The sequence below is a fragment of the Tachypleus tridentatus genome, chromosome 2, assembly GCF_004210375.1.
Source record: "Tachypleus tridentatus isolate NWPU-2018 chromosome 2, ASM421037v1, whole genome shotgun sequence".
Taxonomy (NCBI): domain Eukaryota; kingdom Metazoa; phylum Arthropoda; class Merostomata; order Xiphosura; family Limulidae; genus Tachypleus; species Tachypleus tridentatus.
The window spans coordinates 57,035,310-57,255,998 of record NC_134826.1 but is presented as its reverse complement, the minus strand read 5'-3'; the positions used below and the strand labels follow the sequence as shown (position 1 = coordinate 57,255,998).

Sequence of the window (220,689 nt, the reverse complement as noted above, 5' to 3'; positions counted from 1 at the left end):
AAAACTCAATGAATAAGAAGTGTAAAAAGGGGGGCAGATAAGATCAGTGACTAAAAGCAAAATCAGAGCTAGTATTAAAGAAATATTTTATTTAAATAACTAAAAAAATATTTAAAACCTTAATTTCGAGTAAAAGGAGGTCAACGAAAACAAAACGTTCTCGTTTGCATTTTGTCATAAATGGGTACTGTTAGGTACAAAAAATAATTTTGTGTACATAAATAAGATGATCATAAAAATAATTGGAGCACATTTGATCACTTTAACTATAAGAAAATTTCATCTAGGTTATGACTGTAATGAAACGTTAGACTTTTTACAGTATGATGAATCCTGCCGAGATAGCTGCAAGTTTACGGACTTATAACACTAAACCCAAAGGGTGAAAGTGCCAAGGTGGATAGAGTAGATAGCTTTGCTCTAACAAACAAACAACAAGATGACCACTTATTGAACTTGTATTTACTTTTGTTTTTCACTTTTTATATCAATTTTTATATTTTTTATTCTATTTTGGGATTAATAATAATAATTTATATTTGCATTCTTGACATAAGCAGGATCAGTAGGCAGATTTATGTTATTGATAATTAAAAAGATCATAAATAAATAACAAAAAGATTAAGCCAAGTGGAATAATAAAGTAGACATTCAGAGTGACTTTTATTACTCTTATTCTTAGCTGAAATTAAATTAATATCATGCATTATATAATATGTAAGAAGATGGCTGATATGATTTGTAGCCAAGATAAAATATTTGTCCGTGATGTAAGAATGACAAAATACTCGTTAAAACCTACTTTACATGTTTACTAGAAGGAGAATGCGTAACGTGCCTGAAGAAGATGTTTTTCATTTAACCTGTCAATTCTCTTACGTAAGAGTGACCCAGTTTTCTAAAAGGAACGGACTGCGTGAGTTCGAAGCTATTTAGATGGCTCACATAAAGAGAGCCTCTAGATTTTGTTAAAACTTCAGCATTTCAAGGTGATGAGGCGGTACAATATAAAGGTTCCACGTTATGATAAAAAATCTTAGCATATCCAAAAACATATTATCATATCTTTAAAAATGGTACTGAAGATTGATGAGTTAAAGTACATCAGTGGCCAAACTGCAAGGAGTATTGCCATGATGAAAAACATGTCTCATACTGCTATCACAGCCTTCTACCACTTCTTTAATCTTCACTTCTCCTGTGTATCTGTTTTTGGTTGAACGTGCAACTTTCAGGCAAGGAGGCAAAACAAAAATAACCACCAACGTTCTTCGACTTGGCACATGTTTACCAGCATGCGTCAGCACGTAGCCCAAAGGTAGCTTACTCACTTCATGATAGAACAACTCTAGTAAACTTGTACGTAAATATTTCAATTGTCCAATATTGAATAATGTTGTTTTTTTTCCTTTACTTGGAGAACAACTTCACCAAACCACTTTCTAGCAAAATATAAGAAACTGATTAATTCCAGAAAAAAACGTTTGCAACTACGTACACAATCGACACGTGCTCATAAAATTAACATTGATATAGTTTTTTTCTCTTGTACTGAGAAAGATTCATTAGGTTGTAAATTGTTGTTATTCCTTATAATTTCCTTCTGTGTTCCCATAGAATAAAATCAGTTTCTGATCTATCAGGATTTTAAATAGCAGTGGTAGTACGTGAAAAAACTAAAGTAGTTTTCTTTTATTTTTATTTTCTTCTTTCATTTAGAAGCTATAACAACACCCGAACTACTATGGAAAATAAAAAAGAACAAAGTTTTTTTTCCCCATAATTTTATACATTTCAAGAGGTATGTTTCATTTTCTTACTGTCAGTTGTTGTTGCTTTGAATTAAACACAAAGCTACACAATGGGCTATCTGTGCTCTGCCCACTATGGGTATCGAAACCCCGTTTTTAGCCCGCAGACATACCGCTGAGCCACTGGGGGGGTGTTACTGTTAAAGTGTTTGTTGACTCAGAATAGAATTCCCATAATTCCTTGTAAGTAACAATATACTGTTACAGACTTAAACAGGTCAAAAAGGGGAAAGAGTCTGTAAACAAGAAGTAAGCTGAAGGTCATGAGAAAATGTGAAAAAAGATGAAAATAACATTTATATTTCATTTTCTGCTGAAACAAAAATAACACTCGAGCATTTAGTAGCATATCGTATAGTTACATATCGTATTTCCATTATTACTTTCTCTGCATTGTTTAAAGTTTCGGATACAGCTTGCTTATAATTCGAAACACATTTTTTTTAAATTAAATGTTATAGAAAAAGAAAAGACTTAATGAACAGGTTATTCTTTGTCGAATCACAGTGATTGTCGTTTGAGCGAAATGTTAACCAAGAATTATTTTATTTTGCCTTAGTCCCAGGCGCTTCAGAGCGTCTTGTAATGCTAAATTTCGAGGTTAGATCCATGTTATAATCACATTGCAGAGAGGCTATGGTACAACGTTAACTTAAGACAAACATGCTAATGAATATTTCCTATATTTTCTGTAAACCATTTTTCGAACGTTGTGTGATTAGACCACAAAATCCTGATTGCCCTGTGTGTACGTCTTATTGAGTTAAGTAGGTTTAACTGAAGAGAGCACTAAACGGGGACAAAAATTGTGAAACTTTATTGAAATAGTATGTCTTAAAGATTGGTTTTCCTGTTTATTCGATTTAAACAACAAATAATAGTTACACAGCACAACAAAGGTTTTGCTTCTTGAACACTGTTGGGTATTCCTTATAGATTTTTGGCTGCTGATCACGAAAATCACATCCAAATTTACCCATTACGTACTGTTTCATCTAAATCTTCAGTTTCACCAGGACATTGCTACAATGGAAAAACGATATCAGGGCAACTGGAATCCGTCAATGCTTGCTGACTCTGTTGGATACTGTAACGTGATGCACCGGACATTGAATACAAAAGAAAATCAGGAGCAAAACACTTTTAATTATGTTGAACTTAATAGCATATTACAAACATAAACGAAATTAAATACGTTATTGCCGGTAGACAGTTAACTGTCTATTTCTCAGAGTTCCTACGTGATGAAGCAAAACCAAAACTGTATTTGTGCATACCCACCAGGTACCTGTCACAGTCAGCAAACTCTTTTCAAGAAGCAAAACGTTTAAAAAAAATTGTTGTGCAGTGTTATGATTTTTATATAATATGTAAACATTATGAAAGGAATTTTTGTGAAATATATACCAAAAACATATCATCTCTTTTTCCCTTCTTATAGGCCAACGTTACATTATGGTCAGCTTGTCGGACTATAGATCAAAGGGTTCGGGATTTGATGGTGATGTCGCTGAAAATTCTTCGCATTTTCAGTTGTGAGTGTGTCATAAAAGTGACAGTCAATCCCACTATTTAGATAAAACGAGCTGAACAAAGGCTTTGAAGCGGACAAATACTACTGGTTTATTTCCTTATGGTTACTAGTTTAAAATAAGGATATCTATATTCGAAACCTATGAGTCTCTGGCGAGGTCTTTAGACTATGCTCGTACATAGTGCCGTTCAGGTTTAAACTTCCTATTTCATTTTTATTCAGACTTCAGGTAATTATGGTTATATTGATCGAAATTAAAGCAATTCCGAAAGAACACATACGAATCCAAAGTTGGTTGAACAAGCATTATATCACTTAAAATAACATGCCTCGCTGTAAAACCCAACTGTAGGCGAGAACTCGATATCTTTGATTATTCGTTCGCGCGTATTTTCTCTACATACAATGCTGGCCAAAATCTTAGGCCAAGAACATAAAGAAAAAATATACATTTTGCGTTGTTAGACTGAACCACTTATTTGAGTAGTGCTTCTAAAGAAGAAAATAAGAAAAGGGAAAATAATTTTTAAAAAAAATTAGCATTTAATAGAGAAAATGTGAACACTATAAAATTAGCCTAAATACTACCTGGTCAAAAGTTCAAGACCATACTAAAAAGAAGTCCTAAACAGGATAGGAAATACCCAACAAGCGGTCTCAGTAGTGATTTGCATGGCCGTCATTGCGAATAACTTCAAACATTCGCTTTGACATGGTCGATATAATCGTTTGCAGAAGGCTGGCTGAAATGTTATTCCAAATGGTGAAGATGTCTTTACGAAGATCATGCACTGTTTGGAATTGATGTCCATTTCTATAGACTTTCCTTGCCATCCACCCCCAAAAATGTTCAATGGGGTTTAGTACGGGGAACACGCTGGGTGGTTCAAAAGAATCACGTTATTTGCCATGAAAAAGTCCTTTATCCTGCGGGCATTGTGGATTGCAGAGTTGTCCTGCTGAAAGATCCAGTCATTTCCACACAAGCGAGGGACTTCAGTCAATAAGGATGCTCTCTCCAACATGCCAATGTAGTCAGCTGTCGTTTGACGCCCCTGTATAACCTAAAGCTCCATTGTTCCATGGAAGAAGAAAGCACCCCAGATCATGATGGAACCACCTCCACTGTGTCGTGTAGAAAATGTCTCCGGTGGTATATCCTTATCGTGCCAGTAACGTTGAAATCCATCTGGACCATCCAGGTTAAATTTTTTCTCGTCAGAGAACAAAACCTTCTTCCACTTTTCTACGTCCCATGTTTGATGCTTCTCAGCAAAGTTTAACCGAGCTGTTTCGTGTTGTGGAGGGAGGCGTGGCCTTTGAAGACGTTTACGGTTTTTAAAGCGTTTTTCTCGTAGATTCGTCTTATTGTTCTTGAGTTGCATTCTGCGTCCGTAAGGGCCTTAATCTGGTTCGACGATCGGCTGGTGTCTTGCCGGACATCCCATAGATACCTCCTGCTCAACGCCGGCGAAATTTTCTTGGCCCGACCACTTGAAATTCTCGTTCCGTATCCCTTGGGGTCTTTAAAGAAATTTGTAACAGCAGTTTCACTACGCCAAATCTCATCAGCGATGGCACGTTGAGAGAGACGTTGCTTTTGCAGCTCGACAATTCTGCCACGTTCAAACTCTGTCAACTTTTTAGCCTTTGTCATGTTTTTACCCAATGTAACACAGGAGATGTCAGTGAGAGATGTTGACAACGCTAATGCTTGAACACAAATGACTAAATTTCGTTAGGTGTTTACTGATTAACGCTTCGTTTCAATATGGTGTTAAACTTTTGACCAGCTAGTATTTAGGCTAATTTCATAGTGTTCATATTTTCCCTACTAAATGCTACAAAAGTTTTTTTTATTTTTATTTTCCCTTTTCTTATTTTCATCTTTCGAAGCTCTAATCAAATAAGTGGTTGAGTCTAACAACGTAAAATGCATATTTTTTCTTTATGTTAATTGGCCTTAAGATTTTGGCCAGCAGTGCATCTACTTAATGACATTTTTGGGATAAATTTAATTTCTGATTAAACTCAATTAACAAATTAATAAGAACGATATTATGATGTGATGATAAGTTCATAATACACTTGTTAGGGTTGTTACTTTAAACAGTTGAATTAGTAGCGATTACAAACACTGTTCAGTTTTTCTTAAAAGCACAAACCAAATGTGCTTTGAAACATTGTTCTCCATAGCAAAGCAAACAGAAGATAAAGACGTTTTTATATAGAATATTTAATTTTAAAATTTCATAACTTAGAAACAAATACGGCTTTAGTTCGGTATGTTATTTTCTCCGTTTGAAATATATCGTGCATTAGTTCGCCACTTAGCAAAGCTAACAATTCTAACACCAGGATGTGGATAGTCATAAACGTTCATAAATATTCTGTACATTGGTTTGTCTGGGTCACACTGAAGAAAAGGTTTATAACTTTCGTTGATATAACTTTCGAAGAAAACTGCTAATATACCTGTAGAAGACGGCTGATATACCTTTAGAAGAAGACTGTTAATTTACCTTCAGAAGAAAGTCGCTGATATACCTTTAGAAGAAGACTGTTAATTTACCTTCAGAAGAAAGTCGCTGATATACCTTTAGAAGTAGACCACTCATATACCTTGAGAAAATCGACGATATACCTTTAGAAGAAAACCACTAATTTAAGTTTAGAAGACCACTAATATACCTTTAGAAAACCGTTGATATACTTTTAAAAGAAGACGGCTGATATATCTTAAAAGGAGGACCATTGATATACCTTTAGAAGAAGACCACTGATATACATCTAGAACAAGACCACTGATATACCTTTAGAAGACAGTTGATATACCTTCAGAAAAAGACTGCTTATATACCTTTAGAAGAAGACCCTTGATTTACCTTTATAAAAATCCGTTGATATATATTTAGAAAAATACCAGTCATATAACTCTAGAAGACTACTGATATACCCTTAAAATACCTTTAAAAGAAGACCGCTTATATACCATTACAAGAAGATCGTTGACATACCTTTACAAAACTGCTGTTATATTGATATACTTTTAGAAGACCGCTCATATAACGTTAAAAGAAGACCACTGATATACCATTGGAAGTCTAATGATATACGTTCAGAGGAAGACCTCTGACATACCCTTAGAAGAAGACAACTGATATACCTTGAGAAATCCACTGATATACCTTGAGAATAAGACACCTTTATACCTTTAGAAGGATGTTGATATATTTTAAAAGGAGACCGTTGATATACCTGCAGAAAAAGACTGCTGATATACCTTTAAAAGAATACCGATGTATCTTTAGAAAAAGACCGTTGATACATTTCTAGAAGAAGACCGTTGATACATCTCTAGAAGAATACCGCTGATATATTTTAGAAAAAGCTCACTGATATACCTTTAGCAGAAGACCCTTAATTTACTGTTAGAAAAATACCGATCATATAGCTTTAAAAGAAGACAACTGATATACCTTTAAAAAAAGACGGATGATATACGTTTAAAAGAAGACCAATGAAATACCTTTAGAAGACCGTTGATATACATGTAGAAGAAGACTGTCACTATACCTTTGGAAGAAAACCACTGATTAACCTTTAGAAGATCACTGATATACCTTTAAAAGAAGTCACATATATACCCTCAAAAGACAGTTAATATACCTTTACAAGAAGACACATATTTACCCTCAGAAGACCGTTGATATATCTTTACAAGAATACCACTTATATACCTTTAAAAAACCGTTAATACACCTTCAGAGAATACAGTTGATACACCTTTAGAAAAATACTGCTGATATACCTTTAGAAGACGGTTGATATACCTTTAGAGAAAGACCATTTAATTTCCTTTAGAAGAAGACCGCTGATATATCTTTAGAAGAAGACCGCTGATATACCTTTAGAAAAAGATCGTTGATATGCCTTTAGAAGAAGACTGTTCATATACCGTTAGAAAAATACTTCTGATATGCCTTAAAAGATGGTTAATGTACCTTTAGAGAAAGACCATTTAATTTCCTTTAGAAGAAGACTGCTGATATATCCTTAGAAGAAGAGCGCTGATATACCTTCAGAAGAAGATCGTTGATATACCTTTAGAAAAAGACCACTTATATACCTTTAAAAGACCGTTAATATACCTTTAGAAGAAGACCACTAGTATATCTTTGGAAGACCGTTGATATACCTTTAGAAGACTACTGATATAGCTTTAGAAAAAGATCCTTGATTTATCTTTAAAAAAACCGTTGATATACCTTTAGAAAAAATTCTGCTCATATACCTCTAGAAGAAGACAGTGATATTCCTTTAGAATACCACTTATATACCTTTAGAAGGCCGTTGATATACTTTTAGAAGGGGACCATTGACAAGCCTTTAGAACACGGCTGATATACATTTAGAAGAAGACAGCTTTAAAAGAAGACCTCTGATTTATTTATGAAAGTCCAATGATATACCTTTAGAAGGCTCTTGATATACTGTTAGAAGAAGACCGTTGATATACGTGTAGAAAAAGGCTGCTGATATACCTTTAAAAGACAACTTATATATCTTTAGAAGAAGACCGTTGATATATCTTTAGCAGAAGACCCTTGAATTACCTTTAGAGACATATCGCTCATATATTTTTAGAAGAAGACCACTGATATACCTTTAAAAGAAGACCGCTGATATACTTTTAAAAAATGACCAATGATATACCTTCACAAGACCTTTGGTATACAAATAGAAGAAGACCGTTAGTATACCTTTAAAATAAAACCACTGATTTATCATTAGAAGACCACTGATATACCTTTAGAAGAAGACCATTTATATACCTTTAGAAAACCGTTAATATACCTTTAGAGAATACAGTTGATATACTTTTAGAAAAATACTGCTCATATACCTTTAGAAGAAGACCTTTGACATACCTATGTATGAAGACCACTGATATACCTTTAAAAGACTACTGATATATCTTTAGAAGAAAACTGCTTATATACCTGTAGAAGAAGATCGTTGATATACCTTTACAAAACCGTTGATATACCTTCAGAATACCGTTGATATACATTTAAAAGAAGACTGCTCATATAGCTTTAAAAGGAGATCCCTGATATACCTTTGGAAGTCCAATTATGTACCTAAAGAAGAAGAGCACTGATATACATTAAGCAATCATCTGATATACCTTTAGAATGAGACATTTATATACCTTTAGAATGCCGTTGATATACTTTTAAAAGAAGACCGGTGATATACCTGTAGAAAGAGGCTGCTGACATATCTTTAGAAGACGGTTGATATACCTTTAGAAGAAGACCGTTGAATTACCTTTAGAAGCATACCATTGATATATCTTTAGAAAGAGACCACTGCTATACCTTTCAAAGACCGTTGATATACTTTTCAAAAGAAGAACGCCAATATATCTTAAGAAGAAGACCGCTTATATATCTTATGGAGACTCTTGATATGCCTTTAGAAGAAGACAACTGATATACTTTTATAAGACCATGGATATACCTTTAGAAGAAGACCACTGATATACCCTTGGAAGACAGTTGATATACTTTTAGAAGGAGACCGTTAATATACCTTTAGAAAAAGACGGCTGACATATCTTTAGAAGACTACTGATATATCTTCAGAAGAGGACCTTTGATATACCTCTAGAAGAAGACCGCTGATATACCTTTAGAAGAATATTCTTGATTTACCTTTAAAACAACTATTGATATACCTTTAGAAAATTACTGCTCATATACCTTTAAAAAAAGACTAGTGATATACCTTTAGAAGATCACTGATATATCCTTAGAAGACCGTTGATATACCCAAAAAAGAAGACTACTGATATACCTTTAGAAGAACGTTAACATACCTTCAAAAGAAGATGGATAATATACGTTTACAAATAGACCAATGATATACCTTTAAAAGAAGACCATTGAAATACCTTTAGAAGAAGACTGTTGATATACTTTTAGAGAAAGACCTCTGCTATATCTTTCGAAGACCGTTGATATACATTCAAAAGAAGACCATTGATATACCCTTAGAGAACCATTGATATACCTTTAGAAGAAGACCATTGATATACTTCTAGAAGAGGACCACTGATATACCTTTGGAAGACCGTTGATATACATTTAGAAAAAGACTTCTGATATACCTTTAGAAGACTACTGGTATATCTTTAAAAGAAGACCGTTGATATACCTCAAGAAAAAGAACACTTATATGACTTTAAAAGACCGTTGATATACCTTTTGAAGAAAATCACTGATATACCTTGAGAAGACCGTTGATATAACTTTAAAAGAAGACCACATATATCCCTTGAGAGGAAGAATACTGATATACCTTTAGAAGAGTGTTGATTTACTTTTAGAACAAAACTGTTGATATACCTTTAGAAGAGTGTTGATTTACTTTTAGAACAAAACTGTTGATATACCTTCAGGAAAAGGCTGCTGAAACACGTTTAGAAAAAGTCCATTGACATACCTTTAGAAAAACACTGCGGATATACCTTTAGAAAAAGATCGTTGATAAACCTGTAGAAGAAAATCACTGATATACCTTTAGAAGACTGTTCACCTACTTTTAGAAACATACAGCTGATATATCTTTAGAAGTAAACCACTGATATACCTTTAGAAGATCGTTGATATACCTTTTAAAGAAGACCACTGATACACCTTTAGAAGACCGTTTATATACATTCAGAAGAAGACTGCTCAGATACCTTTAGAAGGAAACCACTGATATATTTTTAGAAGAAGACCAGTGATATAACTGCAGAAGAGTGTTGATATACTTTTAGAACAAGACCGTTGTTATACCTTGAGAAGAAGACTGCTTATATACCTGTAGAGAAAGACTACTGATATACCTTTAGAAGGAGACTGCTGATACACCTTTAGAAGGAGACACTTATGTATCTTTAGTAGACCGTTGAGATGTCATTAGAAAACCATTGACGTACCTTTAGAAGAAGAACACTGATATACCTTTAGAAGATGACCGTTGATATGTCTTTAGAAGACCATTGACGTACCTTTAGAAGAAGAACACTGATATGCCTTTAGAAGAAGACCATGATATACCTTTAGAAAACCGGTGATATACCTTTAGGAAAAGACTGCCGATATACCTTTAGAAGAAGACCGTTGATATATCTCTACAGGAATACCGCTGTTATACCTTTAGAAGACCGCTGATATACTTTTACCAGAAGACCACTTATATATCTTTAGAAACTCCACTGATATACCTTTGGAAGACCGTTGATATACCTTCAGAAGAAGACAGCTTATATATTTTTAGAAGACCGTTGATATACATTTAAAAGAAAACCGTTGATATACCTTTTGAATAAGACCGCTGATGTGCCTTTAGAAAAATACCACTGATACACATTTAGAAAAAGACTGTATTTATACCTTTATAAAAAGACCACCTATATACCTTTAAAAGAAGACCACTGATATACCTTTATAAGACAGTTGATATATATTTGTCAGAAGACCGTTGATACACCTTTATGAAAATACCGCTGATATACCTTTAGAAGAAGACTATTGATATACATTTAGAAGAAGACTGCTGATATGACTTTAGAAGAAGATTAACTGATACACCTTTAGTAGAAATCCGCTGATTTACTTTAAGGAGAACTCTGATGTACCATTACCAGAAGACTATTGATGTACCTTTAAAAGGAGATCGTTGATATAGCTTTAGAAGAAGACCGCTGATATACCTTTAGAAGTCCAATGATATACGTTTATAAGGCCTTTGATATACCTTTAAAAGAAGACCACTGATATACCTATAGAAGACTGTTGATATACCTTTAGAAGAATACCGCTTATATACCTTTAGAAAAAGACCATTGATATACCTTTATAAGACCGTTTATGTACCTTTAGAATAAAACATTGATATGCCTTTAGAAGAAGAACGCTGATATATCTTTAGAAGAAGACCGTTCATATACCTTTAGCAAAAACTGTTGATATACCTTAAGAAGAATACCGTTGATATAATTTTATAAGAAGATCGTTGATATACCTTTGGAAGAATACCGCTGATATACCTTTAAAACCTCGCTGATACACTTTTAGAAGAAGGCCGTTGACATACTTTTAAAAGAAGAACGCTGATATACCTTTAGAAGAAGACCACTGCTATACCCTTAGAAGACCGTTGATATACCTTTAGAAGAAGACCACTGATATACCTTTAGAAGAAGACCGCTTATACACCTTTAGAACATCGCTGATAAACTTTTAGAAGAAGACCGTATACACCTTTGACCAATTTAAGGGCATGACTTTCGCCTTACTTCCTTCATCATATTATTATTACTAGCTCGTCTGGACAGTACTTGTATTTATTTATTATTGTAATCGAAACATTTATGTGTTTTGCTATTGTAATTGAGCATTTATATGTGCTTTATTATTGTAATTGAAACATTTATAGATTTTTATTATTGTAATTGAAACATTAATAGATTTTTTATTATTGTAATTGTAACATTAATAGATTTTTTATTATTGTAATTGAAACATTTATAGATTTTTTGTTATTGTAATTGAAATATTTTTAAGTATCTTATTATTGGATTTGAAACATTTATAGATTTTTTTATTATTGTAATTGAAATATTCTTAAGTATTTTATTATTGTAAACGAAACATTTGTTGTTTTATTTTCGTAAATGGAACATTAATATGTACTTTATTATTGTAGTTGAAACATTTATAGATTTTTTTATTATTGTAATTGAAGTATTTTTAAGTATTTTATTATCGTAATCGAAACACTTGTTTTATTTTCGTAATTGAAACATATATATTTTATTGTTGCAATTGAAATACTTACATGAGTTGTATGCATTACCCTGCATAATATATATATATATATATGCTTATGCTATTTTAATCTCACCTAGTTTAAAGTGACCAGTCGAAAAACTTTCAGAAATGCAACATAAATTCGAAAAGATAATATTAAGTTGCTTAAGGTAAAACAATCGAATGCTAGTCCCTTTTGAAGGATACCATCATGAATGTTACCAGAGTTACAGAAATAAAGATCATTTTAGTAGGATTTTGCGTAAACGTACAAAAATCAATGGCTCTGATACACTTTAGTTAAGGTTAAAACTATGTATAAATTCATACATCACAGCCAGCCTTAATACCTCATAAAAAAGAAATGCTTTCGCTATCAAAAAGGTAAGTATTCATGACTCTTGTTAGAGTGCATGACAACCTAAACCTGTCTATTGTTTAAAAATACTGCCAAAATGAAGGAAGATAATATTGTATTACTACTAATCAGACACAGTGAGGACTTCATATGATGTTATTCTTTTCTTGGGTCTGTTACTGATGATCCACATCTGGCACTAATATATTAGTATTGGTGTAAATATAGTGTTTATAGGTGATCCCCCAGTTTATCAATAGGAGATATTTAATAGATTACATTGTATTCGTATTCTTTGATAAGTTTCGTACAGTGTAAGTTTTTTGGTATTTGGTTCTTATCTCGATGTCTAATATGCCACATCAGCTGAAGATATTCTCAAGGTAGTTGAACTCCTTACTTTGCTTCAGTTATGTCTTTTCAGTACCTGGTTGTAGTTGTCTGAGTGTTTTCTCAGTACCCGTTGTTTCTGTCTTCAACTTGCTAATAGACATCTTATATTTTATGCATTATGTGTTTAGTTTATTAAGATGATCGGGAAGCTTTTTGTCATCCCTGTTAAATAAGACTTTATTATCCGCAAGTAGGAGTTCATTGAATTTTTTTTTTTTTTTTTTTTGCACTGCGTGTATAGATGTGTAATTTAGTTCATGTATATTATGGAAAATAGGGCGGCAACAAACATCCTTGACAAACGCCAGATGTTATTTATATCCAGTCTGTCAGCATACTTGACATCTTAAAAGCACATTTGCTACTTATACAAAACGCTTATGTTTTCCCCTAAATTATCTTTCACATCATAATGTTTTAACATTTTCGACAGTGCAACTCTGTTGACCCAATCAAATTCCTTTTCTAATTAACACAACCTAAATTCAATTGTTCTTTGTTTTCTATTTTGTTTTACTCAGCTGCCCTAGTGTGAATATAGCATTAATGCAACTTTTACCCTTGTAAAACCTTATCTCTGCATCACTTAAATGTTTTTCAACTATTGATTTCACTCTCATTTCTAGTATTTTTCAAACACCTTACCGCATGTCTAACTAGGGAGATATCTCTATTCTCGTCATAGCCTCTTTTCCTTCCTTTCTTTTTTCCATGGGGATATAATGATTACCGTTTTCTAGCCATCTGTTACTTTTCTTTCGAACCAAGTGATGTTAAACGTTTTTGTGAACTATAATGTTCCAACCACTTCACGTGTTTTTATTACTTCTGCATGTAATTCATCAACATCTGATGCTTTGCTTCAAGGACTTAATTTTCTTGCTTTTTTAATTTCATTTTTTAAGATAACAGACTTTTCATTCTTTACATAAATAATAATAGTTTTTTTCACGAAAACTTCATTTTACTCTCAAGGCTCAAAACTTGTGTGTATTAATTTGCTCATCTTTCTCTAATCTTGTCATCATCCGTTAATGAATTTACCTTTTCATCATTTACTATCGTTGTACGGTCATTACATTGTCTTGTTGACTTTACATATTTTGAGAACTCTTTTAGATTTTTCATACAATTCTGAGCTAGGTCTTCTCTAAACGTCTTCTAAGACACTTTTCTGCTTGTTTTGCTAACATTTTATTCTTTCTTCTCGCTATGTGATAGATTAGATAATCATCTTCTGTTTGGCTTTTCTCCATTTTTGAAAGCTTTCTTTTCTCCTTTGTTTTACCATATTGTACTTATATTTCCCAGTCCTCTTGTTTTCTCTATTTCATAGCATTTTCAGTATTAATGTTAAGCCTTCTTTCACATATTTCATCATTGTTGCATTCTCTTCTGAAATCTTCTCAAATTTCTGCTTCAATTGTTTCTTCTCTTAATATCATACTTTCTCTTCGTTAAACTTTCTAGTATTGACAATATCTATTGGTGATGTAACTTTTTTTCTTTTCCTGTATTCTCTTGTCCTAATTTTTAATACTACTTTATTTTGATAGGTGCTCTTTGAGTAAGTTTAAAATACCTTTGGTATCAATAGTGCTTTCCATCATAGTCTGTCTAGTGAAGTATATCGAATTGTTCTTAAATCATTCCACTTGAACCAAGTAATTATTTGGCTTTGTCAATATTAGTGTTAACAGTTCCAGGATAAACATTCCATTAACATCTTCCTTAACTTCATTTATCGTGTCTGCTAGACTGTCAAAGAATTCTTAATTTTCCGCTAATTTATAAGAGTTATTGCATAGTGCATACACTTGTATGAAATATTGAATTTTTTCATTTATAATCTTCACTTTAATTAGTTTCTCTCATATGAACATACTTGGCTATATCCAAATATCCATGTTTCGCTTTACATTTTATCAAGTGATATTTGATAATGAGACGATAACGTGATGTCTTGGAATAATATTTCGGTCTGTCAAATGAGATATAGCAGATTTTATCGGCGTACGTATCGTGATAATCATTAGATCAATACAGCCAGGACATCTGAGATCCTATAATAGACACGGCCTGGCATGGCCAGGTAGTTAGAGTGCTCCACTCCTAATCTGAGTGTCACGGATTCAAATCCACGTCAAACTACATTGCTAAATTAGAGACGGCTACCGCGGATAGCCCTTGTGTAGCTCTGCGCAAAATTAAAAACAAACAAACAAACAAACTTATAACATTTAAGTTAATTCTGACTGTTAATGATGGCTGGAAGCTCTGACCTATGTAAAAGTTGGAAGGGCTTTTTAGTCTTTGCTTTTTAAACATTCACGTTTTGTGTATAAAATTGATGGAATATAGAAATACCCCGAGCGGTCTTGCATTTTTCTGAAGTGACAGAAAGTGACATCATAAAATATCACAGAATTTGGGTTTGAGTTACTTCTGAAATGTTGTTTTATTTTATAGTTTTAAATTGAAGCACTAGTGGAAAAAGAATAGTGACTGAAGTGGTTGTTGTGTTTTCATGAAAAAAGTAATTATACTATCATTCCTGGTACTTATACTACATTAGACTATGTTTATATATACATTTAGTGGCAAGCAACTACATATGATTTCTTTAGTGAATTATAACAAAAACAGACATTTCTACTGCTTTTTGTCCGTGAGTCAGTAATAAATTTACAGACTTGAATTGCTACAATCCGAGGTTCGATTACCCACAGTAGACATAGAGCAGGTAAACCCGTTGTGTAGCTCTACCATAGAACAGCAGCAACAACAAGTATCTATAATTATTTTAATTTTAAAAATATTTTAGTATATGTTACTAATTCAATAAGTAGTAACAAAAGCAGCCAATACTGCAATGATTGCAAGGTATGTTGCTGAATGGAATACACATACAGAGGGCTGAATATATTAAAATGGCCTGGCATGGCCAAGCGTGTTAAGGCGTGCGACTCCTAATCCGAGGGTCGCGGGGTCGCATCCCAGTCGCGCCAAACATGCTTGCCCTTTCAGCCGTGGGGGCGTTATAATGTTACGGTCAATCCCACTATTCGTTGGTAAAAGAGTAGTCCAAGAGTTGGCGGTGGGTGGTGATGACTAGCTGCCTTCCCTCAAGTCTTACACTGCGAAATTAGGGACGGCTAGCACGGATAGCCCTCGAGTAGCTTTGTGCAAAATTCCAAAACAAAACAAAACAAATATATTAAAATGACTTCAAATATATAAAGAAGCAAGCCACGTGACAAGCACGGTCGATATGAAGTCAAGGTGAAATGGAATGTATCAGAAGTACATTTATGACATTATTTTGGTTTTTGTACGTAGCATGATAACGTGAAACACTATTCAGTTTTACGATAAGTATATTACATTAATTTCTGATGCATTATATTCATAAACTCAGATTTTAAAGGTGTGTCAGTATTAAATATTTGGAAGTTACAAGATAAAAATATCACTTGAAGTTGACGTCATTGGTAAACAAAGGAACATTCATAAGTTTTGGACATCTGAACCAATCAGAAAAAAAAAGACCTCCAAAAAATCATACCACAGCTTTAATAAGCAAAGTTTGAGTCATAATAGATGAAAGTCAACACAAAAGAACAGCGGCAAAACACACCTATTTTACCCCAAGCATCTGTAGACAACATAATCAAGCAGTATCTATACCTGAAAAAACAACACAAATCACGTGAAACAGTTAGAGGATGAAATGACATGGCAGTCAAGTTGCCAAATGCAGTGATTATGGATTTCTATGTTACTCACTGTTGAAATTGGCGCAGGAATGCTCGTTTTCCTCGTACATTAGGTAGATTATAGAAAGCCAGCTGGGATGAGTGGTGTGCTTCAGAGATGACAGTCTAATGATAGAGTCTTTCTTTGTGAAATGTGCGACGTGGTATTGTTGTCAAGATACATGTTCGTTAGATAGAGCATGATTAAACGTGGCGATATGGGCTTTAATATATTTAGGTTTCAAAATCAATTTGATATACCGTACTCAACCTCTGTATAACGTTGATGCATTCATATTTAACATTACGTCAAGTTTAATTACGATGAACTAAAACTTAAAATATACTAAAACACAATGTGTAAGACAAATAAAGAATTTGGCTTAGGATTTGAATGGGATGTGTGTTTGTTAAAAACTACAGTGATAGGTTAGATAAGAACCACACTGAGAAAAATGTAATCCGTGTTTATTTAATGTTAGTAAAAAATGTCAAGTACATTTCTAAACTAAAATATTTATAATCTATGATTTTTCGCTAAGGGATCAAAAGGAACAAAAGACAATTGGAATGATCTACACTACACTGAATGAGAAAAATAATAAGATTTTTATTTTAATTGGCATTCTTGAAGAAATGTTTTGCAGTTGTGAGAATGGAATATTTCTAGCTTGTGTGGTTTTATGTTTGTAAAGTGAAGTCAAAATTATTGGTTCATTCAGAATGAAAGTGAGCATTGAGACATCTATTATTTCCAAGTAGTTTTGAATCAGAAATATGTTTGATTTGTAGAATTATATTACTTGCAAATATTTTGGATATTGTTGAAAGTATCTAACTATTATTTGTAAGTAAGGTAAGTAATTAAATTTTGTATCCAAAGCATTTATTTCTGTTGCTGTTTTGAAGTTTGGTACAAAAGTACACTTTGCTCACCATGGAATTTGCTTATGATATTATGATATGAAGTTTGTGATATTATGATATGAAGTTTAACTCTTTCGGTATAAGAAAGAAAATACTAAGCTACTCTCACGATCCACCTTTGTTTTGCTGCTACATAATAGGTATTTGTAGGAAGCTCTGCTCATTATGACAGTCCTACATGCTCATTGTAATGTAAACAATACAAGAAAAGACAAGACGTTAGTAAGCTATGTTCGAAGGTTATTTTGAATGTTTTAAATATTATTTGGTTTTATTATTTCTGTCTTTAGATATTAAAGTTAAATAAGAAAAATATAACTAGATTTAGTCAGATTGGAGACGAAAATAGTAGGAATTAGTTTTTAATTTAGATTTTAGTACTGGTTGTGTGACGTGTAGCATAACGTTAGATTCGGTTTATTACGCGTAACGGCTCTTTAGATTTAGTTATAATTCAACTTGCAGTAGTATTGTAACATAATTATATTGTTTTATTTAATAAATACAGTTTAAAAGCTCGTTAACTGTCAAACCTAGACTTAAGTGTATTTACAACAGGATTCTGGTATTTAATCATACTATTGAGTGTTTATTTTGATTTTACAAATAATGCAATGGTTAAGACTATTTCGAGGAAATGAAAGCAGGACTTCAAGAGGAGCTTAAATTTTTACATGTAAAGTAGACATTAGCTGAAATTAAAATGATATTCAGGAAATTAGAAAGGATAGTATTAGGATTAAAAATAGTGAACTTAATTGTAAAGACCAAATCTGTTAAGCAACAGATTTTAGAAAATAGAATATTTTTAGAAAATAATTTGGCTGAAAACATAGAAACTAACACGAAGGATATTTTAAGGAGTGGTGAACAAAATATTAGGATGGGGATAGAATCCTTGATAGTGATAAAGGGAAGCTTGTGTTTAATGATTATAAAACAGCTCAGTTATTAAATTCTGCTTTTTTCAGTTTTTAGTAAAGAAGTCTTAAGCATTATTCTTCATCTTGAGCAACTGTTGAAAATAACCTTGAACCAAACAATATCATAAATTCTGAGTTTGTTAAAATAAAATTGGGAAGTTTAAAGAATGACAAGGCTTCTGAGCCAGAAAATATTTCCCAAAGGGTCTTAAAGGAGGTCAAGGGCAACAGATTGGAAATTATTTAATGTCACTCTTTTCCTCAAGAGAGTTAATACAAGTTGCAATGACAGTCTCAGTTATTCATGATAGTTTTATCATTACTCATCATCTGGAGAATTGTTCCCGAAAACTGGTGATTTATAAAGTATAATATAGAGAGACATTAACCAGCAGCTGCAACTCTTTGGTAGTCTAATAGTTCAATCTCTTGCCCATTTGCTTTGGCAATGATATGCAGGTACTACACACAGAAGTTTTTGGTAATGGTATGAAATGTTAGAGATATAAAGAGTGTAAACTTGATGTACTCAGGTATTCAAATAATTTTTTATAAGATGCCATTCGGAACATTAGCTAAGAAAATCATTTTAGTACAGTAAAAGTATGGAAAACATTCGTTAATTGGATTGGAGGGTAAGTGAATGCGAAAAATCAAAATTTTGTTATTAATATAATCCGGGCTAATTGGATCCTTGTTATTAGAGAAGATCTTCAGATGTTAAAGTGTAGGCCTTGTTATTGTTGGTTTTCGTATTTACGTTAACTGCATTGGCAGGGAATCAATTATTAAAGCATTTCTTGCAACATTTAAGAGGGTGAGGTATTGAATAATGCCCTGAATCATTTGATAAGTAAGACAAACATTTGGCAAATTACCTTCAAATGCAATGTAATACAGATATATATATATTGTCATAAACTTGAAACTAAGGTTTTAATATAAGCTTTATAGCATGAATGAGAAAAATGTTTTATCGTAATGATTAAAAAGTCATTCAAGCCATTAAACAGTACTTTGTTGATAGAAGTAAAACTTAAATCATTTTAGAAAGTATTTATTATATACTAATTAGAAGCCAAAAATAGGTGATGATAATTCTATGCAAATCATTATTAGGCCCCATTTGCAATATTGTTGTGCTATTATTAGGTCGGGATGATTTCTTCAAAGAGTATTAGATATCTGCTTTATAATGAGAAAATCACAAGATAAATTACGAAGTGCTACTGAATTTAACTAAAGTGATAGAGTTTTATTTACTAAATGAATAAACTGAGCATAATGTCTGGTGCAAGTGTGAGCAATCTTTATTTATATCAGTGTTTCTTAACCTGGGTTCAATCGAACTACAGGGGTTCGGTGTGTCAGTCTCAGGAGTTCGGCGGAGGTCAAGACACACACACTGCGTGTATGTCCGTTCCTGGCCTGGCATGGCTAAGCGTGTTAAGGTGTGCGACTCGTAATTTGATGGTCGCGGGTTTGCATCCCCGTCGCGCCAAACATGCTCGCCCTTTCAGTCGTAGGGGCGTTATAATGTGACGGTAAATCCCACAATTCGTTGGTAAATGAGTAGCTCAAGAGTTGGCGGTGGGTGGTGATGACTAGCTGCCTTCCCTCTAGTCTTACACTGCTAAATTAGGGACGGGTAGCACAGATAGTCCTCGAGTAGCTTTGTGCGAAATTCAAAAACAAACAAACCCTAAATCTGCATAGAGATGGGAAATACAAGAACACAGCACTTGCTGAATTCAAGGTAAAGAGAGCCAGGTTCGATAAATAGGCTACTTTGCCTGTTCTCGGCCTTGTACCCATCGACAAACGGATTCTCACAGCATTGTACGAAGTTGCGTACTTGATCGCAAAGCAGGGCAAACCACACACCACTGGTAAAGCACTCGTAAAACCAGCTGCGTTGAAGATGGCGAATATCATGCTAGGAAAAGCTGCTGAAAATAAGTTATCCCAAACTCCTATTTAAAATCACACCACCAGCAGCAGAATAGATGACATAAGCAATGACATCTTGGCTCAAGTAGTTGCAAATCTGATTTCAAGCCCAGCAAAATTCAGCCTTCAACTCGACGAGACCACCGACGTTTCCAATCTAAGCCAGCTTGTTGTATTCGTGCGTTATGTGAACGACGAGATAAAAGAAGATGTTTTTATTTTGTAATCCTCTTACAACAACAACTAAGACAGCCGACGTGAAGAAACTTGTGGATGACTTCTTCAGAGACAACGATCATTCGTGGAATATGGTTTCTGTAGTTTGTTCGGACGGAGCTCCAGTCATGCTGAGACAAAACTCTGGTTTTGGTGCGCTGGTGAAAGCCGATGCACCACACATCATTGTAACGCACTGTGTTCTGCACAGGCATGCGTTGGCAACAAAAACCTTGCCTTCAAAACTGGCAGAAGTATTAAAAATTGTAGTGGAATGTGTGAACTTTGTGCGAAATAGTGCCCTGAAGCACCGTATCTTCAAAGAGCTGTGTAATGAAATGGGTTCTGAATTCAAGGTACTTCTGTACCATTCTAACGTTCGGTGGTTATCCCGCGGAAAGGTGCTGAATCATGTTTTTGCCATGCGTGTGGGATTAGCCCTGTTTTTGCGAGAGTACCAACATTGTCATGCAGATTGCTTCGAAAAGATCTGAGTTCATTCTCATTTTGGTGTACATGGCCGATATCTTCAATGCTCTCATTCATCTCAATAAACAGATGCAGGGCGGTGGAGTCAACATCATCAAAGCGGAAGAAAACCTGAAGGCTTTTCAAAAAAAGCTACCGTTATGAAAACGACGAACAGAGAATGATAACTTTGCAAACTTTCCCCTGCTGGACGACTGTGTAAGTAAGATCGGAGACATTTCTTTACCCGGGGAACTGAAGCAAGCAATTGCCACGCACTTAGATGAGCTCGCAAAGTCTCTCGACGGATACTTCCCCACCAGAGAGTCATATCCAGCATGGGTGAGACAGCTGTTCACGTTTAGTGTTGCGACAGCAAATGTCAATGATGAATTCCTCGACGAAATCATTGAAATTCAGCAGAGCCAGGTTCAACAACTATCTCTCAACGTTTTGGTGTCACCAAATTGTAGCGTACTCTCTTATTACTAAGAAAGCCCTTGAGATACTCATACCGTTTGTTACAACGTATCTTTGCAAGCAATCCTTTTCGAGGATTGTAATAAGTCTTCGATTTATTATATTATGTAGGTTACGTATTACGAGTTCAGATAACCGAAAATTTTAATTTTAATTTAAAAGTTAATTAAATGTTAATACGTATGAAATTTATTATATTTGATAGCAAGATTGATACCTAATTTTCTTTCTTAACATAAATATATTTTAATATACAAAAAGAGTAATAACGGTTATTACAAATAGTTAATAAATAATTATTTATATGAAAATTTTACAAATAATATTCAATTTTCTATCTATACTGGAACTTAATATTTTATCGATAGTCCAGGTCCACGAGGCACAAATTACTTTTATGTTAATACACAGCCTTCACTTGACTAGAATGTTCGTTAGTCCTTGTTTTGACTAAGGAGGATTATTAGCTTACTTTTTCACAGAAGAAGACAGATATCTAATGTCCTTTTTCCGATTAATAAGCGTTAATCACAAATATATCTTCTGTAGCTGGCAAATAATATCATTTACTGTCTCTTGATGTCAAACTAAAACAAACGCAGATATCAAAATAAATTTATAACAGTAAATCCGTTACAAGTTGGACTGGACACTTAACTGACACTACTACGAAAGTTTTCATAACCGGTTGATACAGTACAAGTTACAACGCAAACGTCGTGACATTATGAGTTTCTTAAGATACTGAGATCTTTTGTGTTAGGATAAATAAAAAATGTTATATATCTCTAAGATTTTCAAACCCATCACAACAGAGATCTACTTTGTAAACGTTTCAAATATTTTTTTTTTAATCAACCTATCTTAGAGAATTTCTGTAAAATAATCTTGACTAACAGAATGTACAGTCTATAACCAAGTTTTGTATACTGGCCTGCTTTATTTGATGACTACTACAGACCCAGTGTTCTAAAATAGAAAAGTTATACACATGGTATCGCCCACTCAAAGACTGCAGTCCTGTTCTGTGCTTTGTCACTTGTCTACTTTAAGCATTATTATCCTGGAGGTGCAAAATATACACATTCTAAATTATTTCACGCCATCAACCGTCAGTTTTACTCTTTGGGGATAAATTGGTCATGTCAATGAATTTCAACCAAATCCTTTTATCTTACAGTTTTTGCTGCCTATCAGGCAGTAATGAAATCCATGATCTGGTAGATATTTTATTTTCCTAGCTCTTATGTAATATCTTTTCACAGAGACAACTTGAAGGGTATAATACTTTGTATAAACAGTAGTATTTATTTTATTAGCAAAGTCAAAACTTAATTGTGGCATGTTTAAGAAGCTTAACTGAAATTTAGAATGAATCATTTGTTCAGAAATTGTTCTTAAATTCTACAAAATGCAAACACACGTATTAATGTTTTGAAATCAAAAATAACAATATCGCACGGAAATATCATTTGGGTAGTTTATTTTGGATAAATATATCTGTAAAAAATTAAAGACAAAACATCGCGCACGTGCGCAGAGGGGGCACGGCCAAATCCCATCTTTTTGTGATGTAAAAATTATGATTATATAGCTATAGCGCAGCTTCTTATTGTATTCAATGTTTTCTACATAGTTTACATTCTTTTGATGAAGCATTATTATTTTTTTGGCTTGAAATAGTTACAAACAATGGCCTCTGTTGACACTTTATAATTGGAATTCCAAAGCTGTATAGTTACTGTCATGATTTCTTTACCTCAGTAGCCTGCAGCTTCTTCTTGATAAATTTCAACTATAAACAAGCAGCAGTAGAGTAGTATACTTGTTTTCAAATAATATATTGAAATAAGTCAAAAGTGTATAAAACTGTTCGTAAGCAGTTGTATAGGAAGCTTTAAATAATTGTTTCCTCTTTTTTGTCAAAGTCCACACAGGCTGATTTAATTACTTTAGATAGAATACAAGACAAATCACTCTTCTCTGTTCTATTATTACAATACAGTCTGTGATAATTTCACTTTAAAACTCGTCACTGTACGTTCTTTATTATTAAACTCACATGTTCCAGGGGCAAGAAAATTTTCAATAACTTTACTCCAGTCATACATTTCAAAATTCCTTTCCAGAAATATGAAAAGGAAATATAAAGTAATTTTAATTTGATATTAGTCAACTATTATTTATAATATTATAGGTAAAAATATTTCTCAAATGATAAATATTTCTACGTTGAATATTTTGCTTAATGAATATTTTTCATTTCGTGTAGCTATTACTTTTAGGTTATATTATATTCCATGTGGTGTTCCTATTCCTAACTGAAATTCTTAATTATTTAAACAAACATCAGCATAAGCCAGTACCACCGAATACTAATAGTTTATAATTTTTTTATTTCAAATAAAACAACGTGTTTTCGATAATGTTGTTTGACATTGATATCTACCTAGATATTTGGCCCACCACATGTTACTATTTCTGAAAATTTGAAAGACATCTATTGAGTTTACTAGCCTTGTGGAAGTATTATATGAAAACCTTCCATTTAAGCAGAGAAAACCTTTGCTATAATTAGCACACAACCCAACTTGTCGCTAATACACGGATATGTTTCTAAAAATGCTTACAGCGTATTTTTACTTTCTGGTAAACAACAAAACTTTACTATCAGATGAGTGGTAAGGAATAAAGGTTTTGTTTCTTATAATTTCGTATTTGATTTCACTTAAAAATTCATAATAAAAAACTCGTTTCGTAAGCAGTAAGGACCAGACTTAGCTGATGGGTTAGTGTCCGCGGATTGTAAACTCGAGATTCTAGGTCCTGTTACTGCAAACCATTGCTTCGCTATTTGGGGCCTCGAATTTACTATAAGAGTAATTGTCAAACCTCTCTATCTAGTTAGCTAAGTTTGTTTGTTGAATTTTCGCGCAAAGCTACATGAGGGAAATCTGCATTAGTCGTCCCTAATTTAGTTCTGTAAGACTAGAGAGAAAGCATCACCACCCACCACCAACTCTTGGGCTACACTTTTATCAACGAATAGTGAGATTAACCGTCACATTATAACGTCCCCACGGCTGAAAGGGCGAGCATGTTTGGTGCGACGAGGATTCGAACACGCGACTCTCAAATTACGAGTCGAGTGCCTTAACCACATGGCCATGCTAGGCCTTAGTTAGGTAAGAGTAGCACTCTTATAGATTAAAAATTGGAGATAATACGGGATAACCATAGTGTAGCTTTGCACGTAAATTAGTAAAATCAATAAACAGCAAAAATTAAAACACCTCAGAAGTGTATGTTTGTACTGAAGGCTCCCGGTGGTAATGAGAAATAGGAAGTGGTTATGCACAAATAATTTTCCATATATTTAAGAAACCACGAACCAGACAAATATTATAATATAAAACCGATTTGCTTGAGTTCAGACTGGCTTATTGCTTTATAATTGTCATCAGATCGATGATACAATTTAAACTACAAAATCATTTATCATTTTCTTGGACCATCAACTAGAACTCACAGCACAAACTACTTTGTTGCATGGCAAAGTATGAGCAGTTCACATACCATAAGCAAAGCACACTTTGCTCTTCTTGAATAATGTTTAGTCAGATACATCATGAGCATAGGGTGTAGAATGTAAACCATGAGAAAGCCGAGGAAGCTCCGCTTGTTCACTAAAAACAAGTATTGTTGCATCACAGGGTGTCGGGAGGTGTGGGTGGCTGGTTAACCCTTGAACTTGACAGGGTGAAGGTATCTGAAAAGAACAGTTCCTCCGAAGTGTGATCACAAAAGTTGTCAATGTAGACTTTTTCCTCCTCAAACATTTGGCTCAAACTTACCAGTTCATGTCGGAAACGTTCTTTTAGGGTAGAATGTCCCTCACGCCCAGGTGGTACTTCACTGTCTCACTAGGAAGTCCCTCAACATACTTATTCACAAATATATGTTTATGATTTGCTGAAGTGATTGGAAGGTTAGCTTTACCATACAGGTGGTGTACAGCATCTTCTTAAATGACCAGACTTAGCAGTGTCCCTCTTCTTAGTGTTAAACTTGTCCCGATGGATCAGTTGATTAAACTGTCAGTTCCAAGTGCCCATCATTTTATTCCAGTCTTCTTATTATATTTAGACCAGATGTTCAATTAAATCATGGGCTGGATCGTCTGAACTGGGGAACTGGTCTGCCTGTTCCCGACATGGGCTAGATCGTATGAACTCGGGAACTGGTCTGCCTGTTCCTGACATAGGCTGGATCGTCTGAACTCGTGAACTGGTCTGCCTGTTACTGATATGGGCTGGATCGTCTGAACTCGTAAACTGGTCTGCTTGTTCCTGACATGAGCTGGGTTGTCTAACTCGGGAACTGGTCTGCTTGTTCCTGACATGGGCTGGAACGTCTGAACTCGGGAACTGGTCTGCATGTTCTTGAGTTCAACCATTTCAAACAGTTACTTTGCAGAAATGATTCAGAAAATATTTAAAATCTTCTTTTATTGCACTTTAACAATGGGACGATGTTTATTTGGCCTCACTCACATGGACCTGTGATATTGATCAAAGCCTCTCTTTTGTGGGTTCTTGATCTAATACTTAGCTGAGATTCTGGTTATGTCATGAGTATGGAATAGTAGATGTACCAGGAAGTTTAACTCTCATATAAGTAGTCAGTCTCTGGCCTGTGGGGACAAAGTGGTCAGTTGCTCTCAGCAGCTCGTTCTGAAACTCAGTGCAACATTGAGTTTCCTTATGATCCACCGACGTTCTAGCCTAATGCCACCCAGATAAGAGAGGCTCACAACTATCTATGGTTCATTGTTTTTTCCCATTGGTAAACTGTCTCACCTGCAAGGAAACAACTCTAACTGGCGGAGTTTATGTACATAATCCTACAGTACAGTTATCAATATAGTTTCACTACAAAATGTTGTAGCAGTTGTAGTGCCATGTTTTCTGTATATAGATGTACGTAATCTTCAACTATCAGTACAGAGAGTTACAATACACAAAATACACAGTGATAGATGAAATGTAAAGTTATTTGATAAATGTTCATAACTATAGTGTTAATTGTATTGATGCTTCAGGTTTGCATTTATTATTAGTAACACCTTCCAAGTGAAAATCAAAATAAGTGTACAATAACGTATTAACCACATTACATGTGCTATACCAGTGCCGACAAGGTAAACTATAATATAATTGTTCCAGGTCTTATGAATATAAACCTAGCCAATCAAGAGTGAGAACATTTATTGATAATGTTGCACTTGCTCAGTGATAAGTCTGTAGGTCGTTAACGGTAACTGAGGTGCAGAGCACAGATTGTGTAGATTTGTGACTAAAAGCGAGTAAACAAAAAACGCACTTGTTGCTCTAGAATTATAACTTCTGACAAACTCTAATGCTTTAAATCTATGCTGTAGCTTTAAAGTTTGTGTGTAAAAACACAGCAAGATATGACCTACTCAAAAATTGTCTTTACTCTATTTTTATATCACATTTGTTTTTCCTTATGTGGTTATTTGTAATCAATTTACAAACTTTAACATCACCTATCATATGAAAATTTAATTTCTTTTTAAAGTTCAAAAACTTATTTTAACTCGTATGTTTGAGAATACTGATGAAACATCTACGGTAGAGTCTTATGGATTTTGTAAACGTGCACATTCTATAGTACAATAAAATAAACTGAGTTTCAAAAACTTAACTTCAAACATCAAACTAAGCTCACTCTCAGTAGAAAATTAACAGTTATGTATCAGGATTTTGCAAATTCCTGTTCCCCTAAATCATGTAACTCACTCACATCATGTGACAATTTTTACAGTTAAACACCTTAGACGCATTTACGGAGTCTGTTCTAAAAAAAACATGATCATATGTCATGAAAACCAAGTTATTTATAACCGATAGCTTTCTTTCTCCTTTTTTTTTTTTTACAGACACGACACGAACAGTAAATCGTCTGAAATCAGTTATTTCAAAAACTGAATAAAATTCAATACAATTGAACGAAATGTAGTTAGTGTTAATATGAAGTATCTAATATCAGCAGACAGTGAGCACAAATATTTTTATCTGGACAGCTTCCGTGAACAAGTTAAAAATATCACACCAACATTTCAGTTAAAAACTATATAGCCTGTAATTACAAATAGAGGGCCACATGAACTCCACCGCTTTCTAAACACTTTTTTTACAAATTGTTTGTGTATCAAATCGCTAATAAGTGCATTATATTATTAATCCCATGGTGTTTAATACTTTATATGTAACACACACGTGTGCATACATCTGTACTCCTTAACCTAACTTAATTTTTGTTTGAAAATAATTTAACAACAATAAAATGTACTTTGCAATTTTGTTAGTAAGAACGAAACCTAATGAAGTATCCACTGTGTGGATTATTATACAAGTTATTGTAATCCATTTTATTTTAATAAATAATTATAAAATGTAGATATAGTATTATGGAGCACTAATATAGTTCTCGATGTATCGATCTACACTGTGGTTACGAAATTGCTTTTAACGTTGTGATATTGGTTTATAATTAGCTTGGATAATGTGATTTATCTTTGTAAGTTGATATGAGAGAAACTACTGTTTTATGTTCGTCTTCAATATCCCTGGAATTCTCCTATACATTTGTAAATCTCATCTTTTCTAAAGGTTATGTTTACGAAAATGTTAGTTTGACGGTATCTTTTTAAGATAAACGTAAGTTGTATGCAGATGTTCCAGAAGTGAGGGTACTGTGGCGCCCATAATTATATATTTGACTTATATAGCTACTGTAAATTGTAATATTAATTTTCTGAAGGAACAAGCCCCTAGACTTCGCCAAACTGATCTGCCTTTGGCAGCACAGCAGTTTATTTCAGTCTTTTATGGTAAAATTTGTATGTCTAGCCAAGCACCCCACTGTGCAACTCCCTCCTGCACCGTTTTGTTGATTACTTTTGGCCTGTAGGTTAGAACGGTCTTCGCTGAATATTCTTGCCTTTTCAGCTACGGGGGGTTATAATTTGGCACTTAATTCCACTATTCGTCATAAAAACGTAAAAAGTAGGCCAAGAGATGATGTTGGGTGTTGTTGATTAGCCGCCCTTAACCTGGTCTATCACTTCAAAATTAGTATTTACTTTGTTTTAACGCAAAACTATACAGGATGTCTGTGCCTTGTGGGGAATAGAACTCCGGATGTTGAATTTTCTGCTGACCTGTGTTTGTCTTATAGCACAACCACATCGCGTTATCTGCTGAGCCCAGCGAGGGGAATCGAACCCCTGATTTTAGCATTGTAAATCCAAAGACATACCGCTGTACCAGCGGGGGCCAACTACTACTCACCTACCGGGAAACTCAAGATTTATGGATGGTTAGCGTAGATAACCTTCGAATAGCTTTACGCGAAAATCAACAATTAGTTTTACAATACAATCTGTTTCAATAGTCGACGTTGATCAATATAGTGTTCTATTTGCGCAAGGTTAGATAAAATATTGAAACTGAAGTACTAATTCTGAAAATAATTTGTTTCTCTTATATAAATATATATTTTCTTGGTTAAATTACGTTTTCATTTGTCATTTTCATCTGTAAAATTTCTTGTTTTATGCGATTGTATAAAATAATCATTTTGCTGTTTCGAATGATTAAGGTGGTTTTAATGATCAAACCTATTTTTAACCAAATGTTATAATATTATGAGCCTTTATAGTGGTTAATCTTACATCTCCTAACCCCAGTGGCACAGTTGTACCTCTACGGAATAACACCAATACAGATCGGGTTTTCATATCTATGGTGGGCACAACACAGATAGCCCATTGTGTGGCTTTGGGCTTAATTCCAAACTAACTAACTAACCTTACCTCATGACCTCTACCAGGTTTGTATTCTAACACAAGAAATTTAAGATTTTTTAAAAGTAAGAAATATATACAATAGGAGAATAAAATGCGTAATATGTGCATGTCTTGTAATCATGACGTATACCTTACTCTAAATATTGTATTCAGCATACTTGTTTACAAGCTAATTTTAACAAAAGAAAACCCCGGTCTTCTCAACTGTGTTACATCAATTTAATTAGACTTATGTTCCTCTGATACTTGCACCCTCTGTTGTACAATATTTGAACTTTATGAAGCATCTATTTTTGGCCCTTACACTATATCAAGTGAGCCAAAATATGTGGCATAAATAGATTCAAAATTTGGAAGGAGACGTAATAGGCTTCGAGCAGGCAAAGCAAAGTAGGAAAAAATAAGTTAACTTAAGATCTAAATTAGCAAAATGTTACAAAAACACTTGTGTGTGTCAAAAGAATGATATAGCAGGAAAATCTCTTAACAACAATACTGAATTCTATAATAGCCATTTTCAGTAATTATTAATCGTCAACTTAGGTAAATTATTTAAGTTAATGTTTTATTTATATTTGTACAGTGTGTGCTTACTACGTTTCACCATCCTGAAGATGGAGAGAGAATTTAACTAGGACATTTTATTAAACTAAATAAATAAATCGGAACATCTTTTTAAACTAATTATTTGAAAAAATAAAGAAATACTAAGAGGTGGATTAACAATATTACCAAACAAGGTGAGTCTTCTTTACCACAAGATTAAATTTCATGAAAGCTGATTACTTTGATGTTCATTTGTTGCGTTCCAGGTTAAGTCTGAGAGCTTACGTATACCTAAAATTGAATTTCGATATCCACGGTAGAGAGACCACAATGTATCATTGGGTGGGTCTGTGCTTAACAACAAACAGACAGACTTTAATTTTTAATTACTAATTCCCTTACCTTCATAACTATAGTTAAGCAAGTACTAACCATAATGCCATAAAACCATAAGTGTGAAATAGTTAATTATGAAATTAATTGTCTAATTTAACACTTCTTTTTATGAAGTTATTACCAAAATTGTTTTTGATTACACAAATATAAATTTAGTAACGTTCTTCTAGAAGTAAGAAACTTAACTTTTATGTTGCAAAGTAGTTAGTTCATCCGTGAGAGGAAATACGTGAAAAAAAAAAGAAATGGTTTTGCGGGTGAGCGGGTGCATAGTTTAAAGAGAGAATGGAAGTGAAAGTACAAACACTTTACATTAAATTGCTTCAACAAGAGTTATCAAGCCTGAACTAGAAATAAAACGTTATAATCAGAAATTTAATTTTTATATTAGTCTTAACTGCTTGCTTGTTAATGATTGTTTCAATTCTTTGAAAGTTTTTGATTTTCAAAAACAAAACCAGTTGAGCTAGTACTTTCTCTTAAGTACATTAGTTATTCGCCCTTGTTAATTTATTTACTTACGCACCTTTCTAGTACAATACTATTAAGAAATTTAAATCAGAACATTTTTTTTTATTATGAAACACAATAGTGGCTCATAGCGATCATAAGAATCTGCACAAATCCTTAATAGAACGTTGGGGCAAAAGATACCTTTCACTATAAAGATTCAGTTCCAACAACATTTTAAAACCTTTATTATTGACTGCTAAGGCTTTACACATATAAAAAATGCACAAAAAACGCATTCATGATAAACTCAGAGGGAAAAGAAAATCCACTCAAAACGGTGCATTTATAATTCTTCTTACTATTATTATCTCACCAGCCTACAACAAAAACGGCTTTCTATATTACACCCAAATCTTTTGTAGAATACTAAATACGGTAATGCGAAGGTTGTAATAGTGCTGAAAAGTCGGTTCGTTGCCTCTATTTTACATAAGCTAGAAACAAATGGTGTAAATGGTGTTATTACTAACCCTTGAAGTCAGTTCTCTTAAATATATCTGGTGTTCCTTAAGTGCAGGATGAAACAAGAATTACCAATGCTTTGTAGTCTGTACAACTGATTATTTTAGGAAGTCAACTCTTACATTACGTATGAAGTGAAGGAGTAAAAACAAATCAGTAGAAATAGTATTTTATTTTATTACACACTTCCATAGGATAATTATTTTAATAGACACAACGTTTTATTTGAAGTGATGTTTAGACGTGTAATTTTTATTTGAAAAAATGTTATTCTACTGGTAAAATCTTATACTTACTTAGTGAGGGTTGTGTTTTAGTCAAGGCATATATTTGCCCATTGATATGCATTACATATAGAATGTAATTACACATGCTCATTATATTCCCATATGAATCTCTATGCTAATGTCCAGTTGCAGTTTAATATTTTACATATCACAGAATGATTATTTGGAAATGGAACTGTCATTATATATCACATCGTTTTATCACGTATGAAATAAGTAACAGATCGACAATTAAGAAACAGAAGGTTGCCATTACGTTGCACTTCGTTGTAACATGAGTAACATCAGTAACGGATACAAAATTTGAAAATATACGGCTTAAAGTTATATAGCGCTTTACTGTGTAATGGAGAAAATACGTAACATGATCCACTGTTTAAAAATGAATTACTGCCATTACACAGAACTTCATCATATTGTACAATGGAGATAATTAGTAATCTGGAAATAGAAGGTTGTTATTGAATAGCGTTTCGTTGTGTGGTAGAAGAAAATTATTAAGGATCAATGGATCACCTCTTTAATTCTAGGATTACGAAGTTTTTGAAAAATAATAAACTAAATTTTGCAAAAGGTTTTATGGGTAGTAGAGAATAATATTTTTGTTCACAACGTTTCACCAGGTTTAACATCACCAAGTAAGATAAGAACGGAAGCTAACAACATTTAATTCAAAACAAGAAAACCACGTGATTATCTTTAACAACACTAATCTACAAAACATCTAAATTACTAATTGCAAACTTAACAAAGAAATTTATTCGTTAACTGCCAAACGTCTCCCAGTGGAACGGTGGTAAGTCTACGGCTTTACGTTGCTAAAATATAGGATTCCTCGCGGTAGACACAGCAGATTGCCCGATGTGACTTTGCTCTGAAACAAACAAACTGTTAACTGTAGAAGTAAAGTTTTAATGTATGATCTTAAGTATTACTAAAACGTCTTATTCTGCACGAAGGTAGGTTTCATTATAATTTGATTGTTTATTCACATAGAAGAACACATTCCAATAAAGCATTTAAAATAGTTTCAGTACTGGTAAGGGTCTCCGTCTCCGCAGAAAATGCATTTTTTTTTAAACTGACGATTTTCTCAGAAGTGGTGCAGCTGAACATAAACAGCAACTAAATATTTGTAAATTGAAGCAGGCACTGAACCCATGACGATTGAAAATTGCCATATTTTACTCTTCTAACACCTAGAATAAGAATAAATCTTTATTTTGGTATATTTAGATTTTTTTCGTTGTTGTTTATGCAGTTAACCTAAATATATTCTTGGCAGTCATTAGACTTGCTTGAATTATCAAGTTAGGCTAAGATTACACACGACAATCTTCGTTCAAGAAAACTTGGCCAGGTGGAAATCCAACCAAATTCTGAGAATGTCAGCATGTGATTGGTCGGGTATAAAGATAATTTAAAGTATAAAAGCAGTTTTGGTGTATTTATGAGATATGGAAGAACCAAAAAATGCTGTCAGGATATCTTCTTTTTTATTTCTTTTGTTCCACCCTCAACATTAGAATGATATTTACCATTTTCACTACTTTCGTCCAACCCTAAACGTTAGAATTGAAATTCTAACCACCTCAGCCTCAATTTTTTACATATTTTTATTCTGACTGATTACTGTATTTTACTTTTACCTTTTTAATTTTTTCTTAACCTCTAACATCGTAATTTTTACCATCATTTGTTTCTAGTGATTTTTCACGCCAATTAATAAAGTGTTTGTTTTTGTTTCAACCAGCAACAAATGAACGAATCTCCTATTGTTGCAATGACCAAATTGCTACGTATTTCATCTTTAAGTGTTTTGTAATACAAAGGAGAGAGAGATGTGTATGAGTTAAGAAATAACCTCCCCTTGAATGCAGTAACAATCACTGATGAAGACAATTTATGATACTTCACTGTATCAACACAATTCTACTTGCCTTAGTTAAATAATGTTGAGTTTGCTTCTAATTTCCACAAACCAAAACAGTTATTCAGAACGACGGAATACGGACAGTCAATATTCTTAAAACAAGATGTTAACACCTCAGTATGTATATTAACAAATACATTATTTTTGTAGTACATCTGTGTTTTTTGCGTTTCTTGCTATCTTTCTTGTCATTATATTATTCTTATACAAATATTTCCAAACCTCATGTACTGTGTTATCCTAAGTCAATTTAATAACTAGTAATGCAAAGTTAAATATTAATTTCAAAGTCAATTATTACAGAAAGAGACAGGTATATTAAGTTGAGCCAAGAATTACTTTTAATTGTAAATATGTTGTTAAACTATTGGATATATAATTAGAACAGCCAATACAGACAACATATCCTACAAATTGTTTTAAGACATCAATGCAGTTTTCCGACTAAACGAATAACATGCTTTCATTTTTTCAATCTTTCCTTTTTTGCTTTATGCAGTTTCCGAGTATATTTACTATTGGATGTGCATATACCTGTTTATACCTAACGTTTGTGTATCTTAAACTGTTTGGATTTCACTTTCAGGAACGAATGACGTTGGAAGTAATGTCATATCTTGCCTTTTTGTTCCAATGTAATTTCATTAGTTCTTATTTCTATTATATTTAAAGTAGTTTTGAAACGAACTGTTACACTTGCCTTCATTGGTTAATTTATAAACTATTTTTAGTTCTGAAAATTCAGTCTTTTTTTTTTTACTAATTACATAATAGAGCCAATAACGCGGGTCTTTGATTAACTGAAAAATAAAAAAAATGTATCTCTCCTAGACGAAGAGTGCATCCCTCCCCAAAGTTATTCACAGAGTAGTGTCGTCCATTATATGAGTTTAGCCTTGCGCAGATAAACACAGACAGGTGTTTTATGAAATGTGTTGAGGCGTTCGACTCGTAATCCGAAGGTCGCGGGTTCGAATCCCGGAGGCACCAAACATGCTCTCCCTTTCAGCTGAGGGGGCGTTATAATGTGACGGTCAATCCCACTATTCGTTGGTAAAAGAGTAGCCCAAGAGTTGGCGGTGGGTAGTGATGACTAGCTGCCTTCCCTCTAGTCTTACACTGCTAAATTAGGGACGGGTAGCACAGATAGCCTTCGAGTAGCTTTGTGCGAAATTCAAAACAATCAAACGAACTTATGAAATGTGACTTTAGATAATTAAACAAATTACCATCGCTAACATAGTGATAAAAATCTATAAGCTCAGGAGAAACTAAAAACCGTAAGTGTTCTTATCTTAACCATCGAATATTATGTCTATTTTAAACAATTACCAAAACGTGTTTTATTTCCATTAAATGCATAAAAATAGTAATATCCAGCGTGTCCTTAATTAGTCAGTGAAAAAATATGTAAAAAAACAACAACTAAAATATCAATTGGCCTTCCAATAGGAAACTAGAACTTTCTTAATACATTTAAAGCAGTATTGTAAAATTCAATAACGTTTATGAATTTAGTATTTTAGTAGCTTCCTTCTTTTAAATTTTATCAAATAACCACAAGATATGCGCTGTTCTAACTTTGCAAGTTATAGTGAATTAAAGCTCTATTAAAAATAAATTTGTTTGTTTGTTTTGGAATTTCGCACAAAGCTACTCGAGGGCTATCTGTGCTAGCCGTCCCTAATTTAGTAGTGTAAGACTAGAGGGAAGGCAGCTAGTCATCACCACCCACCGCCAACTCTTGGGCTACTCTCTTACCAACGAATAGTGGGATTGACCGTCACATTATACACCCCCACGGCTGGGAGGGCGAGCATGTTTAGCGCGACGCGGGCGCGAACCCGCGACCCTCAGATTACGAGTCGCACGCCTTACGCGCTTGGCCATGCCAGGCCATTTAAAAATAAATAAAAGCACTTGGCCAGGATCCATTATAATCCAGCCAAACTCATGTTACCCTGTCACTCCACATATGGGAATTTACGTTAACTATTTTTAGAATTCTATACCGACACCATGCTGATCGTCCTGGATGCCACCAGAGCTCCAGCGCTTGTATACTGACGATTTAATTTATTTTAACCAGTTTCGTGTACGTTACGGCGTGGGTTGTCCCTGTGGTAGAGATCTGAATTTCAGAACTTATGAGCATGGTTTGAATCCGTAGAATACTACAATACGTTCCGAGCAGTATAGTGTGTGGACGCCTTATAAAGATGATAGATAGTCTTCTTACACAGATAATAGCATGTTACTGATTGGTTACATCCCTCTAGGCAGTAAGTCGTTCGAAATCCGAGACAGAGTAGCATTGCCATAAACACAGATGCTCATATAAGTTAAACTGAAAGCAAGAATAATCACTCTATTTAATCACAGTTCCAAATATCTGGCTCTAAAATTACAAAGAAGTTTAATTTACAACAAATTAAATGAAACACCTTTATTATAGGATAAATTAGATAACAAACACAAAATAAAATAAAATAAAACCTGTAAGGGTAAAGGAAAGTGACCAAAAGGTTTCTCGTGTGGCTAACAGGTATAAGTAGGTGTATACATGGACTGTGATTATATGAAAACCACTAATGTTAGGAGTCTGTGTTGTTAGTTTTCATCTTAACCATTTGGCTGGATTACAGATTTAAAATTGTTCTGTTTTTGAAATCACGCAAGTTGCTCATAGGCTACCAGTCCCTGATTTTGAATTGAGAGATTAAAGGATAATTAGCTAGTGAACAACGCCCACTGGCAACTCTTGTTTGACCGAGTGTTAGAATATCACTACATCATTATAACGAGTTTACAGTCCTAAAGTGCAGAGTGTAATTATTATTTTCTTTCCTTGCAGTAACAGTTACGGGACTATAAAAGACTGGGTTCACGTATCCATAGTTTTCGCTGCTAACTACTGGGACCACTCGACTTTTAAATCAGTGAAAACACATTTATTGCCACAAGCTACAAGACAACTGAGTGAATGGCATGTTTCTAAAAAATGGATGTGAGCTTGAGCTTTCGATAAGAGTAAAGAGACAGTGATGAGGTACACTTATTTCAAAACTAGATGAAGTTAAACACGTGACGTATAAAGCTTACAATACATTCATCTGGACAGTTGTTGAAATAACTTTTTTATAATTTTCAGGTAAGAATTTTTAATCCAACTAAAAATCTGCTTCTGTAATTTATTATCATAAGCTGAGTGTATCCGTTAATTTATTGCCATTAGCTGAGGGTATCCGTTAAAGGAACAAAAGATACATGTTCCCGAATCTTCTTCTTCTTTTGTGCTATTAAATCCCAGTAACCTCATTAGATGTTAGATCCATTAATTAGTATTCCCGCTGAGACAGCGGTAAGTCTATTTACAACGCTAAAATCAGGGGTTTGATTCCCAGCGGTAGACACAGCAGATAGCAGAATGTCGCTTTGCTATAAGAAAACACACAGATACACACATTAATTGGTTTAGGGAAGGTAATAATTGATTCATTTAACTGATTAAATAATTGTCTTTAAATACAAAGCTAAAATAAAACCTTACAAACAAAAGTGAAAATGTGCCATATTCCAGTGTATACCCTACTTGGACAAACATCATAAAACAAAATATCCTATATACACCATCAGTTACCACACTGAAAATTATGGTAATGGAACCAACCTACCCTATGTGATAAACACCAAAATTCTATATAAACTGAAATTTGCCCTATTCCAGAACAAAGGAGAAAATGGAAACTAAAACAAAATGACCCATGCACACTGTAGGGCAGTTTCAAGTTACCTCACCAAACATTACAGTAATAGAACCTGCCAGCTCTGGGTGATGGATACAAGCGTGCGCGGAAACACACAAAGCACACGTCTGTCGTAGGTCGTTAAAGTGCAACAGAAGGAATGTTGTAGTGTTTGCGACTTAACGCGTGTGAAAAAAGAAACATCAACTAAAATCTACAGATAAGTAGCGTATGTCTGCATTTTACACTAGTATTCGACTTTTTCGCTACATCTGTGGTAATTTCATTGAGTAGGTAAATATATAAATATCTGTATGACGTTCAGTCTAAATTACAATAGTAAACTCTTTTATATGAGTATATTTACATTTAATTTAATTACAGTAATTTGTATTCGAAGAATGCACACGCAGATTATAGCCTTTACTACCCCTAATCTTATTCATTAAATATTACTCCTGACTTTTTCACTATAACTAAATCAGCTAGATTTCTCGTATTATTTTTATTTTTACAATGTTCATTTCTTTCTATAATTTTAGGCTTTAAAAACCAACAATCATTCAAATACTATCAATAAAGCTTTGATATCAAATTAAACTTTAATTTCAATAAAGGTTATGAAACTGTTTACCTAAGACGACTTAATATTAGTTTCTTGTCGTTTAGCTCATTCAATTGTCTTCAGCACAGTATTCACGCATTTGACTAAGTGGTTAAATTTCACATAATCGTGCTTGATGAACAGTTGTTTAAGACTTGTAAAAACCTCAACAGGCGGACGATGAACAATACATAGCCCTCCCATAGAATTTGTTAGGTAGAGTAATTACCCTTCATTTTTGCCTTCATACTCTTGAAGAATATAAAGATGGCTAAATTTGAAGATTACTCAATTAGTCACTTGCAAGTGAAACGCACTGAAATTGTACAATAAGAAAGTGGTGGCAGTGAAATGTACTTGAAAATATTGTGTAGGTTATTGATGTACAACTTTAATGGGCTCTTCTTGGCAACAGTAGAATATCTCTGTACTTAATAAATACTTTAATTCATGTAAAAGGATTAATTTATAAATATAAAAGATGTCTCACTTGCATAACAACTTAGGCTATAAAAGTGTTACACTATTGAAAATGACTAATGTAGTATTCTCAGGTACATTGATTCATACAGGTAAATTTATAACTTGTTCTAGTATACAGATTGCAGATTATATACATGACTTTGAATTAAAGGAAGTGACTGGACAATGAGGTTTTACAAATAGACAAAATGTTTTACATTTCAGCACAGGACAAAATATGAAATTTTATACCAATTCAATCAGTGAGATGTCTGTGCTAAACTGGACACTGTACAAGTTAGCTCTGATTAAATTAAACCTATTGAAGGAATAGTATTGAAATACTGACATTTAAATTCTCACAGAGTGTGCTGTTTCCCATGTCATGATCATTCCTCTTAAAAAAAATAGGGAATAGAAAGTATTTTGGTACATATATATATATTTATGTGGCTGATGAGACAGAAACATTTGGTGAAGAAGAATTCTTTAGTAAGATAAGCTTGAGATAAACTTAAAAATACCAAAATAATGTGAAACTGTCACAAGAATAAAGTAAATTTATGTCAAAACTGCATACAAGCTAAACATGAACATCTACACTAATCTATTTAAAATCAATTCTGTGAACGAATACATTTTAAACTTTCTAGCAAAAGGATTAAGCAAGAATATATTTTTAAAGGCCATATTAATAGCAAAAACAAAAGAAACAACAACATAAGAAGGTTACAAAATGACCACACATATATACAGATAAAAAATTGCAGACAACTTCTAATCAACTATTATAATATATACAAAATGTTCCTAATGGCCATATGTGATGCAATAAGATGAACTGAATTAATGTAGAGCTCCTCTGGATAGATCCATGTCATAATTGAAAATTCGATCAAGATGTTAATTATGAGGTAATACTGGAACTATTGCTTAATAGAGTTGATGTTAAATTGAGTAATGAAACTGGACATGTGTAAGACAAAATGAACCATATTTATTTATTTATCATGAAATACAAGCACAGAATGTGTAGTTAAACTTTACTTATATCTGACCATTGCTTGTACAGGAAGTTCTCTGGTTGTGATCATTTACCACACTGCCACATTATAGGACCCTTAGATTGAAAAAAACATATTTTTCCATCATGGCATGTTCTATGACATGCCTGATAATTATTATTACACACAGTTAGAGCCATACCATCTACATATCACCTGAAAAAATCTCTTAGAAAAAATGGCTGTCAATATCATTTCACACCAGGTTGTATTAAATAATGTTCTAGACAGGAAGTAGCACATACAACTTACTTGAACAATAATAAATGAACAAAGGTAACTCACAACATGATTAACTTGATGATTTGCCCAACCAATGTTATGTGAAACTTACTCTTATTCAGATGAAAGGATAAATTCAGAATAACTATTATAAGACTACAAGAAGGAAGAAACATGATCAATTCATACAACACACATGCAGTATTTCAATGGTTAAAACATATTTCATGATTACAAGATTATTTGTAAACATATAAGTTCTAATGACACCAATATTTGGAAGTGTTATATACATTTGCTTATAGTATATATATATTTCATATAGTAAACACATTTTTAAATTTTGCCAGAGTTCTAATTCAAAACTTTGTAAATTGAGAGTACAAGTGTAGCAAGACATTATAAAGAAGGTAATTTTTGTAGCTCTATTTTCCTTCTGTGAACAGGAAAGTTTTCAGATTATGTAATTTCACCCCTTTAAAACATTTTTTTTTCCATTATTAAAATGTAATACATTTTGATTGATTCAAAACAGTCTTGTCTGCATCTTTTTCTCAAGCAAGTGATTCATATTATAATTTACCCATAATTTAGTTTGAAACATAGTTTAACATTCTATGTATATGTTATTAGTCTTTATGTCTTATCAAATACAGTTTTCACTTTTATTTAATTTTAATTAGTTTCATCTTGTACATCTTCATCTAAATAGTTCTTTTCATGTTTGTAATTAACTTTTTACCTTATTATTATTATTATTCTGTTTTTACTAATAATGTTTGCTGTTTCTTTTCTACTCCCAAGTCTTGTCTCTTTCATTCACTACACTTGTCCTTTCACATAAAAGGTCTTCAAGCTTCTTATTGCAATGGCCAGGTAATTCATTTATTTATAATCCAGGAATGTCACAAAGTTAACGAAGTAATTTCCAAGTTTAATTTATGAAATTCATTCTAATATTGTACCATAAGTTGTTAACATTAAATTCTATATAGCTATTTAACAGCATTTATTTTAGGATATAGGATTTTAATATTTGTGACAGATAAAAACATGAGTTACATTAAAGTTTTATTACATTATATTAAAATATGTGCCTAAACGTGAATTAGAAAAATATCATAATTACAATATTTTTAGAATACTTCTTGATGTAGAATATAGTTTCCCACAGAAACAAAATTCATGTTTATTAATAAATGTAAGGAATTAAATATATCAAGTTCAAACAGTAGAAACCTTTACCACATCTCTACTGTGAAATGGGCTACTTTTAATAATAAGCAAAGCAATTGCTTTAAATTTTCTGTCAAGTTTCTTAACTCGACTTTTACACTTCCTCACTTTTGATTTATTATCCTGTATTATGACAACAATTTGGGTGATTAATGCTGCTGGAAATCCTTGATGAAATTTTGCTCATAATTAAAAATTTGTGCATCTTTCTTACATTTTCAGGAGTAAAAAGACAAAGTAGAACAGTCTCCTTAAAATAACCTCCAAAAATTTTGTAAAACTATCAAAATAAGTTTCGCTAATGAATGCACATTTAAAGAAAACCTGATCAACATGAGAAAAAAATTAACAAAGAATCTAATACACTACAATCATATAACATTGGAAGTTCTATGAAGCAGAGACAGAACATCAACTTTCTAATGATGAACACTCAACGAACTCCAAACTGATCATCTTAAAGAATACCAAGCCACTGTAATAGAGATTATAAACAAACTAACAGATAGGGAAGAACTCTCACTAGATGCATGGCACTCAACTGTAAAAGAACCATGAACATCTTTATTTTACTCCTCTATCCAAGATACACAAGTCCGGAAACCCTGAGGATATAGAGTTTCAACATGCAATTGTCCTACAGAGGTAATTTCTAGTGTTTTGGATGAAATCATGGCACCTTTAGTATATATTCTTTCAACCTATATCAAAGATAGTACTGAAGATTTTCAAGTGCTTAAAGAACTATCTCTAATTACCATTTCTTAACTCATCACTATTTATAATGGATATCAAGTCCTGCTTTACTGTCATACTCCATAATGAGGGTCTTAAAGCTATAAGGTTCTACCTCAACCAGTGACAAGTGTTAGAGCCATCAACAGATGATCTAGTAAGACTAGCTGGACTAATTTTGACATTAACATTTTTATTACTCTCATATATTTATTCTATTTTTATTTTTAGACACCAGAGTGCTAGCTATTTTTTTAACTTTATGATTGTGACTTGTTGTTCTGCAATATTATAAATACCAGTTACTTGTTAATATTAGTGACATTTTTTCAAATGCATTAACACATAACTCAAACTTATATTCTTATTTTTATCTACAATGAAATATATGTATATTAAAAACACTGATTTGCTGTGATCCACACATATAGTACTTTAGATATGTTGCATGATATTAATTTCAAATGTTCAATGTTTGATAATTCTTGTGATATTATTTTGTTCCATTAAAGTTTAAAATTACCAGAAGATTTTCCAGCCCAAAGCATATGTTTAATGCTAGCCATTTTTCACAGTATAAGGTTCTTCCACTTTTTTGTTTTTAATTTCCACATTCCATAGTAGGTTTTTGTTTACTTGATTTTGCTCAATATTAGTTCAGTAAATTGCTACGTATTCATTTGTCATCAGTTTGTTTTTGTTTACCTGTTTCTTAATGATAGTCACCATTGTTTTAGGCCATTCTTCACCATAATACAGTCTCTAATTACTTCACTGTGTTAATAATAAAGAACAGCACAACTTCATGAAAGTGTAAAATTTAAAGTTTGAGTAACATCCACACTTTAGTTAAACAAGCTGAGGTGGTGAAGACTGAACTTGTTTTGGTTCTGACTAAATCACTCTTGCATTGAAGAAGTTCAATGAATATTTGTTTCCATATTTTGTAGAACACTAGAAAGTTACATAATTTATATTAAACCATTCTAAATAAGAGACTGAACAAAGGAAATCAATCATCTGTACTGTTTCTTTATATTTTCTTCTTAGGTTTACACTTGGATATGCATGTTGGTTTAACTGTGAACAAAGACAATAAAATTTTCAATGTTATTACCCACAAATTGTTTCCTGCATAATGATAAACACTTGTAATATCACATATACAAAGTGATTGTTTAAGAGGCTAATAGTCCTACAGTGGTTAAGTATGTTAAAACAAATCTGGAACTTTACCACATTGTTAAAGTTCATACTGTTATGTCCAGCCATGCTCTGCCTGATAACTGTGCAACTTGACAGTAGTCTGCAGTGTAATTTCCATTTCAAAGGATTCTGCTGTAAGACATTCATACCAAAAGCACACAAGTCTTTCCTGAATACATTTCAAATTCTATAATGTGTATGTAGGTGATGGTTTACCAGAGCCTATTTCAATAGTGTAATTACAGAGCAATCCATAGACACTGCATCCAATGATTTAACCTGGATGCCTTTGTATGTAATAGCATTATTACTGATTTCATTCACTGGCTGCTTGGACTAATGTAAGTTTCTGAAACTGACTGAATCTCATAAGATATTATTTATTACAGCACAAAATATTATTTATAACAAAGGTATTCAACAAAACTAAATATTTGGTCAATTTAATCACTACAAATGTTATTTTTTGATATATTCATTTTCAGGATTAAGTATATTTAGCTAATGTAGCATACTGGCCCATTTATATTAAGGAATAATAAAATAAAGTTTTAATGTAAGATAGGAATGGTTGGTTATTCCTAAAATTACCATAAGAAGTATCCACAACAAAATAAATACTGCAATGAAAAGCAACCAAATATGTAAATTGACACTGGCTGGATATATTTGTGGTCCATATGGCTAAAATAAAACAGCCTAATTTGCCAACCAAATTGAGAAGAGAAAATTGTTTTAAAAACTATTCAACTAGTATCACTTTACTTGTTTCTGTCATTATTATTGCAACATTTATTTTGTTTTTGGTATTTATAGCAATTCTATAAATAACCAACAATCTCTACTTAGCATTAAATCTTAATTTTTTTCCTATTTATTTGTTAAATTTTTATATGTCCAGGGAATAATAGTCATATCACTCACAGCTATAGCTTTTGCAAGAATTAAACCCACAATCACGAATTTATGAAATGTAATGCTTACTTTGGCCTACGTATAAATGTATAAAGCTGCCAATGTAAAAATTAAATTTTATAAACCTGTGATTATGGTTTTAATCTTGTTTCATTACTTTTTGTAGCAAGATACATGCTTTACTTTAAAACTCATAATTCCTAATATTTTTATTTGTTTACTTTCTGTGTTATACCTGTATAAAGTAAATACTTTACGTTTAGAAACTGTACCATGTCTTCCTATCAATATGTAGCACCATTTGTTGGGCTGAAAATATATTTATGTATGTGATATGTTTAATATTTGTAAAAAATTGCATATATTTATCAGAATTTCAAAAGTAGATACCTGTGGACAAGAAGTAAACTGGATAAATCTTGTAATGATAATCTAATCTGACCAGTGGCTAACTCTGCTGATGTGATCAGGTGGGTAATAGATGAAAAAGTTATTGCTTTTAGAAATTTTTGAATTGTTATAACAGAAATGTTAGCCACCTGTTTATTGTATTACTAGTATATATAACCACATAATATATCATAACCAATACTTTGAAAGGTTGGTTTTTCACTCAGGGATTCAATAGGGTGTTTTTTTTCAGTGAGTGAAATATTTGTAAATCTTATCAATCTCTACAATTAATACTTCCATATTTAATAACATATAATTTTAGTTCTGATTTATATAGCTAGTTTACTTCTGATAAGAAATTCTTAAATATGAATACAAGAATAACAAATACTAAGAGAAAAAAACATTACTGCTCAATAATAAGATCAGCAATCGACATATACAAAGTACCAGTACACATGAGCAATGTACCTGTTTGAATTATCTTTACATGCAATCACTATCACAACTAAATAAACTTTAGTTTATAATATTGATGGAACTAACCATTATTTCTATAAAGCTTTATTAATATGTAAAATAGAAAATCTAAAATTAATATATCCAAAAGAATCCATCCAGGAAGTACACAAGACAGGAAATATCAGTCTTCCTTGATCATGAATTATATGTACAGTTGCTCAGTTATGGCTACTTTACTAGAAACTACATCTAATAATGGGTTTGTCTAACTTTTGCCCTAATGACAGCCATGACACAACATGACATAGAGTCCACAAAGTGATGGAGTATGTTTTGAGGTACTTTTTTTCCATTTAGTCTTTAATTTTGCATGAAATTTGTGAAACAAGGTAGGTGTGGGCTTGTGATGATGAATGTGTCTTTCAAGTCCAATATTAGATTGTGCTATGATCTGAGGATTGTAAAGACCATGTGAGATGCCTTGAGTTTCTATCATGTTTTAAACCATGCATATACAGTTTGAACATGGTAGATGGGAACACCAGCACCTAGGAAGTAGTTGTCCCCATTAGTGTATGCATGAAAAACTGCTGGATCGTATGATCAGAATTAATGATGAGTTAAGTTGTGGCATTCATTTTGCTTTCTAGAGGGATGAACAAGCCCAGGATATGGCAGTAAAACATACTACAAACCATAACTCCAGCCTTCATTGGTCTGAACAGTTGGTATCAAACAAGAAGGATTGTGTGATTTATGTAACTTTTTCCAGACTCATCTTCTTTCATATATATATATAAAAAAGGGTAAAGTGTAACACAATAACAATATCAAACATCTTTGGTTCAAAGTATCTGATTCTTATACCACTCAAGGCATCTTTTCTAGTTGATATCTGAGGTCAGTGATTTATATAATGATTTCCTACTAATATACTAATATATCGTGTATTTGCTGATAATATTTATTGCAAGGTAAAGTTGAAGATAGATGTGAATTGCCCTAGGTTGAAAGTCTCTGTTTAATGAGAGTTGGATTTTATAACCTTGTCTAACTGCCTTTTTCTTCCTTCTGTCATTAAGTGTTATGGCTACACTCTTCCTTGCCCTTGCAGCAGACATTTGATTCACCTTTTGCAACTGTGATAAACTTATATGATCTATGTCTTAGAACAGCCTACCACTGAACCTGTCTTAGCTATTGTGGTGCATGCTAGATGTGCATCCATTATCATGTCTGTTTTGAACACTGCAATATCTTTAGTTTTCTTCAACTTTGTTCAAATAAGTGCAAATTTGCTCGTACCAGTTATTTATAGTGTTTTAATTATTCAGCAAGTAATCAAACTAATTTGAATTTGTGACTCTAGTCAAGGCCAAATCTGTAAAGGTATGTAGGTCTTTATAAAATAGCCAACTGGAGCATCTTGATAAAATATTTTGAAAAATATTTCTACAAAATATTCCTACTATCATGTCCATGTTTTACTATAGTTAGTATTTAGTCTGTATTTAATAAATTATTCAGAAACTGTGACCCAGAGTTAACAAACATTGTTAAGATAAATAATGACAATTCATTACAAAAATTGAGAAAACATTTTTATTAAAGCTTAATATATTAATGCAATTTTCAAGATCCTGATAAAAATAATCATTAGATGCTGAGTTTTAAGATATACATTTGTATATACACCACACTGTATGCAGTGGCATAAAGTGTACATTACAGTATAATGGGTGAAAGACTGAGCTCTTGTGACTTTTGTCAAAGCCGAACCAGAGTTCTGAAAAAAATTAATAAAAACACAATTTTTAAATAATTTTTTTATGTTTTAAGATGCTAAAGAAAATGAGCCTAATTACACCTCTCAAAAGCATAGGCAGAAACAGTTAGATGGCCATTGTAAGAAAGAAGTTGCATGTCTCAGTTCCTAATATTACAGAATGGCAACTGAAAGGTCTGAAAAAGGAATCTGGCAACAAGAATTCTTTTAAGAATGTAACAATGCCTATCTTCATGCAAAATTTTATTATCAATAAAAACTACTTCCACAAATGAATATATAAAGCAAGGCCAATTAACTACAAACTGACAAGTATTGCCTAAAATATACTACAGTGTGATATTTGCAAACTAAATATTTAGTTATCTATGAATATGTTTTTGGGCACTATTATTACCATGTGTTTTATTAGTGTAAGTTATATGTGTTTGTTTTATTCCATCATACTTAAAACATTTTACATTATTTCAACAGCCTTCAAATCAGTGCCAGAGATATAAAGATCAGGTGAAAATCATGAATAGTGTATATCTGATGAGTGTAAATGTAACATAGGCAAATATAGCTTTCCAACTGATTCATGAGAGCTTTTAAAGCAAACGTTCCAAAATGGAGGGCTTATATAAATATGGAACATTGCATTATCCAACCAGGATAATGACTAAGTAAAAATATGTATTTTAAAGATGACTTGAATTAAAAAAAAGTACAGAAAATTTTTCAAACTTCTTAGAATACTTTCAGGTTAAGTAGGAGTATATTTCATAAAGTATGTTAGGTAAAGTTTACAAGTAAAACAAGGTAGCAACAGGTAAATAGAAGAGAAAAAGAAGTAAAAATGTGAAACACAAATACATCACCAAGTAGATTTTCACACAGCAGCTGCTGGTTACTGTGAGTTTCATGCATCATATACATGGTGCTTTAGATCAGAAGACATAAAGGTAAGTTGTGTTTTCTCCAATAAATAGATGTGGGAACAAACTTTCAAAATTCACAGATTATATCTAGAAGGCTGTAACAAAATTTTCACCCTCTTCACTAAAGTTCATTACTATCCTTCCTGTTGGGTTTGCTTGTTTGTTCTTAAATAGCTAAATGAGGGCTATCTGTGCTAGCCATTCCTAATTTAGCAATATAAGACGATATAGGGAAGGCAGCTAGTCATCACCACCCACTGCAAACTCTTGGGCTATTTTTTTACCAATGAATACTCGGATTGACTATCATGTTATAATGCCCCCACAGTTGAAAGGACAAGCATGTTTGGTGTGACAAGGATTCAAACCCACAACCCTCAGATTAAGAGTCGAGTACCCTAACCACCTGGCCATGCTAGACCTTTTCTTATTGGGTAAAACACATAAATCCTCAATAATGTGAACATAAAAACACTAACACAAGACACCCAAAGGTCAGAAGAATATTCTATAGCAATGTTTACATTAGTGTCTCGGAGGTGAAGAAATCAACTACATTGTGAGGACTGCTAATGGATTATATAAAATGTTAAAAAAGTTAACTTTGACACAAGAACACCTACAACTAATAAAACTAATGAAATAATATAGGAGTTTCCAGACAAGATTGGGTTTCATGACTGTTTCCACAGGAAACAGAACACCACTGAAATCAATTGTGTGAGAAAACTAAAATATGAGTATATGACCTTGAAGTGTTTGTTTCCAAATTGTTCCCAAACAGTTAATTTCAATTTTTTTAAATATTTTTTCTATTAGTGCTGTGATGCTACCTAAAAAAGAGCTCTTTTCAGAGTTGGAAAGCTTGTGGTCTATTATTATTAACGTGTTTATACACGTTATATTTCAATGGGCTATTTCAACCTTTACATTTTCTTTTTCATTAATACATAACATTTTAATAAAATTAAATGATATCTTTATATCTTAACTACAAATATGATTATACTACTAGAGAATTAAAAATAATAGGATTAAAAAGACCAAAATGATGGTTCTCCAGACTAATTGATCCAAATAACAAAATAAGAATTTCTCAATAATATTGTATATTATACACATGTCAGAAACTAAACTTATATTTACTCTTAAGGTATAAAAGACATACATCTTTATCTTTGGGTAATGTTAGATTTCACTCTCATTCTAGTAATATTTTATTTTTTTAAATTCCTATCAATTCATTACAACAAAGTGAAATAAAAACAATTTTCTACTCTGAAGGATAAGTAAATCCAGGAACAGTTACTATTTGAAGGTACCACATTATAAAATGAAAGTTACTGATTGACATTAACTCAGTTGATAATGGCATAGGTTTTGATTTCCAAGATGAGATGGCATGTTTCATTTTAAAATCTAACAAGAAATAAAAGCTGGAAGGTAAAAAAACATTAAAGCTAGGTCCATCTGTGAAGCTTGAAAGATTTCTACTTCTTTGTTGCAGAATGGTGGGATATAAGGTAGGTAATAAAATAATTACACTTCATACATTATAGTTTTACCATAAATTGATATACACACAGAAAAGTATCAACTTTAATATATCAGTATCTCTTCAAATCTACAAATACTTGAAGTTTTGAGTATAATACTTGATGTTTTGAATAAATCCTCATCCATGTTTCAAGTCTCCAGCATTAACTACATGTGACAGTAGTACAGTCTATTATAAAACTTTGCAGTCTAGCATGGAGACAAATTAAATTTTTATCTTCTACAATTTCCTATTATAAAGGATATTCAGTATTATAGATATTTGGACTGTTTCAATAATACTTAATACATTTATTTAGAAACAGATTTTTTTAAATATATTTAATATATCAAAGTATGTACATAGGTTAGTTGCTTATACACTATATTCTTAAGCTTACAGGTGTAAAAAGAACCTGCAATTTATACTACATGATAAAGTAACATGATGCAGTGCAACACAATAGTAATTGTTTCTTTGATGATGTTAACAATAACAATAGATTATGATTTAAAGAACTGTTGTACAATAGACAATGTTAGATATTTTATTCTTTAATTAATGAATGATTTTGCTGGATCTTACATGCATGTTTCATTTCAAACTTATCAGTCCTACCACAGAAATTTTAGGAAATTATAAGAGAAATTTAGGTACTCATGTGTAATATAGTTTAGAAAAAATATCTTACAAAAGGGATGAGATACTCTATAGATCCACAGTACATTATTTCTGTAGTATTTACAAATTTAGTGATTTGATTTGAAATAATATTTTTTTTTTTCTGAATCATTGGTGCCTTTACTTGACATGACTCTTTGTTGAGCATGTGGAATGAATTCTACAGAAGTATTCTTGTCCAAAATACTTGCTGCCCTCAATTTAAGATAATGTTCATCCAGTGGCTCTGTTCCATCAAGGTCTGTGTTATCATAGTCAAACTCCTCTCTGAAATAAATGTATAAAAATATTTAATTAAATAAAAATTCAATTAAGAAACAGAATGACTTGAAATAAAGCGAAAATTTCATAGAATTGGCCTAATAGAGCAGGTAAATAGTATATTTTTCAGAATTGGCAAAAATTTACATAAAACAATTTAAAACATATAGCAAACATAAACAATCTAAAGTATAGTCCCTAAGGACTAACATTAGCCTAATATTATTTAAACGTATATTATATATAGTTAATTATTTGAAATATACATCCAACTCATGCTCTGAGAAATGAGGGACTTTTATTTTATCATGGATTTGAGATTAATTTGTACTTTATCACATAATAAGAATACTTGGAGAGTTTACACTAGACTCTACAGATCACCAGTATGTAAAGCAGCTACAATGTATGAAAGGAAGTTTCATTATAAATTATAACAAAAATTATATTGAAATGCACACAAGAGAAAAAGGGAATAAATCTGATTTTTCACCTTTCTACAGGTTTATAGGTACTAATAAAACTTAGTTACAAATTGTGATTTACTATGAATTGTCACTTTTAAAACATAAGCATCACTGAAATACTTTTTTCCTAAAAGTCCATAGTTATGTTTTTATGTGTAATAAAAATTATTTTGATTATGTACACTAAATATTGCATTGATACATTTTAAATATGCAATAGAATGTCAAGCAATGCTAGGGAGAAAATTTAATATACTTTTATTACAAATCCTACTCCACATTATGTTTATAGAACAATATAAACGTTATTACTGTACAATAACTTCAAACACATTTGCATTTCCAATTTACATAAATAGTGTGTTCATCAATAAAAATCAGTTATTCTTATGAATTACTGTTATAACTTTATTAAATAAAATTATAACAATAATGCAATGTCTTCAGTAGCTAATGATCTCAATATTCCGCATCAACCTATAGTTTATGTAATGGATGTACATGAATGCCAACATGCATATATAGGAACATTGAATATATGACAAGGAATATTATTTTTTCATTGTATAAATTACTTGTAAAGCCTCATTTAGAGTGCTGTGTACAGTTTTTGGCTCCTTTCCTCAGAAAGGACATTGAACTGTTGGTGAAGGTTCAGTGTTTCAACTGATGACTAATTATCAGTATACGTACAACATAAGTGAGGCAGTAGATGATGTGAATAAGAGGTTGTCCTTTTGTTATATTATTAGATAATTTTTGTTTTATCACATAAAACTTTAAAGTTGAATCATAAAGTTTGTAATGAAAACTCTTGCAAAAAAAAATAATTTTAAGATTTACAACAAGTTAGTTACTCACTTTAACACTAATGAAATTCCAAAGCTAACTGTTTAAGTTATCTCATGAAAAACAGTAGTATCATACACATTTCAGATACAACATTCTTACATAATATTGTCAAGATGAAACTCTTACTGACAATGTTCAAGTTATCAAATTGAAGGGTAACATCACCACTGTTATAGAAGTAACATTCAAAAGCAGTATTTTTAAAATTAAATTAAGAATGACAACCATTTAAGTTACCAAAAGAGACGAGTAATATTACATACATTACCAATTAAATGTTAAATATAATAATAGCTATCAGTCAAGATAGGTAATATAATGTATGTATTTTATAAATAAACAATCCCACAATTTCTTGGTGTGACATTAATATGATATAAATGAGAAAGAACCTATCAAAATAAATAAAATCAAGAAGTTCACTATGTGGTACAAACATAGGTTGTACTAACTACATAACCTATGAAGTAAGCAGGCTTGGTTCAAGTCAGAGATTACATCAGTGGCTTAACATCTCATCTTTAGATTGCAGAGAGAGGCTATTGTGGTGTGTGAGAAAGACTGGATGTTAAAAATCTCTGAAGCAAGGTATCTTTTTCCACTGGTTGGACCTAAGATTGCTCTCAGAATATTAATGGTGCTTCTTCCCAAATTACAGAGAATACTGAATTGTACAAGATAATCAGAAACAGCTTACTTTCTGACTAATACAATTTAATGTAAGACAAGGCAGTCAGAGAGGATGAGAATTAAATTCTGTTTAATTTAGCTTAAATCAGGATTGAAAATGTTTTCTGAAAGGTCAGGAGTTCAGTTAGTAGTGTAAGTTCATTGTGACATGGTAACAGCTACAATATCAAGTGACATTTATACAGGCAGATAAAATGTTTTTTAAGCTCATGCAGCAAAGTGCACAACATCACACACCAAATGCTGATATTATACAACTACATGTGACTGGTTGCTAGAATTAGCCCCTTGATCTATTTAAATATTTTTTTAGGAACATTGATCATGCCATCTGTTGTTCAGCTAACACATTAGTAATGAAATGTGTTGACATATGAACCAGTATGTATAATATTTGGCTCATTTAGTTAAGTAATGGATTACAACCAGCTCCAACCAATTACCTCATTCAGTCCCTGGATGGTAACCAGACATGTCCAAGCTAAATTCTGTACTGGAGAACCTAGAACTCTCTAATCAAGTTTATCCTTGTTTATACTCTGATCATGCACAACACACACAATTGTCAAAAACCATGAAGCAAATGTCACAAGAAAAAAACAACTTTCAAGCATTATCTCAAGCACACCAAATAACTATATGAAATGTTAAAAGGATTTTCTGCCTGAAAGCACTGTAGACCATTAGGCAAAGTAAATATTGCAAACCAATCATAGCATTTATATGACACAATATCCCTTATCATACCCACAACTGTCACACAAGTGCCACAAATTATATGCATCATAGTATATTTCTCAGTTTTTACTGTTGCTACAATGGTTTTCACAGCCATGTGGTGTCCACAATCTGAACATTTAACAAATGGAAAAGCTCTAACAATTTGGTGGGACAAACTTCAGTATTTATAAACTGCTGGTCCAAGCAATAAGCTATGATAAAGCCATACTTCTATAAAGTTTATATACAAAATGTGATGACCATTTAGAATACCAAAAGTTCATGTGTCTTTCCACTGATATATTACTCACTCAAATAGTGAGTTTCTTACCATACTGGTAATAACAGTTATGCTTAATAGATGCTACAACTACCCCCATTCTTTCATGTAATATTTATATTCAGGAGCCTTTAACAAATCACTAATGTACAATATTGTACTATCTTACAGATGGGTCAATACTATTTTAATTCCATTATCACTGGATCATTTCAATTAGTATTAAGGGTGTATAGACTGTGTTCTCAGATACGCTAACACCAGATTCTTGACTAAACTCTACTCAAGTGAAAACAATTCTTGGTCACACTCTTCAGTCTACTAACACTACAGTTAAGCTGTAAGTAGTGCAGAAAATGGTGCAATTTGTTTTGGTGAAATTAACTTTAAAATCAATGCATGTAATATGACATGAATCCTCACATTTCTCATTCTGTTGTAGGTTGAGACCAGCCCCTAACAACACTGATCTCAAAGGGTTAATGGTAGACATATTCCTTGACCAAGGAATTTTACCTGTATATGTACCAGCAAGCACTTCCCTGGTTTCAATTTCAAGTTTTTCTCATTCCATGAAAATCCATGCCTAAGTTTTCAATAGCAAATGCATGATATCATCAATATAGGTCAGGTATGTTTTCTATCATACACTTAAAAGTGGCAGGCACATTACAAAGGGCAAATGGTATGACAATTAATTCACACAAGCCATCTTGACTGCTAAAAGCAGTCTTAAAACTGCTTTTCTCATCTAAACCAACTGGCCAGCATTCAGAAGCCTGGTATAAAATGCTGAACCAGCAAGCACTTTCTAATTATACAGTAATAAAAAGGTATCAAAACATGTTACCATGCACTCATTTGCCCAAAACAAAGGCATATACTTGTAATTTCCTACTTCCTACTGTTAGTCACTACTAAAGAAGATGAATCACTCTCTAATCATTGTATTACTTCATCTTTCAACACCATTAATATATACTCATGTATCCTATTACTTATACTATTACTATAGTCACCTGTCACAACTAGTCAAAATAAACTTTGTATCAAATGGTCATGGTGGTTGCTTTGCTCATAGTGTTTGTCTATATACTGTAAGATCAACCAAAGTTTTGGTAACTACTGTATCAACCAAGAACTTAATCTCACCTCTGCAGATGTTTATAAACCTGCACTAAACCCTATTAACCTCTTTAAATCTGGCTGACCACTAGGGATACAAACTGACTTCTGTGCCTACAAATTGGTGGCCAAACCAAATCTAAGGTCTGTTATTTTAATGAAGCAGCATTAGTAGCAGACATTCTTTTCATTACTTTTGTAGTTCCTGTGGTGATGGGATTAGTTGGTTGCTTTGGTGTTTTATGGCACAAAGCAGCTAGGCTATCTGCACCAAACATCCAGTAAAAAGTTAAAACTAAAGTAAATTTAGTAAAATTCATAAAAGGAAATTAAGGTAAAACAAAACAAAGTTTAAAAAAAACAACATAAATAGCATAAAACCAATGTTTACATCTAGTCTACAACATTAAGAGAAAAACTTCATCAAGACAAGTTGTAAAGGACTTTCTGTAGCATAATTGTAATTATCGTAACTCAACTGTGTGGTATAAAGGTCAGTTTACGGTCAAAGATAAGCCTTAAGAACTTTGTCTCACGGACCATAGGCAGCACAACTTCACCGATACAGAGTTCAGAATCAGGGTGAACACCCTGTTGGCAGCAAAAGTGCATGAAAACGGTTTTAGAGAGAGAGAGAAGCTAAAGCTGCATGCAATGGTTCACTTCAGTAAACGACTGAGGACAGTCTGTAGCTGCCTCTCAATATACTTCATGTTCGACAACTGACATGAGATGTAAAAGTTGTCAACATAGAGCCCATTTGCAACAGTGAGAGGGAGTTTTTCAGTGATGGCATTAATTTTTGTACTGAAAAGTCTGACACTCAAAACACAGTCCTGAGGGACTCCAAGTTCCTGTAGAAAAGAATGAGAAAGTGTCGAACCCACACAAACTCGAAATCTCCTGTTCATTAAAAAAGTTTTGATAAAAATGGGCAAATGGCCACTTAACTCATATATATGGTCTCACAAAATGCCATATCTGCATGTTGAAGGGATATAAGCCTTTTCAATGTCAAAGAAAATTGATAGAAAATGTTGTCATTTGAGAAATGCTTCTCTGATTGATGTTTCAAGTCAAATCAGGTGGTCCACGGTGGAACGTTGTCGTCGGAACCCATACTGGGTGGGCGAGAGGAGGTTGTTTGATTCGAGGAACCAAACAAGGAGCATTAACCATCCTCTCTGTCAAAGCAATTGGAAAGTAGTTTGAAGGAATCTTGGGATTCTTCCCAGGCTTAGAGAAAGGTAGGACAATAGCCTGGCATCAGGAAAAACATTCTCCTGCCAGATCCAGTTAAAAACAATCAGAAGAATAGCATCAGCAGCAGGAGATAGATAGTGCAGCACTTCATAGTGTATATCATCAGGTCAAATTGATGTACTGTCAGACCGATGAAGGGCCAGTTTGAGTTCCACCAGAGTAAAGGGACGATTATAGTCACAGAGACTATCAGCTCGAAAGGAAAGAGGTGATGGCGCTGCCTTAGTCTTAATGACTAAGAAGGTGGAGGAAGAAGCAAAAGTGCTAGATACACAGCAAAAGCTTTCACCTAGAGTATTGGCGATGGTTTGGGTATCAGCTACTTCCTGGCCATCATATAACAAGATCGAGAGGGGGACAGAATTATATTGCCGACTGACCTTTCGAATCTTGTCCCCTGGTGATAGAAGATATGCCGGTTGTGAACGTAATCTAAGATTCCTTCTAGCTTTGATGTCTTACCCACCGAACATATACACGAGCCCATTGGAAAGCGATGCAGTTCAAGAGTGTGGGATATCTACAGAAAGTATCCCAGGCTCGTTTTTGAGCCTTCCATGCCATGTGGCAGGCAGGATTCTACCATGGACGAGAATATAGTGGAAAACGTGTTCAGGTTTTAGAAATACATTGAGCAGCTGCTTCAATAATACAGTCAGTTACTGCTGCCACACAGTTATCTATTGATGGCTTACAGACGATGGCAAGATTAAGTTCTGTGAGAGCAGTGAAAGAGGGCCAGTTTGCCTGATCCAGCTTCCACCGGAGCACATGGGTCGGGTACCATTGACCACAGCCAGTCTCTCTCAAAAGTATAGCAAAATGATCACTGCCTCATGGATTATTGTCAACCCTCCATAAAAAAATGGGAGAATAATGAAGGGGAGCAAACTGAGAGATCAATAACAGTAAAGGACTGACTAGGTGCATGAAAATAAGAAGAAGAACCAGTATTGAAAAGAGAAAGGTTGTGATCAGAGAGCATATGCTCTACAGAGCAGCCTCTCCTATCAATATCAGCACTTCTCTAGAGTGGATGATGTCCATTAAAGTCCCCCATAATTAAAAAGGGAGATGGCATCTGTTCAATGACAGCATCAAGGTCTGATTGATCATATGTCTCTCCAGGCAACAGGTAGAGAGAACAAACAGTGATGATATGACCCAAGGAAACACTAATGGCTACAGCCTCCAAGGGTGTGTCGAGTGGCAAAGACAGGATGGGCACATGCTGATCAACCAACAGTGCCACCCCTCCATGCACTCATCCATTACACAGCCTATCATTTCTGTACAAAGAAAACTGCTGAAAGGTGACTGTATTGGCAGGTTTTAGAAATGTTTCCTATAAAAAAAGACATTCAGGATGGTAGGAAAAAATCAGTGTTTGGATGTCATCCAGATTAGAATGTAAACCTTGACAGTTCCAGTGTATCAAGGTGGCCATTTTTATTTATGTGTAGGTAAATTGGGTGGAGAACACTTCTGTTTATGACCACGTCTTTGTTCCTTACTGTCCTTATTCGAGGGAGGTCTACTGACCTCCATGGATCTTGCTCTGACACTGGAAACATCGGAGCAGGTTTGGAATGTATGGCCATACCCTGCAATTAAGATAACCTGCCTTGATGGTGGCAGGTGGACATGGTGATGTAAATATCAGAAGGAGGATATTGGTCGGCAACGTAATTCCATCTTTGCGAGTGGAGATACGCCTCACTGCAAAAACTCCTTGAGTGGAGAAACCAGCAAAAATTTCTGACTTGGGAATTTCCTTCAAACCCCTCTGAACAATAACTCCTCATGATGAATTCAAAGTAGCATGGGGTGTAACCTCAATAGGTATATCCCCAATTGTTTTGGAATGCAAGAGGAGTTCACTTTGTTGAGATGTAGATGTTTCCACCAATATGTCACCAGATCAAAGCTTCTTTACTGATTTTGGAGAGCCAGCAAGTCCCTCTAGTACCTTCTGAATTCAAAAGAGAGACATTTGCCCAAAGGTTTGTCTGAAAGAGAATGTAGGATAAGAAAATGAGGTACAATAGGTGTTACAGATGTTGAAGACTGCTGCTCAGAATCTTCATGACAAGGTCGTTTACCTGTGGACTGTTTTTCACTATTTCATTTAAGTTTTTATTTGGAGGATCCATAATAAAAAAGGAAATTTCAGTGCTCACTGACCTCACCCACCATGGAGCCCTACAAGGGGATGCACTACAATGTCAAACAAGGACACTGCAGCAATGCCAGGATTTCGTAAGCTCTATACCCAAACACCAGCATCAGATACAATGTCCACAACACCTGTTGAGAGCATCCAACACTGGTACTTGGTTGACCCTACCCCAAGTGGACCAGCCAATTGATCCAAAATGGCCACCCCAAGACTGTCTGTCTACAGGAATTCAAGACCAAAGTGATGTGTTAAGGTTGGTCCCCTAAACCACCAGGATCCTCTCCTCCCCTTCATGGGTCGCTACACATGGCAAACAAGTGGAAAACATGTTTAGATCCAAGAGGAGGCAAACAGAACAGTACCCTCCCTTGGAGATCCCCTCACCATGTACAGGAATCCACACCGAGGGGTGGTAATGGGAACAAGATATGGCTAATTTTGTATGGAAGAATCTGGTACTCCACATACATAGTACACAATTCATCTCTCCTGCCAAGATTACTCTTCAAAAGATTACTCCACTGCCCTTTCAGCCCACCCATCCTGAGAGGACCTAGGAAACTTTGGCCACCCACTGATATCCAATGATAAGGTTGCTGAGGTAATGGAAAGTGCTTGCAGCAGGAGTTCTCAGGGTTGTACTTTAGCTTTTCTTTATGCCAGCATTACTGAAGTTTATTATGACCAAGACTGAGCCAATGTAGATGTCACTGCAAGCTTCTTTTTCTCTTATAACCTGTTTGTCAAATTTTAAATTTTATTGCCATGGAAACTGCTTCTAACAAACTTGTGTAAAAGGATATCTCTTTGGGATCCATAGCTGCCATAGTGGGGTATGCCTTTCCATAAAGTTGTTGAAAATTGTTTGCCTAAGCAGCCAAATTTTTGTTGGTTCTTCTCTTTTGAGCTTTGATCTTGACCCAAGAGACAATTTAGTTCTCTACCTTGTTGAAATGGTAGTGCAACTCAGCTATTAATGTATCCCAGGTACTGAGATGTTCATCATTCAAATGTTTGATCAAGTTGACTGCTAGATGGTCAAGACTTAACTAAATATTCACAGAGGAAGATGGAATGGCTGATGGAACAAAACATCTCCTGCAATATCTTGACTCATAGACGACTGAGAAACTTGCGATATTGATGTGTGTTAATGCTTAGAGGTTTGTGGTCCTTGTTTTCTATCAACAGAGAGATGAGTTGCCAAGGCAAACTTGTGAACAAGTTCCATATGATCTCAAAAGTGTACATTCTACTGATTTTGGCATTTTGCCTTATGTCTCTGTGAAAGTCTCATCTCTATCATGGGTCACTATTTCCTCCACTATTTGTTTCCTGTCTCTACTGATGAGATAACAGCTCTAATTGTTGCTTTTGTCCACCAGAAGCACTCCACTGTCTTTTTACTTTTTACTGCTTTACAATCTTCAGTCATCTGTGCCTCCTGCATATCAAAATTCATATTCAGAAAAAGAACAAAATTATTAACCTAAAAATCCCTAATTTTGGGTTTCCATGATCCTCTGGCCAGAGAGACGCCAAAAATGTGGCTCTTTGCATCAGTGGAAAAAGGTCAATGTCCCAGTGATAATACCACCTTCTTAGATTGCAAATAATGTTTGGTAACTAACTCATCTTCTAGCACATAAATCCTTTGTCTGAAAAATGTCATTTCTGAGTTTTCGAAGTACACACTTATATTCATAATGGGAGTAAAAAGAATTGCAGAGATACATACATTAAGGAAAGTACAGAAAGCTATGTAGTAAGAAATCCTGGGATCACAGCACCAAAATTTCCCCTGACTATCGCACTCTGTGGTATTCTCAAAGGTACAATGATAATCTTTCAAAATAACAGTAACTACAAAAGTGGTAACTGATCTCCCTACTTGACTAAACTGAATATCATCTGACTGTGAACATAAATAATTCTTTATTGTACACAAATAGACACAAAACACAATTCAGTAAGATGTATTCAGAGGATGAGATGGCACATATACAAAATATCTCTAGAAAGAAATCTGAGCTTTCAATTACCCATTATATTAGAGCATTTATTCTCTTTTAAACCAGAAAGTCAATATTTTCTTAAACCAAAAATGTATTTCTAATAACATTTGTCTCCTCTCACACTTATAGCTTTTTCTAGACTGCCACATTTTCTTCCTTTGTCCATCTAAGCATTGTTCTCATTCTTGCTCACTTGCTCCACTCTTTTATACCTCACTTAATTGTCCTTGGCAATATTTATCTCATGAAACTATCCACCTACATCAATGTGCCCTCCATCCCACTATAGTATATAAGTACTTTATTCCAATCTGCTTTTGAAACTAACCCAATCTCAGTTTCTTACACTGGCTTTTAGGAAGAAGATGAGAGAATATGAGAGGAGGTAAGTATGACTGGAAATACATTTTCAATTTAAAAAAAATGTTAACTTCTAAAACATACTTGCATCTCTCACACTTACAGCTAGAGTCCCACCTTGATAAAGTGGAGGGGAAATGAGGACATTATCCATACAGAAAGAATAATATCCCAGTATCAAAATAACTGAAACTTGTATGCCATACTTAAGCTGAGGAAACAAAACTCATCCAGTCTAGAATTACAAACACTCATCCTCACGCTCCAATCTTTTTGGTGAGGTAAATTACACTTGCCCCCAGAATTATGAAAAGAACATGGAACACCCATGTTCAATCAAGGACCATTTTCCATGAACAATGTACTGAACCAATACTGAACAAAAAGAAAGGCTACGCTCAACCCAACTGAATAGTCTAGCATCAAATCTGAACCTGCATTACAAGTAGGTTCCTGCATAAACTGGTGCCTTTCCTACAGATATATCGGTAAAAACATCTATAGGCATGGGTATGGGGGCTCCAAATTTTCCCCTCTTCTCCATGAGTGGAGGAAATTTACTCTAACATTCTTGAGGAAGAGCCTCTATCTGCCACCACTGTGACTGGAAACCAGATGTAGTAAAGGCACATTAACACCACTAGTAGAATTTGGGGAGTAATGCTCATTGAAAAGTTCTGAGGAACAGTGTTTTAGAGACAGTGTAATAGGTGAATCAAGTTCCTTATATTTTTAAAAGCAAACTGATCACAATTTATTCAATCCAAAGACTGGCAGGGATGGACAGGATTCCATTATGCTTTACTCTTGATAGTCAGCCTCAAGATGATCTTATGAAACACCACAGTTCTACAGAGTCCATTGCAACTGTATAATATATATATATTGAATTAGTGACTGCTAATGCAGAAATGATTTGATAAAAGCTCATCTGCCTGGGCAACACTTACCACATAGTGGGATCCTATGAAAATGAAGTAAGGGACCCTGAAATGTAGCAATGAAAATACTCAACTCTCTGTGTAACCTAACAGAACTGCTTAAGATAGCTAGAGGGGAAAGACAAAGCCCTCAGATAAAAACACTGATAGATCCTGCATATAACATGAGATTAAAAGTATTGTTGCAGGTCTATACACCAGTCTGCATAATATACTCCAGCAGGCAATTCAATTAGGCTGCTAAGACAGAAATGTGACAAAACTGATTAGACATGACTCACAAGAAACTCCTAACCTTCAAGAAGAGGCCCAGAATAAAAATTTGTTGTTTAGCATCTCTAAAAGCATTAGTTCAGGCAACAAAAATCTTCAAGACTTTCACTGAAAATGACCATGATCAATATATGATCAGACAAAGAAGTGAAAAATAGTGATCTGTTGAGGTGGTGAAAGGGTTTTTTTTGCCCTTCTTATCTGACAGTGTCTTGAGTAAGAACTTATCTCAGCATGTAGAGAGAATGAAAAAGCAGTCTGTGGACAAACATTGCAAATCACTTTTACTGGCAATGTCTATAAATCAGCAGCCACAAAAAATAAACCTTGAGTTAAAGGAGATACATGGCATATAGGAATTTGGTCACAAACAGTTGTTGAGAAAGAGCATGTAATATAACCATTATAAATCTTTTTGGTACCTGGAATGCTCATTTGGGATCAAAGACCCAAACTAACTTGTGGAATTCAGACAGTACTTGGGACTCAAAAAATATATATTCATGACAATTGAATGGTAGTTGATGAGACCACCTTAATCAGGGTAGTTGTGGAAGATACAAAACCTGTGCCAAAGGCCTAAGTTAGAAAAGGAGTTATTGTTGCAACTTCTGATCAAAGTGTGTTCAACCTACTCTCAAGACAACACTTCTGATATGTGTACCATTTCCATATTCATCTTGTGACTAAGCAAAAGTGAGACAGATACATAGAAGCCTTAGAAACTAAACCATAATGCAAAACATAAGATTGTATATCTGTGCCTGAAGCTTGAGCGTCTGGCTAGCTAGGTGTACCATATCAGATCATAGGTATCTCCACAAACATGGCCTAAGAAGAAATAGAAGCAGCGGACACTCTAGAAGATATTACAGAAGCAGAAATCACGATGTAGCAGCCAATTTGGTGCAATAAACAGGATCCAACAATGGGTTGAAGTAAAGCATATATAGCACCACAGGTAACATATGAACTAGAGGAAGGCCTGGTGTTGTAATCCTATCCTGTCTTAACAGAATGCATCCTATGACTATGTTCAAATATGGGGTACTGGAGACCAAACTGCCAGGTGTTGGGTAGTTTAATGAGAGGCCAATAAGGGTGGCAAAATGAGAATTAATGCAACAAAACCTTGCAATACAAAATCTGTTCTGTTGGAAGAATTTGTTTGGATTGAGGGTTTATTAGGGTGATATTATAGGATGGTCCTAAGAAAGGAGATCCAATTTTGAAAATAAGGAGCCTTTAACCAAGTGCCTTCTTGACGAAAAACACAACACACTGCCACTGAATTTTCAGAGCAAAGCCTGATAATCTTTCCCTCAATAAGACAGACCATGAAGCATTGCCTTTTGAAGAGCAAAAAGGACTAAAACATTGCATAAGGAAGCTTCTTCATTCGTGCATAGACTCTGAAATTCCTGACTGTTGGTGTATGCACCCTATCCTTAAGAAAGGCATTCACGAAGAGATGGTACTCTGGTTAAGCTGGCAGTAGAGGAACAAATTTCATCAGGTAAATTTGTTTTATTAGAGTAATGCAACGTTGGACAATCCACCATATACACTATAGGGAACTGAATCTTAGTGCTGTGTGTCTACAATCTTACCACTGTCCCACAGGGAGACTGAGAAACCAACTGACCATAAGAAGGCACAGGAAAATGTGAATCAAAATTCTCTCCAAAACTGTCTCTCCCCTTCCCCAACTATTGTGCAATGCTAGATATCAAAGGTGAGATAGGAGAGACATAATTTGCATGTATTCCAGAAATAATAATCTGATAACTCATACCATAAATCATTTTACTATCAGAATAAAAAAATATTATTATAAAAATCAATTAGATAATATAGATACCATTCAAAGTATATCTGAATGATCATCATACTGGGAAACCTTGTAGTGATGCTTTGTAAAGAAAAAGTGATAACATTATCAGAAATAGGTGCTTATATACAGTACTGAGATAGAGGGCAGGTTTACATAGCTGGTAAGTGTCATGAGCTAAATATTGCCAAGGGCAGTTGAGTAGGGTATAAAAGACTGGAGCAGGTGAGAAATAATCAGAAATATACTTAGGTGAACAAAGGAAAAAACCCTGCCAGTCTAATAATAGCTATCAGTGTAAAAAGAGGTAAGTAAAATAACAGAAAAATAATTTAAACTACTGTGTATGTTATAGGAAAAAAAACACTTTTTTTTTTATCAGTAGCAATAGATACTTACCCTAAAATAGGAGGAGAAGGATACCAACTGGAAGATAATGGAACAATTCCTGGTAATGTAATTGCTGTGACTGACTGTGAACTTGGTAATTGAGTTTTTTCTCCTTCTTCCCCTTCTTTCTTCTAAAATTACAATAAAACAAATTTATGAAAAAATTACATATATATATATATGTTGCTTATAGCATCAACTATAGTTCATATAAATTTGTCTAATACCAAGTTTACCTTAGTCCTCAAATTGTATATAAATTCTATGTTTAAAATAGGAAAACTGCCTTTATATTTTCCATATTCTACTAGTTATGTAGTAAATTTTGCATATGCAATTCATTTGAGTGAGACAAGTCTGTTCTATCAGTGTATGTCCAATAAATATACCTATCTCTTTGGTACAGTCATATTCTTGCTTAATGGGACATGTACAAAATAACTATTAAATTTAATTACAAACCCATACCTTAAGTTCCAAGAACTTTAAGAGCAGCAGTAGTTCACTCACTCGGCTCTCAATAATTGAAAGATACTGCATCACGTTGTTATCTGTTATACCTTCACTACCACCAAGAACAACCATTAATGTGGCATCACTACACCCTGTCTTAACAAACAAGTTTTTCAAACCAGTTTTGAGCTGATCTAAAGTTTTGGAACACTGAGTTAATCTTTCTTCAGCTATACTGGCATCTTTGGTTGCTCTTTCAAGTTGATTCTAAAAAAAAAAAATTTAATGTTAAATTATGTAGTTAATGAGCTATCTGCTAACTATGTAATACAAATGATAAGAGACCTTATAAAAACATATATAATAAAACAAATAAAATACTGAATTCAGATAAAAGGCAAAATTGCAAAAAGTGAAAATCTGTATAACCTCCACTGTTAAATAAAGAAAATGTCAAAAACGAACCAGTAGTACACAACCTATCAAATTAGAATTTTTTTTTAAGTATAAGACATTACATTTACTTTTATTGAAAAAAAAATTATCATAATGCCACTGAAAGAGTCATAATATGTGCATGTTGAGTCTGGGCTTTTCCTTTGCTATAGTAAATTAGTGCTTACAAAAGGTTTTATTGGGTAATTTCCTTGAAGTATGATTTTCCATGACCTCTGTAGGTAATGTATGGTTATTATATGGTTATATAATGGTTATATATATATGGTTATATAATGTATATTTTAGGTAATGTATGTGGTCAAGGTAATTTTTCTAATATGGTTACTTGCATGGTTTACCTGTACTGCACTCCAAAGTAATGTGATAACTGTTTTTGAGAAATACCATGAGAAACATTTCAACATACAAAAACATTATACTTATAATTTCTATATTTTGGCAAGTAAGAATAGAACTGAGCAAAAGAGTTGATAAAAAGAGAATATATTGTCATTTTTTTACATTTTATGGGGATAATTCTTCCAAATTATTACAGAATGTGAATTTCAAAACTATGGTAATGTTACATTGATCCCTGTTGACAATTAAATGACCGAGGCTGAGAATACTTATCATTCTTTTGAATTCCCATATACTTAAACCAAGAGCATGTCATAAGAGTTCTGCTTGAATGAACATGCTGATCAAATTTAAGGTCTGAAATAACTATCATGGTTCCCTGTGCAGTGTCTTAACTATATAGAAAGAAGCTAGCATGGGGCTAGCATATAATACAAGTATATGCTAATTAGTTTAATAATACTTCACAAATAAACTTTCATAAAACAGTGTTTAACATTATATATTAAATTTTTGTTCTCATGCCACAGCCCCAAAATTTTAGAGAATTGTGAGTAGAGCAGTGCGCTTGCATAAAAGCTTTATGTGATGCTTGTTGGACTCTCCAACATACTGCTGCAGGTTTGAAATGCTTCCAAACACTGTCATGTAAACTCCAAATCAAGAGACTGAGACATACAAATTTGAACATTGAAAAGGAAGAGGCAGAACACTTAAGTTCAATGATACTGATGTTAAGTATCTTAGTGTATGCAGACTCTGGGACAGAAGGAAAACTGCAACTGATCTCAAACATGAGATAAGTATCATGTATCAAATGACAGAAAAATGTCCAAATCTACAGTATTAAGAAGACTTAACAAGAATGGAATGTTTGGTTGTGTAGCAGTTAAAAAAAAAACCTTTACTTTGATCTCAAAATATTGTGAAGAGACTGAAATTTGCTAAAAAGTACAAAACCGGACTGTTGATGATTGGAAAATGCTGTTATGGATGGATGAGTCCATGTTAGAAATATCTAGTTCAAAGCGTAGGTTGTACATCTGGTAGAAGAAAGATTAAAGATACTTGCCTTCATAGTACCTACCATGAAGTATGAGGAAGGCAGTGTGAGGTGTTTTTGTTTTTGTTGTTGTTTTTTTTAGGGGAGGAGGTTCTCTACTGAGGAAACAGCAGATATTTGCCAAATAGATGGAATAATGGACCAGTACAAGTACCATGAGATATTCATTCATTGTGGTTTACACAGTGGTTTTCTTATTATTGAAAAAGGATTCTATTATGAAGAAGATACTGTCCCCAAACACTCATCCAATCATTCAGAAATTACTGAGTTAAGAAAAAAGCTGCTGGAGTTATTTAAATAATGTAATGGCCCACAGAGCCCTGATACCAACCCAACTGAGCAGATCTCAGATTTGATAAACACTTTGATTAAAATATGTTACAACAAAATGTGAAAAACTCTCTGCAGTTATTAAAGAAAAAGGGGGACATGCACAATATTAACTGTTTGCTGAACTCAAGCACTTCTGCTGAGTTTATGAAGATTAATATAATTTTGATCTTTCAGTTGTGATTTACCTTCCACTGTTCTTTGATAATAACCTGAAATATAATTTGTGACTTAGTCCTAACATTTATACAGTTCTGTATTAAATTTAGAAACTACAACTGTAGTTCACATATATATGAAAAATAACTTTATAAAAATCAAAACTCTTCATAAAGCAAATTAATCACAGATATAAAAGTTTCTATAATGTTTTACAGCCATATATTAGAAAAAGAATATAAAATAAATTTACCTTCCAATTTCAAACTTCTCTAAAAATTAACACAGCAATGTATGAAAAAATAAGCAAAGACTGAATATTGGAAAATTATAAAAACTACCTCATTATGTGTGATATGTATCACAAATCTATGTTTTATAAATGTTTTGAATAACTAAGTTGATTTTATTCGTTTTTATTATTCAATTTTGGAAAATGGTCATTACAGATCAAAATAAGATACAGGTATAGATCATGATGTTGTTATTAATAAATCTCAAAACTTACATAGTACATAAAAAAAGGTTAAATACAAAATACTGGACCTTTCACAATGTAATAATAATAACTGCACCTACTTTTGTACCTAATCTAATGATCATTAATGATAATTAGCATGTTCAATAACATACTACAACAAAATAATTTTCTTTTTAAAATAAAAGTTATATGTGGTATACTTATAATTAGTTTGAGAATGATGCAATATCAGTGACTCTTGTTTCATTACACAATGTTCACATTATAACAGGCCATGGTCAAATAATAAAACAATCAAAAGTCCAGTCCAACAACATTATTTCACACTTCCACACTACTTATAACCACATTGAACAAAGTATAAATATGTAATTTTAATATTTAGTTAAACTGGAATTGATAACATAGAAAATATTTTGTTATTGGATAAGTTATAATATAAAATTCAATTTCAGTTCAATACAACATAGATGCCAGTTTATTTTTATATGACTGACATTGTAATTACTGAACTAATATCAGAAATAAACTTTGAATCAAATTTCATTGCTTCTTCTGGATATTTCATAAAATACCAATTCAGCAAAAATGTATGTGTATCCCATTTTTCTAATTATTTCATTACCTCTAACTTTCTCAATCTGTTATGATGTTGTAAGCATTGTCCTTCTTCTTGCCCTCTAAGCTCTTGAATATTGTCCTGAATTTTTCGAATTTGTTCTTGTAACCTCTCTGTTTCATTAGTCACTTCATTCACATAATTAAAAACTGCAAAGTTTTCTTCCTCTACTTCAACGAACTTTTGAACCACAGCATTGATGTCATCTTGATTGGCTATTAACTTTATTCGCTCAAAAACTTCTTTGTAATCTTCCAGAGTTTCTTCTGGACTTTTCTCTCCTCGATCCTTGCTAGATTTTTTAGTTTTACTAAAAGAAATTTTTGCATAGAAATAAATAATTCTAAACAAGTGGATGTGGTGGAATTTGTTTAATTTTTGTTCATTTACCATACATTACATTATATATAATATCATTTAACTATTAATCTTAACAGAGTTATTTTAAAGTTAAGATTTCTGCTTTAATATTTTATATAATGAAAAGGAGTAACATGCATTTTATTTTTATTTTTTACAGGGATGTCTAGAATAGGTAACCTTTTTATTAAAACACAAATACTCTTAGAGACTTATGCCGTGTACAGACACAAACAAAGTCAATCACACAGTGTGTTAGTGAGGACCTATAAATGACTTAGGTAAGCACATTTGTAGTTAATCCAATAGATCGGGGGCAAGGCAAACAGGTCGTAGAATTCACAAGGATCATAACCATGGGTGCACATCTAGAAGATGCCACAGTGGCTAAGGTGATATCAGCAGTCAGCTACTCCAAGGCATCAGGCATTCAAGTTTATCAGCAATGGTAAAAGGTGAATACTATGTCTGTTATGAAGGATAAAATGTAAAAGAAAGAACAAAAAATATAAAGTCCAACCTTCATCAAACAATACACCTGACAGACAATCAGTGTTGAGTAATCCATACCCATTTCCAAATGTACTGTTTGAAGATCATTGCAACAGCTTGACTGTGGTAGTAGTAGATCATTACATAAATCACTGATCTCAGTTACTAATAAGAAAATATGGTGAAAGGAGCACAAACACTGGACAAACAATGAATGTAAAAACGTTTTGTTTTCTGTCAAATCTCTTTATTCTTTCCTGCACAGATAAGAGAAGAGAGATTTGGAAAAAGTCACATAAATCACTTGACTACTCTTGTGTAATCCCACTTGTTCATGCTTCTGGTGCTAGACTCATGGTTAGAAGAATGTTTTTCTTGACCTCTCTAGAAGAAAGAATGAATGCTATAGTTTACTTCAGTATCATTTGTACTTATGAGTAACCAACAGTACTTCACATGTACTCTTATGGGGATGGCTACTTCCTAGAAGTCAATGCTCTCATGCATCATTCCCAAATGATTTGAGAAACATAATGTAGTCACAATAGATCAAGGAATAGTTTGGAACAAATAATATTTAGAACCATACATAACATATGAACCAGAGGGAAGACCAAATGTTGTAATCCCATCCTATCCTGACAGAATGCATCCACTGGCAAAGCCCAAAAATAGTGTATTGTAGATCAAATCACTAGTAGTTGAGTGATCCAATGAAAACCCAGCCTACCAATCATAACTGCAAAAACAGCAACTATTCTTTTAGAAGAATCTATTTGGATTAAGACAATTGATCTGCTACCACAGGAATAACCCCTGTAATATAGCAAGCTATTAGGGTGGGAAAAAGATAAAAATGCTCCTAAGAAAGGAAACTCAAATTTAAAAAACAAGGAGCCCTAGAATAAACATCTCCTTGATGAGAAATACAAAATATCACTGTGGAATTGTCAGAGTAAAGCCTGATGATCTTCCTTTTAATAGGCCCAGATCATGAATCATTACCATTTTATGACTGAAAAGGACTAAAACATTGCTTATAGAAACCACATTATATTTGCATAGACCTTGGAATTCGAATTGTAGGTATATGAACTTCATCCTGAAACAAGGCAATGAAACTCTGGACAAGGTGGCAGTAGAGAAACTAATTTTATCAGGCAAATTTGTTCTGTTAGAGCAAAGCAACACTGAGCCATCAACTACATAAACCATAGTGTATTAGATTCCAGAACTGGGAGTCCACAAGCTCACCACTGTCCCACATAGAAACTGAAAACCAACAAACTAAAAGAAGGTGCAGGAAAAAATGAATCTAAATTTTGTCTAGAATGTTTGAGGATCATCATCAATTGCAGCCCTCAGATCCCCCTAGAAAAAGACCACAGAAACAAACACGATTTTCTTCTGTGCTGGAAATATAACCAATGACTTCATACAGTAATTTGGCTTTCCAATCAGAAAAAAAAATATATATATATTATTATAAAAATCAACTGGATAACATGGATAATGTTCAAAATATTTTCAAATGATAGAAAGAAGCAGTAGGAGAACAATGTCAACCAATTCCTATAATACAGGAGGTGTATAAGGCACAATTATCTCCTACAGAAACAATTGGGGTCAAGATGAAGATTCTCAGTGAGGAGATAAATGGTCGAAATATAGCACAGAAATTGGTTAGAGATAAGATAAGTAGATTAAAAAAAAACGAGACAAAGAAGGAGGAAAAGCAGCACCCAATGGTGAAAACTGGGCAGAAAGTATTCAAAAGACTGGGGCTCAAGAATTATAGGAGGATCTTGATCATAGGACTTAAAAAAAAGGAGTAATGAAAAAGAGAAGGATAATAATAACAAGGTTGACATAGAAAGGCATCAGTGTGAGCATAAATATTTCGGGGAGAGTGAAAAAAAAAAAGGAAGGAAATGGAGGCATATGAAGTAAAGGAAACCAAGAGACATCAGGATCACTTGTGAAAAAAAACAGAATTTTTACATACTCAAGTAATGAACACTGAAAAAAAAAAAGAAAGATGTGACTGTTCCTCATCAAGACAAGAAGAATCAGAATTAATGGATGGAAATCTAAAAATCCACTCAAAATCTTCTAAAAGCAAGGCTGGCTCTATTGAATGAAATGAAACAAAACAATAAGTGACCTGTACTAAAGATGAAAGGTAATATAACACTAAATAAAGAAAAGCAGTTGATCAATGTGACAGAACATCCTGAAGGCACAGGAAAAATCATCTCTAAACCTGAGTAACACCAGGGATTGTTGAACACAGAAGTTATGTCACCCTTGTACTAATGTAATGCTACAGTATTATGACATTTATGTCATAAGCTGGTGCTATACACCTAGATACATGAAGGGATAGGAGTTGCAGAGCAAGATATGCAACACTTCTTGAATACAGTTAAGCTATGCATAAAAGTAGGAGTTTAAGTAAAGTAAATGGTGTATAGATTATAAGAATGTCAGTGCAGAGCAAGGAGTAATGAGATATATTTTCATAGAGAAAGCTTTTTAAATCTGCATGATACTTATGATTTAAACAGCTTAAGGAAGAGAAATAACAAGTATAATTATAGTCTTATAGAAAATGATTAACAGTAGAACTAATAAATATGAAAGAATCTGAATAAATATTAAAAAAACAAACTTTGGATCAAAAGTTGTTGACAGCAACCCTAAATCATGAAAATTACTATTCAAATATTTAAGTTTGGGTGGTGAAAAACTATCAAAGGAGTGGAAAAAGACAGTATATGGTTACTATTCCAATGTTACTTCTTTGTAACAAAACAAAAAAAAGGAATGAGTATTGACATATTTTTAAAATTTAGATTCAACAATGGTATACTAAAGAAACTTCCATACTTGAGTTGTTTTAATAAACAAGAAAAATATCAGTTACAATTTCTGAAACAAATAATGCAATAAAAGTCTGTGTGTGAGGTTAGTGTACAACTAAGAGAACACCAAGAACGAATAAAATATAATCTGCCAAGAAGAGACACAGAAGTATAAACTAAGTGTGCCACCCACTTTGTGCATTATAAACTTCCAAATTAAAAAAAGGAACTTCTATCATGGAAGAAACAGTTAAGTATTAGCTATGTAGAAAGATGCAGAGAATATAACAACAAAACTGACAGAAAGGTTGCAGATAAAGCATCCACACTGACTGAAAGATCCATCTGAGGCAGGATAATAAATATACTACCAGATTCATCATACCAGGAAAAAAAACACAAGTTGTGAGTATGCCTTAAAGGTTCTGTATCATAAAAGCATGTACTGAATCAGAAGGCAAAGATTTCAGTTTCTTTTATCATCCAGATAAATGCAATTAGAGCCTACAGTGACAATAACAGAACAAATATAGTTCTTCTTAATCACAAAAACAATGTCCACAAAATGACAGTACACTATTTGGCAAGTAACATTTCAAGGATACTGATATTTCACCTGTTGTCTTAAGAAGGGAATTGTATCTCAGACAGTATCTTATAAATTGCAAGATAAGTTTACAGAACAGTATAGTACAGGTGAAAACAGATTTATTATAGAGTGAAAGCCTCTAAGTTATGAAATCTAAGACATCAAGAAAAGAAACTACAAATCATCCAATGAACCTTTCAATATCAATCAGTAATCCAACATACTACTAGGGAATATGAAAATATCACTTTAAATAATGTGAATACTAATAAAGGGACACCAGCCTCCTATATATGCTTACAAACATATTCATAAAAGAATCTGTTAACTATAAAATATAAATTAGGTAAGAAAAGTAAAAAAAGGGAATCAAAACATGGCATTAAAGAAAAATATATAAGACACACTGATGAGCTTGTATCTGTTCTGTTATAAATTTTTTTTATTACTAGGGACTTTCACATAACATGAAATTTTAAAACTGATATATAAAAAAACGTGAAGATTTCCTCTATGTGCACTAGTTTATTTAATTTTACTTCTGAAATAAAGATTTTATTATGATACCTTGCATGTATCAGTGGAAATACACTACATTAATCACAAAATTTTATATTAAATAATCTATTTAATATCTTATATTTCATTAATCTAGGTATACTTAGGTCTTACACATAATACCCCATAAAAGTAATATTTCTATACAGTACTGTGCAAAAGTGTCAGGACAAAGTGTAAAATTATATTTCAGGCTACTTTCAAAGAACTATAAGAAAGTAAATCACAGATGAAACACCAAAATGTTATTGATCTTCATATTTAGCACAAGAAAAATTCAGTGGAAGTGTTTGTGTTCAGCAAAAAGTTAATACTTTGAGTACCCCCTTTTGCTTTAATAACTGCAAACAGTTTTTCATCCATTGTTCTAACATATTTTAATCAAAATGTCCTTTGGGATTTTACTCCACATGTCTATAATACACTCCCATAAAGTTTATTTGGAAATAACCCTTAATTTGTCAAGTTTTTAATCTATGAAATCCCAAATCTGCTCAACTGAGTTGATATCAGGGCTCTACAGCCATCATTGCATCAACTGAATGACTCCAGCAGCTTATGTTTTAGCTACAAAATTTCTGGATGGGTTGAACGAGTGTCTGGAGTCATTATCTTCTTGGTAGTAGAATGCTTTACCAATACTAAGTGAACCACTGGGTATACCACAACTGATAAATATCTGATGGTACTCACACTGGTCCATTATTCTATCTATTTTGAAAATATCTCCTGTTGCTTCACACTGCCTCCTCCTGTATTTCATGGTAGGTGCTATGTATAGAAGCAAGTATCTTTAACATTTCTTCTACTAGATATAAAACCTACACTTGAATCAAATATTTCAAACTTGGTCTTATCCATCAATAACAACATTTCCAAATCATCAACAATCCAGGTTTGTACTTTTTAGCAAATTTCAGAATCTTCATATTATTAAGAGATCATAGTAATGAATTTATTAACTGCTACATGGCTAAATATTTCATTCATATTGAGTCTTCTTGATACTGTAGATCTGAACACTTTTCTATCATTTGGTACAAGGTTGTTCATCTCATGCTTCAGACTGGTGGCAGTCTTCCTTCAGATGCAAAGGCTACATAAACTAAGAAACTTAACATCAGTATCATTGTGATGACCAGAAACCAACTTGAAGTAAAAATATATCTCAGGACAGCTGGTATGGGTATTAACACTTTCACTAATAAAGCGGAGAACAACATTTTAACCTGAAGATGATATAAGTAGGTTAAAACGTTGTTCTCTGCTTTATTAGTAAAAGTGTTAAAACCCATACCAGCTGTCCTGAAATACAACAGTATCATTGAGTTTAAGTGTTCTGCTTCTTCCTTTCTTATTTTCAAATTTGTATGTCTCGGTATCATGATCTAGGATGTACTTGACAGTGTTTAGAGAACATTTAAAGTCTGCAGCATTTATTAGAGTTGAACCAGCATAATGTAAAGCTTTTATGTGAATTATTTGCTCTACTTACAATTCCCTACACTTTTTGGGCCACTTAATATATATTGTTAAACACTGTTTTATCAAGGTTTATTTGTGGAGTATTACCAAACTAATTCCTTATAGCATATACTGGTATCACATGCTAGTCCCTTTCTAGCTTCTTTCTATATAGTTAAGTCACTACACAGGGTACAATGACAATTATTTCAGACCCTAAATTTGATCAGTATGTTCATTGAAGCATGATATGCTCTTGGCACAAGTATATGGAAATTCTATAGAATGATAAGTATTCTCACCCTCGGTTATTTAATTGTCACAGGAATCAGTGAAGTATTATCATGGTGTTGATATTTTCATTCTGTAAGAGCATGGAAGAATTAACCCCATAAAATGGAAAGGATGACAACACATTCTCTTGTCCTAACACTTTTGCACAATACCTTACTTTTCAAAACATCTGATGGTTTGTATTACAGAGTAACATTTTTAATGGAACAGTTAATTCACTTATAACAAATTTCACAAACTTTATAAATCACAATGATTTTCTGATCAAGTTACTTTCTGATAATAATATAAAAATATTTTACATATGTGCTGGTTGAATTGACCTTTTAGAATATTTAAATTTAAGCTTGTATAGTATCACAAATCATCTGAGGAATATTCAACTATGCTCTTAAATAAATTTCTTGGTCATGCTGTGTGATAGTTCTGTAGTAATTCAAAGATAAAAACCTAAGTTTGAGTCCATTTCAATATAAAATTTATCAACTAGACTACATCTTGACTAAATTGGTCATGAGAAAAATCATTATTGATGCAAAAGTTATTCCAAACATACACATAGAAAACTGACCATAAACAAGTAACACTGGGCATAAAGACATGAGAATGAGGGGAAAGAAAAATTTCATTACCAGTAGAAATTATCAACACAAGAAAGCCTATAGAAGACGACATATGAAGTAAGGTGAAAGAACAAATGAAGCAGAAATTTGAGAAAGTTCCTGAAGAGAAAAGGAAAGTTTCAAAGAAAAATTTGGTCATCAATAAAAGATTGTTGTTGGATAAGGAAAATAGAAGGAATAAAAAAAATGAGGCCCAAAACAATGGAACAAAGAGGTTGAAAAGCTTAAAGGAGAAAAAGAAAGCTTTCAAAGAATGATGAAAAAAACAAGTAGAAGATTATGTAATCTATCAGAAGAAAAATAAAACAGTAGTAAAAAAAAGCAAAAAAATGCCATGAAGAAGTTTGGAGAAGATCTGTTTCAGAACTACGGGAAAGAACGAAAAACATTCTGTATGTGTAAAGTAAATAATACAATAGAATGAGCACTTTACCCTACAACAGAAATTACTGATGAAAAAGGAAATCCATTAGTGGATGATGAGAAAATGTAGAACAAGTTAGGCAAATTATGTAGAACAACTCTGGACTCAAAAGCAAAGCAAACTTTCAAGGAACAAACTCGAATTGTTTGAAGTTATGAAAAGCCTGATATTCTAAGAAGAGATGCAATAAAATTAATTCTTTGGAACAAACAAACAGATGTTGATATATTACATGCAGAAGCCATAAAATCATTTGAAGAAGTTAAGGTATTATGACTAATAAGTATTTTTACTACCACACAAAATGAAAGAAAAGTACAAGATGACTGGTAAACAGCAATGACTATATCAATATAAAAAAATAAAGGAAGTAAAATAAACTGTGAAAAGTATAAAGGGATAGAATCTCTCTATTAAGCCATGTCACAAAGACGTTGAGTAAGATGCAATACACAGATATGGTTTTGCAAAGAAAAAGTTGCACTGATACCATATTCACATTATGAGAGCTAAGAAAGACAGAAGAACTAAATCAACAACTAATGTAGATTTATTGATCAGGTAAAAACATTTGACTGGGTTAACAGAGTTTCACTGTGAACAATATTAGAAGATTATGACATAAAGGGTAACTTACCAAACAAGAACTTTGTATAAGAGTAGCAAATGTACTGTTGGAACATCAAGTGGAGTGATAAATTGGTTAGACATGAGATTTGGCATATAATGAGGATATTATACATTTATATATACATATGAACCAGGCCACAAAAGAATACCAGAAAAAAAAATGAACTCGTACTGAAAGATGAATAGGACTTGTTTGACAGATGAAGATAAAGTTCAAGACCATCTTGATAAATTAAACACCCAATGTAAGAAGTGTAATACAAGAATCATCAAGGTCAAAAAAGAAATGAAAAAATACTAAGACAACTGCATATGAACATTGAAGAGACACAACCAAAGCAAAGTACAAAGGTTGAGTATCTTGAGATCATCTTCAGTGATGATGCCAACTTATACAGGAATAGAAACCAGATGCCAGAAAGCAAACAATTAACCTATCATATGTTCCACCCTACAGTCTCATAAAGATACCCCTTTAGAAATGAAAAAAAAAACACTTGTAAAAGTGTATTTCAATCAAAACATAGTCTTTCAGTTACAGAGCTTAACAGCATAACATCATGTGAAATTAAATGCCTCTGTAAACCTGTAAGCAAGGCCAGACTAGATAAAGTGAAGAATAAAACAATCAGACAAACAGCTTAGAGTGAGACCAGTACTGAAACATTTAGAAAATCAGAAACAAATGTGGCTCAACCATTTGGTAAAAATGAATACAGAGCAGCTATCAGCAAGATTATATAACTTACAATAACAGAAAACAGAGAGAGAGAAAGACTAATGAAGTGTTGGATCAATGATGTCAAGGAAACAGCTAAAAGCATGAGACTGAGAACTGCTAAAACATCATACATTGTCCTGGAAAGATGTTTGCATCTGTAAAGTAAACTTATAATTACCCTTAATTCATACTTGCCTTTCCTGAATTTTTTTTAAAGAAAGCAAAATAAGAAGTTAAAAAAATTACCAGCCATCACCACTTTGCTTATCAGCACGTTCCTGTCCTTTCTGAATCATAAATGACTGAAGCTTTCTATCACTATCCACTATTCTTTGTAGTTCTTTAATTTCTGTAGAATACTTAAATTGTTCCTTTTCATTTTTCTCTCTGAGCTGCTGAATTTTAGACTGAGTTTCATCTCTGTAAATGAAGAATCTATTTGTCAGGTTAGGAAGACGAAAATCTTAAATTTGAATGTAGTATGTATGATGAAAAATTAAGCTACCTTCATAGTAGTTTGACTTTTGATTATATGAAGTTTCAGATATGAGCACAGTTATTAACACAAAATGATTAAATCATGGACTTCATTGAAATAAAATACAAAATTAAAACATCATTATGAAGAACATCACAACAAATACTGTTAAGATAGTGCTAAAATGTGAAAAAGTTATAAGCCTGGACAATCACATTTCTTGGACAATGAGTATCAAAATTAAAAACAAATAAAACTTATGCTTGTGGAAACAGTTAGTAAATGCTCGAAAGTTGAACATTCAGTTGTATGTGAAAAAGCATAAATTTTATTTGTTTTTAATTTTGAAACTCATTGTCCAAGAAATGTGGTTGTCCAGGATTATAACTTTTTCATATTTTTAGAAATTTCCACCAGAAAGGTTATCTTTAGTCATCTATTTTAAATTTAACTTAAGCAATCCAACAAACTATAATGACAGAGAATTCTTTAAATACTTTAAAAGTATTTTCAGTTTGAAGTCATCAATGTGTGCTAAAGAGTCAGGTGGAACCTATAACTATGGTTCAAGTATGGTCATCCTCCATTCTGACCAAGAAACCAAAAGGAAGGTATTCATTTAGTAATATCCTTTGCTACAGGATTTTGACCCAAAATATTATTGTACACAGTTTAAAAAATGTGGAGAATATTCAGCATTGTAGTAAACTTTTGACCTTTAGATTCACAACCTGGTATGTTATCCATTGGACCATGCCTTGCCAATTTTTAAAGTATTTTAAATTCTATATGAGAAAACAATAGCGATGTGTCCTTTGAAAAACAATATTGTGAATTAGTACATTGGACAAGATATTTTCTGTGTGTTACAGAATTATGAAACTAGTTTTTTAAATAAAGAGCTTGAAGAAAAATAAATTTATCTTGCAATGAAAGGATTTAAAAGTGTTAAATCTCCTAATCTCAATGTAATACAATAAAGTCTGTTACTGGAACAAAATTAATGCTAATATTACTACTTGTTCTATGACTTAGTAGCACAATCACAGCTTCACAAATGTTGAAGCTAAGTAAAAAATTCTAATCATATAAAAGTAGTTAGAAGTGATAGCCATAAAAATTACAAATAAATTTAATCTAAATTCAGTAAACAAAATATAGATACAAAAGTTTTAAAGCAGTAAAATATTATTATTTATAAAGCAGACAAAGGGAAGTACAATGTTATATTAAATAAAAGTTACGATGATATGGGATTAAGAATATGGTAACAGTGTATGAAAAAATGAAGAGTAACCATACAAATAGGTACCACGAACAACGTAAAGTACAAAAAACTATTTAAGTTTATGCACCATGAGTAAAAATGTTTAGCATGAGATAGTTTTATTGCTCCAAGGTTTTATGCAGTTTTAAAAATACATAAAATTAAGGACAGCATTAGATTCATAGTTTCAAGTATAGATCCATCATTCTTTGAAATACATTAATTTTATAATTTATAGGTTTTTTTGTTTTTGAAAGACAAAAATAAATATGCACTTCCAAATTCAGCAAACAATTCAGACGAAATTAAAAAGAGGTTTTAAATGATATAATGTGGACAACAAACTACCTCTTGGTCCATTTTTGGCCAGACTAAAACTAATAAATAAAAAAAACAGTCCTTATGGTTCATTGATCTAGCAAGCTTTCTTTTAAACTCACTCAAATTTACTGCCTCCATGACATTTGAAGAAACCCATTCCACAAGTCAACCATCCTATTTAAAAAATAAAATTTTCTCAGCTGAAAATGGCTTCTACCTTCTTTAAATTTATATTTGTGTCCCCTGGTTCTATAATCCTATGAGCCCTACCACTAGCAACAGCTTCAATGGCTTAAAAGACTGATCAACCATTACACCAATATCCTTTTCTTTCATGACACTGTTAAAGTTATTTCCATCCAAATTATATGTATAATTCAAATTATGATAACCCACATACAATATCTTGCATTTGTCATAATTCAAACACATCTGCAATTTATTTACCCAACTCACTAAATTAACTAAGTCCTTTTGTAAAGTATCAGTATCCTCTTCACAGCCAGTAACATCCGAGACCTTGATATCATCAGCAAATTTATGTAATTTATTAATCCATTCCTTCATCTATATCATCAATGTAACTCAACAAGAGCAATGGTTGTAAAACTAAGCTCTGAGGTATACCACTTGTAACATTAATCCAATTTGACTAAGTACTATTTATAACAACTCTTTGTTTTCTTCCATTAAGCCACTCTTCTGTTCAATTAATTAACTTACACCCCACACCTACAGAGGCAAATTTCTTCACAAGTCTTTTATGTGGCATTTTGTCAAATGCTTTCTGAAAATTCAGAAACACAAAATCTACATGCTTACCCTCATCTACAAATGCAGTAACATTTTAAAAGGATTCCAAAAGATCTGTAAGGCAAGATTTTCCCTTAGAGAAACAATGCTATCTGATAAAATTATAAACTTTGTTAAATGACTTTGCAAAGTATCTTTCATTAGACTTTCCAAAACTTTTTCCACAACTGATGTAGACTAATAGGCCTATAATTATTAGGGAAACTTATATTATAAGTTACATTAGCTAATTTGTAATATGTTGGTACTTGTACATTATTCAGTGACCTAGAAAAAATTGTAGTAAGTTACTCACATAACCAATCCTTAACCCTCCTTTAAAAATCCTTGGATCCAGTTGTTGATTTAGGTGTGTGCATATACTTTTTTTAATAGTTTTTGGAGGAAGTTTGTTCATGTTGATGAAGTGTTGTTTTATTTTGTTGATTTCATCACTAATTTTATCAGGTGAGCATAGTTTTATGGCTGTGTTTATTTGGTTTCTTAATATATTGAGTTCTTGTTTTGTTTCATGTGCTGAGTCCTGGGAAATATATAGTCCAGTATGGGTGATTTTTCTGTGGGTTTCTGTTTTGAATTGTGTAACAGTTCTTGTGATCTTGAGGTTGAGAAATGCTTTTTGGTTAATTTTTTCCTGTTCACAGATGAGCTTAATGTTGGGATGTATAGAGTTATTGAGGTTGAAAAAACTAAGTGTGTGTTCTACAGATATGAATCTAGCAATTGTATTGTCAATGTGTCTGAACCAGTATAGTGGTGGGTGTAAGGCTGAATTGATCGCTTGAGATTCAATCTGTGTCATAAAAATGTTGGCTAGAACTGATGACATGGGATTCCTCATACTTAGGCCATTTATTTGTATGTAGTTTTGGTTATTGAACATAAATTACTTTTGGTGGTAGTGAATTCTATATGTGTTACTAATTGATTGCTTGCAATGTATATCAATGGGTTGGTATCTTGAATATAAAGTTTTAAAGCTATCCTGCAGGCTTCAGTGGTTGGGACTTCTGTGAAGAGGGAGATTACATCAAAACTGGTCATTAAAGTTTTATGATTTAGTTGATTAAGAATAGATTTAGAGCTAAAAGAGTCTTTGAAAGAGGAGCTGGCTGGTGTTACATATTTAGAAAATGCCCACAGTATGTATTTACTGAGGTAGTAGTTAAATCATTCATAGGTCAACATTACAAGTCATAGTGGACAATTAGGTTTGTAAGGTTTGGGGGTGCGGTATAGTTGTGGTGTGCATGAGTCGGTCCTGCATAGATAAGAATAAAGGTTTCTGAGATTGTGTTTTTTATCATTTGTAGTAGCATTTTGTTTAATTGATTCTCATGTGTTTTTGTTGGATATTGTGTGCATTAGTTTAAATTTGTTTATATTTGACAAGATGTTCAGATTTTTAATGTATTCATTTGTGTTCATTATAACTATAGCATTGCCTTTATATGCTTTTAGAATTTTGATATTGTTGTCTTGTTTTAGTTTATAGATTAATATCTTTTCATGTGAGGTTATTTTTAGTTTTCTTTTCTGTAAAATTATGTTGATGGTTTCACATGAAAATTCTTTGAAAAAGTTGTTTAAGATACTCTATTGAGGTGTTTTGGGGAAGCAGATGTTTTCAGTTCTACCTGGAAAGATAGTTTGTTTGTTGTAGATGGAATTGTTGTTGAAGTTGTCTTCTTCTGTTGTTTCTTTGGTGTTTTCAGTTTGTGTAGAATGGATCACCAGTCATCTGGCTAGGTCTTCCAGAGAGGCTTTCGTTTCAATGGATGGAATATCTGTAGGTGTTACCACAAAGTTAAGTCCTTTGTTGAGCAGATGTATCTCTTCATTGCTTAATTGTTGGTTGGATCTGTTAATTACGAGGTTGGTTGATGGTTCGTCATGTTGGCATCTTTTTTGTTGTGACAGATATTATTTTTCCTGTTGTTCTTACTATAGATTTGATTGATGTTGCTTTGGCTCAAAAAATCGCAGCCAGGTTAAAAAAGAATTCTGAAACTGGAGAGACAGCAATATGATATTAAAAAAAATTTCCAGATTTTTACACATGCCAGCCTGCAAGACAATCTCTATAAGGTACTGTGACCAAGATATTAAGGCATCACCAAATGGCAAATTTGGTGAAAGATAACACAAAAATAACTTTTTAAAGTATTCAAAGAAATCAAAACATGCATGCTAAACAGCCCAGAGCTCTAACATGTTGATATGAACTTTTGCATACAAAGGGGACTATTCCATAATGATGGTGAATTCCTAAAAAGAAACTTTCAGCTAAGAAAAAGGCATCATTGAAGGTCTATGTTGTGAAAAAAGAAAAGAAGATGCTAGTGACCTTAATTCTCAATTACACCACAGTTGGCAAAACATGAGGAAGAAGGAAGAAATAAGCATGTCACATAAAAACAGGCTTGAAGTCAAATGCCACTGAAAAACAATGTCTCATTGGAGGCATTGTCTGTAAGCATAATCCAAGGAAAAGGCAATAAGAACTGAATCCATTGTCTTGATAGCAAAAAGAAGTATGTTGTGGGTGTAAATGCATGATGCACAAAGGTTTGCTATGTTAAAGAAGGTGCAAGGGTGTCTCTTGAACTATGTTAATTCAAAACCTCAAATGTACTAAATGCTGTGTTGATACTAAATGAGAAATGGAATTGTGGACAATCCACCAAAATAGGTAGCCAAATGAGTAGTTGGATGAAGGTATGTAAAAGTCTGAATAGAAAAAATATCAAAATAAATGAATAATCAATGACAAAGTAAAAGATAATGATGAGTGAACGGAGAAGACAGCAAAATTATACTACTCAACAACAAATGTACTGAGCCAAAAGGAAGAGCAATGTATCAATAAATTATCTTCTAACAACATAAAAAGAAGAAGATGGCAGATGAACAAAAGGCCATGACAAGGAAAGTTGCACAACATCCTCATGTTTTTCAATTGAAAATGGAGTGTCTTCAGGAAAAAAAAGAGGACCACAGAAAGGCAGGAAAAAAAATTATCATAAATGATTTTAACTGAAGGAGATTTAAATACTGCTTATCCAGAATATAGAAGCACATGGATTTGAAGGAAGAGGATGGTCATTAAGATAATATTAAAGGATATATAAAAACCAAGTATTCCAAAGGTTAGGGTCCTACAGAAGAGCCAATGATTCAAGACAACTTTCCAAACAGTATCATCAGCAATCAGCCACTTATCAATTTTGTTACTGTTTGTGACAGAAAGCAATTCTTGGTAGATTTGGTCACCTCCATAGGGTTATTCAAACTCAACATTCTCTGAAGTTGCAGCTGAGCTTTAAACAAAAGCTTTAAACACTATATGGTCATAGTACCTTTTGCTCTTGCTACAGACAATGCTTGGGTGTTCATAATTTTATGTTGAAAACAATGTGGCAATTTAAACTTCCCAATGCAAAGTGCTTTGAGCTTGTGTTATTCAGTCATGCTCACACAGGAGAAGATGGTGACTAATTCCTTCACAAGTTTGAATTCTTCTATTTTTTGCTTCCCAGACTTAGTGTCAAGTGTTTTATCTGGAAGTGTTCTATACCACACATCAGTTTTGTCAAATTATGAAGTTGTTATGGTGTATATCATCCTTTTTGTATAACTTGTTTAAGTAGTTCTAGATAGACCTCAGACAGTAAGGTGTAAGCAGAGTGAAGTTCCACACTGATTTACTTGTCTGATACCATGGCACTTTTTTAAAATAGTCGAGCCAATAACTGCTGGTTTTAAAATTATTTAGAGTACCATTTCTAAAACTATGCTGGTGTGATTCTTTGTGGAGTTTTTTAGTTTGACTTTTGAACCCAATTACAATTTAGAGAATGTAGAAATAGTGAGTAGTAACTGATGATAGGTTTTATATGAACGTTACCTTTGTGCATGGCACAAAGGATCTTCTAAAATTGTAAGCACACTAAACTTCTCACACTTTAATATATAAATTAAAATTACATAAACAGTTGCAAAATAAATGAACAAATGCTATAAAAAGTTGTCTCAAATTTAGATTTTATACACTTCAATAATGTGATTGTGATAATAGTGTACCTACATTCTTGGAAGACCCTACACAGGTTATTTATAATCTCTAAGATTATCAATTACCTCTTGGTGAACAAAAGGTATTATCACAAGGTTTAAAGTTTTCAAATACCTCTAAAATATTGGATTATCTAGAATATTTTACTAGTTTTGAGCAGTTACTATAAAAATTAAAACTTATATTAATCAGTGAAAAAAATGTTTAATTTAATAACATTGTTACTCAACTTTCAAATCTAGCACTTTCAGAATATTACAATTTTGAACCAAAAAAGGTTCAAAAGAACTTATCTGAAGAACAATTTTTGGCTTTAAAACATTGTAGCTCACTTGATAATTTATTAATTTTTAAACAAGATAAAGGAAATGGTGTAGTAATTCTGATAAAAAAAGATTATATGTATAATGTTTTAACTATTTTAAATGATAATACTAAATTTACAAGATAAATTCTGATCCTACAGTAGCAAAACAAAGACATCTACAGAATTATTTGTTACAAAGTAAAATAGAAAGGTTAGTATTGAATGATATTTATAATGAGATTAGACCAGTTGGTTTCAATTATGGAATTTTTTTATGGATTACTTAATATATATAAATTAAACTGTTCCATCAGATCAACTGTGTCAAGTATTGTACCTTCACTTCCAAACTAGCAGGTTTTTGATAGGCTTTTTTTTTAATTTCATGTAGAGTAAAAATCAGTTTTAAAGTTACCAAAAGGTATCAAAACTAGCTTTAGATAAACCTGTCTATATTGCCAGTCTTGACATTGAATCCTTATATGTAAATTTATCATTAAATGATGTAAATGAGTTAAGTAGTAATTTGATTTTTCAAATTTCAGATATTGTTAGAGGTATAACAAAATTTGTATTTATAAAACTATCAGAATTTGTTACCAAAGAGTCAATTTTTCTAAAATGGTTGTCATTACAAATAACTTGATGGAGCATCTATGGGTTCAAGTGTTGCAACATATTTTTCAGGTAATCTGTTTTTAAGTTATTATGAGGAAAAATTATTTAAAAGTTGTCTGATAAAGTTTAAACCTATATACTGTAGAAGATATGCTGATGATACTTTTTTAGGATTTTAAAAATAAATCTGATAGTCCATAATTTTAAAAGTATGTGAACAATCGACATAAAAGCATTAGATTTACAGTTTAGAAACAAACACCTGACACATTACCTTTCTTAGACATCAAAATCCTTAATTTAGGTAAATATTTTAACACTAAGTACTATCATAAGCCAAATTTTACACAACAATATTTTCACTTTGATATTTTTTTACCTTTTGAATTAAAAAAACATAATTTATAATTTAATACACTGGGCTTATAATATAGTTCTTTTTCCTCTTTCTATGAAGAAATACAAAATATAAATGTTGTTTTATGAAAAAAAAAATAGTTTTCCTGTATAATTAATTTATACTGTTACTAAGAATTATTTAAAAGGTTTGTACACTCCTAAAATTAGTAAACAAGTTGAAAAGAAAATAATTTTTATATTTTATTGTATTCTGGCAATCATTCCATGTTCTACAGAATCAAAGAAAAAATTAAATCCATTCTGAATAATAAAATTTACTCTAATGTTAAGTTCAGAATTGTCTTTAAACCATTAAATTTTATTTATGTAATTATTTTAAATGTAAAGGCATGATACCTATAATGCATTGATCTTATGTCATATATAAATTTATATGTCTAAAGTGCAACTTTTGCAATGTGGGCTATACAATGCATTGTCTGAGCTCACATATTAAATCGAATGCACAAAACACAGCATATAATCAATCAACCATTGTTCACTGCTTAAAGGACTTCAACACAAACATTGCTTCTAAACACTTCAAAATCTTGGGAGAGCATGTAACAAAGAAGTTCCACTCACAAAGGAAATTTCATGGATTCACAAGATATGTCTTAAATTAAATGTTAATCTAATAGCTTCACCTTTGCTCCTGAAAATTTATATGCTTAATCACATTATCACTAAATATTTCAATGAAGTACGGGTTCCAGTTAAATTATCAATTATAAAAACCTAAAGAATTTTCACATCAACAATACAATTCTTAAGTTAATCAATTTTAATCTTATGAGCCTTTAATGCTTTATTACAGTACACCCTTTGAATGGTCAGAACAATTAAAATTAAGATCAATATTTAAATATTTAGATTACATTTGTGCATATTTAGTGAGGATTTTGCTTTAACTTTTAGTTAAGATTGTAATTTGTATTATTAAATATAGCATTAATAAATATGTAGTATAATTTAGATCAACTGATTTTTCACATTATGAACTACTAAACTTAGAACAGTCTATGCTAAATGATTTGTTTGGAGGGCATATTTTTAGTGTAATTGGTGACAAACATAATTTGTACTTATACATCAATAAATCTAATAATCTCTACAGGATTGCAACACATTGTAATAATTAACAAAACAGCATGTATTTATTTGACTACATTCAAAAGAAGAGTTCTAATCTCAATGAAATGAAGTTCTAAATCAATACTTCAAAGATGGAGTTCACAACAGAATTTCATTATAGTTACATACATACAAGATTTGGTTACTAGTCATTAGTTTTCAGTAACAAATAATTAACTAAATTCATACTTCTCAGTTCATTTTGAATTTATAATTAAAAGTATTGAACAGAATAATATGCTTTATGAGGTCCATTACTTTTTAGTTTATATGAGAGATCTTCTAGTAAACTTGTATTTCAGGCTACAAAAAGGTCTTTTAGGTATCATAGTAATACACATCTTTACAAAGTTCATTCAATATATGTTTTACCAAACCTTTGGTCATATGTATAGGTTGCTTTTTCAATCAGTCCAATAATTTCCTTTTTTCCTTCAGACAACTTTTTGCTGAGTCTATGATGAATGGTATTAAATTGAGATCGCTCCATTAACAGATGTTCAATCTCTTTTCGAAGATTTGAATTCTTTGCTAATATTTCATTGAAATTTTTTGTGGACTGTTAAAAAAAAATGAAAATAAGAATTATTTTGCTTTATCTTATCTTTTATCTCTGTAGTGTGAATTACAGCTTTGCTATACAATAAATACAGTGGATTTCTTATATAATTTAATTAGGATTTAGTCAAAAATGAATTTACAAAAACTGAATTATGAGTTCTAATGCAAATATAAAGAATTAAAACATAAAAAAATACAAAGAGTATTATACATAAATTCACTATAAACAGTATTAAGTGTAAATGGATTACATAGATGAAATGGAAGCTATTAAAATATTTAAAACTTATCTTACATAAAGATTTACTTTTATAAATCAGGAGATATTTGTACATATTATTCTGGGTGATACTATACCACAGTGTTTCATGCAAACAAAAACAATCTCAATTATCTTAAAAGAAGCATTAAAACAAAGATAAAATGATCTTATTGTGTAAAAAACATACATAAGGAAAAGACCTAAATTGAACCTAAATTAAATATTAAAATGAAGAACAATTCAAGCTAGTACATAAAGAGTAAACTTGGAAGTTAAAACTTCCTTATCTTCACCAATTGTATTAATACTTTATTAAAAAAATGTATAATTTATTTTATAATTCAAGACTGAAAAACACAAACTACATGGTGGCTAAAGAGAGTACACTTGGATCAGTTTTAACTGCCTGAAATAATGATAATACCACAAAATGTTACAATTCTTGGTAACTGAGCTTTTAAAATTTCCATCAATCTCACATTATGTATAGAGCAACAAGAAACCTGTTTTTCCTTTTATGTTATGATATTTTCATTGAAAAGGTATATGCTTGTAATTGCTTCCTCAAAACTGTATGACATTTGTAAAATGTTTTAAACACAGAAGAATAGTTTAACTGTTATCAATTAGTTAAAACAGAGCTTGTCTTATAAAATAATCATAAATAATATTATTGTTTCTTTATTTAAGCTACTAACTGACTTATATAGATTTATGTTTAAAGCAATCACAGCTTGTTTTTTCAATTAGTCAAATTAAGACAAATTGTTAGATTTCTTAAACATATAAATTAACTCTAAACTAATAATTTTGTGCATTTCTGCATGAATTATTCTCATGATGACCTAATAATTATCAACATTTGTTATACAATTTTAGTTTTACTGCTTTTATATTTCTCTCCAGCATCAGGAGTACCCACATGAAGAATTGCTGAGTAAATAGCCTCAAACATCTTTCTGTTGAACATTTGATGACAGGGTTTGTGGATAATACTGGTGGGTGGTACAGCAAAATAGTCTCAAGTGCCAGGTTGTTCATTGATGCCCATGGATGTTATCATTACAAAAAACTTCAGCAGCTTGTAGTGAGTAAAGGGAGTCCAGTTCAAATACACTGACCATCTATGAGCAACTTGTGCTTTGGCATACTTGTTGACAGCAGTGATGAGAACATTACTTATGACTTCTATTAAACAGATCAAAAATTGTCAAGAAGCACTGTGTTATCATTGATATCAGTGTGTACACCAGGACCATATCTTTTCTTTGACAAAAACTTAAAGTTGTTACTTGTGGCTGACCTATTTTTCATATCTACCTCAGCCCAGTTATAATTTCTGGAACTGGTAGTTATGTAAATCATCTAAAATGTGGATTGGGTCTAGCTGGTACTCACTTTTGTGGCCTCTTTGTATCACTAGGTCCTGGTTAGTAAGGAAGCCTACTCTAATCAGTTGATTGAGAAGCACTGGAACTGGGTCTTGATGACTGTTCCAAGTCAAATTCATTACAAGAGTCCCTTCCAAAGATCAAAATCCTCATTGTCATCATTCTCTCCTTCATCTAGTTAATTGAACAGACTCACTGTTTGCTCAGTAGTGAAATGTTTTAGTGGACACCTTCCATTTGACAACTTTGTTTGACAGTTGATGTAACCAAACTGTTAGACTTCACACGAAAACACTGAAAAAATTGGTTTAAAACACAACTTGTTGACCTGAAATTTGTTTCAAAATAAAAGGTGGATAATAACATGGTATGGATTAGTTTACAGCCAAAGAGACAAATATTATGAGACACTCTCAACATCCAATAAGGAAATCATGATTTTTTTGCCAAATGCTGAAGGTGTCTACTCAGATTTAAGGAGTTAAAAGTTCAAACTAAACTCTACATAATAAAGATATAAACTTTAGTAATGTACTGTAAAAATGCTTTGTTTTAGTTTATTTTGAATAAAAAATAATTTTAGAAAATTAAATTATTCAAAAATGATTTACCGATACTCACCATCTATGTCAAGATATGTTCAACAACTACAGACAATGTTCCCAAACACCTGTGTTACATTTATTTGTGCTTAAGTATGTTCAATAAAACGAATTGTAACATTATGTATTATAACAAAGATATCAGTAACAGCAAGATTTCTGGAATGTACCAAAGATTACTGGACACTGTGATAAAAATACTTATTTTGCTAAGAATCATTTATGTCCAAAACAATTACCATGGCCTCATTGTTTAAAAGTAAATGGAAAACTTCTAATCTCTACAGTCAGTGGTATGATTATAGCTGTTTTTGAAATTTAATTTACAGAATTCTCTACTTTTTTCTATCTGTTTCTAGTAACCTTTTCTCCTACATCACCCAAGACCTAATTCTAATATCTTCTATTAGTTCTACATTTAATAGTCTAATCTAAAAATTATTAAACAATAGTATATCTACTCACAGAAATGAGGAATATGGTAGTAAATCTATGTATATCTACATAAATGGGTGGTCACAACATTAAAGAGCATATTATTCATGCATTTACAATATTTTTCAAATGGTTTAAGATGCTTCATTGCAGTTTCATGTATTCTTCTGGTGTCACTTACCCTAACATTAAGCAGCAGGTGCTGTAAAAGTAGGGAATTGAAAAGTTTGAAACAACTGCTTGATAGGTGAAAATCAGTAAACAATAATTACAGTGAACTGAATGCCATATAAAAGTACTATGTAAATTAGCTATTATGCAAGGCAATGAACACTTTGGTTATTGTGTGCTCAATAACCAAATAAGGTATTGCAGAAATTCAAGTCATAAGAAAGCACACTCAATTAAAGCAAAATTCCAAGATGAAACATTAGAGAGGGAAAATAGAGGTGAAAAAGTAATGAAATTATACAAGAAAACTCAAGCCGTAGAAAATGGATGGTTGTGATAGAGGAGTCAGTATAGGCCAGAGACTGAGTGGCCTGAATTCTAGGCTCTCTTACAAATTATAGACACTATATCAAGTATGGCATGTTACATTCTGAGAAATTAAAGAAAAATAAGAATTAGTCAGATGTATGAGTATTGTCCATGAAATAAATATACCAGAGTTAAAGTCATGTGTTACAATTACAGTTTTGGTTCTACATGGAAAATTACCAGCATTCTGTCTGCCAGTATAAAAGAGCAAGGTTGCATAGACAGCAGGAGTGAGAGTTGTTCTTACCCAGCTTGTTCTGTAAAGTCAAGCTCAGTTCACCAGTCACACTGCATTTGTTATCAATGCCCAAATGAAGATGTCTATTTTAACTTCAATCAAGAACTTTTGCTGCTCAAGCTTCATGTAACTGAATAAACATTTTTACATAATCTAGCAGCACAATCATGTTATACATTATAACAACTGAAATTACTGATAATATTTTAAATGTATGTTATAGAAATCTTAATGAGCATCTCAGAAGAACAAACAAACTGTTGGTAAATTAAATATATATGTACCAGTGTTTTACGTGTTCCTGAATACCTATATGTTGTATGTTCAACTAATTATACTCTTTACTCTTTACATGAACTTCATTGAATTTACTTGCCATGAAACAATGTCAAACCTATGGCTCACAAAACACCCTGGCCTGACATATCAGATGGTAAGGTCGTTCAACTCACAATCTGAGGGTTGTGGTTTCAAATCCCACTCACACCAAACATGTTTGCCCTTTCAGCTGTGGGAGCATTATATTATGACAATAAATCTCACTATTCATTGGTAAAAGTGGCCCATGAGTTGGCAGTAGATGGTGATGCCTTCCCTGTAGTCTTACACTACTAAATTAGGGATAGCTAGTGGAGATAGCCCTCGTATAGCTTTATATGAAATTCAAAAACAAACACAAAACACCCATTTCTTATAAGTCCTTTAACTGTTCAGTTACTTCTGTAGGCTTGTGCTAATTGCTTTAATCTAAATCTAAAATATTTTGATAGTCTTATTTTAGCAATGCAATGTAAAATATATAAATTCATTTACATGTCATTAAATAATCATACTGTAAGATTTGTATCCTCAGGTTACAACTCCAAATTATTGTTGAAACTTTTCTAATTAAAATTTTTGTTTTACCTAAATACATTAATATGAAATGTACTTGCATTGTTTAGGCGATTTTCAAGTGTCCATATTCTTTTCTGATTTATTACTTCTTGAACTTGCCCTTTAGGCACATGAAGCATCAACTTTTGTTGATGTTTAATCTGTTGTTCAACTTGACGAATCTGTTCAAATAAAATTTGACTTATAATTATGACCATAAATTTTATGCCTTAATAAATAGAAATAAATTTATATCTTCAAGTATATATGTGATACAAAAAAAATTAGCTTGAAATCATTACATACCACAATTTTAGATAATATTTAGTAAGATAAAGTTTCTGTTACTGTGGTATTTCAGTACTTTGCTATGGAAGAAAAGATTCATCATAACAAGTTTTGTTTAATATTTAAATTTCAAAGCTTGGAAACATAATGCTCTCAAATGCCCCATTGACAAAGTTAACATTAGTAAGCAGTTAGCACACACTACAAACTGACAGAAACATTTATTCCTTAAATGAATCTTATTGTACATGTTGACACTTAATATTAATTATAACAAAATTAAGGCTTTAATAAGAAAATGCTATTATACATAACTTAAGAAAACATTATATGAGAATCAGAGTGAAGCTTCAACATATTATTACAGTCCCTATCACTACACTCAATCCTGCTCAATCTGATAATTGTGTATCTTTACAACCATCCTGTATTCCAGTTTTCATCACAAAATGATACAATGTAAGGTTTTAACATTCAAAGAACATCATTCCTCTATTTACACTTTCTTTAATCCACTGTGTGTAACAATGTAATATGAAATAGCATGAATACCTATTTTGTCTCCAACTGCTTGAAATATGTCATGAAAGAAAACTGTGTTACTTTTCTAAATGGAGATAATTTTTTATTATGCTGTGTACTGTTAGTTGGGGCATACAAACAGTTTTTTTTTCCACTAAAATTTGTGTTCATGGATTTTCAATTGTTAGAAGATGCTGCACTTTACTTACCACTTGTTGCAGGTAATTTTTTTTCTGGATTGTCCTGATGCCCCCAGTTGACCTATCTTCCTTTGTTTTCCAATGCTTTTAAGTACAAGTGTTATTCTATCTTTAAAATTCTAACTTCTCACTATATGAATATTTGTAGTTGGAAAGGGTTGTTACTTACCCTTTTCAAAAGTGATTCATTTTTGGTAGAATCATTTAACCTATAAAATGCTAATCAATGTCAAAATAGTAATTATGACACATTCTTTTCCACAGTAATCTTATATCACCTGTGGTTGTAATGTGACTTGCTGATTTGCATATTTAATACTGTTTTAATGTAACATACTCAACACCTTTGATACTTGGACTGCTATTAAGTAAAGTACAAACAAAAGTTCTGGCAGCTTATTTTATCATGTCTAAACTGTCCATACACCAAGTCTTTTTAGTGAGTTTCTTTTCTGAAAATTGTGGTATACAGATGAGAAGTTAGGGACTCTAGTAAGTTTAATTAGCACTGTTAAAATATTTTCTGAATTAACTAGTGGGGTCTTCTCTCACCAGTTTACTTCTAAAGATGATTACAGTTGATGACCTATAGTTTGGAATGCCTGTCCTCTCTTATGTTGGGGATTTTATAAATATACAATATGAAACACAGTTTTATTAGCACTAAAGTCACAGAGGTTTTTTTATTTTACACTAGGTTACTTAGGTTATTCATGATATCAATAATGTTCATTAGTCTCTTTGAATATCCTGTATAAAATTCTGCTGAGCAATTATCAGTAGAACGTAAGTATCACCATGGTCCGGTATCACCATGTGTTCTTTCCTAAACATTAACAATGATGATGTGTTAGCTATAGCTTCATGTACTGTCATTCAAGAACTCATTAGTAGTGAAAGATCACGATCCCATATTTTTTGATGTAATCCACATAAATGACTATGTTATTTACGAGTGTGTGGTTGTATTTCTTTGCCATTCTGTCAGAAAGTGGATGAAGAAATGTTGTCCTAGTTTATTCTATTCCAAGCCCTTTCACACTTCCACAATCAAGGCTGATTCAAAGCTAACATTCTCTATGTGTTTCCAATAATACTTATTTTCACTGACCTTGACAGATATTCTTCAACCTTCATCTTTGCCCATCTAAGTATTTGTCTCACTTTCCCCAGTCTTTTACAACCCAATTAAATGCCATTGGCTATATTTATCTTATTATATTCTCCATCTAAGTCAATTTGACCTCAATCCTGGTACTGTATATAAGAACCATACTCAGATAATGTTATCACTTTTTCAAGACTTACACCATCTCAGTCACTAACACTGCATCTTAGTGGGGAGGAAGAGTCTCAGTGAAGGTAAGAATTATTACAAATACATTTTAAAAATAGTAAAATTTTAACTTTCAAAACATTTTTACCTCCACTGACACCGATAGCTACAATCCCACATTGAGAAAGTAGAGAGACTGGTGAGGGCATTATCCTTACAGAAAGCATTTACATAGACCATTAGAATACCGAGATAAGTACTCAAGTGGAGGAACTTCACTACATCCACAACACATATGCTTGTCACCTGTAATGTAGTTCCAGGAGAAAAGGTGAGATTTTACATGATTTATGATCACTATTAGCTAGTCCCAACCAGACAGCCAAGGTTCCACTACTCAGGGTTGGAATTACAGGATCGTGGTTCGTACATCCCACTTTGGCAGCTAGGCCAATTGGACTTCAACTTCAGATAAAAATAATATATAATGAACCCCAACTTGTAGCCATAAAGTGATACATTTCAAGACACCGGACTCATGACAAGAAAGTAAGCAACACCAAAGTGGAAAGCCTTCTTGTACACTTAAAGAGGCTCTAAAGGCTTAGAATGATGGGATTGGAAATGCCATATCCAACCAAAGGAACAAAACTCATCCAGTATGGAATTATGAACATACATATAAAGTGGGTAAGGAGCATTCCATTTACCCCCAGAATTATGAGAAGGATGTGGAAACATTGTACTCAGCCAAGAACCTAGGATGGAACCACTTTGCATTTGGTAGTATGAGAAGATAGTCAACTTCTTTACATGAGTAATAAATTTCTCAGAACTCAACTGAACAGTTGAGTGTCAAATTTGAAAAAATATTGCAAGTAGGTTTCCAAGTAGGCTAGTTCAGCTTCTACTTTCAACTGGGAAAACATTCAGGGACTCTTCTCTGAGAGGAATTCACTTGAACACTCTGGAGGAAATCCTCTGTCCACCAACTTAGTAATCAGAAGCCAGGTGTGGTAAACATCTGGGAGGTTAATAAGCATGGGGGAGTCTTAAGGAACAGTGCTTTGAAAACAGTGCTATAGGTGAGCCAAGTTCCATGAATTCTTAATAGCAAGCTGACCTCACTTTATTCAGACTGATAATCAGCAGGGATAGGTAGAACCCCTTTAGCTTTACTCAAGACAGTCCATGAGTAGCTATTAAGCATAGAATAGTAATACCCCCTGGTGAACTCATAGGTGGCCTTATGGAACACCTAATTTTTACAGAGCCTCTTGCAACTAGGAGTAATAACAGTGAAATATTGGTTGCTAGAATGGAAGTGTAATGAGAAAAATGTTGCCTGGGCAACATTCATCACAGAGTGAGATCCTGTGAAAAAGAGATAAAAGACCCTGGAAAAAGAAAACCAATGGAAGTGAAGAGAAAAAAACAAGAAAAAAGAAATACTCATCCCTTGTTACAGTCTAGCAGAAACTCTCAGAAAAAGAAACTACAAGATTACATTAAGTAATGGCAAAGAAAAGTACTGGGAGAAGTTTACATACCAGCCTGCATAACGTGCAACAGAAGACAATTCAAACAGGTGACTAAAGACATAGAAATATGATGAATCTGATGAGATGTAACTTGCAGCATATTCCTCACCTGTAAAGATAGACCAGAATAAGCAATATGAATCAGTTTGCAAAGTCACCTCGTTAAGGTAACAGGGGATAAATTGTGGGAAACCAAAGGATTCCAATGAATTAAACGATAATTTCTAGAAATGCAAAACGAGCTGGTGTGAATACATTTCACCTGACTACTCTTAATAGGGCATAAAAAACAACTGGGAATGCAAAAAGATTTAAGTATGGCAGATAGAACAGGAGACTTAAAAACCTTCCAATATTTTGAATACCAAAGAAGTAGTCAACAAGACTCCTTAGAAAAGGTAATGGTAGATAAAACAAGATCTTTTTCAAAACACCACATCAAAAAACAGGATATGATTGAAACAGTTGGATAAAGTGGGTTCAATTTCCTGATAAGATAAGTGTGCCATTTACATTGCTAAATAGCTGTTGTGGGTGAATAAAGAGATTGAGCCAAATACAAAGCAACTTTAGAAAGTTAAACTCTGATGTCATGCAAAGGACAGCACAACATCCAGTTATGAAGTTTGAACTTCTGAATGTCTGAGTATAAAATGTTAAATCAAGGTTACTGAAACAGAGATGGCCAAAGAGGAAGAGATAGAGGCAGAACCTGTTGAAGGTACAGAAAAAGAGGAAAACAGTTGTGTCAGCCACTACTGGGCAACCAATAGCACTCAACATGGAGTGGATCAAACCATAATCAGAACTCTGTATAACAGATAAATTGGGAGGAAGGCTTACAGTCATGACTGAATATATCTATTGCCAAAGTCCAAGAATGAGGTACCAAAGGACCAAATACATTGCAGTTGAAAGTTCCAATGAATGGTAAATGAGTTAATTATTGGAAATATATATAATTATTAGAAAGCCAAACTGTAAGAAAATTAATTGGAAGACCTCGTGAAGTATCATAAGAAAATGAGGTTTGTCCTAGATAGATGATCTGCTATTAAATTCATTACTTCACAGAAGACATCAAGCTAGGAGTCTGATAAAATAGGAATGAGCCCAGTACAGAACATCCAAAATCCAAAAACAAAGGTATTGAGAATGTGTGCTCCCTTGACAAGAAATGTAAAATACCACAGTGAAATTGTTGGAATAAATGATGCCTATTTTCCTTTGGCAAGTGAAGCAGACCATGAACCATTGCCAAATGAACAGCAAGGAGCTCTAAAATGCTGATGTGGAGAAAAGGTGCATCATCTGTCCACAGACCCTGGAATTCCTGACCACTGATATACACACCCACTCCTAAAGTAAGTCATCCATGAAAAGAAGAGCCTCAGAATAAGGGGAGAAAGAGAAACACTGATAATAGTGTGGTTATGATCCAACCAACACTCAAGATCTAATATGGATGATCCATTGGATTGGAGGTCATGTCCTATTGATCACTCAGTGACCACTGAAGGGACAACATGTGTGTGCCCATCCCACAGGAATGAGAAATTTGATGGATGGCTATATCCCCCACAAAAAAAGAGAGCCATCCATATAGTAGGAGGAGATGCAAATAAGAGTGTGTCTCCTACCTCCATAGCCTGGAGCAGGATGGGAGTTAGCTGAGCCTGACTCAAATTTGAAAAGACCCCCAGATGTACAATGTATTGAGTCTGCAACAAAATTAATTTTTGCATTCTCATAAAAAATTCAGCCTTGGTAGCCTTGGAAAGAAAGACCTGGGTGTGCTTTTTGTGACCTAATAAGATGGTGCTAGAAGTAAAAGTAGACAGCTGTTCATATAATAATATGTGCACAGGCCCAAAGACAGACAGTGATGAGAAAAAATTCTTACTACTCTGCAGAAAGCATATGATGCAGATGCCAGGCAAAAGGTCAGAAGCCTGAAATGCAGAGCCTGGCCCTTCAGCACAAAATGTATAAACTGGCAGAATGACTTGGCTATGGAAATGTTAACCAAGGAGGATCCAAAGATTGATTGAGATGAGAAAGAAAGATGATTGGATGCCAATGTCCCATCTTTTGGGACACAACAAAAAGATGGAAATAAAATCATGGAAGACAAGGATTTACTCTCTCTACTGTCTCCCTTTGATTACCTAGCCCCTTACAACTTTGGAACAAAAAGCAACACTGCAGACTTTTTTGGAGGTAGAAACATCACAGGTCAGAAGAATAAAGGATAAGATGTGAACTGAATAACCAATCTCAATGCCAGAGCTAAGAAAAACCATGGATTTGTGGTGAAGGAAATCTATACTTCCAGAAAATGATATAGCTGTGTACCTACAGACTATACTAGTACAGAATAGTAACCAAGGTTGTTGGTGTCAGTCTGTCTGAGCAAAGGAGCCATGAGGATAAGGACAAGATCTATTGTGTGTATAAATATATCAAGGGACAATGTATATGTGCTTCCAGAATACCTGTAAACAGCAATAAATGGATACAAGGAGCCTTTCATAACTAAGTAGGTAGATGAATGCCGTCCAACAAGACATTCATAGATACCCATCCCAATAACGCACAAACCATGAAAACAAAGAGAAAGCAGAAGCTGATAATCTCCCTATTGTGAAAGTCAGCAATGGATACTATCAACATTTTCCACACAAACGTTGAAGAAAAGATAAATATATCAGTATAGTACTGAGGGTCAGATGAATGCAAGAAAACTGTGATCTGTTCAAACTGATCATAGGCTTCAGTCTGGAACCCCACATATCCAAAAAGGGGCCCAGATTTTGCACAGCTAAATAGACATCCTCCTTGTGGTGATAAGTTAATGCGTACTGTTCCAACAAATGTGGGGGGGACAAGGCATAGCTATCCCCTTATATAACTGAGTGGCAAAAATCCCAGCATGAGTGACAATATCGAGTGAACTAGGGAAAAGAAAGTAGTCACCCATAACCTTTTTGCCATCAAAGAGGAAGATATTCAAAGATAACTGGAGAAAGCTCCAATCCTCATAAACCAGAGTGAATAATTGAAAAAAGAAGCAGGAGAGGATTGATCAATATTAGTCCTGTAAGAATCCAACCTAAGGAAGGTGCCAGAAAACTGATTTTAAATTCCACCCAGAATGTCCTAGATCACCAAAAAAAGCATCCTCAAAACCCTGAGGAGAGATACCCTAAGTTCTAATATATGTTCCCATCTCTCAACAAATCAACAGCCTCAACTAAGAGTACCCCCAAACCTTTGAGAGGTGTACATAACAAAGAATACAAAAGGGTCATTTAGCCTTCAAGTTGGCAACAGAAGCACAAGAATTCATGGTGCAAAATAGCAAAATAATTTTTGGTAAAGAAATTATAATTGTGCAGAAATCCACAATACAATACTAAAATTGTAGTCAATAACATAAATAAGCACAGCATTTCATCAGAGAAAATTATGACCAAACAGTTTGTCATGAAAAAGTTATTACATTATGTGAGTGAGGTGCTTATATACAGTACTAGGATAAAGGGCTCATTGATATAGGTGGACAATATTACTAGACAAATACTGCCAAGGGCATTTAAGTGGGATATAAATGACTGAAGCAAATGAGACCAATGCTTCGATGGGCAAAGTTGAAGGTCAAGGAATATATGTCAGTGTCAGCAGAGGTAAGTGTGTTTTGGAAGACTTATTTGATCTAAATGAAATTCCCTAAGCACCCTAAATATTTGAAACAAATTCAGTGACAAACTTATCTGTTAGTATTTCTACTTTCTGATCAGAATAGCTTTTGTTTCTGGCTGTTGCATGAAACAGTCCATCACAACCATGATGTATATATTACTACTGTTACTCAATGGCATATACAGCAACTCTTTCTAGTGTTGCTTCAACACAGTACTACTGTAAGCTGTATCCATGCTGTCTCTGTCATCGAACTTTCTGCTTCTAATAAAGGTAATATAATTTACATCAATTCCATACAAATCTACAGCACACAACCTAACAAACTCATTCTTTTACACTCATTAGTGTCTTCTTACTATCTAAAGTGCATAACTATTAGAAAGATGTGAAAATAAAGGAATGCTTCTGAATGCAGAGACTGTGGATGTGCCAATTGTAGCCCATGTTTCTGTTCACTAATCATGATTCATTGAATGACTGATTTCAAACTTGTATCTTTTGCCTGTAAAACTTTAAGTTAAATGTTTGACCACATCAGTTCTTCGCTGTAACATGGATTATATTTTACATTAGGTTATTTTTCTTTCCTATCTCATACTTCTTTTAACAGTGTTGAAATTCTTCATTAATGCAGGGTTACTAGGATAGTGCATAAGCAGTTACATAGTTCCATTGTGGGCAACACATGATTTTAATGTCTTACTCCCAAAGTTTCTATTGTATTCTTGCTATAAGACCCTCTGAATTTTAAAAATTTACCAGCTACTTTAATTCTGTATGACTTGTATGGTGTTTAAACTTCTGTCCACTAAAGAAATGTCTTAGTAGTTCTTTCCATAATTTACAATATTTCCTTCCTGCAGCATTTATTGTCTTGCTGTAGTAAGCAATTACATATTTTTTTCTGATTTGTACTTGTGACAACACTGCTTCCATGCAAAATCACTAGCATCTGCATCTGAATGGTTCTTCAAGAACTTGGTATGCTAATACAGGACTAGCTGTTAATATTTTCTTCAGTTTACTGAAAGTTTTTTGACAATCAGCAGTGAAACAAAACTGTTTTTTTCAAGTAACTTGTGAAGAATATGAGCCTTGAGCAGTGTCAGAAAATGGTTTTACAAAATAATAATAATAGTAAGTTTATTTATAGTTAAGCAATAACCTACACAATAGGTTATATCTGTGCCTACCACACGTATCAAAACCCAACATTTAACACTACGAACCCAGACTTACCATAAAGTCACTAGGATCATGACAGAGTAAAGTTAAAAAATTCCCTTTCCTCAAACAATTTCTTGGGCTATTCTCGACAAACGTAATCATAGACAGGATATATACACTCCTACTCTGCTGACCACGTGACTCATAAGACTCACCTATAGATGGAATAATTCAGAGCTCTTGGGATTATATTCAATCCAGAACGTTTTAAGCCCATCACTGGCATTATTAGAGTTCTTCCTATGTGTGATTACATTATTTAAGGATTTAAGGAGATAAGTATGATGTTCTAGGGTGGTTCAGAGAAAGCACACTCCCATAGTCACTGAAACACAGCAGATGCATTCAGTAATGCAAATGGTAACACAGCAAATTGCTACAATATATTTACTGCAATGAAAATGGTCTTTTCTTATTACCTTTGTCCCTTTGTACATCTTAATATCCAACCTTATTATTTAATGTAGAAAAACTATTTTAATTCAAATAAAGCATTCATAGTAAAGTCAATAATTGCCAATGTGCAGCCATTCACCGTCATAAAATCAATCACTTTGCAACTGTCCAAGCAAAATCTTGTGAATCCATCTTTCTTCATCACAAACACAAAATATGATAACAAAAAACTAGTACTCAGTTCTATTACTCCTTCTTACTTCATGGCTCCCTTCTCTTCAGGAATCTCAGCTTGTTTGACATATAGGAGTCAACTTCCTAACTGATGTATTGATGCTACATTGCCAGTGGTACTCTTATGAGATATTTTACTTGTTCAGCCTAAGTCATCACTCCCACTGGAGAAGGTATCATTATATTTCATGAGTAAATTACGTATGTTGTGCAATTCATCAACTGTAAGATTTTCATACCTCCTATCATACAGCTCTTGTTAATTAGGTGGTAAGCTTTCCTTTGGTAAGGATTTGACATCAGATTCCTTAGAAATGCCTCAAAAGTGATTACTTCTGATGTTCATTAATGTAGAAGTACTACCTTTACAGTTACACATCAAAACTTGACTCAAATTTCTTAAAATCCATGAGCAATTTTTAAACCAATAATTTCTCAGGACACACTGGAATGTTTGACTCAATTATGTCTCACTCACTAGATGTAAATTTATTCCTAATAAATTCTAGTATAAGTATTTTACTTCTTGGCAGTACAATAATTGCCCTCATTGTCATGATTGGAAGTAGTAATTGTTGTAGTAATTGTTTTATTGTTCACAAGGATTTCCTCATCAGAAATTGTGATGCTGTCTGAAGCTAGCCAAAAGTCACATCTATGTCTCCACATGAAATACCTGATATACCCACTCACTCATTGTCAATTAATCATACATCATGAGATGTAGAAAAGTTTTTCACTGTAAGAATATCTTCCAAATTTTTCCTTTACTGAAACTTTATGCCTACTTGCTATTTGCATCAAGACTATATTCAAGGTAAGTAAATAATTCAATACTAATTGACCTGATTGTCCCATAACTTCTAGAGGGTGCTTTAGTTGTTTATCTGGGACTTTAATGGATTCAAATTCCATTGCCAACTGGAAAGTTTCCTTTAAAGATGCACACCTTTTTACTTCAGCCTAATTCACATATCCTCATCTTTTATGATAACATCATTGAATTGATCACATGACAACAAATCCATCATTTCATGTGAGACATTCAGGCAGGATGATAACATCAAGTAATGTTTTGGAACAACATGGGATTTACTGGTTCATTTCAGCTCTTCCATCTTCTAAACTAAATAAAAATAATTTTAAAAAATCTTAATGCCAATCCTTATCATTCATATACTTTCAAGCTTTCTCTTAAGCTCACTGCCTCCACATCTGAAATCAACCCATTACAAACACCAACAACCCAGTTAGAAAAATTAAACTGTTTTAGCTGAATCAGATCCCCCCTAACTCTTACTTTTTCAAGAGAAAAATTTGAGAATTTCAATCCCGTCAAACATGACAATCCCTTTATCTCAGAAACCATTTTAGTAATCCTTCCATGAACTATTTCCAATAATTCAATATCTTTATTGAGGTAAGGAGCCTAAGACTGAACACAATACTCCAAATGTTGCCTAACCAGTGGCATATACAATGAAATTATAACCTCTTTAAACTTGTATTCAATATTTCTGTGCATACCAACTAAAATCCAACTTAAACTACCACTATGAACAGCACAATGCTTGGATGGATTCAGAGACTGGTCAACCATTATACCAAAATCCTTTTCTTTCATGATATTCTTAAGGTTATTCCCATCCAAATTATACATATAATCCAAATTATGATAACCCATATACAATATCTTGATTTATCACAATTAAAACCCATTTGCCATTTATTTGCCCTACTCACTAAATGTTCTAAATACTCTTGTAATATCAGCTGCATCCTCCAGCAATACCCAAGACCTTGATATTATCAGAAAATTTAAGTCATTTATTGACCATTCTTTCATCTATTTCACTGATATAAATAAAAAAGAACAAAGGTACTAACACTGAGCCCTGAAGTACCTCACTTGTAACATGCCCCTAGTGGCAAAGTGATATGTCTGCAGACTGATACCACTTGAAACCAGATTTTGATACCTGTAGTAGGCAGAGCACAGACAGCCCATCATGTAGTTTTGTGCTCAATTCCAAACAAACAAACACTTGTGACATAAATCCAGTTTGTCAAACCCCATCAAACCACTATTCAATCTAATTTGCTAACATATCCTGCACACTTACAAGCCTTTTATGTTGCACCATGTCAGATACAACAAATTTACACCCTCATCTACGAAAGCAATAACCTTTTCAAAGAATGTTAAAAGATTTATAAAGCAAAATTTTCCTTTAGTGAAACCATGCTGACTATCCAATAAAAATATAAACTTTGTTAAAGGACATTGCAAAACATCTTTTATCAAACTTTTCAAAACTTTTCCCACAACTGAAGTAAAGCCAATAGATCAATAATTACTGGGACAATTTTTTATTACTTCACTTGAAAAGAGGAGTTACACATTAGCTAACTTCCAATCCTCTTGTAACTGTCCACTATTCAAGGACTAAAAAAAATAGTAGCAAGCAACTTATATATCTAATTTTTAACCTCTTTCAAAACCCTTGGAGAAATATTATCTGGCTAAGGACCCTTATTATTCTTTAAACTTTCCAATTTTTTCTTAACTAGTTCAGAATTAATGCAGTCACCTTGTTCAATCTTGTTTTCACCTATCAACTGTTCAAAATGTAAAATACTGCTTAAATTTTTACAAATCTTCCCCAAGTTTGTCTAAGATTTCTTATTTCCACTCCTGAACTTTTTTCAGATAATTCCTTTTAGTGTTTCTCTCTGAAACTCTTGCATAAGGCAGCTACCAATAGTTGAATAATTATGGTTGTCAACTGAAAGGTTGCTTAATGTCATTAAAGATGATGCTTTTAAAGTGGACAGCAAGATAAATTGCTTGTTGTTTACTCTTTTTTACCCACCTTAGAGATTATTTCAAACTGAACCTGATATGCCTCTCATGGTACCTTTCCATCATTATCTGTTAATATCTCAATTGAGCAATTTTGTTTAACTGACAAGCAAAATTCTGGAACTGGATTGACAGCAACATGGCAGAAGAAATCCAGAAAGGTCCTGTAGTTATACAAAGGACAGTTCTAGTGATAACAGTTGTAGATCAAACAGTTTATCCTATTTCATATTTTACAGAAATTGGTGTTTTAAAGTGGAATCCTTAAGTGGATGCAGAAAGAGGTGTGACTGGTTTGATCTTTGCATTTCAAATTAATTTATTAAATTTTTCAAAAAAGTTCAAAAAAGTCTAGCCTCTAGAAACTGTGAATCAGTTTAGCCAAGTGTGGAAACAGTTTTGAGAGATTTACTGATCTAATAATATGTGAACAGTTCATGATCAACTGACATGTCACTGTTAAAAAAAGAGCTCCAAAAGACAGGGACAAGACAATCAAGCTGGAAGAACAGTATATGAAAAACCATAAAGGGAGAATAACTAGCAAGTCTAGGAATAATCAGTTACCATTGAAACCAGTGGTGGCTGCTAGAAACACAAATTCACCAAAGACAACAGGAGATACACAGAAAATTTGGAGAAGAGGTTATGTACTTGTTATCAAGTAGGGCATATTGCAAAGGAGTGCAAATTCATCACTAACAAACACAAGCATCTTAAGATCTCAACATAAAGAAACTGGAGCTACTTACAAAGATTATACTGGTAAGAAACAAGAAAAGATTGACTGCCACCATGGATGCTGCTGCCAGAAGAAACAGAATGGAAAAAACTTGTCAGATGCACTACAAGAAGGAAGTGCTATTTCCAGAATTGGTAAGTGCACAACCGATGATCAGCTCAAGTTAGAAAATTGATTGAAACATGTGTCAAATATTGAGAAATGCCAAAAAATCATACCATGCCATAGATGAAGGTTATGTTGAGGACAAAAAGTGAAGGTCCCATATGTATCATTTTGAAAATAGGTGGAGTGCTAGCTGTTGGTTTATATTTGAATTTATTGTCAACAAGTCACAGACACCTACCTTAGAAGAATACTGAGCCCAATAAAAAAACATTATATATTTATAATATTAAGAAATAAAAGCCTTTAACTAACATAACATCTCACACCCAGTAAAGCTGTTTTGATATATCTGGATTAATAGTCTTTTCAGGTCCTCTGTTTTGTAATTTTAATTCCATTTTGTACTGTGCTTGACTTTTTCTTGAGCACTGTCAGAGTTTCTGTGGTGTAGGGTTTTTATTCTGCACTTTCTTCAGCTCCTGTGAAACTACATTTGAATTGTCACTCTTATATTTTAAGAGGCTGGTTACTTTAGTTGCTCCTCTAAATTCTTACTGTCTGGTATGTTTCCTATCACCAAGATGTAAAGTGGTTCCTTGATACACATGGCCTCAAGATTTTTTACATAGTATGGAGTAACAAACTTTAGTTTTGCCATGGCAAACTTTATCACTGTCCTATCACATAACACACACCGTCATAATTTACCAGTCACCTGACCATTAGATACTGGACTGATTCTCATTGTTGCACTATTGTACCCAGTGTCTTGCAGAACCTTCACTTTCTCATTTCCATTCAGTTAATATGGTGATATATTACCACAGACATGCCACAAACTGAAATACAATTTTTCTAATGTCAGGTTTAATTCCTCTGAACTTCTGATGAAAACCTCTTCAGTAAGTTCAAATCATTTTAGTAAAGCCACTTTTAATTTGTCATAATCCATGACACTTTTTGATGTCAAGCCTAGGCTCTTATTCTTTCTATTTCTAGTATTTCATTTTCTTCTTTCTCAATTTGTCCCTTCTATATCTGTGTCTCTCTCTTTAGTTCACTTAATTTAACAAACTCTAGTAGTTCACCATCTTTTAAACATACTTGAGATCCTCTTTCTTCTCCTTTATCAAAATCTGTTGACAAGATTGTATAACATAATTGTAATATCTTCATTATTTTCATTACTATTACAGTTGTCATTCATTATTTTCATTACTACTACAGTTGTGTGTATACAGGCCTACTGATTTCTGCTGTCATTCACATTTTCTTCTATTGTCACTTACCACTATATAATCCTGGATGTGGCTTGCCAACTGTTAGTTAAAGACTTTTACTTATATGTTTTGATAGAATAAATACATACTGTATGTTGTTGTTGGGATTAGGATTCTTCTTCAATAGGTGTGTGTGACTTGTTGGCCATAAATTTGAAGATAAATAAACAGCATACAATCTACTTGTTTTCAAAATAATATACATTTAAACTAAATAAACATATGTACAATAAATTCTTTACATTATAAAGATCACAGGTATATCATAAACCCCATAAAAGTTTTCTTTTCACGGTCCACTTAGACCTATTCAATTGCTTTAGAATTTGAGATAACAAGCCAAACTTCTTCTATTTCTATTGCACTAGTATTCCACATATAATTCACTTACACTGTTGCTGAGTCACCACAGTCAAACACAGCTCTTCCAATAATCATCTGGTCCTCATATTTGAGGTATTCCTTTTGTCAAAGTGCACTGAAGCTGGTTCAATTACTTTAAAACTTGGTGAGAGTCTTATGTGTGTAGTTCAATGGCTGTAATTTAACTTCACTTGAACCTGCTGTATTTTTTGTTGCCTTAAGTGAGTATTGTTACATGACAGAATCTTGTAGTTTGAAGAAATTTCTAGGCCTCGACTTTACAATATATATATATATAGTTGACAAAGTGAATACGAGAGAAGTCAGATAAAGTTAAGTGAGTGACAGTGAAAGAAAAAGTTAAGTTAGCCTCTGTGCCAGTTTAGTTATAATTTCTAAGGAAAGAGCTTTTCACAGTTTGTATTGTAACAACAGGAATAAAGAGAAATAATTCATCTTGTCAAATGGGTTCTAAAATAACTGAACCAACCAGTGTGGATTCTGACAGAAAAAAGAATTATTTAAATCTATAAATTCAACTATATAATGCAATAAAACTTATTCATAAATATGTTTGACTTGTTGTGAATATATTATTTAAAACAAGTGTGCTGTATGCTGTCCATTTATTTTTAAATTTATAGCCAACAATTTACAGACACTACTGTTAAGAATCTGGCCTCATAAACCCTGACAAATATTAAAGATATCAAAAAAATTGGAAAGAATTTTAGTTAAACCTAAAAGCTAAGTTTGAAAATAAATAAATTAGATTATCAGAAACACAATTCCAAATTTATATGCTATTTTAAATCCGAAAAATAAAGAAATATGATGAGATTAGTTTAACCTACAATAAACTAAACTGTTATATTTGTGGGAAAGGTTATATTATGCTGTCCAGAAATAAATGTCACAATTCTTACAATGACATTTAGAAGCTGAATATTGAGTAACTTATCATTGGTTGGTTTTATCCAATGTTTATCACTTACAAGGTGTCTTCATTGTTTACTGATTCAGCTCTACTCAGAGTAAGTTTTACAACCACCAAGGCAGCATTGAACAAGAAGGACTTTCATCTGATTTTCCTCTATGACTTTAAACTTTGACCAAAGGCTACTAAAACTGCACGGAACACCAACCAGGCATTCAGCCATGGATCTGTTACTGAATGTACAGGTTTCAACATAGAGATAAAAGTATTAAAGGCCATGAAGATTGTGAAAGGAAGACATTCATAGATAGAAATACATTAGAAGAAGCAGTTGAGACAGAGCATCATACAACAGCACATGAGCTTGCAGAAAAACCAAGCACAAGCAAGTCAAGCACTTCCAACCACCTGAGTGTGATTGGAAAGACAAAAAAGTTGGATAAGTGGGTTCTGTATGAGCTGATTGAAAATCAACAAAATCAATGTTATGAGACCTATCAAGGATGATGCTCTAAAATTTGAATCAAGGTTCTGCCTCATCCATCTTATTCCCCAGACCATTCCCCTACAGATTTTCATTTTGTTGAGCACTTTGACAACTTTTTGAACAATAAATGTTTTCAAAACCAGGAAGCTGCAGAAGAAGCTTTCAAGAAGTTCAATGACCAGTGAAACTCTGATTTCTACAGCACAGGCATAAACAGCATTGTTACCTGTTGGCAAAAGTGTATTGAAGCAAATAGTGCTTACTATGATTAAAGCATGTTTTACAACACTGGTTTATACTTTTTCTAAACTTCGCACTTCAAAAATGGCATATATTTTTGGACAACCCAATATTACACACACTAATTATATTATAGAACTTACTGGAAAGAAAATATTTTTTATAAATGCTAGATTTAGTTGCAACTGACAAAATGTTATTCATGAATTATCTTCTATTTTTTGCAAACAAATACATGCTGAAACAACAAACACTTATCTATTAAAAGTTTTATGGTAGAAAAAAGAGAAAAGTTTTACATTGTTAAATAGGTCTTGTTATAGAGAGACTTACTTTGGAAAGTGAGGAGTATTCTGGAAATTACAAAACTGATATTTATGCTTTTGTGTATGTGCAGTTTTATCTGTATATATTAAATTAGTTTTTCATTTTAGTTTTTAATTAGTGAATAGTTTTTATTTTTATAAAGTTTCATTCCCACATATATATACATATATTATGTCATGACAAAAACTTAATCTTTATTTATATACATCACACTTACTTGCTCATCAATATTTGAAAGTTGCAATTTTTCTTCTTCAATTTCTTTTTTATAATTGTCTTGTTTTTCCAACAATTTTTTTAACTCCTCTGTGTACTTTTTATCTTTAGCTACATTCTTGGTTGACTGAACTAACTGAAGCTTAAGCTCTAACTCTGCTTTTTCTTTTTGCAAATCCTCTATAATTTTCCTACAGGAAAGGAACTAAATTTTATGAACTTTGTCTGCATCTGCAGCTATTTCAAGATATATCTAGTGCAGGACTATTTTTTTTATCAGTTTAACTTCAAGGGATGTTATTTGATAATTTACAGAGACATTAATTACGATGATCAAAGAGAAATATGAAATTTTTATACCATTTTACTAGTAGATATTGCTCACACATTTACACACTTACTTGCTTACACTATATAATTTAAAAGACTAGCATTCAATAAGCCATCTTATGATCTTAATAAAGAAAAACAGCTAGTATCAAATGAAAATTCTTCATTTTTAAACATTTCATGTAGTGGCTTTATCAGGAATTACCCTCTGCTAGTACAGCAGTAAGTCTACGGATTTACAAACTAAAATCAGGGGTTCAATTCCCCTCGATGGGGTCAGCAAATAGCCTGATGTGGCTTTGCTATAAGAAAACACACACACTTATCAGGAATTACTGGTTTTAACAGAACAACTTTACTGTTTCTTCTGACCTGTTAAGTGATCATATGCATTAATTTATTATCAAATATAAATAATATAAATTATAAGAATAAAACTAGATGTAAAAAAATGTAGTACCTTGTACTGTTATCACATATAATTCCAATAATGTAAGTATTTATACATTAATTGACAATGTTATATAAACATGGTCAAATTTGAAGTTTTTAACACTATGTTAAAATATCAAATCAGACATTTTCAGTTCATACTTGCAGTTACTGTACAATAAAACACATTAGTAATGAGTTTCCTAGACCTGTTCTTTAAATCTCTTCCTTCTGAAAATTTCCTATGCTGGTTAATTAATTACCATTAACATTTTCCTAAACCAAAAAGGTATTTCCAATATATACATATCTTCTCTCACAACAAGCTTTCTCAACTTATACTGCTCTCTATTAATGCAACATTTCACTTGCTACTAGCTTTGATACTCCCACTTACCATCACATATGTTAACATGAGAAATGTGCATACTGACATGTAAATGATTATACAGCAACCTTCCATTTGCATGTCAGTGTGCAGTGTCAAAAAACTGTCTGTGAATGAAGATATCATATTGAAAATTCATTCTTTGCTGTACAGGTGTAGGAATATCAACAGATGTCTTCCCAACATCTTTTGAACTACTTTATACTATTTATATAAATGAATGTTTATAAATATACATAACACAAAGCAAAGATAATGTCTCATCTATTCTATAGTAAGAATAGCTTACTTCTACAACACCCTTGTATATTGATCCCATAAACTTAAAAACACTGTTTAGATGCTACTTAGACAAAAAGAAAAGAAAAAAGATATTGATAAGTACATTAACCTGGTGCTAAATACAATGTGTATTATTTGAGGAAGTGGCAAGTTATTATTATTAAATGTAATATTTCATCAGTAAAGGGTTAATATTCTTCTTTTTATAACATATTTACTTTTTGAAAGTCTTAGACTTATCATTGTAATTTAACAAACAATGGCTCACAAGAACACTGCATACTTCTTAAACAATTCTTTGCTTGAAATACTTATTTTCCAATTCACTAATGATTGGTTTTGAATGTACAGGTAAATTTTGTGCAATGTTTACTGAAAGAAAAAACTAATTATTAATTTAATAGAGTTTTGTATTAGTTATTGGCTCATTAAATCTAGTTACTGCATAACTATTTCAGTCTGCATACCTAAAAGCACAGTATATATTTAAATATTTACTTTTTTTAGGTGCTTAATGCAAGTAGTTTGTAACAGTTAAAAATATTTACAAAATCTATATACATCTTACCTTTGTGATATGCAAGCATATCATGTTTTCTACCAACTTTATTGATACAGGAACTTACAAAAATGTTTGTTACCTAATTTACATGTTGTAATGACAGGTAAATGTGGTCCAGAAATTCATTGAAGTTGCCTTATTGACACTTGTTTCATTTTCTAGAGTAATGTCTATTTTGCCCAAAAGGATATTGATAAAACATATACTATGAATACCGTACCACTTTCTAGTGACAGTATATCATAAACGTGTGCACAGAATAAAAAAACACAGTGAAAGAACAGATGTATCTTTGTTTTAGAACTTTTAGATTCATGCTTTGATACCCACTACCTGTTAAAATGCTCTTAAAGTATATTTAAAACTTCACTGAGTGCTCATAAAAGAATTTATGTTGATATCCTTATAAATAGTTCATACAAAGATGAACTAAATTAAAAATGTTTCTTAAAAGTATTATTGTATATGTATACATCATGTTTCTATCTTCTTACAATATTTATTCCAAATTCATTCTTTCTTCTAAATATGTTTCAAGTTACCTTTGTTACTCTGTGGATGATACGTGCTACAGCCCAAGAGGAGAATTGTTTAATACGACATGATGTTAATTAAGGTTGTTAACAAGTGTCCTTCAGTAGCTGTTTGAGTAATATCTAGAGGTTACAGTCTCCTATACTGTATTGAGAATGGTCAGCAATGTGGGTAATGCATGTTGCTTGGAGTAAATGTAAGGTTTCTTGTAAGCTATGAAACACTGCATATAGTGAGCTAGTACATTTTTTCAACATGAATGGTTGGACAAGAAGATACAGCAAAAGCAACTGTCATGTGTAACTAAACAGCATGCACACACAGTGTATTTGTGTTTCATTATAATAATAAAGATTGTGCCTTTTGATTAAAAATGTATATCTTATATTTTATTTGATTTTACATCAATTTAGCCAGGAAGAGGTGTAATATTACTGCATAACTGATATGCTAATTTAATCTTCTATAATCTAGAAGACCTATCAGATAGAGCTGCACAATTAATTCAGTCTCACCTGTACATACCACATTTTTAAAAAGATAAATTCCTGTTACACTCAGCAATGAGAGAATTCTGTTGTTACGATATGAATAAACATGATATATAACTCTTTAGACTGTGTGAAATATGAAAGAAACTGAAGTACACTTATTCAATCTCCATTCTACTGTGCAAACAAGTATTTAATAACTTCATGGAGATATCTGTTTTACCTTTAAACAAATAATTATTTCTAAAAAGCATCACTGAAGATTTTTATTTATACAATAAAGCTTTGAAATGCAACTACAGATAAATTTATTTACATTTGATATTTTACATACTTTTAAGAGATAAATTATACATACACAATAAAAATACTTCAGTTTAAATTATGATTTGTGATTTGTGACACCAGTCTTTATGCATAAGAAACTAATATAACACATGCATGAATAAAGGTTAAAAGACTAAAATTTATTCTACTTCATCTATATTTAACTAACTTCTACTTATATGTTGCATGAAAAAAAAACTATTCACTAGTGCTCCAATTTTATATATTCAGGTGAACTGAGTTAATTATAAATAGGAGACTACACTAAATTATATAAATAATGGACAAGAAGTGATAAAAAAAAGAATATTTTTAACAAACACAATAAAAGAACAGTGTGTATGCCTGTTCACCCATCTGTGAGCTAGTTGAAAAGATGTTAGAAAGCTAAGTTCTGATAATATTGTGAATATTTTAATGTTATTTGGTTTTATTATTTTTATCTTTAGAAATTATAGTTGGATAACAAAAACTAATTAGATTTAGTAAGATTTGGGACTAAAATAATAGGTATAAGCTTTTAATTTATATTTTATTAAGGTAATGTATATTGTTAGATTAGGCTTAGTACATGTAATGGTTCTTTAGTTACAATTCAACTTGCAGTCAGATTGTAAGACAAATTAAATACATTGTTTTATTTAATAAATGCATGCTAAAAACTAGGAATGGATGTTTAAATTAAATTGGAGAGGATCTAGCATGCTTGCAAGGACTAATAACTCAGCTGTAATGGAAGTTTTAAACTAGGACTAGATAATAGTGAGGGCAATGATAAACTAAATAAAATAAAATTGAGATAGAGAAAAGTTTATAATAGGAAATCAATATAACAGTAGTTATAATAATAGGCTTAAGTATTACTACTGTAATACAGCAAATATAATAAATAAGAAAGACAATTTTAAGACACTAGCAGTAGGAAAAGATTTTGATATAAAGGTAATAACTGAAACATGGTTAAATGTAGATGATTTTTGACCAAAGAAATTCCTTTGAAATACATGTTTATAGGCTATTTACTATGAATATAGTAGTAGAGAAAGGGGTGAGTGGCACTATATCTTAAGTGTGAGTTACATCTTTTTGAAATTGAGAATATTAAGGGTAATAACAAGAAGATTGAAACCATTTGGTTTTCTATTAGTGAATATCAAGGGAGAATGCTGTTAGTAGAAAGTTGTTATAGATCACCAGATCAAACTGATGAAATAAGTTAGAAACTTTAATGTGAGATTAAGATTTCAGCTATTAATGAAGTCATAGTTATGGGTGATTTTAATTTCAGACATGTTGATTGGGTAATACCAGAGTCAAACCATCAAGAAGAAAGGTTTCTGGAAACTGCTCAGGAAGGATTTCTTAACCAATTGGTGAAGGAATGTACTAGAAATAATGCTATTTTAGATTTATTGTTAACTTCTAACATAGACATGGTTGAAAGGATGGATATTGGGGAACAACTAGGTACAAGCGATCATTGCTGTATTAAGTTAGATGAATTGGTACATGTGGAAATAAGAAATAATGATATTTTAATTCAAAATTTCAAAAAAGCAAATTTTGAAGGGATGCAACAAGAATTATTTGATGTAAATGGGCAGCTAAGTTATTTGGAGACAATCTGCAAGTGTGGAAAGTTTTGAAGAAAAATTAAATATTAAAAACAAATACATATTCCTTACAGAAAGAAAAGGGTAACTGCAAGTAAAAAACAAGGTTGGCTCTCAAAGAGTATAAGAGATAAAATTAAAGAAAAGCATTACAAATGTAAAAAATATAAAATTAACTGGTATTATAGAAGATTTAGAAGATTATAAAAGATCAAGAAAATTGGCCAAAGAGGAAATGAGGTCATCCAAAATAATGTATGAAAACAAAATTTGGCTAAAAACATAAAAATGAGCAGTAACGATTTTTTAAAAGTATATCAGGGGTAAACAAAGTATTAAGATGTGAAAAGGAATCTTGATAGATGATAAAGGAAGTCTTTATCTAATGATTATGAAAATAAAATTGGGAAATTTAAAGAATGATAAAGCTCCTTGGTCAGGTGATATTTCCCCAAGTGTTTTAAAAAAGGTCAAGGATTAGATGTGCAAACCACTTGCCACACATTTTTGAAAATTCTTGAATAATGTACAAGCACCAACATATTACAAATTAGCTAATGTAACCCCTAACAGAAGTTGTCCTAACGATTATGGACCTATTAGTCTTACATCAGTTGTGGGAAAAGTTTTGGAAAGACTAATAAAAGATGCTTTATAAAGTCATTTAACAAAGTTTAGAATTTTATTTAACAGTCAACATGGTTTCACTAAGGGAAAATCTTGCCTTACAAATCTTTTGACATACTTTTAAAATATTAATGCATAAGTCGATACAACTGAAGATGTAGATTTGGTGTATCTGGATTTTCAGAAAGTATTTGACAAAGTTTCACATAAAAGGCTTATAAAAATTATTTCCATAGGCATGGGGGATAAGTTTGATAATTGGCTAGAAGAATGGCTGGGTGGAAGAAAGAAGAGGGTTGTTATAAATGAAGTTCAGTCTAACTGAATTAATGTTGCAAGTGGTGAAACTCAGAGCTCAGTCTCAGAACATTTGCTTTTTTAGATTAACATCAATGGCATAGATGAAGAAATGGTCAACAAATTAGTTACATTTGCTAATGATATCAAAGTCTTAGATATTTCTTGCTGTAAAGAGGATGTCACTGCTTTACAAAAGGATTTAGATCATTTATTGAGTTGAGCAAATAAATGGCAAATGGGTTTTAATTAAATTATGATAAATGCAAAATATTTCATGGGGATTGTCATAATTTCAGTTATAAGTATAATTTGGATGGGAATAACCTCAGGAGTGTCATGAAAGAAAAGGATTTTGGTGTAATGGCTGATCAGTCTCTTAAGCCATCCAACCAATGTGGATGCTGCTGTTAGCAGTAAGACAAATAGGATTTTAGGTTGTATGTTCAAAAATATTGAATAATAGTCTAAAAAAACTATAATTTCATTGCATACATCACCAGTTAGGCAACATTTGAAGTATTGTGTTCAGTTTGGGGCTCATTACCTTAGGAAAGATATTGAATTGTTGGAAATAGTTCATGGAAGGATTACTAAAATGGTTTCTGAGGTAAAGGGAGTTGTCATGTTTAAAGAGATTGAAATTCTCAAATTTTTCTCTTGAAAAAGGAAGAGTTAGGTGGGATCTGATTGAAGTGGTTGAGATTGTAAAAGGAATTAATAATGTTGAAGTATCAACATTTTTCATACTTAACAACAAAGATTACAGAGTTAGGTAACAAATATATATTGAAGCAAAATAAAAGCCACCTTCAGCTAAGACAATTTTATTTTTTCAAATATGGCAGTTGGCTCATGGAAAAGGTTGCTTGTGGATGTTATGGAGGCAGTAAATCTGAGTGAGTTAAAAAAAGCTTGATAGATATATGAATGATGAGGACTGGCTTTAAGGTTTATTTTTATTTATTTAAGTGTTTTAGCAGGTCCCTTGCTGTCTCTAAACATTATGTTATGTGATCTAATGAGTCAGTTGGACTGCAGGGTACCAGGTTTTGTTCACTTAGGATGCAGGACGCATGGTTTCATACCTTTCTGTTACCTGTTTGGTTATTTTTCCTTGTTTTGTCTCACTTATTGGATTCAGAATAGAAAAAAAAACACATCATTTTCAAACTGTTCAACCAGTAATACCATGAGACAAGTTGTTCACAGAATAAATACTTAAGACACTAACTTCTCAGTATTACCTAAACAACCACTGAGGGATATTACTAACTTAATCCTTACACAGGATTGCACTTAGCAATGTTCTCTACAGATGATAACAGATTGCACTTAACTTATTAAAAAGTAATGAAAGTAAGTTCAAACAAACTCCAGCTAACTACTTTCTCAACCACACAGTTTATCTGTAAAACAACAAATTCAGAATAAACATTATACCACCAATACTAACCTTTGTTTCAAAAGAATATTTCTTGGTTCTTCAGAATAAGTTTTATGGTCACACACCAACATACGATTTTGTCGCTGAAGCCTGGCTAGTTCAGCTTCAGCTGTTTCTTCATTCTCAGCTTCAATACTGACATCAGACTGGGCACCAACAGCATGCATTGTTACTGAAAGAAAATAATCCAAGGAATAAATGAAATATTTTAAAGCAAAACCTTATTTTTGAAAGCACTAATTGATTATGCTATGAATATTTGCATTTTCTTATACTGAAAATATATTTCTAATAGATACTTACCTCCACTCACATAATAGTTTTTCTTGACTTATTCTGCCCTCTGTATGTGCTATTTTCTATAGCATCTACCTGTGATGCTCTTACCCACAATTACATAATTTTCTGTGGTAAATCTGTGCTACAGCATGCAATAACCCTCCTTCAATAAGAATGGACACACCCTCCTGGCACAACTGACTCCATCTTTACTGTAGAGCAATATCATCACTTCAAAATTAAGCACAAAAGATACACATGAGTGGGGAGAAGTGTAAGATGCATTATATATCTATCAGAAATAGATCTTCAAAGTAGGAAAATATTAACTGCCCCAGATAATACCTTACCTCTATTCACATAATAGCTAGAATCCCTCATTGAAATGGTAGAGGGACCAGTTGTTTGATATACAATTGTTCAGTTTATGAGTTGTTATTCAGAAAATGATTATTTTGTTTTTGTAACAAGAGGGTTAAATTTTAATTACTTAAAAAGCAATAGTTATGACAAGTTTCATTATGTAATGCTGTATGAGTCATACTTCATGTATACAGTTTAATTATTGTAATACACTTTTGTAATGTTGTCTTTTTCTGCATGTAAAAAATACCTGTAGATATAACAGAGAGGGTGTAAGAAAGCTAGTGAAAGAAAGTTAATGACAGTAAAGTTAGACTGCTTGATTGCCAGTTTAGCCATAATGAGTAATTTATAAAGCGAGAGTTTCACAGTTTGTATTGTAATAAAAGAAATAAAGAGTAATGATCTGTCTTGTCAAAGGGTGTTATAAAGTAATTAAACCCAACTGTATGAACTTTGACAAAAAAAAGACAATTACTTAAATGTATGGATACAACTGGTGTAACCAATAGTGTAACACATTTTGTACTTACGTTTCTCTTGTTTCAAATATATTATTGTAAAACATGTAAATTGTTTAATGTCTATTTATTGTTCAATTTATTGCCAACAAGTCACAGACATCTATTGGAAAGAACCCTGTCCTTCATACCACACCTGACATTTGGCAAGCCAGTCAGGATCATATACTTTAGTTATACACAGTAGTTGAAGAAAATATGAACAGTGAAAGTAGGTCTATATATGCATAACTGTGGTGATGATCAAAACAGTGTAGAGATTACAACCATGATATGTAACCATGCCAATTGATATTCACAAAAGGATAGAGAGAAACGAGCAGCTTGGATAAAAGATTGTGATCTACAAGAGCTTATTAAACAGCATGAAGAACTAGAGAGAATAATAGTAATAGAAGAGACAGGTTGAGAAAGACTGAAAGAAGAAAATGAGAAAACTAGAAATGTAAAGAACATGAACACAAATTAAAAATAACAAAAGAGAGAGAAGAGACTGGAAAGAGAGAGAGAATAAGAGCACAAAATGAGATGGCAAAACTCACCCGATCAAACGAAGAAGGACCAAACAATGGTAATAAAGTCAGAATCAGCTGTAAACAAAGAGATCTGGAGTGACTTTCACTTTGCTTGGAAATGTAGAAGCATTCAGTAGAATAGTCTAAGAGTGCACTCTATGACCACTTTGAACAGAACATCCTGGATGGCTTGCACTTGACAACTAGATGCAAGACGATCCTTGGGGGGTGGAAGGACAACCAGTATGATAGGCATTGAAAGAAGAGACTTAAAATAAAGTACTAATCTATTTGTAAAACCCTGAATGACTCACTGATCCATGGCAAAGGTCTCCTATATGGACATGAATCATTTGAGTTGAACCCCTACAGTACCAGACCCATAGAGTAGTCACCAATGCCACTGCTGGTGCTCCAAACAAATAAAAGATGCCTGCTGCTTAGGGTAGAATTGCTCTTGTGTTCTGACAGAATGTACAATCAACCCAGGAAGTCTGGAAACATGAATGAAAATACAGGAAGCCATCCAGTATAAAACCAGGTAAAGTAAGAGTCCAAAGTCAAAAAAGAAAACTGGAAATGGGCATTCACCTGAGATTCCAAGGAATCTAGAGTACCTGCAAAAATAGGATATCTGAGAAAAAAACGTTTCTATGACATCTCTAAGGGCCAATGAAGAAAGTCAAACATACTGAAGCAAAGAATCTCTCCAAAATAATCCTGCAATAAACTAACCAAGAAACTAAGGAGGGAGCAGAATCTGATAACCTTACCAATTTGTAAGTCAATAAATGCCTAACACCCTCTGACATTTGAGCAGAAGACTTGTGATAGGCCTCATACAACAGTTGGAAAGGAGAACAAAATGCAAACCTGTTGTCAGGGGCAAACCAATCCAGGAAAACTGAGTTAAGTTAAAATGAATAGGAAGAAGAGGTGTAACCTCTGAGATTCTACATATGGGTCCTTTAAGAGTTAAAAGCTAAGGCATGCTAATTCAATAAATGGAGAGGATAAGGCACGGTAGCAAATTGATCATCAAATCTCCAAGCATGCACAACCATGTATGGGAAGGGTGTAAAAACTGAATGACTTTCCTCCAACAAAGGAGAAGACTCATAAGCCACAGGATAATTGCTCAAGACATTACATACTTGATATACTAGTTTAAAAAATGGTGCAGAAGGCAAGATGTCCATCCAAGGCTCCTGATTAGCTGTCTGAGAAAAGAAAAAAGTCAGAAAAATAGAGCACAAATTCTCACCAGTCCTCTCTTGATCACCTACAATCTCATATTTTGAGCCAACAAGAGAAAAAACATCAGGTTTCTTGTAAGACCCTCTGCATATGAAGGATTGGTCATTCTCTAGCAAAAGGGAGCCTCTCCTCAATGCCTGGGCAATTCTTGACTCCAGAGATGGAAGAGTAGAAGACTCCACTTCAGTGATTTGAATATTAGAATTCATATATGAAACATTTCAGAATTTTTGCGTGTGTATAGAAAATAGAAAACAAACTCAAAACCCAATAAGATAGGTAAAAAAATAATTGTACAAAGTGTAGATATTACGTTATACAACATATAAGTGAAACCTGCAGCAAGCACATAAAGCCATGTTCTGGTATCAAGAAAAGTGAATAGGAACTAATAATAGGGAGTTTATATATTGATCTGGGGCAGAGGTCACATTGTTGTAGGTGGAGAGAATCACAAGATTTAACTTGCTGTGGACAATACAGTGAGGCATAAAGGCTGGAGCTAGTGAGGCAAGATTCATATTAATGTTTAGATAGGCAAAGATAACAAACCTTTGTCAGGATAAAGTCAAAGTGTGACAGGAGGCACATATGTTTGAGAATTTAGATTTTCTTCTTGACAGTTGTGCTTTTCACTTTGCTGCTACATTCTTTCTGATGCAGTTATTTATGCCACTATCAAAACTTAGAATGTAGTTGGATGCCTTATTTATACAATTTGATAGTAACTTGCAGGATGAGTTGTAAATGCTATATCAGCTTTTATATTCTGATGTATTCATGTTGTTGTATACAGAATATAACAATCACGTAAATGCTTACATTGCATAACAATCACCCTTTTCTTTTGTTTTTGAAGGAAAAAATTTTGCTCAGCTAGCAAGGTTAGTTTTGTCTGCTACAGTGCTCGTCCTACCCATAACCTGCACAAAATTTTTCAAAACTAGCACTATATTCTTACCTTTCATATTTCTCTTTTTCCTTCTCATTTGGTTATCAAATTTGTAAGTGAAGTTACATTTACAGTAAATTACACATATATTTGGTCCCCACTAACTTTGAAATCAGCAGAATATATGCAAGAATATGCTGAGCGACTACAATCCATGTTACTTCACATATAAGTTCAAAAGTAAATTTGAAATTAGATTTCATATACTGTCTCCACTAGCTCTGAAACAGCAGGAATATAAGGAGTAATTGCAACCAACATTCATTGAAATGCACAATTTTGCATTTAAATGTAAAATTATATTCTCAGTAGATTCACATGTGGTTCTCACTACCTTTGAAATTGCCAGAATATCTGTAATAACACATGGAGAAGCTGCAATCCATGTTAGCTAACACACACAAAAGTTCAAAATAAAATGATCAAGAGATGAAAAGGACATATGAAAAGATGGTGAACAGCCATCAGTTTCTATGAAGAGACTGGAAGGGACTATGGTATACTCTAACAGCACAAGAAACATGCAACTGTGTTTTAAAGGAAGTTAAAAACAAGTTTGTACACAGCAAGATAGTCATAAAATAGGCAGTACAGACATATTGAAGAAAGAAGAATAAATCTTCTGCAATTTACATCACACATGTATTGACAACAGAGTTAGAAATAACACCAATGAACAATGATAACCTAATTGTGATTTCCACAATAAAGAACTGAAGGGAGCAACAATAATTATGTACTAATTTTGAATTTCACCATGCCTTCTCTTTCCATTCCATCAGTAACATATCACTATCCTGATTATTCCACAAACCACATCCTTAAACCTCAAGTTATTGCTAAGATTAGGCAACTCTGTGCTATTTTATCTCTGGATTACTATAGAGACAACTTTCAATACCATGAATAAGAATAATGACTTGTTAACTCTCATTACTTTGCAATGCACTTGTGCACCAAATTTAAAAATTTAAATAAAAAATATGATGCTAATTCTATTTCAATAATTCTTTGACTCAAAAATATTTTATGTTATGTATTTTTAGCATTATATAACATTTAATTCATTTCACAAAGAAATATTTTCTAAATTTCATTTCTGTGCAACTCCAGGGAGTTTTATTCAAACAACACATTTAACATAACATAATGTTTAGGGACAACATGGGACCTACTGGGCCATCTAGGCTATCCTATCCTCTAAACTAAGTTATTACAAATATATAAAAATACATCAAAGCCCTTATCATTTCTATAGTTTTCAAGACTTTTCTTAAATTCATTTAAACTTACTGCCTCTAAAGAACTGAATAAAACCCATTCCAAAAGCCAACCATCCTGTCAGAAAAATAAAAATGTCTCAGCTAAAAATAATACTACACTGGCAAAATGTATACTTCTGTACCCTAGTCCAACTGTTGTCTCCATTAAGTATACCAAAAGATGATGAATCAACACTATCAATTTCCTTTACAATATTAAACACCTAAATCAGATTCCCTCAACTCCACTTTCTTTAAGAGAAAACAATTTCAGAAATCCTAGCCTCTCCTCATATGACAACCCATCTTTTTTAAGCATAATTCCAGTAGCCCTCCAAATTCTTTCCAATAATTCAATGTTCTCCTGAAAGTATGAAGACCAAGGCTGAACATAATACTCCAAATGTAGCTTAACCAATGAAATTACAACCTCATCAGACTTGTATTCAATACTTCTATAGATAACAGCACACACTGCTTGGATGGCTTAAGAGACTGATCAACCATTGCACCAACATCCTTATCTTTCATAACATTGTTAAGATTATTTCCATCAAAATTATAATTCAAATTATGATAAACCACGTGAAATATCTTGCATTTATCATACTTAAAACCCATCTGTCATTTATTCATCCAAACCACTAAATTATCTAAATCCTTTTGTAAACCAAGTGCATTCTCTTTAAACAACCAATACCTTAATACCATATGGAAATTTAAATATTTTTTTATTATTCCTTCATCAATGTCATTAATGTAAATTAAAAGAAAAAAAAGATCCTAAGACTGAGCACTTGATATACACCAATTTCAATATTAATACAGTTTGACTGAACTCCATCTACAACAACCCTCTGCTTTCTTCCATTCACCCAATTTGCTAACTTATTCCCCATACCTACAGAAATAAATTTTTATATGCCTTTTATGTACCACTTTGTCAACTGTTTTCTGAATATCCAAATATACACAAAGTTTAATTTACATCCTTACCCTCATCCATGTATATATGAATGTCAATTTATTGATATTGTTTACAACAATAGTTAGATCCAAAGTATCGGTTTTTATTTGCTAAAAAATATTATTCTTTAGAGGTATAATGATCCATGTCTTGTGAAGCATGTTATTTACCTTCTCTTTCAACAGTTTTATTTCTCTATCTCTTTGTTTCACACCTTTATTATGTGACCTGAACAATTAGTAATGAGGCTCAGTTTTGAAAATAGCATGAGACAACATAAAAAGAAAAACAAAATTCAATTAGATGGAAAAGATTATATTTATATCAATACAAACTAAATAACATAGGTGTAGCAGTAATTTGTCTTTTGTCAACATATTAACTACCCAGAGATTTCATAGTGGTGAACAAATAATCCTAATGTGAAATCTACAATATGTATCTACATACTACATATCTGGGAATCTATTTAAGGTTTCTCATTTCTAATTAACATTTCTGTTAAACTATATATGTGTGAAAAATATAGAAATATGCTTCTATAAAAAACACAAAAATTAAATTAATTAGAATATTAGAAATTTAAATCATGTATTTTAGTCAATATGCAACTTCAAAGGGATTAATTAAACTCCAAAATTAAATTGCAGTGGAAGCTCATATTTTTTAATTTCAAGAATGATGTTAAACCAAGATGTAAGCATATTACACATTAGTAAACACTTTTAGCCTTTGAACATTTTTAGAAACTGTTAATTTTATTGAAATAATAAATTGTGTTGATTCACAAAACTAAGAGAATATTATTGTAAATTGTTATTTTTCACTTTGTTGTTCAATCATTTTAATACGCACACATACACATCAGAAAAATTGTTGAATTACAAAACCACATACTGAACTGCAAAGAAATTCATAATTTCTTTAAAAGTCATACTCATAACTTCCTTCAAGTATCACCATATTATAAATATTCTCACCGAGCATATTATAGGAACATAAGGAAAAACAAACTGCAGAAAGACATGTAGTTCATTGAGATCAGCACTACCCAAAAAATAAAACTTGTATTCAAGATAATACCTTAGCATTTCATTATTCTAAACTCATCAGTTTATACTTTTGAATAATAATTTTAATAAAAATGTTTTTCTTGATTACTCACTGAGTTAGTATACTAATCTAAGAACCCACTGTGAAATACCAAATACTGTGTCCAAAAGAAAACCATTACTTGTTAGACAGTACAAATATATTAAGTTGTACGTTTTCCAAGATATAATAATACGAAATAAAATTACTGATATAATGCACCAGAATGTACACTAACAGAGAAATCAGGTCACCAGCACATATCTGAATGATGATGTCACAATGATAATACTGAAGACTACAAATTAAGTCTTAATATTATCTTATTAATAATAATTACGATTAGTAGTAGAACTAATAAAATTAGCATTAATAATTACCATTACTATTAGCAGAAGTACTAATAGTTTACTACGAGTACGTGTACTGTTTCTCTATCCAGTAATTAAGTAAATTGAGTAATAATATCTTATTTGGTTGTTCCAATGTTAACTTGAAAAATAGAGCGGAATAAAGTTAGTTTATTTATTTCAATACATGCACGTACATGACTTACCTGCGAAACTAAATTAATATATAGTATTTTACATTGAATATTTAAGTAATTTAGAAAACATGTAGAAAGAACTAACAAATATTGGCAGAAATAACCACTGAAATACGACTTGCCATCACTGATGCAAAAATGTGTTACTATGACAACATGATTGCGCTGACACCATAAAAGTTTATTTGCTGTTTTCGTTAATAACGCAATACGCCATCCACAGTTTAATAGCTCCAGAATAAAACACGAAAAGTATACACACGTAACCTTTAACTTTAGACTTTTTCAGGACCTGTGTACTAGTGTTCTTAAATAAATTATCGAGTTTTATAAGTACTAACCTCAAAGCTAATATAATACAAGTGTTCCCTCTTAAGTTCTTTCTTTCATCAAAGGATTTTCTCTTAAATGGTTCAGCATGTCTTTAGTAAAGAAAGAATATTATTAATCTTTCAGTTATACACCACAGTAGGTTTCTGTTGACAGATCTTAATTTCTAATATATATCTTCATGCTTATGTCTTTTTTAAGATCAATTACAAATGTTAAAAAAATTTGTTTATTTTTAATTAAACACAAAGCAACACAATCTCTGCTCTGTCTATCGTGTATCAATACCCGTTGTGACTCTAGGGGTAGGAGCTAGAAAAGGTATAACTTTTTATCAGTTATTGCAGTAATATGAAAAGAAATTAACCACTAAATAAATAACTAATTAGTTCCCAGAATAATAATGGACTGATAACTGTGAAGATAAGTTATATGCTGTCCAAATTTTAAGGTATTTTAGATTCTTAGTTAAGAGTAAAGGATTATAGATTAAAACTAAATACAACAACATTATTATAAATTATTTTTCATCTGGTTTGTTGTGATTTTAAAATATATGAATTAAGTGCGTTATATTTGAACGAATTTGAATAACCAAATCAGCAACTCATTTTATTAGCTGAGGCCGATATAAAGTTGAGGTAGAACGTATCAGAATTACCTTTTGACGTAATATGGCACTACTTAAGCAATGTGGTGCTGGGGTAAAAAACATTCCAGGCGTTTCATAACTTCCTATAATATAGTATTATTCTAAACTTGTCACTTATTAATTAGTATCAGCATCTTTCACATTTCGTTCTTTAGTCATTCTTTGGAAGTAACATCTGTTCTATCCTTTAATTGTGTGAATGCTGGCGTTTAATTTTCTAATGATAGTTAATTATAAGTGATATACTGAGGTTGAAACCTATCTCAGGTTTCAATTATATTTGCCAGTCGTAACATAAGTAGCGCGCATGTACTGAGAAAACAATAATACTATGTAATACTATGATTCTTATTTGGGTTTCTTTCTCACTTTCAAGCTCACGTCCTCAGTTTGGTGTGGCTGTGTTTTCCTATAGCAAAGCCACATCGGGCTATTTTCTGAGTTCACCAAAGGGAATCGAATTCCTGATTTTAGCATTGTAAATCGTTAGACTTACCACTGTACCAGAGTGAGACCTCAGTTTGGTAAGTGAAGTTTAAAATCTTTGTATAAATATTAATACTCTTTGAAAGTTTAACATGAAACGCCAATTATTTTGTGGTAAAATATTTTATGAACCATTAGAATACTTGGACAGTTAATTAACTATCAAGTAAAGTTGTTTTCTTTTGTCCAATAAATACAGTATTTTTAATTTTTTTTTAGTTTAAACAAATAAATGTTTTCACTGTGTTCTGTCTCTCTCTCTCTTTTTGGCTTGGCATGGTCAGGTGGTTAAGGCACTGACTCGTAATCTGAAGGTCATGGGTTTGAATCTCCCTCACGCCAAACATGCTCGCCCTTTCAACCGTGGGGGCGTTATAATTATACGATCAATCCCACTATTCACTGGAAAAAGAGTTGCCCAAGTGTTGGCGGTGGGTGGTGATGACTAGTTGCCTTCCCCCTAGTCTTACACTGCTAAATTAAGGACGACTAGCGCAGATAGCCCTCGAGTGGCTTTGCGCGAAATTCAAAACAAATCAAACAAACTCTCATTTCTTCATAAATACAGTTAAAATCAAATAATTTAAATGTATCCCATGATTAATTAAACATATTTTATTTTTCTGTAGATATGCGTTGTCATTCTTGGCGGAAGGTAGTTTTGCCTGAGAATACTGTAGGGTAAATAGGAAGATTGTTTGTTTGTTTTTTGGAATTTCGCACAAAGCTACACGAGGGCTATCTGCGCTAGCCGTTCCTAATTTAGCAGTGTAAGACTAGAGGGAAGGCAGCTAGTCATCACCACCCACCACCAACTCTTGGGCTACTCTTTTACCAACGAATAGTGGGATTGATCGTCACATTATAACGCCCCCGCGGCTGGGAGGGCGAGCATGTTTAGCGCGACGCGGGCGCGAACCTGCAACCCTCGGATTACGAGTCGCACGCCTTACGCGCTTGGCCATGCCAGGCCAGGTAAATAGGAAGACGTTCAGAGCCGTAACCACAAGATATCTTATTGTGAAGTCTTTGGTTTTTATCCAGACATATTTTATTCCTTCTCTTGTGTTTTTAATATTAAAAATACTTCGCATTACTGGAAATGGCATCTTACAACTTGAAGAATTTATGACCAAGAGAGTGATTTTGGAATTGAATAAAAATAGTTGTGTGAAAGTAAAGAATCCTGTCCATACACATATAAGTTAAAAACCAGACATTGGCGAGCCAGCCAGGAGTACACAGTGGTCAACAGCAGTAGAAAAAGATGTAAACCTATATATATACGAAAAGGTATATTGGTGGCAAAAATATTGTATAGGTCACAACCACTCTATGTAACCATGTTGATTGATTTTGACGAGTGAGTATAGGGTGGTGAGAGACATGAGTTTAAAGATGGTGATTTATGAAAGTTTGTTAAACAACAAAAAGACCTAGAAAGAGAAGAGTGTCAACAAAGAAGAAGAAAGAAAGAATTAGGCAGAAAATAGAAATACAGAAAGAAAAAAGTGAGAAATTAGATACTAGAAATGGAGAGAATAAGAGCACAAATAGAGATCCCCAAGCTAATCCAACATAGAGATTGAAGACTCAAGAATATGTGTAACGGCATGACATAAGAAGATGTTATAGATTGTGACAATTTAATAGTGGCCTGGTTGAAATATTATGAACTTGCCGAGGAAGCTTTTCCTGGAAGTTGAGGAAAGTCAAACCTGACAATGGATAACCTGTATTTCGGCTTGTGGCACTTCTACAATGATACATCACAAGGTGGACTGACATAGCCAAGTGTGAAGACAGTTTTAAAAGACTAGCAGATTTACTAATACTTGAACAGTTTGTCATGATCTCGTGCTCAACTGACATGTCACTGTTCTAAATTAAAGAGTTCCATAAGATGTGAGTGATTGTTTATTTGTTATAAATTTCGCGTAAAGCTACGCGATGGCTATCTGTGCTAGCTGTTTTTAATTTAACAGTAAAGGACAAGAGGTCATCGTCACCCAATGCTAACTTATGGACTACACTTTTACCAACGAATAGTGGGATTGACCATTACATGTTAACGCTTTCATGGCAGAAAGTGCAAGCATATTTGGTGGGATGAGGATTGGAATCCACAACCCTCAAATTGCGAGTCAAGCATCCTAACCACCTGACAATTTCTGGCTAGACGTGTACGAGATGGTCAAGCTGGCAGAACAGTCCATAAAGCTCATGGATAGAATATAATTAACAATTTTAGAACTAACCAGTTAAAGTTGAAGCCATGGGTAGCTGACAAGATGCAAGATGCCATCAAATGTGACAAAAGGTTAACAGACAAAAAACAGAATAGATGCTATGCTTGTTATAAAATGGGAAACACTGCGAGTGAATACAAGTCTGTCATGAAAAAACACATCAGAAACATTGACACAAAACAGCTAGAACTATCTACAGAAACAGTGCTGGCACACTTGCCAGAATAATAGGAATAAAGGCAACTAATCATATTCACCACAAGAAATTATATTCCCATGATTAAACAGTGCGTGTTTAATGGTCATCCCAAGTTAGCAAATGGGTCAACAGTGCTAGTGATAATCATAGCTTGTGACAAACATCAAGAGATGCGAATAAGCCACAACATGTCAGCAGGTGGAAGTTATGTTGGACACAAGAAAGCAAGTTCTACAAGATACTGGGTGTAGTAATGCAGTATTGAAAAGCAGTCTAGTATCTGATGGTTAAATGACAGGCAAGGTACATTTGTGTGTGCTGATTGATGAAACAGTGAGAAATTTTCCAATATCAAGAATAAAGGTGACCACTTCTTACTGTATGGGAGACCTGGAGGTTATGTATATAAAAACACCAATCTATAACTCTGTGATTGGTAATATACCAAGTAGTAGAAATTTGGAGGAACAAGATAGAAAGTAGATTGATGGAATATCTGCAGTCACCACAAGTGCTCAAAAAAATGATCAAGCAAGACACTAAACCTCTTCAACTCTCAAAAGGTGACATCTCAAATGTATGTTTACAAGAACTTAAGGAAGTACAGAAAAAAGACCATTCACTGCAAAAACGTCGGGTGGCTTTCTCGATAGCCAAGGAGAAAGTGGTACACAAGACAAAAAGGAAATTGAATTACAGAATGATTTGTCAAAAGAGAGTGCTGTGCCGGACCTATCAAGGTAGTTCTACTGGGGAAGTTGAGCAGATACAAACAGAATACTGGACTCAAGTGATAAAGCTGGCTCGTAAGTCAATTGTTTCAACTGAGCCAATTGTATGTTTGTTACTCACACACAACAACCTCACTCACCTTGCAGCGGAAAGGAATTTTGAATACAGGAAGTTGTCAATTGGAATGCCTTAAAGAGTGAAAGTTGATGGAAAAATTAAGACTCACCATGCCAATCTGTTGAAGAGAGATACTTTGAGAGGGAAGGAGACATAACAGGTGCAGCTGCTGTGGCGGAGATGGACGTTGCAGGTGTGGTTATCACAGTTGTATAACCAGAAATGGTTACTTTATCATAGAAAATGAAGATGTATTAGATTTAATTCTGCATGGTGGAGATGAAACATAGAAGAACATCAACATAAGTGAAGCATTGGCTGTCAAGCAGAAGAAAGACCTGCAAGAGCTACTGTGCTAGTACATAGATGTGTTCACGGATAGACCAGACAAAACAGACCTTGTGCAACACAAGACCAAGATTATGAACAGAGATCCTGTCAGGGTGAGGCCTTATTAGATACCCGATGTAATATGAAGCATTTTGATAAAGATTCGACTATTGAACTTGAAAATACCACTTGCTTTGTCTTACTGATGGTTTAGAGGACCCTTAAAGTCGATACTTCTTTTTTAATCCAGCTAACCTGGATGGTTACTGCTGGTAGTGTTGCAGCCACTAATGAACTCTGTTCAAATTATCATACTACAATTGATGTCATTCCAGGAGGAGTTGTTGTTGCCATTATGGTATTAAGTACTTAATGAGTGTTGGCAAATGGCTTGCATCTGACTCTCTGACAACTTCCCTTCCCTTGAAGGTCTTTCAAGATATTGAGATTTAATGGTCTAACTGGTGGTGGGCACACATTTGATACTTTTACCATGACTTTGAAATATGTCCTTCGATCGCCATTAGTGCTGATGGTAAAACGTTTATCATTTCTCCTTTATTCCATGCCTAGCCATTGACAGCAGACGTTAGGCCATAAGAAGGTCTTCAAAGACTAACGTGCAGGTGGGGATAAGTTTATTCACTAGCGGGTCCACTACTATATCCTGCGAGGGTTTGGCGTAAAGAAGTGTCGAATTGCTCTGATAAAGGCTAGCCTGTCTAGACTTCAGCAGGAACCAAACAACTGATTCATCGAGATCTCGAAGATCCAATACATTAACCAGAAATTTATCTTCATTCGTAAGGTCTACAAGATGGACAGTCAAACTGGCTCCAGGTGTCTTTGGGTCAATTAAGAAGTCCAGCTCATTAATAAATGAAAAGTTTCATTCATGATATACATTCTCCACAGGTGGATCCTTATAATTTCAATATGAAGACAAGAATGGAAATGGACACTGGCTGGTTGAAAATAAGAAATCCAATATGAATCAGAGTTTGACTTTAAATGCTAATGTTTTTGATTGAAATAAAGTGAGTTGATTAAATATGATTCGTCGAAAGGCCAACAAGGTGTGGGTGTTGAATGGAGCTTATATCCATTGAACTAGAAACATTAACCTATCTTAGAAGTTACCCTTAGATGGCTTTTGTTTGTCTGTTTGTTTGTTTTTGAATTTCACGCAATGCTACACAAGGGCTATTGGCGCTATCTGTCATCTAATTTTTTCAGTTAAAATTAGAGGGAAGGTAGCTAGTAATCATCACCCACCGCCAACTCTTTGGCTACCACTTGTACCAACAAAGTGGGATTAACCGTCACATTATAACGTTCCCACGGCTGAAAGGGCGAGCATATTTAGTGTGACAGGGATTCGAACCCGCGACTCTAGGAGTAGGAGTCGAATGCCTTAACCATCTGGCCATGTCGAGCCACCCTTAGCTGGCATATAATATATTTGAAATACTATGATCATGTGATATTTCTATGGACCACATATATATATTCATTCAAAAATCGTTGTCTATAGAATATATATCCCACCATCTATGAATTGTATGATCCATAGATCCATCGGTTCTCCACTTAATGAATACCTATTAAGTCATACTATTCTCTAATGTTATTTTTGTGGAAAAGGACAGAATACTTCTTGTGAAACAAAATCCTATAAGCACATAATGACTCAGCTTTGGTAATAAAAAAAAAACCTTCATTTTTGATCAATAGCAGTTAACATTTCCATTTATTTCTTCAGGGATCTTATTTTTCAGTAATACATTTTAGTATCAGCTCATGCTAGTTTTAAATTTTTCACTCCGAGTCATGGCACAGTGGTATGTCTGCGGACTTACACAACTGAAAACCAGGTTTCGATACCCGTGGTGGACAGAGCACAGATAGCCCATTGTGTAGCTTTGTGCTTAGTTCTAAACAAACAAACAAATAAACAATAACTCCGAGTCTCACACATATCATTTGCCCTATTGTTCATCGTTTTATTGTGTTGCTTATTTTATTGTACATTTGTGTCATCAAACATGTTTATTTTGTGCGTGTGTTCGAAGTTGTGTTTCTTTTTTCTTTTTTTTATTCTGATTAAACTGTTGCAACTAGACCCGATATTTGTGACTCTTCTGTCAGCGGGTTAAACTTTCCATTCTGCTGATTATTGGAAATATCCCATAACTGTCTTAAGCATGCATAGAATATTTTTCCTCTTCTGCGAAGTTCCTCGATTTTAGTAACTAGTTAATTACGCACAGTTAATCACAAAAATGTGTACAAATAGAAGATACTTTTTTATTTTGTTAAACGCTAGTATCGCATGAACATGCAAAAGGAGCTGAAAAGTTGAGAATGGCGTCTGCAGCTATCAGTTCAATGAAAATAAAGTGGATTCCGAGATTTTCTTCATTAATATCAAGGTTGGTTTGAATTTTATTTTAAATTGCCATATTATAATACATTTGGAAATATTGGTTATAGCATGGGAGAGATTTAAGTTAACTGACAACGGAAAGATGAATAGCGCCATTAAATATGCTGATTGCTTTTTAGAGGTTTGCTAGTTATGTGTGTTGCTGGTTGAGTAGGATGTAACTGCCTTGAGATTTGGATTATTTGTCGAGTAAACAGCAGATGGCTTTTAATTATAATAAATGTAAGGAAATACATTTGCGATGTGACAACGTGAATTAGAGTACAATTTTCATGGGAAAAATCTTAACGCTAACAGTAACACTAGTAATAGTATTACTATAAGCAGTGGAGATTTTGTGGAAGTAAAACATTCTTGGAGTTCTGAGAGATCAGTCTATTATTAAGCCATCCAATCCAAAGCAATGCACTGTTGCTAGTGGCAGGACAAACAGGAGTTTAGATTGTATTTATAGGAATATTGACTATAAGTCTAAAGAGGGAGTAATGTCATGGTATAGGACTACAGGTCATTTGTTATGCTGCATTTGGTGTATTGTGTTCAGTCTTACTCATAGGCCCCCTCAGGTTTATCTTAGAAAGGATTGAGAAAAGGGCAACTGTGATGATACTTGAGATGCAAATGTTATCATATAATAGTACATCGAGATTTCTTAACTTGTTTAATTTAGACAAGAAAAATTAGTATTTGATTGAGGTGTTTAAGACTGTAAAGAGAATTGATAGTGTTGATGCATCATTTTTTTGTGTTTAAATAGTAAGAATTGTAAGACTTGGAAAGCCCCCCACTAGTACAATGGTATGTTTTTGGATTTACAATGCAAAATCAGGGGTTTGATTCCCCTCGGTGGGCTCAGCAGATAGCCCGATGTGGCTTTGCTATAAGAAAACACACACACACACTGTAAGACTTGGGAACATAAACACTTTCAGTTAGAACTGTCTTTTTTCTAACAGGATGATTGGCTTTTGGAATGGCTTATTTTCATATTTAGTAGCTGCAGTTACTTTAAGGGAACATATGATAAATATTTGAGTGAAAAATGATAATGATGGCTTTGAGAATTTTATTCATTTATTTAATAGTTTAATTTAATATAGATAGAACAACCTAGGTAGACCAAAAGGTCTCTTGCTCTCCATTATGTTTAATGCTATAATATATCTTGTGATTGATAATTGAAAGAAAATCTCTTACAGTCTTTATTTAAGTTACCACTATTCATTTACCATTTTCTACTAATACTACACTAGACATGCTAATATTTAGGATTCTTGTTTAACTGAGACTTTTGAAAAGTAAAATTGTAGTACATGCTAAAGTGTTTTGAGTGCTGAAGGATTGTGTGATACTGAATTTAAAATTCAGCCATTATAATAAGCAACTAATTTGACCAAAATGTGAGATTTTGCTACTTAAGCTTGTTTGTTTAAAAATGGGATTGCGTGACTGTTGGTAGTTTCGTTACACCATGCACAAAAATGTCTGTAAAATTACATTTGTAGCTTATATTTTCGATTATCACTTTAATTAATTAAGTGAAAACAAAATTTTTAAAGCTAGTAGTTTGTTGTTTCTTGGAATTTAATATTGTTTGTTTGTTGTTGACTATGTTGTTGATCTAGGTGTGTGTGTATAATTTTTTCAATGATTTTAGAAGAAAATTTTGGTGTTGATGAAGTGTTGTTTTATTTTGTTGATTTCATAGTTTTGTGGCTGTGTTTATTTGATTTCTTAATATGTTGAGTTTTTGTTTTGTTTCATGTGGGTCATTTTTTTTGTGGGTTTCTGTTTTGAATTTTGTTTTGGTTCTTGTGATCTTGAGGTTGAGAAATGCTATCTGGTTAGTTTTGGATGTTGACAGGTGAACTTAATGTTGGGGTGTATAGAGTTAACATGACTGAGAAACCTAAGTGTGTGTTCTTTTGATATGAATCCAGTAATTGTATTGTCAATACAGTTACAACAGAATGTGTTTGTACCCCTGCATCCCAAGTAGTTTTTTGCTCATAACTTAAAAAGTATCATGATTAGGCTAATAGACATATATTATATTATAAATATTATAATAACACACATCTACATAAATTTTTATGTAAATTAAATGACAAATAAACTGTTTATAAACAAATAACCAAAAATAGGAGGGGCAGAAAGTGTTTGTACATTTCAGAATGTGTGAAAAAACTGATATTCCCATAAAAATTTTGTTTAGTTTGGTGAATAAACTACATTATACTATTCCAGAATTAGACACTGGGTTCATAATGATTGGAATTTAGCCAGCAAAAAATTTACTTCCTGCAATTTAGCGCCATCTCCGTCATTATCTGCTTGGTCATCATGATGAACAGGAAACAACTGTCCAGTGATTTAAAAAACTGAATTATTCTAAAATACAAGTCTTGTGTGTCTCTTTCCATTATTTTTACACAACTTAATGTGCCGAAATCTACTGTTCAAAGCATAGTTGCAAATTTTAAGCTTACAGGATCAACTGCTAACATCCCTTGTTCCGGATGCCCCACCAAAATTCCAGAGAGAACCAAGAGGAAGGTTCTCAGAGAAGTTAGTAGGAACCCTTGTTTAACACGTAATGACATGCAGAAATTGGTAAGGAAAACTGGGGTTGAAGTAAGCATCTCTACAGTTACGAACATGTTACGCTCTTCTGGGTTCAAAGCATGCTCTCCTCGTAGAACTCCATGTTTAAAGCCTGTTCATTCAGAAGGATGATTGAGGTATGCAAGAAAGCATGTAGATAAACCCTTTACTTATTGGAAGAGTATTCTTTGGTCAAACAAGACTAAAATCAACTTTTCGGCTACAATGACGTTCGCAATATTTTCCGTAAGAAAGGGGAATGAAATCTTCCAAAGAACACCATCCCTACAGTTAAACACAGAGGTGGCTTGATCATGCTATGGGGTTCCTTCAGCTCTTCTGGTGTAGGCAGCCTTCACCGTGTCAACGGAATCATGATAAAAGAAGAGTATGTTGATATATTAGGCACTTATATCAAGAATGATGCTCAGAATTTGCAGCTTAGGCATTGTTAAAGCTTCCAGCCTGACAATGACCCTAAGCACACATTGAAATATGAGTAATCCTGGTTGCAGAGGAACCATATAAGCGTTTTGGAGTGGCCATCCCAGTCACCTGATCTCAACCCAATTGAAAACGTTTGGGATGAGTTGAAGACCAGGATTCATCAATGTAATCTGAAAAACTTGCAAGAGTTGGAGGCCTTCTGTAAAGAAAAATGGAAGAAAGTACCATTTGAGTACTGTCAAACGATCATGGAGGGCAATGAGGAGAGATTGCACCAAGTAATTCACCTGAAAGGCTACACAACTGACCATTAAAGTAGATGCATGAACACTTTTTGCCCCTTGTATGTTTGGTTATTTGTTTATAAACAGTTTATTTGTTGTTCAGTTTACATAAACATTTATGTAGATGCGTGTTAGTACAATATTTATAATATACTCTACTCTCATTATCCTACTCATGATACGTTTTATGTTATGAGAAAAAAACTACTCACGACGCAGGGGTACAAACACTTTCTGTTGTAACCGTGTATATCTGTACAAATATAGTGGTGGATGTAAGGCTGAATTAATCACTTGAAATTCAATCTGTGTCATGAAAATATTGGATAGAACTGGTGATACGGTGTTACCCATAATTAAGCCTTTTTTTTTTTAGGTAAATTTGGTCATTGAACATAAAGTTGGTTCTGGTGGTAGTGAAATTTAACAGCAACACAGTCAACAACAACAAACAAACAATAATAAATTCCAAGAAACAACAAACTACAAAACCTTACACTGCTGCATATCATATATTCTGGATATTAGTGAAAGAATAACCAACATTTGGAAAAAACTTAAAATGCAACATTCCAGTAAACACCAAATTTATTCATAAACCAGGTACAAAACTAAAGTCCATACTATGTAAAAACTACACTGACAAATACAACATCAACATTATTTATCAAATGCAATGCAACAACTGCCACAACTTTTATATTGTAGAAATGAGCAGAAAAATGGAAACCAAATTCAAAGGACACAAAAAAAAAACAACTTCACACATTTTTGAACACTGTAAATCAATTAAACATGACATAACCATAGAAAACACCCAGATACTAAGTAAGGAAACAAATATAAACACATGCAAAATCAAAGAAGCCCTACTTATACAACAACTTAACTAAAATGAAACCAATATAAAATAACATCTTTATACCAATATTAATTAATAACCTAACATTGAAGTGCAATGCCTCCTACTGTCATGTACCTGTTTACACTCTTGTCCTCTAAGACATGCCCAGCAGTGGCCAATTACAAACTATTTTTGTTAACATGAAGATAACCTACGAAGGGGTCAAAATATTCTGTACTTTATTTTAATTAACGTTCTAATATCCATACCAAGTGTTTTGAGACTACAAATAAGTAGAAAGCCTGAAGTTTCTCAGTTTTATATCATATTATATGTAATGTGTGTTTGGTATGTTTTTACATGTATTGCTGGTATTAACGTATTTTATAGATATTTTAATAATTACACTAACAAGTTTATACTTAATAGTTTTGTTATCTGTATATGTATATGAAGGCTAACAAGTCTCAGAGTATTACAATAGTTGAATACTTTGTTTAGTTTGAATACATTTCTTATGCATATTTTTACAGTTGATATTTACTTTCTTTTGTTACCTGTGTATTTTCCTTTCCACATAGGAACATTAGTATCAGCCAAGCAAATAAAGCCAATGAAGGATGGTGGAACAAGTTTCTTCATGTACGAACTATCGACCCAGGAAAAGATTCCCACTCTAGACTTCTATCTGATTCTGATTTAGTCTATGAACTTCAAAGTAAGTCATTTATTATAGAATTATATAAAAAAGACAAGGTTTGCTGTTTGATTTACTTAAAAATAAAACAATACAATTATGTCATATGCATCATAAGTTGTTTTCTTTAAGTTAAAATATATGAATGGTTATTTTTTGGAAGAAGCTACCACTTATTGAACAAAAACTTGTATCAGTAACAAATTAAATTCATTAAATTGTTTTAGATAAATTAAAGTTAGTGCATAATAATTTCAGTGACATGGTATCTTTCAAAAAGATAATTTATACTGTATTAACAAAGTGTTGAAGCAGCACTTTCAATAATTGTTAGGGTTGAGATTTTTATTTATGTCTAAAACATCCTCCAATTTGTCACCAAATCCAGGTCAATCCATTCAAAGCAAATGGTGAGTAGCAAAATTAATCACTTCAAGTAGTGATGTTTCCTTTATTTTTAATCAAAATTTAAATCTGCAAGGTACCATAAGAACTAATGCATTTTGTAATTATTCATTACAAGTAGCTTATGGGTTCAATTGTTAGCTCATCTATAAAGTAAGCTTTTACTGTTTGATTAGGTTTAACTAGTTTTCATTTTATTCTAATTCATTCTAGTTCTGCTTTAGATTTCTTTGTTACTTCTGTTCTCTATCTTGTTTGATTTGGCTTTATTACCATGTTATTTGTTGGTTTACATATTGGTTTATTGATTAGTTCATATCAGTATATTCCAGCTTTTCATCACAACTACATCATAGGGGATTAATTCCTTACAACATTTTGAATATGTTAACTAATTAATCTTGTTTTTCTTTATAGTTTATTTTATAGGTTTTCTTTTCATCTCTGTATTTATTACCATTCATTTTTCCCATTTAGTTTTGACTTTATCCTTTTTAGTGTTAACTTTATTTAGTTTGTAATTTATCCTTGTTACCATTAATTAGTTTATTGTTTTCCTATAGTTTTGACAGGCTCATACCTACCATGGTTCCAGATTTTTCTTCAATGCAACATCATAAGGATGCATTCCCTGCACCAATTTCTTCCTGGTTTTTACTACGTAACTATTTCATTTTGTTTTTCTTTATAATTTGTAATTTTTACAATTATTTTCATTTGTTTTTTGCTTTATTCTTGTTAACACTAATTTTGTTTCAACAAGTGATTTATCCTTTATATTAGTAATTTAAATTCATGTGTTGGTCCCTGGGAAACAGTGTCTGCCATATCTGCTTCCACTATTGCTCACCTACCCTGTCTAACAACTGAACCTGTTTTCCAACATCCTAAAATTGTCAGTTTTCTCTGACCTTATCATGAAATACCTTTTTTATTTCTACTGCAGTATCTGTTAGACTTCCTTTATACATTTTGCAAAATATTATCTTCATGTTTTTCTTTGCTATTATATTTGGCACTTTTGCATTTGATTTGCCTTACTTTCTGTTGGCTTTCAGTTGTACCTTAGTTCAACTTTGAGCAGATTTGTTCTGGCATTTGTCATATTTTATTCCCCTATCATCACTAATACCTTTTTAATGTTTCATGCTACCCTTTATTTGGTTTCCTACTTAAATTTTAAGTTTGTTGAGAAATAATTTCTCTTTCTTCCTTCCATGTTTTTTTTTTTTTGACATTTTCAGTTTATTACCTCCTTGCATTGCTTTTATGTTTTTGGGTTGGTATCAAGTGTGACACTGCTGTTTATTCTTCTTTCCATTATGGATGGGTTTTTATGGTTTGTTTTTTTCTTCTCTTGTCCCTTTTTTGGGAGCATTGCACCTGTGGGTGGCACCTGTTTTCACTTTTTCTTTTTTTCACATAATAGATCTGCTCTTTTGGGTCCCTTTCTACAATATTTATATCTTTGCATGTCATGTTCCATTTCCCCTTGATACACACAGCAGACTGCCTGTTGTGGCTTTGCTATAAACAAACAAAACAGCACACACAAATCACATTTTGGTGCTCTTGCTTGGATCATAGTTTTTCTTGTCCTGACACATTCTATTCATCAGTTTGTTTCCCAGTGGTTTTGTCTTCCATGGGATTCTCTTCACATAGATCCCTTTATTACTTCTCTTAACCTCCAATTATCTGTATTTGGCAATTAGTATCTCTTTTTCCAGTTATGACTGTTGGTGTCTTTGGGATTGCTTGGATCATAGTTTTTCTTGTCCTGATACATTCTATTCATCAGTTTGTTTCCCAGTGGTTTTGTCTTCCATGGGATTCTCTTCACATAGATCCCTTTATTACTTCTCTTAACCTCCAATTATCTGTATTTGGCAATTAGTATCTCTTTTTCCAGTTATGACTGTTGGTGTCTTTGGGATTGCTTGGATCATAGATTTTCTTGTCCTGACACATTCTATTCATCAGTTTGTTTCCCAGTGGTTTTGTCTTCCATGGGATTCTCTTCACATAGATCCCTTTATTACTTCTCTTAACCTCCAATTATCTGTATTTGGCAATTAGTATCTCTTTCTCTAGTTATGACTGTTGGTGTCTTTGGGATGGGATAGGTCCCACAGATTCCTATATTTCTTCCCCATATTCTCTTACTTTCATGAGTGATTTCTCTCATCTCTACCATTCATTGTTAGGTCCTTTTAATTGCTTCTTAATTGCCAGCTCACCTGTGGTTTCCATGACTTCTCCAGCTCCAAGTTTTACCTTCACTGCTTCTTCCTTTATTTTCTGTTCTTCTTTGCCCACCTCATTTATTGGTATTCTATCCAGGAATTTACATTATTTAATTTCACTTCTGGCTGTTATGTATTCCTAGGTAGGAAGGTCAGTTTCATCCCTGCAGGTAGCTTTCTTTTAGCTTACTCCTTTTGCTCTTTTTCAGTAGATGTTTAAATGCAGAATATATTCCATTCGTACAAATAATTTATAAGTTGAGGATTTCCCACAGATTTGAACCCCTGTGTTTCAAGTGGCAGAATTTCTTCCCTGGTTTTTTGACTGGGTTGTTGGGCAGTCTTGTTCCATACTTTTTTTTTTTGTGAAACTGGGGAGTTTTTACCTCACCTTTCCTTATTGTGTTTATCATTCTTTCCAGATTAGTTGTCCTCTTTGACTGTCTACCATTCTGACCTGGGATATACATATATTTTATTCCTTCACATTAACTTAATTTGCATTGCTTTCCTCGTGTTTCCTGTTTCATCTTTCATTTGAGCATAAATCCTTTTCCCTTATTCCTATGTACATTGGAAGTTGGATATGTTTTATGATGTTTCTTTAAAATTTTTCCTTTTCTCTTTTATCTGAATATTTCTTTCCTACCAAGACATTGGCAGCTAGGTGAGGTAACTCCTCCTTTTGCCTAATTTTCTTTGCTTCATTTCCCATCTCTGTCCTTATCCTGTTCTGGATTGACTCCTCTATTATCTTTATTATTCTATTATTTATACAGTTCTTTCATGGTACCTGCTCCCACCTCTTTCTTCCTAGGCAGTTTTCCTCAACTCCAGATCTTTTTCCTACCAGTTTGGTTTTTGATCCAATTGATATACTCCCCTTTATTGTCTCCTTCCTGGACTTTGTTCCAGGTGTCTTCACCTCAGATTTAACATCCTTAACCTTTCCCTGGCATCTCATTTTTGTTGCAATGTTATTATTTTTTTAATTTTTGCTATTTGTCCATGGTTTACTTTTAGAAGTTTTTCATCATGATTCTATCAACTTGCACATATGTTTTCTATTTTGTCCTTAATTTTTATTCATTATGTCCCTATCCTTTTTTTTTGTTATGAAAATTACTTCACCAAAATGCTTTATTTTCTGATATCTTCCCTAGTCTTTTGTGTTGTATCTTTTCTTTGTGGTGATGTTTCTGGGGAAGGTGTTTCTTATACTATGGAATCTTGAGCTGTTTTAGCTCACCATTGGTCATCTCTTCTCACTCTGACTTTTTGGGTTTTGGACCTGACTTGTTTTATCATTTTCTACAGCATCATGGGGTCATCCCCCATTTTCCCATTCTTATTCTTTTTGTTCCTCTTAAATGTTTCATCCACCCTTTCTGAAGACTAGTTATTGTGGTATTGAAGACAGCTTGTTACTGAAACAATCTTTCAGTTGGAGCTCAGCTTTTTTATTTTTTACACCTATGCTTTCCATTTGCCACAGACTGGTGGGTTATTAAAATGCTTTTTCAAGGGTTATCTCTCCTCTTCACTCAGTTTGAAGATTGTAGAACGTATTCTCAATCCAACTCTGAGGTTTAATCTACATCATTTTTTTTTCTGTTCTCATGTTAATGGGAGATTAATATTCTATCATTGATTTATTTCACTTGAAGCAACTGTGGTCATTATTTGGTTCAAAATAGACAGTTTTCACACTGAAGTGGATTTACTGAAGAATAGAATGACCCAGACCAATGTTTTAGATCTTTTTTTTCACACCCCAATTTTACCTCCAATTTCATGCTATCCTTAAATTCCTATACAATGGTTGATTAATTATTCACATCTTGTTCTGGATTTTTCCAAATCCAATGTGGTATCCACTGTCATAACCTCCCTACTCCTAAGAAAGTCATCTTGTTGGGGTGGCTGGTGCAGCTTTCTGATCCAGTCTTAGCCCCAACACAGTGTTGCATTCACTTGGGAGTCTTCTTCAATTCGTAAGTAGAACAGGTTGAGCATTCTCATTTATGTCTTTGAGATATGGAGCTTCTTCTGATATCAAGACTTTTGAAATTTATTTTTCTGCATGAGAGGAATTTTCTGTTTTGGGGACTTTTTTCTTTTGGACATTCTCATATGTATTGTCTTTTGTGGACTCTAGCTGATTTGAGAGATCCAATGACTGATATGTTTGGTAGGTACAGCAGTAGCTAAACCTGTTAACCTGTCATACTTTACCTGACTCTAGACACCTGTTCCATTTATGGAATTTGGTTTCCAGAAGGATGGTGTCTTCTATATCAACATCCTGGAGGTTTCCATCATCTTTTAAGTCATCTGTTTGTTCTTCTTATCATGATTCATTCTATTCATCAATAGAGAGGCCCTTGCTTTTGGGTCATCTGTTTTCTTTGCTCTAGACTCTTGAACTGACAATTACCATGTTGGTAGATTGTCAGTCTATTATGTCTTTGGAGCTTAGATCCTGGTGATAGAAATCTCATTTATGCTGGTTCCTTCCCACAGAGAAGTCTCTTCATTCTCTGGTGTTTTAAACAGATCTGCTCCAACTTGGAGTATTTTTATTACTGCCTTTCATAACATAACTCAGCACCTAGTTTCTACTCTTGATCTCAAGTTCCATACACTACAATTCCGACAATGAATGTTCCAAATATGGACTGGCTGAATCTCTTGTTTTGTTTTTTTTGCACATTTTCACCAATTGCACATTCTTTTTATAGTCACTGAGATTTTAACTGTCCTTTATCCTGTATTGTCTGTTTTTCAGACTTGTACTGCCCCTTTGTGAGGGATTCAACAATATCTTTTCTTGCTATTGGATCTCATTTACTTCTAGTAATTTGTATCCTTTCATTTTTACCAATTGGCTAACACACACACTTATTCTACTGATTTATTTTTCTGTGGGTGAGGACATTTATTTTTTCACATATTCTTCTATCTAGTTCATCATCTTTTAAGTTCTTTTGCCTTTGTCCATCAATGTACCCTGGATTTGAACAGTTCCAACACATTTGTAGTTTACCTACTTTATTTTTTCTAGCTGGTTTACTCTTCTGTTGTTGATGATATTTTACATTTTTTTCATGTTTTCTCTCATCTGTTTAATCACACCATGGCTTTTCTTGCCTCTAGTCATAAATAAAATTTTGCAGATGGGGATGTGGATGTCACTAACACCTTTTGTGTCCCATTTCTTACACCATGTTTCTTATACTCCTGGGTTTCATTTTCCTGTAGTTACTGTTATTTACCAGTTGTTGTCGATGTGTTTTGTACTTGCATTTCATTGTCAGGTTTAATTTATTTTTTCTTCTATGTGGATGCAGTCTTTTTTTCTGTTTGATTTCAGTCAACTACTAACACCATCAATTTTTGCCACTAGACCATCATCCACTATTTTAATCATTATTATGTTTTTGTTGGTAAAAAGTTTGATTTTTGTTCATCTTTTCATCAACTTTTTGTCTTTTCAACTAGATCACTATACCAGCACTTCTCATATTAAATCCATAAACTTTTTGCTGTAATGATCAAGTTTTGCATTTTCCAAGTCTTGGAATATGACATACAAAAAATTAACATCTAACCTTGGTGATTAAAGATATTTCTATCCTGTACTTTTTCTTTTATTTTTACTGAAGTTGAAGACTATTTATCATAAGATAATTAAGATAATAGTTTGAAAAAGTTTCAGTGGCTGGGAAAATTTCTAGCTTACTGCTGTTTTAATGCTTGAATATTAAAAGCATTTTACAAAAAAACATAGTAAGTGAAAAATTAGCTTATAATATTAATAGAAATGTTTTATTTTCTTTGCTTGATACTTTGAATGTGATACTGGTATGAATAATTATTGCTTTTTATTCTAGGTATTAATTATAAACCTTAAAAAATATCTTTTTTTGACAACAGTTCATGATGTCAAGCCATCATCTACTGAACTGTATTTGAAAGACTAGTAAGTATAAATTGTCTTTAGTTTTTAAAGTCTACATGTTATAAGAGATACACATTCATTTTACAGACCACAGAAGATAATATACTTATTTAAAGGAAGATTAAAGCAACACCATTGGTTGACAGATTATCATTAAAAGTGATATAATTCTGTTGTTTAGATGTGTGTTTCAGTGCCAAACTACTTTGTGTGTGTGTATGCCACAAGTATTGGACCTTGGCATTGAAAAATCATAATGCTTGCCACTTAATTTTTTTTTGTATTTTGAAAATGAAAATTGAAATTGAAAAGATAGAATGTTAAATATTATCACAAATAGAATTATGGTGTATGTATGTTTGTAAAGTTGTCATAAATCTATGTTACTTCCATGTTTGCACTGATAAACTAATTCTAATTATGTTTCTCAGTAATCTAGCCTTCTGATTAACTGATAATGGTTTATTGTGTTCTATAGTTGGAAAAATCATCATATTATTTCTGTTAATAGTGAGCAGTGGGTTCATAGCGTAAAGGACAAAGTTAAAGACACTTCTTTGGTAGGAAGCTGGAAAGTTTTGGTTGGGGATCAGGATGAGTTAGGTGAGTGAGTGTTTTTATTTGATATTCTAATTCTCCTGTATATAATTCATACAAAAGGCTATTCCATGCTTAAAATACAAGAATGATGGTAAAATACATTGTCTGTATTGTTGAGTTTCAGTGCAGTGTAATGTTGCCTTTTTTCTTAATCTTGTTTGATATTGCTTTTACAGTGAAGTTAAGTTTTAAAATATCTATCCATGTATTCACATTTAAACCTATGTGCTTGGGTAGGAGTCAAAGTACACAAGCCAGGACCTTTTTACAGAGTGCCATTTCACATGGCATTATGCATTTAATAGCAAAATTATCACCTATATATTTTATCCTATGTTACTAATTTAATGACATTTTATAGTATAAGGGAGTAAATACAACATAATATACAAGACTACTGAAAAAAACAACAATGTGCATTTCAGATGTTCAAGAGGTTGTGTAAATAATGAGGGAAAATGTTTTCTTTATTCTTTAAATAAAAATCACTTTTCATTCCAGCTATAAATATCTTTGCCAAAAAAAAAATCAGACAAGTTACAAAATATTTGTACTTTATTTTTTAATGTGGATTTGATATTCTTGTTTATATTTCAGTAAAGCATAAAGCGTGGAGATTATAATGTACATAATGGCTTAGAATAAGCCTAAAAGTATGTAATTTATAACAAACTCAGAAATTCATGTGGGAGTAGAAAGAAAACTTAAAATTGATTTTTCAAAGTAAAGTATCATGTGATACACAGAAGTGCAAGCTGAAAATGTAATACTTTTGAAATTATGAAATTAAAGGTTACATGATATTATCTTTTGAATTATAAAGCATGATGTGATGTAATATGTATTCATATACAAATAATAAACTTACTTAACTAAATTTCGAATGTAACTATAGAAAGGACAGAACTTGCACTTTGACTCCCCTCCTATACTTTGTAATACTGCAAGATTGTTATATCCCTTTAGACTTATTTGTTCAGACAAGAGTAGTCAAAGAGTTGGTGGTGGGTGCTGTTCACTTTTGCCTTTCACCTAGTTTATCGATTCAAAATAAAAGACAGCTGTTTGCATACCTTTCTGCAGCTGTGCAAGAAATTTCAAAATCAAGTGGACATGCTTGTTTGTTACCAGCCATTGAACTTCTTGAATTTATATTAACTGTTCTTAAGGTATTTTTAGTAATAATAATTGGAAGCACATAGTATACCAGCATACCACACATCAAATAACTGCACCATTATAGAGGAATAAAAAGCAACATGTGGCTGTGAGCTACCTTTATCAAGATAGGTTGTGATTTACATTGTTTTATCTGGGCAAATTGTATAAATGTTTCATATACTTAGTCAACCAAAAGCAGGTTGGAATATGTTAATTTTTTCCAGTTTTTTCACATTTAAAAACATAATTTTTTTATTTGTATGAATAAAAATTTTCAGACCACTTTCAGTTGTTGTTTGTTCTCATTATCCATCTGTACTCCATCTGACTCTAAACAATCTACCCTATGAAAATTTAGAATGTGCCCTTTGAGGGAATGAACATGTGCAAAGAGCAGCTTTTTATTCCAATAGGAAGCTATGTTTGTTGTTTCCAGGGGCAGTATAAGACATGGTGAACAAGGACAGTTAAAAAAACTGAGAGGTATTAAACAAATATCAGTTCAATTTTGACTATTTTAATAACCATCCATTGCTAGTAATATTGAAATTTGATCTTAAGGGACAGTTTACAATTGTCTACCATGTTATTTCATTTCATGCATTAGCTATTTAACCACAAGATCACATTCAAACATGGCCCTTCATTTTTTATTTTACTTATTTGATATAACTGTGATAAACCATCTCAATTCTTTTACATTGTCATGTAAGCATTGATCTAGAATGACTTAAATCACTATATCTGTTCAATTTGTCTGTTTATTGAATAAAAACAATTTCTTGTTTTTGTGCCATGAATTCACTGTATTTGTGGAAAATAATAAGATGATTTTTTTTATGCTCCAGTGGTATTTGATGCTTGGTACTTTTGAGAAGCTAAGATGCACACTAAGGGTCCATGACATGCTAAATACCTTAATTACAATTTATACTGATGCTGCATGTGCACCATTAAAATGTCATGAATCATTTATTAAATACACTACTGTTTATATAGAGGAGACCTACATTTTTAAAAATATTTTCCAGGAGGGATGCTCCCAGACTTCTGAGAGGGGTGGATGCCCTCCCTCTCAAACCCCCACTCCGTCATACAGCAGTGCATTGCTGTATGGATCTACAATACTTTTTTCTGGAACCTCTCTCTTCCCTGCAAAAGGTATAGTGGTACTGCAACCAAGGAATTATGAACACATTGTGGCAATTGTTAAGCTTTTAGCTCTTTCTCATCCAAAAGGAACTTGAGGCCTGAAAGATAACCCAAGGTGGTTAGAAAATTGTTTATTTTCATTCTTTATGTAGAAATTTAAGGAGTCTGAGATGATATTTGGGTAGGAATTAGACTGTGGACTTACTTTGAATTAAGAGGAGCTAGCATGTTGTTTTTGACACATGTAATTAAGCCAGCTGAGAAAGCAGAGAGAAAATCAATCAATGAAACAGTGATAAAATGTGCAGTTGTTGATGTCACGTAATGAGTTGGTAACATCAACAAGAAGGAATTAGACAGACATTGGTGGACACTGAGCGAGGAAAGACTGGATTAAGCACATGAGTTACAGATTAAGTGAATAATGTGATTTCACTATATAAGTTTTTATTTATTTCTTTATTCATCATGAACCACAATAGTGATTCATAATAAGAATTGCATAGAAATTTGCTCAAGACAGATACAAAATTTGGGGAAAAAAAAAACATCTTATAAAAGCAGACTTATTTTTGAAACAACACTAGACAATTATTATTGTTTCATAAACCTACAGCAAATAGGGCTGAGTATTTTGCATCTAAAGTTAGATATAGCTGTACTATATGAACCATTATGAATGTTTGTGACCTAATTAACAGTTGATTATTTGTTATTGAAAGTTCATTTACTTTGTTATAAATACATAATAAATGTGATGTTATGAGTGACTGCCTTTGTACACTACAGCTGTTAAATACATGTTTATATCGAATTCTCTGGCAGAAAGCTCGGTAAGTAATTACTTTAAAAGACACAAAATTTTAGTTAAATCGATGTTTCAGAGATAATTGTTTTGTTTGAAAAAGTTTCTTTTCTACTTGTACTAGGGGTTTTTTCTAATTCTAGGCATATATTTGCTGTGCATTAACAAAGCCAACATATCAGATAATTAAAAATTTAAAACCTGCAAATAGGGATCATACATAAAAGTAAAAAAACAAGACTGGAGATCTACTGCTGACAGTTTTTGAAGCTACAAATTCTGATTATAAATCCACTACAAAATTATTGAAGAAAACTGATAAAGTACTTTAAACTTAATATCCTTAATTTTGTCATGCTGTGAAATTGTTTAAGTCCTTCATTTTCTTCCATAAAAAATTCTAATGTTTTCATAACGTGTGTTAGTTAGAAACTACAACTCATGCATTTTCTGCTGCAGTAATTGGGAACTACCATGTGAATGGCTCCTGATTTGGCTGTTGCATATTATTACTTGAGTTTAGTGTCTTCACATGGATTTCTTCAACTATATTTCAGCAAGTGTTTTAACATTAGAGGATTACAACAGTAGATTTCCCTACTCAGATGGTGGTGGTGATTCTTTCTACTGTTTCTTATACTTTCTTTAAATTTTGAGTGTGTATTAAATATTTCATATAGCTGTTGTTGTATTGACATAGTTGTCGTAAATGTAGTGATTGCAACTGTTTTTCATAGTTCACAACTTACGCTAAATGTATCTCTATTTATTTTGTTTGTGTGATTAGTTTTATTCTGTTGGACACTTTTGCACATTAGGCTGTTGAAGAATATTCATGTGTATCATGTGGACCTAACAAGATAATCATGTTACTGTGTCTGTTTACATTGCATTAGTCTATGTTGTATTATCTTAGAAAGAACATTATTCCCTTCTGATGATGTTACTTTACTATTCATCTTTTGTTACATTGAGCTACTATATTGATAGAAGTCAGTCACTAAATTTGTGATAATATAATCTTTACCTTCAAGATGGTCTTTTGAGAACAACTTTATTGTAATTGCATACTAGTACATGTGTTTGTTCTTTATTATACCTTTGTTATTTATTTTGAATAAATTTAGGGTGGTGATGGTTGGGTGGAACAAAACCAGTTCAGCAGTAGACTGTTGATAAGCATGTTACATTCAATTGAATACACATGCACATGTGTAGCTTAAAATTTATTCTTCATGAATGGACATTAAAGAAACACGATTAACAAAAATTGTTAATTTAAAAATTGGAATAAAGATTGTCAAAAAATACAGAAACATCTTGAATCAAAATGCAAAGATTATATTTTTGAATCTGCACTTAGGAATTCTTAAAAGAAACAGTAAACAAGGCTAGAAATTATATCTGTTTTATTTTCTCAAGCTGAACAACCACATTTGAGTCCACAAATATTTATAATTACCATAGAAATTATCAGTTTGCCAGTTGATACTTTTCCTTTTCAGCTTAACAATCAATTTTCCTTTCCCTAATTACCATATTCTTCTCTTAAGTCTTTCACTGGAAATAAAATGTAAACAATCTGAACCATACAATCCCCTTTCTATTTTTCAGTTTACAAAAGCCTTTGTATTTTTAGAGCTTGTTTGCAATTAGAATGAACTACAGTTCATGGAACTCTTGCTATCATCAGGTACGTGTAACCAAAGTAATAAAAGGAAGAAGACAATCCAAGGAGACAATTTATATAATAAACTAACACAATTCAGTTGTTACTAATAAAGTTCTAATTTTGTGAAAAAAGCAGTGGTTGTGTTTTCTCCAATCAAACCCTACAGAATGCCAAATATAACATTAAAATGGATTCCAGTATGAGCCATGTAAATGTTATGGTATTTAATGCATAATTAAGGACCACCAGCAAGAAACTACAGAGTACTTTACATACAAAGTTCAGATATTAGTCTCATGGTTAAATTGGAATAAGTAAAGTTAGTTAAGACTTTTATTAAATTAGTATTCTGAAGTAAACAGTTTTATACAAAGAAAATAATATGATTAAAAAAAAGATTACAAAATGAATGTCAATAAATACAAAACACAAAAAGAAGTTAATCAGTCTCACTGTCAGTTCAATTATTAAGCATTATCAATATAATCAGATATTTGACTGTGGCACTATATTCACAATTTCTATATTTGAAGATCTTCAAGTCTGCATCAAAATATAGTATCACAACAAGTAAAGTGAATGTATAGGTGTGTAAGTGAGCAATGTCTCCTCAACACTGAAGATAAAATACACTTTAGATGAGTTTTGTGCAGTTTAAATATGTAAAATCTCACCAACCGTTCTTCCCCAGTACAATTCTGGATCCCGTGAAGATCAGCATACTGTTTCTCTTAGTTGCAGTTGGTTAACACCAACAGCATTTGGTAGTTCAAATTCTGTATGAATTAATCCATTTTAGGCTGAAATCTTGCATTAGACACTAATAAATTCATCTAGTCACTCAGGTACTTGATTCTTTCCTGAACAAATGTAATGGTAAAATTAGAGATGCTATGGGGCTAAGTTTTCGATGGCATTATACAGAATGTAAATTTCAACACTATGGTAATGCTTTACTGATCCCTATTGACAACTGAATGAACCAGGGTGAGAATACGTATCATGCTTTTGAACTCCCATATACTTAAACCATAAAGGTCTGCTTGAATGAACATACTTCAAATTTAGAGTCTGAAATAGCTGTCTTGGTACTCCATTATAAAAAGAAACTAACAAGGAGCTAGCATATGGTACCAGTATGTGCTAGAAGAAATAGAATTTCATAAATAAAACTTGAAAAAAAACTACTATAACTTTAATACTATATATATACATTAAGCTTTGTTGTTGTGCCATGGCCCACAAAAGCATGGAGAATTGTGGGTAGAGCAGAGAGTTCACATAAATAGTTTACTTGATGCTGGTTGAATTCTCTGACAAATTGCTACAAACTTTAAATACTCCAAACAGTGTCAACTATATGATAGTTCAAGAGACAGAGAAAGGTAAATTTGAAAATGGGAAAGGAAGAGGCAGAACACCTATATTCAATGCTACTGATGTTAAATATGTTAGTTTATGCAGCCTTTGAGACAGAAGGAAGACTGCTGCTGATCTCAAATATGAGATAAGTATCGTGTAACAAATGATAGAAAAGTGTTCAGATCTGTAGTGTCAAAAAGACTCAATGAGAATGGAATGTCTGGTTATGTAGCAGTTAAAGAAACCTTTTCTTCGATCTCCAGTTATTGTGAAGAGACTGAGATTTGCTAAAATATAAAAACTGGACTATTTATGATTGAAAAAGGGTGTTATGGAGAGCTGAGTCCAAGTGGAAAATATTTGGTTCAAATGTAGGTTGTACATTTAGTGACAGAAAGATGAAAAATACTTATCTCAATACATAGTATCTACCATGAAGCATGGGGGTTGGCAGTATGGAGATTATGGGGTGTTTTTCTGCTGAAATGATGGGAGATATTTGCAAAATAGATGGAATAATGGACCAGTGCAAGTATTATCAGATACTGATATGTCATGGTATAGTGAATGGTTTGTGCATTATTGGTAAAGATATACTAACAATAAGATAATGACCCCAAACATTGTACTATTTATGCAGAAATTATTTAACTAAGAAAGTATCTGCTTGAGTCATTCAAATGATGCAGTGGATCCCACAGAGCCCCAATTGCAACCCAGTTGAACAGGTTATGGAATTTGGTGGATCAAAAACTTAACTAAAAGCTAATTCCAAAGAAACTTCATAAGAGTGTATTAGAGACTTTTGTAGTAAAATTCTAAAGGACACTTTGATTAAGTATGTTTCAGCAATATCTGAAAAACTGTTTGGAGCTATTAGAGCAAAAAGGGATACACAAAATATTAACTTTTTGCTGAACTCGAGTACTTCCACTGAGTTTCTGTTGTACTAGATATGAAGATGAATGAAATTCTGATGTTTCTCCTGTGATTTACTGTCCGTTGTTCTTTTAAAGTAGCATGAAATATAATTTTTTTTATTTTGTTTTAACACTTTTACACAATACTGTATCTAATAAAATGTGTATTTGACTTTTCTGTAAAAGCAACTCATCTGAAATATAAATTCTACAATTGTGACAACCTTTAGAAAATCCATTGTCCTTGTTTATATTTAAGCAAAGTGTTGGGATGGTTCTATCTAAACGGCTTAACTCATTTGCCAAAAGAAAATGAAATTTATAACTAGATCGCATTAGGCAGCGAGCTTGTGATTAAAATTTTTTTCATTTGTTGAAACCTGAGATATTTCTGGTGTTTATTCTAGGGGGAACTGTACAGTAAATTAGAATTGAAACTTATTGCATATTCACAAATTTCTATCCTTTTAACTAGCATGATTTTTTTTAAGTGAACGACCATGATGTACAAAGTAAGTAGGTATCTAACTTGCATGAAAATGTGTTACAAAAATGAAACTTTTTAAATTTGATTTAAATGGTCATAGTTTTAGAAAACTAAATGTTTTTATTTTTTCTTATATTTATAATAAAACATTTATTATTTAATGTTATTTGTCCTCAGACTCTGAATGGTTAACATGCAATGTGATTTTCACTTTGAGTTTATATTTTGTTTTCCATTCCCACAGTTATATTATTAATTCCAAATATCATCATCAATGTACAGTGCAGTGAAATGTTTAACATTAACAAATAGAAGTATGTACACACCTTTTATATTTTCACAGAATAAATTTGAAACTTCTTTTTGTAATATGTATAATTTCACTTTTTTTATCTTTTTACTTGTAGTTTATCTTTAGTTATCTTTTCCAATTCTTTGTCTTTTATTCTTGATGGAAACACTGCCAACATGTCCCTGTGGTGCTCTGTAATTGTATAGGGTAAGTTTTGTTCACAAATACAAAACTATCTTGCACACGTGAATGACATCATCTTGCATAGACATTTTGGCAAGCCAAGCTACAACAAGTTAAATGTATAAAAATCATAAATATTTCAAGTATGCATTTTAAAACACAAATAATACGTAATTAAGATATAAATGTAAAACCTTAATGCAATCTACTGTTCAGCAAACTAATACATACAAGGTAAGAAACACTTGTCAAGTACTATATATGTCTCAAGAAAAATGGACTGAGCATCTTTCTTTGCTATTTCATACTACAGATCCATACATAGAAAGAGGTTACTTCAGGCTATAACTCAATAGTGCAAAACCTGCTCTTCCAATCAGTTATTATAAATGTGCAATTCAACTTCAAACTGTCATTTGGCAACACAGCTTTGACTTTGCAAGTGGGTGTCACTGACCTAAAATTTAGGAATATTAGAATATTGTTTCACAAGGGGAGAAATCCTTGGAAGTCCCCCCCCCCCCACTAATGAGAGACAACTGGAAATGTACTTTTACTGTCTATGCTGACAGTCTATAATAGCTTCTCTCCATCTCTTGTCTAAGAGCTCTTAAACTTCAGAATTTTAAAAACAGGTGGATCATGTGACAGCAAAACTTGCAGTTTTAATTACTGTTTTAGAAGTTTCTCTTTAAACTGATGAAATAAAACTTAGATAATGTAAAACCTAAAATTATAATTTATTTGATAATAGTGATTTCATTAAAATATGTTTATGATAGTGGCTTAATTAAATTTCGAGCATAACTTAGTAAAATCTCGTGATGTGCAGAAAGGGAATTAAAAGGTTAACTGGAGTCATAGGGTTAATATAAAACAGTTTTTTTCATCTTAGAAACAGTAGTTTTTACTGTACTAAAATAACTTGTTGATAAATTACTTATTTTTTGTTAATTGTAATACTTTGATGGTGCAATTATAAGAAACAAGTGTATTTATGTGCTGGAAATTTGAAGTATTTGACCCTTTTATATATATATCTTCTGTAGTACACATTTGGAGGTATGACAGTTATACTGCTGCTAACAAAGCCATGGAAATGTACCGTACAGATCCAGAACTTCGGAAACTTAAAAAAGAACGAGTGAAATTTATTCGTAGACAAGAAAACCAACTTATGTTAGCCTTTAGTTTCTGGGGCCACCCAAAAGCACGAAATTGGGACTGCAATTATGAAATGAGGTCTTACATTTTAAAGGTAGTTAGTATGATATGTGTAAATACTTTATACTTTAAATATTAGTAGAAAAGTTGTATTTTTGGTAAAATTTTATATTTTACTTGAATTAAAAATAAAATTATTGCTAAGGTTGATCAAAAAGTTAAATAGATAACAATTCTTCAAGCAAATAATTTATGAGCATGCACTACAAATGAAACTTTCATGATAAACTGTGTAAATAAATGACTATGAATAATTAGCAAATTTTAAAAGTCATTATTATATTTCTTTTGAGATGCTTTTTAAAAAGTGAAATTAAGCAACATCAGTCGTCAAGATGTCATTCAGAATGTTGGAAGTGCTACATAAATAAACATTTGAATTGATAAGACTTGAAAATCTTATTCTAAAACTGTGTTATTAATCTTTAGGTAAATGTTAATTTTGAAGTGACTACTGAAAATATCATTTGCATAACCTATAAAAACTTGTAAATAAATATCATATTTTTTCAGAAGAAATTATATTTTATCTCTAGTTTTATTTATTTTAACTCTGTATGAGGTCAGTTGATTTGAAGAGCTTGTAACCACCGTAAAAAATAAAGCAGTAATTATAAGCTTCCCATATCTTCTTTGTGTAATGATTGCTCATTATTACAGAAAATCACAATTGTTTATCCTAAGTAGCTGGAAGCGTTAAACAGTATAAAACTATTTATACTTAATATATATTGTTTTCGTACCCTTTGAACCATGTTTAACTACAGTTTGTGCCAGTGAATTGCAAGTCCTGAAGTGAATGTGCAATTTGTATTATGGTATTGAATTAGAAAATGCATGTACTACTTCTGAGCATATCTCATAAACAATTATTACTACTTATTTTACTTTGGATAACTTAAAAAATTCAGTTTTTTATGTTTCAGTTACTTTTATAATAATAAACAAAGCATATGCATGAAAACCAAAGTACTTACCTGGGTATTTTGGTTTTGACTGTAATGAAACAAAACCCTATTTATTTATCCTAATTATACTACTGTATTAAATAATTTATATTTAATTAAGTAATGTACTGAGTGACATGGAATAATAACCTAAAAAAAGGGAAACAGTGTTCCATAACTGTTTGTCTGTCTTTCTAAATGTGTGACAAAAGCCATTAAAAAATTCAGTTAAGTATGTCAGTTTCTTTCCTGTAGAAATAAAGTTTAAAATGGAATGAAAATAAATAATTTTTTATTCACACAATAACATAATACAGCATATTATAGAGAAAAACTTTTGCTTTCCTTTGTTTAGTTTCTTATGGTACAAAGTTTGAAGCAAAGTACTTGTAGTTGCCTTATGTATTGTGTGTTTTTGGTGCAACATTTGATAATTGGCTAGTATCAAATCTCAATCATTTCAACAAATTCTCATGCTTACAGGGCCGAGAACTTTGAGTTAACTAAAACCCTGTAAGATAAATTTCTAACTGTAGTAGTTCACATTAGAATAAAGTTTCAAATAATATCTTCCCTTTTGTGATTTAGACACAACGTACATAAAAATAAAGTAAGTAATTTCTCTCTTTAATCTCATCTCAAAACATAATTTTGTTTTTCAACCACAGTGACATCATTTTACTCATAGGCATTCACTCAGTTTTAATAACAAAATGACTTTTTTTCTATTAATGCTGTAGGCACAGAAAGCCTTAAATTCTTTTTGAGTAGCATATTTATAATAAGTTGCTGATACACTGTAATAAATACCTTTAACATCCAATATACTCCTCAACACGATAACAAAAATTGTAGCAGTGTATTTCTGAACCTGTTTTCTGTTGATTAAATAGGTTTGATTTTATAAAAAACCTTTGGTGATATAAAATAGCTTAATTGAGAAATGTCCTGTATGTGTTAGCACAACTTACATTTAATTGTTTTGCTGGAATTTTAATGGATGTTATTCAGTTACAACAAACAACTCAAAGAACATGCAAATATTGAAGAAACATAATTACATATAAAATTATAAGATTATCTTTCATACAAAACTTAAGTAAAACTATGTGATATATATTTATATAGACTTGGTGATTTGAGTGATTTTTAGGCAAACATTAAAACAATTTACAACTTGTAGTTTTAATAAAAAATAACTGTGAGGAAGAGAAGTCTCAAAATACCATGCATTTGAACCTTATTATATTCTATTAATTAACCATATAGTTATTTTTTTTGAACATGATATAATATGGTATATACAACTTTTACTATTTTATTTTATTTTTTTATTTATGTCTAAAGTATTTTTGTGGTGTGTTTACCTAATTCATAATAAACTGGTATCCTGAAGATGAATAAAATTTCTCATTTTGTTTCACTACATGTAACATAGTTGCTTTCATTTATATTTTTAGATAGGTTAAAAATGAATTCATATAATCCTTCCACTGTGGGCTCTGTATAATATTTACACATTTGTACACATTAAGTATTTGTATTATAATTTTGATAGTGCATGTGTATCTTTACAAAATTTGGCATACTTTTAGTAAAGATTACAATTATTTTGTATCAGAAATCAGATATTTTAATGAAGTATTTTTACTAAAGATTTATTTGTGAAAATGGAGTGTTTTGTTACTAGTCTGAGTGTAGAGTGATTTTATATTATGATTAAAATACTGTTCTTCACCCCAAAATTTCCAGTATATTTGTGTAATCTCTAAAACATCCTAAATACATTTCAAACGTTTGTTTTCTGTAAAACTTTATACTTTATGTTCTTTTCTATACTCTTAACTGTGTCAGGTCTGTCACTTGACAAACCTTGTAACCATCATAAAATATTAGGAAATAAATATAAATTATGCTTTTTTGAGCTCAAAGACTACATATTATAACATGAAAATAAAAATGTTTAGTCTGGATAACTTAAGTCTCATTACCCTATATATTTACATATATACTTATTTTTGTATTATGTGGACCTTATATTGCCTAGCTGACATTACATAACTTGCATTGGCACAGTACACATGCACTAATGTTATATATCTATTAAATAGAAATTGACCTTTAGACCTCCTTGTCTTGGCTGTGTTTTAGTGGACTAGTATTTTGTAGTATATGGTTACATTTAAAATATAAATTATTTGTTTATATTGATGTATATAGATTATTACTATTTGTAAATAAATTATTAAACTTATTTTTCCTACACTGAAACCAGAAAATCCACTATAGTTTATTAAACTTAGTAACTATGATGTATTTAGATTTTAAAAAAATATAAAACTTCAAGCAGACTAAAGACACAACCTACCTTCATAAAATCTTGGTTTGAAAGAACATGGTAGACTTTGTACAAATTAAAATGGCTAAGAAAACCACTCTGGAGAGATTTTAATCAGCTGATTGGTTATTCATGTGTCATATATTAAAGTAAGTGTATGTGTAATGGACTGTTTATAAAAATGGAAAGAGATAAATGGGTCCACTGTGTATAATCAGTACATAAGCCATATCTCAGCAAAATAAAAATATATGAGGTTCTTATTTTATATTTTAGCTTTTTAACATTAATAATGTGAGTTCCTAATTTATACAAAACTGTAGACTTCATATTCGACATCATGAACATCTAATTTTAAACAGTGCTACATTGAACATAGCATGTAAGTCACTAAAATGTATATTTAGGTACTGCCCTTTAAAATGTGCTTGTAAATTAGAAAATTAATTCATATATAATGTTAAAGATTGCATTATAATCTATCATTTGATTACAAACCTTTTGACATAAATTATAAAATAATAGTGCAATAAAATTTTGAATGCAAGCTACAAAGACAATGATATGGCCTTTGGCTCATGACCAATTGAGAAAGGGTTAATATGCATTTTGATTTTGAAATACAAGATGGGCCATGATTTGTTAAGGCAAAGTAAACAATAATTGTACTGTATTTTTATGAAAGTGACTTAATTTTGCACATTTAATCCCTTTAATATCTCCATATGTAAAAGTCAGATGAAATAAAACAATTAGTATTTTTTACATCTTTTAACTGTGATTTTTCACTCATTTTAGATAATTACAATATTTACTTGGTAGTTTTTCTTTTGATATTTAAAACTGAATAACTAAACTTTTTAAGTTTCATTGTAAAAATATTCTGAAAGGAGTTGTATTATTTTTGTAATAGCATTTTATTTTTCAAGTGTTTAATAACCTACAACATTTTCCATTTTACTGAGGGAAACTTATGTTGTTGTTCACAAAGGCAAATGCCAGTTTTAGTATAGAATGGCTAGAGCTTAAAACAGTGGTTTTTTTTTTTTTTATAATGGCCAGTGAATCTTTTTGGCATAGTTTTATAATATGTTCGAATTGGCATATAACAGTGTCTAATTTTCAGTATGCATGTTGTCAGTTGTTTCATGTAACATATTTCTTCACTTGTTTTTCCTTTTAGTTAATTTAATCTTTTCCTTTCTTCAGCCAGGAACTATGATCGAGTGGGGAAACATATGGTATGTTTTTCCTTCTTAACTGTACATGTATATTTCCAACACTACTGTAAATAAGAAATGTACATTACCAGTAAAATTCACTACAAGTTTACATTTTTAGTAGTAGACAAACTGAGTTATATGACAGTTTTCGGGTTTCACTAGATAATTGTAACATTAATATTTAAAGAAAAATAAGCCTAGGTAGGAAACATATTTTTCAACTTGTGTGATTTTGAAATTTTGATTATCGGTTATTTATTAAAATACAAACTTTATGCTAGAGTCAAATGTAGATGTTTACGTTTGTTCAAGTACATAGCCCTGCTAAAAAATATTATAGTTATGAAAATATTTTTGTTTGTGAGTTTAATTTGAAAGGAAGTCATAAAGGAACTTAGGTAGGTATAGTGAGTTATATTTTGTTAATATTTGGATAAATTAACGTAGCAGTAAATACTAATCAGTTTTACAAAACATTGAAATATCTGTATGATTATGCTGTATGCTACTAGATGAACATTGTGAATAAGAATAGAGTGTTACAGAATATTTGCATGTATATTACAGCAATTGTGAAAAAAAAGAACTATTACAGTTCACCCTTCTGCAATGTGGGTTTGTTGAACATGAATTTTCTTATACACATAAGTATCAGTAACCAATTATGGAAAATTCAATATTGTGTGGTTCACTCAATCTGCAAACATGAATGCTCTAGATTGTTACAATTCTCTCAGCACAAGCTTGGTCAGTGTCAATTTGACTGACCATATTTCCTTTTTGCACTTGTTTAAAGTCTTTATAGATTTAATACCTCAAACTTTCAATATAGTTTGTATATCTTCATGAAACTTGGCAGTCTTTAATGTACAAAAAGTGTATTTTAGTGAAGTATTTTTAATAAACTAAAATAAATATTTGTACATGAACATGTTGGGTATTTGTTGTGAATAGTCCATGTGGAAAGTAATTTTCATGTTAATATTAAAAATAATTTTTCTCATCTCAAAGATCTCGTATGTTTTTGTGTAAATTCCTAAAACCTCCTAAATAGATTTCAAACATTTTTAAAGTAAAGTTTTATATTTTATCTGTTATTTTCTCCACTTTATATGGGATCAGTCAATTTGATCAACTTTGTAATCACTTAAAAAAGAAAAAGATAAATCTAAAATATAATTTTTTTTTTCTAGAATGACTTCAAATTGTAATATGAAACTACATTGTTATCCTAAGTAGCTTTAAGCTTGTAATAGTGTACATTTATTTATAATTACATTTCATAATTAAATTATGTACTGAAGACCATTGTCTAATAGCATGCTAAAAATAGATAATTCTCCCAGACTTTAAAAAATCTTTCTGTCTTTCTAAGCTAAATCTTTAAAGTTTTCAAGGAAATAACTGGTGTTTTATAAGTGAAACTTACATCTCTCTGTTCTGAACATATTATAATGTAATATGTCATTTGATACATGCAAACATTGCTTTTCTATTAGTTATAGTTTTTTACTTCTTGTATATGATATTTACTGTTTCTCCTTGTTTGTTTTTGAATTCTTTCTTTTTTTTAATTATACTTTGTTCATATGAATTTGAGATTTCATATAGTGGATGATAATCTTTCTACTGTAAGTAGATAATAGTTCTAACACCAGTCTTCAGGGTTCAGAGTTCACAATGTCTGCTAAGGAACACAAGCTTTGTTCAAAGAGAGTTGATGTCTTAGGCTCAGCCAGAAATTTGTTTTCTTTCAAGTTACAATTTTCCAGGAGAGGGATAGAACTAATATGTGGAAAGTTTCTTTCTACAGCAGGTATTGTTCTTTTTGTATGCAAGTTTTCTGTGTGCATTTTTCACTCCCTACAGATATACCCATGCTCATTGAATTTATGTAAGCTCATGTGGATGGATCTAATTTCCACACTTCATAATTTAGATCACTTATGTCTTCTCTGTTCAGTGTTTGGTAAGTTTAATTTTTATAATTCTTTTGTTTTCTAGGTTTCTTGAGATTAAAACTTTCATTGGGAATTTGTTTATTCCTTTATTTGTTGTTTACATTTTTACTTCCTTTCAGTGCTGATGTTACTTATTTTCTAAGTTCTTTTTTTTCTTTATTACTTTTTACATCTAATTGGGAATTGATTTTGAGTTAAACTTTGCTGTTGTTAACTGGTGTATTTTATTCTCATGTTCTTCAGGGTAGGTTTTATTTTTGTGCCTTTTGTCTTATAGATTCTTTGAATAAACTTATAAATTCAATATTTTAGGTAATTTCCCAAGGAGCAGTGATTTTGTAGTGTGTATTATGTTTTAGATCAAATTTCATAGTTTTGCAGGGCTGTTACTTTTAGATAATTTGTAGACTCAACACATTTCTAAGTATTTGTTAGTTAACTAGTAATGAGTACTTTATCTAAAGGCTCGGCATGGCCAGATGGGTTAAGGCGTGCTACTCATTATCTGAGGGTCGAGGGTTTGCATCCCCGTCGCGCCAAACATGCTTGCCCTTTCAGCTGTGGGGGCATTATAATTTGACGGTCAATCCCACTATTCATTGGTAAAAGAGCAGCCCAAGAGTTAGTGGTGGGTGGTGACGAATAGCTGCCTTCTTTCTAGTTTTACACTGCAAAATTGGGGACGGCTAGAGCAGATAACCCTCGAGTAGCTTTGCACGAAATTAAAAAACAAAAGAACAAACAAACTTTCTCTAAAATATTTGAGTTCTGTGTCTTTTTGAGCTGCACTTAATTCCATTTCCATGATTTGCACAGGATCTATCTGTGGGTTTCTATCTTATGTTCAGTTCTCCTCTATACACTTTCCAGATTTCCTTCCCTCCTCTTCAGGATCATACCTTGTCCAGTCATCTTGCTGTGCCTGAGGCTTCTTACAAAAAGGAGATAGTGAATGGGTGGTCCCCACTCAACTTGGATTTTACTCCCATCTTTGTCTCCAGAACATGATAGTTTGGAGTTTAATCATTGATCTATTCTGGCTTTATCCTTAGCTAGATATGCTTTGCTTCACAATGGAGCCCTACATCTCATCCAGTGAGTTTTTTTGCCCCAGTGTCACATCTGTTTTCTTTGGTTCATCTTAAAGGGTTCTGTCTTCTAGTTCTGGGCAATACCATTCTGATTTTCTTCAGACTTGTAAGTCTTTGGTCATGTGGTGCATTCTTTTGCACATCTTCTTTGCTCACTGGATCTTCAGACTTGCCATTTCATGGATTAAGGCTTCTGTTCACCTCTTCCCTTGTCTAATTAGTAACTTACATCTGTTTTCTCCTTTGAGAAGCTGCTTGGGTGGGGCTTCTCATCAAGTTGGAGAAATCTTTTACTACCCCTTGTAGTTTCTTATTGTTTAGAAGGTTTTCTTCATTTCCCATCTTGGCAAAGCCCAGCCTTCTCAACCTTAGCTCCAGGATATGGAGTGAAAAGTCACTATAGCTCTACCTTCTCCTTCTCTCTCTGCATGTGAGGTTCTATTTCTTTTAGGTTATGAGTTTTCTTAAGTGCTCTTATTCCTTGGGTTATAAGCACATGCATTCCTTTCATTGTACTTATCAATCAGTGGAACTCCCTTGGATCATTCCATCTTCCTTCTACCTAGGAGCAAGGCTGACCTTGATTAGTGGCTCAACATGTAGTTTACTACTTTTGAGGTTCCCATTACTTTGCCTCATGCCATATGTGCACAGATGTTTCCTTGGTAGGTTGGAGGAGTTCTCCTTGATTTAGAGGTGAGAGTTAAATTGAGGAGGCTACTTTCCATATCCACATCCTAGGACCTTTTTACGTTCATTGGGCTTTGTGTAATTTCTTCCATTTCCTATGGGGGAGGGATGGTTATATTTCATTCTGACAGTTTCTCTGTTGTCAGTTTTATCACTAAGCAAGGGGGAAACAAGTCTAGATCTCTTGTCTTTTCAAACTCTGGTTTTCCTGTATTTGGCCAGTGACCACAGCATGATGGTTTAGATGGGTTATTTTTTCAGAGTTATGATCTTGGACAATCTTTTATCACATCCAAACCTGGTTTTTGTAAGATGTGTTTTTTGGGACTCACCAATGCATTTCTTTCCCCCTTCCTCCAGTAGAGTATGAGAGTTTTTACTACTTCTCAGGTTGTGGATCAAAGAGGAATATTCTTTTCTTGAGTGTGCACAGTCCCATTCCATCCTGTGTAGAAGACATATCTATCCTCCTGCTTGTGGGTCTGATATTTTATTCCAGATGTCATTGGTCTGAACTGGATTTTTCCCATCTATTTTATAGTTTGCCTCTCCAGCTGAGAATCTTCCTTTCTACCACCACCTGAACTTCTGTTTCTGGGCAACTAGTTTTGGTTGGAGCTAGATTAACCAACATTAGTCCTCTCATGTAAGTGGAATAAACTAGAGTCGATCCTCTATGCTGTACTTCCATCTTTCTGATGTTATTGGAATGTAACTTCCCAGGGTTTCTTGTTCTTCCAGGGTGTGTTGGATTTGCATACATGTTGGTTTAGATTCTTGGAAAGAAGGCTTCTCTTCCCATTTGGTCCTCCACTTGAGGTGAATGGCTGGAAACCCTCCTTCTGTAAGGGGTCAATCAAGTTACTTCCAGTGCCATTGGTTTGGACACAAGTTAATATTTCACCATTTTTTCTCTACAAACATTCTTCTTTCTTTTGGATTTGTGAAGGGGCACTTGTTTTATCTTTGATTGTGACACAACACCAGTTGACTTCACTTGTGCAAATAATATACTTGATTCAGATGTGATTTAGTCTCCAACTTGTGTGTTTCCTCCACATAGAGATGGCAAACTCCATGGGTGCTCATTTAGGTAATTTAAATTAGTCCCTCCAGCTGCTGAATGTGGAATTCTAGCTGTAACTGTGAACAGAGGTAAGTAATTACATTATAAGTTAATATTTTCATACACTTAAAACATACTTTTGACAGATATGTATCTCCTTTCACACTTTTCAGCTGTCTTCCTCACTACTGGATTGTTTGTTTTTTTGTCTAATTTCGAAATGAAGATTGTATCCAGAAAATTTAACAGCTCAACATTTCAACATTGGCAGTACAATTGTTTCTGTTTTTTGAGTGGATGCCAAGGAATTTTTCATTACTCAGTTTTATGTCTAGTAATTTAATTAATGAATATTATTGTTTGAAGTAATATTTTTATGAAAGTAGTTATTGTACTGTATTTTAGGGCAAGAGCCATCACATATAGAAAAAAAAATCATGCTGTTGCTGGATTTTTCTCTCAAATAGGACAGTTGTATATGGTACATCATATATGGGGTGAGTTAGTAATGTTAACATAATATAATAGTATTATTGTTATAGATATAGTAATTCATAAATACATACACTTAGGAAGGATTAATAACTGGATTGTTTTGGGACTTGACATACTATAATTTGATCAATTCACTTATTTGATTTTTGCATCAGAAACTATTGGTGAAATTGGGTAATTCAATTTTTTTTTAATTTTAATAATAACCATTTGTGAGCTGTATTTCACTGTTTTTAGTAATGATTAGAATTTTATTCAGTCTGTTGGAGAAATTTTCAGTCAGAAATGACATTGATAAATTTGTATGCTTTTATGTAACACAAAGTTATTTATGTTTGTTAATATTTTTCAATGCTATACTTCAGGTATAAACAAAAAAACACCAAAAAAAAGAGTAATTGATACCTTTACCAATTCCTGAATTCATGGATTTTTCTCTCTACTTTATAGTTGTGAAAAGATGTTTTTCTTTAGCTCAGAGTTGCATGTAAGTGTGATATTTTTATAAACTGATATAATCAGTTTCATTGATCATGTCAGTTTGATAGTAATCACATTGTTTTCCATTGTGTTGCTAGAGTACTTTGACAGCCATCCATGAAAATATTGTAGAAGTTCAGCTTGCTTTGAGAAGTAATGCTATAGAAGAACCAGTTGTATTTTTTCACCCAAGTTTTATCAGTTTTTATTCACAATGTTTCATCAAGTTTACCTTCCATCATCTAGTGGCATACAAGAACTCAGGCTAATTGAATTTAATTTGAGAAAAAAGAATCACGAGAGTCTATAAGAATAGTAATCTTCAAGCATCCAACTGACCAATTGTAAACAATAAAATAATTTATCAATGAACTGTCTGTTTAAGTATAATAAAAGTTTCAGGCCAGAGTCTTAAGTATTGATATACATTCTATGTACAAAAGAGAAAGGAATTAAAATAGACGTAAATGAACATCTTTGTATTTTTTTAAAAATACAGTTATGTTTTTAATTAATAGGGCTTATTTTATTTTTGTGTATTAATGTTATCCTCTCTGCTGAGGGTTTCTACCAGAGAGAATTAAAAGAATGTTTTTTCATAAATTTGTGTTTAAAAACATGAGATGGAGGTTTCAAACATTGCAACAAACAAGTGGAAATTTGTCTGTTAGTCTCAGCAATAAAACACCTTTTGCAATATGTGTATTCAAATTTATACACATTTCCTGAAGCATCATTATCCATATACTTTTGAGATAGCAGTTGACCTAGCTTATTTTTAGGTAAAAATGTAAATTGTGCTTTAGCTTTCTCCACATAAACTCAGTTGATTTGACCAATCTCATGACCCCTGTATATTGGTATAAAGTCTTTATAGTTTTGATACTAGTGATGTTCAATATTGTGTGTATATCATCACAAAATTTGGCAGTCTTTCATTAAAGATACCTCTTTCACATACAAAAAATAATATATTTTGTGAAGTATTTTAAATAAACTAAAAAGATTTATCTATGAATATACCAAGTATCTGTTTTGAATAGTTCGTGTTCAAAGTGATTTTCATGTCAAGATTGAAAAACATTTCTACATCTCAGGCCTCCAGTGCTTAAAGGATGGAGACTTGAGTTACAGAATTTTACTTCAGATGTGACTAATTGACTAAAGTGACTAAATTCTTGGATTTTTTAAAAATAAATAAACCATACTCCTGCATGTAAAACATCACCACTTGGACCTTACTTCTCTATGAAAACATCACTTTGACAAATCTTTTGGATGTATGGCATCCAAACTTTGACCATACTACTGGAAGTAAAACACTACCACTTTCATCATATTCCTGCATGTAAAACATTACTTTGATCATACTCATACATGTAAAGCATCCACACTTTGACCATATTCCTGTGTGTAAAACATCACCACTTTGACCATATTCCTGCATGTAAAACATCAACACTTTGACCATACTCCTGCATATAAAACATCACCACTTTAATCTTACTACTGCATGTAAAACATCACTATTTTTACCATACTAATGCATGTAAAATATCACCACTTTGACCCTACTCCTATGTGTAAAACATCACTTTTACCCTACTTTTGTGTATAAAACATCACATCTTTGACCATAAACCTGCATGTAAAGCATCCACATTTTTAGCCATACATTTGGATATAAAACATCACCAATTTGACCATATTCATACATGTTAAACATCACCACTTTGACCGTACCCATACATGTGATACATCACCAATTTGACCATATTCATACATGTTAAACATCACCACTTTGACCACACTCATACATGTGATACATCACCAATTTGACCACACTCATACATGTAAAACATCATCACTTTGATCTTACTTCTGCATGTAAAACATCACCACTTTGATCATACTCCTGCATGTAAAGCATCCACACTTTGACCATACTTTTGCATGTAAAACATCACAACTTTGACCATTCTCATACATGTCGATCATTATCACTTTGACCATATTCATATGTGTAACACATCACTTTGACCATTCTCATACATGTAAAACATCACTTTGACTACACTCATACATGTAAACAACATCACTTTGATCCTACTCATACATGTAAAACATCACCACTTTGGTCTTACTCCTGCATGTAAAGCTTCACCACATTCACCATACTCCTGCATGTAAACATTACCTAATTTTACAATACTACTGCATGTAGAGCACCCACACTTTGACCATATCCCTGGAAGTAAAACATCACCACTTTGACCATGCTTCTGGAAGTAAATCATCACCACTTTGATCATACTCCTGCATGTAAAGCATGACCAATTTAACCATACTCCTGTAGGAAAGCATCCATCTTTGACCATACTCCTGCATGTAAAACATTACTACTGTGATCTTACTCCTGGATGTATAGCATCCATACTTTGACTATACTCCTCGAAGAAAAACATCACCACTTTGACTATACTCCTGCATGTAAAACATCATTTTAATCATATTCATTCCTGTAAAACATCACCATTTTGATCATACTCGTATATTTAAAACATCACCACTTTGACTATGCTCATACATGTAAAACATCACCAATTTGACCACACTCCTGCATGTCAAACATCACCATTTTGACCATACTCCTGGATGTAAAACATTAACACTTAGGCCATACTCCTGCATGTCAGGCATCCACTCTTTATCCGTACTCCTGCATATAAAACATTGCCACTTTGACCATACTTCTGGATGTAAAAGATTAACACTGACCATACTCCTGCTTGAAAAGCATCTTCATTTTGACTATACTCCTGAATGTAAAACATCACAACTTTGACCATAATCCTGGATGTAAAAACATGATGTCTTTAACCACACTCCTGTATTTAAAACATCATCTCGTTGGCAATACTCGTGCATGTGAAACATCACTACTTTGGCCATACTCCTGCATATAAAGCATCCACATTTTGATGATACTCCTGGAGGTAAAACATCACAACTTTGATCGCAATCCTTAATGTAAAATATCACAGCTTTGACCACTCTCCTGCATGTAAAGCATCTACATTTTACCATACTCCTGTATGTAAAACATTTTACTTTGATCATACTGCTGGCTTTATGTAAAACATCTCTTTGACCACACTCCTGCATGTAAAACATCACCACTTTGACCAATCCTCATGTATGTGAAACATCACCCTTTTGTCCATGCTCCTGGATGTGAACATCACCACTTTTACTATACTCGTGCACATAAGGTTAACAGGATTGTGTTAGGTGATGGATGTTGAACATATTTTAAAATTATTTTATTTTGATAAATTTGTATGAAATCTGAAGCATTTAAAGTATTTATTAATAAAATATCATTGTATTTGCTTTTAACAGACATACTAGCACAAATTATCCTATTATAGAGTTAAAACTTAATTGTAGTTGTGATGTGCTCTTAAAATCTTATCAATGAAGGCTCGCAGTTACGAGCTGTATCAGAATTATAACAGGCATTTCATTAAAATACCTATATATATAATGACATTCCTTATTTCTGTGCTATATATAGTTTTATTTACATTGAAGTGGGAAAATGTTGTACAGTTTTATAAATGTGGCATTTTTATTAACTAATAGTTTCATTGTGATGATTTTTGAAGGTGTATGGAAGAGCATAATTTTGTTAAATATTTTATTTTATAATTAGGTTACAAAGATCTACAAGTACGAAAGGAAGTAAGAGAAGAAGTGTGGAGGAACCCAGGTTGGGATGAATGTGTTGCTCACACTGGTAATCACAAAGATTTGTATTTTGTTAAAATGAATATATAATAGTATTTTTAATACTGATGTAGACAAAGTTTACTTTTTTTTTCAGTTCAGGATTTTCTGAATTTTCTACATTCAAGTTTTTCAGAAAGGAAGATTGACAAATATGAACATGAGATTAAATTGTGACATTTGATGATTTTTCCATTATTTAGTTATTTGTGTTTGAAATATTTGTATTCTTACATATGTATATTTTTATTCATCCATGAATTCCAATCTGTGTATCAAAAGTTTGCCATATGTATACTTTTATATCTTAATACTGTGTACTAATCTAAGTTTTATTTGATTTTGATATTGAATTAAGTACAGTAATCATTGGATATCATATTTTTATTGATAAAAACAAAATATTTCTGATATTCTGTTTTTTTTTTATATATTAGAATTCCATTTATTGTTCCAAGTATTTTCAATTTGTTTGTTTCATCATATTATGTCACTTATCCATATCTGTAGTATTTTATCAGGCAGTCAGTACGTGTTTTAACTATTATCATGTGTTTAGTGATTGTTAAAGAATTTTGTATGTATGATTTTTTGTTAGAAAATAGATTTTAGTACAATTTTCAAAAGAAAATTATTTATAAAAATTAAAATATTTTCTCATCATTAAGTGTATGCATGCCAAATGTAAGAATAAAGAATTGTTAAACCTTCAAAAGAAATATTCCAGTTGCTCATTACTCTCAACAAAATGGCAAGATTGAAGTGCAATGGTATGTAAGTTAGAAAAACTGTTTGTTGTCTTCTGCAATGTTTTAAAGGTTCATGCAAGAGCTGAGAAGTTTGATTTTTCAAGTTGTGTACTATCCGCATGAAGGAGATTGTGACTTTAGGGTTATTTTCATTCATTTGGAATTTCTGGAATTTACAGGCTTAGCTGAAGAGTGATAGATCATATAGTATTAGCAAGCTTTTGGACAAATTTTATTGTTAAGAAGACACCCAGAAGTGCAGTCCTGTAGTTCATGGAAATGAACCACTACTATAATTACCATAATTTTTTATTATGGCATAAAATTTGTAATGACACATTATTTTGTATGAATCATGATGTACTTAGAGTGTGTTTCTTGTATCTTCCAGTCCCACTTGTCAGAGAAATGAGATCACGTTGGCTGACTCCAAACTCCTTCTCACCAATCCTGTAGAAGTTTACCATTTTATTGGAAAATCCATGGTATTATTAATAACCAGTAACTGAATTTTGATTTTTCAATCTAAGCTATTTCAATATTGATTCCAGGTTAGAAGTTAAAAGCATTTTGAATTTTACATATTTTAATCATTTATAGGAAGGAAAGAGTATATACAGTTACCAGATATTTTTATTTGTTACAATATTTCACCTTTTGATCTCTGTTGTAATGAAAAACCATTAAGGTTTTCCAAGATGTGCAGGTATATCATATGTCAGCAAATTTTGCATATAAATCTTGACATTAAATTAAAAGAAAACTTCTACATTAGATGTTTTTCTCCTTATGCCATTATTGTACTAAAAATGAATTTCTCTATAAAACTGTAAAATAAAACTACACACTTTCTAAATATAATTATTTGACATACAATAATACTTTTATATAGCTCTTATAATTTCAAAAACGGTTTGTCAATATATTTGAATAATGTTGTTAAAATATATCATTGAATTTATTATTAGTATAGGTTTGTTTGTGAATTATTGCACAAATGTTTGTACTTGTATTGTTTTGCAAATGTTATTTGTCTCACTTTAGATGTTTGGGTTGTGGCACATGTCAGTACATTTTACATTTTGTCACTAATAATTGCAAATGTTTAGAAAGTATATTATTTGGAAAGCAGTAGGTGTAGTGTTGATACATTGCTAGTGTATTTTTTAGCAGAATTTTATACTTGCTTGACTCAAGGGAAGTAAGAAGTTTGTGAATAAAGTTATTATCTTGTTTGTGCTATATTTATTAGAATAAGAACAAAAATATACATTAAAAATATACATAAGTACAAAATCTTAATCAAATTTATTTTAAGAAAGTGTCCAGTTTCACCTGTTTCATTTTTTAATGGGCTTTCTTATATGGTTAAAAAATAATGCCAATTCTACAGCCTTTTCATGAAGTTCATTTTCCCCTTCATTTCTGCATACACCTTGATAGTGTTAATATAACTTAACACTTGCAATGAAGTAGGAATTTCTATTTCCTCACTATCCTTTCCATTTTGTTCATGTTAAATCTCTCACACTTACCATTTTGTAATTATATATTATAGATTTTAAATCAATTTCATCAGTTTCTGTTAAAACATTCTTGTAAATGTTCACAAAACTTTCTGCATTTACAGAATCACCTGAATCAATCTTCTCAATCAGAGTTTGAATTTCACTAGAATCAAAATAGCAAATAACATTTTTAAAAAATAAGGGTGTTTAGTAGCTTCTTTTTAAAAATGAGGGTATTAAGTAAATTTTCCTACATTTTAAAATTTGGGAGAATAGGAAATTTTTTTTTGTGAGAATTATTTAAAGAGTAGAATTTTGCACTTAAAAGACAAATATATTTCTACAAATCATGAATCTAATTTAACTGCAAAAATAATTACAGCATATAAAAGAACAGAATATATTTAACCAATGACTTACTGTAACAAAATTTCAGAGATATTAATATTTAAACACATTATTAATTAAACAAGAATTTATTGATATTTAATTAAAAACATTTATTCTGCCTTACTCAGATTCTAATTATACTTGTTAATAGGTGAAAGATGGTTTTCTGTCCACATTATGCAGGTTCCACCATACAGAGGGTCTTTTATAAGAGAAATCTTAAGATAATGCTGCAAAATTTTGATATTTTCAGCTTGTACATGTTTCTGCTCTAGCAGTTTCTGGCTTAGACAGGTTTTACTGTATAAACTTTCATATGCAACTTCCTTGCAATGAATGTTTCATATATCATTAGGACATTTAAACACAGTGAGACAATTTCCAATTAATCTTAGAAAAGTTATGGTCTGGTTTAGAGTATTGAACTCTTTCGTGTTACTTGAGAAATAATTAATAGAACAAACTAGGCCAGTTTTTGTGAATCTATTACTAAATAGTAAGTAACGTTAGTTTTAAAGATTTTTTTCCACCTTCCATTATTACTATTTTTAATAAGATTTTCCCATTAAATCCAAGATTCACAAAAATTTGAAAACATTTAAGGTAGTGGGATGTAATACAAAACCTTGATTCTGAGAACCAATTGGAACAGTTATAATGTTCTTTTTATATTTTCCTCTGAGAAAGATAATGGAATCTTCTTAATTAATTAATTAAGTGGTAGGACTGATATGCTCTTCAAAATAAAAGGTTGTTATAGGTACATACTATTTAATAATTCTTGATACATGCATGAATATCTTGATTATATATAATAACATAGGACAGGGGGGACTTATTAATGTTACGTAATAGTTGTTGATATGTGTATTTTGATTACATGTAGTAACATAGACCAGTTTGGGCAGCTTATTGTGTGTAGTAACATAGACCAGTGTGAGCAGCTTACTGTGTGTAATAACATAGACCAGTATGTACACATGAATGTGCCAGTCAACTATCAGTTACAAACTCTTTGTTAACCAGAAGATGACCCAAGAAGGTCAAACATTGTTCTGTACTTTATTTTAATTAAAGTTCTAATACCAGCTATCTTGATAATACATATAATACTATCAGATTGTCTGCTTTTGCCTCAAATCACATGGTAAATTATTGTAAAAGTTTGTCCCTTTTAAAACTTTGTTGAAAGCTGCATGATGGTATTACAAATGAAATTAAGCAGTTGATGTGTGTTCATAATGTTTATTTAATTCAGTAAATAATTAAGATTGTATGTCAAGATATTTATTAAAATTGAGTATAAACTTTTATGAAAGTATACATTGAAACAGAAAGTGACAAAATATCACTTTTCTGGAGAACATAGGTCTTCCTTTATATCATGAGATAAATAAGTAATGTTAAGATGTGTTCCATGTAAACATTTTGCTCCCTTTAAAATTTTCTGGATAATGTATGTAAGAAGTAAGACTGTTTATTTATTTTTATAATTTGGTGAACATGGTTTTTTATGGTGAATGATTACTTTACTTAACCCTGTGATTGTTTCAGATTCTTACAGTACATTTATGAATACAGAGATAGTGATGTTATCAGAGTAATACATAAATTTTAACTACAGGATTTTATGATACCTGAAAGTTTCAAGTATCACATAATTAACAGGTGCACTCCTTTTTATCATGATGTGAGTTATTTTTTGTATTGTGTATGAGCTCTTTGACAAATAAGTAACTGAAAAATGATACAAAATACCAGCGTGCGTGTGTGAAGTTTTTGAACATAATTTTAAAACTTCAAATTATGTTGAGTAAATAAGTTTCAAACCATTATCTATAGTTTTGTGATATAATTTATTTGTGTTTCTATTTTTACTTTATTTATTTATAAATAAACTTATTTATTTATAAATAAAGTTTTTATTTAAAGTGAAAGTTTGTTTTGGATCCCAAAGACCACAAGAATTTATAAGGACTGCAGTATAGTTAGTAACCTTTCAATTATAGGAAGCAATTTATAAACATATTTTAAGTTTAAAGAAATAAGCAACTATTTGTCTGATTTAAACAAAATACCTACTTTTTTATTTAAAGACTACCCTTTTACTGGTGATCACTTTGTGCAAAGTCTGTTACTAATATCAGTAAAAACTGTATCTTTAATCCTATATAAACTATATTGTTTAACAGTTATTCCTTCAATTAAAAAAACAAAGAAACGTATTATTACATAAATGATAATAGTAACAAAAATAAATTTCCAATTTAAATAACTTAAAGACATATTACACACAAAACAGTTTTTGGGTAAAAAAAAATCAGGTTTTAATTTTTGGGCTGAAAAATAACCAAATGAAATTAGTTTTATTTCAACGTGGAAAAATAATTGTTTGATAAGTAACATCTGTTGTTCCTTAAAGATGTTCTTGGTGGTAATTTGTTGTAATCAAAACATAATTTAAATATCTCTGTATATATATTGTTTTCAGATATTTACTTAAAACTACTCGCAACGTATCAGCTTTACCTGTCTACCCAATTTCTAATTAATAAACTAGAGAAAAGACAACTAGTAAACAGAATGTACTACTAATTTTTGGGCAACACTTACGTAGTTAAATACTAGAATGTGATAATAGTCCCACAAAATGCTGAATGCAGTTTTGTTTTCTGTAACAAGATGTAAAAGATATGACCAACAGAAGCTATAGTTTGTTACCTTAGCCATTGATTATGAAAAAACAAAAAGCATTAAGCATCACAGTAATTCTACAACTTTACTGCCAGAATGACTTGAAATGAATAAAATGGAAGTGTCCAACATCTGAGTGAATACATGAAAGTATAATTTTTATAAAAATGATGAATTTTTGAAATATTTCCAAGTACTACATTTTGCAAGGTTTTTATTTCATTAACTGTAATTTTATTCCTTAAAAGTCTGTATAGGGGAATTAAACATGGGTACAAATACTTTTATATGTATCAAAACTTTCAAACACTTCTATCGCCCCCTTGGTGTGGATTCCTGTACGTAGTGAGGGGACCTCCTATGGGAAGGTTCTGTTCTTTCAGTTTATCTCCTCTAGGATCTAAACATCCACCCACGTGTTTGCTGTGGGTGATGGCCTGTGAAGGAGAGGAGAGGATTCTGGTGGTTGAGGGGTCCAACCCTAACACAGCACTTTGGCCTTCAATTTCTGTAGACGGGCGACTATGGGGTGGCCCTCCTAGGATCAATCAGCTGGTCTACTTGGGCTAGGGTCAACCAAGTACCAATGTTGGATGTTCTCAACAGGTGTTGTGGATGTTGTATCTGATGCTGGTGTTTGGGTATAATGCTCACCAAACCCTGGCATTGCTGCAGTGTCCTTGTTTGGCATTGTAGTGCATCCCTTTGTAGGGCTACATGGTGGGTGGGGTCAGTGGGCACTGAAATATTCCTTTTTTTAATTATGGATCCTCCAGAAAATAACTTAAATAAAATAGTGAAAAAACAGTAGAACATTTAGAAGCTGCATGTGTGGTGGTGTTGACTTCACCTCTTGGCATCTTCTAAGATCAAATATAGTCTGTTGTGTTCTTGGTTATTTGCTTTCTCTTTGTTTTAAGAGTAGATACAAAGACCTTGGCATCAGTTGAATAATTTTTATTATTTTGATCAATGGTACTCTTACCGCTTTCAATGCAGTTCGCTTACAGTAATGCTGGACAGATTACACTGTACGTTCTAGCTGAAACTCAGACTTCCAAGGTTTATTCTCTAATCTTCAATCACTATTTTACTCTTTGAATGTCATCGACTAACATAGCAGTGAAAGTATAACTTTTCTCTGAATACAATTCTCCGACAGAGCTTATTGCACATTGTTGACAGATGAGATTATTTTTGTATCATCGGATTACAAAAATTTCGTTTCTAATCCTTCATAAGACCATCTGGATCTCCTGGGAGCAATGTGGTACATAAAATCCTTAATTCAGTAATATAAAATGCAAGTCATTGATTGTTTTTGTCAAGATCACTGAAAGTTGATACCTTCCGTCGAGCTTCTTCATTTGGAAAGTTTGATGTTGCTGTGGGTTCGATACCAAAGAACTTTGGAATTAACTAAACATCGTTCCTGTTGGAGTACCAGAAGAACGTCTTGCTTTCACACTTGAGATCCTGGGGGGATCCGCGTCGTTTCTTTGGTGTCACGAAATCCATCGCTAGGAGCTTCATATTCATCACGCTAATGGAATAGCGTAATCAATCATTTCTTTTTACTTTCTTCGTGCCTTTAGTTTGCTCTGTGGCTAATTCCCACCTGCTTTTCGTGCCATTGTGGTTCTGGGTTTAAATGGTTGCATCCACACAACGAGGGTATTTCCCACAAGTTCCACACTTTACACTTACAAACTGTTTTCTTCTTTTCTTATATTAATGTTGCTTTATCAGTACGGGATCAGTAAGCTTACTCATTGAAAGTGACTCAATAAAGACGTCTTTTAGAATTACCATTTGATATGAAATGAAAATGAAGCATTGAATGTTTATATCTGTTTTGTGGCGAGATGTGGATCCGATTTTGACAAAGGGTACGTCAGTCGCCTGCTTCTTCTTTAATCCGGTTTTGGTAAAAGTTTTAGACAATAAACATACGACCCGGTATGACTTGACAAGTTAGGTTCTGCAAAATCATGGGTGCTTGGCCTGTGGAAGCAGTGTTAAAAACTAGTGATATCTAAACCAAAAATAGTTCATGGTAACAACGTTTACCAGAATTGTCATTATTAAGTTTTTCATTGTCATCAACAGAATTACTGCACTGGCTTGGCAGTTAATTCTGATTTTATGTCTTTTTTAACTCAATCTTTTTGTCTGGCTGCAGCCACTTTTTTTTTTTTTTTTTCAAATAACTGCGCTATTTTTGGTTCAGGTATCAACCTACCTTTACACGAGGCACGGTATGGCCAGTTGGTTAAGGCATCGATTCGTAATCCAAGGGTCGCGGGTTCGAATCCCTGTCACTTTAAACATGCTCACCCTTTCCGACGTGGAGGCGTTATTATGTTACGGTCAATCCCACCATTCGTTGGTAAAAGAGTAGCTCAATAGTTGGCGGTGGGTGGTGATGACTAGCTGCCTTCCCTCTTGTCTTGCACTAAAAGTTAGGGACGGCTTGCACAGATGGTTCTCGTGTAGCTTTGCGCGAAATTCAAAACAAGCCAAACGAAAACTTTTACACGAAATCAGCGAAAAATTTCTCTGTAATTACTATATCGTTCAATGAAGCTTGTGAATTAAGTATTTGTAAAAGTATTAGTTCTGAAACTAATGTTTATCATGAAACAGTCACTGTTTTACACTTAATAAATTCATAAAATCCGTAATCATTTTACTTAAGACGTTTGTACAATTCAGCTTACACGTCTTTATACAGACACAACACACAACGATTGGAACTTTGTTGTTTTTGTTTCTTTTTGTGTCTAAAAACTATTTATTTCTTCAGCTGGGTTGACGAGTGATTACGATGCAAATTCTACTTAAGTTGTGCACGTAACCTTCCTAGTAAATGTATTTTGGATTTTTTACGGTGCTGTTTCATTAGAAGTCACTTTTTAAATTTAGCGTTAACAACACTTAATCATTTGACATCTGCTGCTCATTTATGTATTAAACTTCATTAATTTCCTGTCGTTGAAACATAAAGAGAGAGAAATATGTGTATCATCTATTATATTGTATAATTAATTTTAAAATCATTTGTATATTATTCTTTCGAAAAGAAGAAATATTTTGATGAAAACAAAGCTTAAAAATGATTTATTAAAGATACATATTGCACGAAAAAAGTTTAATGAGTGGCCAGTGAAAGTATATTTGTCATTTTAAACTTGGAAGGCATCTTACGGGAAGTACATAACATTCAAAAAACAGACGGGCAAAAAATGTTGTACATAAGATTGATCCAAATTAAACTAAACTACAAAACTATAGCTGTTGTATCATTTATCCAGTATTGTAAATAGCGAATTCTAAATTGTTTTTAGAACATAAAATCTATATTTCAGATCCCACAGTGGCACAGCAGTATTTATATGGACTTGCAAGTATTAGAAACCGGGTTTAAATACCCGTGAAGGAGCAGAACGCCCATTATTTAACTTTGTGCTTAACTTCAAACAAATGAGCAATGTTGCAGGAAGATGTGCGAATGTTTGTCAGTGCATGGTTCAGTAAGGCTTAGTAGAGAAAAAATAGAGAGGAAAATCTCAAGTTGAAACTATATCACAGAAAGCACGAGTTTGTACTTTCTTGGTTGGGACACCCATGACCTATTTTTACGTAATAGGTTAAACAAAGCCCGTGTATTCACTTTCCTAACTGGGTCAATCATGACCTGTTTGACATATATTGAATAATTGTCGAAACTACGTTAAGCAATGCCTGAGTTTAACACTTTTGGTTGAGATAACCATGACCGATACGTTGGCTACCGTGAAACTTCTAAAATTCTTCATTGAAATTTTTATTCTTGGAATATTTAAATAGAAATTAAGGAAATTAAAGTTTTGAAATAGCTTATTGTTTACGTTGCATTCCACAGAAATATTTGGAAATATTATTATAAAAAATCTTAAGTTTTCTTTTCTGTATTTTTGCTTAATGATGTGAGAAAGTAAACACTAAAATACTTTATAATTAAACATCTGTCAGGTACATAACAAAAACAGATCTATCAGGTACATAACAAACACTGAGAATACTTCTATCTGTCAATTATATTAAATTAGTATTTCAAAATTAAAAAAAACTATGATGCAAAATGAGTTTTTTTATTATTTAAAAAATCAGGATCATTCTTTTCTTAAATTGTCATTCAGGGAACATTTCCTTTATACTTTTAATAAAGTTACTTTAAACTGAGAATCATATTTTCTCGACGGGTGGTGTAAAGCAGAGGTTCCCAAACTATTCCAACCGGCGGATCACCTCCCGTTAAAATAGTTTTTGTCATGTGTAACTGGTGTATCATATGCATATTTTACTACCTTTACAGCTTAATTATAGCTTTAAGAAAAAGAAAAATGAAAAGAGATTTAAATATGAAAAATTCAAAACAAATGAAACCATTTACTTAGAAATTCACAAGATTATTCGACTCGTAATCTGAGTGTCGCGAGTTCGAAACCCTGTTACACCAAACATACTTGCTCTTTTAGCCGTGGGGGCATTATAATGTTACGGTCAATCCCACTATTCGTTGGTAAAAGAGTAGCCCAAGAGATAGTGGTGGGTGGTGATGGCTAGCTGCATTCCCTCTAGTCTCACACTGATAAATTAGGGACGGCTAGCACAGATAGCCCTCGTGTAGCTTTACGTAAAATTCAAAACAAATTACTATTTTCCATTTTCATCTTGTGTACAATATATCTTATGTAAGTCAAGTAGCCATATTTTAGTTGTTATCATAGCTAGTTGCACTCAATGCAATGGCTTAATATAGATAACTTTGACCACATTTTAGGCATAAGCTCAGGTATGACGTAGTTATCTTGAACAAAATATAAACCCTTTCTGAACATCTTGATTTAATGGATTATTTGTTTGTAGTTAACTACAAAGCTACACAATGAGCTATCTGTGCCCTGCCCCCCAAAGCTATAGAAACCCGATTTTTAGTGGTATAAATCCGCAGATGCTACCGATTGTTTCTGGTCGAGTAGGTCAGGCCCCAAAAGTGCTACTAAAATTACCGAGGTGGCAAGTCAAATACTACAAGATGCTTTTGCTCTTTTTGGAAAGTATGTGTCCTGTCTACTTCAAACCAAAACTGCCCAGAATCCCTTTGCAGAAATATGTTCAAATGACATCGTCAATATGTCTGTTATTTTATTTTTATTGGTATTTTATTTTAGTACTTGAGCAGTCAGTAAATAATTATATGAATACTTTATCATTTATTTCTTTACTTTATAAGTCAGCAATACTAATGTGGGTTGTTTGTAAACAGCATTCAATCATTAAAAGTAAACGGGCGCCAGAAGGTCAATACACTAGGGATGGATGGTCTCGACTCTTTCAAATTCAGCTTACAGTTACAGTGTATCAGAATATACCTCTTAATTACTATTGCATACAAATACGGAATGCCACCATTCTTTGGTATGATTTGGTATTATTGTATGGCGTAAGTGGTGAGTGAGAGAATATTTGCAAGATAAAGATCATTATTTTAAAAGGCGTGTTTGGCAAATATGATGTTTCTAACAAAAATTGTTTGTAGAATGAAGATACTATTATTGACGATGATGTTCCGGCTGAAAGAGTCAGACAAAAAGAAACAATATATAAAGATGATGACTCTGAGTATTATGAGACCCAAAGAAACAATAAGTCAAGATGATGACTCTGACCATTGTTAGACCCCCAAAAAATAAATCAAGATGATGACTCTGAGTACTGTCAGACCCAAAGAAACATAAATGAAGATGATGACTCTGAGTACTGTCAGACCCAAATAAAAACAATAAATGAAGATGATGACTATGAGTATTGTCAGACTCAATTTGTTTATGAAAGGTATATCATGTTTTTTATGTGAAGATGATTATTCTGAGGAGAAATAGAACGCAACTCGAGCTGTAACTGGCGATAAGGAAATATAATTAATGAAAAATGTTATAAGTTAACATCCGTTTAACCTCTTTCACGAACGATATACAACAAATTCTACCTGTTATAAAAAAAACAATACAATAATATATTCCAAAACTTTAATTGTTTTATCAATAATTTAACCGTGATCAAGTGTAAATTTGAATCATGGATGAATGTGATAAGTTTGGAAGGTTTTAACAAATATTATGTTGCCATGTAAGTGTAATATGTCATTACAAACTGAAGAAAAAAACGAATATAGAAAAATATTATTCCTAAATATTCTAAATATTTAATTCTTAGTCTTTGTTATATAATTCTAAGGTAATGTTTATAACGAACTTCAAATTTTATAGCATTGCTATCAAATAAACCTTGAAATTTAACAAATGCAACTCTTTGTTTTAATTAAATGTTTTTAAAAACATCACTCAAAATTTCTTAAAAATTACCATTATTTGTAGTACTGAAGGAAATATTTCCAGTCAGAATAAGTAGGTTTAGTTTGAATTTCGTGCAAAGCTACACGAGGGCTATCTACGCTAACCGTCTCCAATTTAGTAGTGTAAGACTAGAGGCAAGGCAGCTAGTCATCACCACTCACCGCCAACGCTTGGGCTACTCTTTTACCAACGAATAGTGTGATTGACCGTCACATTATAACGCCCCCACGGCTGAAAGGACGAGCATGTTTGGTGTGACGGATATTCGAACCCGCGTCCCTAAGATTACGAGTCGAGTGCCTCAGAATAAGTACTTCCTTATCAGAATATCTTAATGTATACATGTTATAAGTAACTCATGTGAAAGTAAGAAATGGAACTTCTATATTCATTTAAATTACTTTGAAGTTTATTTATGGAATGCGTGCATGTTTTCTTATAGTAAAACCACATCGGGCTCTCTGCTGTGTCCACCAAAAGGAATGGAACCCCTGATTTTAGCGTTGTAAATCTGAGGGCTTACCACTGTCCCAGTAATATTGTTAAATTATCTGAGTCAATTTAAATGAAAAGGAAAATTTGCCTGTTAATATTTGAAGTCTGAAGGTAATACATTATCAGTGTTATCGCATTTAAAGTGTATCACACACATATGAATCGTATAGAAACGACTATAAAACTTAATAGGGTGTTAAGTCAACATTTAAATAAACTTTTTCCATATGAATTTATTTTGAGTTTGTAATGTTGTGTCATACGTGAATAACAACATAATATTTGTTATAAAGATACACACACATATGTATATACTGCGTTGCTATAAGCTACAAACATTTCTTAGGCATGGGAAACTTTTAAGATACCTATCTGCGCATAAGATAAAATGATTTTGTACAGGATAAAACAGTGTTTTCTCTCATTGTTAAAACAAAGATAAATAATATATAAATAACTAAAATACTATACAAATTTACTTTTATTTGTTTACAAAAATGTTACAAAAATATTCCAAAGATTAAGTTTTAGCACCAATAGTTGAAAGTTCAATAATTTGATAAAATAATTATATTAATTCTTAATCCATGTTGTTTTCTGTGATATAATTTTACACTTACCATCTACAGTTTATGAAAGGTATACCATTTGTTTTACATAAAAATAAAACAAACTGTCAATAGTCATCTTAGTAATTGATTACTCTAGTATTTGTAGTTTTAATATTTAATAACTATGGTCATAGTTAGATTAGCAATCCAAACCTTTGTGCTAGCAACTTTAGTAATTCGTCACTTTGGTGCTAGTAATTTCGGAAATCCATCAAAGGTTTTGTGAAACGTGTAATAATCCGTCTCTATTTTAATGGTAAACACATTTCGATTAAAATAGCCCATGTAAGCTATAAACTTGTATTTTGTCTTGCATTGTGTTTGGGCCTGGCATGGCCAAGCGCGTAAGGCGTGCTACTCGTAATCCGAAGGTCGCGAGTTCGCGCCCGCGTCGCGCCAAACATGCTCGCCCTCCCAGCTGGAGGGGCGTTATAATGTTACAGTCAATCCCACTATTCGTTGGTAAAAGAGTAGCCCAAGAGTTGGCGGTGGGTGGTGATGACTAGCTGCCTTCCCTCTAGTCTTACACTGCTAAATTAGGGACGGCTAGCACAGATAGCCCTCAAGTAGCTTTGGGCGAAATTCCCAAACAAACAAACAAACAAATGCCTTGTGTTTACTAGTGTATTTTATGATTTCCATTTGTATGTATATTGTTAATGCATGCCTTCACAAAGTGTTTTTGTTTCAAGAAATGTGCATGTTCAGTCAACGTTTGGTGCTCGTGAGCAGACGTCTGAGTTCCACGTATTATAATGCGAAAAGTACATGATATTAATATAATGCTTTTGTACTAGTCCTCATGCGGAAGGAAAAACTATCGAATGATTCGTTAAACCGTGTGCAAGGATAAGTATAAAATCATACTGATTTTGCCTTCATACGGAAATACTATTTTCACATTACGTAAGTCAAACGAATTACATTTAATTTTATGGTTGTAACCAGACGAGTTAATACAGTAACGTACCAGAATAAGAAAGTATCCCTATCTATCGGAAGATGTACTGTTATCTGCGAAAAGTTTCAGATAGGCATTAAATACATAAAATTAGACTCCTAATGTGTCATATCCTTTAAGAGCAGAAGTGCATATCATCAGTTCGCCCCCTGTGAGACGTATTTTGAATTCACTTCTAGCCATGTGCTTGTACCACGTGATTTATAGATGGCAAGCAAACCTTTCAAAGTGCTACTAGTATATATGCTGTTAACGTGAAGAATCTCGAAACAGCTCAGGCGCAGCAAACTGTGCCTTAGAGTTAACGTAGGTTGTAGTCGTAACAAGATGCTAGAAGGAACCCTCTCTGTTTATGCTTTTATCATTATTTTCCCTTTAGCTGTTGTTGGTGGAATAATATTTATTATTCGAATGATCATCAGAAAAACAAACTGGTGTGAAAATAATGAATCACTGGAAGGCAAGACTATCATAGTTACAGGTAGGTATAATAAAAAACAAATATTTTTTAACAATTAACGCGGAAGTGTTTTTAACTGTGTTTATAATTAAAATAAAGCATATCTAATGAAGTACAAACAGCTATTTGTTTACAGTAATACTTGTTAATAATATGTAACACATGCCAAAAAATATAGGTAAGAAAGAATATTACCTATTACTTATTTTATAAACGTAAGCATCATAAGCGTTCTTATTGGTAAATTACAATTAATGTCATTGAGGATAAATATACTGAAAAAGAGCACTAAAATAATAATTAGCAATGCACTCTGCCCTAACTAAATGTTATTGATATGGATTATATACTCTTGTAATGAAGAGCATACGTTAATATTGTAAATAAAATAGCACAGAACATTACCTCAAGTAATATCAGGAACGTATTGACCTAATATGACTGACCATACTCAAAGAAGTGACCTGACGCATTACATGTTGATGTTTTCAAGCTAAGAAACATAAACCTAGATTTGAAGAAATTTTACTCTTTACAAAGGTGCTGGTTTATTAAAACTGATGAGATTTAAATATGTGAAATTACTCAGTACAATGATGAAGATTTGAGGCTAAAAAATGAAGACTTAATATGGCCGATAAGGTTCAAAGAAGTAACTTAACACACTAGAATAATGTTCATGGTATCAGGCTAGAAAACGTAGGCTTAGTATGATAAATGAGACTCAGTGGTAATCTTGCTCATTACTATCTTGATGCTTTCAGGCTAAAAATGGTATATCTAGCTTGATCAACATGTGTAAATGAAACAACCTCACTCACTGCACTGTTAGAATGTTTCAGGCTAGGAAATCAGAATCAAATGTTGATAGTTTCAGGCTAGAAAATGTATATTTAGTATGTTCGGCCATACCTGAAAAAGTAATTTTACATAATACAACAATGAGTTTTCTTCATGCTAATTTACATTTGGTATGAATAATCATACTTAAAGAGATACGTTTAATCACTTAAATGCAGTTTGGTTTCAGCTAGGACGAGCCTCACTATGGGGAAGCCAGCTTTCTGATCATGACATACAATCATGTGAAAAAGTTAGGACACCCTATGAAAGCCTGTGTATTTTTGTAACATTTTTGGATATATAGATATTTAATCTTAATTTTAACAATACTGAGAGATTATAGGAATATAACTAAACAATTAAACTGAAGAAAAGACTTTTAAAGATCTTCTGTAAATGTAATTCTACAAAATGCATATTCTAACTGAGGAAAAAGTTAGGACACCCCCACATTTATTCCCACTTAAAATGGCTTAACTCACACACAAGTGTATCACACCAGGTGCACATGATTAGAAGATCGTTACTCAGCATTTTGAACGAGGCTTGCCCTATTTAAACCTCAGACATTTAGTTTAGTGTGCTCCTGAGTGTTGAAGTGAGAGTGAGCACCATGGTGAGAGCAAAAGAGCTGTCTGAGGCCTTCAGAAAGAAAATTGTAAGGTAAGGGATTTAAAAAGGTCCCAAAATATTTTGAAATCCGCCATTCCATTGTCCGGAAAATAGTCAACAAGTGGAGAGTTTCAAAACAACTGCCAACATGCCCAGGTCTGGTCGTCCAAGCAAGTTCACCCCGAGAGCAGACAACAAGATGCTAAAAGAGGTCTCCAAACAGCCTAACATGTCATCATGGGACCTACAGTAAGCTCTGGCTACTGTTGATGTGAAAGTGCATGCTTCTCAGAAAGAGACTGCACAAGTTTAACTTGCATGGGAGGTGTGCAAGGAGGAAACGTTTGCTCTCTAAGAGAAACATAAATGCTAGACTGAAGTTTGCCAGAGAGAATGTAGACAAATACCAGAACTTCTGGAATAACGTTCTTTGGACAGATGAGTCCAAAATTTGGACACCAGAACAGAGGACATGTTTGGCGTAAACCAAATACAGCATTCCAGGAAAAGAACCTCATACCAACTGTGAAGCATGGAGGTGGAAGTGTCATGGTTTGGGACTGCTTTGCTGCAGCAGGACTTGGACAGCTCACAATAATAAAATCCACCATGAATTCAACTGTGTATCAGAGGATGCTTGAGGATCATGTGAGACAATCTGTACGAAAATTAAAGCTGAAGCGGAACTGGACCCTGGAATACGACAATGACTCAAAACATACCAGTAAATTCACCAAGGACTGGATGAAAACTAAGAAATGGAGAGTCCTGGAATGGCCGAGTCAAAGCCCAGATCTTAATCTCATTGAGATACTGTGGGGTGACTTGAAACGGGCTGTACATGCAAGAACCCCTCAAACATCTCACAGCTGAAAGAGTTTTGTATTGAGGAGTGGGGTAAACATTATTCAGGTCGATGTCAGATACTGGTAGATGACTACAAGAAGCGTCCCATTGCAGTTATTTCAGCCAAAGGGGGTAACAGTAGCTATTAGGGGGTAGGGTGTCCTGACTTTTTCCTCAGTTAGAATATGCATTTTTGTAGAATTACATTTACAGAAGATCTTGAAAAGTCTTTTCTTCAGTTTTAATTGTTTAGTTATATTTCTATAATCTTTCAGTATTTTTGAAATTGAGATTAAATATCTATATATCCAAAAACGTTACAAAAATACACAGACTTTCATATGGTGTCCTAACTTTTTCACATGACTGTACATACCTAATGATTGAAGTGATTAACAAGATGGCTTAATATTGCCGACAAGCCTAGAAGAAAACTTTTCTCACTACGACGTTTCAAGCTAGAATATGTAGGCTTACTATATGTAAGACTTAAAGATATAAACTTACTGCAATACTGATGGTCTCAGACTAAGAAATGTAGAATTAATAAGACAGATCAGACTTAATAAGTGACCCTACTGTGAGGTGCCCATTGAATTTTCATTTTCAAATTTTATTTCTTTTCCCTGTTTTACCAGCGATTGTGTGTGTGTCTGTATGTATGTAATATAATTTCAGCGTTCAACCGCTTCTTACAGCTGCACCTTCGTCACCACGACACAATTACAAAATATATATTAATTTTAAAAATATTTTTATTTTGTGCATAAGTGAACAAATCTAAATGCATTATAGCCACTAATCATTTAATGTTAATATTATTCATTTACATGTTGAATTTTTACTATGACATTCACAAAGCCCATGTATTAAAAATTGAAAGCAACATGCTTTAAAGTTAATAAAACAGTCGACAGATTCGACTATATCGCATCATTTAAGTTTATGATACACTTTTCCAGCCTCTTATTATGAAAATGACAAACCTTTTAACAAAAACCTCATTCACCTGAAAAATTTATTCACCAGCAAGCTCTAAAACATATTTAGAACACTCAAAATGAAACACAGACACACAGAAATAATCAATTAATATTGATATCCGTAACCAACAAAAGAAAGTTAGTCGAATAATCAGTGAATACACATTTACAAAACAGCGGACAAAGTATTAGTTTATAATACCAAATAAAAACACGGTATCTACTGAAAAACACCAATAACATCTACCAAGATTTGAGGCTGTTTTGCTAGCAGAATTTCACTGATACGTAAATTATTTGAATTTATTTTTGAACAACTTTCGCAGATAACGCCTAAAGCTTTTCTTCCTCCTTTGCGACCGCAACTTAAACCACATTATCAGCCTTGTCTTTCATGGCTATTGACTTTACTAACATTTTCCCACTTTCCTTACAATCCACCATTTTCAGACCTTATCGTCCATATTTATCTGAATCATTGAAACATGATTGTGTTTCATGTTTCAGTATTTTAAGCTTTTCCTAATCACGAATACACTTTTGCTTGATTACTTTTGACTCTCGTTTAAATTTGACCTCCTTGGTTGATGTCTTTTGATCTACAAGTAAGTAATGTGCTAATATGTGGTCTGTGATTGATTGCGTGACTTGAATAATCCTTTGTCGCCCTCGAATTCTTGTACTCCAGTGCCTTGATATACTAAATTATTATAAAATATATGCTGAGCAATTAGTTTTTCTTCATTTATGATGCCACAGTATCCTCGTTCACAGAGAACCCTTTCCCCACACGTGCTTGCTTTGAAAGGACAATATCGAAATAATTAAAGCTTACCGTTAGACTCTTTAATTATAAACCAAGTGACTATTTCAAAGATTTTCGGCGATTATTTGATACGCATGTGAAAATATTTCATTTCTACACAGCATGCCATGCACTTATGGATTTCAAGTGCGTGGCAGGTTGTGTATAACATCTAAATTAAGAAATTTTTTGTCAGCATATTAACTCAAATCACTATGGGAAATGCCTTTTATGTTTCGTTCTATGATTATTTATTCTGTTCGGCTGATTACATGCTAGAAAAAGTATATACCACAAATATTATCTGAGGCTTTAGGTCAATAGTGTACAAATTTAGATATTTGTGGATTTTGTAAACGTTATATGAGTGTTTATAATTTTTGAAGTTTTGTTAATAAATGTTCCAGTATGTGTGATAATTGTTAAGTCTGTGATTTTATTTACATATATTAATATTTGCTTAAAACTTATCGGACTATGATGAAACGTGACTTTCGTATAATATAATCATGAAACACTGATTTGTAACTGAAGATTAATATATCTTATGATGTTTTTCTTTTTTAAGTATAAATGAAGAGAAAGTTAATGCATTACATACCACCATAACAGTTTTTAACTTTTATGTTACGAAAATATCTGTTTTGAAATGTAATTGATAAAGTAACATTTTTGTGCCTACAAACTGAAATCTTACATGATTAAGTTAGTTTGACTACACTGTGTGAACAAATAATATGACTGATGTCTCTAAATAACTGTTTGGCAATAATGCACAAGAATGAATTTTTTATTCGTTTATTTATGTCGTGACATGTCTTTAATACCATGTAATAAATTTTCTTGTTATAAATTTAGTGTTTGTTTCCACAGTACTGTGCAAAAGTATTAGGACAAAATAAAAAAAAATCACACTACTTTCAAAGAACGATGGAAGGTAAATAACAGGTGGAACATCATAATTTTATTAATCACCATGTTTAGTACAACAGAAACTGAGACGAAGTGCTTGAGTTGAGCAAAGAGTTAATATTTTGTGTCATCTTTTAATTTAATAACTGCAAACGGTATTTACGACATTGTTGCAACATATTTAATCAAAGTGTTCTTTTAGATTTTACTCCAAATGACTAATTCACTCCCATAAAGTTTCTTTGCAGGTAACTTTTGAGTTGTCAAGTGTTTGATTTATTGAGTCCTAGATCTACTCACTTGTGTCTGTGTGGCCATTGCATAATTTGAATGACTCCAGCAACTTCTTTCTTAGATAATTAATTTCGGCATAGGTTGGATAAGTCTTTGGGGTCATTATGTTCTTTGTAGTAGAATTCTTAACAAATAATATGCAAACCACTGTGGCAGATCAGTATCTGACAATACTTGTGCTGGTTCATTATTCCATCTATTTTGCAAATATCTTCTTTCGCCTCAGCGGGTAAAAAACACATAACAGCATTAAACCATCGCACAGTTTCCTCCATATTCATGGTAGGCGCTGTGCATTGAGGAAAGTATATTTAACTGTTTCTTTTATTTAATGTATAGCCCACTCTTTGAACCATATATTTCAAACTTGGACTCGTCCATCTATCCACAACAAACACCATTTTCTAATAATTAATAGTCTAGTTTTGTACTTTTTAGCAAATGTTAATCTCTTGACAATACTTGGAGATTGAAGCGAAGGGGTTTAAACTGCTAAATTACTAAATATTCCATTCTCACTGCGCAAACGAGATACTTGACATCGGTGTAATTGTGTTTAAGTGTTCTGCCTCTTCCTTTCATATTTTTAAATTTATCTGTCTCGGTCTCACTATGTGGTAAGTAACAGCCTTTTGTTAGTAAACATCATCAGGGAAAGTAGGAATACAATTTGCAAAGAGCTTTTAAACTGTAGTAGCTTAGAAAGCTAACTATTTGGAATTAAGCACAAAGCTACACAATGAGATATCTGTGCTCTGATATACTCAACTGGCAATATTTCTATGTTTTTTGTTTCATTTTTGCCGTGGCATGGCTGCATAACGTAATGTATAGTGTTAAACACTGTCTTTTTCAAGATTTATTTGTGGAGTGCTATTAAACTGATTTCTTCTAGCATCTAACAGTACCATATGGTAGCTCCTTACTAATTTCATTCTATATAGTTAAGACAATGTATGGGGGTACTATGAGAGCTATTTCCGACCCTAAGTTTGTATCTCAGAATGGATGGTATGGGTATTACCACTTTTACTAATAAAGTAGAGAACAACGTTTCGACCTTCCTATGTCATCTTTACGGCCCTAAATTTGATCGGTATGCTTATTTAAGCAGAATACTTATGACACACCTTTGGTACAAGCATATGGGAATTCTATAGAATAATAAGTATTCTCACCTTGGTTCATTCAGTTTTCAATAAGGATCAGTGAAACATTACCATAGTGAATATAAATTCTGTAAAATGGGAAGAAGGACAAAACATTCATTGTTCTAACATAAAAAATATAGACTCTAATTGAAATAAATAAATAACAATATGGACATGGTGTAGAAAAGCTAACTTGAATAATACAATCCAATATTTCATAAATGTTGTTGTTGTTTTGAATTAAGCACAGAGCTATCGAAACCCGGTTTTTAGCCTTATAAATCCGCAGACATACCACTGAGCCACTGGGAGACTATTTCATAAATGAAGATAATTATGTAAATAGTGTATTGGTGTATTTAATACTTGGATTTTTGTTAATAAATGTTTCGGTATGTGTAATACTAACTTAGTCTGTGATTTTATATTGTTATTGTAAAGTATATTTTGTAATGATTATCACTAAATGTATTGGATTTATAAAATACGAAAAGATAATTACTTGATTTGTAATTAAAGATCCTTTCAAAATTATGATTGGCAACTCTATGTAGCAAATTTGATTTCTTTACTATTGAACTATGCAAAATACAAGAATTATACACAAACTTGTATTAGTTATAAACTATGCTCATTTTTGAAAAATGTCTGTGATGCTTTGATGAACTAATGAGTTTTAATGTTAGACGGCACACAAGGTAAGGCTTTGAAAAAATATGTAAACAGAATGCCTAGCTTGTGACGATCTTTGATCTGTCAGTTTGATAGAAATGAAAGCATTACTCGCTTTAGCTTTAGGAAAACATGTCACTTGATTTAACACGATGGTCAAACTTTGGAGTACAAGAAGTCGGAATAAAATAACCAATAGAATGGAAAATGTTCAAACCGTCTTTACGTTCATTAATGACACTAGTCATTATGTAAATATAAATTCTCTGATGGCAGACGTATAGCAGAGAAAATGATAAGAGTATTACTTAGAGATAATCATTTTTGGCAATCAGAATTTATCGAGCTTTCAATCTATATTCAAGTAGTTTCAGTCGGCAAGAAACAAGTTCTAGATAAAGATTTGTGAGAATTTTTTACTGAATAAATCATAAAATTTAAATAAACGTCTTTTTCAGGGCAAGCAAATGTTATATTAATTATTAACGTCAAGTAAATTAATTAGAAATAAATGTTTCACAAAAAGTATGTCAAGCAAATTAGATATAGAAGCCAACACTGTAATCATTATGCCAAATTTGTTTGTAACATTACCTATCTATAGAAATACCATTTGCGTTTGTAAAGCACATGTAATATATAAACAAAGAGTATAAACCTAAGTTGAGGCAAATTGGAATCAGTATGCAGTCCTATGAAACTACAGTAACGCTGTACACATATATAAACATTTGTCTTTATGAAACATATATAATACAAATAAATACATAATATAACACTATGAAGGCCCTCTGGTTTTGAGCAATGATTAGAGTCGCCTCTACCCTCTGGTGCTACTTCTTATAATTATAATGTCATAATCTCTGTGACACTCTGTTGCTACTTGCTGCTAGTATGCGAAATTCAAAAAAAAATAAAAATTGATGTATACGTCTAGCCTCTTCCCTATTGTCCAAGTCATCCAATCAGTGTGCAGTGCCTGAAAACCTGCCACAACTACTAAGATGCAACCTAATTTATTACACTGAAGGTTTCAGGCTATGAAATGTAGAGTTAACATTATTGTCTTGACTGAAAAAGTGACGTTACGCATTACAGTGTTAATTGTTTTCAGCCTAGGAAATGTTAATTTAGTATGACAAACCAGATTCAGTGAAATAATAATTACTACAAAGTAGATGGATTTAGGATAGAAAATGTAAGCTTAATCTTTCCGAGAGTCTTAAGAAATGATCTTGAGAACTTACTACAACAGGTCAGAATAAGACCAGAAGTACCTCATTCAACCCAATATTGATAGTTTCAGGGTACGCTATGTAGACATAGTAGGATCAGTGAGATTTAAAGATGTGACTTTAATAATTAATTATTGATGGTTCGAACAAAAAAGGAATCAGCAGATATCCTGATGTGGTTTTGCTATAAGAAAAATACACACACACTTTAACAACAAAAAATTAGATTTAGTATGATTGAACAGAGTTAACAAAGTAACTTTACAACAATGTTGATGGTTTTAGGCATAAAATGTAAGTTTAGTGTGACTGATGGTACTTACAGATGTAAGGTTACTCATACAGTTACGATAGAAAGTGTTCGTACCCCTGCGTCGTGAGTAGTTGTTTCCTCATAACATAAAAAGTATCACGATTAGGATAATGAAAGTATGTTATTTTATAAATACTATACCAACACACATTTGCATAATTTTTTTTTTGTAAATTGAACGGCAAATAAACTGTTTATAAACAAATAACCAAAATTAGGAGGGGTAGAAAGTGTTCGTGCGTCTACCTTAATGGTCAGTTGTGTAGCCTTTCAGATGAATTACTTGGCGCAAACTCTCCTATAGCTCTCCATGATCGTTTGACAGTACTCGACTGGTATTTTCTTCCATTCTTCTTTACAGAAGGTCTCCAACTCTTGCAAGTTTTTCGGATGATGCTGATGAACCCTGGTCTTCAATTCATGTCAAACGTTTTCATTTCGGTTGAGATCGGGTGACTGCGATGGCCATTCCAGAACGCTTATATGGTTTCTCTGCAATCAGGATTGCACATATTTCGATGTGTGTCTAGGGTCATTGTCGTGCTGGAAGATCCAACGACGCCCAAACCGAAAGTTCCGAGCATCATTCTTGAAATAAATGCCTAATATATCAACATATTCTTCTTTTTTCATGATTCCGTTGACTCAATGAAGGCTGCCTACACTAGAAGAGCTGAAGGAACCCCATAGCATATTCGAGCTACCTCCGTGTTTAACTTTAGAGACGGTGTTCTTTGGAAGATTTCGTTCCCCCTTCTTACGGAAAATATAGCGAACATCATTGTGGCCGAAAAGCTCGATTTTAGTCTCGTCTGACCAAAGAATACTCTTCGAATAGGTAAAGGATTTATTTATATGCTTTCTTGCATACCTCAATCGTGCTTCTAAATGAACAGGCTTTAAATATGGAGTTCTACAAGGACGGCATGCTTTGAACCCACAAGAGCGTAACATGTTCGTAACTGTAGAGGTGCTTACTTCAACCCCAGTTTTCCTTACCAATTTCTCTATGTCATTACGTGTTAAACGAGGGTTTCTACTAACTTCTTTGAAAACCTTCCTCTTGGCTCTCTCTGGAATTTTGGTGGGGCGTCCAGAACGAGGGAGGTTAGCAGTTGATCCTGTAAGCTTAAACTTGGCAATTATGCTTTGAACAGTAGATTTCGGCACATACATTAGGTTGTGTAGCAATACCGGAAAGAGACACACTAGATTTGTATTTTACAATAATTCGGTTTTTTAAATCACTGGACAGTTGTTTCCTGTTCGCCATGATGACCAAGCAGATAATGACGGAGACGGCACTAAATTGCTGGAAGTAAATTTTTTGCTTGCTAAATTCCAATAATTATGAACCCAATGTCTAATTTTGGAATGGTATAATGTAGTTTATTCGCCAAACTAAACAAATTTTTTACGGGAATATCAGTTTTTTCACACGTTCTGAAATGCACGTACACTTTCTGCTCCTCCTATTTTTGGTTATTTGATTACAAACAGTTTATTTGTCGTTTAATTTACATAAAATTTTATGTAGATGTGTGTAAGTATAATATTTACAATATACCATACATCTATTAGCCTAATCGTGATACTTTTTAAGTTATGAAAAAAGCTACTCGGGACGCAGGGGTACGAACACTTTCTATCGTAACTGTATCATTATTGATGTTTTTATATTAAGAAATATAGACTGATCAGTCCCACAGAAGTAACCACACTCACTACAATGTTTTTGGTTTTAGGTTAAAAAATGAATACTTGGTATTACGAAGCTTAAAAAAGTAATCTTACTACATTATTGGTTTTGTTTGTTTGTTTGGGAATTTCGCACAAAGCTACTCGAGGGCTATCTGTGCTAGCCGTCCCTAATTTAGCAGTGTAAGACTAGAGGGAAGGCAGCTAGTCATGACCACCCACCGTCAACTCTTGGGCTACTCTTTACCAACGAATAGTGAGATTGACCGTCACATTATACACCCCCACGGCTGGGAGGGCGAGCATGTTTAGCGCGACGCGGGCGCGAACCCGCGACCCTCGGATTACGAGTCGCACGCCTTACGCGTTAGGCCATGTACATTATTGGTAGTTTAATGGTAGGAAATGTGAACGTACATTAACCGATGAAAATCAGACTAGTGTCGTGATGAATACATTATTGATGGTATATAATATACGTATATTTATCATATTAAAGGAGACTTCAGGTAGTAACTTTATTCACTACATCGTTGATTTCAGGGTACGAAAAGTGGACTTAAAATGATCAATCAGAATAAAAGAACTATCTCATTCATCGTAATATTGATAGTTTCAGGTTAGATAATGTAGATTTGTATAACCTACCACATTTAAAGAAATGACCTTACTTATTAGAATGATCATGGTTCTCAGTGAGAAAATTAAGACTTGGTGTTACTGAACAGACTTAGAGTAGCTTTATGCGCTAGAATGTTGTTAGTTTCAGACTGTAAAATGTAAGTTTAGTGTGACTGATGGAACTCAAAAACGTAATCTTACTCGTTACAGTGTTGTTAGTTTCAGGTGTGAAACTGTAAACTTAGTATGACAGGCTAGGCTGAAAAAATAATACCCTCACTGACTTAACGTTCCGGGTTACAAATAAAAGTGTAGAATGATGGACACTTCAAGAGGTAATGTTATTCATTACAATGTTGATGCTTTTAGGCTATGAAATTGGTCTTATAATTAACAAACAGACTAAGAGAAGTGAACCTTTTCAATACCATATTGATGGTTTGCTGCAAGGAGATGTAAAACTAACTCTAGTAATTAATTGAAAGAAGTGCTGTTACCCATTACACTCCTTATTTTTTCATACTACACAATGTAGATTTAATATGACAAATTAGAGTAACTTCACTCTGTGCAGTACTGATATTTTCAAGCTAGAATATGTAGACCAAATATGAGCAATCAGAATAAGAATAATAATTTTTGTTGTATTTCGTCATAGTGTAGATTCAAGAGTGTAGAAAACTTCAATTTGGACTGAGTAAAGTTACTTTAGTCCGTCACATTAAATTTACATTATATAGAAAAGATAAGCAGTGTAATTTGTAACATCACTTTTAGTTATTCAAATACCAGTCTGTTGTATGTACTAACCCTAATGAAATCGCAAAGGCGAAACGTTGGTTCGAATAAAAAGCTCTTTTATAATTACCTGGAGTTTAAAGGCTGTTTTCTTTTAACATTTAAAAATACAAACAAACTCTAACTCATTACAATATTTATGGTTTCAGGCTAAGAAATGTAGTTTTAGTATAATTGACTAGACTGCAATATCTTACTCATTAGAACGCATTTAAGTACCAAGTATACCGAAATAAGTTACATTAGGCATTACAGTTTTAAACGTTTTCATGTCAGAAAATCTAGATTTAGTATGAACAAGTAGATTAAAAGAAGTAACCTTTTGTAACATGTTGATAGTTTCAGGATGAGAAATGTAGAGTTCTAATTACCGGTCCATAATGAAGCAGTTCGTTACTCGCTAATATGTTGCTTATTATGGAGGATACGACTTAAAGAAGTGACCTCACTCACTAGATAACATACATACATAATGTTTAGGGACAATAAGGGACCTGTTGGTCCATCTCGACTTCCATCCTCTAAAACTAAAATTATTATTTTTATGCTAGCCCATGCCATTCATATATCTATCAAGTTGTTTTTTAAACTCACTTAAATTTACTGCTTCCACAACATCTAAAGACAACCCATTCCATTGGCAACCACTTGATTAAAAAAATAAAATTGTCTTAGATGAAGACAGCTTTTGCCTTGTCTAAATCTATATTTGTGTCTCCTACTTCTATAATTATCAATGTTAAATATAAACAACATTGAGGCATCAACATTATCAATTCCTTTTACAATCTCAACCACTTCAATCAGATTCCCTCTAACTCGTATATTTTTCAAAATAAAACAATTTTAAGGATGCTAATCTCTCCTGATGTGAAATCCCCTAATCCATGATAATATTTTAGTAACCCTTCTCTGAATCCTTTCCAACAACTCAATGTCTTTCCTAAGCTAAGGAGCCTAAGACTGAACACAGTAATCCAAATGTGGCCTAGCCAGTGAAATATACAATTAATTTATAATATGTTTTTATTAAATATTTCTGCAGGTATAACCTAAAATCTTATATGCACTACCGCAATCAACAGCACACTGCTTGAATAACTTAAGTGACTGATCAACCATTATTGTTCGTGGTTTCAAGAAAAAAATATAGATTTAGTATGACCAACGACACTAAAAAGAAGTGATTGTACGAAATTAAATGCTGATGGTTCCAAGTTAGGATATTTAGACTTACCATAATATTGTGTAATACAAATTATGTTCCTAGATAGTATGTGTTATTGCTTAATTGCTTATGTTGTAAAAGTACAGAAAATGGCCATCATTCCCTTCAAACTTTGCTTTTGTGACCTGGATAATGAAATTTAGAAATTAATCTATTTTCTATCTAAAAACGGGCAAAATTGCACATTTTCATTTACATAAGGTCTGAATAAAACAACATTGAATCAAGATTTGCATGTATTTATGTTTATGCTTATGTTGTAAAAGTACAGAAAATGGCCATCATTCCCTTCAAACTTTGCTTTTGTGACCTGGATAATGAAATTTAGAAATTAATCTATTTTCTATCTAAAAACGAGCAAAATTGCACATTTTCATTTACATAACGTCTGAATAAAACAACATTTGAATCAAGATTTACATGTATTTATACTAAAGTTATACAAAAATGAACCAAGATGTTTAGAAGTGTGGCACAGGGACGATGGATGATGGAAGGTCTGGATACATGATAGCAGATGCATTTTTGCCAGTCCGATGTTTGGAAGGGTCCACCATGCAGAAGTAACAATTGCTTGAGTGGTCAGTGGGAATAGTGAATCTCATGGCTCTCTTTTTCCCTCTGTACCATCCTGCAAAAGAGCAAAATAAAATTATTATGAAGAATACATTTATTTCATCCATAACTAATGTGTAAGAAGTTCATGCAAAATATTTTATATGTGATATTTTTTCTATACTATAAGAAATTAAAAAAATAAATTGATTGAAAGATGTTTAAATTTTAAATTGGCCACATACATAGCAGAATGCGTCTGGAGAATGCTTACAGCTTCTTGATGTCATCTCTGACAAAATCAGATAGGTCTGTCTGTTTTCACTTAGGCAGCTAGAACTAAACTGAAGTGGTGAGTGGTGAGCCCTTGTATATATAATTCTATGGAAAGTTTTAGAAATTTCTCGTAAGTTCTACAAAATTCTTGAAAATTCTTGTAAGTTCAAGAAAATTCTCTATCAGCTACTCAGCACTGAATCTACCTGGAATGTTCTGGAAAATGAGTAAATTTGAAAATTTTATTACCCAGGTCACAAAAGCAAAGTTTGAAGAGAAAAATAGGTCTTTTCTATTTACTTTAGGCATAAGCAATTGGGAAATAACACTTTCTGCTCAAGAACAAGGAAAATTAAAAAATTTGTTACATAGTGTAATCATGAGATTCAAAGAAGTACCTTATTCTTTACAAATGTTGACTGTTTTAGGCTAGAAAATTTAGAATTATTATGACTGACAGTACTTACACAATGTTAATTGCTTAAAGATATAAAATATAAACACAGTGTTACAGAATAGACTTAAAAAGTAGCCTTATAACGTTAGTTTCAGGCTACAAATGTAATTAAGTATGTTCCATCAGAACTGAAGTAACCTTACATGTACACAGTTAAAAGTTCTTTGTTTTAAAGTCAGTAAATGTAGAGATAATATGACCGATCACATTTAAAGAAGTAACTTTACTCAGTACAATATATATTAGTTCAGGAAAGGAAATGTCGAGAGAGTAATAATGACTAGACTGAACGAACTGGATTAGCTATTACAGTGTAAACCTTTTGTAGGCTAGAAACATATATTTTATTCGACCTACCAGGCTTAAAATGTGACGTTACTGACACAGCGTTGATTGTTTCAGGGTAGGATATGATTAATCAATGCGTCCAATCAAACTTGAAGTTTTAACCTTATATAGAACGATGGTGAATGTTTTCAGGCTATAAAATGTAAACATAATATGACCGACCAGATTCAAATAATTAAGTTCCTTTCTCTCCACAATTTTGATAGTTTCAGGCTAGAATATGTAGACCTAATATGACCGACCAGACTTCAATAAGTAGCCTTACTCATTACAGTATTAATGTTTTCAGGATATAAAATGTAGACTTAGTATGACCGATGACACTTTACAAGGTAACCTTATCTACCACAATGTTAAAGGTGTATGGCAAGGAAATTGAGGATTAGCCTTAACTTGTAAACCGAAAGAAGTGACGTTAACTATCACAGTTTTAACCTATACGTAGTATAACCAAGTAGACTGTATTGTGGTTTGTCTCTGCCTATAAAATGTAGACTTCAAATGACCGATCTGAATTTGAAAAGTTCATTATTCACTACAATGTTGGTAGTTTCAGTGTGGAAAATGTAGCCTTAGGATAACTGAAGACTTAACAAAGGTACATTATTTACTACAATGTTGGTAGTTTCAATGTGGAAAATGTAGCCTTAGGATAACTGAAGACTTAATAAAGGTACATTATTTACTACAATGTTGGTAGTTTCAGTGTGGAAAATATAGCCTTAGGATGACTGAAGACTTAATAAAGGTACATTATTTACTACAATGCTGGTGGATTTAAGCTATAAAATGTAGATTTAGTATGTCCGATCAGATTTAAATAAATATTTTTACGTACTGGAATTTAGATGGTTTCATATTCGAAAACGTATACTTGATTTGAGAAATGAGATTTAAAGAGCGAACTAATGTCGATTGTTTCAAGCTAGGAGCAGTTGGTTACAACCAGACAGAGTGTTACTCACTGCAGTGTCGACAACTATAGGCTGCGAAATGCTTATTTCGTATGAATGATCTGTCTGAATGAAGTTATGCAACTACATATCTACTATTTTTTATTACTGATAAAACTTAAAGAATTAATCATGCATAATCTACAATGTTGATATTTTTGACAAGAAAATTTACACCTAGTATTACCGACCAGATGTAAAGAATTCACCTCTAAAGCTACAATATTCATGACTTCATGCTTGAACCTGAAGTCTTAGTAGATCGAAAGTGTGAAAGAAGTTACGCACTACGATGTTGTATTTTCAGGGTGCAAATGCAGACTTTGTGTGACCGAGCAAAGTAACCCTACTCTGTATAATACTGATCTTTTCACTTTCAATAATATGTAGTTAGTATGACCAAGAAAACATAATCGTCTAACCTTACTCGTTATATTCTCATTCTTGGTGTTTTTAGGAAGAAACCGTTGGCTTAGTATGTTAGGCTAGGATTTAAGAAGTGATTTTACAAATTAAAATATTAATTGTTTCGGGATAGGTAGTGTACACATAGTAGGCTTAGTGGTATCAATCACATTTAAAGACGTGACTTTATTCTAAAATGTTTATGGTTACAGTCTACTAAACCTAGAAACAGTATGACCGGTTAGTTTCACAAACTAACCTTGCTCACTATAATGCAGATGTCTTCATACTTATTATGTCAAGTTAGACTTAAGTTCGTAATTTTACGTAGTACAATGTAATATTTTTAGGCCATAAACTGTACGTTTACTATGACTGATCAGAATCGAAGTTTTTCGGTCATGACATTCTCAATAATATCAGGCTTAGTATCACCGTTCGGACTGAAAGAAGTAACCTTATTGTGTACTATGTTGATGGTTTGAGACTAGAAAAGGTATGTTAATATGTTTAAGTAGACTAAAAAAACATTCTTACTACGGTGTTGATTGTTTCCAGCTAGAAAATGTAGGTTTAGTATAATCGACCAGAATGAAAGAAATGGTTTATTGATTTCAATGTTAATGGCTGCAGGCTACAAAATATAGGCTTAGTATGACTGAACTGAATCAAAGTAATGCTTTACTCACTTGAATGCTAATGGGTTCAGGCTAGAAAATATAGACTTAATATGATTGACCAGACTTGAAGAAATTATCTTACTCGCTACAGTATTGAAGGTTTGAGGCTAAAATGTACAATTACTAACGTCGAATATGTAGAAAGAAGTAAATTTATTGTTTGTTTGTTTTGAATTTCGCACAAAGCTACTCGAGGGCGATCTGTGCTAGCCGTCCCTAATTTAGCAGTGTAAGACTAGAGGGAAGGCAGCTAGTCATCGCCACCCACCGCTAACTCTTGGAATACTCTTTTTACCAACGAACAGTGGTATTGATCGTTACATTATAACGCCCCCACGGCTGAAAGAGCGAGCATGTTTGGCGCGACGGGGATGCGAACCCGCGACCCTCAGATTAGTCGCACGCCTCAACAGGCTTGGCCATGCCGGGCCTAAGTAACCTTATTCATTACAATGTTGATGATTTCAGACTAATGAATGTGTACTTAGTTTGACCGACTATACTTGAAGAAGTACATTAACTTATCAGTAGTGTAAATATAAGTTTTCTGTCCTGCGTAAAAGTCAACAAATGGATAATGTTATGAAGAAAACAATTAAAATAACTATAAAGCAACTTGAAATAGTAAAAATCCTCAATAATAACACCAAATTATCGAAAACGTTAATTAATAGCGAGAAATCATTAAAAAACTGAAAATTCCCCAACAAACATCGAAAACAATAATCCTCAATATTATATTTTTGTGCTGCCCTCTACGTCCCCCTTCATTGCCACAGCGACGTATCTCCGGATCTACGATGCCAGAAACCAGGTTTCGATACTCGTGGCGGGCAGAGCACGTACAGCTTATTGTACAGCTTTGTGCTTAATGACAAACAATTAATCAAACCTGCCCTCCATACTCCTCCTATTAATAGCATCTTTAATACAGTTAGCCACTCCAAAAATATTACTGTCACCTACAAAATTCAAAGTTTTGATAGTCATTCCAAAGTCAGTTTCATGATATAAATCACAAACAGCAGAAAAACTAGTACAAAGCCCTGAGGCACGCCACTTGTAACATTGATTCAGTCAGATCTAACTCCATTTATTATAACTCTCTGCTTTCTTCTCTTCATAGAATTTTCTATTCAACTTAGTAACATTTTCTCTACGCCACAAGCTTTGTAACAAGTTTTTTATGAGGCACTTTATCAAACCTTTTCTGAAAATCAAGGTAAACCAAATACATAGTATTTCCTTCATCAATCTCACATTAACATCTTCAAATAATGTCAGAAGATTTGTTAAACAAGATTTTCCTTTACGAAACCATGCTGGCTCTTTGACACTGTATCAAACTGCTTGAAGTGACTCTGCAGTGCATCTTTAATTATATTATCTGAAACCTTTACAGCTACTGATGTAAGACTAAATGGTCTTTAATCGTCCAGGCAACTTGTATCACCTTTCAATATTGGACTGAGATCATCCAATGTCCAATCTTCTAATACTCTTCCACTACTCAGAGACATAAAAATATTAGATAACGATTCACAAATAAAATCTTTAAGGTATTTCAAAACTTTAGGATGAAAGTTATCTGGTCCAGGGGATTTATTAATTTTTAGGTTTACCAACTTGCTCTCACAATTGCAGCACTTAAAATGATATCTTTTACCTCAGTATTTTCTTCATACATTATGTGCTCTGGTTGAGACATGATACTTGTGTCTTCCTTCGTAAAAGCCGAAGAGAACATAATTTAGAACATAAGTTCATCATCTCATAATCTTCCGAGATCAGATCCCCACTATCGTTTTTAAGAAGCCCAATCCCATCTTAACATTTTAAGTACCCGTCATATACCTAAATAATTCTTTTTTGTTTGATTTAACTGTCTCAGCCAACCCTCTTTCATATACAGTTTTGCCCTTTTATTTTCCTTTTTGAGCAGCTCACTCGATTTCTTATATTCCTTCAAGTTCTTATTATTTTCAATAAGTTTAAATTTCTTTAGTTTATTATGTTTACTTCTGATACGATCTCTTAAAACTTTAATAAGCCATACTGGCTTATTCCTCTCCAATGCCTTTTTTCTGTAGGGAATATGTATGATATATACGTATGTTATTTTTTTCCTAAATGCTTCTCACATTTATTAAAGTTCTCCTACCAACTCTTTAGTTTAATCCAGACAAGCCAGATTACATCTTATTTCATCAGGATTGACTTTCCTGAAATTTGGAATCGAGGTAGTATTCTTCTTAAATTATACATGTAATAAAATTCCAAACCTAACGATGCAGTGGTAGCTTGTAGTTAAATGCTCACCCATTTAAAGTGGTTTAAACTCATCAATTTTATTTCTAATACTTCTAGAATTACAATAGTAACAGTTAATGATATATTCTAAAATAATTTCATATTTTATGCTTGTATATGATTTCCTCAAATTACATTTCCTATTTCATTAATATCATAGCCTTCACCTTTGTCTAGCCCTAGTTTAAATTAACCACTAAAGCTGAATTAATGGCTCTTGCTAAGAAGCTAGTCCCTGTCTTTTTAAGTGTAAGCTATCCATTCCCACACGTTGATTTAAGTCTGGCATTCAATCCTAGTGAGCTACTTAGCATCTCATTCCCACAATTTATTTATGGCAATATCCTTGACAGAATCACGCTATTGCCCATTTTCATAAATGCCCTTATCAATGTTTTGCACTCATTAATAAGCTCCATAGACCTACCTTTTGTTACATCACTAGCCTCAACATGTATCACTCTTAACTACCTCTGGTTCTATCAGTTATATCCTGTACCCCTTACTTCTGGACAACATATTTTTTTGATTTTATTTAATCCACATGCTACTCAAACTACATGCCTAACTAGATACTCACCTATAACCGTAACTTCCTTGTCTTTTACACTGTTACCACATGTGATTACCCCTATTTTCCTTTCGTGCTCTCTCTCATAACGAGCAAGTGCTTGGAACCTTTGGGTTTACACTACTAAAATCAGAGGTTCGATCCACATCGGTGGACACAGCAGATAGCACGATGTGGTTTTACCATACGAAAACAAACATCCAACTACCTTTAGAGTCTAAAACTATCTGTCTAATCATTTATTAAAACATAATTCTTGTTAAAATCAACCAGTCTTTAAATAAACGTGTATAACGCTTCAGAAGAACTGCAAATGATATTTCTTTTATATTTTATTCAGTAATACACACACTTCACTGATAATGCTTTTGTAGAGAGTTCGAATTGTACATAATTGAATTACCACTTGATTATAAACGGTATTCAATTTTTTTTGGTATTATTTGTTTAGAACATTTTACATTATTTATTTCATATTCTCGGTAAGGGTTGAAATATTAAACGAAATTTCGTTTTAGATCATTGTAATAACAAATGCAATAAATACCACTTTATATCATAATCTAGGTTAACAACGAGATTACCATTTTCAAGTGATATTATCTTCTTAGGTAATTTATTAAACAGGTAAACACCTCTAAAACACTTTTAAGTTTTCATTATTTACTCTATGTTCTCATTACTCATTGTGGTACATCCCACTTGGGAATTACTCTTTTCCAAGTGTTTTACAACCTTCATAAAATACACATACATTAACTTCATTTATTATCTTCGTAGCAGCCCATGCACTCTACCCGTCACCTGTACCAGCCACAATAACTTTGCCAGCTGCTACTAATATATGGATAATTGTTTTAATCCTGTTTTTCATGTTGTAATCCTGCTTCAAAAGTTTATGTTTAATTTGTGTTATTGTTTATAGCACTTGACGGTTAGATTTCTTAGATTTGTCTATTTGAAATGAAACGGATTCTTCTTTTTGTATAATGTTACAGTTTTTCTCTTTGAACACCATTTAGATAAATGCTCATTTTAATACAATTCATTTATTATAGATTAATAATAGTTTGTAATATTCTTCGATTTGATTAGTTGTTATCTCGCTTTGTTATGTATCGTGTCTAATAAATGAACAACGTGATTATATAACTGTATATTGTTATTTCTTACTACTACATTATCAGCTAATTTCTCTAATTTGTTGGTTAACTTAAATTTTTAAATTCGTTTAATATTTGTTTCTGATCAATTTATTTTTGGCTTTACATTGCAAATATTATCTGAAGGTTCAGTTTTATGGCCCTTTTATATTTTTAACATTTGTTTATTTTTGTTTCTAATATATTCTTCAAAAAAGAAACGCAAAAGGCAAAATATGAGACAAATTCTTGACAAGTTTATTTTGGCATTTCCTGCCCATGGAAGCTATGAAATGACGAATTACATCCTGTGGAATGGCTGTCCACTCAGCCTGCAAAGCTGCTGCAAGCTGTGGTAGAGTCTGCGGTTGAGGTTGTCGCCGTCGCAGACGTCGGTCCAACTCGTTTCAAAGATGTTCGATGGGGTTTTAATCTGGTGATCTGGAGGGTCAGGGAAGAACGTTGATGTTGTGGTGTCTCAAGAAGACAGTGGTGAGTCGGGTTGTGTGAGGACGGGCGTTGTCATGTTGAAAAACGTCGTTGACATTCACCATGATGGGTTGCACATGGGGCCTAAGAATCTCGTCGACGTATCGTTGAGCCGTAAGATTTCCTCGAATGTGCAAAAGGTCTGTTCTGGCATTGTAGGCGATGGCAGCCCACATCATGACGCTGCCACCACCATATCTGTCAACATCCTGTACACAGTTTGTTGTAAAACGTTCACCTCGGCGACGGTAAACACGGGTCCTTCCATCCTGCCTACGAAGCATAAATCGTGATTCATCGCTGAACCAAACATGCCTCCATCGTCGATGAGGCCATACCCGATGTGTCCGAGTCCACTGCAGTCGTGCTTGACGATGTTGCTGGGTAGGATGACGCCTCTGACTGGAAGTCGAGGTCGGATTCCTGCATCTCGTAGACGGTTGCGTACGGTGTGATCGAAAATCCTACGCAGCCCTGGTATGGTTGAGGCAGTAGACGTCGCAGTGGTGGTCCTATCCCGTAGGTGACGTAACCGGATGTAGCGATCTTGTGCGGGCGTGGTCACACGAGGTCTGCGAGATCGTGGACGGTCACAAGTTGATCCATGTTGTTGGTGACGATTCCATAGCCTTGTGATGGTGCTTGGGTGGACATTCACAGCTCTGGCAACATCTGATCGAGATTCGTCTGCTTCCAAGCGACCAATGGCGTTGTTGCGTTGTGCTTCAGTCAGTCTTGGCGTAACTGTATTGCGTGTCGGTGGCTTAACACTGAGCTATGGAAATTGAGAACCCGTCACTTTTATAGGGATTTTGCACATGTTGCACTTGCAGAACATGCAGATCTCTCAAACAAATTTATTGGACACGCATGCGTTTTGGCAAAAAATCCGATGTTTTCTTCCGTTTTCAAAGTGCACAACTTTTATTGTCATTTTGGTCTGACAATCAGTGCCTTAACACGTGTAACATCACATACTCTGAGCTTGTAACGTTATTACATATATTTCTCTTTAAAATAAAAAAAAATATCCCTTTTGCATTTCTTGTTTTGAAGAGTATATTTTCATAATTAATTTTTTCTTTTAAATTGTTTTGAAATGGCTTCCTTGAAAGGTAATTCTTCTTTCATTCTGTTGTATAGATTGATAATATTAGGGTCGTAGGAAATTATAAAAATTATTTTCATCTCTAGATAATCTTTTGATACGTCTTTCACTCTTCAGTTAATATGACATTTTTGAGTGTTATTTACTCCATATGGATATTCTCAAAGTTGATTCTTTTTTATTAAAAACGAATGATATTTATTAGTTACTAGATCAGGTTTCATGTATTTCAGTTATATTTGCACGTATAGCTGAGTTGTTTACCTTAATGCACAGAGAATATTTAAAGATGGTTTAGATTTACACTTATACAGAGAGACAAGAAATAACATATTTGTTTAGTCTAAGGCTTAGAGATCATGCACTGATATCTTATTTCATTTTAATGCAGGAATAATACGTATGAATGGTTTGTTTACGATAGTGCACAAAAATGTGGATAGAGAGTTTGTTTACACTAAAATAGAGAAAAGACTTTTGTTTGTTTTGGAATTTCGCACAAAGCAACTCGCGGGCTATCTGTGCTAGCCGTCCCTAATTTAGCAGTGTAAGACTAGAGGGAAGGCAGCTAGTCATTACCACCCACCGCTAACTCTTGGGCTACTCTTTTACCAACGAATAGTGGGATTGACCGTCACATTATAACGCCCCCACGGTTGGGAGGGCGAGCATGTTTTGGCACGACTCAGGCGCGAACCGGCGACCCTCAGATTACGAAGCGCACGCCTTAACGCGCTAGGCCATGCCAGGCCGAGAAAAGACTTATACATTACCTTTCAAATGTGTACACTCTGTGCTGGTGATCAATTTTAGGTGTTTTCTCGTGAAAACAATAACCCAAATAATCAAAAAAACATTTATTATATTAATCTCTGACCAGTTTCTATAGATTACAAAGAACAATAGGTGCATTATTCCTCACTTTAGTTATATAAGACAAACACATCGTGAAAACACGTACTCCAAAAGTTTTAACTTCTTAACATGATTATGCAGTTAATATTTGGTTAAAGCTCCTTTGGCAGCAATGACAGCTGAAAGCCGTTTTGAATAACATTACACAAGTTTCCCAAAGTATGTTGGAGATGTTTTTGCCCATTCTATATAGATATCCTACATCAGTTTTTATGTCTCTACACAGATTTTTGAGTCAAGAATTTTAATTTTATTTCTCGGAAACCATTCTTGGATTGTCTTTGATCTATTTTTGGCATCATTGTCCTCTCGAAATGTAAACCTTCCATCAAATTGTAGTTTTTCCACTGACTTCTTCAGGTTTACCTCCAACATCTGTGTACGTTTTCTACTGTCCGCGGTCCCTTGGAAGTTCTTCACTGTCAGCTGCAAACAAGCATTCACACTTCATTATGGATCCACCATCACTATGGTTGACAGTTGCGACGATATATGCCGGGTCATGAGCAGTTTTGGGTTTTCGCAGTACATATCGCTTGTATTTAAACGAAAAAGATCTACTTTGGTCTCATCTCACTATAGAACTTTCTGCCACATTGTTTTAGAATTATAGAAATTTTTAAGAATATAGTCTATTTGTTATGCATCTTCGTTAGTGTTGGTTTCTTTCTTGCCACTCTACCATACAAGCCTTTTTTGTGTGTAAGGTACGTGATATTGTTGAAGTGTGTACAGTAATTCCACTTTCTGCTATTGAAGTCCGAAGCTCACTTCAGTATTACCTTTTGCCTGACATGTGCATGGTTGAGGTAATGTGACATACATTCCCTTTCTTAACAACCAATTTTTATATTACTTAATGACAAAATGAGAGCCTTTGAAATTGATGCACAGCCTTCTCTGGAGGTGAGCTTCCAAACAATTTTCTCCCTTAGGTCTGTAGAAAGTTATTTTCTCATCATTCTCAATAGGTAACAGTAAATTGAATTTTAACTTTCAAAATACTCTTCTTAAATCAATACTAATGGCTCTATTTGACCTAAAGTATTTTCAACGTGGCTCTATAATATACTTTGATATGTGATAGAGTTGCATAGACACTCATATTTACTTTAGCAGAGTAGTGACATAAAATTAACTCAAGGATGGTGAAAGCTGAGGAAGTGAAGATTTTTGTAACATGCGTTTTCAATATTTATTTGTGTTATGTCACTAACGTTATGTTGTTTGTAATCTTTAGAAACTGGTATGAAATTAATAAATATTTTTGTCAATTTGATCTATGTCTTACACAAGGAAATACCTAAAATTGATTACCAGCATTGGGGGAGGGGGAGCGGTGAAAACTTTTACAAGGCACTGTAGATTTGTTTCCACTATTAGAGATATTATTTGTAGGTAGTTTGTTTACGCTAATACAGAAACAGTATGTATGCATAGATTGCTTACAGTAATCTAGAGAGAAAAAGTTTGTATACGCTCCAAAGACTTGGTAATTACAATAATCATTTTCAGGATGTATGATGCACAGATAAATTATCTTCATCTGTGACATCTGGTAATTTACTTTGAATGGGGAGAAAGGAAAATTTACTTCTTCTTTCTCAGGCTTAAAACCAAAGGCTAAAGAGAAATTTCTGCTACAGAATATTTTACAATGGTAGAACATTCTCCAGTCTGTCGAATAGTTTTATACTAAATTTGATACATATTTATTATAATATTAAAGAACTGAAATAGCTCGGAATTGTGATTTGTTTTTTGTTTTCCATGGTGTTCATCCTGTAAAGTTGTATTCATAAAAGCTAGAAAGTAGGAGTTTCATCTTAAAATGTACCTTATACATCTTCTTGATTCATGATAGTGAAAGTAGATAATTTATAAATGTTATATTGCAATGTGGCGTTCTGATGTAAAATAAATGTATTTGCATGTATATATAAATAGCAGTATTTTATGGCTGATGTTTCAGGAAATATACATCTTAAATTTGGCTCGATTCCAAATAACACTCTTTTGAACGTTTTAAGAAACTGCTTACTAATTTACTGTTGCTTCAACTGTTTTTTGAATATAATGGAAATGTGATTTTAAGATCGTTAATATTTATTGATCCACCGAGGAGAGTAGGCTGAAATGATTCCCTTCAGGAAACATGAAACTTTAATTTTATATTGTGAAAAAGTATTGGCACTTCCTACTGATTTAGACAAATACACGTTCAGGTGGAATGCACTAGCTGAACGATTAAATGCAAGAGTTGAGTAAAACATACATAGAGTGCTTTGTCCAAAGGTAGCAGTTTCACGAAATAGTTTTCGTTAAATCAACGATGAAGTCGCTCGTGAATGGCATTATGGAAAACTACATTATATGTTCGAACAGTCTTCCACAGCAAATATCAGTTGGAGTTGGATTACAAAGTGCTATTTAAACAGTAATTATATTTCTACCTGTTTATATTTTTACTAGCACAACTTCAAGAAGGGAAACGGACACCTTCAGCCAAACAATCAACACCTGCAAACTGAAAAGTAAATACATACAATTAAACTATTAGTATGACAATAAATATATCTAGTAAAGCGTAATTCTGTTGTTCTTAATAAACCTTATAAATCTCTATTTACTGTTAGTCTAGGCATTTAGGGTACTGTAGATACAGCCCACCTAATGAGATATGGCAAATACCAGACACCTCCTAGGCAGTAACTTGAGGATCCAAATAATAGATTGAAAATGCTATTTTTACATATCTCTTATTTGAAATAGGTAATGCACTAAATAGACGAAGGTAACAAAAAGTTCTGAAGGTAAGCAATTTTTGACTGATAAGTCTACTATTAACAACTATTGAGATGCTATAATTAACATGTGTTCAAATTTAAAATAGCTTTTACCGAAAAATAAAGAATGAAAATATTTTATTTTTTATCCAATTCAAAATCATTGACCCAAAAGATGGCTGAATATGACGGAAAATTAAAAGAAAGTCAAAACGTTACCAACCATAAAAATCTCTTTGCAACTGAGGAAATTTAGATCGATACAATTTTTATATTTATTTTTTGAAATGCTAAATATTACTCCTTTGGATTCGACCAAGATATTTATACCTGCTTGAAGATACTTTCCTGAATCAGGTTGTACAGACATTAATCAGATTGATTATTGGTCGATAGTAACTTTTCCTGAATCAGGTTACACAGACATTAATCAGACTGGTTATTGGTTGAGAGCAGCTTTTCCTGAATCAGGCCATACAGACATTAATCGATTAATAGTCACAGAAGTTATCTTGTGTTTTATTATTGCATACATCATCATTGTTTGTTTGTTAGTTTGAAATATTTTCCTATACAATATATGCTGGTTCAACTGTTGTATGTTAAAAACGGATATAGAACACGTTGTAATATTCTTCAGCCTCTAAAGTACCCATGGACTTAAAATATGAAGAAAGTTGTTTTTTTTCCACGTTAATTGGATGTGAAGCAGGAACCGTCGGATCCACAGTCCAGCACACTAACATTTAAGCTGCACCAAGTCCCATAAAATAATATAAAAAGTAATTTGAATAACTGTGTACCAGTATTAGATATTTTTGGTTAGAGATTCTGCGGCATGTTTCACAGAAAGTAATATGTAGTTTTGGTTATATAATTAGTTAATCGAAATCGAATAAGTATCTACAGCTGCAGCTCATATAACAGTATAATAAAACATATTAAGTATTAGACAGTTTATTCTGTTTATCTATCAGGATTTTTTAGTTCACCGTTACTAGTCTGTTTTTAGAATGAGAAAAAAAAAAAAAAAATACAGCCCGATTAATTAATTGTTATTTAGAATATTTTAAAATAACTATTTATAGATGTATTTTGCGAAACTAATTGTATTATCTTTATGTATGCTGCATTTATATTTCATGTAATTAACCTTTCAAAATCGAAATGAAAAATTATAGACGTTATTTTTGTAATTTGAAAAGGAGGCAGTTTCGGTGTTGGACGGGCTCTGGCGGTGGAACTGGCTAGGCGGGGGGCTAGGGTAGTTGTTCCTTGCCGGACGAAGGCCAGACGAGATTCCACAGCGTTCTTCCTTCGAAAGCGGACAGGTAGTTTCAACTTGCGAGTCATGTTTATGGACCTGAACAGCCTGGACACTGTATGGGAATTTGCAAAGGAATTTGTGGACACCGAAGACAGGCTGGACGCCATAATCAACAATGCAGGTAACATTTCAGAGATCACGACTGTATAATAGAACTTAACATTTATATATGTAAAAACGGCTGGTTTGGGTTGAGAAAAGTTTTTTTTATGTAGAGGAGCGAATAACGTTTCGACCCTCTTCGGTCATCGTCAGGTTCACTTGTGTACAACGTAATATTCATACCAAGTTAGGACTAAGTGTTGAAAGAGAATCCACAAGTCTTTAGCCTTATTGTGTTATATCTTCAAGTGATTTGTCCATTAATAACCCATGCTATGAATGCTTCGAATGGTATTTTAACTAAGTCTGGATAAACGAATCCCAAATAGATTTTGAATGGCATATAATGTTCTCGAGTAACCAATACATTTTATTATAAAAATATTCCAAGTAGTGATAAACTTGCTTTTACTCTCTATTAGTTCAAAACTTGAGTTGGTTAGCGTATATAATCATTGCGTAATTTTTACCGCGAATATCCGAAACAAAAAAACAACAACAAAACATTTTTCTACTTACTACGCAGTATTGATCCTTCTGAACGTAGAAAAGTGTGAGGATATTACATAAGAAGCGAAATTTTTTCAGACAAGTATCGTGTTTGTTAACAATTCAAGTAAAATCACGAGAAATTGAGAGAGCTATCAAAACTGTCTCGTCTTGTTCAAACAAGTGAAATTATTAGTGAGGAAGAACGGATGGTTAAAGTGAATTTACATCTTTATTTAGGGTATGAAAGTAGTAGATGTTGATATAACAAAGCCAGTGGTTAATAATGTTTAAAGCCAACGTGTAAGAAGCTAAGTGAGAGAAAAAGGAAAAAAGGGAAACAGTTGACTATAAAGTCAGAAGATTTTAGGACTAGCAGATATTTAAATAAGTTGAATTTTTAATTTTAAGAATATTTATTTTTCTAGTGAGATAAGTGGAATAAGTCTACGTTTCTGCTGGTGATCAGGTATATAATATACGAGTTACATTACATGTAGTGCATGTGGAACAAATTGCTGGTTATAAAATTTAGTGTGTGATCTACTCACTAGGAAACATGCGACGCATAAATATGTCAGTCTGATAAACTAGAAGATGGCATTTCCCCTGTAATAATGAAGGCATATTCTTTAAAGTGTGAAAATATAAGATGGTAAATTTAAAAAAAATGAATAAATGCAATGGTTGTAACGTAATTATTATGGAAATCAACCTTGATAAATAAGCATTTTACCCCTCAAATACAGCGTGAACAGTATGAACACAAACACCATGCTTATAAAATGTAATAGAAAATACGAACTTATAAAAGTTAAAAACATGTTTGTTTGCGAACACATCAGTGGTATTTGGACCAATTTCAACCACAGGTTTGTTATTACCCACCCCGACTCATCCTACGCAATGATCACAGCAGAAATATATTTGTTAGGCTAATGACTCCACTGTCTTGGACCAATTTTTATTTCTGAAATTTTTAGTTTTTTCTTGAAATTTGTTTTTTTAATCTTCCTGGGAAAACAATAATAAAGAAACGCATAGTAAAGCAGTTGCAGTACTATTTTCACGTATACAATAGAGACTCAAACAAGTAATCATGTCATTCTACTCCTAATATTGAAGTAAATACTCAAGTCGTACTATTCTAAAAATACATCAACTATTAAGATCGGATTATCTTAGGGACTCAAGTAAGTATTCAGGTCGTACTATACTAGAAGTTCAACGAAGCTGTCAGGTTTAAATATACCGTAAACATAAAAGAGTTGTGTTCATATTCTGAAGCTAGAGGGATGAAAATATCAAATTAAGCGAGTAACTACCTTTTGCTGCTACGAAATATATATATATATATAGAAACAATTGCATGCAATCGTAAAAACAAGTAAACACCTTGTTAAAACGTTTTGGAGTTGGTAAAACAACGATATAGAAGCATACTTGGGTACGTCACATTACTGTGAAACCATACCTCACGTATGCAAAATAATTAAAACACTTAAGAGTAGCTTTCCTCTTCAAGCACTGCTGCAAGTCATTCCTTAAGCCAATCTATATAGAACAGAACATCTTATTGGACAGTGCTGCTATAATTAGACGGAGACACACGCGTGCTGTGCGTTCAGACAGATCTCTAATTTATGGGATAAACTAGATGACTCGGTGAAACCGAACATGGTCTGTACACCAGAGGCCTTCCTGAACCACTTAAAATTCTACTCCTATCTAACTACTAATGCAGTTATCTCAATTTTAAATAGTTCAGCAGGTTTCTAAAGTTAGAACAATAATTTTAGCCCAAGTTTCGGATGATTTCACTGTTAAGCCTTTTACTCTTACAACGATTAACTTCACGTTTAAGCCGATCTTTTCTTTTGCATAACTTTGATTTTTTCTCTCCTCTTATTCCCGCTCATTTTGATACAGTTATTTAAACACCTATGACTGCCTTCTAGAAATTTGAATAGCTTCGACACTATTTAGTTGCAAACACAACATTTGATATTATAGTCTCGATATAAACGAGCAAGAAACAAAATATTTCAATGATTAATACAACCAACAATAAAAATTATTTTATATCTGACAGCGCAGGTGTGACTTTTCACAAAAGCAATTAACAGACAAACACTTACTGTCCTCTGACTTTCTTATTAAACGTTGTCAATATTTCACAAGTGAAACTTCTAATGAAAATAGTATTCACATACTTAATTCTGCGTTATTCAACATTACATGTTTAAGTATGCGTGGTTTACTTGTGTTGTTTCTTAACTCAGGTTATGATAACGTTCTGGAAATTCAAACCATTCATCTTAATTTGGGGAGTTAACTACTCATATTTTTGGTGAATTACAATAGTTGTATACAGATGTTAGATAGTTAAATAACATTTATGATGACAAGACTTTTTAAACTTCCTCTCTTGTGACCCATAGCGGCGCTATGTGAAACTCGAGACTGGACAGCAGACGGCTTCGATGCAATGATGGGAGTAAACTATGTTGGCCACTTCCTTCTAACAATTCTTCTACTGGACAAATTGTCCAAATGCCCAGATGGTCCCGCGCGTGTGATCAACGTTGTATGTGGCAGCTGTAAAAAAGGTAATTTGGCCAACTTGTTGAACTTGGAAGGTCAGAGGGATGGAAGCTACTCTTTCCGACACCACTACCATAATTCCAAGCTTGCACAATATATTTTCACCAAAGAGCTGAGTCGGAGGTTTCGTTCTGTAGGAATAGTAGCCTTTGCAGTTAATCCAGGTGAGTAAAAATTCAGACTAGGTGGCGTTTATTAAAGAAAAAAGAATAATAACAAATGTAGCTACTACGGTTCAAACACATGCATGTTTTTAAAGTTATCACGTGAAATAGAATTTTATCCTTTTTGTATTGTTCAGGATAAAAGTACTGAAATGACACAACATCATAAACTCAGTTACTTTTACATTTTATAAAATACACAAGCGTTTGACCAACCCAACTTGATACATATGTATATATATACATTTTTCATTTCATTCCACAGATAATACATACATATCAACAAGGATATTTCAATGTTAAGTATATACGAACATTTTATTTCACATATTTTGATTTGTAACTTTGTTGTTATTTTCTTTTTTCACGAAGATAACTGTTCAGTGGGAAATCCTAATATTTCACCCATATATACTCAAACACACAAATAGCTAATTCACACGCTCGGGTGGACGTACTGTAATTTATTTCGGACGAGTCTCCGATTTATTATGTTACGTACGTTAAACGTATAACTATTTCATATAACCAGTTTGATTTGTTTGTTTTGAATTTCGCGCAAAGCTACACGAAGGATATCTGCGTTAGCCGTCCCTAATTTAGTTGTGAAAGACTAGAGGGAAGACAGCTAGTCATTACCATCTACAGCCAACTCTTGGGCTATCTTTTAACAACGGATCCTACGGCTAAAAGGGCGAGCAAGTTTAGTATGACGGGGATTCAAATTCGCGACCCTCGGATTACGAGTCGAATGCCTTAACAACCTGGCGATGCCGGGCTTTCATATAACTGTAAATTTGAATTTGAATTTAATAGTTAATTAACTCTTACTAAGTATTAAATTTATGTCTTACAATCAATGCTGAGTCTTTTATCTTCTTTGGAACTGAATATTTTATCGACGATCTAGGTTCACGACGAGTAAATTAATTCCGAGTTAGTACTGTCACACCTCGCTTAAGTTAGCTAGCTTAACTGGCCTCACATCACCGACTTTTTACCGATGAAGATATTTAATTTCCTCGTAGAAATACTAACGTCCGAAGTTAACTCACTGAAGTTGAACGATTTGTAATGTTCGAAGTCTATAAACGTTCTTGATCCAATTCTGTAGTTTTCTGATTAATAAGCGTGAATCACAATTATGGCTTCTGAGGCTTATAGAACACTGACTGTAACTGACCCATAATATTTTTATACTGTCTCTCGGTTACTAAGCTGCTTTTATACGAATCACGCGAGGTTTTCAAAGTTTCTACAATGTTCTAGCGCGTTTTCGTAAAACAAATATTATTGATTCTTACTCTCAAGAATCTTTTACAAATTTCGAGAACAATCGCGACTTGAGCAATATACAGTCAAGAATATACGTCACATGCAAAAATGAAAACTATTCTGAAACAAGCATAGATATTAAAATAGATATATAACGGTAAATTCGTTACACATTTCATCTTTGTCTTTGAGTGTGTACAGTCGAAAAGTGAAATTTCTTATTCAGTTGTCCAGACTTCGAGAAGTGCTACAGATGGTGAAGCTTGTGATATAGAGATTGTTTTTGACGAAGGAAACGTTAGATTTTTTATTATTATTATCAAGTGTTACGTCGCTATTTTTCTTCACAAATTTATTAGATCTGTTGATATAAAACATGTTAAAATTTAATCTGCAAAAGTCTGTTATAGAAAATATTTAACATTTATATAACTTAATTCCAGTTTGAATAGCAGGTTAATTGATTTGATAAGGATAAAGCGGAAATCTCAGGTTATACTTAAATGTTGTACAGAATGATTTTTGTCGATACAGATTGATATAAGATCAGTTGTTAGAAACAAAAGAGTAATAATTATTAGTCAAGAGGCCTGAAATTTGTAATAAAGATCACTTAAGCTGCATAAGTCCTTTTTTTCCACATTTCTCTTAATTAATCTATTTCGAATTCAAATTCAGTATTTTAAGCCTAGTAGTTTCTAATGCTTTGCCATCTTTCAGCATTTAATTAGTGTTACTTTCAATAATTTGTAACGTTGATCTTTCTGAAAAAAACAGAAATGACAAAGTATTACCAATTGACTACTGTTATTTAATATTGAGTATTTATTTCCAGGCTATAAGTATAAATGCAATGTTTAAGACTAGTATAGGAATTAAGCATTCACAACGTTATAGGTATAATGGGTGCAGTGTGTAGGTTATACTTGGGAAGATGTGTAAGTTGTATGTAACTTTTATAAGTTGGAGGAGAAGATGGAGGCTATCCTAATAAAATTAGAGGCAATAGATAAAGTGAAGCTTATGCTATGGGAAATAGCAGCAGGATTTCAGGGGTTTGGTTTGTTTTGAATTTCGCGCAAATATACTCGAGGGCTATCTACGCTATCCGTCCCTAATTTAGCAGTGTAAGACTAGAAGAAAGGCAGCAAGTCATCACTACCCATCACCAACTCTTTGGCTAATCTTTTACCAACGAATAGTGTGATTGACTGTTACATTATAACGCCCCCATGGCTGAAAGGACGAGCATATTTGATGTAACGGGGATTCTAACCCGCGACCCTGAGATTACGAGTCGAGTGCCTTATCCACCTTGCCATGCTGGGCCAATTTCAGGAGGAGATTAAGCTTTTACGCGCAAGGGATACATTAACTAACAATGATTTTCAGCAAGTTAGAAAGAAAAATATTAGGGCTAAAATTAGTGGATTTAATCGTAATAACGTATTCTGTTGGTCAACAAAGTTTAGCCTTTGGTTTTTACAGACGAGAAACTATTGAAGGGAAGAAAAAATGAAAGAGACAAAGAAGAATAACTTAAGGAGGTTATAGCTTCTTGATAAAACATATGGATAAGATAACTTGTGAGATAAAATAGGGAGAAAGGAATTAAATTATTCTACTCAGGGACACAGGTGGAGGAAAAACTGACAAAACAGGAGATATAATAACAGGGGCTAGCAGAGATGCATGTGCACGATGAGGCTAATGACGTCGGGAAAGGTGGGTCAGAGGAGTTACATAATAAATACAAGGCATTTAAAGAGGACGATTATAACTTAATTTTGTCAGAAATGCTGCCTAGAATTAATTGTGGAAATGAAGCTATAACTAGCTCACTAGGACTAAATGCTAGCTTAAGTTAGTGTGTAAGGATGAACAGATTGGCTGGTTGGATTTGTGGAATAAGTTCAATTAAAAAGCGAATGGATGGTTTGATTTAAATAGGACAGGTAGGTGGCTTGTTTGCTAGGATTATGAATTCAGTTGTAAAGGAAGTTTTAAACTAGGATTAGACGGTGGTGAGAGCCAGGATAAAATAAAGACAGAAGGAATAAGAAGTGGAGAAAGGTTACCATAGAAAATGAGTATATAATTAGATATAATGGTAGGCTTAATAGTTACTATTGTAGTTATGGAAGTATAAGAAATAAAAGCGATGACCTTACACCACTGGGATCAACGGAGTAAGTTGATATAATGAGACTAACTGAAACATGGTTAAACGTAGATGATTTTAATTACATAAATTTCTTGGAAATATAGGGTTATAGGCTAATAAATATGGACAGAGTACTAGATTAGGATTGTTTGTCTGTGCTAGCCGTCCTTACTTTAGCAGTGTAAGACTAGAGGGAAGGCATCACCACCCACCGCCAACTTTTGGGCTACTCTTTTACCAATGAATAGTGGGATTGACCGTCACATTATAACGCCCCCACGGCTGAACTGGCGAGCATGCTTGGCGTGACCGGGATGCGAACCCGCGACCCTCAGATTACGAAGATTAGGAAGAGGAGTTGCTTTATATGCAAAATGTGAATTACATCAAATATAATAGCAAAGAGATTGAACCATTTTAGGTTTCCATTAAGCTATAAAAATTGTACCAGCAATTATTGGCTTATTGGTTTTACATCAACTGTGGGAGAAGTTATGGAAAGTCTATTTGCAAAACCATTAACAAAGTTTGGAACTTTGTTGGATAGTTGTTGTTGTTTTGAATTAAGCACAAAGCTACACAATGGGCTATCTGTGCTCTGCCCATCACGGGTATGGAAACCCGGATTTTAGCGTTGTAAGTCCGCAGACATACCGCTGAGTCACCGAGGGACTTGTTGGATAGTCAACATGATTTCACTAAGGGAAAATTTTTATTTTACAGATCTTCTGACATCCTTTAAAAATGTTACTGTTTATGTAGATGAGAACAAAGGTGTAGATTTGGTGTATTTAAGTTTTTAGGAAGTATTTGACAAAGTACTACATAAAGTGCTTGTATAAAATTATCTTTGCGGGTATGGGGAATAAGTTAGCAAATTGGATAGAAGAGTGGCTGGATGGAAGGAAGCAGAAAGTTGTTATAAAATTATCTGTTTTGATGATTATATCGGGATCTAGCAGTGAAGAGAATGCCGATGCTTTACAAAAGGAATTTGAACGTTTGGTGAGTTGCGCAAATAAATTGTAGTTATTTTTGTGATAACTGCAAGGTAATGTATGCGGGTTATCATAATTTGAATTAGAAGTATGGTTTGAATGGGAATGACTTTAAGAATGTCATGAAAGAAAAGGATCTTGGTGTAATGGTTGATCAGTATCTTAAGCTGTCTAAGCAGTGTGATGTTGCTAGTGGTAGGGCAAATAACATTAGGTTGTATTTACAGAAGTACTGAATACGGGCTTAAAGAGAATATAATTTCATTATATACGTCATTGGTTAGGCCACATTGGAATATTATGTTCAGTCTTGGGTTTCTTACCCTAGAAAAGACATAAATTGTTGGAAAGGGTTCAGAGAATGATTACTGTAATGGTACCAGGGATGGAGGGGTTGTCATACGAGGAGAAGTTGAAATCTCTCAAATCGATTTTCTTGAAAAAAAGAAGAGTTATGGGAGGATCTGGTTGAAGTATTTAAGATTGTAAAGGGAATACATAGTATTGATGCATCATTTTTTCATACTCAACTGAAAGAATAGTAGAACACAAATATAAATTTTGTCAGGGCAGGAGTCATCTTCAGCTAAGACACTTATTTTTCTAACAGAGTGGTTTGCCTTTGGAATGGGTTGCGTTCGGATATGGTTGAGATAATTTAAGAGAAAGCTTGACAAGTACAGGAATCATAACAGGCTGGCTTAAAGGTTTTTTTTTTCTTTTATAAAATTTATTTATTAATAGATTTAGTTTAGAGGATGGGAGAGTCAAGATGAGCGAAAAGATCCGCTATTGTTCCAAAACATTATATTATGTTATAAGCTTATATTTCTCGCATTATTGCTCGTTAGAATGAATTTTAGTTGAATTAATAAAATTTGTTATATTATTGTAACCACTCATGTATATATATATGTATCATGTAACTTACGTTTTACTATTTGTGCTTGATTAATTATATTTTCTTTCTATAATAATAAGGTCTGGTATCTTCCGGATTGTACAAGTCACTGACGGGCATTTCAGGCCAGCTGATTCAGATTTGTGCTAAAGTCCTTTATCGTACTCCTGAGGAAGGAATCCAGACGATACTTCACTGTCTTCTAGCAAAAGGAATCGAACCAAATTCTGGCGCCCTCTTTCGTGACTGTCGAATGCAAGACATCAATATTCCAAAGTGGGATGACCAAGTAGCCAAAGAATTATGGGAGAATACTTGTCGGCTGATAAAACAGAAAGGTATATCCATCACGTTAAAGGAAAACGATGACGAAGAATAAATTCACCGTTATTGTCTGATACGTTTCTAAGTGTTTGTTACACTTGTCTTCTTGTGAAAAAGTTAAAAAGTAATTCTATCTAGGCTGCATTACAAATTTGCTTGTGTATACCAACGCCAGTTACTAACGTAATATGGAATTAATACAAGCTAATCTTATTTATATACTGTGTACAAACCAGAGTCAGACTCTGAATATAAACGTAGGTAATTTTTAGATGCAATTAAGTTTGTCAGATAAAGAATTTTGGTTCTTAATGATAAAAACTGTAGAGTTTTAAGGAATGTTTTAATTTCTTATTGCAGAACATCTTTTTGTGTTTACAGTAACTAGTGTTTTCGGATATTTTTAGTGAATTATTATTAAATCTTTAGATTAATTTTGTCTTTTTTTCAACATGTTTTCATGGTGTATTAGAGAGAAATAAACAATGAATTCAATTTATTTTAGGTAGTTTGTAATTACTGATGAAGCCGGGTAGTTTGTGTTGTTAAAAAAGATCGTATCTACAGGTGCTTGTGGGTTATTCAGTCGCTAAAGTTTTTATTCTACAGTTGCTGGCGGGTTATCTCAATTACTAAAGTTTAATCCTGCTTACGGAAAACACGAAAACTGAATTATCACAGAAAACTGGCGGCCAACTAGTAGTTGCCTCAATCTTGAGATAAGGTGTGAGTACAAGCTGTGCTAGCGTGTTAATCCTTTAGCCCAGTCGACAGAGTACTTATTTAGCGTACGAGTAATTCTCGCTGGAGAAAGATGCAACAAGTAATTGCATTACCATTAAATTTTAAAGCAACGTTCCATGTGATTACATGCAGTGGGTTTTAACTAATCATTAAGTTTTATCTCGTCAAAATACATATAACAGATGCTGATTGTAACGACACGACTGTTTCCTGTGTTATTTATTCCACAATCACATAAAAGAAATATCTTTATTCTATTGTGTATTTATTGGATACAAAATAAATGGGGATCTATAATTATTGTGTTCACATAACCTTAAAGGAGTAGTATAAAAAACAACTTGACTGTCACATAGATTGAATCAAACATGTCTTCTGAACTGTTCATTGATACAACTACAAGTATAGGGTTTCTGTATAAAAGTTTAGTTCACTTTGCTCAAGATAATAAATAAATGTTATGTAGAGGAACACTAACAAAGGCACCCTCAATACCATGAGCAATAACAGACTTACCTGTGGCAGAACTCGAATCTAAAGGCGGTATACCTTCTAACAATAATGATTGAGTCGCCCCAGTATCACATAATATACGTATGGGTATGGCATTAGTAGTGTCACCTTTATAATCAGTGGTCAAACCAGCAACATCGGGTGATCTGATGAAACTACTTTCATATGTGGACACGACCACTGGGTGTTGCCTCCTATTCTTTCTTTTTTTCAAACACCATCAATTGGGCATAATATGACCAGTTTTTTTTTTTTTTTTACAAAATTACAAAAGTTTTATTATGTCTGTTAAAAGATTTCGAACTAAAGAAGCTGGATTTCTTAGAGGAATCCTCAGCTGTTGTGGATTGAGCAGATACAGGTTTTCTTGCTGAGATGGTGTGACCTCCTTTTTATGAAAAGCAAATTTATATGTTAAAGTATAATCATAGGAAGAGCCACTGCTTCCTTTAATGTTTAGTTTATCGAAACTGTTACGAACCTGTATAGAATTACACCATCAATCAAAATCAATCAATCTTCTTCGTGGGTGAATTCCATACAAGTTTGACTATCTTGCTTGCAATAACATCGAAACTTTTGGCGATAAGCTCTGGTACTAACTCGTATCCTCTGAGAATTGCAGATTTAACTATATCATAATTCGTACAATCTTCTATGGACATAGCTGCATAATTCCTTTGTGCTTTGCCAGTTTGTTTGTTTTTTTGAATTTCGCGCAAAGATACTCGAGGGCTATCTGCGCTAGCCGTCTCTAATTTTGTAGTGTAAGAGTGTAAGACTAGAGGGAAGTCAGCTAGTCATCACCACCCACCTCCAACCCTTGGGCTACCCTTTTACCAACGAATGGTAGGATTGACCGTCATATAATAACGTCCCACGGCTGGGAGGGTGAACATGTTTGGTGTGACGGGATCACCATTTAATGAAAATGAAGTTGACAAATATTTCCAACATTTTGAGAAATTTTCCAAAGCAATGGAATAACCCACACAAAAATGGTCTTTATTATTACAAAGTATTTTAACTGGTAAAGTAGGCCCGGCATGGCTAGGTGAATTAAGGCGTTCGACTCATAATCCGAGGGTTGCGGGTTCGAATCCCTCTCGCACCAACCATGCTTGCCCTTTCAGCCGTGAGTTGGCAGTGGGTGGTAATGACTAGCTGCCTTCCCTTAGTCTTACATTGCTAAATTGAGGACGGCTAGTGCAGATAGCCCTCGTTTAGTTTTGCGCAAAATTCAAAACAAAACAAATTAAATGGTGTTACTTTATTATATCGATTCAGTATAAAGTTGCCATTTTCTTATTTCCTTGCTCGATCGAAGTTCTGTCTAATTTCCATTAATGGTTTGGAAACTTTTCTCAAAATGTTGAAAATATTTGTCAACATCATTTTCATTAAATGGTGTTGCTTTATTACATCGATTGAGTTCAAAGTTGTCATTGGAGTTTTGTCTAATTTACATTTCTTTCAACCTAATGACTTTCTCGGCTTTGATACGGGCTTATTCGGCCTCGAGACGTTTATTTCTCTTTTAGCTATGATACTGGTTTGTTCTTTCTCGGCTTCGATACAAGTTTGCTTTTTCTTATCTTTAATTTGGGTTTGCTCTTTCTTAGCTTTGATACGGGCTTGTTCAATCTCAGTTTATTTGAGTTTCAGCTGGATTTCTAACATCTTTGTTACTTAACTCAGACAACAAGTCGTCATTGATTAGTATTTCGATAATACGCTTCTCTAGTTCATTTTTTCTCATTGACTTCATAACCACTAATTCTAAAACTTTGGCAATTTCAAACTATTTAGTTTCGTTATATCTTTCTACTTGTTCGGGAAAGGGCTATTCTAGAATACCATGACAATGAGACAATCAAGTCTTGCTGGCACTGATAAATATAAATTAAATTAAGATTTGAATTTTAAATTAGATCAGATTTTGTCTGTGATTCAGATCCCAGACGAACCCTGAATTTACTATGTCATGCATTATAATTTGTCTCAGACAAGTCTGATTTATTATTCTATATATTACAGTTTTTAATAGTCAAAAATTTTAATTTTAATTTAGAAGCTAATTGAGTATCGCCATGTATTAAATTTATGATATTTGCTAACTAGATTGATACACACAAGTTTCTTTCATAATACAAATATATTTTAATATACAAACAACAATAGAATTTATAATAATAGTTATTACAAGTAATGCTTTATATACCAGAGTTTTACAAACTTACAGAAAATACTGTGTCTTTTACCTGGTATGGAACTGAACCTTTTATCGACGGTTGATATACAAGTATTCTCTTTATGGGATAGCTAGCTTGCTCTATTCTTGGTTGGCCTCACGCATTTTACAAGCTCATTTTTCACCGAGTAAGATGTATAATGTTTTTATAGATATACTAACATCGGAAGTTAATTCTCTGAAGTTGAACAGTTTGTAATGTTCGAAACCTATAAACGTTCTTGGCCAGATATCTGTAGTTTTATGATTAATAAGTGTTTATCACAATAATAGTCAGAGGTTTATAATTTACTGGATGTAGCAAACCAACAATATTAAGTTGTCTTTACGCATATTGCGATTTATAAACTATAAAGCGGAGTTCTTGAAAGTTCAGTTGGCAACAATACTGGTATTTTACAATCATATATCGTATATTGTTGATTCTTACGCTCGAAAATCTTATTCTAAGTTAGAGAATATTTAACAATATAAGTTACACGCATTTCTAACTATATATTAACTGAAACAGACATACATATTAAAATAAATATATGTTATCAAATTCGTAACACTAATTTTTAGTGGTAGGTATTAAAGTAAGAATTATAGCTAACTGACTTTTAATGGCAGATTATAAAGTAAGAATTATAGCTGATTATATATTAGTATATCGGAGCATGAAAAACATTGCTTAAATAAATTAAATTAATTGCAAAGTAAGAAGCGTTAGAGTTGTGTTTTAAATTTATATTTTGAACTTCAAATCAGATGAAAAGCGATAGGTGATACCAACCGCCATCTTAGCTTAGCAGCAAGATTCACTTTCACTCATATGACACTCTCACAGATAACTGTAAGGAAGTGTGTTTACTATCACCACATTTCGAACCTCAAACCCTACACATGGATATTCAGTCTGATAAAATGACCCCTAGGTCACGGTCGTTGCATATTTTTATCAGACTGCCATTCTACCTCAGTTACCATTTCCTAGTATAACA

The 220,689-nt window shown here is 32.8% G+C and overlaps 3 protein-coding genes and 1 long non-coding RNA gene across 12 annotated transcripts; 3 read left to right on the top strand and 1 right to left on the bottom strand.

Moving 5' to 3' along the window:
• The first annotated feature begins 35,720 nt into the window (after nt 1-35,720).
• Nucleotides 35,721-42,200, top strand: LOC143243909 (uncharacterized). Of its 2 annotated transcripts, XR_013024809.1 has the most exons (4): nt 35,721-35,995; nt 36,568-36,864; nt 40,616-40,687; nt 41,270-42,200. It is a non-coding gene; the product is annotated as an uncharacterized LOC143243909 (long non-coding RNA). The 2 variants fall into 2 exon arrangements; XR_013024808.1 differs by having other exon boundaries at nt 40,616-42,200.
• A 4,146-nt stretch (nt 42,201-46,346) lies between these two features.
• LOC143243908 (coiled-coil domain-containing protein 63-like) lies at nt 46,347-123,220 on the bottom strand. 5 transcript variants are annotated; one of them, XM_076487683.1, is made up of 10 exons: nt 122,950-123,220; nt 114,863-115,025; nt 107,525-107,714; nt 90,631-90,753; nt 86,044-86,225; nt 76,501-76,674; nt 67,242-67,545; nt 63,798-64,049; nt 63,339-63,460; nt 46,347-49,949 (listed from the first exon to the last, which is right to left on the bottom strand). In XM_076487683.1, the coding sequence occupies exons 2-10, from the start codon at nt 115,018-115,020 to the stop codon at nt 49,751-49,753; spliced, it is 1,704 nt and encodes a 567-aa protein (XP_076343798.1). In that variant the 5' UTR covers nt 115,021-115,025; nt 122,950-123,220; the 3' UTR covers nt 46,347-49,750. The 5 variants fall into 5 exon arrangements, with proteins under 5 accessions (XP_076343798.1, XP_076343795.1, XP_076343796.1 ...); XM_076487680.1 differs by lacking the exon at nt 122,950-123,220 and adding an exon at nt 122,694-122,869; XM_076487681.1 differs by lacking the exon at nt 122,950-123,220 and adding an exon at nt 122,618-122,774.
• A 6,596-nt stretch (nt 123,221-129,816) lies between these two features.
• On the top strand, nt 129,817-170,157 carry LOC143243906 (protein NipSnap-like). Of its 4 annotated transcripts, XM_076487679.1 has the most exons (10): nt 129,817-130,135; nt 134,910-135,046; nt 135,994-136,091; nt 141,613-141,658; nt 142,149-142,240; nt 151,321-151,529; nt 155,990-156,021; nt 161,217-161,308; nt 165,502-165,585; nt 166,716-170,157. In XM_076487679.1, the coding sequence occupies exons 3-10, from the start codon at nt 136,016-136,018 to the stop codon at nt 166,778-166,780; spliced, it is 696 nt and encodes a 231-aa protein (XP_076343794.1). In that variant the 5' UTR covers nt 129,817-130,135; nt 134,910-135,046; nt 135,994-136,015; the 3' UTR covers nt 166,781-170,157. The 4 variants fall into 4 exon arrangements, with proteins under 4 accessions (XP_076343794.1, XP_076343791.1, XP_076343793.1 ...); XM_076487676.1 differs by lacking the exon at nt 135,994-136,091; XM_076487677.1 differs by lacking the exons at nt 129,817-130,135; nt 135,994-136,091 and adding an exon at nt 130,250-130,371.
• A 9,472-nt stretch (nt 170,158-179,629) lies between these two features.
• On the top strand, nt 179,630-216,697 carry LOC143243904 (retinol dehydrogenase 12-like). Its single transcript, XM_076487673.1, has 4 exons — nt 179,630-179,865; nt 207,056-207,298; nt 210,210-210,536; nt 215,955-216,697. The coding sequence occupies exons 1-4, from the start codon at nt 179,712-179,714 to the stop codon at nt 216,251-216,253; spliced, it is 1,023 nt and encodes a 340-aa protein (XP_076343788.1). The 5' UTR covers nt 179,630-179,711; the 3' UTR covers nt 216,254-216,697.
• Nucleotides 216,698-220,689: the final 3,992 nt, after the last annotated feature.

Bases quoted from the DNA above. Each gene is read 5' to 3' on its own strand.
- LOC143243908 (XM_076487680.1), bottom strand. From the start codon at position 122,733: ATGGCAAGTCGTATTTCAGTGGTTATTTCTGCCAATATTT. The intron at 67,546-76,500 runs GTAATTTTTTTA...AATTTCTTTTAG, and splicing joins AAGCAAAGTGGTGATGGCTG to TAAAACTAAAAAATCTAGCA. The intron at 63,461-63,797 runs GTATGGGTTTGT...TTGTAATTTTAG, and splicing joins TAAAGTTCTTGGAACTTAAG to AAGAAAGAAGGGGAAGAAGG.
- LOC143243906 (XM_076487676.1), top strand. From the start codon at position 130,068: ATGGCGTCTGCAGCTATCAGTTCAATGAAAATAAAGTGGATTCCGAGA. The intron at 141,659-142,148 runs GTAAGTATAAAT...TTCTGTTAATAG, and splicing joins GAACTGTATTTGAAAGACTA to TGAGCAGTGGGTTCATAGCG. The intron at 142,241-151,320 runs GTGAGTGAGTGT...TATCTTCTGTAG, and splicing joins TGGGGATCAGGATGAGTTAG to TACACATTTGGAGGTATGAC.
- LOC143243904 (XM_076487673.1), top strand. From the start codon at position 179,712: ATGCTAGAAGGAACCCTCTCTGTTTATGCTTTTATCATTATTTTCCCT. The intron at 207,299-210,209 runs GTAACATTTCAG...TGTGACCCATAG, and splicing joins CGCCATAATCAACAATGCAG to CGGCGCTATGTGAAACTCGA. The intron at 210,537-215,954 runs GTGAGTAAAAAT...TATAATAATAAG, and splicing joins AGCCTTTGCAGTTAATCCAG to GTCTGGTATCTTCCGGATTG.